At 41.4% G+C, this 288,358-nt stretch overlaps 1 long non-coding RNA gene across 1 annotated transcript; it reads right to left on the bottom strand.

Annotated features, from left to right (window-relative positions):
- Window positions 1-80,445: 80,445 nt before the first annotated feature.
- LOC139185154 (uncharacterized) lies at window positions 80,446-276,693 on the bottom strand. Its single transcript, XR_011568682.1, has 5 exons — window positions 276,457-276,693; window positions 262,183-262,263; window positions 257,571-257,652; window positions 91,879-91,968; window positions 80,446-80,528 (listed from the first exon to the last, which is right to left on the bottom strand). It is a non-coding gene; the product is annotated as an uncharacterized lncRNA (long non-coding RNA).
- Window positions 276,694-288,358: the final 11,665 nt, after the last annotated feature.

Here is a 288,358-nt window from a genome sequence, read left to right as displayed (position 1 = left end):
TTCATATGCAAAGATTCTAGACGAAGCCAAAAGACATTACTTAAAACTATGAACAAATAACTTTGTGACTAGAATTGTAAACAGAAACATAATTTGCTAATGTTTTGTTCCAAAAGTCAGACCTCCTTCCTCTTACGTGATTATTAATATGGAACATCAGGGAAATGAGACAGAAATAATATATCTGAACTTCATTTAGAAATTTGACCAAGATTTCTTCTGCTATCTGAATGGGTTTAATATAGAAATATGTTCTGGATAATCAACAGCAACTTGGAGGAAGGTCTTTAAAACCATGTTGCAGTCCTGTATTTTTTTTTCAGTGACTGCATTATAAATAAAATGACTGATAAAATATGTGAATAATAACCTAAACTAGGAGGAATAGCTCTATAGCTTTAATTACCAACTAGAAAACTATATGCTCCAAATTTATATCTTCAGCCTGTTTTCTGAGCTCTGTATCTATCTAGTAGACACTTCTGCCTCCTCAAAGTGGCTAAACTCTACATTCAGAAAACTAAGATCATGGCATGCACTGCCATCACTTCATGGCAAATGATGGGGAAACAGTGGAAACAGTGACAGACCTTATTTTGGGGGGCTCCAAAATCACTGTAGATGGTGACTGCAGCTATGAAATGAAAAGACACTTGCTCTTTGGAAGAAAAGCTATGACCAACCTAGACAGCATATTGAAAAGCAGAGACATTACTTTGCCAACAAAAGTCCATCTACTCAAAGCTGTGGTTTTTCCAGTAGTCATGTATGGATGTGAGAGTTGGACTATAAAGAAAGCTAAGCACCAAAGAATTGATGCTTTTGAACTGTGGTGTTGAAGAAAACTCTTGAGAGTCCCTTGGACTGCAAGGAGATCCAACCAGTCCATCCTAAAGGAAATCAGTCCTGAATATTCATTGGAAGGACTGATGTTGAAGCCAATATTTTGGCCACCTGATGCAAAGAACTGACTCATTTGAAAAGGCCCTGATGCTGGGAAAGATAGAGGGCAGAACGAGAAGGGGACAACAGAGGATGAGATGGCTGGATGGCATCACTGACTAGTGAGTGGATGTGAGTTTGAGTAGGCTCTGGGAGTTGGTGATGGATAGGGAAACCTGACGTGCTGCAGTCCACAGGGTCCCAGAGTTGGACACGATTGAGCGACTGAACTGAACTGAAAATGGCTAAAGCTGAATTAATCACCTCTACTCCACCCTTCAATGGCTTCACCTTCTGTAAATCTTTCATTTTTTTAAGTTTTTTTTTTATGTGAACCATTTTTAAAGTCTTTAAGGAATTTGTTATAATACTCCTCCTGTTTTGGTCTTTTGACCATGAGGCATGTGGGATCTTAGTTCCCCAACCAGAGACTGAACTCACACCCCCTGAATCTAAATGCAAAGTCTTAACCACTAGGCCTCCAGGGAAGTCCTTATAATTCCTAGTTTGATAATGAGTGATGTTGAGCATCTTTTCATGTGTTTGTTAGCCATCTGTATGTCTTCTTTGGAGAAATGTCTATTTAGTTCTTTGGCCCATTTTTTGATTGGGTCATTTATTTTTCTGGAGTTGAGCTGTAGGAGTTGCTTGTATATTTTTGAGATTAGTTGTTTGTCAGTTGCTTCATTTGCTATTATTTTCTCCCATTCAAAACCACTATGAGGTACCATTTCACGCCAGTCAGAATGGCTGCAATCCAAAAGTCTACAAGCAATAAATGCTGGAGAGGGTGTGGAGAAAAGGGAACCCTCTTACACTGTTGGTGGGAATGCAACCTAGTACAGCCACTATGGAGAACAGTGTGGAGATTCCTTAAAAAACTGGAAATAGAACTGCCTTATAATCCAGCAATCCCACTGCTGGGCATACACACTGAGGAAACCAGAAGGGAAAGAGACACGTGTACCCCAATGTTCATCGCAGCACTGTTTATAATAGCCAGGACATGGAAGCAACCTAGATGTCCATCAGCAGATGAATGGATAAGAAAGCTGTGGTACATATACACAATGGAGTATTACTCAGCCATTAAAAAGAATACATTTGAATCAGTTCTAATGAGGTGGATGAAACTGGAGCCTATTATACAGAGTGAAGTAAGCCAGAAAGAAAAACACCAATACAGTATACTAACGCATATATATGGAATTTAGAAAGATGGTAACAATAACCCTGTGTATGAGACAGCAAAAGAGACACTGATGTATAGATCAGTCTTATGGACTCTGTGGGAGAGGGAGAGGGTGGGGAGATTTGGGAGAATGGCATTGAAACATGTATAATATCATGTATGAAATGAGTCGCCAGTCCAGGTTCGATGCACGATACTGGATGCTTGGGGCTGGTGCACTGGGACGACCCAGAGGGAAGGTATGGGGAGGGAGGAGGGAGGAGGGTTCAGTATGGGGAACACAGGTATACCTGTGGCGGATTCATTTCGATATTTGGCAAAACTAATACAATATTGTAAAGTTAAAAAAAAAAATTCGTAGTTTGAGCTTCATGTAACTTCTCAAGCGAGAATCCGTAGAGGCATCTTTAACCCATTATCTGAAATACACCTTAACTGATCAAATTCTGTTGACTCCATCTCCTTACTATCTGTCTTAATTAGGATAAATTGGAATTAGGATAAACAAATACTGAAGAAAAGAGAAGGCAATAAGAGTACTGCCCTTGAGTCACAATCAAATTAAACTGAAAGTCCAACTTCCAAAGTAAAGAAAGGAGATTTAGAAGCTTTAGCCAATGGTGAGTTCATCTTGAATCCATAGCTTAATTGGCCTCAAAAAGCATTAATATGATCTGAGGCTGCATTCATTAAATTATAGTGTTTAGAAGGCAAGAGGGAAAATTTTGCTGTGCTATACCCTATCGGATCACAAATATATTCACTCCTGTTGACACACTTTAATGTAAAAATAGACACAACTACATTTTGGAGAGGAGACAAAACGCTGAAGCCATGTCCCATTAGAAGTGCTTGCACAGAATGGGAAGCTTTTTCCTGGAAATGGGAATTTTTAAGATGGATCTGATGGCAGGGGTAGGGACAGATAAATTAGGAGTTTGGGGTTAACAGATACACACTACTATATATAAAATAGATAAACAAGATCCTACTATACAGCACAGGGAACTATATTCAACATCTTGTAATAAACTATAATGGAAAAGAATCTGAAAAAAAATATATATATATCACTGAATCACTTTGTGCTATACCTGAAGCTAATACAACAGTGCAAATCAACTATACTTAAATTTAAAAATGGCTAAACTTTTTTTAAATGAACACAACCAACCAAACAAGATGAATATAATGGCTGCCTACAGCTTACTGAAGAATGCTATCTAGAGCAATGTGCTAACATGGTAAGTCACCTCAGCCTGCCAAGCTCCTCTATTCACAGGATTCTCCAGGTAGAAATACTGGAGTGGGTTGTCATGCCCTTTTCTGGGGGATCTTCTCGAACCAAGGATCAAACCTACATGTCTTATGTCTCCTACATTGGCAGGCAGATTATTTACCACTAGTGCCACCTGGGAAGCCCAGAGCAATGGTCTAATGACCTAATCCATACATCAGAGCTGGCCTAGGTCTGTAGGAACATCCTGGGATAATTCTATAGATTCTTCAATCCCAGCCCCAGGAGATTCTTTTTTAGGGGTCCTGGAGGGGGAACACCCTCTCTAAATCTGTACACTTTAAAAGTCCCCTAGGTGATTCTGACACACAACCAGGGCTGGGAGTGCCATGTAAATGAGAAATCAGATTTTCTCAGCATGCAGCCAAGAAAGAGTGGTATAATAGACAGATCTCTCTAGACTATTAGGAGACACTTTTTAAAACACTGAGCAGTCTGGAAATTTGATAGGATCCCTTGGGAGAAAGGGATGGAGTGTTGAGTCACTGGGAGTTCAAATGGGGCTACATGAATAATTTGTAGGCATAAAATCTAGGAGGCTTGAGCAGGAATGGTAGTGGTCTCTATGATTTTTAAGAACCTATAGTATTTGTCAAAAGAATGAAAGGCCAATAGGGATTTCCTGGTGGTCCAGCAGCTAAGACTCTGTGCTCCCCATGCAGGGGGCCCAGGTTCAATCTCTGGTCAGAGAACTAGATCCCACATGCTGCAACTAAGAGTTCACATGCCACAACTAAAGACTTCACATGCTGCAACTATTAAATAAAAAAAAGAAAAGATCCCACATGCTGCAACCGGGGTTGGAGTTCCGCACATGTCACAACTAAGACCCAGAGCAGTCAAAAAAAAAAAAAAAAAAATCAATGAATAAATATTAAAAAAAAAAAAAAAAAAAAGATTCCAAGGCTGCTAGACACAGAGCAGCTTTAAAAGTTTTTATTTTATTGTATTTTGTCTAGAGTACAAAGTGTTCAGTTGTCACCCCCCACCCATATCCCCTTGGGCATGCTGGCTTGAACTCCATCTAACCCTCTTTACCTGAGGTCTTTCTTGGTCCTCCAGAGTCTACTCAGCTTGTATACACAGCAAGACAGGCATGTGGGACACTAACCATTGACTGTTTCCCAGAAATCCTTGACTGGCAGGAGACGGTATACATATACTTTAACTCCCTTGCTTCCCAGGTGGGATAACTCTGGGGTTGGGAAGGGGGGATTGCTTTAGAGTCCCCAGACCCACAAGTGGGATGAAGCTTCAGTTGCCTATAACAGTAATGCTGTTGATTGCCTTTTCTTTCCTTTCTTCCTTCCTCAGTCCTCTACTGGTACCTTCTAGGATCACTCCACAAAAAAATTCAGTTCAGTCGCTCAGTTGTGTCTGACCCTTTGTGACCCCATGAATAGCAGCTTGCCAGGCCTCCCTATCCATCACCAACTCCTGGAGTTCACTCAAACTCATGTCCATCGAGTCGGTGATGCCATCCAGCCATCTTGTCGTCCCCTTCTCCTCCTGCCCCCAATCCCTCCCAGCATCAGGGTCTTTTCCAATGAGTCAACTCTTAGAATGAGGTGGCCAAAGTACTGGAGTTTCAGCTTTAGCATCAGTCCTTCCAAAGAACACCCATGACTGATATCCTTTAGGATAGGCTGGTTGGATCTCCTTGCAGTCCAAGGGACTCTGAGGAGTCTTCTCCAACACCACAGTTTAAAAGCATCAATTCTTCGGCACTTAGCTTTCTTCACAGTCCAACTCTCACATCCATACATGACCACTGGAAAAACCATAGCCTTGACTAGACGAACCTTTGTTGGCAAAGTAATGTCTCTGCTTTTGAATATGCTATCTAGGTTGGTCACAACTTTCCTTCCAAGGAGTAAGCGTCTTTTAATTTCATGCCTGCAATCACCATCTGCAGTGATTTTGGAGCCCCCAAAAATAAAGTCTGACACTGTTTCCACTGTTTCCCCATCTATTTCCCATGAAGTGATGGGACTGGATGCCATGATCTTAGTTTTCTGAATGTTGAGCTTTAAGCCAACTTTTTCACTCTCCTCTTTCACTTTCAAGAGGGTTTTTAGTTCCTCTTCACTTTCTGCCATAAGGTTGGTATCATCTGCATATCTGAGGTTATTGATATTTCTCCCAGCAATCTTGATTCCAGCTTGTGCTTCTTCCAACCCAGCATTTCTCATGATGTACTCTGCGTCATGAGAAGTTAAACTTATAATCTTTATTTATAAGTTAAATAAGCAGGGTGACAATATACAGCCTTGACGTACTCCTTTTCCTATTTGGAACCAGTCTGTTGTTCCATGTCCAGTTCTAACTGTTGCTTCCTGATCTGCATATAGGTTCTCAAGAGGCATGTCAGGTGGTCTGGTTTTCCCATCATTACTTACACTTAAATACTTGACTTAGGGTCTACCTCTGAGAGAACACAAAGTCACCAAACAATTACTGCCAATTAAGCAGAAAATTGATACTTTTGAATTATGATGTTGGAAAAGACTCTTAAGAGTCCCATGGATCACAAGGAGATCAAACCAGTCAATCCTAAAGGAAATCAACTCTGAATATTCATTGGAAGGACTGTTGTTGAAGCTGAAGCTCCCATATTTTGGCCACCTGACGTGAAGAGCTGACTCATTGGAAAATACCATGATGCTGGGAAAGATTGAAGGCAAAAGGAGAAGAGGGTGGCAGAGGATGAGACAGTTACATAGCATCACTGACTCAATGGACATGAATTTGAGTAAACGCTGGGAGACGGTGGAAGACAGAAGAGCCTAGCATGCTGCAGTCCATGGGGTTGCTGATTCAGAAACGACTTAGTGACTGAACAATAACAACAAGTAGAAAATAGTTACCTACTAAATCAGAATTTGAAGAAATCAGTATTAAAAAGGCATCTATTTTAAAATATTTTTTAAAACTTGTCAATTTGACAGCACCTGCAGTCTGGGATGGTATTCATAGGCCCAGCTAAGTTAGAGGGTCCAACTTCACTTGGCTTTCAGACCATTGGCTACAGAGGGTTGCTGTTCATGGATCTCAATAGCATTCATCTCTCTGGGCCTACTTTCTACTACCTGTGCTCCTTCACTTCTGATGTTTCAGGAACTACTTATAACCACTCCCTCTTCAATGTCTCTGTTTCATGCCCCTATGTATTTGACTTTTCTATTTGCTGTTGTCCTAGAAATTTCTATTTGTCCTTTAAAAAACACTAAAGCTGTCCATTCTTCCAGGTATCCTCTTGCTTCATTCCCCTACACCAATTGAGTCACTTTCCACTCTGATCACTCCTAGCTCAGAATGACATAATTAACAATCACCTGAATATTTAATATTAAGATATAATTGAGTTAAATTGAAGGACACAGAAATCTACCCTGGCTCTCTCTTGCACTCATAGCCTGGGAACATCCCAAAGCAGGATGGTTCTTAATGATAATTCATTTGTATATTATCATTCCTTTCTTCCTTTGTTCCACAGCTAGTTGAATTAGAATACAATCTTTAAACAAGATTGTTTTGTGGAACTTAAATCCAAATAAACCCTTATAGTGGGGGAATATTATTCAATATTTCAAAACAATCTTTATAATGAAAGTAAAACACTTATTCTATCACCTTAACTGAGAAGAACAGATTACAAAATTCAGTGAGTGTGCAGCATAAATTCAAAAATTGTGATTTTGAAGAAAGTGGAAGGAAATCCATTAACAGTAATGCAGTGAATGTCAGGTGTGGGACATGGTGATTATTTCTCTGCTGCTCTCTACTTTTTGTGTTTTTGAAGTCTTCAATGATGAGCGAGTTATAGAAAATAACAATGATACCTTTTTCACCTGTAAGGAATGATTTCCCACAGATCAATCACCATGGAAGAAACTTTATCAGTTATTACAGAGTACCTACAAACCATGTCAAGAGGCCATGAGGCTTTATGGGCAAATTCCTTCAAATGTTTAAGGAACTACATCACATCATTCTGCTGCCACATAATTTGTTTCAGAGCACAGTGAAAGTGGAAAGTTACACAGTTTCATTTTTTAGTGAAAGAAATATGACCCTGAAACTCAATCTTGTTATACACACATAGACACATACATACATACCCCACCTATGAATCAATGACATTAATCAATGTAGGCAGAAAAATACTAAATAAAATACTAGACAATCAAATTTAATAGCATCTAAAAGAATTTTCCTCTGCAATCAGATAAACTATCAGAGAATGAATGAGTGATTTAATATTAGGTATACTATCACTATAATGAACAATGTCAATATAGCAAAAGAGAAAAATCATATCAACAAATACTAAGCAAACAGTAGGTAAAAATTTTTAAGTACATTTCATAAAACTGGGGATAGAAGAGTTCTTAATATGATCACTGATCATTACACTTAGCCATAACAATGTTAGTTATGAGTAATGGGCTCTGAACTCACTCTGACTTAGGTTTAAATTCTGGGTATACAGTTTCTTCCCATAAGACCTTCACTAAGTTACTTTATCTTTCTGCTTTGGTTCTCTCTGTAAAATTGGCATAATAATTTCTTACTACATAGAGTTAGTATAAGAATAATTCAAGTGATGCATGTTAAGTGCTTAGTATACTGTCTGTAATTTAGTGATACTCAGTAAGCATTATAATAACACTTGTATTAAATGCTATTTAATGCCATGTACATTTTATTATACATTGTTATCCATAGATTGTACAAATGTATAAAAGCACATTAAACAAATTCTATGATGATGATGATGATAAACAGTAGCAGTGATAATAGTAAAACTGATAGACTTCAGAATTTACTTATGGAGATTCTTCCCCCTACACCCAAAATACACACACCTGAGAGTCTTCTCCCAGGTGATTCTAATATATAATCAAACATTTAGAATCACTAAATTAGAGGCATTTCTAGTAAAGATCCAAGCAATGCAAGAGGCATGAGAAAAAAGGGAGAGGTGTCACTATAGTTGATGAAGATAAATTTGATATTTTCAGATGACCTTTCATTAAACATAAAAAAATTTAAGATAATCAGAACACTCCTTCACAATGAGCCCTCTTAGAATGAAGAAGAGGCTTCAGGATAGTGGTCAGATACAAGGTCAATGTATTGAAAAACAAAAAAAGCTTTTCAGCAGTATCCATTTAGACCACATAGCCAGGTAATAGTAAAAAGATCCATCCATAATAGTGCTAAACATATAAAGTATCTAGAAACATGCCTCCAATTAAAATTAATTAACAATTAATTTTTTAAATTTTTTTTAAAAGTACCTAGAAACAAATTTGTAAGAATATGATACATATGAAGCAAAGTGCACTACTTTACCAGATGATACAAAAAATGAGCTGACAACATAATAAAAGCCATATATGATAAACCCACAGCAAACATTATCCTCGATGGTGAAAAATTGAAAGCATTTCCCCTAAAATCAGGAACAAAACAAGGGTGCCCACTCTCTCATCATTACTATTCAACATAGTTTTGGAAGTTTTAGCAACAGTAATCAGAGAAGAAAAAGAAATAAAAGGACTCCAGATTGGAAATGAAGACATAAAACTCTCACTGTTTGCAGATGACATGATCCTCTACATAGAAAACCCTAAAGACTCCATCAGAAAGTTACTAGAGCTAATCAGTTAATATAGTAAAGTTGTAAGATATAAAATCAACACACAGAAATCCCTTGCATTCCTATACACTAACAATGAGAAAACAGAAAGAGAAATTAAGGAAACAATTCCATTCACCATTACAATGAAAAGAATAAAATGCTTAGGAATAAATCTACTTAAAGAAACAAAAACCTATATATAGAAAACTATAAAACACTGATGAAAGAAATCAAAGATGACACAAATAGATGGAGAAATATACCATGTTCATGATCAGAAGAATCAATATAGTGAAAATGAGTATACTACCCAAAGCAATCTATAGATTCAATGCAATATCTGTCAAGCTACCAACAGTATTTTTCACAGAACTAGAACAAATAATTTCACAATTTGTATGGAAATACAAAAAACCTCGAATAGCCAAAGCAATCTTGAGAAAGACGAATGGAACTGGAGGAATCAACCTGCCTGATTTCAGACTATACTACAAAGCTATAGTCATCAAGACAGGATGGTACTGGCACAAAGACAGAAAAAGAGGTCAATGGAACAAAATAGAAAGCCCAGAGATAAATCCACACACCTATGGACACCTTATCTTTGACAAAGGAGACAAGAATATACAATGGAGAAAGACAATCTATTTACAAGTGTTACTGGGAAAACGGGTCAACCACTTGTAAAATAATAAAACTAGAACACTAACACCATACACAAAAATAAACTCAAAATGGATCAAATGTCTAAATGTAAGAACAGAAACTATAAAACTCCTAGAGAAAACATAGGCAAAACACTCTCTGACATAAATCACAGCAGGATGCTCTATGACCCACCTCAGAGAGCAATGGAAATAAAAGCAAAAATAAACAAATGGGATCTAATTAAACTTAAAAGTTATTGCACAATGAAGGAAACTATAAACAAGGTGAAAAGACAGCCTTCAGAATGGGAGAAAATAATAGCAAATGAAGCTCAAAAATATACAAGCAGCTCCTGCAGCTCAATTCCAGAAAAATAAATGACCCAATCAAAAAATTGGCCAAAGAACTAAACAGACATTACTCCAAAGAAGACATACAGATGGCTAAAAAACACATGAAAAATGCTCAACATCACTCATCATGCTGTTGCTGCTGCTAAATCGTTTCAGTCGTGTCCGACTCTGCATGACCCCATAGACAGTGGCCCACCAGTCTCCCTGTCCCTGGGATTCTCCAGGCAAGAACGCTGGAGTGGGTTGCCATTTCCTTCTCCAATGGATGAAAGTGAAAACTGAAAGTTAAGTCACTCAGTCGTGTCCAACTCTTAGCGACCCCATGGACTGCAGCCCACCAGGCTCCTCTGTCCATGGGATTTTCCAGGCAAGAGTACTGGAGTGGGGTGCCATTCACTCATTATGAGAGAACTGCAAATCAAAATCACATTGAGGCACCATCTCACGCCAGTCGGAATGGCTACTATCTAAAAGTCTATAGACAATAAATGCTGGAGAGGGTGCGGAGAAAAGGCAACCCTCTTACACTGTTGGTGGAAATGCAAACTAGTACAGCCACTAAGGAAAACAGTGTGGAGCTTCCTTAAAATACTAGAAATAGAACTGCTATATGACCCAACAATCCCACTGCTGGGAATACACACTGAGGAAACCAGAATTGAAAGAGACATGTGTACCCCAATGTTCATCGAAGCACTATTTATAATAGCCAGGACATGGAAGCAACCTAGATGTCCATCGGCAAATGAATGGATAAGAAAGCTGTGGTCAGTTAGTTCAGTCACTCAGTCATGTCCGACTCTTTGCAACCTCAATCGCAGCATGCCAGGCCTCCCTGTCCATCACCAACTCCCAGAGTTTATTCAAACTCATGTCTATCGAGTTGGTGATGCCATCCGGCCATCTCATCTTCTGTTGTCCCCTTCTACTCCTGCCCCAAATCCCTCCCAGAATCAGGGTCTTTTCCAATGAGTCAACTCTTCACATGAGGTGGCCAAAGTTCTGGAGTTTCAGCTTTAGCATCAGTCCTTCCAAGAACACCCAGGACTGATCTCCTTTAGAATAGACTGGTTGCATCTCCTTGCAGTCCATGAAACTCTCAAGAGTCTTCTCCAACACCACAGTTCAAAGGCATCAATTCTTCAGTGCTCAGCCTTCTTCACAGTCCAACTCTCACATCCATACATGACCACTGGAAAAACCATAGGCTTGACTAGATGGACCTTTGTTGGCAAAGTAATGTCTCTGCTTTTGAATATGCTGTCTAGGTTGGTCACAACTTTCCTCCCAAGGAGTAAGTGTCTTTTAATTTCATGCCTGCAATCACCATCTGCAGTGATTTTGGAGCCCCCAAAAATAAAGTCTGACACTGTTTCCACTGTTTCCCCATCTATTTCCCATGAAGTGATGGGACTGGATGCCATGATCTTAGTTTTCTGAATGTTGAGCTTTAAGCCAACTTTTTCACTCTCCTCTTTCACTTTCATCAAGAGGCTTTTGAGTTCCTCTTCACTTTCTGCCATAAGGTTGGTATCATCTGCATATCTGAGGTTATTGATATTTCTCCTGGCAATCTTGATTCCAGCTTCTGCTTCTTCCAGCCCAGCATTTCTCATGATGTACTCTGCGGATAAGTTAAATAAGCAGGGTGACAATATACAGCATTGATGTACTCCTTTTCCTATTTGGAACCAGTCTGTTGTTCCAAGTCCAGTTCTAACTGTTGCTTCCTGATCTGCATATAGGTTTCTCAAGAGGCAGGTCAGGTGGTCTGGTATTCCCATCTCTTTCCAAATTGGTACATAAAAAGCTGTGGTACATATACACAATGGAATATTACTCAGCTATTAAAAAGAATGCATCTGAATCAGTTCTAATGAGGTGGATGAAACTGGAGCCTATTATACAGAGTGAAGTAAGTCAGAAAGAAAAACACCAATATAGTATACTAAAGCATATATATGAAATATAGAAAGATGGTAACAGTGACCCTATATGCGAGATAGCAAAAGAGACACAGATGTAAAGAATAGTCTTTTGGACTCTGTGGGAGAAAGCGAGAGTGGGATGATTTGAAAGAATAACATTAAAACATGTATATTATCATATTTGAAATATATCACCAGTCCAGGTTCAATGCATGAGACAAGGTGCTCAGGGCTGATGCATTGTGATGACCCTGAGGGATGGGATGGGGAGGGACGTGGGAGGGGAGTTCAGGATGGCTGAACGTGTACACCCATGGCTGATTCATGTCAATGTATGGCAAAAACCACTACAATATTGTAAAGTAATTAGCTTCCAATTAAAATAAATTAATTAATTTTAAAAATAAGCTGAATAAACATAGAGATGTTCAAAAGTTCTAAAAGAGTGGGCTGAACATTATAATTTGGGAACTATTCCCCATAGGCTTCATGTAACCCCAATAAAAAATGCTAATATTATTTTGATGAAATAATTTGGATTCTGTTTGTAGACTGGGAGAGAATAAACAGTCTAAAGCTTGACATACTGTGGGTACATAATACATGCTAGCTCATTAGCAAGGTAATGTTCAAAATCCTTTAAGCTAGGCTTCAACAGTATGTAAACTGAGAACTTCCAGACATACAAGCTGGATTTAGAAAAGGCAGAGACACCAGAAATCAAATTGCCAACATCTTTTGGACCATAGAGAAAGAGAATTCCAGAAAAAAAGCCTATTTATGCTTCACTGACCATATTAAAGCCTTTGACTGTGTGGATCACAACAAACTGTGGAAAATCCTTAAAAAGGTGGGAATACCAGACCACCTTACCTGCCTCCTGAGAAACCTGTATGTGGGTCAAGAAGCAACAGTTAGAACCAGACATGGAACAATGGACTGGTTCCAGATCGGGAAAGGAGTACATCAGGCTGTATATTGTCACCCTGCTTATTAAACTTATGTACAGAGTACATCATGCAACATGCCAGGCTGGATGAAGCACAAGCTGGAATCAAGATTGCCAGGAGAAATATCAATAACCTCAGATATGCAGATAACACCACCCTTAAGGCAGAAAGTGAAGAGGAACTAAAGAGCCTCTTGATGAAAGTGAAAGAGGAGAGTGAAAGAGCTGGCTTAAAACTCAACATTCAAAAAACTAAGGTCATGGCATCAGGTCCCAACATTTTATGGTAAATAAATGGAGGAAAAATAGAAACAGTGACAGACTTTATTTTCTTTAGCTTCAAAATCACTGCAGACAGTGACTGCAGCCATGAAATGAAAAGATGATTACTCCTTGAAAGAAAAGCTATGATGAATTTAGATAGCATATTAAAAAAGCAGAGACATCACTTGCTGACAAAGGCCCATATAATGAAAGTTATGATTTTTCATAGCTTTCCATAGTAGTCATGTACAGATGGGAAAGTTGAACCATAAAGAAGACTGAGCACTGAAGAATTGATGCTTTCAAACTGTTGTGCTGGAGAAGACTCTTGAGAATCCCTTGGACTGCAAGAAGATCTAGCCAGTCAATCCTAAAGGAAATCAACCCCAAATATTCACTGGAAGGACTGATGCTGAAGCTAAAGCTCCAATACTTTGGCCACCTGATGGGAAGAACTGACTCACTGGAAAAGACCCTGATGCTGGGAAAGATTGAGGGCAAGAGGTGAAGGGAACAACAGAGGATAAGAATGGTTGGATGGCATCACTGACTCAATGGACATGAGTTTAGGCAGGCTCTGGGAGATAGCAGAGGGCAGGGAAGGCTAGTGTGCTGCAGTCCATAAGATGGCAAAGAACTGGACTTGATGGAGGAGCCTGGTAGGCTATAGTCCGTGGGGTCGCTAAGAGTCGGACACGACTGAGCAACTTCACTTTCACTTTTCACTTTCATGCACTGGAGAAGGAAATGGCAACCCACTCCAATGTTCTTGCCTGGAGAATCCCAGGGATGGCGGAGCCTGGTGGACTGCCGTCTATGGGGTCGCACAGAGTTGGACTCGACTGAAGCGACTTAGCAGTAACAGTAAGAGTAGTCACCTACAGAGAACAGAGGGGTGATGTAGAAAGAGACAACAGAACTGTTATTAGCTCATAACTACAGAATAAAATAAAATACTGTTAAATACACTTGAGGAAGTCAAACTATGGAGCCACATAAGCAATCCAAATGCCAACCACAGTCATGGTTGGAGTGTGCCTTCTCTTAGCTAGAGAAGTTACTGCTGAATATTATGTTGACTGATGTATCACTTCATTCCTAAAATATGCTGGAGCTGATAACAAGCTGAGATCGATTCCAGAGTCCAATAAGGATTCTCACAAAATAGGGGTGACTAATTAGAAGAAATACATGTCGACTTAATAGCAGTCAATGGCCTAGGAAGCCATAGGAATGAATGAGAACTCCCCAATTCCCAAAGCTCCAAAGCAAAAATATTTCAGAATCATGCTCTGAGTAGGCCTGGCAGATTCTCAAAGTAGAGTGGCTGCAAAATACTCACTTGATATTTTAAGCATATTTCGTATGCTTAAATTTGTAGAAATTTGTAAAAGTTGAGGAGAAGATACTGCTAGTCAGGAAGTAAACGTAGAGAACATAAGAAATATTAAATCGGTATGTGTGCCGTTTCCAAGAACTATGAGTAAGCAAACCACTTCTTGACTTCAACTGGATGTCATTTTACCTAAATATATGCAGGGGATATTAATACTATACTTGTGTTTACTTTAACAACCACCAGGACTGTGTGAAAATCAGCTTCACAGCCAAATAAAGTGACAAAAATGACAACTCCAAGAACACAGAAACCACTTTGCAAGTTTTGCTTGCATATTCTGTGTAATCTCCTGAAAAGGAGTCTTAGACATTTGTAAGCTGGCTGCCTGCCCTACCGACTTTTCAAGCTTCTATTTAACACCCTGAGGAGGGGTCTCACCAAAATGCCAACACTTAAGTCAGATAAATGCCTCTAGCCTTCATAATCTGTCCAGTGTTCCAGCTGTTACCAAGCAGTGGTAAATCTCACCAATAACTCAGAGCTCCACATTTCTGAGCAAAACTGTGATGTTTCAGAGCACCTGGTCACACCTTCCCTAAATGGAGAGGAGGACTGTGTAGGCTAGCTTTCATGTAAAGTCAGTTTCAGTACGACTAACTGATTTCAAATGAGTGGCCACTGATGATAATTAGGTAGGCCTCCCATCTCTGTATCATCTCTGTATCATCCCCATGCTCTCCTGCAATTTGAAGGGCTGTGGTGAATGTAAAGATACTGAAGATATGCATGCGTGCTAAGTTGCTTCCGTCCTGTCCAATTCTTTGTGACGCTATGGAACCATAGCTGGCTGGGCTCCTCTGTCCATGGGATTCTCCAGGGAAGAATACTGGAGTGGGTTGCCATACCCTCCTCCAGGGCGGGATCTTCCTGACCCTGGGATCAAACCCACATCTCTTATGTCTCCTTGGCAGGTAGGTTCTTTACCACTAGCCCCACCTGGGAAACCCATACTGAAGGTATGGTCTGCACTTTACCATAATGAAACATACATTTGAGAAGAAAATTCACAAATAAAGCACAAGTATATGGTAATTACATGAAACAAGAAAAACTGTTGAAGTTACATAACTCTTGTTTGATGATAGGAAGTTTCCAGACATATGCTGCAGACAGTAACTCTAAAGAGAAAGAGGACAGATACTGAACTGTGGATGGGGTCATCAGAGGAGGCTTTAGGAAGACCTGCATCTTTAACTGGGAGACCACTTAGCTTATGGATTAAGGAAAAGTTTTCCAGATCAGCACACTGTGCTTTCCAATCCTGCTTAAACTCAGAGGAAATGTGTGTCCTTGAGACTATTATTTGATCCTTCTAAACTTCAGTTTTCCCATCTGTAAAATGGGAATAGTAATAGTATAGTATTCACCTTGAAGGACTGAGTTAGATAATGAATGTGAAACAGCTTCTGGAATTTGGTAAGGGCTCAATCAAATATTAGCACACAAAACAAACAGAACAATTTGACTTATTAGTTAAACAATATAGATTGTTTGTGCTGGCAAGAGTGTGCAGAAAAGAGAACCCTCCTATACTATTGGTGGGAATTTAACTGGTGTAGCCATTATGGAGAACAGTACACAGGTTCCTTAATAAACAAAAATAAACCTACCGTATGATCCTGGAATTCCACACCTGGGCATATATCCAGAGAAAACTCAAATTTTAAAAGATATATGCACCCCAATGTTCACTACAACACTTTTTAAAATAGCCAAAATATGGAGGCAACCTAAGTCTCCATCAACAGAGGAATAAAGAAGACATGGTATTTATACACAATGGAATAATACTCATAGAAAATAATATTACCATAGAAAAGAATGCAATAATGTCTTTCACAGCGACATGTATGGACCTAGAGATTATCATGTGAAATGAAGTAAGTCAGACAAAGACAAATATCACATGATATCACTTACATGTGAAATCTAAAAAAATGATATAAATGAATTTATTTATAAAACAAAAATAGACTCAAGTATAGAAAACAAACTTATGGTTACTAAAAGGGATAGCTGGGGAGCAGGGGGATAAATTGGGAGTCTGAGATTAACATATACACACCGCTATATATAAAGTAGGCTTCCCTGGTGGGTGAAGGTAAAGAATGTGCCTGCAATGTGGGAGACCTGGGTTCAATCCCTGGGTTGGGAAGATCCTTTGGAGAAGGGCATGGCAACCTACTCCAGTATTCTTGCCTGGAGAATCTCCAGGGACAGAGGAGCCTGGTGGGCTACAGTCCATGGGGTCGCAAAGACTTGGACATGGCTGAGTGACTAAGTACAGCACATATAAAAAGCAGATAGCCAACAAGGACCTACTATATAGCACAGGGAACTATATTCAATATATTGCAATATATATATATATATATATATATATATATATATAAAACTGAATCACTTTGCTATGCACTTGAAGCTAATACAACATGGTAAATTAACTATACTTCAATTTTTAAAAAGGTTTTAAAAAAAGATAGATTGCCTGGAAGTGGACTAAAGAGGGATATTATGTTAATAGATAAGATGATGCTTAGTGGGAAACATCTAAAGTCAGTCTCCAATCCCTTACATCACTCTCCAAAGGTCCTGGTTATTTATTATAAACCGCCCAGATTTAGGGGAATTTGGGAGAGCATCCACTGGCCTTCCCCTTAGAATCTATCTGAGGGAAGGAAACCAAATCTTCTCTTTCTGATATTCCATTGAACACATTTTGGGCATAGCACACCACCATCAGGGTAACATTTCAAATGCTCAGAAAGCCCAAGCTGAAAGAGCAAAATAACTCCCTGACCTAGAAGCGGGGGTTGAATTTTCATGAAACCAGACTTAAGCATTCACTGTGACACTCAAAGGAGTTTTGTCTGTAACACATCATTGAGAAAAAGCTTCCAATTAAGTGAAAATTTGAGCCAATCTAAATGTTTGGAATGGTGTAGACAGCTCAGCCCTTTCCTACCCTTCCCGTTCTCCCATTACCCCTATCCCCATTATTGTCATATTATTGCATTTTCACATTGTTCAGCAAACAATGGGCTGAAATTCTGGCCCCATGGATCAGATGTTTGGCATTATATAGCCAGAGCCAATAAATAGAAAACAACTCACTCAAGAAACATTCTAGCCAAGAAAGGGCAGTAAGTGGGCCATTTCACTACCATCCAGAATGACTCCCAAATCTCACATTTCTACATATGATCTGGCAATTATGGCTCCAGACTGAGGATTTCAAAGCAATTTCTGCCATTCCAGGTGCAAGCCCGGTTGTTTAATTGGTATCTGTAGCTTAGGAGGGGGGAGTTTATTGGACTCTTTTGGTATGGCCTCCCAAAATCCAGCTGCAAAAGCTAAAGTCTCCTTGCAAACCAACTTCACACCTAAGCATAAAGATTCAAGGCACTATTTAGAGGAGCGAAGAGAGAGCTCACTATTGAATAGCAGCTTTCAGGGCAGGGAGGAAAGGCTCAGCCACAGTGTCCTTTGGCTCTATGTTTCCAGAGGACACGTTTGGCTATAGCACCAGATTGCCAGGTTGGTAAAAGCTCCTATCAAGCCTTGCGTCTTGCCTCTGTTAGGAGACCTGTGACACCTTTTCTTCTCTCACACCACAGGGTGAGAGGCAAGTCAGAGAATCTACAATCAACATAAAAGTCAAATTTTACAATCACTTCTGTGCTGAATGGCCCGCTTTCCCCCTTGTGCTTGGGGACTTCATCATATTAAGGAGAGACAGCAAAAGAGGTACATTCTTTTCAGAATCCAGATACACCTCAAGGCAATTGCTATGAGAGAAGAAAGGCTTACAGACCAGCTTGCAACTCCCTAGCAACCACTGTCACAGGTTCTTATAGGTCACCTTCAAGCAGAATATTAGGGATAAATGTTTTTTTTTTAATTATGGAATACAATCTTTAATACAAAGAAAGCATTGATAGAGTATTACCATTCAGTTCAGCCACTCAGTTGTGTGTGAATCTTTGTCACCCCATGGACTGCAGCATGCCAGGCTTCCTTGCCCATCACCAACTCCCAGAGCTTGCTCAAACTCATGTCCATTAAGTTGGTAATGCCATCCAACCATCTCATCCTCTGTCATCCCCTTCTCCTCCTGCCTTAAACCTTGTCCAGCATAAGGGTCTTTTCCAATAAGTCAGTTCTTCGCATCAGGTGGCCAAAGTATTGGAGTTTCAGCTTCAGCATCAGTTCTTCCAATGAATATTCAGGACTGATTTCCTTTAGAATTGACTGGTTGGATCTCCTTGCAATCCAAGGGACTCTCAAGAGTCTTCTCCAAGACCACAGTTCAAAGGCATCAATTCTTCAGTGCTCAGCTTTCTTTATAGTCCTACTCTCACATCCATACATGACTACAGGAAAACCCATAGCTTTGACAAAATGGACCTTTGTCAGCAAAGTGATGTCTCTGCTTTTTAATATGCTGTCTATTTTTAATATAATTTTTAATACAAAGAAAGCATTGATAGAGCAACACCATACTCCTAACTAATGCATTTTTAGTTTACAAAGCAATAGCAAAACAGGAGAGAAGGGGGCAGGGCACAACTTTTAAAAGAATGGCAGAGCCATAGGACATGACAAAAACTGGTTAGAACCAATCAGGTACAAGATGGTGGAACAGTCAACTTACAGTGGACCTGAGCCTTTGTATTTGCTCATTGCAATACATAAGGATTCCCTCATAGCTCAGTTGGTAGAGAATCGACCTGCAATGCAGGAGACCCTGGTTCAATTCCTGGGTGGGAAAGATCCCCTGAAGAAGGAAATGGCAACCCACTCCAGTAGTCTTGCCTGGAGAATCCCCACTGCTCGCAGCAGCTTCTCTCAGTAAGATTATTATTGACTTCGTCCCAAAGGCTTTTGAACCAGGAGCGATATTAGCATAAGCTAAAGGACACATCCATCAGTGCCCTAACAGTTCTGAGGCTAACCATAAAAGGTCAAAAAGTGGGCAGTGGACCAATTCTTGGAAATCCCTCCCTCTTCCCCAAAATAATTAGAATAATCCTCCTACTCACTAGTCTATGAAATTACCCAGCCCATAAAAACTAACCACACCGTATTTCAACACTCTCTCACCTTCTGAGATGGCCCATAATCTAAGTCTGTGGAGTGTATTTCTCTCTAAATAAATTCACTTCTTATCTATCATTTTTTTGTCTCTAAATTCTTTTACAATGAAGCCAGAACCTTAAATCCACCAGGAACAGCAGCTAGGCCAGGGCTAGACCAACTGCATTTTCTTCATTTAGACCCTCATCATATCTCACTTGGATGACTATGGCCCTTTCCCATCTGTCTCACTGTTTACCAGCCTCTTGTTACTCAGTTCACTCTTCACACCAATACCAGAGAGTTACCTAAGAGACAGTGTGAACATCTGAGCCCATTGCTCTAATAGTGCCCCACCACTATGGGAGGAAAGCCAAACAAGGTTTAATGAAAGACCCTACCCTCTATTGTGGAGAAGGCAATGGCACCCCACTCCAGTACTCTTGCCTGGAAAATCCCACGGACAGAGGAGCCTGGTAGGCTGCATCCATGGGGTCGCTGAGGGTCAGACACGACTGAGCGACTTCACTTTCACTTTTCACTTTCATGCATTGGAGAAGGAAATGGCAACCCACTCCATTGTTCTTGCCTGGAGAATCCCAGGGACGGGGGAGCCTGGTGGGCTGCCGTCGATGGGGTCGCACAGAGTCGGACACAACTGAAACGACTTAGCAGCTACCCTCTATTGATGTCTCATGACCCTGCCCCCTCTTCTTATCTACTCTAACTTCAACAACCGTATGACAGCTCTTTTGAACTTCTATTTTTGGAAGACTTCCTCTGAAGATTTGAGATCTCTATTTCTGCTTAGAGTTGGTACTCCTGTTCTAAAAGTCACCTCCTCTGAGAAGCCTCCCCTGATGATCCTTAGACCCAGAAGGAGGTTAGCTGCTTCTTCCTTTGTGCTCCTGGAGTTCTCATTACTCAGTTCTATCACAGTAGTCATCATGTAGGATTGAAAGACTGGGATTGCATTAGGGGAAGGAGTGAATTTTACTCCCTTTTCTATGCCCTAGCATATACCAAACATTCTGAAAACGACCAGTGGAAAAATGAATGAGAGAGCACATACTTGCTCCTTAAGAAGCCTTGGGCTTAAACCTTCATTTTTCTCAGTGTCTATACTTACAAACTGTACTCTGCCCTTGGTCATACTCTTACAGATGTGTTGCCACTGATCCAAGCAGTTGACTGACAACAAGACTCAAGGTGCATTTTCCCGATAGTAGATGAATTCCAGCACATTGCCCACCAACCCCATGACTGAACTATCCAGAATACAGCTCCACAGGAGCAGGGATTTGGGCCTACAACAAAACCTGGCTTATAGTAAGTGCTCACCAAGAGGGAGAATGGGGGAACCAGGTGAGGATCAGTGTTATTTCTGTGTTGAAGGAATCATGCCTGGGCTCAAGCTGAACTTCCCAACAATGTATGTGTATCCACCTCTCAGAAGGCAGTAGCTCTATTTTTTAGACTTTGGGTTACCTACTTCTTTGACTTTGAATTATCTATTTCTCCAGAAATATTCACCTGGTACAGGTAGCCTACCTTTGGGGTCCCTCTCAAGATTTTATCATCTGTAAAGACCCCCCTGTATCAAGTTAGTCCTTCCTTTTCTTAACCTCTCCTAGTATATATTCTGTCAGTAATCAGTTGTCTATGTGTTTTAATCTCATTTTGCCAACTGAGTAGGTGCCAATTTGGATAAATCATTTTTAGATACCATAGTGAGCAGCCCCTATACAAAGCACAGCAGGTGCTCACCCCCTTCTTGTTAGATTGAAATGTTGAGGATTTACCAGTCTGGAGGTATTAAAGGGTGTGTGTTAGCATAACAGCCAACATCACAATTCCTCTTAGAAAGGAGCTACCTACACTGAGAAAAATACTTTACTAGACTATTTGGGAATGAAATCATAAAGCCTCCAGAACAAGGTCTGGAAAGAAAGAGCAGAACTGGAAAACAAGGGCAGAACAAGAAATCAATTGCTCTACATAAAAAGTGAGAGGATTTCCTTTTATAACTGAGAGGAAGCAGGGAGTGGAGAGAGAAAGAAGTCCCACTTATGCAGCCAGAGTCAGGAGCCCAGGTTGGTAAGGATGGAGTTCTAAGGAGCAGGGTATGTAAGATCAAGTCTATGGTTTCCCTCATTCTGCTCCTCCATGTTTTAGGTTTTCCTCCCACATAAAAGCCCTGTGTGAAGCATTTGTATGTGTGACTGTTCATTGATGGAAATCAATGAGAGAGTAAAGTGCTGTACTGCGATCACCAGAGGCCAGAGCTGGATTCACACACATGAGCTATCAACTGAGGGAATTCACCAGAAACAAGAACCCAGAATCAGAGGTGAGGGGAAAGCCATGAGTCCTCTCCTCTTCCTTCCATTACTCCCCAGATTCTGTGAGGATGGGCTCTTACTACAAATGGGGGTGAGTTTCAAATGAACTTTAGTAGGACCTCAAAGAGCAGATTCTGAAACCGACATGTGCATTGCATGTGGGTTATAGGCTGTCGAGACCTAAGGCTGCCAGCAGTAAGAATGAGTACACTGAGGCCTGGAGTGGGGAAGTGACTTGGCCAAAGTTGTTTCACTCTTTGGTGAAGGAGTGGGGCGTCCAGCACTCAGGCTTTCCCCAAACACTATTCTATCTTCTACTCTGTGCAGTGCCTCCATCTTTAAATTGACCATGGGGGCCCAGCAACAGCGTCTGTCTGAGACTGTGGCATTTGTTGGACTTTTAATTGGAGAAATTTAGGTTACTGTCAATGCCAGCAAGGGCTATTATTTATCTAAAGGCTGGGATCACAGCTGTGCTGCTGGGCCATCCGGGAGAGCCATCTGTCGTTTGGGGGAATCCTAAGGGGATCTGGCATGGGTGGATGAGGTCCTAGGAATGGGCCGAATTGGGGATGCTGCTGGTAGCCTCCAGGCCTCAATTATCAAGAGACTCTTCACCTTGTGCCGCCTTTCCTTGTCTGTTTCAGGAGCCCAGAAGGGAGCACCCTATGGCTGCTGGTATCTCACATTTGCAGGGATGGAATACAGAAGATGTGCTCCCACCAGTCTCACAACTGGTACCCAGGAGAGGCATCCCAAGGGGAGGTCCTCTCTGGGAGGCTATCTTCTTGGACCATCCCCTTTATTTCCAGGTAATCAGGGTGGCTTAGTTGGAATCAAATTAATTTACTTCTTCCTGTCATTTGGGTTTCTTTCCTGTCACTGATATTGCCCTGAAGGTACAGATAGGTATCACGAAGCTGAAATTGTGCTAAAACAAGGAGATGCTGCAAGTCAAGGCAGCCACAGGCTTAACTGCTAGCTCCCAGCCACCAGGTTTGAACAATGGCTGTCCCCAAAGAGCCAGAGAACCAGAGAAGTCACAGGCAGCCTGTCTCTTCAGGGGTCTGGGAGGGCTAGGAGAGGAATTGCCTGACCAGGGTTGAGGACAACAGAAATCAGAGCAGAGAGGAAGAGGGATGAAAATGCTATGCAAATACAGCAGCCTGCTTTTGTCTCTTCTAACCACAAGCACTAAACATTTGATAACAACATCAAAACCACAAATTTCTTTATCCCTGCTATTGTGTGAAACGATGGCTTCAAGAAAGAGAGGTTAAGGAGATTTAGTTGAGGTCAGCCAGCAAATCAGTAAATCCTGGAAATGATTCAGTCTCTGCTCATCTCCAACTACCACCCTTTGCTGTTTTCTATTGCTGTTTAAATATGAAGCTGTGTGAGTAAACAGAAAATGCTGTAGGTCCTTTCTAGTGGGACTGCGAACACAGGCTAAAAGCCATTTCCATTTTTGATCGGATGAAAATAACTTTAAGGCATTTTCTGTCTTTAAAAACAACAACAACAACAACAACAACAACAAAACGATTGCCATGATAAAACTTTGAAAGGGGGTCAGAGGGAGGGAGTGTTTCTGAACCAGAAAAGCTGCTCTGGGAGTCATCAGATTTCTGTAGTGAGTAGCGAGTCTGGGATTGACTTGTGTAACTCTTAGCTGCTAATGACCTATTGCAATGCAGGCTTAGATTTGAAAGTGTGCCGTGTTTGCTGACTTTTAGGAGTCTGAAAAGTTGAAAATGAAGTTGGAGACCCCTCCAGATCCCCCTCAATTTGAGGGGTATCTGATTCTAACAGTGATAAAGGTCTTTATTCGAACAACAACCACCTCATAAAATCTTTCCCAGACACCCGCTCTCCCGTTCCATAGCTTCTTCCAAGCTTTTCTCCTCTCTTCTTAATGTTTATCACTATTTAACATACTATATATCTTATTTATCACTGCCTAAATTAGTGTATGTTTACCTACTTATCTTGTCTCACCTCTTTTTTTCCAAGTAGAATCTAAACCTCCTGATGGCAATGGTTTTTCTTGTTTTGTTCACTGTTTATCCCCAGGGTCTAGAACAGTGTCTGCTGCAGGGAGGTGTTCCAGTAAGACACTGAAGAAATGAATATAAGGAAGGTGATCAAAGTGATAATCAAAATTCTGACAAGGTATATGCTCTATGCAAAGCACGAGTAGCTAATTTAAACAAGCAGAAACCATAATAATTCCCTTTATTAGTCTGTTAGAGTGGCCATAACAACATATCACAGAGTGGGTGCTTCCAAAATAGAAATTTTCTCACAGTTCTAGAGCTAAGAATCCAAGATCAAGCTGTTGGCAGGTTTGATTTCTTCTGAGGCCTCTCTCTTTGGCTTGAAGATGGCCACCTTCTTACAAGTCTTCACATGATCACCCCTCAGTCTATGAGGGTGCGCCCCTGGTGTCTCTCTGTTTGTCCAAATTTCTTCTTCTTATGATAATGCTGGTCAAACTAAATTAAGGCCCATTATAACGTCACATTCTAATCACCTTGTTAAAGGCTATATGTCCAAATACTGTCACATTCTGAAGTATGGGGGGAAGGTGGGTAGGGCTTCAGCATATGAACTAGGAGTGAGGGGTTTCATAATGTCCCTCCAAAGGATTGAAGTATGTTAGGAAAATAATATATAATTCTTTGGGTATTAAGAATTATCAAGGAGAAAGAACAAAGTAAATGTAGGAAACATAGGATGCATCTTACAAGACAGATAATGAAGTGGTAGAGTGTGTCAGGCTTGTAGTAGTTTCTTCTCTTTATCAGAAAATGCAAAAATTAAATATGCTTCTGAGCCTTGTTCCTCATCTGGAAAATGGGAATAATGGAATTGATAAACAGATTGAATGGGATGAGGTATGCCACATTCCCAACAGCTTGGCATGGAGATGGTGTTTAATAAATGCTGCTTACCTTCTTTTTTTCTTTCCTCCAAAAATACTATGTTCATTTTGGTGCCCCGCATTAATAGGAACACTGACAGTATTGTGAAGACTGCCTTTCCTAGGCAGTCCTTTTTGCTTAACTACCATAGTGATATTATTCATCTGAATATGAAATAATACCCACTCATGTTAAAATTCAAACACTATAGGATGAGGTAGAAAGTGAAAGAAACCCTGTTAACTAATACCCTCCCCAGCAATAGATAACCACTATTTACAGTTTAATGTGTAGCCTTCAGCCTGTCTCTCAGTTTTTATATAAATATTGAACTTGTTCTTCATATAAAAGTAAAGTAATCCATGATAGGCATTTTTCTATGCCAATATATACAGATCCAGCCCATTCATTTTTACATTAGTATTTCATTATATTTGGAAAGAGGGAGTGAACCTGATGTCTTTGCCCTGAGATGTCTTTTTGTCTCAGAGCCTTTAATATAAACAGTGACTATCCAAGAGGCTGATAAACTAAGTGGCATGTGCCAGTTATCAAATCATTGTGTCTCATCTCTAAACCCATGCTCTTTACTCTGCAGTGCTGGGGTAGACATGTGACGGCACTGGGGGAGACAGGGAGGATAGAGGAGGAATTTCCTGTTTGTCTCCTGCTGTTTCACTCCTGTCTCAGAGCAGCCCTTCTCTGAGTTGGCAGCAGCGAATACTTCTCCTAGCAGCCGCTGAATCAAGTTTTTTCTTTCTCCAACACTTGTAGAATGAGCCTCATTGCATCTGAGATCCCAGCATCAGCCAACTTGCTCCCCTCCTTAGAGGTCTAGATTGCAAAACCAAGGGGACTCCTTTGAGTTCAGAGTCTAGCACCTCAGAAGCTATAGCACCTCCTCAGAGGTGTAAGTTCCAGCAACTTGATGTCCCTCATGCAAGCTTCTATGATTTAATAGAGCCATCCCTGTAATTCCAGCTAGTACATTTAATAATCTGAGTCCTTGGGGTGGTCATTGCTTCCTGCAGTTGTTACCTGCAGGCAGAACTTGGTGTTCTTGTTGTGCCTTCTTGGTTATTTAGTACCATATCTTTATATCAACTTTTTTTCTGTTCAAATAATTGATAGGTTTCTGTCTCTTGACTGACCTCTGACTAGTAAATGACATCTCTGGATCTTATTTATCTATGTCCCTGTCCTCCAGGGACAGCTCAGAGGTCCAGCCTCTTGGAGAGAGGAGGCTCTGCATTTAAGTTTAAAAAGTATATGATCATTAAGAAAGGCTCATCAAGACTTGGTGAACCTCCCTGTACAAATAAGGGAGGTAGAGAAAAGGCTGTATATGCTACTGACTTTAATAACCAGCCATCATTTTCCAGCAACTAGATCTACCATTAGTGAAAAGACTTTGAAGAATCACCAAGATGCATTTTGAAAGCTTTTGTTTGAGCCAAGACTTGTAGATCTTGAACATTTAATCTTCATTTGAGTTCATTTTATCATTTCTTACAGTCTTTTACTCATTTTGGCTTTAATCATTTATCATGTTCTTTTTCTGTTAGATTTGTGGATTGGACACCTTTTCTTTTAAACATAGTATTCAACCCAACAAGCCATGAATATTCTCTTTCCACTTTACAAAGCTAATTAAATTCTCTTTCCTACAATAGTGTTGATCCTTCCTGCCAACTTTTCCTTTAAAATATCCTTCACACTCATTGTTTCCTATTCATCTCAGCTGCCAGCTATTTCATTTGCGTTCTTCCTCTTCTGCCTGGCTCATCACAACAATCTCTCCATGATTCTCCTAACCTCCAGCTGCCCCATCTTCCAGTTCACCCTCCATCTCGTCATCTGACTGATTTACTGAGTTCCATAATTCTTCTGGTCAAAACCCTTCTTAGGTTCCCAAACACCCCCATCTCTAACTTCTTAGTATGATACTCAAGTTCTTCTCAAAATGATTGTGGCAATTTGATCTCTGGTAACTCGAGCTCCTAAATCTAATGCTCCAGTCCAACATGTTTACTCATTTCCCTTAAGTTGGATTTTTGCTTTTCTTGCTTACTATCAGGTATTCATTTCATTGTCCTATAAAGAAAGCCCCACTTGTTCTTATTCCCATCCAAATGTTATCAGTTCTGCAAGGCTTAACACAACATCTTTCTGTTAGCAATCATCCCTTTCCAGTATGCTGGTCTTTTCCTTCCCTGAACCCCTATGACTTTTAGAGTTTTTCCCCTAAGTAAGTAATGAAAGTGTTAGTTGCTCAGTCATGACAGACTCTTTGAAACCACATGAACTGTAACCCACCAGGCTCCTCTGTCCATGGGATTCTCCAGGCAAGAATACTGGAATGGGTTGCCATTCCCTTCGCCAGGGTATCTTCCCAACCCAGGGATAATACTAGCTACCATTTACTGAGCATACACTGGATAACAGCACTCACCTTATTGCATTATTATCACTAATCTTCTTTATGACTCTTCATCCTGTTTTGGATGATGAAATTGACACTCTGATTTGTTAAGTTTCCTGAGGTCACGTAGCTTATTAAGAGGGGGCATCAAGAGTAGTGGCCTCTTCCTTCAATGCCACCATGCTGTTATTCATTGATCTTCCAGTCAGAAGACCTGGGTTTACCCCAGGTTCTGTCACTAACTAGCAGTCAAATCTTGCATGGATCACTTCACTTCTACTGACTTTCTTTTCTCATCTCCAAGGCCCCTTCCATTACTAACATTCAGAAAGCCAGTTCATAGAGGGTCATGGATCCGATTATGTTCTTCTAGATGAGAAAAGAGATCTCAGACCATGCCTACTGGTGCTTTTATTGTGTGTTTAATTCCTGGGAAAGTGAAGATATGGTGGGGTCAGGACATTGAGACAATTACTCTTTGCAGGATGCTCAGAGGCATCTTGTCATGTTGAATTACGCATTTACCTTTATTTAGAAACTCTGGAAATTTTACAGGAAGGATTTGTTAAACTATCTACCTGCCGTAGAATCACAGATGAACACAAGTTGTGGAGATTTCCTTTTTCCTCTTCATAGCAGAGGGGTTTGCCTTTTCATTTTTGGGCCCCATGAAGGAGCAGATACAAATTCCTTTTTGTCAGATGGAAGCCTGTGTTGGGCAACTGCCAAAGCAAGCTGGGCCAACCCCAAGGAGAGCATTAGGTAGATGGAAGTCTGCAGCTTTTCCTTGAACACATGTCCCAACCCTTAGCCTTGTAGGCTGCAACCACACAGCACTGACAGAGTGCTGTAAGCATGGAAATAGGAAGCCAAAATAAAGACAGGGCCATTTAAATCTCAAAACCATGATTAAGTGGAATTGCTCAGGGTACTTACCTTGACTCTAGCTGTGTAACAGAAAAGAACAAATCTTACTCCATATTAGACCTGTTTCTTTTGTTTTAACATTTGTATTCTATTGCTTTTGCTTCAAGTTAAGAATGTTGCCTATGGCCTGAAACATACAGGCTAGCTCATTCTCAAGCCTCTGACCTTTAAGGATATAACACTTTTCCATTAGTATAGAAATTAAGAAACTTCAGAACACAGAATAATATTTGTCTTGACAACTGTAAGAACAAAGGATTCTGACACCAAGAAGTTTTTAACCACCAACCAAGCCCCTCCCTCACCTTGCCTTTAAAAATGCTTTGCTGTGGGACTTCCCAGGCATTGCAGTGGAAACAAATCCGCCTGCCAACTGCTGAAGCCCGTGCACTCTAGGGCCTGAGAGCCACAACTACTGAGCCTGTGTGTTGCAGCTACTGAAGCCCAGGCATCTAGAGCCCGTGCTCCACAAGAGAAGCCACTGGACTGAGAAGTCTGCACACCACAACAAAGAGTAGCCCCTGCTCGCTGCAACTAGAGAAAGCCCGTGCCAAGCAACAAAGACCGAGCACAGCCAAAAGTAAGTTAAAAAAAACAATGCTTTACTGAAACTCTTCAAAGAGTTCAGGGTTTTGGGGAGCATGAACCACCCATTCTCCTTGCATGGTTCTGCCATAAACCTTCCTCTGCTCCAAACTGCAACATTTGATTTGTTTCGCCTTAGGAGCTTGTGTTAGGTAAGAGGTGTGGAAAAAACATGGATTTAGGAGCTGAGCAGATAGAAATTACAGGCCAGCCCTTGTAAGTTACCTCTCTGAGTTTTAGTTTTTGGTTTTTTTGTAAAATGAGAGTCACACCATTTGCCTTATTGCATTATTTTCTAGAACTTGAGGAAATGAAAACGTAAGTACTCTCAAGGGAGGTACCCACCAAAGGCTACTTTGTCTCCCTCTCTGTACCTTAAATAGTTAATCAAATACCAACAACTAAATTATATGATCTCTAAATTCAAACTGAAGTGGGAGGGTAGATGGTGTGGGTAAGGAAAAGGCCATAGGAACACTATCCCATTTTGTGTATTTCCTCCTTGTTTGAATATCCCATTTCTCAATCTTGCAGAAAAGAAAAAAAAAAAAAAATCCTTCATTGTTTGGGAGATTCCATGCTTTCCCCTCCATCCTGCTTCTCAAGATCAATCCTAAAAGAGTTGGCGTGGCACTTCTCAGCACTGCTACCACCAATCCCGAGAAGCGGGTTCTTCTAGCATGCTTTTAAGTGCTCGCATGACTAATAAAGTGTGACATGGCTGAGATTTGCTAGGCTTCTATTCAGGAGCGTACATTCTAGCTGACAAAATATGGCTAAATTTAGCTGCTTTCAGACAACAAGCGTCTTTCAAACAAAGAGGGCCTCAAAGGCGAAAATGAGCCATAACATGTCTCTGTCCTAACATGGATTTGCCCAGCCTCTCATCGGCACCTCAGCCCTCGGCACAAAATGCACACGCCACGAGCAGGTCTGAGCTGTGTCGATGGTGACAAGTACCAGGTAAGGTGCTCCTCTGGTGGCCATCAACCCCAGAGTTTTTACTGAGGTGGGGAAATGGGTGTGTTGTGCAGCAGACAGAACAAGTTCAATGATCACAGAATCCACAGCTCTGGTAGCACCATCTGTGTGCTGATCTGTGCTCTAACCACTGCCCTCTGCAGGCACCAGTCATAATATATCAGGCCTGGAAGAAAGCCAGAGGCCATCTCACTTAAACAACCTCTTCTGTGTTTGGGACAACCAGGGTCCAAAAAGGGGAAGCAGCTTGCTCGGTGTCCCACAGCCAGTAGTGGGTGGCTGATCTTAATCAAGAAGACCAAGCTTTTAACTCTTGGTCAGCTTAAAACTGCTCCAAAGCATAGAAAGTGTAGGAAATCTGCCTGGACATGTGGGAAGCACTTTGTGGAGAAGAACTGTGTGCTGCTGAAACACCCTAAGAGCTAAAACTGTTTCCTTTCCAGCCCAAAGTTTGTGTAGTTGGATCCATAATATCGTGAATGTATTTGGCATGGATCACATAGAAGACACTGACCTCTCTGTGGCAAGCAGGAGCACTGAGGGTGACAGAGGATATTCCCTGAGTTCAGACTGATGCCCAACAGCAGCCAATCAATTGTAGGCTCAGACTCAGAAGCTCAAAGAAAGAGAGCCACAGTCCCCCACAACATCAACTACCAAGCATGGAAAGGAAATAGAATGGAGCCTGTGGAGCCCTATACCAGGCCATAGGTGTAAGGCCTTGTACCAAGGTCACCGATAGGGAGCCCTGCCCAAGGTCATCTCCAAAACTGACCAAGCCCCATAGCAACTGTAGCCATGAGCCACCATGACCTAAACTGGCCAGCTCCCTGACCACATATTAGGTAAAAACAGTCACCTTAACCAACCATCTAATGCCACCCTTCCAGCAGGAATTTTATTTGTCTTGAGGCTATAAAAATTGGCTACTAGCTTATGAAAAGCATCTGTTCTCCCTTGAGCTGGCCCACTGTTCTAACTGTATCTCCCATTCTAATGAACTCTATTCTCCTCTCATTGTATCTTGTGTCTGGAAATTCTTTCCCAACCTGTGCACAGACCATGACAGAAACTTCCAGCCAATGGCTAGAATTTCAGATCCAAGCACATCCTCTACTCACTGGTGATTACTTGTTGGCCCTTGCATCGTTCCCAGCCCCTTCTATGCTCTCCCTACACCTCAGGGAATAATAGATGGGAGCTGCATTTCCTATGTTCCTAGGTCAGCAGGTTTCCTGCTATGATTTAGGCTCTGCCTGTGAGATGCTCTTAAATGAGTGTTGGCAGCAAATTTTATTTTCTCTGGCAGTGCTGGTGGACATATGGTTTTGGTCACATGTTATCAGTGGTCTCCATGTTCCCCCGAGGTTGCACAGCCAGATGTGACCATTGTCCAGGGTGGTTTTCTGAAGTTTCTTGACCCAGGGAGGTGGCAGGAACTTCCTGACTCTCAGGATCACAGATAAGGTGATAAAGTTGAAAGCTTGTGGCTGCCCCCTTGCTTTAACATACAGAGCCAGTCCTTCCAAAGCTTGCAAAAGCACCTAATTCTGTTAAGTTCTTTTCTGTTTGAAGTATCTACGGTGGTTTCTAATCTCTTGATTAAACACTGATTACCAATAGATTTAGTTATAGTAACACAATTTATGGAACACTTCCCAAATGCCCAGACTATACTAAGCATCATGCCCACTATAATACAGTAATCATCCTGAATTTACAGATTTAAAAAATGGAGGATTAGATAGATGCTTGCCTGGCTTCCCTGGTGGCTCAGAGGTTAAAGCATCTGCCTGGAATGCAGGAGACGCGGGTTCAATCCCTGGGTCGGGAAGATACCCTGTAGAAGGAAATGGCAACCCACTCCAGTATTCTTGCCTGGAGAATCCCATGGAAGGAGGAGCCTTGTAGGCTACAGTCCATGGGGTCGCAAAGAGTCAGACATGACTGAGCGACTTCACTTCACTGCCTGGCTTCACCTACTCAGCAAATGGCAAGCCAAGATTAAACTCAGACTATCCCACTCTGGACTCTACACTCTTAGCCACTTCACGAACCAATACCTTTCACTTTACAATCTGCTTCAGAAGAGTCATGCTTAAGAACACCATCAGAGAAAAGCTGAATCTCAAAGGAAAGAGAAATCAGGGTTCAAGGAGAAGAGAGAGCAGAAGATATTGTTTGCCTCTCTCCTCTCTCACCCCTTCTTCTGTAGCTGATGAAATTTTATACGCACATGGAAAGCATCCGTGTGCCTGACCCTCTGCCTCCAAGTAACCTCTCTCCATGACTCCTCACCATTACCTGTGTGACAGGGGTTACTGCCCCTAGACTGGGGATGAAGCCAGCTCAGACCTCTGCACAGCTTTCTTTACTTAAGCACTCTATAGCTGCCCCAGTCAGAAGGAATGCTTCCCTTGCTCTATTTGTGACAGTGTCTCAACTCACTTTGAATTTGAACAAGTTGCATATATGCTCCCTTCTCTTATTGGGTTGTAAGTGTCAGTCATCAGGCATTACCTTTAATTCACACCATCACAGAACTTCGAAGGTGCCTCCTGGCTCTTTCATGGGATCTCCCTGCCAGCAGAACTCTGACCATAGGAATCTGGCTACACAATCCCCTATTTCCTCTTCGAATTCCCATTTCCTGATGCCTCACCAGCTTTTCTTCAGCGTCTGTGCATGGCTCCTGACCACAGCTCTGATTCAGGTATGGGCTCACTTAGCAGTAGGTATCCTTTGACCTGACACCTGGTAATTGCCTGGTAAACACAAAACAGAGCTGGATCTATACTGGCAGATGACTCTCACAACTCTCAAGGGTCTGACTTGTCCTTTTCCAGCAATGTTTCCAGCACTCATACGGTACGTTACTCCTCCTCAGCTCTATCCTTGACTGCCAGACAGCCTGTAGGTTTCTCACTGACAGCACAGTGACCCTTTCAAAGGAGAGATTCAGGAAATGTTAGTTGAACTGAAATAAAAGTGAATGCCCATAATTTGGAAGAGCCCCCAGAAATGAAAGATTCACTGAAATTGACAGCTACTAAAGAAGAAAGAGGTGTCATCTGCCATCTTGGGGGCAGTAAGGAGGTCAAGAAGGATGGGAATGGCCCAAAATGCATTTGAGAAGTGTTTGTCCATTTGATTAGAGAATTCAGACAGAACAGATTAGATAGGATCCAAAAGAAAGAAGGAAGATACATGAAAAAACCTGGAGGTAGGGACCACATGGGGCTTTATGAAGCTGAAAGGCAGACCCAGGGAAGCAATTGTCAGGGGATAAGTGTCAAGAAAAGGCTTTGAGGGAAACGAGAGGCGCAGGAGGGAATGGGAGAGGAGAGAGCAAGTTCTCAGAAGATGGAATATAAAATAGGGACACGGGTCACAAGTTTAGGAAACAGATTAAAAGGGAACAGAGATGAATGAAAAAGAAGAAAGATGATGAAAGAGGGGGAGAAAGACAACTACAGATTCTACAAGGCATTAAAAATGGCCAGGAAGATCACTGAAAAATCCTTCATATGTGCAAAGTGAGCGATATGCATACTGGGAGATCCCTGTCATTGCTCTGAAGTTTCTGACTTTTCAGACATATCTGGCCTTCACAGGACAAGCTAGTCAAGCTATGCTGGGGAAATGTCAATAACAAATAGCCCCAAATCTCATCAGCTTAAAACAAGGACAGTTTATTTCTTGCTCACACTACAGGTTCATCATGGTTCAACGGATGCTCCCTTCTACATTGTTCTCACTTAGGGACTGAAGAGGGTTGCATCTCCCTGAATACTGAGACAGAAAAGAACACAGTGAATAATGCACTGTCCCTTAAAGCTTCTGCCTGTGACTGAAGCATGTCGTGTCCACTCACATTCCATGGACCACCAGCAAGTCACACAGCTCTGTCTACTAACAGGGTAGGGGCAAGTATAATCCTCCTGTGTACCTATAAGAACTAGAACCATTTTGATCAAGAGAATTAATGAATCTAATGTAAAGTCCCAGGTTCTCTCTTTCCAACATACTATTTTCTTGACCAGAATCCACAGAGCCTTAAAGTGGCAGAGCAGGAAGGGACTTCCAAAAGTATCCAGGCTCACTTACTGTAGGAAAACTGAACCTCAGAGAGATGAAGTGACTGATTGAGGACCACACTGCTGGTGGAACAGCCGGGTTCCTGCTTCCACCTTTCCATACTGCTGGTAGCAGGGCACTTCTAGTAGCCTAAAAAACAACTACTCATTTGAACCACCAGATTTATTTCATTCTGCAACAGGCTTTTAATTACTACTAGAAGAAAAGGAAGGTTTTTTTCCTTGCCAGATAACTTGGTGTTGCCAAGTTCCTTATACCTCCAATAATGAATCCCAACCATATAAATAAATAGAAGACAACTAGAGAGTGAAAAAAAGAAGAAAAGAATTTGGGTAGTATTAGAGAGAAATGTTTAACGAAACACATTATCACTTCTGCAACACATAAAATTATTTTTGGCCATTAGATGGGATATATATACATGTGTGTGGTTTTCAATATATATTTGCATCTAGGTAGAATATTTCCAGAATGGTGCCTGAGAAGGCTGTAGTGGTGGGAGGGGATTTGCAATCAAGAGAGAGACTTTCATTTTCCCATATGCCCTATTGTATCATTTTGGCTTTTTCTACCATGTGTGTATTACTTTTTCAATAAAAATAGTTAATAAAACAATAAAAGAACTTGGATTTTAAAAAGTAACAGATGTCAAAAAATGCTTAATGGGACTCTGCTGTATCTTTTAGAGTAACATGAAGTAGAACAAGACGAGGAAAAAAGACTAAAATGGAAGCAACTGACAGCACTTACCAGCAGGCAGTACATTTTTTAGCAAGTTGCAATATATTTTTATGTCAGACAAGCATAATTTAAATATCATTAGGCTGGGATAGTCAAGATCTGGGTTCAAGCCCTCCAGATGTACTGCCATCTTTTGCTGCTACTTTGGGAGTAAATCACTTGAACTTCTTTGTGGTTCAGATTTCTCATCTGTTACTAGTCCAGGGTTTGGTTTTCTGTCCCAGGGTCCACTGGTGTCCTGGCCACTTGAGTTTCCTGAAGAGCCAGCACATGCAGTGGAAAGATCAAGGGCCTTGGACACAGACATACTCTGGCGTGCGTTCTACATCGCCCACATATTGACTGTGGGACCTTGAGCAAATTACCTGATTTCTCTCATTTTTGGTAGGGTTGGGTAATGTCTGCCTTCAGAGTTGCTGTAAAGATGAACTAAATGCCAATACAGAGAACTCCTTAATTTTAAATTCCTCTCTGAAACCATCTCAACAAACCAAGAAAAAAGATCCCGAAGCTGAGGAAGACAAAATTTACCCATTTCTGGCATCTAATTCTTTCTTTTCGGTGAGTCTATGTTGACATAAACAAGGATGGAACAGGATCAGACAGAAATGACAACCTTCTGGTGATCAGAATCTTTAATCCATATCATGTGTAATGCTGATCCCAGCCAGCATTTCTCTACAGTGTGATCTCAACAAAGATCAGACTTCTTAACAAAGCAGCGCCCAATCATGGTCACAAGAGTAACAACAATTCCATAGTTTATAAAATGCTTTTATACTTAGTATTCCATTAAATGCTCCCAAGAAGTTGTGACTCATTCATCCATTCATTCAATCATCTATTCAATAAGTAGTTATTGACCATCTGCTATGTGCCAGGCACTGTACTAAGGTGCCAGAAATATACTGAGAGATAAAAGAACTACATTAGGGGCTTCCCTAGTGGCCCAGTGGCTAAGACTCCATGCTCCCAATGCTGGGAACCTAGATGTGATCCCTGGTTAGGGAACTACATCCCATGTGCCATAGCTAAAGATTCCATGTGCCACAACTAAGACCCACTGCAGCCAAATACATACATAAATATACAAATATTTTTCAAAAGAGCCATATTACCTGCCCTGAGAGATCCTACCATTTAATGGGGGTTGGGGGGAGAGATGTACTAATCAAATTATCACATAGATAAATGATAAATTAGACCTGAGTGCTCTTTGGGTGGACAGGATGGACTGTGTAAAGACCCTGTGGCAGAGAAGGAAGGAATCACACTATCAGAGGACAAAAGATTCCAAAGGGACACAGACATAGTGTGAGGTGGCCAACAGGAGACCCTGGAGAGGTGGCTTGGTGGGGGGCAGGGGTAGGCTTTGCAGTGCCAAGGAGAGATGTCCTTAAGAACTACAGGCAATTAACATTTGCCAGGGGCTGAATCCAGAGCTTGGAGCTGACAAGGTGCACAAAAGAATACGCTGGCTGTAAGCAGGTGGAAAAGTAGGCAGACTGGGTTAAATCATCTGTGCTTCCTGAATGGAATTCAAAAAGCCTGAGGAAGTCATTGTCCTGTTTGTGTCTACAAAAAGTCCTACAAGGGAGGGAGTAGGGGCAGGGAAGAAAGGGTAGGGTTCCCGTGCCTTCTTTCCAAGGTAGCAAGAAGAAAGTTCTACAATGCTTTGGGGAAGATGGTGACTTGGCAGCTTTAATAAGAAATCCATGGTTTCTATACTTTCCGTGGTGCTCGTATCTTTTCTCAGTTCTTTCTTCTAACCCACTGACATCTACATTTATTACCCATTGATGACTTTTGGAAATTGTCCCAGCCCCCGGGAACCAGATAGTAAACTAAGTTGATCTGCAACTGTGTGAAACATCTTTACATACTCCACAAATTTAAGGCTCCCAAAATTCCTGTCAACCTTTTCCCTGGCAGTCTGGGTTGTGAGTCTTGAGATAAACATTGGAAAAGACAGTGGCTCTCAAGCCTGGTAACACATTAGATTCAGCTGGTGACAATTAAAAAAAAAAGGAAACAAACTATGACTGGGTTCCAACTACATGAGAGCCTCTGTAGTGAGGACCAAGCACTGTTGTTTCTCAGTGCTCCTGGGTCATTCTTCTGCCCAGACAAGGTGGGGAACCGCTCTCATGGAGAAAGCACTCCCACGTCCAAGTCCTTGGCTCCTGGGTATGTGAACTGTCTGGACCTCTGTATTCCTGTCTGTACACTTGGGGAGCCACCCTTGATGTCCTCAAAGCTGCCCTCTGCCAGCTGTCAAAGTTTAGGACACTAATTCCACTTTAGGAAGCAGGCTACATCCACCGTGAGTCCTATCCTTGCAGGATTCTACTTACTGTTCCTCCCCCAAGAGCCTCCCTCAGCTTGAGGCACGGCATCAAGGGAAGAGCACTGAGCCAGGAATCAGGAGACCAGTCTTGCAGTCCACACACATAGGTGTTAGCTGACCGACAGAGATCATCACTCCAACTCTTTACACCTCCGTTTGCCACATCTCTTAGATGTTGCTCATGCTGACCATCCTCAGTAATGAAGGCAGAAGCTGGACCAGGTGGTCCAGCCTGGACTTTCCAGCTCCAAGAGTCTCTGAGAATCCCAGACTGGATGTGTGAATTACATTTAGAAATACAAATAAAAACATGCAAACCAGAGCTCTCTGGGATGAATATTCTCTGGGCTCTGATACTTTACAGTCCTCTCATGGTACAATTGTTTTTACCTGCACTATGCTGTTCTGACCTGTGACATGTTTCAATACCAACACCTTCCCAACAACTTGGAAGGAAACTGAGACCAACTGGGACTATAGGATCCACTTTGATCGGCCCATGAGTCTCCAAGGGGCTGGTGACCATAGCTGCTGGGAAGAAAAAGCATTATTACTGCTGCTGGCAGCACAAGGTCACCATCAGCAAGGAATGGAAAGATGTAAGACATGGCCCCACCTAATAGGCATATGTTATGACTTATGTGCTGCAGACTTCCAAACTCCTTTCCCTCACCTGAGCTCCATATTTAACTGTCCTTAAATCAGTTATTTTAAAAGGGGGGAGGGGCACTCCTATCTCATAACATTGAGAGCTGGCCAAGAATTATCCTTCTGCATGACCTTGTGCATTGAGGCCTGTAAAGTCTCTTGCTTAAATATCTCACCTATCCAGCCCCACCACATCTCCAGCCTCTCCCAACCAACTACCCCAGCCTCCCATCTGCTCTTCTTGCTAATTATTCCCCCTCAATCTATCTTGGCTTAATGACTGCCTTTGGACACAGTTTAATCACTCTGCCACCTAAAAAGCTCTTATATATAAAGAAATCACCCCATTATTTCTTGCTCATCACCCTCTTTATTTCTTTCACAGTGATTACCACAGTCTGCTATTATCTTCTTCCTATGTTTGTTCACCTCCCTGCTGTCTGTCCTGCCTTTAGAATTTCAGTGCTAGAAGGATAAGATCCTAGTTTTTGCTCATGTGAGGTCTCAACATTTAGCACAGTGCCTGGCACATAGTAGGCCCACAACAAATTCTTGTTGTGAAAATGAATGAATGGAAGTTCATCAGGTGAAATCCAAATGCTATGCCTTGCATGCCAGGTTCTCCCACCATGAGCCTGAGCCCACCTTGTTGCCCTAACCAAGGCTTCTGTTCCCCATGCCTTACAATAAGCAACTGTTCACTGTTCCCCAAATCACCATAGCCTTGAATGTTCCTGGGAATGGAACCTGCTGGTCCCAATGCCTGAAATGACACTCCCCCTTTTCTGTGAGTGCATGCTCAATCACTCAGTCACATCTGACTCTTTGCGACACCTGGACTATAGCCCGCCAGGCTCCTCTGTCCATGGAATTTTTCAGGCAAGAATATTGGAGCAGGTTGCCATTTCCTTCTCCAGAGGATCTTCCCAACCCAGAGATTGAACCCACCTCTCTTGCATCTCTAGCACTGGAAGGCAGATTCTTTAGCACTGTGCCACCTGGAAAGCCCCTCCCCACTTTCTAGCAAAGTCCTAATCATCTTTGAGGCGTGAGCTTACATTTTCATCTTTCAAAAGTACTCTTCTTCCATCCTCTGCTGATCTGTCTCCTGCACTCTTGGGGTGCTCTGAAATCCCTTTATTGAATCTTTTATTGCATCACATTGCACTCATTTGTTTAAGTAACTGCCTTCCACTCTGGACCTTGAGCAACTTAGGAACAAAGATTTTCTTTGTCTTTGCTTTCCATCAGCACCTGGTATGGAATCCAGTCCATAGCTGATGGATATCTGTGAATTGTATTTGCAATGCTAGAAGTTGTCCCATGTGAACTTGTCCCATTACAAGTTGCATCAACTCATAACTGTAAGAACTGAAGAGCTGATGGTCCTGGACTTCCTAACTAACCGTCCTTAGAGCACATACCAAGGTACTGTATTTGCAGACTTCTAACAGTAACAAAAAGAAGTAGAAAAACAAGCCCACTTTTGGCAGTAAAGTCAGATGAGTCTCCGACAAGGAGATGGTTCATCACTTTATCCTTCTGCTATAAAGGACCTTCTGTCAGCAAACATTACTGATTGCCTACTAAGTACCAGACACTGTGCTAGGCACCAGAACCTCTCAAAGAAGACATGACCTTGACTTGAAGGAGCTCATGGGCTCATAGGCACAGGGAAAAGACATCCTTCCTTGTTCCTCTGCCAGTTTAACTCAGACCTGCTTGTTGATAAATGAAAACCTCATCCAAGTTGGCAGTTCAGTTCAGTTCAGTCACTCAGTCATGTCCGACTCTTTGTGACCCCATGGACTGCAGCACGCCAGGCCTCCCTGTCCATCACCAACTCCTGAAGTTTACTCAAACTCATGTCCATTGAGTCAGTGATGCCATCCAACCATCTCATCCTCTGTTGTCCCCTTCTCTTCCCACCTTCAATCTTTGCCAGCATCAGGGTCTTTTCAAATGAGTCAGATCTTCACATCAGGTGGCCAAAGTATTGGAGTTTCACCTTCAGCATCAGTTCTACCAATGAATATTCAGGACTGAGTTCCTTTAGGATGGACTGGTAGATCTCCTTGCAGTCCACTGGACTCTGAAGAGTCTTCTCCAACGCCACAATTCAAAAGCATTAATTCTTCAGTGCTCAGCTTTATAATCCAACTTTCACATCCATACATGACTACTGGAGAAACCATAGCTTTAACTAGATGGACCTTTGTTGGCAAAGTAATGTCTCTGCTTTTTAATATGCTGTCTAGGTTGGTCATAACTTTTCTCACAAGGAGAAGGCGTCTTTTAATTTCATGGCTGCAGTCACCATCTGTAGTGACTTTTGGAGCCCCCCAAAATAAACTCTGTCACTGTTTTCACTGTTTTCCCATCTATTTGCCATAAAATGATGGGACTGAATGCCATGATCTTAGTTTTTTTTCTGAATGTTGAGTTTTAAGCCAACTTTTTCACTCTCCTCTTTCGCTTTCATCAAGAGGCTCTCAAGTTCTTCTTCGCTTTCTGCCATAAGGGTGGTGTCAGCTGCATATCTGAGGTTGGCAGGCCTGAGGGCAATTCAAGGAGTTCTCTAGGAGATGAGGGACCCTCTTTGTGGTCTTCCCAGGCTTCATGTCCAAGGACTGAACAGCAGACAGGACCACCACAGAGATCTATTGATGTACTGACAAGATACATGAGGGAAGGTCCCCAGTGTGAAGGAGCTCCCAAAGCTGATGGTACAGCCTAGGGCTCACAGCATGAGATTAAGGGCAGCACCAAATTGTGCCAATTTTAGAGGCCTTCCCATGTTGCCCTCAAATAATATCTCTTAAAAGGTGACTTGGATTTCCTGGATGGCTGTCCCATTGCCCCCCAATGCTGGCATATACATCAATTATTTATGGGCTTGGGGTTTTTCTACCATTAGAAAAAAATGCCTCCAAGTATGCAGAGCACAGGGGCAGATGGTCTGCCCTTACATTGAGCTACTGTCTCGGCCACAACTGGAAGAGAGAGAATCTGCTAATAAGGAATTTCTTATGAGTCTGAAAAGCAACATTCATGCTCCTTACCCAGGATGGCCTTTAGAAGGCCAGCACCTGCTTCCATAGTTCTTCTTGCTCCCTGACCTCTTGCTAATACAGGGCTACACAGCCCTGGGATGACCTAACCTAGCTCAGGGTTGAGCAGGGGTCTTTCTGAGACTTGAAGATTCTTTTATGAGCTTTTGGCTTTATCTCACTTTTTTGTTTCAAAGCCCAAATTACATCTATTACATTCCTTAGTAGAAAGGTTCTGCTGGTCATAGGAATAATAAATTTTATAAATTGCCCAATTAATCGCAACAGCAAACAATTAAGCTGGTGGGGACAGTTGGCATTCTACCTTGCTTTTGGAGGGATGTACATGATGCTGTTGTTAATTTTATTATTGATGTTGCTTAAACTTATCATTCCCAAGAGATCAGCATTAACTGGGTTGATTCACAGTGAAAGAAAGCTGATTTAAAATGTACCTCCCTGAAAAGTCTGAAAAGTCTATCCTCATAAAATCTCTCAAGTCTCTTTTATCCAGCTCATGATATGTCTTTTATAGGAGGGAGGTGACATTGAATGCTCCTGGGGCACAATTATGAGCACATGTTACTGATGGAGCCCACCTATGAGCACAGAGCAGGCAGTTCACAGGTTCCTGCCTCTAGTTTCACAACCTGTCAAACCCTGAGACTTGGAGGGTCTGAGACCAGCCTGTCCTACTCCCTCAGGATTGTGCCCACCCTGTGCTTCAGTTTTGCTTTAAGAATGGGAATTTGGAGACCTCTTCACATTGATCTGATGATCGAACCTCCATCCATTCCAAATTCTTTTCACTGCTTTGGAGGAGAAAGTGAAGCCCTGAAGAGTGATGATAGAAATAACAATAGTTACCTTTCTCCAGAGCTTGTGTGTGCCAGGAGTTTCTACTCTTATTTTTAGTAATCATCACGGGTCCTCTATGGTATAAATCATCATACTCCTTTTATAATTGCAAAGCTGAAGTTCAAAAAAGATTATTTAACGTGTGTATGGCTGCCGAGTCGACCCAAGCAGGCACCAGGGGATTTGACATTTAGGAAGACATATAACATGAAACCAGAGAAGGCAATGGCACTCCACTCCAGTACTCTTGCCTGGAAAATCCCATGGACAGAGGGGCCTGGTGGGCTGCAGTCCGTGGGGTCGCTAGGAGTCGGACACAACTGAGCGACTTCACTATATTTTTTCACTTTCATGCATTGGAGAAGGAAATGGCAACCCACTCCAGTGTTCTTGCCTGGAGAATCCCAGGGACAGGGGAGCCTGGTGGGCTGCTGTCTATGGGGTCGCACAGAGTCAGACACGACTGAAGCGACTTAGCAGCAGCAGCAGCATAACATGAAACAGCTGAGGGTGTGTGGTTGGGGACTCAGGCTAGTGTGGATGAAAGGAACCGGAGACCAGACACGGGCCACATGTGTCAAGGTCAAGGGCCAGTTTACTGCCTTTTAAGAGGCATGCAGAACCAGTGATGATGAATTCAGTCAGTAGGAAATCATCAGCAATTACACTGCTGCATCAGTGTGATGGGGCAGGTGTGTGTGTATATGTGTGGTGAAGACAATGGGTTGCTATCCTGCAACACCAGAAATTTAGAGCTGCAGGTGCTCTGACAGACAATATAAGCCAACCCTCATTTTGGAGCTTAGAGTGTACAAGACCAGAAAGGGCAGATGACCTATCCAAACTCACGCAGCTTAGGGGAGGTGGAGTAAGGACCAGAAACCAGGTGTCCTATGCCTTAGGCGGATGTCATTGCACACACATAGGTGTTACAGTGTTGGACACTTACAAAGCAAGTCAAACATAGCCTCTATCTTTTCATAAGAGACAAAACTAGGAGCATGTGTAACAGTATGAGCAACCATAATGTGGGCAGTGGAAGGGAGCCTACTTTGCAGTTGAGGGGGACAAAATTCCAGAGATGAGAGGGAATCTCACTAGGCCTTATTGCTGGTTATTGGCAGAGATAGGACTAATATTTTCCAAATCTTAGCTCCATGATTTCCCCTCTCTCATTCTTTTTCATTGGCCCTCTTGCATACTGCCATAAATCCAGGTGACCATGGGCTCAGAAAATTTTATATAAAAGACTAATGCTTACCTAACTTAAGCACCTCTCTAAAAGAATAGGAATCTTCAATATCTAAAAGAATCAATACTGAATGATTAGAAGTAAACAGTAGAAAAATGAAGTAATTGAATTTAGGCCAATGTTTACTTGTTTATTGACATTTTATTTCAAATACGCCTTGAGTATATGCTGGGCATACGAATAATAATGGTGTTTATAGTTATAATAACCACCACTTATTGGCCATCATTTTTATACATTACCTTATTTGACCTTTAAAATGATCTACTAAGTAAATATCCTCATCTTTGAGGCACAGAATGCTATCCGCTTACCTCAATATTTATTCTGACTTTCCTTTTAGAAATACAAACAAATTCCAACTAGAGCTATTTCAAATCCTAAAAGATGATGCAGTTAAAGTGCTGCACTCAGTATGTCAGCAAATTTGGAAAACTCAGCAGTGGCCAAAGACTGGAAAAGGTCAGTTTTCATTCCAACCCCAAATAAAGGCAATGCCAAAAGATGTTCAAATTACCACACAATTGCACTCATTTCACATGCTAGCAAAATTATGCTCAAAATCCTTCAAGCTAGGCTTCAGCAGTACGTGAACCAAGAACTTCCAGATGAACAAGCTGGTTGTAGAAAAGCCAGAGGAACCAGAGATCAAATTGCCAACATCTGATGGATCATACAGAAAGCAAAGGAATTAAAAAAAAAATCTACTTCTGCTTCACTGACTATGCTAAAACCTTTGACTGTTAGATTGCAACAAACTGTGGAAAATTCTTAAAAAGATGGGAATACCAGACCGCTTTATCTGCCTCCTGAGAAACCTGTGTGCAGGACAAGAAGCAACAGTTAGACCTGGACATGGAACGATGGACTGGTTCAAAATTGGGAAAGGAGTATGTCAAGGCTGTATATTGTCACCCTGTTTAATTAACTTATATGCAGAGTACATCATGCAAAATGCCTGATGAAGCACAAGCTGGAATCAAGATTGCAGGGAAAAATATCAATAACCTCAGATATGCAGGTGATACCACCCTTATGGCAGAAAGTGAAGAAGAACTAAAGAGCCTCTTGATGAAGGTGAAAGAGGAGAGTGAAAAAGCTGGCTTAAAACTCAACATTCAAAAAACTAAGGTCACGGCATCTGGTCCCATCACTTCATGGCAAATAAATGGAGAAAAAAGTAACAGTGACAGACTTTGTTTTCTTGGGCTCCAAAATCACTGCAGATGGTGACTGCAGCCATGAAATGAAAAGATGCTTGCTCCTTTGAAGAAAAGCTATGACAAATCTAGATAGCATATTAAGAAGCAGAGGCATTACTTTGCCAACAAAAGTCCATATAGTCAAAGCTATGGTTTTTCCAGTAGTCATTTACGGATGTGAGAGTTGGACCATAAAGAAGGCTGAGCGCTGAAGAATTGATGCTTTTGAATTGTGGTGCTAGAGAAGACTCTTAAGAGTCCCTTTGACAACAAAGATATCAAACCAGTCAATCCTAAAGGAAATCAACCCTGAATATGCAATAGAAGGACTGGTGCTGAGGCTGAAGCTTCAATAGTTTGGCCACCTGATGCGAAGAGTCGACTTATTGGAAAAGACCCTGACTCTGGGAAAGATTTGAGGGCAAGTGAAGAAGGGGACGACAGAGGATGAGGTGGTTGGATGGCATCATTGACTCAATGTACATGAGTTTGAACAAACTCAGGGAGACAGTGAAGGATAGGGAAGCCTGGTATGCTATAGTTCATGGGGTGGCAAAGAGTCAGACATGACTTAGTGACTGAACAACAACAAAATACATTTTTTCCCAGTCAAATAAATGTATTTCCCAGATACTCTTACATGTAAATATAGCTATATAACTAAATTTGATCAATGAAATGTACACAGAATAGTGAGAGAAGTTTTCTAAGAAGTTTTATTAAAGAGAAGGGGCATGCTCTTTTTGCCTGCTTCCTCTATCCTTAGAACATGCATGTGATGGCTGAAGTTCTAGCTTCCATTTTGAACCATGAGGATGACAGCTATGTTTAAGGCATAGTCAAGTAGACAGCTGTAAGGATTCAGAGTCTGACCATTCTGTGGAGTTACTTTACCATAATTGGACCACCTACTCTGAACATCCTCTGTCTGTGTGAAACATAAAAGTACTTGTTTAAGCAGTGTAACATGAGGCATTTTACTATATACAACCAAAACCTAATTTTAACATACAGTTGACCCTTGAAAAATATAGGGATAAGGGATGCCAATCCCCTGCACAGCCAAAATCCATGTATAACTTTTGTCTCCTTCAAAATATAACTGCTCATAGCCTACTGTTGATCAGAAGCCTTACCAAAAACATAAACAATCAATTAACACATATTTTTATGCTATATGTATAACTGTATCCTTAGAGTACACTAAAGAAAATGTTATTAAGAAAATCATAAGGAAGAGAAAATATTATTTACAGTACTGTATTCTATTTATCAATACCATAAGTTTATACTGTCTGTTTACAAGATGAATCATCTGTCAGTACCTATATCAATATCAACTTACATGATACAAAAACACTGTAGATGTTATATGTATTACTAACACTAGACATCAAAAGTGAAAGATAATATGAAAACAAATTCATATTTATTTACAGCTATTCATGCATTGACAACAGAGAAGTAGCAATATGACTGCTTGATGGTAGTCTGTCTCCGTTTCCACTTTTCCCCCATCTATGCTCCATGAAGTGATGGGACTGAATGCCATGATTCTAGTGTTTTGAATGCTAAGTTTTAAGCGAGCTTTCTCACTCTCCCCCTTTGCCCTCATCAAGAAGCTCTTTAGTCCCTCTTCACTTTCTGCTATGAGAATGGTCTCATCGGCAATATCTGAGGTTGTTGATATTTCTCCCAGCAATAAAGGAGGCTGAGTGCCAAAGAATTGATGTTTTTGAATCGTGATGCTGGAGAAGAATCTTGAGAGTCTCTCAGACAGCAAGGAGATCAAACTAGTCAATTCTAAAGGAAATCAATGCAGAATATCCATTGGAAGGACTAATGCTGAAGCTGAAGCTCCAATTTTTTGGCAACCTTATGTGAAGAGCCAACTCACTGGAAAAGACCCTGATGCTGGGAAAGACTGAGGGCAAGAGTAGAAGGTGGCGACAGAGGATGAGATGGTTGGATGGCATCATCAACTCAATGGACATGAGTTTGAGCAAGCTCAGGGAGATAGTAAAGGAGGAAAGCCTGGCATGCTGCAGTCCATGGCGTAGCAAATAGTCAGATATAACATTGCGACTGAACTACAATGGTAGCCTAGAATAATCAATAGGGATGTTTCATGGTAGCCTGGCTATATACTAAAAAATGATTCAGACAAAATTTTTATGGCATACAGTATTAGTCATATTCATAACACAGTATTGGAACCACTGTTACATTTACCAGTGATGAGAGGCTGCTGTGCAGTTTCTTCAATTATGAGAAAGAAAGCCATACTGTATGGTAATTTATTTTTGAAAGCAAAAATTATAAAACAGTAAGAAAACTGAGTATTAATTTTATATTAGATACCACTCACCTTATACCAATGTAAGGATAGACCAGTATCTACATATATTTTATGCATTCATGACATTCCTAACTTTACCTTAATTTGTTTCAATATTTCTAAGCTATATGGCTCACCAATGAGTTTTTTCAAATCAATGGAAAATCTTCAAAAACATTTTCCAATATATTTATTGGGGAAAAAAATTGCGTAAAGTAGACTGGCAGCTCAAACCCATGTTGTTCAAAGGTTAACCGTAATTCCATTTTGCCTGTAAGGAAAACGAGGCTTAGAGAGCTTAAGGAATTCCTTCCACTTCTGAGACAGATAAGACGCTAAACAGTTAACCCTTGAACAACATGGGAATTAGTCCACATATAACTCATAGCCAGAGCTTTTACCTGAAGTTCCTCCACATCTGTGGATCCAACCACAGCTCATGTAGTACTGTAGTATTTACTATTGAGACATATCCACCTATAAGTGGACCCACACAGTTCAAACCTGTATGCAAGGGTCAGCTATACATGTAACATAAACCTACTGCATTTTCTCCTGAGAACTCAGGAAGAATACACTTCCCAGGTTCCCTTGCTGTTAGCTTGGAGGTAACTCAGGCCATAAGGCTGAGTTCTGGCCAATGGGCTGTGTGTGAAAATGATATACCTGTAACTTCCAGGCCAGGCAATAAAATCCTGTGCATTATCCTCCATACTTGCTCTTCCATTTGGAGGTGACAATTCATGCTTGAAGATGGGGTTATGACAGGATAGAAGGACACTGATTTCCTGAAGGGCGGTGGGGAACAGGAACTCCTTCCATGACCTACAGACATGGGGCCAACATAATAGATAAATAAACCTTAGGATGTCGAGGCATTGGGACTGCAGAGTTATGACTGATCCTTCCTGATTAAACTTCATTCAGTAGCGAGTAGAGGAGCTGGAATTTGGTCTCTGGGTTGTGTGAGTCTAAAGCCTGTGTTCTGGTCCCTGCCTTGGAGGAGTTCACAGTGTGTCATGGGAAGATGGATGGGTACATCATTAGTTCAGTGAAGTGCGAGGGACCCACAACAGGATTTTACCTGTATACAATGTAGCAGAGATGAAGTAATGGTCAATTCTGAAGGTCTGAAAAAATCTGAAGCAGGAGTCAGGAAGGGCAACGTTATATCAGATATTTTTAGGGCGTGAAGAAGCTTAAGGCAAAGCCTCTGCCTTCCAAACCTTAGAGCTAGGCTGTGGAAGCAGGACAACTGCAAATGAAGCGAAAGCAACAGTGAGAGGCAGTGCCCTGTGTGATTAGGAGACAGACTTGGTGACAAGATACTGAGAGCACCTGAAGAGCTAAGGTGAAAGCTGAGCATAATCTGGAGTGCAAATGGATGGTTTCGTGGAGAAGACTAACTCCAAACTAGACCTGGAAGGGCATATGGGATCTGAGTTGGTATAAGGATGAGACAGGAAACATTTCATGAGACAGAAACAGAAAGAGAAAAGGCAAAGGGGGGATTTTTCATTGAACAAATAAAGGTTAAGTGCCTACAGTATGGCAGGGAGTTTGCCTAAAGTTTGAAATGCAAAGGTAAGTCAGATGAAGCTCCTGTCTTCAAGAAGTCATGGTCTGGAGGAGGTGGGAATGACTATTGCTCCACAGACACCATTGCATGGAAAGTGCTCTCAGAGGGTGTGCAAATGGCGGGGGTCAGAGAGGATGAAGGAAGACCAATAAGGACTTGGCTGAAGATTTGGCCAATGGGGCAGGACAGTTTCATAAGGTCCTAATGGAAGATTCATAATTCTCCAGGCCGACAAGGTCAGGCATGGAAAATCATTTCCAAGCACAAGGAAACAGCTCTGTAAAGGGTGAAAGATAGACTATGCTACGCCCACGGACGGTAAGGCAACTAATGTGGCGACAGTGAACATTCATACCAGGATGCAGACATGGCAGCCAGGGCTGGATAAATAAGCAGAGATAGTTGAGGAGCTTTTTAAAATCCAGGAAGAAGAGTTTACAGGAAACATAATAATCAAGAAATGCCCACAGCATGGAGTTCTACGGAGTCCTTTAGACATATATATGGAATTTAGACTCACTTCCCTCACTTGGGGAGCATATCAGAAAGGAATCTGCATTTTCGGTGTGGCTTAAACATCTGGAAGGGAAAGTGTCAGTCAAGTTGGAGTACAGAAGGTCCTTCCTGTCTCAGATCATAGCCAGTCATGGAAAGGCAGAGAGTAGGAGTGGCAGAAGATGTGCACAGAGGAGAGAAGAGAAAAAGAATGATTAGGGGAAACAAGGCACATACACTTTTAACAGTGAAGGCAGTTTAAGGTGGGAATCAAGGTAAGGCCAAAAGCTATCGGTTGTTTTCTCCTCTTTTTCTTCCAAAAATACTGAATCCCTTACTCTACTACCTTTGTCCAAATGTATTTTCGATTTAGTCATGAACAACCATAAATGAAAGACTGATAAATTGGGCTTGATCAAAATTTAAAATGTCTGCTGTTTCAGAACCACTTTTAAGAAAATGAAAATATAAGCCACAGAAGAAAATATTTGCAACACACTGATAAACATATCTGAGAGAGGATTTGTATTTACAGTATATAAAGAAGCTCTAAAATGAAATAATAAGAAAATAAATGACCCAATTAAAAACTGGACAAAAGTTCTGAAAGGATTTTTCACTAAGAATGAGTTATGGATGGCAAAGAAGCCAAAAAGAGATGTTAAACATCATTTGTCATGGGATATGTACATTACAACCACAACAAACTAGCAACACACACTATTCTGATGGTCCAAGTTTTAAAAAGATGATTTCAAATGCTAGCAAGGAAGCAGACTATGTGAGACTCTCACACACTGCTGGTGGAAACGCAGAAGTATTAGTCACACTGGAAACCAGTTATGGCAGTTTTTTATAAAGTTAAGCACACACTTAGCACATGACCAGTAATTTTGTTCCTAAGTGTCACCCAAGAGACACTTGAAAAGCTATGCCCAGATAAAAACCTATGTGCAAATATTTATGACATCTTTATAATCACCCCAAATAGAAGCAATTCAAATATCTCAATTGGAGAGGAGATAAATCAACTGTGGAATATCCACATAACCAAACACTGTTGTTGTTGTTATTCAGCCACTAGCCATGCTCGACTCTGAGACTCCCTGGACTGCAGTATGCCAGGCTCCTCTGTCCTTCACTACCTCCCAGAGTTTGTGGAAACTCATGTCTATTGAGTCAGTGATGCTATCTAATCATCTCATCCTCTGCACTCACTACTCAGCAATAAAAAGGAACCAACTGCTGACACATGAAACAACACAGATGAATCTCACCATTTTGCAAAGTTAAAGAAGCCAGACTTAAAAGTCTACATGCTCTGTGATCCCACTTATATGGTATTCTGGAAGTGCCTAAACTATTAGAATAAGGAAGAGTTCAGAGGTCAACAGAAGCTGAGAGATCATGGGAGAACTGACTACTCAGGGGTTAGAGAACTGTCGGGATGATAGAACTATTTTACATCTTGATGGTAGCGGTGGTTGCATCACTATTTATGTTGCCCATGTTGGTGGAACTGTCCACCTAATAAAATGGATTTCATTTGTGGTAAATCATAACTTTTTGACTTAAGAAAAAAATCACAACTATTACATTTAGAACAGATAAAAACCACAAGGTCCTGCTGTATACAGCACAGGGAACTATATCCGATCTTCTGGGAGACACAAAAGTGGAAAAGAATGTTTTTAAAAAAGAATGTATATATGTATAAAATGGAGTCATTGTGCTGTACAGCAGAGATCAGCACACCGTAAGCCCGCCTGCAGCCATGTCTCTGGACACAGAGTCCAAGCCTCTTCCCATGTGACCACTGGCTAACTCTCCATTTGGCCTTGAATAAAGGGTACTACAGCTACACATATTGAAATAGGCTTTCTCCACTAGGGGAAGCACGGCAGGGGGGCTTAAAATTTCCAGACCGAAGTAACTAGGCAGGGCAAACTGAATAGAAGAGGGCTCTGGGTATTTACATAGACGTTGCAGATCATAACAAGCCCACTGTTCTTATTCAGGTTGCCTAACATGGATTTTAACAATCACAAAACTAGCAAAACCTCCTGAGGAAGCTTAATTCATATCTGGTTAAGAAAGTGTCCATGCTAGGGAGGGATATATAAGGAGTTTGGAATTAACATATACACACTACTATATATAAAATAGGTAACCAACAAGGATCTACTGGTACTGGAGAGCACAGGGAACTCTACTCACTATTTTGTAGTAACCTATAATGGGAAAGAACGTAAAAAGGATTGTGTTCGTTTCAGGTGTATAGCAAAGCGATTCAGTTCCTTTGCTATACACCTGAAACTAACACAACATTGTAAATCAACTACCCTTCAATAAAAATAAATAGGGAATTTTTTTAAAAGAACATGAAGAAAAGAAAGTGTTAGTAAAAAATGACACAATACCCTCAATACCCTTTTGCTTCTCTACTAATTTCAGTCTCTCACATGAAAAGTGAGCGCTAGAAAAGAATCTGCTTGCCAACCCAGGACACTTAAGAGACATGGGTTCTATTCCCTGGGTCAGGAAGATTCCCTGGAGGAGGGCACAGCAACTCACTCTAATATCCTTATCTGGTTAATCCCATGGACAGAGGAGCCCGGCAGGCTGCAGTCCTTGGGGTCGCAAAGAGTTGGGCATGACTGAGTGACACAGCACATACACACAACACCCGGTATCCCAGATATGTGTTTTAGTGACTTGCTAGAACAATCTAGCTGCTACAGTGAAAACTAAATGTCCCTTTTCTGAAATATCAAATGTTAAAATATGATTTCCAAATGTTTAATAGTAAAATTCCAATGTTAGTAAATTTTGAAGAAAAAGCAAAAGAAATTGTGCCCAATAAGACTGTCTAAAAACGTGCAGTGGTCTGAGGAGGGTTAACTACCCCATGGCTCCTTCACTGCAAGTCAGCTCTTGCTGAATTCACCTAAAGAAGAAATGAACTGCCTTTACTTGAAAAGGGTTGGCTCTTACCTCAGCTTCCCTCATCATGCAAACTCCTCAGGGAAGTAGTAGTAGTAATGTTAGTCACTCAGTCATGTCCAACTCTTTGCGACCCCATGGACTATAGCCTGCCAGGCTCCTCTGTCCATGGGATTCTCTAGGCAAGAACACTGGAGTGGATTACCATTCCCCTCCCCAGAGGATCTTCGAAACCCAGGGACTGAACCCAGATCTCCTGCATTGCAAGTGGATTCTTCACCGGCTGACTTTCAGGGAAGCCCTTCTTCAGGGAAGAGGCACCTCCAATAGGAACCGTGGATAGGCTCCGGGAACCATGGATTATTCAAACACTGAAGCGCAGACGGAGATCCTGAAGGGGCTCGCAGGGGCGGTGCCTCCTACACAAAGCATGTCACACTGCTGGTGGGTTTCTCAGAAAATATCCCCTTTCCTCCTAAGACAACTGAGGGAATTACTTTACAGACTCAAGTATGTTTTACTGGAGGGCACCATTTCTTCAACTCATTTGATTATCCATAGGGTTTTTAAGCCCCATCATTTAAAAAAAGGGCTTCACTAGAATATATTTTTTAATCAAATGGTGATGAAATCCCAAAGGACTCCCAATTCCTTTTCCTGGGTTGCACACCATGAGTAAGTGGAATTAAAATGGGATCAGAGAAGAAAATCTATGCAAAGATAAAGCCAGCTGAAAGGTAAAAATAAGTGGGAGCAAATCAGCCATACCACAGAACATTCACAGCTCTGAGAAGAAATCAATTCAAAGTATTAGCTACAGATACTTCCTGAGGAATTCACACTGAAACCCCCACTCCCAAGCCTCTCTTCTCTTTACCCAGGTGTCCGAACTTGCACCCACTGCATCTTTCTTTTAGTTTTAGTTTCCCATCTGCTTTGTTCCTCTCCAGGCAGAATGACGACTGGCTGTTTTAAAACACATGACTATTTGACAACTTAGGACAAAATAAGCGATCACCTCTTTATCACTAAGGATCCCTATAATTTGCTAATTTGGCACTCAGCTACTTTGCATGAGAATTCAACTTAGCTGAGCATCAACTCTGTCTCAGACCTCAAGCTGGGCATTGTGGTTTGAAAGATGGCTGAAGGCATAGTCCTGTGTTTTTTTTTTTTTTTAATTTATTTTAATTGGAGGCTAATTACTTTACAATATTGTATTGGTTTTGCCATACATCAACATGAATCCGCCACAGGTATACATGTGTTCCCCATCCTGAACCCCCCTCCCACCTCCCTCCCTGTACCATCCCTCTGGGTCATCCCAGTGCACCAGCCCCAAGCATCCTGTATCCTGCATTGAACCTGGACTGGCGATTTGTTTCACATATGATAATATACATGTTTCAATGCCATTCTCCCAAATCATCCCACCCTCTCCCTCTCCCACAAAGTCCAAAAGACTGTTCTATACATCTGTGTCTCTTGTTGTCTCGCATACAGGGTTATTGTTACCATCTTTCTAAATTCCATATATATGCATTAGTATACTGTATTGGTGTTTTTCTTTCTGGCTTACTTCACTCTGTATAATAGGCTCCAGTTTCATCCACCTCATTAGAACTGATTCAAATGTATTCTTTTTAATGGCTGTGTAATATTCCATTGTGTATATGTACCACAGCTTTCTTATCCATTCATCTGCTGATGGACATCTAGGTTGCTTCCATGTCCTGGCTATTATAAACAGTGCTGCAATGAACATTGGGGTACACATGTCTCTTTCAATTCTGGTTTCCTCAGTGTGTATGCCCAGTAGTGAGATTGCTGGGTCATAAGGCAGTTCTATTTCCAGTTTTTTAAGGAATCTTCACACTGTTTTCCATAGTGGCTATACTAGTTTGCATTCCCACCAACAGTGTAAGAGGGTTTCCTTTTTTTAAGGAGCCTGTGGTCATGAAGAGTATTCAGGAAGGCAAACAAATTGTTATACTTTGTTCTAAGTGATACAGCGAAGGAACAGTACATGAGGGAGGAAATGAATACCTCTATCTGTGAGGAGTCTTATAAGCTGACTACTAAGCCCAACCTTTGAAGGGTGAACAGTAATTCCCCAAGTTAACAAGGGTGGAAGGGCATTCCAGTCAGGGGAAATAGCATGTGGGAAAAGGGAATTGTTCACAGCATGATCCATTTCAAGGACCACAAGAACTTAGAGACTGCAGGGCCATCAAGTGCAAGGTAGAAGAGAAATATGAGAGAAGGAAGCCAAGGTTGAATCACAAAGAATTCAGTTTGCCATGGAAAGGAGTTTAGATCTTACCAACAGGAAATGTGACACTAGGCAAGGGTTCCAAGCAGAGGGGAGACACAATCGTATTGCTACTGTAGAAAGATTACTCTGGAAATGGAATGTCAGAGGAATAAGCAGAAGAAGAGAATAGCAAGAAGCATATTTGTCGGAGAGAGACCACAGACACCCACCAGCAGTAGTAGTGATGTGGGGTCAGGGGAGGCAGAAGTGAGGACAGATCCCAAGTTTCTAAGTCAAGAGGCTAAGTGATTGATGGTACCCTGCAAAGAGATAGACAGTATGGAAGAGAGACTAGGTTTGAGGGGTAAAGAGGGGAGGTGAGCAACACAATGGCTCAGTTTGGGAACTAAGTTTTCCATCTCAGTGGGGATAACTGGGAAGTGATGATTGAAGAACCTAGACTGAAAAAAAACCCACTAGAGTTAAAGGTGAAAAGATTAGATGAAGAAGGCAGACCCTGGAGAATGCACCAGAATGTTGCAGGCAAGCAGCAGAAGCAAGCCCAGGCAAAGGTGCTAAGAACAAAAGCAATGGGTCCAATCTACAGATTTTTCAGACTCATTATCTGACTGCGGAGCCCTTTTCTCAAACAAAATCTCAGCTGAGGCTCAGAATATAAAATAGAAGTAGAGCTGGATACCTGAAGGAAGCCCACTAACCCCTTAGCCCACGGAGCAGTCAGAAAAGCTCAGAGTTGAATGATGCCACAAGAAGCAGGGAACAAAAACACCCCTTCTCAACAGCAGGAGGTCTGAGGAAAAGACCTCCCCTGATAAGTGAGTTAAGAAAATGAAACCTGGGACTTCCCTGGCGGCCCAGTGGTTAAGAATCTGCCTTGCAAAGCAGGGGACGTGGGTTCAATCCCTAGTCAGGCAACTAAGATCCCACATACCACAGACCAATTAAGCCCAAGCTTCGCAACCACTGAGCCCATTCACTCCAGAGCCCTCAGGCCACAACTAGAGAGTCATGTTTAACAAGTGTGAACACAGAGGAAAGACTAGTAGCACCAGAGGACCACTCCACCATCTTCAGTGGTGAAGAAACAGAGATCTAGAACTAGGCAGCCGACTGGCTTGCCAAACTAGTTGTCCCACGTCACAGTCTAGAGAGTGGCTGAGTGAGGACTGTTTCCAGTTCAGGATTCTTATTACTGTACTCACTGCATTCCAACTTTACACTGAAGAATTGTGCTCTTGAACTGTGGTGTTGGAGAAGACTCTTGAAAGTCCCTTGGACAGCAAAGAGATCAAATCAGTCAATCCTAAAGGCAATCAACCCTGAATATTCATTGGAAGAACTGATGCTGAAGCTGAAGCTCCAATACTTTGGCCACTTGATCCAAAGAGTCGACTCACTGGAAAAGACCCTAGGGGGTGGCAGAGGATGAGATGGTTGGATGGCATCTTTGACTCAAAGGACACAAGTATAAGCAAACTCTGGGAGATGGTGAAGGACAGGGAAGCCTGGTGTGCTGCAGTCCATAGCATCGCTAAGAGTTGGACATGACTAGCGACTGAACAACAGCAAATCTGGAACTGAAACCCAGGCCTAAAGTAGAACTGGCAATTTCATCATAAGCAGAGCTCTCTGCTTTGACTCCAGTCACAGTGTAGGCTCTCTGGAAGAGCGCACTAACTGCTTCCTGCTTGAATTGCAGAGCACATGTGAAAAAAACACCAGGAACCTGGGTTGCTCTCCTGAGGACAGAGGACCTTTGGAAAAGGAGTATTTTCACTTTTTCAGCATATACCACCTAGAACAGTTCCTTGAATCGAGGTAGATCATGCTGGAGAAATGTTAAGGCTTCTGCCCATCAGATGGCAAAGCCAGCTAGGAAAAGATTGTACACAGTCCTCACAATAGCAGGATGGAATGTCAACCTTCCCAACCTTCAGTGACTTCAAGACAATCTCTGAGAATGTCTGTGTCAGGATGGCAGGACCAGCCATGGGACCAGAGTAGCAGTTAAATGTCCAAGCAAGTGGAAGAGGCAGGAACGTGGCTGGGAATGGAGGTCCAGAGCATGCCACTCCTGTCCCCATCCTGCCGTGTGGTTTCTCACTGCTAAAATATCCTAGTAGGAGTTGGCCATAATCTACAAACTCTCGGAAATCTACAAACTCTTGGAGGCAAGCCTGAAAGATTTATTATTCACCAACCTCAAGGGTCAGTCTGAGACAGATACTGGAAGGAGGAGGAGGAGCAGGCAAGCAATCTGCCTTTAGATTTATCTTACTGTTTTGGAGGAAATTAACTTTTGACTTGCTGCAGCACAGTTCTCCTCCAGGTTTGCTGCTGGCAGAGCTAGTCATTTATTGTTTGCTGAAGCTTTACCACCAGGAAGAGCTCTCCTCACCTCCTGTTCCTTACAGCTATGTGTGCTTCTCTTTTATCCCAATGGAGTGGAGAAGAGGAGTTTCAAGCTTGGTCTGCCACAGAATCTCCCACTTGAATTGCTCGAGTCTCGTCACAGACTGGAGGGTAACAAGAAATGGTTTAAGTACAGAGCTCAGTTTTCCTTGCAAAGAAATACTAGTCTCTTTCTTGTCCAGAGGCAGTATCAGAGGTAATTTAAGAAGGCAGGGTAAAAATATGCAAAACGCAATCTGGCTTGGGAGAAAGAAGTTCCACTCTCAGTGTTCCCAAGTATTATATTTGGATTTTGAGGATCAAATATAAAACAGAGGCTAGCTAAAGATTGCTTAACTTCCAAAAGTCCCGGCAAGTAACCCAAATGAGTTGATGTCCTCCTAATGCTGTTCTGGAATTCTGCTGGTGGAACAAAATGTCCCAAAAGATTCCAGGAATTTCTACATCTGCAACACAAGTACAGATAATTTTCTCAGCATTTTTGCCTTTGTTCAGTAGGAGTTGGTTTGGGGGGTGGAGTCTATAGAAATTGTTTACTGCTGGCTTTTAAAATTGAGGTCAGACTGGAACGCAAGCCCACCATAGGAACAGGTCTCAGTGAGGGCGGTGTGGGGATCAGGTTTGGGGGCTGGTCCACCAAGTTACTTCTTTGGGAGAAACTCAATGACAGAAAAAAATCAAGACACAACTTGAAGCCAGAGTTACACACGACAGTATTCAACATGGTAACATACAGAAACAACTATTAGTACCCAGCGCATGGATGTGGGTTAATCTTGGAATGTTAGGAAAATTCACACAGGTGGTGGAGGCAGCTGTGACGTTTGTACTCTCTGCCTTCTGAGGCTTCCTTACCCAGTGGCCAGTTCTTAGGGGCACACAATAGCAAGAATACCTGTGGGCTGGACTACATGCCTCAACCAGACCAGGTCTCAGGCAGTGCTTTTGGACTTGGCCTTGATGAGAAGGCTAAAGGGAAGGGATGTGATCCATACTGACAGGATCCGGCCTCTCTACCTGCCTGATTCATCCTTGAAACCACTCACTAAGGTCCCACCCCAGATCACAGAGGCTGTGGACTAATAGCTAATCATATTAGCCACCATCCACTGGGTACCATGTGGGTATTTTATACATCAGTTCAGTTCAGTCGCTCAGTCGTATCTGGCTTTTTGCAACCCCCTGGACTGCAGCATGCCAGGCCTCCCTGTCCAACTCCTGGAGCTTCCTCAGACTCATGTCCATCGACTTGGTGATGCCACCTAACCATTTCATCTTCTGTTGTCCCCTTCTCCTCCTGACTTCAATCTTTCCCAGTATCAGGGTCTTTTCCAGTGAGTCAGCTCTTCGCATCAGGTGGCCAAAGAATTGGAGCTTCAGCTTCAGCATCAGTCCTTCCAATGAATATTCAGGACTGATTTCCTTTAGGAGGGACTGGTTTGATCTCTTTGCAGTCCAAGGGACTCTCAAGAGTCTTCTTCAACACCACAGTTCAAAAGCATCAATTCTTCAGTGCTGAGCTTTCTTTATAGTCCATATATATTATCTAATTCTTTAATTTAGTCTTTTCTACAATCTTGTTGTTCAGTTGCTCAGCTGTGTCCAGCTCTTTGCAACCGCATGGACTGCAGAATGCCAGACTTTGCTGTCTTGCTTCACTATCTCCTGGAGTTTGCTCAAACTCATGTCCATTGACTCAGTGATGCCATCCAACCATCTCATTCTCTGTCACCACCTTCTCTTCTCACCCTCAATCTTTCCCAGCATCAGGGTCTCTTCCAATGAGTCAGCTCTTCATATCAGGTGGCCAAAGTATTTGAGTTTCAGTTTCAGCATCAGCCCTTCAAATGAATATTCAGGGTTTATTTCCTTTAGGATTGACTGGTTTGATCTCCTTGCTGTCCAAAGGACTCTCAGGAATCTTCACCACCAGAGTTTGAAAGCATCAATTCTTCAGTGCTCAATCCTCTTTAAGGTCCAACTCTCACATCCATACATGACTACTGGAAAAACCATAGCTTTGACTAGATGGACCTTTGTCAGCAAAGTGATGTCTCTGCTTTTTAATACACATTCCACATTTGTCATAGCTTTTCTTTCAAGGAGCAATCTCATTACATGATTATTACTTTCAACTCCATTTTATAGAGGAGAACATAGAGGCTTACAAAGGTCAAATAACTCCCTCAGAGTTATGAAACTACTAGTTAATCTTCAAAACCAGGTTGGCTATACTTTTTCCATTCTTGAAGGTGTGGAGACAGAGTAACTAGCCTAGGACACATCTCCAATGAATCACATTTCCAGTGTTCCTCTGCTGCTGCTGCTGCTAAGTCGCTTAAGTCGTGTCCGCCTCTGTGCAACCCCACAGACTGCAGCTCACCAGGCTCCCCCGCCCCTGGGACTCTCCAGGCCAGAATACTGGAGTAGGTTGCCATTTCCTTCTCCAATGCATGAAAGTGAAAAGTGAAAGAAGTCGCTCAGTCGTGTCCGACTCTTAGCGACCCCATGGACTGCAGCCTACCAGGCTCCTCCACCCATAGGATTTTCCAGGCAAGAGTAGGAGACACTTATCAGCTCTCTCTATGAAGCTCATCCTTCTTGCCTTTATAACCACCACCCCACTGATCTATGAAAAAGCTAACAAGAGAGCCTCTTTGTGGTATGGATGACATTAAGGATGGACCACAGGAGATCCAGGACTTCCCTGGTGGTTCAGTGGTAAAGAATTCACCTGCCATTGCAGGAAACACTGGTTCAATCCCTGGGTTGGAAAGATCCCCTGGAGAAAGAAATGGCAACCCATTTCAATATTCTTGCCTGTGAAATCCAATGGACAGAGAAGCCTGGCAGGCTACTGTCCATGGGGTCACAAAAGTGTTGGACACAACTTAACAACTAAACAACAACAACAGAGGATCTAGGCACTTCTTTCTGTTGAACATGTGCCCCTAAATGTTGAGTCCTAATCCAATAAGCCCTGTATAAAGAAGGGAACACAGTTTACCCAAAGAAAAAGAGAGGAATCTATCCATTGACCAAGGTAGGAGGGGGAAAATGCAGAAAATGGAGTTGCTAAAAGAAACCAGGCATAGAAAACTAAGGTGCTGGAGGAGAAGGTGAAATGTGTCTTTTTAAAATGTTTCTGTGAATTTAGTGATAATCCAACTTGATATTCTATTTTTAATCAAATTTCATAAAAATGAGGAACTCATTTTATCCTGTATACTCACTTTTCCATCCTAGCTTGTGATTCCTTTAGATATTATTATAGTTAGTTGTGTATGAGTTTGTCTCCCTGAAGGCAGGACTTTTTATTTTTGTTTATTTTTTTAAAAATTGTATTGGAGTAGTGTGTGTGTTAGTTGCTCAGTCATGTCCAACTCTTTGCGACCCCAGGGACTGTAGCCCACCAGGTTCCTCTGTCCATGGGATTATCTAGGCACGGATACTGGAGTGGGTTGCCATTTCCTTCTCTAAAAGAAAACTGGAGTGGGTTGCCATGCCCTCCTCCAGGACATCTTCCCAACCCAGGGATCAAACCCAGGTCTCCAGTATTGCAGGTGGATTATTTACCATCTGAGCCACCAGGGAAGCCCAAGAATATTGGAGTGGGTAGCCTATCTCTTCTCCAGCAGATTTTCCTGACCCAGGAATCAAATTGAGGTCTCTCGCATTGCAGGTGGATTCTTTACCAGCTGAGCTACCAGGGAAATGTTGTGACAAATTACTACAAACACAAACACAGAACAAAACAAATTTGCATTTATCGTGTGGTTACTGCAGGGTATCTGAAAATGTTACTGCAAGCAAGAAATGGGGAAGTAGAATTAATTGAATAGCACCCATGAGGGTTTGCTTTTTAAACCTGTTGCCCCTAGACTCGGAGAAGGCAATGGCACCCCACTCCAGTACTCTTGCCTGGAAAATCCCATGGACAGAGGAGCCTGGTAGGCTGCAGTCCATGGGTTCACTAGAGTCAGACACGGCTGAGCGACTTCACTTTCACTTTTATGCATTGGAGAAGGAAATGGCAACCCACTCCAGCGTTCTTGCCTGGAGAACCCCAGGGACGGAGGAGCCTGGTGGGCTGCCATCTATGGGGTCGCACAGAGTCGGACACGACTAAAGCAACTTAGCAGCAGCAGCAGCAGCCCCTAGACTAGTGTCCTGCCCTGGGCTTCAGGCAGAGTTGGTCTCTAACACATTTATGTTCCATGTCTGAACAAATGGATGAATGGAAGAATAACTGATAAGATTTTATTTGTGGGACAAATGTCCATGTTTAAACATTTTTAATACGAAATTTAATTTTTCTTTCCTTTAAAGGGAAGCAGCTGCCTATGAAATCCTGCTGTTGGCTAATTTCAGCATTCCCAGCATGGTGGAAGCACTTGGTCTCTGGATGGTCTGAACTGCAAAGTTGCTGTGGCTCCCTGGCCTCCTCCAGATGACCACTGCCCTTCACTCGCTCTCTAGTTCTTCCTTCCACAGAGAAGAAGAAAGACTCAAGCTCTACAGTTGTCTTCCCCAACCCACCCCGCCTTCCTCACATGGTCTCAAGAAAATCTCTTTTTCTTGGACACATGCTAAATATCCCCCACCACACTCACACCTATGAAGTTCTCCTATGGGATGGTAAAATATGAAACATTTGGGCCCAGGGGCACAGAGGTACCCAAACCCACACTCAATTTTAAAAAAGATAGAGGTAGCTGTAAAAACCCCCTCCACATCCTTCCAACACACCCACACTCAGTGTCACCTTCTCTACCACACTCCATGGCAGACCACATGGGCGTGAGCGTAAGCGGCCTCTTATCACTGCATACTCATTTCTTTCGAAGAAGGAAAAGTCAGGGACTGGGCCCAGAAGAGAAGGGGACATACAGAAGTTCAGGTGGGTTGCTTGGGGGAACGCTGATGAGGGTCCCAACTCAGTACTGCTGACAATCTATTACCCCCTGGAGTCACTGCTTTGAATAGGTATCCTGGGGGTGAAAGCCTTGGCCAAAATGCACACTATATTAACCTGTGCACCCTTAGCTTGTTGATTTATTGATTTGAAAGGCAGTAGAACATGTTAAGAATGTGGACCAGGCTGCCTGGATTCAAATCTTGACTAAAACATATACTAGCTTTAACCTTGGCACCTTGGCATAGTGTCTTTGTTTCTTTCTCTGCAAAATCCAACAGTGATGTTGATAATGGAAACTACATGACAGGATGGTTATGATGGCATATGATGCTGCCTGGGTGAGACTCCCCAAATGTCTCCCCAGGTTCAGGCTTAACTACCTTAACTAGGGAAGACCAAGAGGGCCATTAAGTGAGATTCAGGAAAAACTGGAAGAAACAGAGAACAAGGAATTGTGGGAAGGTTCTCTGGTCTTCCTGGACATCACTTTGATGTCATCATCCCTACTTTGATGAGAACCGTTTGTATTGAATTTTACCCCAGCTGCAGATAATGAGCAATAGAGGTTTGGTGCCTGTGTTCTAAGCTAACATTCCTTTTCTAGGTTCTAAACCTCCCTCTCAGCTCCCTCTCCATCTCAGTTCTTTGCCTTCTGATTCCTCAATCAGTCTTCACAAATTTCACAACCAGTTCCCTGGCTGCAGACAGCTAGGCTTTTTTGGACACATCCTCACTTCAGTGCCCCAGGGCTTTCATCCAACTCTAAGCAACAGACAGGCCTACATTTTCTTAGCCAGTCTACTGTCCCTTGAACCATTTCTGCACTCTTACTCTGCATCTTCTCCAGCTCCATCTTATCTTTCTGGAGATGAGAAGATCTGAAGTAACGTTCCATCATCCCAGACGTGAATTCCATGTGGTTCCACATAAAATCCCTGCTCCATCCAATAAAGGGCTACTGTCTTCTCACTGAAACCCACCTCTTTATCGGGATCTGATTAGAACTCTGGATACATAAGCTTTCCCACCCATTTTATTTATCATACGTATATATGTATGTACATATATACACATATGTATAATAATTTGTTCCTGATTAAAATTAAGTACCTATTAGCCTCCAAATGCAAAGTGTAACTCCTTCAGCTTCAAGAGTCTTATTCTGAACCAAGCAGAACATCCTGTCTTTAAGATACAAGAGTCTTCTTCTGACTTCATTTTCCTTGGTCCCCATCTATCTGAACACTGCTCAGCAAATGAAGCTCTGCAGAAGAGAAGGAGCTGGGATGGCATCACTGACATCCTCAAAGAACAGGAGAACATTTTTAGCACAAGCACCGTCACACACGTTTTCTACAGTTTCCATGAAATGACATGAACTGTACGAAAATGACACCTGCCATCTATTCTTCAGTACATCACAAAATGCAGTGATTTTACACATAAATCTTCAACAGAGGCAGAACAATGAGACACATTCACAGCGTTCTTTTGTTTCCAGTCAGTCCTGGGTGTGGTGGCCACAGGGCAAGGTCAGGAACATGCCTGTCCCTGCAGCCTTACTGCAAAAGAGATGGGGATCCACAAACCCTGCCTTCAACCACCTGAGCCCGCTGCTTTAAAACTATTCTTCTTTCCCCTCATTTCAAAATTATCTAAAGACCAATTGGTTCCAGGCAGCTCTTTCTGTATATTAATTTTTAATTGGAGAAATAGCAATTAGATGGCTGCATTGATTGCCAGTTCCCGTAATCTTTTTTAATTTGAGATAACAATCTATTCAAAAAATGAGTTTGTCCCTAAAATATCTTTTCTTAATGGCAATAATAACTGAAGTTATATACAAAACCAGCAGAGCAGTCCACAGGGAAGGGGTCTAAATTATACATGGAATATTCTGCACCTGGTTTGTCAGTTACAACAAAGACCTTACCACGGATGCCCTATGAAAATGGTCAATTTCATATGCTGTTTTTATTAATACCATTTTTGAAACAATGAGAGCATCTCTGAAGAGAAGATTTTTGTAGTATGAACCCTGCTTTTGACACCCAAGAAACTGAAAACTGCAGATAATAAAATTTTTACTTTGCTCCTTGCTGAGAACCCTGGGCAGAGGAAGATTAAGAGGGAGAAAGAGGAATTAGAGAGGAACAGAATTCCAGCTTGGGAGGAACTACCAGACTAGGGCAAGAAAACAGGAAAGCAAGTTCACAACATAGACCAGCAGATCTCAAGCTATCCCCAAATATAGTCCTGCGTGCAAAGTCACTTCAGTCATGTCCAACTCTGTGCAATCCTATGGACTGCGTAGCCTGCCAGGCTCCCCTGTCAATGGGATTCTCTAGGCAAGAATTCTGGAGTGGCTGCCACATTCTCCTCCAGGGGATCTTCCCAACCCAACCATGTCCCTTGTGTCTTTTGCGTTGGCAAGTGGGTTGGTTCTTAATATACTCCTAGCAGGCAGGAACGTGGAGGGCTTCAGGGGAATCTGCGATAAATAGGCCTCCTTCCCCAACCAGGTGCTGAGCAATTTGAGAAACAGAAGAGTTGAAATAGAGGTCAAGTATCATCTTTATTACTTACAGAACTCAAGCAAAAGAGTATAGCTTTGGTGAGTCCAGTGGACCAGACATGTGAACCCCTGAACCAGGAAGGCTTCTTACCCACCCAGTAATGTGGCAGCCACCCAGGAAAGAAGAGCACCTGGAAAACTCTAGGATCCAACTGCTCTCTGAAAAAGGAGGAAAGCACATGCAAGAGCGAGAACAAAGGTGTCACAGAGCTGAGCGTCCTTAATGACTCTTTCCACATTTATCAATCAGAGGGCCGTTCCACCTCCCAAGGTTGTGAGAAAACAGAGGCTGGGAGTATGTATAAGGAAAATCACTCCTCATGGAAACTGAGATTGAGAAAATAGATTTTCCTCAAAAATAAAGAGATAGAATTGGAGTCCAGAAAAAGTGACTGGAAGTGACTTGCTTCCACCCCAAATGACTTTTTCGGGGAGGGTTCTCTTAAAATATCTTAAAATTTTATAAGATTTCGGGTTTCCCTAGGGGTCTAGTGGTTGAGAATTTGCCTGCCAGTGCAAGAGACACAGGTCCAATCCCTGGTCTGGAAAGATCCCACTTGCTGAGAAGCAAGTAAGGCCATGAACCATAACTACTGCTCCAGTGCACCTACAGCCTGTGCTCTGCAACGAAAAGCCACTGCAGTGACAAGCCCACTCACCACAATGAGGAGGAGACCCCGCTGAGTGAAACCAGAGAAGGCCCATGAGCAGTAATGATGATCCAGAGCAGCCAAATAAATACATAAATCTTCTAAAGGAACTTTTTTATAAAATTTGCCTTCTGTTACATTAGATTTCATGGAAAAGGTTTGGTTAGACCATCTGAGAAATTCATGGTCATTTGGAAAATTCTTTAAAATTGAGCAGATGTGGATTTCAATTCTGCCCTTTGGTTTTAATAAGTAAGATGTATATCTTGAGTTTAAAAACAGGATAATGACTGGCCTACCTTAGTAGGACATCAGAAAATGATTAGCAAAGATTGGTCAGAGAAAATGCTCTGGCATGCACTAAACCCTTGATAAATATTATGCAAATTAATGTCAGTATTATATTCCACAAAAATGTCTGTGTTTATGCTATGAGTCTGATGCTCCTGGTCTCCTACCGAGAAGCCTGGGGTTCACATCCTCCAGCAAGAGAAGCTTTGCTTTTGTGCCTCAGCTCATCATTCCTTCTCTGCCTTCTGAGTCTCAAACCCTGCTCCTCCAACCACACCTCAGGCAGTGTATACTGAAAGTCTATGACATAAAGTATTGGAAGTGAAGATGGAGAGGGGGGAGAGAGAAAGATGCAAAGATGACCCTTCAAAAACTTCTGATCCTGAAAGAAGAGTGAAAAAACCTATTATTCACAAGTGCAGATATAGTACAGATCAAAATTTATGGTAACCTGGAATGATAACAAGGTTCCCTCCCTACAATGCTGTGATCCCTCAGGAGTCTGCCTCAATGTACTCACTGGAGACATTTTAAATGGGTTACCACCTCTGATCAGAACTTAGAAAATTAGGAGATCACCAGTATGAGGAGATATGGTCAGCAGAACTCATCTGAGAATGAGCTAGCCAACTCCTGAAAGGTATAATATTCATAAAATGATATACAGTTTATTTCTAAGGATAACTGCCTCAAAAACAATTACCTATTGTTGTTCAGAGGCTTAGTTGTGTCTAACTCTGCAATCCCATGGACTGCAGCAACCCAGGCTATCCTGTCCTCACCATCTCCCGGAGCTTGCTCAAACTCATATCCATGGAGTCCATGATGCCATTCAACCATCTCTTCCTGCCTTCGATCTTTCCTAGCATTACTGTCTTTTCAAATGAGTCAGTTCTTCACATCAGGTGGTCAAAGTATTGAAGCTTCAGCTTCAGTCCTTCCAATGAATATTCAGGATTGATTTTCTTTACAATTGACTAGTTTGATCTCCTTGCAGTCCAAGAGATTCTCAAGAATCTTCTCAACACCACAGTTAAAAAGCATCAATTCTTCAGCATTCAGCTTTCTTTATAGTCCAGTTCTCACATCCACATATGACTACTGGAAAAACCATAGCTTTGATTAGACGGACCTTTGTCAGCAAAGTAATGTCTCTGCTTTTTAATATGCTATCTAGGTTGGTCATAACTTTTCTTCCAAGGAGCAAGTGTCTTTTAATTTCATGGCTGCAGTCACCATCTGCAGTGATTTTGGAGCCCAAGAAAATAAAGCCTGTCACCATTTCCATTGTTTCCTCATCTATTTGCCATGAAGTGATGGGACCAATTGCCATGATCTTAGTTTTCTGAATGTTGAGTTTTAAGCCAACTTTTTCACTCTCCTCTTTCACTTTCATCAAGAGGCTCTTTAGTTACTCTTCATTTTCCTCCATAAGGGTGATGTCATGAATATTTCTCCCCACAATCTTGATTCCAGCTTGTGTTTCATCCAGCCCAGCATTTCATATGATGTACTCTGCATAGAAGTTAAATAAGCAGAGTGACAATATATAGCCTTGATGTACTCCTTTCCAGATTTGGAATCAGTCTGTTGTTTCATATTCAGTTCTGCTGCTTCTTAACCTGCATACAGGTTTCACAGGAAGCAGGTAAGGTGGTCTGGTATTCCCATCTTTTTAAGAATTTTCCACAGTTTGTTGTGATCTAACAGTCAAAAGCTTTCACATAGTCAATGAAGCAGAAGCATATGTTTTTTCTGGAATTCTCTTACTTTTTCTATGCTCCAATGAATGTTGGCAATTTGATCTCTGGCTCCTCTGCCTTTTCTAAATCCAGCTTGAACATCTGGAAGTTCTCAATTCACATACTGTTGAAGCCTGGCTTGGAGAATTTTGAGCATTATTTTGCTAGGATGTGAAATGAGTGCAATTGTGTGGTAGTTTGAACGCTCTTTGGCATTGCCCTTCTTTGGGCTTGGGATGAAAATTGACCTTTACCAGTCCTGTGGCCACAGCTGAGTTTTCCAGTTTGCTGGCATATTGAGTGCAGCACTTTCACAGCATCATCTTTCAGGGTTTGGAATAGCTCAACTGGAATTCCATCACCTCCACTAGTTTTACTTATACTGATGCTTCCTAAGGCCCACTTGACTTCACACTCCAAGATATCTGGCTCTAGGTGAGTGATCACACCATCGTGGTTTTCTGGGTCATTAAGATCTTTTTTGTATAGCTCTTCTTTGTGTTCTTGCCACCTCTTCTTAATATCTTCTGCTCCTTTTAGGTCTGTACCATTTCTGACCTAATTTATTGTGCCCATCTTTGCATGAAATGTTCCCTTGGTATCTCTAATTCTCTTGAAGAGATCTCCAGTCTTCCCCCATTCTATTGTTTTCATCTATTTCTTTGCATTGATCACTTAAGGCTTTCTTATCTCTCCTTGCTATTCTTCGGACCTCTGCATTCAGGTAGATATATCTTTCCTTTTCTCCTTTGCCTTTCATGTCACTTCTTTTTAATTCAGATGTTTTAAAGAAATTAAAGCATTAAAATAATGTTTCACTTCTTTTCTCAGCTATTTGTAAGGCTTCCTTAGACAGCCATTTTTCCTTTTTGCATTTCTTTTTCTTGGGAATGGTTTTGATCACCGCCTCCTGTACAATGTTACGAAACTCTGTTCATAGTTCTTTAAACACTCTATCAGATCTAATCCGTTGAATCTATTTGTTATTTCCACTGTACTATTGTAAAGGATTTGATTAGGTCATACCTTAATGGCCTAGTGGTTTTCCCTACTTTTTTCAATATGTCTGAATTTGGCAATAAGGAGTTCATGATCTAAGCCACAGTCAGCTCCCTGTCTTGTTTTTGCTGACTGTATAGAGTTTCTCCATCTTCAGCTGCAAAAAATATAATCAATCTAATTTCAGTATTGACCATCTGGTGATGTCTATGTGTAGAGTCATCTCTGATGTTGGAAGAGGGTGTTTGCTATGACCAGTGTGTTCTTTTGGCCTAACTCTGTTAGCCTTTGCCCTGCTTCATTTCATCCTCCAAGGCCAAACTTGCCTGTTACTCCAGGTATCTCTTGACTTCCGACTTTTGCATTCCAGTCCCCTATGATGAAAAGAACATCTTTTTTGGGTGTTAGTTCTAGGAGGTCTTGTATGTCTTCATAGACCTAAACCAATCAACTCCAGCTTCTTCAGCATTAGTGGCTGGGACATAGATTTGGATTACTGTGATACTGAAAATGGTTTGCCTTGGAAATGAACAGAGGTCATTCTGTCATTTTTGAGATTGTACCCAAGTACTACATTTCAGACTCTTGTTGACTATGAGGGCTACTCCATTTCTTCTAAGAGATTCTTGCCCACAGTAGTAGATATAATGGTCATCTGAATTAAATTCTCATTTTATAGAGAGGAAATAGAGGCCCATGCAATGAATCATTGAACTCCATCAGGGTCCATGGATCATGTAAACACATCTACTTAGCCAACAAACATTTATAAATGAGGGTGATTTCCTTGGCAAACACAGTGGTACTGTGAATACACAATAAATAAAATACAGCCGCTGCCTTCAAGGAGCTTAAGTTAGAAATTGCAGCAATGTAGGAGAAGGCAATGGCACCCCACTCCAGTACTCTTGCCTGGAAAATCCCATGGGCGGAGGAGCCTGGTGGGCTGCAGTCCATGGGATCGCTGAGAGTCGGACATGACTGAGCAACTTCACTTTCACTTTTCATTTTCATGCATTGGAGAAGGAAATGGCAACCCACTCCAGCGTTCTTGCCTGGAGAATCCCAGGGCTGGGGGAGCCTGGTGGGCTGCCGTCTATGGGGTTGCACAGAGTCAGACACGACTGAAGCGACTTAGCAGTAGCAGCAACAATAAGTAATGTTTGTCATGCTTAACTACAGAACTAAGGACTTGACTTGTATTATCTCACTAAAACTGGCAGATTCCCACAAAACATGGTTCTAAAGAAGCATGGCCTAGGTGGAGTTCCCTGAGAAATAGGCTTTGAGGTAGAGGTTTGTGGGCAGGAGGCTGACAGGAGAGAGCTCGCAAGAACAACACTTGTAAGGAATGACAGACATGGGACCCAGCAAGGGAGAAGTGCCAATACAATCCACCCACAAAAGTCTCGGGTGACCCCACAGCTCTAAAGCTCTGAGGCTGAGATAGCCTTTCAGGGACATCCTCAATGGAGGCAAGGGGACTGGGACTTATACCCCTGCAACAACTAGTTGCCAGCTTCAGGCTGCTCTCAGGGAGGGGACATGGCTGGAGAGAGACAGCACACTTCAGCTAAGGGCAATGCCCAGGGAGAGACACGGTGAGCTGTCAGCAGCCATGCTCCTGGTAGCTGACGGAAGGAGTGTTTCAGTCCTCATGTGGGGATGTGGAGGCACACCATAGTATTCACTACAGGAAGAGGAAAAAGAAGAAACTCAATTTATTGATAGCCCACCTTGATACCAGGCACTGTGTGGGAGCAGTTTCTTTATAGTCTTCAATCCTGCTCTGTAGGCATCAGTGACTTACTCCAGCCTCTGGCGAGATTTCAAGATTCCCTCCTTCCTCTAAGCTAGTGGTTCTCAACTCGAGGTGATGCTGATCCCCAGTCGATATTGCCAGAGAAATGTATAGAGACACTTTTCCTTTGTTACAACTGGGAATGGGGTGCTATGGGCCTAAGTAGAGGTTAGGGATACTGCAAAACATCCTACAATGCACAAAAAGCTTCCACAACGAAGAATTTCCAGCCCAAATGTCCATCATTTGAATATCTCTTCCATCAGAAGAATTGCTGTTGTTGTTGTTCAGTGACTAAGTCATGTCCAACTCTTTGTGACCCCATAGACTGAAGCATCGGAGAAGGCAACGGCAACCCACTCCAGTACTCTTGCCTAGAAAATCCCATGGATGGAGGAGCCTGATAGGCTGCAGTCCATGGGGTCGCTAAGAGTCAGACACGACTGAGTGACTTCACTTTCACTTTTCACTTTCATGCATTGGAGAAGGAAATGGCAGCCCACTCCAGTGTTCTTGCCTGGAGAATCCCAGGCATGGCAGAGCCTGGTGGGCTGCCATCTATGGGGTCACACACAGTTGGACACGACTGAAGCGACTTAGCAACAGCAGCAGCAGACTGAAGCATGCCAGGCTTCCCTGTCCTTCACTATCTCCCAGAGCTTGCTTAAACTCATGTCCATTGAGTCAATAATGCCATCCATCCAGTTCATCTTATGTTGCCCCCTTCTCCTCCTGCCCTTGATCTTTCCCAGTATCAGTGTATTTTCCAGTGAGTCAGCTCTTTGCATCAGGTGGCCAAAGTATTGGAGCTTCAGCTTCAGCATCAGTCCTTCCAATAAATATTCAGGGTTGATTTCCTTTAGGATAGACTGGTTTGATCTCCTTGCTGTCCAAGGGCCTCTCAAGAGTCTTCTCAAGCACCATAACTGTAGAGCATCAATTGTCATTGATGTCACATTACAGATGAAAATAACTAAGACATAGAAAGGTTAAACAACCTATTCATGGCCACACAGCTATTAATGGCAGGGCTGAGATTTATAACTAGGTTTGTGTGGTTACAAAATGCATGCTCATTTGTTTGAGAAATATATGTACTCTTTGAAATTAATCAGATGTAAAGTGCACATCTTCCTATACATCCCTTGAGACCCTGAGACATAAGCTGGGCTGGACCCAGTTTCTTAAGCTTTCTGTTATTTTCTTATTTTAAGTGTAAGAACTCTGAGCTTTCTGATTTCTAAGAGAAGGCTAGAAATGAAAGACAGGCTGGGTGATTTATATAAAGTGATAATGTGAGCCCATCTCCTTGCAGCCATCATTTTAGTCTGCAATAAAAATGACTGGTCTGACACCCTCCACTTCCTGAATATCCAGAAGGCCTAACTGCTTGGACTCTCAGACATAAAGTTCTCTGTTAATGGACCTGTCAATTTCTTAAAGTGAGCAGTTTTTCATAACACTCCATAAAAACAGAAAAAAAATAAAATTAAAAAAGAACATAGCATTTAACATGAAAATACAGGCATCATTTATTGAATGTGAGCTAAAAGCAACAGAAAAAGAACCTGAAGGAGAAACAGTGGCTGGTGATGGAGAACAAAAAATTGCCTAAGAACAGGATTCTTTACCTACCAAACAGGACCCCTATTTTTGGCAACTTGAAAAAAAACAAACCAGACATTCATTAAGTATTAAACTTAAAAGTAAAAAGCCCTATGTTCCTCTAATAACAATTTAGTATCCTTGTTATGATAGATTTACTAACCTCAATTTAGACTCTCAGAGATCAGATTCATGTCCCATAAAACATACAGAGAATACATTACTGAGCAAATATATAGTAATAGATGACATAAATATCTATGCCCTATTAAATTTTCAGTTATAAACTATGTTCTTTTCTTGAGCCATTTTAATTCATGAAATTATTTACAAGTTTACAGACACCAAGGAACAAACCGCTATACTGTATTAAGCAAATGTTTTTTTTCCAAATATGGAAGTCATGAGAACAGAATACATCTAGTGATCAACGTATAAAGACTATTTCAAGGCTTCATTAATGGCAGCTGTTCATGAGATATTTGGAAGTCTTCAATGATCTTTATTAATCCTCTATAAATGTAGCTAATTTATGAAGGCCATCCCCCTTTACATTGCTCTATTATCATCTGCCCTAAAGTTTATCATCTGTTCAAATATAATTTAGACAATATGTTCCCCTATAGAGAAAAATCTGAGAATGTAGAAACTGACCTCAGCATGATAGGTTTCTCTGTTTTTTTAGAGATGGCATAACATATTATTTAGCACTGGAATTTGAGTCAGTAAAGATGAGTTAGGGTCTCATTCCACCGCAATCAAGCTTGTAAACTTGGGCAAATAGTTGAACCTCACCTGTCTACTTCTTATATGGAAATGAATCTGCTAATCTCTTTCCTACCAACCTCTAAGGGTTGTTGTGAAGACACATGACACAGTTATGTGAAAATATCTTGAATACTGAACAAAGGTAAATGAGGTTTCTCATCAAAATGAGAAACAATTATGATTGTGGAGAACATTCTGATAAGAAACAGTGACCAAGTGCAAATATATTCACTTGGGGATGCTAGATCTGGAAATCCTAAGGTAGAAGGGGTTTGGGAATCCTTTATCCCCTTCAAGTGTTGCAAACCATCTTCATTACTGATTTACTCCTTTCTTTATCCCTCGCTACATATAGGTATCATGATTGACTCATGATAGTAGGGCATTCAGTTAAATTTGAAGATCTTATAAGCAATGCTTTACTTTTCACCATAAGTATACCCCAAATTCCGTGGACAGAGGAGCCTGATGGCTACAAACCATGGGGTCACAGAGTCGGACATGACTGAGCGACTGACACTTTCACTTTTTATGCACCAAATAATGCACTGAACATACTTATACTAAAAAATTTATTCATTATTTACCTGACATTCATATTTAACTGGGCATCCTGATTCTGCCTGGTTTGGTTTGGTTGCAGGTCTAAATCCAGCAATTCTTTGAGAATTCTTTCTCCCTTCCCCAAGCATGACAAACCACCTTGAATATTGAGAGTATTCACTTCCTGTTTTATCCCTTTCTTTGTTCATCTCAAATATTAAGGAATTCCAGTTTCACCATCTCTTCTCACCATTCTTTTCAGGTATCCTAGCACCTACACTATCATAAACCAATAGAACATTATTATTCTCCAATATACAGTTGACTCTTGAACAATGTGGGCTCAAACTACATGAGTTCATTTATACACAGATTTTTTTTTTTTTATAATAGTGAATACTACAGTACTCCATGATCTGAGGTTAACTGAATCCATGGATGAAAAGTTTCCAATTTGGAGGAACCATAGATAGGGAGGGCTGACTGCCAAGTTATACTTGAATTTTCAACTGCATGGAGGCACAGCACCCTAACCTCCAGGCTTCTCAAGGGTCAACAGTATTCAACTGTGCATGTTTCTTCCCAACCAATACATGAATTTAACTGAGGGAAGAGACATTCATTTTTATCAACCAATACCTAGTACATAGTAGGGTAAATCAGAAAGTGTTTGATGAATTGAAGACCACAGTTTCCTTTGCATTCCATGCTCTCACCATGGAAAGTCTTGTTCATGTCTGCCGCTTAAATGATCAAGAACCAATGGACAAGTTAACAAAGCATGTCTCTGGTCTGGCCTTATCTAGTGATCTCCAGATCCATGTTTTACAATAAACTATGAGCTGTCTCCAACTGGTTTCCCATGAACACCTCAAATGCAACCTGTCCCAGACTGACCATATTCTTTCTCTCCACTCCCCCTGAAAGCTATTTTTCTCTTGACATGGTATCCGGTAACCCAGGCTAGAAAACCAGAGTCCTTCTAGACTACTTCCTCTCCCTCACCTTTCCCATCACTAAGCAAGCACTTTACATCAACAACATTTTTGAGAAGCTTTTGAAAGGAGAGTTCTGATTCTGTTAGTGTGGCCAGGGAGTGAGTATTTCCTGAAAGAGGTCCATTTGATTCAGTGGTATTTAGGGCCCAGAATCCTATGTTGTGCTGTGCTTAGTCACTCAGTCATGTCCGACTCTGTGCAACCCCATGGACCATAGTCTGCCAGTTTCCTCCCTCCATGGGATTCTCCAGGCAAGAATACTGGAATGGGTAGCCGTTCCCTTCTCAGAGGATCTTCCCAACCTAGGAATCAAACCTGGGTCTCCTGCACTGCAGGCACATTCTTTATCAGCTGAGCTACCAGGGAAGCCCTCCAGAGTCCTACAGAACATAGAAAAACACCTAGAAATAGCTTTCTGTACAGACCTACTAACTAATTCAACTAAAAACATGGATATGACCCCCATCTGTTTTGTATTTATAATTTGAGAGCCTTATTAACATTTGACTTAAAATACTATTTTCATTTATGTATGGGAATTTTTAGTGGGTTTTGTCTTCCTAGGTATTATTTGGGATAACTCCTCCTACACAGAGTTCAAGAATATGTTTATCATTTTATAATGAAATTTGTTATAAAATGTATAATATAAAAACGAATGCTCTAAGTAGCACTTGCTTGGTAAAGTATTCATTTTATTACAAGTCTTCTCACCCAAACTCTGAAAGCATCATCAATTAGAAATGAAAGGAATAGAGAAAATAAAGATTTTGAATTATTTACAGTTGTTCACACACACACACATTAGGATAGATCACCAGCTGGGGATTTACAGATGCCCAACTCACCTGTAATTTTTCTTGGAAAAAGCTTCAAGTCCAGAATATGCTTAAAACTCAGAATGGAGCTTAACTGTAAATATTCAAAAACACTCCCAATTTGCTATCCTTCTAGAGAGCAAACCATTTACCTCCATTCTGCATCCTTGCATATAGAAATGGCAACTCTGAAAAAAATCTTACCATCAGTGGAAAAAAAATGTTTTTTTCTAAACTTTTTTAAATAAATGGTTTGCCCAAGGGTAAGACCTTTTATACCATCTTAGCCGAGAGCAAATTTCCCTAGACAAATTGGCTGGCTGCTTCTTGAATTCTTCTCAGCTAAAATTGAGGCACTCCTATTATTGATATTATCTGGCCACACTTTTTTCCCCTTTAACCCACATATTTTTGCTACACTGGAAGAAAATTAGACTATATTAGGTTGTGTACAACACACATCTTCAAAACATTCACCCTGTCAAAATAATTTCTTAATTAGTGGTACAACATACTTTTCCAAGACAGAGCTTGTCAGAAAAACATCCTGCAGTAGAGAGCTTAAGTGAATTCATTCTCCGGATTTTAATAAGACTACATTTCACCTCCTAGATGGAGGGGGAATAAAGTAAATTTGTCTGGCAATTCTTTGCTTCCTTGGAGACCCACTCCAGAAAAAAAAAAAAAAAAAAAAGTTTCAGCTACTTTTATAGAGAAATCCCTTACATTTTTAAGAAAATAAAAAATTCACTAGGTTATATAAGTTGAGTTGGTGACAAACCTTATAGAATAAGGTATATAGAGAAAAATTAAAACTTCCTTCTCAAAAATAATATCCATCCACGAGTTTGTATAAAATGAACTAATTACATACAAGGATCCAATTAAAGAACACACCATGCTGTACCTGAAACCGATGTAAAATATTTTACCACTCAGTCTGTAAGCCCTTTGAAGACATTTCTTTATTCATATCATGTAAACATAAATATGGGCTTCCCAGATGGCTCAGTGGTAAAGAATCCACCTGCCAATGGAGGAGATGTGGGTTTGATCCCTGAGTCAGGAAGACCCCCTGGAGGAGGAAATAGCAACCCACTTCAGTATTCTTGCCTGGATAATCCCATGGACATAGGAGCCTGGAGGGCTACAGGACCTGGGGTCCTAAAGAGTGGGACATGACTGAGCATGCATGCTAAGCATAAATATACCAAAATGCTTCAGGTTTAGAAAACAGAAGATTTGGATTTTCGACCTCGTGGTGTCATGACATTTCTGAGTGATAATAAGAAAGCCAGTTAACTTCTCCAAACTCCCTTTTATTTAATGTCTATAATAGGGAGATAAGAAGTGCACCCTACTGGATTCATGGGATTATTATGGGGAATAAATGTTGTCATGACGGGGCCATACTTAGAAAATAAAAGCAATGTCCATCAGCTGCCATTTACCTATTAGGTGTCTACTCCGGGTAAGACACTATTTGAGATACTCCTCATAAATGGAGGATGAGCAAAAATTTCTTACTCAGAGCTTTTAAATGAGGAAATCCGGACTCCAAGAGGTTAAGCAACTTGCCCTGCATCAAACGTCTATGAAGTAGTAGAGCTGAGACAGGAACTTAAGTCTGTGGGACCCACACCTGGCACTGCCCCTTTCTGTCCTTCCTCACTCCCTGCTCCTTCTCTTACCCCCAAAAGTTGTGGTGTGGCCTTTGGTAAAGGATAGAGAAAAGAGTCTGGGACTGAGTCCCTAACTCGCACACAAGTGGTGAGCACCATGTCTTGCTCCTGAAAAATCAGCCCCTTGGAACAGCAGTACAAAGACCGAACTGGAGTGGGGTTGGGGCTGGGCTACTCAATCCTACTTCAAAGGAAAGTGGTAAAAGGGGACCCTCAGGGTTCAGTCTCAGGGTTTCCAAAAGCTACAGTTGGCACAGTTAGAGGCAGTTCTGACAGGTACCCCAAAGGATACCCAGAAGGGTAGGGTGTAGATCCTGCTCTCACAGAGGGCATAAAAGCAAAAATAAACATGTGAGAAAGTGGCAATACATGATCAAACTGTTCACAATGAGCAGTGAAGAAGACATCACAAGCCCCTATGTAAAGAACTGTCGTTCGTGTGGCTTAGATAATAAAGTGTGGTGAGAAAGCACGGGGGAGAGGTCTTTTAGCCCAAAAGGGTCAGGAAATGCTTTAAGGAGGAGAGCAAATGAATCCTTTATGCATTTCAGGTATTTTCATTTTCTCCCACCCTAAGCTGAATATTTATTCCTCACTCCTTGTAGTATCTTCTAAAACACACCTATTGTCAGAGCTCTTTGTTCTATGTGTAAAGGAGCTATATGACCACATCAGGGCCAGCATATCATTAATGTGCCCACTTCGTTAGGGAACCCAGACCACAAGGAACTGAGCAGACCACTGGAAAATTGATGGGAAAGTAGAGAGAAGACTTCCTGGGTGGAAGAAAACAGTATGTGCAGGAGCAAAGAAGATAAGGGTAACGTGCTGATAGGAGATGGAATGCAAGGTCATCTGGCAGGAAGAGAAGTTGCAGAGAGGACTGCTGGGTGCTGAGATTGGACTAGTGAGTTAGAAGCCCCTGGGGTCAGGCTAAGGAGTAAGAATTTCATCACATGGGCAATGAGGTGACACTGAAGTTAGGAGTTTAGCCTGGCTGGAGACAACTTTCCCTAAATAAATTTAGGGAAAGTGTTCATTTGGTTCACTGAGTTGTGTCTGACTCTTTGTGACCCCATGGACTATACAGTCCAGGGAATTCTCCAGGCCATAATACTGGAGTGGGTAGCCTTTCCCTTCTCCAGGGGATCTCCCCAACCCAGGGATTGAACCCAGGTCTCCTCCATTGCAGGCAGATTCTTTCCCAACTGAGCTATGAGGGAAGCCCTCATTTGGTTCAGAAGACAGTAAAGAACAACAGCTCAGAGATAGTTAAGCATCTAGGCAATGGGTATACATAGGTAAGGGACTGGTGTAAATAACTGGATTTGATGAATGACTGGCTACAGGGGAAGTACAAAGAGTGATGAAAATATTATTCATTCATTTGACAAGTATTAATTGAGTACCCTCTATATACTTGGAAGTACCTCTATTTTCCTTGAAAGAAAAGCTATGACAAACCTAGACAGTGTATTAAAAGCAGAGACATAATTTTCCACCAAAGGTCTGTCTATTCAAAGCTATGGTTCTTCCAGTGGTCATGTACGGATGTGAGAGTTGGGCCATAAAGAAAACAGAGCACCGAAGAATTGATGCTTTTGAACTGTGGTGTTGGAGAAGACTCTTGAGAGTCCCTTAGACTGCAAGGAGGTCAAACCAGTCCATCCTAAGGGAAATCAGTCCTAAATATTCACTGGAAGGACTGATGCTGAAGCTGAAGCTCCAATTCTTTGGCCACCTGATGGGAAGAACTGACTCTTTGGAAAAGACCCTGATGCTGGGAAAGATTGAAGGCAGGAGGAGAAGGGGACAACAGAGGATGAGATGGTTGGATGGCATCACTGACTCAATGGACATGAGTTTGAGCAAGCTCCAGGATTTGGTGATGGACAGGGAAGCCTGGTGTGCTGCAGTCCATGGGGTTGCAAAGAGTAGGGCACAACTAAGCGACTGAATTGAACTGAACCCTCTATGTACTTGCCATTGTTCTAGATATTTGGGGTTTGTTAATGGAAAAAAAAATACACAAAGATCCGTGTCTTTGCAAACCTATAGATAGTAGAGCAGAGATAGAAAGAGTTAACAATGGATATAACCAATAAGTGTATAAGATGCTAGAAGTTGATTGATGCCAAGTAGGCTAAGAGGGGTTGGGAGTGCCAGGAGTAGGGCAGGACCAGTTTCAGGGAGAAGGTGGCGTTTGAGTGAGCAAAGATCTGAGAATGAGGCAGACAGCCATGAAGATACCATCAACTGGCGGGAACATGCAGTGTTCCTAAGAGCCTAAGGTGGGAGAATTTCTGTTAAGCTCAAGAACTATCAAGGAAAAAAAAAAAAAAAAAAAGAACTATCAAGGAGGCAGTGTACCTGCAGAAGGAAGAATGAGGAGGAGGGTAAGATGGGATGAAGAAATGAGCAGTGGGAAGGGTATGCATCACGTAACGCCTTACAGGCTGTTATAAGGACTCTGGCTTTTCCTCTGTGTGAGATGTGCTCCACTGAAGGGTTTTGAGAAGAGGAGTGACATGATCTGATGTACATTTTAAAAGGATTGTTCCAGCTGCTATATTGAGAAGGATCTGCAGGGGGCAAGTGCAAAAGGAGCAGGACCAGGTAGGAGATCTTGGCAGTAATTCATGCGAGAGGGGATGGAGGCTCACAGCAGAAAGGCAGTAGTGGAAATGGTGAGAAGTGGTAGAATCTAGATACACTTCTTATACTAAGACTAACAAGATACATTCTGGATTGAATTTAGAAGAGAGAGAAAGGAGTGAGCAATGGACACATTAAGAGTGAGGTGTCTGTATCTCCAATTGGAAATTTCCAGAAGTCAGCTGCATTGGAGATATATTTGGGAATTTTTGGTGCTTATTTGGTACTTAAGGGGCTTCCCAGGTGGCACTAGTGGTAAAGAACCTGCGTGCCAATGCAGGAGATGTAAGAGACACAAGTTCTATCCCTGGGTCAGGAAGATCCCCCGGAGAAGGGCATGGCAACCCACCCCATCTTGCCTGAAGAATCCCACAGACAGAGGAGCCTGGCAGGCTGTGGCCTATAGGATTGCAAAGAGTCGGACAGGCCTGAAGCAACTTAGCACGCACGCACACACACACACACACACACACTTGGTACTTAAAATCATAAGACAGAATAGGAAAGGGGTGAAGATAAAGGGAGGAGGACTAACACCTGAGTCTTGATCTACTCCAACACGAAACAAGAAATGATAAGGAACCAGCACAGGTGGCTGAAGTGGAACAGTCAGTGAAATTAGAAACCAAGTGAAAAAATATATATATCAGAGAGGGTAATCAGCCATGCCAAATGCATGGATGTGCTAATCAAGGTGAGGGTTAAGAATTGATCACTGGCTTTATTTATCTGGGAGTCATGGGTGCAGTCTTAGAGGACTTAATCAGACAGGCTAAAGGAGCCTGTTTTAAGCAAAGGCAGGACAATGTTAAGAACCTAGTTTCAGATGATTTTCCTTCCCCATTTTTTCATATGTAGGAAGAGGACTGAAACTCTCAGCTTTGTCACTTCCTGAGGGTTGACCAAAATGTTAGTCCAGACCAAACTGAGGCACTTCCAGACAAGTGGAACCCCACGAGAGACATCCTGCAGGATCCTACTGACCCATTCCATGGCATTTATCTGTATTTATTGATTCATTCTTTGATACCCCCCAAAAAATGTTACATATTCTGTCCTTATACATTTCATTCTCTGTAAATGATCCAATTTAAGTCCCCAAACAAACTTACAGGCAGTTAATGTATGCCTGAACTTTCCCCAGTCCATAGTCAATTATACTCAAGTTGACATATCCATTGACAGCTGTCCATGACAACACTTTATCAAGGGACATCAGGCATTCATTCATTTCACAGATATGTATGTAGAGCCCACTTGGGAGCAGTCCATTTGTTAGGCCCTGGGGAAATAACCATGGACCAGGTACAGATGTGGTCCTCAGGAAGTACAGTTGATGGTGTGGTGTATTACAGTGAAGCAACTGAATCCCAGAGTTAAGATGGAGGACTTTCAGAGAATGATGGGAGCACTATGAGATGGTAGGTATGTACAGGGGAGTTAGGAACATTAAAATGAAAAATGCATCAAAATTTTACAAACTCACATGACATATTTTCAGGTGCCTCCTGAAAAGTGAATCTGAGTAATTCTATGAATTTAGAGAAATTCAATGCAACTAGATGGTTTGCAAATTTGCCCCCATAGAGGGCAAGGAGAGACAAAAGAAGAGGCAGGTCAGTAGGTGGCAGTTTTGATAAATAAGGGAACTTATGAAGCCTGTCTTGGGCAGCCACAAGATCACCACACCTGCCCACCAGGATCTTAACCTTGATGCCTTATCTGGGTTCAGTCATCTTTACCATCCAGATGGTCACAACACCTTACTTCCTTGATTGCATCCTTGGAAAAGTTCCCACTTGGAACAGTGGGAAAGGTGGGAGAATGTACATTCCAAGGACATGGAAGGGAGTAGGAGCCTCTGACTGCCCAGGTCCAACTCACAGGCCAGCCAGTGGTGTGCCCTCTCGACGACCTCCTCCAACACTACTACTAAGTATGCTTTATGACTTCATTGATCATTGACTGCCTCATTTACTGAGGTTACTATGCATGGAAGACTCCATTGTGGCTCAGATGGTTAAGAATTTGCTTGCAATGCAGGAGACCTGGGTTTGATCCCTGGATCAGGAAGATCCCCAGGAGAAGGGAATGGTTACCCACTCCAGTATTCTTGACTGGGATATCCCATGGACAGAGGAGCCTGGTGGGCTATAGTCCATGGGGTCGCAAAGAGTCAGACACAACTGAGCAACTAACACACACACACACACACACACACACACATGTTACATGGCCAGACTGGTGCACCGGGAATACAAAGATGAAGAGGGTGGAATTCCCACCTTCAACATCACCATTTCTACTCCTCTTCACAGGCCCATCTTCATACCATGGAGAGTGTCCATCTCTGTATTCTCTCACAGATGCTACAGGGAATAAAAAGGAAACAGGTGGAAATCAACAATCTCCTCTTCCCATCTTCACTTTTCAAAATCCTACTCACCCTCCAAAGGTCAAATCAAATGCCACCTCTTTAATGAAGTCTTTCCTACTAACTCTGAGATGACCTTTACCTTACATAAGCCGAAGCTCCTTGCATAGGGCTTCATATGACCTTTAGTGCATGAACTCTAATATTATATGCTTAGTATACATTTGTATATTCCTAGTTAATTTCCAAGTTAATTGAGGTCAACTTTCTGATTTACTTTTACCTCTGGCAAAGACTCAGTTAGAGTATGTATATATTAGATGGTCAATGAACATTTATTGAAAGAATGAACAAAAACATGTTACTCAAGGTCTTCCAACTGTTTCTTCTCTCATCCTCTTCATTTCTTATTACTAGAAAATAACAAGATTTCAAAATGTTTTATACATTACCTATTTGTTTATCTGACTATCGAAGTAATATATACATTGGAGAAAAAGGAAAATATAAAACAAGAACTAAAATACTCAGAATTCCAGAATACAGCCACTGCTTAACATCTTAGTGTATTTTTTCAGTATATACATATTGAGGTGCCAAACAAAACTGCCATCATGCTCTTTCCAAAGTTTTCTATTTTAGCTCAGAGATGAGGTTACCACAAGAATGTCAATGCCAAGAAATTTCAGGCTGAAATAACACAAGTTAGAAGAGCAGGCTGTCCTACAAGATCCTCTGATTAAACTGGAGAATGTAATTCCATTCACTAATTCTACAATCTACCAGTGTAGTGGTATCTCTTGAGAACTCAGGGTGAGATTATGAAATGTGGTTCTGGAAACTGTAGGAAGTTGGGGTCCAGGAAACCGTAGGACTGAGATCCCTTCACTTCTGATATTGTTGTATAACAATTTAATTCCATCATATATGAGGAAATAACTTGAACTATTGTTGGGTGTAGTTACTCAGAAACCTAAATCAGTCTTACTAATGAAGCCATTAATAAATGACCTCCTCTTTTAGAGGAGAGAACTGAGACTCAAAGAGAAAAATTCCCCGGCAGAGTTTCACTTCACACCACTACTGTCCAACTCCATCTGCCCATTTTTCCTGTTCCTGGGATTCTTCTCAGTCAGAACCAGAACTACGATGAGGTCATGTCTAGCTAGTGGTCATGGGGGAAAAGGAGAGAGGGGATCATCAATGCTGAATCAACCTGCTGGTCACATGTGGTGATGCTGCACAGCACCAGGATAGGTGTTGGTTCAAGAAAACAAGGGAGTGACAGTCCTTATAAACGAGTTTCTATTCTCATGAACAAGGCAGTCTTGTCTCCTAACACCACACATGCTGTCCATGGTGATTTACTAGTCAAGAGCCAGTGAGCACTGCAGGACAGGGCCAGTGCAAGCTGTCAAGGCCAGGTGGAAAAGGCAAAGCCAATGACTAGTGGGAAAGTCAGGAGGTTGGAAAGCTAGGAGCGAGCAGGTGGGGTGCTGAAGCCTGGAAGCAGCAGGAACTCAAAGCGAGGAGTATGACCAGGTGTAGGAAAGCAAAATAGCCAACAGAAGACATCAAATTCCCAACTCAGCAAATCAAAGAGATGGGCTTCTTTGCCAGTCTGGGTTCCAAAGTCAGTGAGCAAGCAGCCAAGGTATACTCATTTGGTTTCAAACACTGTTTTGGGCCAAAGTTCTGGCATTCCTTTTGAAAAGTCTGTGCTCCTGAGACCCCCACCTGTACTTATCTTCAGGGCATGACCTCTAATTCCACATGACCCCAAGTTCCAGGACCTGTATCATAATGTGACGGCACTAGAGCACTGGACTGAATTTAGGCCACATGGTTTTGGGTAGGAGACCCCACTTTTTAGCCTCACACACAGACCCCTTAGTGTAGCCACCCCTTCAGACCCCATGAGACAGACTTCCACAATGTCTATGGGGATATGGCAGGGCAAAAAAGTGGAAAACCTCGTATTTTCTTTTATAAAAGAGCTCATTGGTTAAGTGATTACAGTTTCTAAATACATTTACAAACACTGTATCACTTTGTCAAATGATCAGGAAACCAGGCTTTTGGTCACTCAGGTCCCTGAGTTTTGAAACTCAGTTTCTTTTTCTATAAAATAAGACAAAGGTTCAATTTATCTCAAATTTCATTTTTAAATAAGCCTTTTATTTTAACTTTAGATACAGAAAAGCTGCAAAGATAGCACAGAGTTTTGTTTCCTCAATTTTCCCCCATGTCAACATACTATGTCACCATGATTCATTTGTCAAAACCAAAAAATAAACATTGGGAAAGCACTATTTACCAAAAAACAGACTTTATTCATACTCTACCACATTTCATTTTGATTCCAAAATTTTTGCAAATATGAAGGCATCTGATTTATAATTTTTAATATAATTTATATAATTTTTAATATAATTTTTCAAGGCCTATCTTGAGGTGGATGAGGTATCAGTTCAGTTCAGTTCAGCCGCTCAGTCGTGTCTGACTCTTTGCGACCCCATGAATCACAGCACGCCAAGCCTCCCTGTCCATCACCAACTCCCGGAGTTCACTCAGACTCACGTCCATCGAGTCAGTGATGCCATCCAGCCAGCTCATCCTCTGTCATCCCCTTCTCCTCCTGCCCCCAATCCCTGTAGTGGACATATATTCCTACTTTGGGAACATGCTCAGGAAAAAGTTCTGAAACGGGAAACATATACATCAGAGCTTCTGTGTTGGCGATCCAGGGACAAAAGGCCTGGCTGGTAGGGACTGGGGCCAGTTATAAGGGGTAAGAAATTAGCATGTGGCAGAAAACTAACTGGTAGTTGCCAGATGGAAGGGAGGTGGGGGTTGGGCAAAATAGGTGAAGGGAATAAAGAGGTACAAACTTCCGGTTTAAAATAAACAAGTCACAGGATGTAAAGTATAACATAGGGAATATAATCAACAATAACTTTGTATGGTCATGGATGGTTTTCTTGACTTATAGTGATAATTTCATAATGTATATAAATGTTGATATAATTGCACTCTTTCACATGCTAGTAAGGTTGTGCTCAAAATACTTTACGCTAGGCTTCAACAGTACATGAACCGAGAACTTCTAGATGTATAAGCTGGGTTTTAAAAAGGCAGGGGAACCAGAGATCAAATTGCTAAGATTTGTTGGGTCACAGAGAAAGCAAGGGAATTCCAGAAAAACATCTATTTCTGCTTCATTGACTATGTTAAAGACTTTGTTGTTCACAAAAAAACTGTGGAAAATTCTTAAAGAAATGGGAATACCAGACCACCTTACCTATCTCCTAAGAAACCTCTATGCAGGAAAAGAAGAAATAGCTAGAACTGGACATGGAACAACAGACCGGTTGTATGGAAAGGAGTACTTCAAGGCTGAATATTGTCACCCTGATTATTTAACTTCTATGCAGAGTATATCATGCGAAATGCCAGGCTGGATGAATCACAAGCTGAAATCAAGATTGTTGGGAGGAGAAAAGTCAACGACCTCAGAAATGCAGATGACACCACTCCAATGGCACAAAGTGAAGACGAACTAAATAGCCTCTTGATGAAGGTGAAAGTGGAGAGTGAAAAATCTGGCTTAAAACTCAACATTCAAAAAACCAAGATCATGGCATATGGTCCTATCACTTCGTGGCAAATAGAAGGGGAAAACGTGGAAGCATTTTATCTTCTTGGCTCCAAAATCACTTCAGACAGTGACTGCAGCCATGAAATTAAAAGACACTTATTCCTTAGAAGGAAAGCTATAACAAACCTAGATAGCATATTAAAAAGTGAAGACATCACTTTGCTGACAGTTAAAGCTATGGTTTTTCCCATAGTCATGTACGGATGTGAGAGCTGGACCATAAAGAAGGCTTAGTGCTGAAAAATTGATGCTTTCAAATTTCAGGGCTGGAGAAGACTCTTGAGAGTCCCTTGGACAGCAAGGAGATCAAACCAGTCAAGCCTAAAGGAAATCAACCCTGAATATTCATTGGAAGGACTGCTGCTGAAGTTGAAACTTCAATACTTTGGCTACCTGATGCAGAGTCAACTCATTGAAAAAGATCCTGATGCTGGGAAAGATTGAGGACAGGAGGAGAAGTGGGCAAAAGAGGATGAGATGGTTGGATGGCATCACTGACTCAGTGGACAAGGATTTGAGCAAACTCCCAGAGATGGTGAAGGACAGGGAAGCCTAGTGTGCTACAGTCCATGGAGCTGCAAGAGTTGGACCTGACTTAGCGACTGAATAACAAAGACAATAAACACTGAAGCACTGTATTATATATATGAAACTAATATTATATGTTAACTATGCTTCAGGAAAAAACTAACAGGCAAAAAAAAGAAATCAGTATGTGGGATGGTTTTATACTTTACTCAAATTATTCCAATCTTCTAGTCCCACCCACTGAAATCTCAGTCCAAAAATATAGCTGGAAACCCTTGTTCCCAACAGAGCAGAACTCATTACACATACACTTGGCAATTCATTCTCTTCCATTTATTTGTAGTTACTTTTGCTTTGTTTGTGTTTTCATCCTTAACCAGGATCTAGTCTGGATTAAGATAGTAAAATACACACAAAAAGCTTCTAATTTAAACATGCTCACTGGAGCATCATGATAATCACCATGAGATAATCGACCATAAGTTTTTAATCAACTTTGTATTTTCCTCCTTTCTAATTTTCCCATTCATCTCATTTCCTGAGAAATGAAGCACTGACAATTCTGAAAGGGATTCTCTCCAACTGATGCACTTTTAGAGAAAATTAACTAACATATAAAGATTAGCATAATAATTTATTGAAAACTTAGGAAAACCTTTTATAACCATGCAGGTTAGAAAAATGTGAGGTGCTGCATTGACAAATTTATAAATATTAGTTCTTTTATTCCTTCCAGAATCTATTATTCCCATTCTATAGATGAGAATTGCGAAGGCAATTTGCCCAATCTGCATAGTCATGGCAAACAGTGGAATCCAAAGCCCACCTTTTCTAAAATCTCTATTATACAGGCCTCATTTGTTACAAAGGTTAAACACTAGCCACAGAGCCACAATTAACACACATGAGACAAATACAGTGACATTTAATGGTATTGTCATCCAAAGGAAATATGCATAATAGAGCTCTGTGAACCATACACAACTACCTAGCATTAATGTTTGTTTAATTGTTCTTTGGAGACACCATAGACAGGAACTATCAATTTCTACACACCAGTTTTAAATGGGCACACAGTTCCTCTAGTTAATTAGTGGCTCCATCTCTTCTAAGTCCTTTGGGGAGAATACCAATTCCATGCACCAAATGCAATAAACATAGATGAAGGGTATGCAGGCAATAGAGAAGGGAAACAGACATTTTACACTTTTCAGAATCTGAAATAACAACATGTCAGGTTTTAGGACTGGCTCAAAAGACAGAATGCTTCTGCAAACAAAATCAAAACACCCTTTCAAAAGTTTCCTTTTCAAAAAGATTATAATTTCTAGAGACAAATCCCGTTCTCCCTTTCCCAATCCATTCTTTTTTTCCTTGAGAAAATATTAAAAAAAAAAAATACATCTGGACAGTTTACAAAGTCCTCAGAGGCTGAAAAACTAGCTATAACAAGGACTGCACTTGACACATTTTTCTTCAGGCTAAGTTACTTCATTCAAGGTTTTAATGTTTAAATAAACTGCTGCCCAAATCAATAATCTACAAAATCATTCATTCGGGGAGAGGTCTTCAATCCTTCTACCCTGTTTAAGGCTGATTTGTATGGTGAATGAGTGCATTTTATTATATTTCACACAGTCTGCTCCCATAAATCCTGAAAGAATGGTGAGTATATTTTCAGTGAACAAAGTCATACAAAGCTCCTAATATGGTGCCACAAATACATAGCACAGCTAAGATTGAATCTGGTCTGGGAATGTGATGGAACAGAGATCAGAGAAACATCCTTCGTTTCTTGTCCCTCCCAGGCATAGCAGGGAACCGGTCAAGCAGGCAGACCATGGAGCCAGTTGGACTCAGTTAAATCCCAGCTTTGCTAATGGCTCAAAGTGAGACTTCAGGCAAGTTGCCTATCCTCCCTTTAGTCCATTTCTTTATCTGTAAAATGGAGATGATAGAACATTTACTTCATAGGTTACACTGTTGACATACAACTGTTAGCCATTATTATTTATCATAGGAAAAGAAAAACTTATATTGATTGCCTCCCTAAAAATTGCAGTTTCTGAGGTTCAAATAGCCTTTGCCTACTTTCCCTGAGGAAGAACTGCATGGTCCCCTCCTGAAACAGCTCTGCAGATTACTTCCTTATTGTTTCCACACAGAGCAGAGAGTAGCTCCCATTGGAGATCCTAGCCATTCCCAAATTCAAAGTTTCACTCTAAAAAAATCAGATTTTCTATTTTTCTGGTTAAGAATCATTATTAGGAAACAAACAGTGATCCCATGAAACTTTTAGTGAGAAATAGAAGTTCATGAAAAAAAAAAAGTGAACAGAAGAACATATAACATCTCTGGAGAAGACAGGACTGCTACTTTACACTATCCCACATGGGGGTCAGGGATGGCTTCTTGGACAAAGTGGCATTAGACCTGAGAAGTGATGGAGGTTCAGACAGAGGCACAAACAGCTTCAAAAGCCTTATGGAGGGGCTGTACTGAGTTTGAGGTAGGGCAAAAAGACTAGAAGCCTACAATAGCTAGAGTCCAGTGAGCAAGGGGAGAGTGGTGGATGATGGGGTCAGAGAGAAGTGGGCTGAGGATATTTCACGGGAAGCCACTGGAGGCTTCTAAGCTATAATGATGATCTGACTTATGATTTAGAAGGCTGATCTGGCTCCTGGTGCAGTAAAGACCATTCGTGCTCATTAACAGCAAGAAGCAGGGGGACCAGCAAGGGAGTGACTATGAGTGAATGTTCTCTATGATGATGCTGGCTTGGGCTGTGATGGAGGCAGAGAAAAGTGCTAGATTCAGATTCTGTTTTCAAGACAGAGGCAAAGGATTTGGTGATGGACTGGACATGTATGTGTATGGGAAAAGGCTGTGAGAGAAAAAGAAGAGACAAGTTACTCAAAACTTCTTGAATATTTAATGATATAGAGATGACTATATGAGGAGTCTCTTTTAGCCATCTTTACTTCCATCACCAACATTAACAGTATGCTACCTTTCCAGGACCATCTTATTTCCTCAACAAAAGAATAGTGTTTTCAAATCATTATTTTCACAGGAGGTTCTAGGCCAAAAACAAAATATTGTAACTACACCCCCACCTAAGAGCTTGGTTGTATTCATTCAATAACTAAAGGATCACTGTTTCAACAAACATCCCCATCTAGTATTGCTAGGCACTGTCCTAGGTGCTGAAGACACAGGGATTAAATAAGATTCTCTCTACAGATAATTCAAAACTGTATATTAGCAAGTTTCCATGGTACTCCATACCATAGCCCTTGATGTTGGCTGAGAGTAGTTAAAAATAACCATTAAGTGTGGAAATTATGAGGTTCTACCTACATAGAGTTCCCTGGGCTAACCCTGTGATTTCACTGCTCCATGACTGTGCATATTCTGCTAACTCCTCCCCACTGGGTGGAAAAGCCTGGTCATTTAACTCAATCAACTCAAATTCATTGACTCCTGAAAAGCCTGCTCTGAATTCTTCCTGCTCCCAGCAGGGTTCGGCTCACTTATCATATTCTGTGATCTTCTCCATTACAGCCCTCATCTCTCTGTTCCAGTTGCTGGTTTGCATATCTTTCTTCTTTGACACTCTATAAACATCTTCATAGGGACCATGTCTTAATTTTTGTGTTTGGGGAGCCTAGAACATAACCTTACATGTAATAAGCACTCAGTCAATGTGTGTTGAAAAAAAGAATGAACCAATCGATTTCATGATTCATTCCTAGAAGACAGGTACTAGGATTTATACCTTTGAAACATTCATGGTGTCTAGAACAGAGAAGCTATTCTATATTTACTGCTTGAATTTCCACCCAGGGAGCATCTCTTATCTTCATCTGTTCAGATTTTATTGAAAATATGACCTTGAGAAGGAGATTTTTGAGTCTTCACTATGCCTTGAGTGAGACACAAGTACTGGTATTTTCTAAGTTACAGAAACTGGAAGGAAAGTTGTTTTTCTTTAGCCACAGAAATCCTTTTGCAATAGTAATACATGGAGTCAGCCAAGAAATTCAAGCTTCATGAAAAGCTTATTGTCCCTAGAAAAGAGTTGTTTGTTTTGGTTTTGGTTTGGTTTTGTTTTGCTATTAAAGAAGTATAGAAGAGAATTCTTAAACAAAATTAAAAACTGGACTTCAGGGCTTCCCTGGTGGCTCAGTGGTAAAGAATCCACCTGCCAATGCAGGAGACACATGTTCAATCCCTGATCCGGGAAGATCCCACATGCCGTGTGGCAACTAAGCCCATGCGTCACAACTATCCAGCCTGTGCTCTGCAACAAGAGAAGACACAGCTATGAGAAGACCTTGCACTGCAACTAGAATGTAGTCCTCGCTCTCCAAAACTCGAGAAAAAGCCCACATAACAGCGAAGACACACCGCAGCAAAAATACAAATAAATAACTAGGCTTCGGGTATCAACATTCATTTCCCAAGACTAAATATCAATGTGGAGTTAAAGAACATTAAAGGTCTTTATCGTGGAATGTGATATGGAACATAAAAAAAAAATCAGGCATTAGAGATTCCTGGAAAGATGGCAAACTGATGGCATGTGTGACTCACCTCCATTGTCATTTTTGAAATAACAAAAAAAAAAAACATAAAATGAAAAAAAAAATCCTGTATCAAATTATAAATTGGGGCAAGAGGACACTAGAAACCAGACGTGTTGATTGATAAGAGTTTAGGTGGGCAGTTTGGAAAACAGACCAACTATCTAAGGGGTCACCTAAGGGGGGTGACCTATGGGGATATCTAAGGGGGGCTGTTTTTCAGGTAAATTTCACTGAAAATATAACCCATGTCCATTTGTTTATATATTGCTTATGGCTGCTTTCTCAAAACAGTAGACATGAATAATTTTGACAGAGACTGTAAATATTTTAGCCTTTGCAGGAGATACTCTCTGACCCTTTTCATAACAGGGTTGGAAAACTTTTACCTAATCTTATACCTCCCCACCTGTGAAGGAAGAACTGACCTAGAGAAAAAGATGAAGACACCCACTAACTGGAAGGGATGAGGACTGGAGATTAGGGTAGGTGGAGGGACAGTCAGCAGGCTGTGACTCCCACAATTGCCTCTGCAAGTATAAAAACATCAATGGCCATTCCAATGATGTATGCAATAGCTCTATGACCCCCGACTTGCCTTGGGTACTGTGGGCCTCACTAGGCCAAAAGGTGCAGTGATACCCAAATAATTCTTGCCTGTAATAGATAATCATTAATTTTCAGCTGAGTGGTATAGCCTCCCAACATATAGCCTTGGGATTCGGCATCTGTCCTATACCCATAGGCTGCTACAAGTACACATCGGCAAAGGAAAAAGACAGGAAAAATAAACTTCTCCCTTTGGCTAGGAGATTTGAAGTAGAATACACACACACACACAGAATCTGACAAGACCCACCTCACCCCTCCCAGTACCAGAAAAGCAAAAAACCCTTTTGGAAAGGACAAGCACAAGGAGAAAAAACAATTACCAGAAACACAAACTTTCTGTGGTTCACACAATGAGGAACCACACTGAGAAATCAGAGCTCATCCCTTCCTATGAAAATTACTGCAAGAAAAAACAATTTAGAAATTTCCTAACTACATTCTCAACATATTTTAAGAGGCTGTTGCATTTATAAAACTAGAACAGGTAGTCACAAATAGGAAAGGAAAAACTGCATGGAAGTGAAAAATGCCATTGCTAAGTTAAAATGCAATACAGTCAGTAAACGGTGTTGGCATGCCAAGGCAACCCCGACCTTCTAAAAGACCAAGACCCTTCTGGATTGCAGAGGGTTTAAGATGCTGTCAACCTTAAGATATACAGAGGCATCAAGGGAGCAGAAAAGGCATTTCAGCTCCAAGGACTAAATATGCACAAATACATGTTATAGTTTATACTTTTACCCACATAGTAATATCTTTCCCAATTTCCAACCAATTTAGCTCCATCTTTTTCCACATTCACAGCGATTGGAAATATCGGCAAGTAAAGTGGAGGGAGGAGGTGAAGGGAAGGTACCTGTGAGTTTACCTGAGTAAGCATATTTCATTTCATCCTTTTTACCCTTTTTCCATCTTAGCATACATACTGTTTGCCAAGTAGCACTTCAAAAGATGGGTCTCAGTGATTGTAGTGTCTTAGAATCAAGACTCTAGTTACATACATGCATATAAAATATACACATCAGATTTCAAAAGTGCCCCTGTTAGAGAAATCCAATATTATAGGTGGAAGAGGAAGGTGCCCAATGAACTCAGCCTAATCTGGTGAGTTCTTAAAGTGGTGTCAAAAGACAGTATCTGTATCACCCGGAAATCTATTAGATATGTAAATTATTGAGCCTTACATCAGATTCACTACATGGGAAACTCTAGAGGGTGGTGCCCAGATTTTGTTTTAAGAAGCCCTCTACTGATGTTTAGAACAGTCTTATGGACTCTATGGGAGAGGGAGAGGGTGGGAAGATTTGGGAGAATGGCATTGAAACATGTAAAATATCATGTATGAAACGAGATGCCAGTCCAGGTGTGATGCACGATACTGGATGCTTGGGGCTGGTGCACTGGGACGACCCAGAGGGATGGTATGGGGAGGGAAAAGGGAGGAGGGTTCAGGATGGGGAACACATGTATACCTGTGGCGGATTCATTTTGATATTTGGCAAAACTAATACAATTATGTAAAGTTTAAAAATAAAATAAAATTAAAAAAAAAAAAAGAAGAAGCCCTCTAAGTGATTCTGATACACACTAAAGCTTGAGAACTACTATCATTATCAGACACACACAAATAGGCTAGTAAAAGTCCTTAGAGCAGCACTTCTCAGTACTGGTTGTACATTAGCATGATCTGGGGAGCATTACACATTTCTGATGCCCTCTGCTTACCAAAATGATTAAATCTGAATCTCTGGACATGAATTCATATGATTCCAATGTGCAACCAAGTTTAAGAACTAAGGTTTTTTAAGCAAAATGAAATCCCAAATGTGAGCAGCCATGGAAAGAACTGGAAAGACGCACTATTGATGAAGGGATTAATAGAAACAAGAAACAAAACTCAGCAAAAAGATAGGTTAGGATATGAACTGTGCTAAACAAATACAGGATAGCCATCAACTTACCCAACCTGGGGAATAACTAGAGAGAAATTCAGACTGACCCAGGTCTTTGAGTGTCTCTGAATCTTGTCTTGGGTGCAGAGGAGAACAGACCTGAAAACAAAGAAAAAACAGAGGTGTGGAAAACAAATCCGGGAAACCTAACATATCTATAGTTCCTAAAGTTGTCTGCACACAGTTTGAATACTCCTGGTGGTTGTATTCCACCCATAGAGAATTCAATTTAATTCAACTGAGTGTGACCTGAGTACTGGGCTATTTAAAAGATCCCTCAGTGAATTTAATATGTAAATAAGTTTTGGAATCACTACAATATATGTGGAATAAATATTTTAGAAGAATATGACCAAGCACACAGGAGAGGAGCAAAAAATAGAAGAAAGTGTAGAAAAAAATGATCCTAAGATGAAGAAAACCTTGTGCCTCATCACCAAAGGGCCTTACTGATAGATAGGATAAGTAAAAGAAACCAACTCAGATATATAGCTTTATAAATTGTTGAATTTCAAGGACAAATATCATGAAGAACCCAGGCAAGGGAAAAAAATCATATAAATATACAAACTCAAAAAGAAAAGGGGCAATGCTACACACTTCTAACCATAAATAGAAATATATATATGTATATATATATGTATAGTAACCTGAACACAATAACCAGCCAAATTCTCATCTGTGTGAAAGGCAACCAATGATATTATCTCTGTGCACAGAAACAAAGGAAAATTACTAAGAGAAATAAGAAAAAAATTGAGAAGTCAAATATGAGGGATCTTTGGTTCAAAGGAATTGGTGATGACTGATGTAACCACTAAACCAGTGGGTCTTAAACGTGGCTGCCCATTGGAATCTCTGGGAAGCTTGTAAGAGTACCACTGTTTTGTTGCTAAGCCAGATATACTGATTTAATTGGTCCAGAGTGGGCCCCTCAAAAGTATTTTTAAGTAGTCTCCTAGGTGATTCTAATGTGTAACTATGTGGTTGAGAATTACTGTGCTAAAACAGTTAATTAAATAATTATCATTAATAACAATTATTGAAAGAAGATATATAATGAAAATAATAATTTAATAACAATCTGGCTCTAAACTTCCATATTATATTTATTTCTTCCTTGGGGAAAATAAATTAAGTTGGTATATTATTATACAGTCTGAATGCACTGCCTGAGGGAGGTTTTTAGCTCCCCTAAGCATCTATGCTGGCTATAGGCATACACACAACCCTCAGATGTTAGGGAGTACCTGCTCCCTGCCCCCAGGTGAGGCTTGGAGTCCAACTAGGATGAGGACTGGAGAAGAAGGAAAGTGCAGGAGCTCAGGAGAGAGGCCAGGAATATCCTGATGCTATCTGTGCTTTCACTTGAGTTACGCTTGATCTGTGAAGGGAATGGTGTCCTTATAGGTGGCACCCTAAGTAATGCCTGAACTCCATTGTAGTACGCCTGAAAAGGATGGGGGCAAAAGTATATAAATGATCGAAAAGAGATGTTTCATCAAAGGGTTGTATTGATTTATAGACAGAACAAATTAAGAAACTAATAATGAGAGGACATAGACATGTAATTCCTTTTCTTTTTGTTTTCAAGTCTGAAATCAGAAAAAATATATATATAATTATGGTGGTAAAAATTCAGTGAGCGAGTGCAAACAAACCAAAGAGTAGATCAGGGTTTTTCAACTTCAGCCCTATTAATTTTGGCCAGATAATTCTTTGTGGTGGGGGCTGTTGGGAGCATTGCAGGATGTTCGGCAGGATCTCTGTTCTTTCTGCATGGGATGCCAGAAGCACAACACTAGCTATGGCAACCAAACATGTCTCCAGATGTGGCTGGATATCCTCAAGGGGGCAAACTCACCTCGGGTGAACACCACTGGTTTAAACTAATTTTCAAAATTCTTTAAGAAAAACTAGGCATTCATTTTCATCCTGCAAGTTTATAGACTATGATCCTGTATTTTTTATATTTTATTCTTGACATTGTTAATTACAGATAAAATATTGGTTCAAATATATTCTGAAGTAACCACTTATAGAAAGAAAATGGACTTTATATAATCTAAATCACTTAAAATACATGAAAAAAAAGACAAAGTCTGTTCATCAAGTGACATAAATTATTAAAAGCAGGATGATAGAAGACCAAGCATAACTACTGAAAATAAATGCAAATGGAATAAACTTCCCCATTAGAAGAGGAAGAACTACAAATTAGGCTCAAAAATCACAAATTCAACTGTACAGGGGAAAAAAGAGTTGAAATTAAAGGGCTATGCAAAATACACTTGGCAAAACAAACCAAAAGGAAGCAGGAATAGTGATATTATTGTCAAATCTGAAGTTAAAGCTTAAAGCTTTATAGACCCAAAAGATTTATTCACAATTAACAGCATTAAGATAGTCTTGAACTCGGAAGACAGTAGAATAATGAGCTGTATGTAGTTCTTCTTCCTGTTGCTGCTGCTGCTAAGTCGCTTCAGTCGTGTCTGACTCTATGAGACCCCATAAGACGGCAGCCCACCAGGCTCCGCCGTCCCTGGGATTCTCCAGGCAAGAACACTGGAGTGGGTTGCCATTTCCTTCTCCAATGCATGAAAGTGAAAAGTGAAAGTGAAGTTGCTCAGTCATGTCCGACTCTCAGCGACCCCATGGACTGCAGCCCACCAGGCTCCTCCGCCCATGGGATTTTCCAGGCAAGAGTACTGGAGTGGGGTGCCATTGCCTTCTCCTACATTGCTGCAATTTCTAACTTAAGCTCCTTGAAGGCAGCAGCTGTATTTTATTTATTGTGTATTCACAGTACCACTGTGTTTGCCAAGGAAATCACCCTCATTTATAAATGTTTGTTGGCTAAGTAGATGTGTTTACATGATCCATGGACCCTGATGGAGTTCAATGATTCATTGCATGGGCCTCTATTTCCTCTCTATAAAATGAGAAGTCTCAGCTCTCCCACTTCTATACTGCGATATTTTTATCTCTCCCAACCCATCCCTTTTTTAATGCCAGTTGCCTAAATTATGCCTCAAAATTAGTGTTAAGCTTATGGGACATGCAGACATTAAGGATCTCCCATATTAAGCAGTTTATATTGAGAAAGTGGTTATTAATCTGAAATGCTATAAGACCCATATTCAGCCAAACTATAAGGTGGTGTTGCTATGAGAACAGTCATGTCAGATGGGATTACATTTTGACAGCTCTTTCCAGCCCCATATCTTTCAGAGAAAGCGTTGCCTTGAAATGGTAGGCGAGGCTACAAGCTCTGTGAGATTAGCTGCACTTTTTCCCATTTTGCTAAGCCCATTCCTGGCTCATAGTAGGTGCCCAGAAAATGAGTATTGATTGTGAATTAAATGAAATCTTTGTGTTTTTATTTACTAGATGGAGCCCTCAAACTGCCATTCTTTTCCTCTAAATTTCTCAAAAGCTTTGAAGAGGGTCTTTTAAAAATAGAACCTATATTTGGACAAGAGGCCATATGGAACAGGCACAACGATGCCACTCAATTTGTCATCACTCAGCGAGGACCACTGTGCAGAGGAAGCCATGGGAAGGAAAATCAAGACACTCGCTCCCAGCAACGGACTGAAGTGTGCATCCACCTCTCATCCAGCCTTCCTGCTCCCTGCCCCTCCAAATTAAATAACACAGAAGAAAAAATATCAGTCTAACAAGGTCTTATTTAATGTTCCAGGCTGCCTCAAATCCATATTGATCAAGTTTCAACGTGAAGCTGGAGCCTGCAGCAATAAGTGAGATCAATATGAGGCCTTCATTCAAATCTCATCTGTAAAAAAAACAAAAACAGATTCTAATACTGCACAAAAACACTAGATTGATGAGAAAGCCATTTAAAAAAAAGCTGTTTTAAAAAGACATAAACAAGTATTTATGCTTATGATAGACTCAAATATTTTTTGAAAAGAGAAGATATTTTTAGACAAGCTAAAAGAAGGAAATCACTAAGACTTGCCTAAAGCCCTTACTGATTTAGTTGCAAGGTTTAACTTCTGTGTTTCTAATATTTTTTTTCTTAATGTAGCTCTAAAAATACCTTTTGCAGCAGCTGAGTGTTGCTTTTTGTATGTACTCAATTGACGAGTGCCCCACATATTGTGCCTAGCATTGTGCAGCATACTAAAAAGGATGGCTAAGAAGTGTGAGCCCTATTGTCAAAGAGTGCACAATTCTCTGCAGAAAATAGGAATGTTGTTATTTAGCTACTGACTCGTGTCTGACTCTTTTGTGACCCCATGGACTATAGCCCACCAGGCTCCTCTGTCCAAGGGATCTCCCAGGCAAGAATACTGGAGAGGATTTTCACTTCCTTCTTCAAGGGATCTTTCTGACCCAGGGATCAAACCTGCGTTTCCTGCATTGGCAGACAGGTTCTTTACTATTGAGCTGCTAGGGAAGGCCGCAGAAAATGGGAATGCATATACAAAAATGATTAAGATCTAAAACAAGGCAATATTGCCTTAAAAATCAAAATAAGTGATCAAAATAAAGACCTCAGAAAAGCAATTTGGGAATAGATAAAAGAATAATTATTTGGAGAAGACATGCCTCTGGCACTATTTCCTTAAGCAAATGTCCAACCTCTTTGTATACATGTTTCCTCAACCATTAAACAAGGAAAGTGACACGTCTACATCATGAGGCTGTTGTAGGCAACAGATGTGAAGAACACAGTTAGAATTAAAAACAAAAATAAACAAATGGGACCTAATCAAACTTATAAGGTTTTGCACAGGAAAGGAAATCAAAAACAAAATGAAAAGACTGGGAGAAAATATTTGCAAATGATATGACTGATAAGGGTTTAATTTCCAAAATATACAAATAGCTCATACAACTCAGTAACAACAACAACAACAAACCCAAACAACCCAATAAAAAAACAGATAGAAGATCTAAACAGACATTTTTCCAAAGACATACAATGGCCAACATGCATACACAAAGATGTTAAACATAGCTAATTATTAGAGAAATGGAAATCAAAACTACAATGAGCTACCTACCACCTCACACCATTCAGAATGATTATCATTAAAAAGTCTATAAATAAATTCTGTAGAGAATGTGGAGAAAAGGGAACGCTCCTACATTGCTGGTGTAAATGTAAATTGGTGCACCCACTATGGAAAAAAGTATGCAGGCTCCTCAAAAAACTAAATCTAGAGTTTTCACATGATTTAGCAATCTCACTCCGGGGCATATATCCAGACAAAACTATAATTCCAAAAGATACATGTACTGGTATGTGCATAACAGCACTATTTACAATAAACAAGACATGGAAACAACCTAAATGACCGTTGACAGATGAACTGACAAAGATCTATATACATACATATAATGGAATAGTATTCACCCACAAAAAGAATGAAATAATGCCACAAAGGTGGACCTAGAGGTTATAATACTAAGTGAAATAATTCAGAAAGAGAAGGATAAATTCCACACGATATCACTTACATGTAGAATCTAAAATATGACACAAATGAACATATCTACAACACAGAATCTGACTCATAGACACAAGGAACAGACTTGTGGTTGCTGGGGACGGGAGGGAGGGAAAACAGGGAACAGACTTGTGGTTGCTGGGGACGGGAGGGAGGGAGGGATAGGCTTGGAGTTTGGGATTAGCAGATGCAACTATTTTTTTTAAGTTATTACTTTATTTTTTTGGGCCATGCAGGATCTTAGTTCCCTGACCAGGGATCAAACTCACATCCCCTACAATGAAAGCACGGAGTTTTAACCACTAGACCACCAGGGAAGTCCCTAAACCATTATATATAGAGAGGGGATAAACAGCAAGGTTTTTATTGTATAGCACAGGGAATTATATTCAATATTGTGTAATAACCTATAATGGATTTTTTTATATTATATGTATGTGTATATGACAAATGAAATTAAACAATATGTTTTTAAAAAGAGAGACAGAGAACAGTTGGCTGTTGGAGTTAAAAGAAGGGAGAATCTGTATGTATCTACACATGCCAAAAACCCTAGTAGAGGAGATATGGCCTGTGAAATGGCAGAATTAGCTAGGTGGAGAAAGGGTGAGCTTGGGCAAGTCATTTACCTTTTCCGGTTCCTGCTTTTTCAGCAAGGTGATGCATGTAATGGTTTCAACATAACATCTGATTATCTAGTGTTGAGAAACAAATGACCCCAGAACTTGGTGGTTTCAAACATTCATTTTTTCTCACTGGTAGCAATCTGGGCAGCACTTGGAGGAAACATGTTTTTTCCTCACTCTGCATCAGTGGGGGCAGCTTGAAGCCTGGGAGCTGGAATCATCTGAAGGTTGTTGATCCTGGCTGGGGTCTTAGCTGGAGCTATTGGCTGAAACACCTACAAGCTGCCTCTCCATGTGGCTCAGGCTTCCTCACAGCTGGTGGCTGGGTTCCAGAGGTAAATATTCAAAAGGTAAGAAAATGTACCCTTTGCCATGATCTAGCCTCAGAAGTCACATGGCATCACTTCCCCCATATTGTCTGTAGCCCTTGCAGGTTCACAAGGAGGGGAAGTTGACATCACTTCTAGATTGGGAGTGACAAGGATCCAAAACAACATGTGATACCAGAAATATTACTGCAGCTATTTGGGGGGAAATACAGTCTGCCACACCTACTGTGCTTTCTAAAATGTTTGCAATCATTAGCTGTAGGAACAGTAGTATTTTGGAAGAGGAAACTCAGTACAGGTATCAAGAATTTGCAAGACATTTGGCAAACAGGCATTTATTATGGACATAACTATAAATAAGACAGTCCCTGACTTCAAGGAACTATGATTACAAGAACAATTACAACTCAATATGTTAAATTCCCTGGAGGAGGAAATGGCACCCCACTCTAGTGTTCTTGCCTAGAAAAAGTCCCATGGACAAGGAAGAATGGCAGGCTACACTCCCATAGAGTCACAAAGAGTCAGACATGACCGAGCACGCATGCACATTATATTACTTAGGACTGAGAGCACAAAAAGCATTGGAGCTAAGAAAAGAAAGTTTCTTGGAGATGTGGGAAGTTTCAGTGACAACCATAGGGTTCACAGGCTGATCCAGGTTCTGTAGGGATTAAAGCTTATATGATTTGAGATCCCTCTTTAAGAAAAAGAATACAAAACTACAAATGCAAAATTAGGTATAGCACCTTTGAAAAGGCCTGTGAAAGCAAGGAGCCCTGGCACTTCAGCTTAAGTATAAAGTAAAATCTGTTAAGATGAGATCTAAAACTGAGAAGAAAGGAAGTGAGGCCAAGAGGGAACTGAGGAGTCGGATAAAAGGGAGGGGTTAAGGGACAAAGGATCTTACTAAGGTTGAAGAGCCCAAAATAGGAAATAAGACAGTGAAAGGACAGGGGCCATCTTTGGAGGGGAGGCAAGCAGGAAATAAGAATTTATTTACACGTGGATCTGGTTTGGAGAGTCCAGAACGGCAGAAAACAAACTTGGGATATAAAATTGTGAGCAGCTGAAACTTCACTGAAAGATTCTGAAAATAAGAGTTAAATGATTTATGAAGTTTAGTGAGTAGAAAGATTGAAGTGGAGAAAATGCTTGTCACAGACAATCTTTTGATACCTACAAGCTATTTGTCAATGCCCCAGACCAGATACCTGGCAGTTAGCTTTATTGCTTCTGCTAAACACATCACTGGATCATTTATAAGAGCTAAAAATAGTAAATCACACTATTTTAAAACATGGAGATTGTTAAATATATGTTTTGGCATACTTGTTCTTTGAGACATTATTATTCAGTTATTAAAATCATATTTATGAGAAGTCTTCCCAAAGTGAGAAAATACTTAAAATTTCAAGTGGAAAAAAAAGCAAGATGCAAAACTATGTAACTATATATACATATTGCATACATACATATGTACTTTTAAGTTAAAGGTACTTATATATTGAATACTTACATATTTGAGTATAAAACTAGAATAGGAAAATACCTCAAATATGACAATGATGTCCTTAATTGGTTGCCAATTGGTGGTATATTTCTTTTACTCTTTTGTTTTTATGTATTTCTCATAATGTACATGTTGGCAATGATTTGGTACAAAAAATCAATTTAAAACATCCTACTCGTTTTTCAAGATCTATCCCCAAATCCCACCTCCTCAGGAAAACTTCTCTGATGGTTGACTCTTCTTCTCCCTCCCCCAGGCCTCAGACCGCAGCATGTACTTTCTTCTTTAAATACGTCAGAACTGCTTGTGTCTCTCTTGCTACATAATCATATCGGCATTCTGTACCAGCCCCTACAGTAGTCCCCACAAGAACATGAACCCCATGAAAAGTGACCGAGGCTGCAGTCCCGTCTCAGTGCCTTGAGTAGAGTTGGTATTAAACACTCACTGCATTGAATCGGGTTCAGGGTACATCGGAAACTGTGTAGAACAGAGTGCAAATTACTCAAGCCATAAGGCATGAGTTTATGGTTCCATAAAGGGAAAGTGCACACAGACCCTTTTCCAGTGGCCAGTGACCACCTACTTCAAATGATGACAATAATACTAAAAGCTTTGGCATCTGCCATCTCTTTTGACCCTTACAAGAGTTCTGTGAGAGGCAGATATTCTTATTCACAAAATTAAATGATGTGTGCATGTGCATGTGCCTAGCACTGAATAGGTGAATAAATGGTAATTGTTTTATTTTCTGTGATTTGCTCAGAGTCACAGAACTCAACAGTCAGAATGCAAGGGCTAGAAAGCTTTAGTCCTGTTTCCCACGTTTCCTCTCTGCCATAGTCATAGACCTGGCAAGCAACTATCTTTCCTCTCTCCAAGGATTCCTGGGGTGGATCTGCCCTGGCAGCTAACAAGGGTGAACACCCTCTTGATATCCTGTGCTTTTTAATCAAATGATTCAGTCACTTCTCTAGTGACCCTGATCACCATTATGGTTCTAGAAAAGACATTAGACACTGAAAACTAAGGAACAGTATTATATATGTGGTATCATCTGCCCACAAACTTTTCAGGAACAAAATGCAGTTCTTCCTAAGATGAATGCATCTTTCATGGCCGTTATCCAAATAAGAATAGCATTCATTTACTGAATGCTGACTCTGTGTTCTACCAGGTAAGCTGCATGGGTTCACTCCATTTTATTACTAGAGAAACTGTATGAGGTATGCATTAGCATCTTCATTTTTCATGTGTTCACTGAGGCTCAGGGAGGTCAACTAAATTTTCCAAAGTTTCCAAGCTAGTGAATGACACAGCTAGGTCTGGCTGACTGCAAAAACCATGATTTTTTCATTTTGCCATACAGGAGGTAATCAAGAAATGCACTATAGTAATCATGGAAAAAGCAAGAGAGTTCCAGAAAAACATCTATTTCTGCTTTATTGACTATGCCAAAGCCTTTGACTGTGTGGATCACAATAAACTGTGGAAAATCCTGAAAGAGATGGGAATACCAGACCACCTGGTCTGCCTCTTGAGAAATCTGTATGCAGGTCAGGAAGCAACAGTTAGAACCGGACATGGAACAATAGTCTGGTTCCAAATAGGAAAAGGAGTACGTCAAGGCTGTATATTGTCACCCTGCTTATTTCACTTATATGCAGAGTACATCATGAGAAACGCTGGACTGGAAGAAACACAAGCTGGAATCAAGATTGCCAGGAGAAATATCAATAACCTCAGATATGCAGATAACACCACCCTTATGGCAGAAAGTGAAGAGGAACTAAAAAGCCTCTTGAAAGTGAAGGTGGAGAGTGAAAAAGTTGGCTTAAAGCTCAACATTCAGAAAACTAAGATCATGGCATCTGGTTCCATCACTTCATGGGAAATAGATGGGGAAACAGTGGAAACAGTGTCAGACTTTATTTTGGGGGGCTCTAAAGTCACTGCAGATGGTGACTGCAGCCATGAAATTAAAAGATGCTTAGTCCTTGGAAGGAAAGTTATGACCAACCTAGATAGCATATTCAAAAGCAGAGACATTACTTTGCCAACAAAGGTTCGTCTAGTCAAGGCTATGGTTTTTTCTGTGGTCGTGTATGGATGTGAGAGTTGGACTGTGAAGAAGGCTGAGCGCCGAAGAATTGATGCTTTTAAACTGTGGTGTTGGAGAAGACTCTTGAGAGTCCCTTGGACTGCAAGGAGATCCAACCAGTCCATTCTGAAGGAGATCAGCCCTGGGGTTTCTTTGGAAGGAATGATGCTAAAGCTGAAACTCCAGTATTTTGGCCACCTCATGTGAAGAGTTGATTCATTGGAAAAGACTCTGATGCTGGGAGGGATTGGGGGCAGGAGGAGAAGGGGACGACAGAGGATGAGATGGCTGGATGGCATCACTGACTTGATGGACGTGAGTCTCAGTGAACTCCGGGAGTTGGTGATGGACAGGGAGGCCTGGAGTGCTGCGATTCATGGGGTCTCGGAGAGTTGGACATGACTGAGCGACTGAACTGAACTGAACTCAACGACCATAGAGTAGGGTATCAATAAAAAATCATATACTAATAACAATACAGTAGGTGCTTGAAGAATATAGGTTGAGGTGAAATACCTGTGACTTTTGTGTCTTCACTTGTTTTGCCATCTTAAGTTAAGGTGGATGACAGAAGAGGAGAGAAAGATGAAAGACATTCTTGTCCCATAAACCGTTATTTACCATCTACCAGAGTCAAAATAAGCATCAAGATCCAGAAACTCCATAGTCAATCCAAGTCTAGTTGAACCTTAATTCCTCCCTAGGCCCTTCAAATGGAGAATGCACATTGCCAGTCCTTCCTTTTGCAGAACTTGACCTTCCATTCCTTCCCCCGCCCCCACCTTTCCAAGCCTTTCTGCTTGTGCCCTCCTGACACAGTGGCCACCAATGCAGGCAGATCAACTAAAGGTGAGTGAACACACTTGGAATGAACAAGGAGCCTAGGGGACAAGGTCAGGGGCTGTATATCTGTCAGCCTTGAGGCAACAGGAGCAAAGATGGGAATTGCAAAGGGGAGGAGAAGCCTGTGTTTTTGGGGAAATCAGCCTGGCTGGTTGATGTGGCAGTCCCTAGTCTTTGGGGAGGTAGTGAGCAGAATAATCACGCTGCTCCCTAAAGCTGAAAGTTTGGGTTTTCTCCTTTTGTGCAGGCTACAGTGCTGTTTCTACCACCTGCCAAGGGCCAGCTGCCAGCTCCTTTGGGAAGCATTGTTTCATTTTAAAGCAGGGGTGGAGGGACGGTGGAGCGACTCTGGCTCTTTTCTTTCCGGAGAGCATTTTGTTCCTTCGGCTGTCAGGAAGCCTTTGTACAGACAGGTCTTTATTCCCAGAGCAGAAGAACTGGAGACAAGCATTAGACATTTGCCAATTCTTGATCACTTTCCTCACCCTTTATACTTTGTTCTCCTGAAATTTGTTTAGACCATGTCTTTTTCTTGAAAGGCTTTGAGACCTTTTACAAAATAAGGTTTATCTACAGTAAGGCTATAAAATAGGAGCAGAAAAGAGGAAACCCAGGTCAAGGTGAGAGGCAGTCGTACATATTTTAAATGTAAAAATAAGCAAAGATGCTGTGATTAAGCTTTAAAAATTAAGTTTTGTAATTAAACTAAAAATTAAGCTTTAAAAATTGTCTCTGAGATGCCTGCCCATTAGGATGAGAGAGGAAACACAGCATGTTACATAACGATCAGACTAGGATCAAAGAGGAATTTGATGTTCAGTTGTCGCTTTGGGCATCTGTTTATACCTGCCTTGCAACTGTCCAGGCCACAGTCATTATGGATGTTTTAGATGAAATATGACTCGGCAGCTCTGAAAAGCCATTCAGGCAGACATTAGGGAGAATAGATGCAAAATTATTTTCTATGTTGAATCTCAATCCAGCCAAAGAACCAATCTACTGTTTGAAGTCAAATGAAGTCAAGTGAAGTCGCTCAGTCATGTCCAACCCTTTGCGACCCCATGGACTGTAGCCCACCAGGCTCCTCCATCCATGGGATTCTCCAGGCAAGAATACTAGAGTGGGTTGCCATTTCCTTCTCCAGGGAATCTACTGTTTAGGATCCTCAATTCTCTAAAAATGGTGTTAACTTATCCTGTTCTTCAGTTAGCTGTTTCATCAAGTCTCAGGACACTTAACTGGCAACATATGAAAATTATACACTTGTGTCTGATGAGGATTATGACCTTGAGTGTTTTTCCCACCCTGTATCCATCAAGTTTATTAAGGTAAGTGATATTATGGAAGAGGCAGGGATAATTCAAAAGATTTCTCATCTAACCTTCTTCCAGATACACAATATCTACCATGGGATTAAGTCAGGTCAGTTGAGAAGTGAACGATTTTGATGGTACTATTTAATGGCCTCTCCCCATCACCCTCCCAGGACCTTCTCTAAACTCCTTAAATATTTTTACTCAGTTGCCCCCTGGAGTGATAGGGGTGATTTAAAAAAAATAGCCCCTTAAATATATTGCCCCCCACAACTGATATCCAGGCAGTCCTTGGCCCAAGAAGCCTTGAGGGGTATGAATCTCTTACACCAGAAATCGGTACCCTTCTGAGGAATAGGCCAGCTCTCATATTTTGGACACAGACTGGTCTGATTTTCCATTTAGAATCAGCTGATTTGAAGCTTATAGTTAAATCCAGTCACCAACTCAGAAAGTGTATAGGACTTCGTTACCTATGCCTGAATAAGCCTCAACGCCTGTGGACCAGGCTACTAGAGTTCTTATATTGCCTCACCGTTTCCTCAGTTCAGTTCAGTCGCTCAGTCGTGTCCGACTCTTTGCAAACCCCTGCAGCATGCCAGGCTTCCCTGTCCTTCACCAACTCCCGGAGCTTGCTTTTCTTTTTACCTTTTCTTACCTGTCTTTAATTTTGTGAGTTAATATTTAAGTTTCTTTATTTCATTATGCTGCCATTAGTTCTTTCTGGAACAAAGTGGGATTGATAGGCACACCTCTTAGCATACTGCTTCCTCAAAGGAGACAGAGATTTTGCTGGCACTACACTTTGAAAGAAATATCCAGCGTGGGGGTATAACTCAGAGACTACTGAGAGATGGAATGGACAAGATCTTAAACGATAATTTTAATGATTATTTTATAATGAGTATAGAAACATTCTTTTTTCACTTTAAAATAAATCTTTGACAAAAGTAAAAGGCCTCAGAAATTGCTCAGAGGCCATCAACAGCAAAACGGATACACTGTGATATATCCCACAAGGGAATACTATCAAACAATAAGAATGAATGACCTACACATACATGCAACAATATAAAAAAATCTCACAGAGGTACTGTTGGACTAAAGAAGGCAGATACAAAAGAGCTATATGTGATCACTTGATACAAAGTTCAAGGTCAATTAAAGCATCTCTGGTGTTAAAGGTCAGTATACTTGCTTCCTCTGGTGGTAGTAGTTTCTGGAAGGGGGCACAAAGGGGGCTCCTGAGATGTAACACTGGTTTTATCTTGACCTGGATACCTGTTGCTTAGGTAGGTTTACCTTGATAAAACTAACCAAATTGATGACTTATGATTTGAGTACTTTTATTATATGTTGTTCTTCAATAAAACAAAAACCAGAAAAAGATGAGGAGGACCTACATTAAGTGAGGAGTACACTGAAGATCAGCCTCAGTATTGGAACTGGCCATAAATCTGATTTCAGCTTCAGCTTTCAAAAGTCCAAAATAATGAAAGGCCTACTTCAAAGTCATTTCAGGCTTCCCTGAGCTTATGCATGATCAATAATCATATGATCACAACCATTATTTCTTACTGTTATATTTTAATCATGTCAGCAATAGGAATGAGGTGTGTCATTTGATTTTATTATTTTCAAACACAGGAAAGCATTCTAGCTGTATTAAGAAAAATCTCCTCATGTGGTTTATAAATTGAATATTATTAGTCAGTTAGTGCATGATACATATTTATTACTGCAAGAATAAAATACTATAATGATTAGTGGTATACAAAGTCTTTTTTTGGTGCCAAAAACCAATTTCAGCTTTCAAATGGTTAAATAAATAGAAAAGGAAGTTGACAATATAAATGTTAAGAGAAAATGTTAGCTAGTTAATGTACATCCTTTCTGAACCAAAGAATTATTTAAATACAGAAATTTAAATAACAATGCAAGGTGGAATAATAGAGATTCAATTGTATCATATTTCTAATCCTTGTAGAATTGTTTGGTGTATTAGCATCCATTACATTTTTTAAAAGCCTTTAAGGAGTGTATTTAAATTGTCATTATTTAATTCCATTTAGGCCAAGAGTCTTTTAAGAAAAAGTCTTATTTGGGAATTCTTCACATTTTATGAGGACAAATTAAAAGCAGAATGTCAAATGCACCATATCAAAATTTCATGAGGAGGAAAAGCTCCAGAATCGTGTACAATAACATTCACAATAAACTATCTTTGGTCCGGACAAAATAAAAAAAATTTTTTTAATGAAGAAAAGGGGAAATTATTAGACACAAATGAGGAAGTCAAACACATTTTATTCTCGCCAAACTTCAATAAAACAACAGACTTGACAGGAGTATTTTAGGAAGACATTCTTATATATTTTTCCTCCCACAGAAGCTGAACTTTTAAGCAAAAAGCTTGTTAAAATGATGCTATATTGTGTACTGGTAAGTACATAGAATTTTCATTATTTATAATGAAAAGTATTTTAGATGTGCCCTAAAAACAAAGTTCCTTCCAGAACACAGGCTACTGAAACATTTTATTCTGAACTATATTCTGTTGTGCACAAGTCTAGTGATGCTATTAAATATGTCAGTTTAAAGTGAGTTTCTGTGTAGTACTAGAAGTTCCTGAACTATAATGACAAACCTTTAAAATTCGACTACTGAAATTTTAATAATAAAATTGTCATTGCTATTTTCCTTGTCCAAAATGCCTCTAGCCTTCCAATCCACTTTTATATTGGGTAAGTCTCTACTCAGCCTTTTATTTCTCTTAAAGGAAGACTCCCTATCTCACTGGCAAAGTTGTTGCTCCTCGCCGCCTCCAGTCCTGTACATGTTACATGATTGTAACTGTACCTGTAATCGTAACTGTACCTGTAATTGCTGCCTGCCTCTCACCTTCCCCACTCACCTATAACTCATTCAGAGCCTAAAATATAGCTCATCCATCTCCTGAGCCTCACACTTATCCCACTGTCCCTTATACAGCAGTAGCTGGGCATTTACTACTTTAAAAATTCACAGAGAGACTTCCCTGGTGGTCTGGTGGCTAAGGCTCCATGCCCCCAGTGCAGGAGAGCCAGAGTCTGATGCCTGGTCAGGGAACTAGATCCCACATGATGCTAAGACCCAGCATAGTTAAATAAAGTTCACACACTGATAACTACACATGTAATCTTGGACATTACAAAATTACTAAATCTCTCGGCCCAGTACATCAGTTGCTTCCTTTATAAAATGAGAATCATACAGTACAGGGTTGTTAGGAAGAATAACTGTAAAACCCATAGTATGGGGTTGTAAGGAAGAATAACTGTAAAAGTTCCATGAGGGGAGGGACAGATGGCTTTTGTTCACTGCTGAACCCCCAGTGCCTAAAACAATGCCTGACACACACCAAGTACTCAGTAAAATATTTCCAGCCTGACCCAAGAGCAATAATCCATGCAGAGTGCATGGCACAGTGTCTGACCTACAGGCCTCAATCAGTGTTAACTATTATTAGTAACTTTCTATTCTGGTCAGGGTCTACCTCACTGAACACACATGGCGGCTGGAAAATTATCACTCTTTTAAGATGACATTTTCCTGGGCATGTAGCTATTCCCTTAATCACCCCTACTGAGCCCTCCCTCCTTCACAGACCCTCCCTGCCAACCACAGTCCCCAGGGAGCACGGGTCTCTTCTGAATTACTACAGTCTGCACTGTTAGGGATCCTTGCTGGACCCCCGTCATCCTGAGTCACCAACAGGCCTGTGAACACCCGGAAGTGCTTTCTGTCGCCCCCTCAACGCAGAGGGACTGATGGTTGGTCCACCTACTTACCTGAACTGGGCAGCTGCTTCATGACCCCCTGCCTTTAATACATCCTCCATCTGCACACACACCCTAACTTCACTCTCTCTCTCTATCCTTGTCTCGACTCCTTCACCTCCCTATAAAAGGCTGCTCATAATTTACTAGAGCCCCCTTTGGGGCATGGTTCAGTTCAGTCTGTTTTAAGTTCACCTAGGCATTTCTCACCCCAGCACTCCCTTGTGACCCCATAGAACTATTGAGGTACCCCGAGATCAGGGCCCCTCCAAGAGGAACCATCAGGGTTGTCAGATTTCACCATTCTCTAAGCAGCCCCTGAGGCCCGGAGTGTTCCAGCCCATCACCACACAGCACGCCCTTCCAGCTCCTCCTGCTCCCTATTTGTCTTCCTGGAAAACCCTGTACTCCACCCACTGGGCCCAGGCTGAAGCCCACAGGTGTCTCCCTTGGTGTTTAGAAGAGACAATATTTCAGGATGGAGGGGACTGGGTGAAGCGCCTAACCCCACAATTGCTTAAGGTGCCGAAAGAGTGGTACTGACCTGAGGCTGCGCTTAAGGAGACAAGTTCAAGAAGCAGGTAGTGATGGTCTACGTGGATGAATTGTAAGTGCCTGCAGCTGCTGGGAGGAATAGCTGGCCCCAGGGTGTGCAATGGAACAGCACAAGTGAGTTGCTGTGGCCCTGGACTTTGGTAGGCATCAGATAGGGGCCCGAGGGTCTTCAGAAGCCTCCACTGCCCAGGCCCTTGGGACTCATGAAGACTATAGATTTGGAGCCTCACGTGCACAGTTCATTCGCCTGGTGCAGCTTTGGACAGTCCCTCTGCTGCCCAGCCTTTTGGCCAAAGTCTTTCCCCTCACCTGTGGGATCCCCAAGGACTTCCCAGGTGGTGCTGGCGATAAAGAACTCGCCTGACAATGCAGGACACACAAAGGATGTGGGTTCAGTCTCTGGGTCTGGAAGAACCCCTGGAAGAAGACATGGCAGCCCACTCCAGTATTCTTGCCCAGACAATCCCATGGACAGAGGAGCCTGGTGGGCTACAGTCCATGGGGTCGCAAAAGACTTGGACACAACTGAGTGACTAAACAACGATAACTTCCCAGGTGTAGAGTATAACCCAGGAGACTAAGACAAAGTTCTTGTGGCTGACGAGTCTAGAGAAGTAAAAGACGCCTTCTGCATGCATGCATGCTCAGTAGCTTCAGTTGTGTCCAACTTGGTGCAACCCTATGGACTGTAGCCCACCAGGCTTCTCTGTCCATGGGATTCTCCAGGTAAGAATACTGGCGTGGGTTGCCATGCCCTCCTCCACAGAGAAAACACCTTCCCTGCCATTTAAATGTATCTCATCCTTCAGTTTCATGCATTGGAGAAGGAAATGGCAATCCACTCCAGTGTTCCTGCCTGGAGAATCCCATGGACGGAGAAGCCTGGTAGGCTGCAGTCCATGGGGTCACACAGAGTTGGACACGACTGAAGCGACTTAGCAGCAGCAGCAGCAGCATCCTTCAGAATCCCCTAAGGAAATGCCGCGCTCTCCAGAAGCTTCTCCAGGGAAGCCACTCTGCTTTGAGTATCCTTTTGTACCGTGACCCCTCAGGGGCTGTGTAATGCAGGAGAGGAGGGATTGAGCGAAGAGGGAGCACCACTAGATTCAGAACTTATGCCTGGGTGCCCTGAGCAAACAGACTTTCCCCAAGGGCTTGGAGTGCTGGAGAATTTTGAGCATCTGCATCTCCCAGGAGCTCCTGACAGGCAACTAGCACTAGATGATTGTTTGTAACTAAGGGACTTATGCAAATATGACTCTTTTTTTAGTATTAAACTGTTTCTCCAGGGATGTGAGTTGACCTCTGGATCTTGAAACATTATGGGGGATATTCATGTCTGCTCAGTTAAAGGAGCAGTGAGCACTGCTTCAGAAAATCCTCTAAGCCCTGCCTGGAAAACCCTAAGACTCAAGAACAGTTTCCTGTTCCTGTCTCTCTTGTACACATCGACTGTGCCAACGTTCACAGTTAAAAGAGAAATATTATAGTTTCCTAACTCTGTGATTTATGGTCTGTTTGGTCTTGGGAAAGTCAACTCTCTGAGCCTTGGTTCTCTAATCTGTAAAATGGAGGTTAATTTATCTTTCATGTTTTGAGGATTAGGGTTGATGTTTTTAACAGTGTCTGATAGTTCTACAATTAATATAGTAAGAATTATAATGCATATGTGTGCTTAGTCACTCAGTCATGTTCAACTCTGCAAGCTCATGGAGCCCTCCAGGCTCCTGCATCCATGGGGATTCTCCAGGCTAGAATACTGGAGTGGCTTGCCATGCCTTCCTCCAGGGGATCTTTCCAATCCAGGGATTGAACCCAGGTCTCCCGCATTGCAGGCAGATTCTTTTACCTGTGCCATCAGGGACAATGCATATAGCCCTTTATTTTTTGCTATTCTATGTGCTTTACATGTGAAAGGGATCAGGTATGCCACTGCCAAAAATGCCACTTTAGCATAATGAGTATTTTGAGCTGAAGGCAATTGAGAATCAGCAGATGCAGGATAAGTTCTGTGCCCTCCTTTTATCTGCCTAAAACCAGGGCACACATTTTTCTTTGTTAAGGTGTTTCTCCCACCTCCTTGTACCAGGAAAAGGAGAATGACTTTTATCACTGGAGATGAAGAGTTGACAGAGATGAGTTTGCATGCACAGACCTTACTAAAATAACCCTTATCTTCTGTCAGCACCCCCATATTCCCCCATATATTTCACTTCCCCATGATGTATCACCCCCTGAAGCCCAACACCCTTCTCCTTTGTGAAAACGGTCCATAAGCCCCCAAGTCTAACCACTTTCTCGTTTCAGTTCTTATTTGTGAAATCTTGTGCACGTGAATATTAATGATCATTGTACACCTATTCTCCTGTTAATCTGTCTTTAATTAATTTAATTCACAGGTCCTGGTTACTGAAAATTAAGGGTAGAGGAAAAGGTTTTCAGCCCCAACATATGAATTCACTCATTTAATGCTCTTAGCAACCCTATAAGGTAAGCGCTATTATCCTAACTTTACAGAGGAGGAAACAGGCACACAAAGAGGTTGAAGAACCTGCCCAAAGTTTCATGGCTCATTAGCTGTGAAGTCTGTGAGATACAAATTGCTCAGGCATTCTGATTCCATGGTCCATGCTCTTAGCCTTTGCTTAATAAATAGTAGTTTTTACATTAGCTAGCAATTAACTCAGATACGCAGATGACACCACCCTTATGGCAGAAAGTGAAGAGGAACTCAAAAGCCTCTTCATGAAAGTGAAAGTGGAGAGTGAAAAAGTTGGCTTAAAGCTCAACATTCAGAAAACGAAGATCATGGCATCCGGTCCCATCACTTCATGGGAAATAGATGGGGAAACAGTGGAAACAGTGTCAGACTTCATTTTGAGGGGCTCCAAAATCACCATGAAATTAAAAGACGCTTACTCCTTGGAAGGAAAGTTATGACCAACCTAGATAGTATATTCAAAAGCAGAGACATTACTTTGCCAACAAAGGTTCGTCTAGTCAAGGCTATGGTTTTTCCTGTGGTCATGTATGGATGTGAGAGTTGGACTGTGAAGAAGGCTGAGCGCCGAAGAATTGATGCTTTTCAACTGTGGTGTTGGAGAAGACTCTTGAGAGTCCCTTGGACTGCAAGGAGATCCAACCAGTCCATTCTGAAGGAGATCAGCCCTGGGATTTCTTTGGAAGGACTGATGCTAAAGCTGAAACTCCAATACTTTGGCCACCTCATGCCAAGAGTTGACTTACTAGAAAAGACTCTGATGCTGTGAGGGATTGGGGGCAAGAGGAGAAGGGGACGCCAGAGGATGAGATGGCTGGATGGCATCACTGACTGGATGGATGTGAGTCTCAGTGAACTCCGGGAGTTGGTGATGGACAGGGAGGCCTGGCGTGCTGCGATTCATGGGGTCGCAAAGAGTCGGACATGACTGAGTGACTGATCTGATCTGATCTGATTATCATGGTTAAAAATCTATACATTCTCTACCTTGAAGAAATATATAAAGAAAGAATATAAAGAAATATTCTGAAGATAACCCTTTCTATTTTTCAATTGAAAGATATTTGAAGCTGGGGAAAAATAAAAAAGTTTTTCAAAAGTGATGCTGCAGGGAAAACATGGAAATTACTATGTGGAATGTTCAGGATTCTGAAATATGGTGGACAAACCTCAGACTTCCCATTAAATTATTTTGTAAAAGGTTAAGTTCCAGCATAAAATACTATCTAGAATATACACTTCTGCCTCAACAATATTCATTTTAAAACTTGTAATTTAAATAAAACATCTTAACTCCAGTTTTTCATCCCATGGCTTGACTTGTTTTAACTTCCCCAAAGACTTCATGCAAATCCACTTTACTTTTCCATCCCAAATTGTGGCGCTATTGTTTTCCTGGAATTGAGGAGAGAATTTATTCAAATTTGACCTAAAGCTATAGATAATAAGCCACTGAAACCAGTTCCCCAGACACACAACTATGTCCCTACCCAATATAGTAGCCCCAAAGGAATTCCTATGGCCTAGTTATAGCCTCTGGGGATGGGGGTGGGGGTATTCAAACCGAATATGCTGACACTGCACTAACTATATAGCAGGCACCCTGTAATGACACCTTTGGACAACACAGAAAATGATTGTGTTCCAAGGATGGGCTATAATGAGAGGGGCGGGTACAGAGAGCCACAGGCGGCATTGTTTCCAATCTAACAACACAACTGGGGGCAGGGGCAGGTGTGTGCCTGTGTTCAAAATAATAAACACCGCTATAGTATTTCTGCACAAGGCTTGTGAGGAGAGAATGAAGTTTGAAGAGCTAATCAGCATCAGTAGATTTCTAGTTCCTCTACAAAGGTAGTAGAAGTAGGCAGAGCAGCCCAACCAATGGAATTCTGTATGGCACAGAATAAATTTTCTTTCAGATTTACAAATTTCCTCTTCTGTGAAGCTCTATTACTTGGACAAAAGGCAGGGCTTCTTGTAGCCTCAGTTTCTTTATCTGTTAAATGGGGATACATTATAACAGCTAAGTAACTCATAGGTTATTGTGACATACACTCACACTCACACACATACACACACACATGACATTTTATGTTTTTAGATAGAAAAAGAAAAATAGAACCTACGCAGTACCTGGCTCATAGTAAATGAGTAATAAATGTTAGCTTTTCCCTATGGAGAAGCCCTCAAGTTCCCCTTAATTTGATGGAAAAAGAAGTGAAATCAGCCCATTTGGAATGAAAATGAAACCCAACCTTTCATGTGCTCTATGAAGACAAGATCCATTCAGACAAAAGAAAGAGCTCAAAGCCAAGCAGCATCACTCTATAATCCTTTACAGAATGGTGACACTTGGCTGATTTGTCAAAAACCCTGCTACATATCCACACTGGGTGCTTCTAATGAATGTCAGATTTTAAGAATCAACGACATTGACATTACTCCACAGAGCAAAGACTGACGGCACAACTTATAAATTCCCTGATGCATGTATTAGCAAGGAGGCAAGATGAATTTTCTGTTCACTGGTCTTGTTCTGCTGTCAAATTCTGGGGGACTTGCATTTCAAGCAATATATCTAATCTCTTTAAATTAAATTATCTTCCTTTCACCAGCCAGAAAAATTTTTTAGAAGAATATTATCAACTAAGTGGATCAGAAAATGCAGGTTTAAGTCTTGCTTCCTTGGTGAAAAGATATTAAAATGAATGTTATTCCCCAGATAAATGATGTGTTCCAAGGGTCATACACTACAGCTGTTAGAAAGGTTTTTAAAAGAACCTTCAAATCAAAGGAGGAGGCACATATAAAATTGGAGAGAATTTCCTTCTTCAAAGGAATAGTAGGGGTGTTTTGCTTTTATTAGAACAATGATAACCTCCCTGTCTTAATCTGACATCTCCATTGATATTAATTAATCACCAATACAATTGAATTGTGAGGATGTATGTAAAATACTTTTTCTGTATTAAAAATACTCTCAGCTTACCAGTTCATTGAGAAGTTGTTTTTAAATTAAAATCCCATATACCTACTACCAAAAAATGCTAAGCTCTGCCTTTGCCTCATCCTGTTATCATATGGCCTCTTTACTAAATAAAGCTTTTTTGTGGTTATGGTCACAAATATTGATTCCTGTTTTGGTGTAGAAAATGCTCACTTTGAGTTCCTGTCCCATACATATTTAAAAATGTTAAAAACTTCCTTGTGATTTCAAAGCTAAAACATTCTAAGCCAAATTTGTCCAAAGTCTTCTACCTAATAGCTGGAACCCAGTCCTCTCGTCACCCTATAAAGCCAAGCTGAAATCTGTATTCTTACCTTTTTCTTAGGCCTTATTATAAGGCCTTCTTCATGAACTCTAGAGCGGAGGTTGGCACATTATTTTTCTATTAAGGATGAGATAACAAATATTTTAGGCTCTGTGGGCCATATGGTTTCTGTCGCAACTATTCAACTCTACGGTGCCATATGTGTGTGCTAAGTCACTTTAGTCATTTCTGACTCTTTGCTACCCTATAGACCATAGGTCGCCAGACTCCTTTGTCCATGGGATTCTCCAGGCAAGAATAGTGAAGTGGGTTGACATGCCTCCTCTTCCCAACCCAGGGATCAAACCCACGTCTCTTACGTCTCCTGCATTGGCAGGCACCATGCAAAAGCAGCCAAAGACAATAAGTAAATGAATGAGTATGATGTGTTCCGATAACTGTGTATTGGTTAGACTCATAATGCACATATCACAAGCTATGTTTATTATCTTATCACCAAGACCAAATTCTAAATTTGTTGACGTATAGAACCAACTTACCCCACACTGCCAGCCAATTGAAGTCATCATATCAAGTAGTTTCTTAAAAGATACCCAATAATTGATCAAGTGATGGGTGGAGGGAGGGATGTATATACTTCAATGGGATCCTCCTGGAAACTTCTGATTAATATCATCAGCATTGTGGCTAGATAGCTTTAGTTCTACAATGATGGCATATACAACTGCATGTTCTGAGGAAGCTCTGAGGGTCTTAGAATGTTTCACTCCCTTTTCCCCTATTTTATCCAATATCTAATTGAAAAGGAGTGTTATTGCTAGTAAATAATTCTAGGAAATTAGATTGCAAGATTAAAATCACCAAATTGTTTTCTTGGTTAGAAAATATTAAAAGCACCTTGCTTTTAAGTGAAACTTGCCAATACTGAAGACTGAGGGGATATAACAAACCCTAAAAGAGATTTCGCCATGCTTGAACATTGTGGGATTGCTGGAAGCCCCTAGTGAGCTAAATCTTTCAAGTAAGATAGAAAGATAACATTTTCATTGCACTTGACAGCTCTCTGAGAGTATGCCATCCTGTTTCCATATTAGATTAGAGAAAGCATGGGATTTAATACCTGACCATAGAGCTGATGTCTTGAAGATAGCAATATACTGTACCACCTATGATAATGCATGTCATTTCACAGTTAGAAATTACTAAGTAATTACTAAATGGCAGACAGTATTAATTCAGCTAATATCCCTGTTTGCTCAAGAACTCTCTGTTCTATAATCTAGTCAAGTCTAGACTGCCATTACAAAATGACCCATGGTTTTCACTCCATGATACAGGTAGAACTAAAATAACCTTGCAAAGGCAGAATTTTTTCCCTCCTATCAGTAAACTTACATGTTGGAGATTATAGTACTCTGGAAGGTAATTCTCTCTGAAGGCATATAATCTATCATATGTAGATTTATCTCAAGGAAGGAGATGAAGTTACTCCTGCACCAGGTCAATAACGTAACATGTGACTTCACTATGACCAAGGAGAACATGGATGAATTTTGAAGGTGAGATCAACAGCTTTTCATGAAGAATAAGCAACTCTGCATGACTTTAATGAAAACATCAGCCTTCTTTTTTAGGATAATAACAGAGAAAGTCATGGGTGTGGCAAGAATGACAGGTGCCTCACTGGCCCAAAGAGGAACTCTGAGCCACAGAATCAATAATAAAGTCAGAGACTGGAATGTGAACACAAGTTTTGGATTAAAATGACTGAGACTAAATGTGAATCTTATGAATGATTTTTAAATCTGAAAATAAATCTAAAAATTAAATTGACTGTGGAAATAGTATAATCATTAAGAGGCTAGACTTTAGCCCCAATCAACCTGAGTGTGACTCCCAACTCAGCCTATTCTCAGCTGTTTGACCTCTGGCACACAGAGCACTCTAAGGCTTATTTCATAAATGAGGTCTTAATCTAAACAAGATGGATAATCATAGTACTCACCTGTGCTATTGTGAGAATAAGTGGAATAATGCATCAAAAGTACTTGCCCAGTGTCTTATGGTTGTTGTTTAGTTACTAAGTCGTGTCTGATTCTTTTGTGACCCCATGGACTGTAGCCCACCAGGTTCCTCTGTCCATGGGATTTCCCAGTAAGAATACTAGAGTGGGTTGCCATTTCCTTCTCTAAGGGATCTTCCTGACCCAGGGGTCAAACCTGCATCTCCTGCATTGGCAGGCAGATTCTTTACCACTGAGCCACTAGGGAAGCCCAGATTCTTATCACTGAGCTGCCAGGGAAACCCAATGTCTGCAGCAGAGTAAACACAAACACTCAAGATATGGTGTTTTATGGAATACTTGTGACCAGAATGGAATAAAGCACAAGAGTACCTCCTCCATGAAACTTGACCCAGCTATGCCTGCCAGCACTTACTTCTTTTCTGACCATTGACAATATTCAACTATTCATGCACCAAGATTTTATTGAGCACCTTCTATATTCCAGGTGCTTGACTAATCAATAATAACAAATTAGACACCTTCTGTCAGCCTGGATACTCTCTATGTTACTCTCTAGGAGGGAAAGAAAAATATCTAAAAGGCAGAATGTGTAAAGTTCCACAACAGAGGTATGAACACTGAACAAGAGGGAGGGTAGAAGAAGGCAAAGAGATCTCCCTGGAGGAAATCAGACAGTTGCCTAGAATGGGTAGCATTTGACTTGGGCACAGAAGGATGGATAGAAGTTTTTCAGATGGAGGTGGAAGAGGAAGAAGTGAATTCCAAATTAAAGTTCAGTTAAGGAAAGAGGCAGGAGTGGTCCAGCACTGGATCCACTTGGGGTCCAGTGAGGACTCTCTTTGCACTGGATGACATGGTGGGTGCAAAGAAGTGTTAGTAGAAGTTGTTGAAACAATATGGTGGGAACATTGTGTGGATCCCAAGCGCCAGGCTGATTCAGAAGAACTTGCCCTGCAAGAGGCATGTTTTCTTAAAAAAAAAAAAAAAAAAAGAAAACACCCATCAGTGGTGAAATAGGGTAAGGACTGAGACAAAGCTAAAGATTTTACCATTAGGAAACCACCAAATGCAGATCCTCAGAAATAAGAAAAGCAGAAGCCAAGTACAGTTGCTTGAGGAGTTAGAAGTCGGTAAGGAAATGTGTTTTGACTTATTTTTTTAAAGGAATCTGGCCATAGCTTGATATAAGAAGTAACGGGTTTTGTGTTTATTTTTGTTTCAAGAAAAGGGAGGCCTAAGCTTATTTTAGGCTAAGGGAAGAGACCCAGAAGGGGCAGGAGAAAGAAAGAATGTATAGTAAAACTATCTCCTCCAAAAACATACTTCATACTAGCCATGAAGTTTCTTACTTTGAAGAGTTTGAATTCTGCAAAGATGAAGCGATTTCTTCTGCAGACACAGGAGTGAGACCAAGATAGTGAGTGGAAATACTTGAAGATCCTCTGGTTAAAAGGGGGAAGACTGGAAGCTCTCAAGTTGAAGTCTTCAGCAGTAAAGATGATGTGACTTAATCTTCTGCAAGTGCAAAGAATGGAAATAGGCATAGGGGTCTGAGAAGTCTAGACAATGGTTGGTTTGGTCATTACGGAGAATGCAGCAGGAAGTTGACAATAAATTTATAGAGCCAGAGGTCTATAAAATATAAAATATAGAGCCAGAGGTCAGCTAGGGAAATACAGATCAGTAATGGGCCCATTACCACTGTTTTCACGACTTTCTCTAAACCTGGCAGACTAGAAGGCAGGCAATACACCTTCCTCAGGTCAGAAATTATCAAGGGGAAATGCTGGACATCACTGATGGTGGGAGATGATAGGGAACAATGAATTCTATGAAAGGAAGGATTAGATGACCATTGGGTTTGGCCAGAAGGGAAGAAAAGTGGTTCCAGGAGGGGGCTCAAGGGACTGGTGGTTTTGATGCTGAAGACTGGCAAGTGCCTCTTGAGGGGCTAGTACAGAAAGTGGAAGGTGGGAATAAAGAAAGGTAGAAGGTGAGGGATTCTGCCCAGAAAAAGGAACTTGTGACTTATGGATATTTTCTGGCCCACACATTGGTGGTACTGAGAAGGCCAAAATATTTGGTAGCCAAAACTTGCTTGCATTCATGTCCATACTTGATTTATACTATTAAATACATTTTGTAAATATCTCGTCAGTGTAATAAGATTGTGAGTTTCCTGAAAGCAAGCATAACACACTCCTTTCCTTCATAATGCTGAAACTTGTAACAGAAAGAAGGCTTGTTATCAGTGACCAATAATTATTGATGAACTGAACTGAGATTCATTGACAATCATGGCACTTGACTCCTCACAGTCACTATTTTCCTCTGTAACTGTCAAGGATTCCACTATGAGAGATGCAACCAGGACATTTCCCAGGTCCCTTCTGAGGCATCTAAACTCCATTCCTGGCACTTAGAATCTAGAATATGCTTACAGATTCATAGAACCACACTTATGGTAGCTCTTATCCATCCAGAGTTTGAGAAATAGTTTATTGCTGTAGTTAAATTATGGCTTTTAGAAGCCAAGAGCCCCAGGTTCTAGTCTAAGCTCAGGTCACTTATTAAGAATATGCGTGTATGTGCTCAGTTGCTTAGATCGTATCTGGCTCTTTGCGACCCCATGCCTTCCAGGTTCCTCTTTCCATGGAATTTTCCAGGCAAGAATACTGGATAGAGCTGCCATTTCCTTCTCCAGGGAATCTTCCCAACCCAGGGATTGAAGCCACATCTCCTATATTACTGGGAGATTGTTTATCACTGTACCATCTGGGAAGCATTAAGAATGTGACCCTCTGTTAAGTATCTAGCTTCTCTATTCTCTGTCTCCAATCTGTTAAAATAAAAGTAGTGGAGGGGTACAGTACAAACCTCATGAGATCCTTGTACAAAGCGTTAAGCATAGAGCCTGCTACAAACAACAGTGACTGTTTAGAAACATACTCTGTAGTGCTTATGCCGCCGTTAAGCTTTAAGCAGAATCCTGGAGAATTTTGATAGGAGAAAGAGAAATCTCATGACCTCTGCAAATCTTATGATCTCTTTGCATCAGTCTCCTTATCTGCAAACAAGAATAATCTAATGCGTACTTCAGAGAGTTGCGACAATCATTCATTGAGTTAATATTTGTAAACTGCTTAAAACAAAGTCTGAGAGCAATAAGCACCCTTCAGGTATTCTTAGGGACTCTGGATTTGTGATGAAAGGTTCACCTGTCATTTGCAGTTTCTTTCTCTTCAGGAAGATTTTAGGAATAAATGTGTGGCCATGGTTCTGTAAGGCCTAGACTATAAGCCACCTTCTAAGCATGGCTGCTCTGAACAGGCTGCTCCCCATTACCTTTACATAGCAAGCTAAAGGAAAAATACAAACTCTTCTCATTACTAACTTCTTCTTTCCAGTTCCCATCAACACCATCTTGGCTCCTCTCCCAAGAAGACAGCCCACAACTCCCAAGCTGCTCTCTGCTGGGTTGCAGTCTTGTCCTATCACAGTGGCAGATGGTCTGTGCTTTTATCCAGAAGTTCTCACAAAGAGAATCAGGTTGACCTTTGAAGTTTCTGCGCTTCTCCAACCCAGGACATATGAGTGAGACCCATAGGTGGAGTGCAGGGAGAAAATGTCAGATGACCCGAGTTCAAGTCCATGTAATTTTCTAGTTTCAGAGAAGGTGCAAGAAGGTGCACCTCCAGCCAAACCAGCACAAAGAAGCCTTTTAATTCATCAGTGGAGTGACAAGGGCTCTGCTGGGTCAGCCTCAGAGCTGAGTGGGGATGTCATGTAGCAGGACTAGTAATAGAAAATGACTTGAAGGATTAAAAAGGAATAGCAGGATGGCTTCTTTTCATCTCTGAAAGAAAAACTGTGCAGGCTAGTCTTAGCAGAATTGCCAAGTAGGCACATTTCATGGAGTAACACTTTCTTCCCTTCTCTCCCCTTCCATTGCCATGTCTCTGCCACCCTTCTACCCTGTCCCTTGACTCTTCTCAGACTTTTCAGGCTCCCAGACCTGGCCAAGTTAGCTCACAAAACAGGAACGGTGGCAGAAATATCCATCATAAGAAAAAAAGAAATGCCATCATAGGAAAAATCAAAACTGAGTTTGATTTTCTTATACTAATTTAATAAAATAAAACTGTCTTTAGTTTGCATTGCACATTAGAGACAATGGAGCATTACGTTTTCTGTACTTGGGGCCTCTATGGTTCTGAAAGCATTGCCTCTGGCCTGCTCCCCTTGGACTCTGGACGCACTGGTCCGTCAGGGCACTGATACAGCTTGCTGAAGCTGATAACTAAACGATACCAAAATGTTTGTGACTACCAAGGGATTAGGATAGGAGCTCCAACCTGAAAACTCATTTGTATCTTAATAGGAACTTCAAGGGGATGGATGGATGGATGGATGGATATCAGATAGATAGATAAAAGCAAGGGAGAATTCCAGGCACCTTGACAGATCAGAAAAGTAGATATTTGTAGAAAGAACTCTTTCTGCTCCCCTCACATCTATTGTATTAGGGGCTGTGGTTGATTCTGGAGTCTGTCTTTGCAGGCCGTTTTCATCTAACTTTTCAATAACAAGTCTGGCAGTAGGGCTAGTGGGTAACGGTGGGGGAAACACATCATTTGAGTCCTTTACTTCCACCTGATCTTCAGTTATCCACAGAAAGTAACCCTAGGCACCTTTCCTACTGTGCTGATCGTTTATTTTTCTTCTACAGTCTGTATCCAAATATATAATTTTTCCTTTTCTTGGTTTGTAAACGGCTCAGTCACTAGGGAAAAAAAGCACAGTGATTACTAATGGGAGATGCCACTAAAATTCCAGCTGTGAACACGAGCAATCCAAGATGACCCATCATCTAAATGTCAACGCAAACACCATGCCATTCAGAATGAAACAAGGAAGGGTGCATGCAGACAGTCAGGATATATTACCAATTGCATATTTAGCTCCAGAACTTGTGAATCTTTGCAAAGAAATTTAGGGGCTTCTCGCTTGATTAAATAGCCTGTGATGGAGGATTCGGTTGTTCCCCACAATAGCTGCATGCAAATGGTAGATTCACATGGACTACAGCATCGGGAGCCCTTAGGGGGCTGCACATTTTTAAGTAATTCTGCCATTGTTTTTGCATAGTAATTGGAAATGTACATTCTATTGGGATGTGATTCTTATTAGAAGAGAAGGTAGCTGCTCTCTGCTAGAGGATTCTATTCATTTAGGGTCACAGGGACTTAAAAACAGAGGAAGAGCCTGTATTTATGCTCTAAATGGGGGGATCTGCATTGAACACCAGCAAATTTCTAGCCTGCATTAAAAGCTAACTTCCACTTTCTACTTTCATCTGCCTCTTTTCCCAGCTTCCTATTATTTATTTAGCCTGATTCTGCCTTGTGAATAAGTGACTCCCTAATGACTGAGTAGTAACTAGAGTTAAATTAGTCATGTAAGAGCGGCAAATTAGTAAATGGCACCCCCGTTACCAGAGAAAGCCTATATCATGCGAGGCGCTTAATGTGGTATTATCATCCAGAAGCAGGAGCTGTCCTGTGTGTCTAATGCGTCTCAGCGGTCCTGCTCACCACACGGCATGAGACTTGGCTGGGATGGAAAGCTGTGGGGTCATCTCCCCGTACCCTCCCGCCTGTGTCTCCCTTGTGTTTCTTGAATATTTGAGTGAATGCTAGCCTAACGCAGGGGCACAGAACACAACTGACAGCCTCACAGGAAAGGTCAAGTCTGTGACATTGTGAAACTCCACTAACATAAATGAGAACACTCAGCCAGCCGCTTAGGGAAGGAGGGGGGATCAGAAGGGCTCTGCATTCTTGCTATGCATAGTATAGGCTTTGGACCACCAGTGTCAGCATCATGCAGGAGCTTATTAGAAATGCAGTATCTCTAGCCCCACCGAGACTTCCTGAATCAGAATGTGCATTTTCACAAGATGCTCAAATGATTTACATGCACATTCATGTTTGAGAAGCACTGGCTTACATCTCTGAATGTCAGCAGCCCAAACACAGAGACCCTGAGAGCCTCAATCAATTCTCTACTGACAGTGCCTGGACCAGTGCTCGGCACACAGTAGGCACTCAAATGTGTGTGATATGAATAGAATGGGAATGAAGAAAGAGAAGAGAAAAAAAAAAAAAACTGCAGGGAAATGTAAAACAACTTTGGCAATTACAAAAAGGGAGAGAGGGAGGAAGAATCAAGTTCCAAAGGAAAAAGGAGAATCAAAGGCAGCACAAAGCACCCAAGGGCCTCCACCTGGCTGGCGGAGATGGGCTGTGGCCCCATCTACTGGCCAGAGTGGCTGGTGTGCCATCCTTGCCCATGACCTTCACTCCTAAGTCTCTGCCTCTCCCTCCGGCCTTAGGCTGCTGGCCCCCTATCTTGCTCCACCAGGCCTATTAGCCACGGTTATCTCTCCCACACAGCACTACCAGGTTATGTTATAGATGAAGCCTAATGCACCACTGTAAACTCTTTACAGCGTCTTTAAAGTTCTGACCTCTGGGTTTAAGTGGAGAGGAGGTCAATGGTGATTTACAGTAATCAGTCTCCTGGGTGGGGTTGTGAGCCCAGGGCTTGAGCTTTCCAACTCAAGAGAGGAATCATCAAGACCCTAAATACTGAGAGAGAATATAAGTCAATGTGTCCAAGTAGACCAAAAAAAAAAAAAGTCAACTGCAAACCCTGCTTTGTCCTCAATTCCCTTTTCATCTGGTCTGGTTGGCGAGAGTGTGGCCATACATGTGAAGACAGAAAACTAAGTGTGCACAAGTCTGGGGTATGTGGAGAGGTGGACACCTCTGTTTACCTGGACATGACCAAATGAAAGAGACTATTCAGCCTCCAAATTAGGTTAATCCAAATATCTTCTTGTTTTAGATTTCTTAATTAGATAGGTATGGGAAATCACAAACAATGGATTTACTATAGTAGTAAGATGCTTTTGATATGATAATGGCTAATATGTATTGGGATCATGTGGACAGTCTTCTGAGTAGTTCATGTGCTCATTCAATCCTAACAACAACTCTGAGATAGGAACTATTATTACCACCTTTTTCAATATGAGAAAACTGAGGTACTGAGAGGTTAAGTAACTTGCCCAGGGTCACACAGCTGGTAAATAAGTGGGGGGATAAAATATAGGACAGAAACACTAATCTATATGATTGCAAACCAGTCCTCTTAACCTCTCCACTATCCTGCATCTCTCTTAGGATTTTTTTAATAAAGAGAAATGAAAGAGAGAGACCTAGAGTCAACGATAGTTAGCAAAAGGGGATTAGAAGATGGCAAAATACCCCCATGTGGCTAGGACTTAAACACGCTGTCTAACGAGAAAAAGGCTTTTTAGGAGAGTGATGGTTTTAGAGAACTATTTGCAAGGTTGAATTCACCTCTTTTGGCTACTCAGAGGCAATTTTTTAGACTTCAAGAGTTATTTAGCAAATGGATCTTAGTGACCTGAGGAAAGAAAATGCCGTTTTTAAGGAGGAAAAAAATGTATTATTTCCTTCTGGTAGGATCAGGAGCTACCGCTGATTTGAGAAGAGAAATGGTCTCTAAAATCCAGCAAGACATGACAATAAGAGAGGCACACTTTTCTCTTTCTCTGCCTGATCTTTCTAGGCCTGACTGAGCTAGACCAGTAATTAGTATAATTTGATGTAAAATGTAATCACTATTTCTCTGATGGGGTCAAGCTTACAATGGAGGGGAATTCTGTTGGCTAGTTTCACTAAACTCCTGACTCCATTTCTGTAGTTGGGCTGAGGCTTATCTCTTTGTGCAATTCAGTTTAATAATTAAAATAAAAAACCTAGAAACTAAAAGTAGCATGTGAAAATTTGCAATGCATATAATTGTATTATGATTGGAGCCTCCAAAATAAGTCATGGCATTTATTTATTCATGCACCACATACCCTGTGGTCCCTTGGGAATAGAAATGTTTAAATTAAGATGTATTATAAGACAGAATGCAGTGTTTTACGGACTCAATTACAGCTCACTAGCATGTAGCTAGTGCTCATAATACTTGTTCCCTCATATTCTGGCCTTGACTCTAGACATTTTGACCAGAAAAAAAAAAAAAGAAAGAAAGACAGAAAATGTGTCCCCCTTGCATCACTCTAATTTTGAAAAGCTCATATTATTATCATTATTCTATCATAGACTTCAATTTTATTTTTAGTTCATTTCCAACCAGGAAGATCTATTAACTTGATGAGGGGAGAAACATCAAAAAGAAACAGTACATGCAAATAGAAATGAGAATCCTCTTTGCTTTATTATAATTTCCACCCTCAAAAACATGTGCATAATTCATGGTGGGGGATAAAGGGAGAGTATCAGATGTAGAGCTGGGGACCAAATTTTTAATAACGACTAGTGCTGTGAAACACAGGAGCTTTTTTCTAATGAGTCCAGAGCATGAGAGAGAAACTGACAGAGGCAGTGTCAGTTTGATCTTTCACCTTTACATCTCTGGAAACGGGGAGAACAGCAAAGAAGTTTACCCTTTAAACTTTCTGAAATGACCGCACATTTAATTGAACTAAAATGTCAAATATTTGAAACTCTTAAGAAATCTTGCTCTTTTGCTTAAGACACAAGATTGTGTTAAAAAAAAAAAAATTCTTGGTAGAAATTCACATTCGTAACCTTATCTTTCTACAAGGAAAGAAAAAAAAGGCATGAAACGCTATGGGGGTGCCCAGGCTGCCACTTTTCTGCACTTCCACCTTGACCAAGGATAATATTTGCCTTCAGGAGGTGAGACCTTGACCTAACCAAAGGGAAATGGCCACTGTGAGCGGGGGCCCTTCTTTTTCCCGGACACAAGTGCAAACTTTAATGAATCCTCTCCCTGTGCCACACGCCCCAGACGGCGGTGGGAAATCTGAGTGCACCTGCTGCATCCCCCTTCATATCACGTTGCTGTTATGAAAAATAGTTTGCTATTTTGGAACCCCCTGGCAGCCACAGTGAATCGCCCAGGGCCCCAAGCTCGTTTATCTTGTGTCAGAAGCAAAGCCAAATGAACGCCACCTCGCCCAGCACCTGAAGAATGGGAAGAAGCTCAGAGAGAGTAAAAATAACCAAGGCCTGGGGGAAGTAGTGCAGAGACCAGGGGCCCGTGCGGGCTAAGTAGGGCTTCTTGCAACTCCCTCTGACTTTTTAGAGCACAGCACTTGGAGACAGGAGGTAGAGAGGGTTTCCTACAAAGGGAGCAAACTTTGGGGTGGTCTGAGGTCTGGGGTGCAGGCGTTAGTCCCTGCCCAGTTTCATCCAGTCCTAGAAAGCAAGGGACTCTGATGGGGGTAACAGAACTCCTATTGGCCATCCGAGCCATTCTCTCTGGGGTCTTCTGGGCTTGGATTGGAGGTGTGGACACAGACAAGGGGCATTCCTAGGACCCGGACGAGTCCAGCCAGCATCGCATTCCCTTCCCGTCCCCCAAACCAGAGGGTGGCTGAAAGTGAGATCATGAGACTGAGCCTGAAGGGAAAGGTTTTTTGAGGAGAGAGAGAGAAATAAGAGGAGCTGGAGAAGCTTATGGCAGAGACTGAGCTAGGATCAGAGTTTTCAGGATGAACAAGATTGAGGCTGTGAAGAGGAACAGTGAAGGTCTGCTGCTGCTGCTGCTGCTGCTGCTGCTGCTAAGTCGCTTCAGTTGTGTCCGACTCTGTGCGACCCCATAGACAGCAGCCCACCAGGCTCCCGAGTCCCTGGGATTCTCCAGGCAAGAACACTGGAGTGGGTTGCCATTTCCTTCTCCAATGCATGAAAGTGAAAAGTGAAAGTGAAGTCGCTCAGTCGTGTACGACTCTGTGCAACCCCATAGACGGCAGCCCACCAGGCTCCCGTGTCCCTGGGATTCTCCAGGCAAGAACACTGGAGTGGGTTGCCATTTCCTCCTCCAATGCATGAAAGTGAAAAGTGAAAGTGAAGTCGCTCAGTCGTGTCCGACTCTTCGCGACCCCATGGACTGCAGCCCACCAGGCCCTTCCATCCATGGATTTTCCAGGCAAGAGTACTGGAGTGAAGGTCTACCTGTGGCAGAAAGAGAGGAAGTGAAAATAAATCAGTGGTGGTGAGAATGAGCTTATCATTTGCTTATAAATGCTGCTCTCAGAAGCCATTAATCAGATGTTTATGTTTCAAAGCCTTCATACTCAAGTCCTGACTCTGCAACTTACTTTCTATAGCCTGAGGCAAATTACCACCTCAATAAATTTTAGTTTTCCTCATCTTTAAAATGAACAGAAAGGATTCATAGTCGCGCCACATACAAGTCAGTCACCACAAGGACTGAGTTAGGAAAGTCAATATGGCTAGCAAACACCCAATAGAGTGAGTGTCAGGTCAGTGTCGTTGAATAATGGAGGCAGAGTGTGGAGGAGGGGCGGTACAGAAAAAGAACACAAAGAGGGGAAAGGAAAAGTCAGGGAGGAAGTCATGAACTGCCTCTGGTCTGTCAGGACGCATGAAAACTGAAGCCACAAGTATACTGACCTGACAGATCTTCAGCTTCGTTTATAGGTAGCACATGGCTCTGAAATCCCCCAGAAAAAACAAAATGCTTACTGGGTCTCAACACCTTGAAACAGAAACAATGTCTGAGAAAAAAATCAGAAATGATGTTGGGCTCATTAACACCAGAAGTTGAGAGTTTTCTATAATTTCAGGTTCATGTTTCAGCATTTCTGATGTCAATCATTTACAATAATTAAACAGGGAGATTATGTAGGTTAGAAATAAATGTGGGTCTTCAGTGAATGACCCAAATCTGTTAGAGTTAAAAGGGGACTAGAAGGCATTGAGATACTAAGGCATGAAACCCCTCTTCTGCTTTAAGAAAAATCTAGCCCAAGTCAGCAGAAACAGAAAGTTTACCATCTGTTTGTTGGCTTTTGACATGGTTATTTCAGTTCAGTTCCAAAATGAAAGTTGTATCCAATACAATTATTTTTAGAGTATCTCAAAATTATTTTTATTGGGGGTAAATAAAACAAGGAAAATGTTATTCAGCAAAATTTAGTCCATTAGTTTCAAAGACTGTGCCCCATCTTTTCATCAAGCAATACAATCTGGCAACAACAGCAAACTCTGGATTTGGGGACCAAGGACACACACAAGGTCCTATGAACTATCCAAATGCCCCAAAGTTTCCTTCCTATAGAAATGGGATATAGAGAGACTAATGTATACAAGAACTAGAATACATTGGTTGAGGCAGCCCTTCAATTCAGTTCAGTTCCAGGGTATGGCTCCAAGTCAGATGTGCTTAACAAATTGGAAGTACTATTGCAATGGAAGAGTATGGGTTTTTTAAAAGCAAAGCCAGGCAGCACAATTCAAAATGTCATGTGCACACTTTGGGTGTTCAGATTAAAGGTAAGATCTTGTAGAGCAAGTTCTAAGCTCAAAATGCCTCACAGTTCTATAGACAATACCTGAAATATATCACCTGTGCCCAAAACAGTGTGATAGCACCACTGGCTGAGGGCCTCAACCACAGGGTATCAATGACCTTACTTTTCAGGATTATACAGAATGAATTTTTTTTTTTTCCAGAATAGGCTAATATTCACTTCTAGAAATAGTTACCTAAGGACAAGTTTGCCTAAGGTGACTGTTGGCAGAGGCTGTTTCTGGGTATAGCCTATTGATACAGATCTTCTGGGAATTCTCTGCATGGGGTTTATGAGTGGATCCTTCTAAAAGCCAAAGGTATCCAACAATCTGTGGATACTGACTTATGGCTACTTCTCCATCATGGCACTTGGAGTTTCATCTTACACAACCAATGGTTACCTTAAAGGAGATTCAGCCATGATAAATTTGTCTCTGATACTGAAGTACCTGAACTAGTTGAACACATCACTTTATCCTCAACTATACTTGACCTTATCAAGATCAAAATTAGTTTGGCTGCGTATAAGCTCCTTTTACTTTGCCAACAAAGGTCCGTCTAGTCAAGGCTATGGTTTTTCCAGTGGTCATGTATAGATGTGAGAGTTGGACTATAAAGAAAGCCGAGTGCCGAAGAATTGATGCTTTTGAACTGTGGTGTTGGAGAAGACTCTTGAGGGTCCCTTGGACTGCAAGGAGATCAAACCAGTCCATCCTAAAGGAGATCAGTCCTGGGTGTTCATTGGAAGGACTGATGTTGAAGCTGAAGCTCCAATACTTTGGCCACCTGATGCAAAGAGCTGACTCATTTGAAAAGACCCCGATGCAAGAAAAGATTGAGGGCAGGAGGAGAAGGGGACAACAGAGAATGAGATGGTTGGATGGCATCACCAACTCAATGGACATGAGTTTGGGTAGGCTCTGGGTGTTGGTGATGGACAGGGAGGCCTGGCGTGCTGCATTTCAGGGGGTCGCAAAGAGTTGGACACAACTGAACGACTGAACTGAAGCTCCTTGGCTCACTGTTCTTGAATATCTGAAATATGTTTCTCCTTTGTCTTTACATAGTATAGAATTGCTTTTGAAAAGACTTAAGACAATCTGATTTTTTACCCTCTCTTGTGAATGATTCAATACCATGATCATGATCTGGATGCTCTTTTCATTTTAAGCCAGTTAGGCCATATTGGATTGATTTTACCAGAAAAAAAAAATATTTTTAGTATATATTTTCATTTACCTTTCATATGGGAAAGTTTGTTTGAATTAGAATTTTTAATATTAATTCTGTTCCATGCTTTGGTTTCTTTGAGGGGACAGCTTCTATTATACACATATTGGATCTTCACTGCCTATTTTCTGTATCACTTTCTCACGTATCTATTTTATTTTTAAATTTCTTTTTTATTTAAACACCTTTAATCTCTTTTCTATCTTCTGTTTCTCCTAAGGAATTTTCTGTGATGTTTATTCATTCTTGTGTTCCTTCTCATCCAGTCCTCATTTCTAATATTTTATTTTTAATTATTTTCCTAGTTTAGATATTTTTTCAAACTTTCTTTTCTTTTTTCTCTACTCACATAATTTCTGAATTTTTCGAATTCATATTTTTGTTGTTCTTTCATAGCTTCTATTATTTTTACATATACTTTGAAATATTACATTATAATTTTCATCTATTTTGTGGGCAGGCTTTTCTGGTTTCTTTAATTGCCTGTAGGTATGTTTATTGGGTCTTTGTAATAATTTCTATGGGGGATAGCTATTTTTCCTATAATAATTTGTATGCCCACAATCCTTTTCTGTTTCTTGTTTTAAGTGAGATAAGTTTTTCTGTGCTAGAAGGAGATGAACCAGGATAGCATTCTTAGGGTCATAGCTCTACAGCTCCCTTTTGCGTTATTTTTAAGTGCTCAAAATCATTTGCTCTGATTCTTCCTGAGGTGTGCTGACTCTGCTCCCCTCCCCTACATTTTTCTTCTTTTCTTTGTTCCTACTATCCCTAACCTAACCACTTTGAATTCTATTCACAGAAGTTGCTCCTCCCTAAGGGAATCACCTTGAAAGGAGGACTTAGATGGTTAGTATCAAGGACACATTGGTCATAGATTGCTCTGGCAACACAAACCTTACCCATGAATTCTGCTCTAACATCTTCCAGTTTGGGCTGCTCTTCTTGGATTAGCTTGCTCAGCTTCCAAGTATCTGTTTCCAGCTTAGGAATTCTCACTCAGTTTATAAGAAACCTCTCTTTTTTCCATTCTACTTTCTGCTTACTATGCTGGTCCAGTTAATATTGATCAGTATTTGGCATTCATGAAGATATCTTTTCACTTAGTTTTGTTGTACCTGAATTTTTGGTTTTGCTAACCTAGTAACTCTGTTTCCCCTCCCACCACAAGTAGCTCTAGGGAGATTTAAAAAGTAGGACATCATAGCAGTGGCCATTTCCCAGAGTTTTCCCTGTAGCATTTTAAGACTGTCAAAAAGTAATTCTGAGAATGCACTGTATTAATTAGTGTATTGAGAAAATATAAGAAAAACTACTGATACATGCAACAATATAGATTAATCTCAAAACATAGCTTCATTGAGTTACACAAGCCCCTTCACCACAACAAGACAGTGACTCATGAAGGGACTTAAGCAAAATAAGGCAGACACAAAAAGGTATGCACCATGTGATTCTTTTATAGAAAGTTCATGAACAGAAAACGGGTATATGGTGGTAGAAGTCAGAATATAGTTAGTTCTGTGGCAATGGTAATTAATAGCAAAGGGCCATGAGAGAGCTTTCTGGAGGAGTAAAACTATTCTATAACTTGATCTGTGTGGTACATAAATATAAAAAGTTTATCTAGCTGTTCACTTAAGATTTACACATTTTACTATGTGTAGGTTATATTTCAATAAAGACTTAAAAAATGTATTTTTTAAAAAAGTAATTCTGATTGCCCCCAAAAGAATTTCAAACTACATACTAGTTTCCTTCAACTTAGCACAATGCCTGCAACATAATAGGAACACAGCAAATAGCTGTTAAATGAATGAAGTAAATTATGCACTGACGCTATGAATGACCTCATCACTCACTACCACGTGTCAGCATCTTTTCTAAAATCCAATGTCTCCTTCTCTCATTAGATAATGTGTTGATGACCACAGAAGGCCATAGTCATTACTTTTGTTCAGTTTAATTAAGGGAATTTGGATTGTGTATCTCCTATGCTTTAAGTATTTTAAATACTATTTTAGTCAGTGTGAGGTATAAAATCCTGAATAAAACTATTCTTAACCATCAAGTTCTTACAACATAGTCCCGTCTTTTAAGTAGCACTTAATCTATAAATCTTAAAAATGGAAATATCCTCTCCTTTGAATACATAAGAAAAAAGTTGTAAACTGAACAGTGGGTTTAAAAATTATTGTTCCCAAAAGCAACTGATCAATGTACAGCTACTTTAAAAAATCAGCACAATGCTAGACATCATTAGGAAGGAAATGCTGAGTAAGAACAAGGATTTGGGTATCAGTTGGGCTAGGTGGATGCTGGTGACAAGGGAGCACAACAGTGAGAAGGGAACATCTGCTCCAATTCTCTGACAAACACTGACCCTCAAAGACTAGCAACTTTGGAAACAATAGGAAACAATACTATGGAGGCCATGATAACCACTTTGACCAGTGGCTGGAGTAACAGCCACCGTTCTTACAACATACCCTCACACCCCACCTAATTAAACCAGAAACACCAGAATAAACAATAGTACATGAAATTTTCACAAGTGTGGATTCAGAAGAACTAGATAAAAGGATATTGTTCTTCATACAAGCAGGACTCAACATAGGAAAACTACTGAATCAAGATGAGATATTAACCGAGATGATAACCTATAAATTAACAGTTGAACAATATATGATGAAGCTCTATAAATGTTTTCTTTGGTTTCTTTTTCTGCCCTTTTGGTGTCAACACTGACAATCTTGAAGCTACTTTTAGAATATATTTTGAACAGGATGTATCTGACCCTGGATCCTGTGTCTTATGCTCAGTTAATATTCGTGGATGAAGTGAGACAGGAAATCTTATGAGAATAGAAAAGGGTGGCTTGATATTATCCCTTCTCCCAGTAGCTCCCAAAGCCTCTCCAGAAAGGTCAAACTACATCTTTTACATTCTACCATTGTTCTTGAACATTAAAATCTTCAATGTGGGGATGACAGATCAATGGAAGAGCGTATGTCAAAGGCATATGTATCTATAGTGACTTTTTTTTCTGGCCCAAAGAGGGCAAAGACATTTGGGGAAATGAGCCAACAGATCAACAAGGCTCCCAATCATTCTTAAGTCAGTACTGCAATTAATTTACTATCACAAATCACCAAAATATTTATAGCTGTTTTTCCAAAGCTTAATGCATAAGGAAGCAGTTAAATATATCACCAATGTCAATTACCATAATTTGCATTAATAGAGAGGAAGCAATTTTAAGATTTCATAGCCAAAGATCACAGACTGCTGACTATGTTCTACACTATAGTTTCAAAGTATTTCTTCAGCAATGTACCAGGAGGATGAAGTAGCTCATATGAGTTTTAGAATTTATGACTGATTAACTTGGCTAGTTACCAAGCTCCTAAGGAGATCAGTTTCAAGGATGTGAGTACCATAATGAGCCTGGATAACATACTTTACCCCAGTGAGACTTAGCCATAAGATAACAATAATACAAATCCTTTTCACTTCTTCTGGACTTTTTGGATGTCACTTTCAACTGTATATAACCCTTTCATTCCAACACACTGACCCTCACAAAGTCAACCATCTCGAAACTATGATTACAAGGGAGGCTGGATGAGCTTAGTACCAATCCTCGCCTTTATCATGAAAGCATTTCAAAGCCATCTTTCTGTACAGAGACAGTGTTCTGGGCTGGAAGGAAAAGTTCTTTCCTAATTGAAACAATGGAGTTAATTAGTGAGGAAAAAATACAATTCCCCAAATTAGGCACTGGCAAGAACATTTTGATTTAGGATTGCCAAGAAATTCTTACTGGTCACAGAAAGGCCATTTCTACACTAGCAAAGCAAAATGTACCTTGGCAATACCTCCACAGAGTAATGACAATAGAGGTGTTTTCTCAAGACATCAAGCCGTACATTGGAGCATTAAAAACAAAATTACCAAAAAAAAAAAAAAAATCCCTTTTTGCACACATATACTTCACTTTATCACAGAAACAGGTGATAAAGTGGAAATCACCACATGTTTCTGTGATCAAGTGAAGTATATGTGTGCAAAAAGGGATTTTTTTTTGGTGGTAATTTTGTTTTTAACACTGGCTATAAATGCTCAAACTACCACACAATTGCACTCATCTCACACACTAGTAAAGTAGTGCTCAAAATTCTCCAAGCCAGTCTTCAGCAATATGTGAACCATGAACTTCCTGATGTTCAAGCTGGTTTTAGAAAAGGCAGAGGAACCAGAGATCAAATTGCCAACATCTGCTGGATCATGGAAAAAGCAAGAGAGTTCCAGAAAAACATCTATTTCTGCTTTATTGACTATGCCAAAGCCTTTGACTGTGTGGATCACAATAAACTGTGGAAAATTCTGAAAGAGATGGGAATACCAGACCACCTGATCTGCCTCTTGAGAAATCTGTATGCAGGTCAGGAAGCAACAGTTAGAACTGGACATGGAACAAAAGACTGGTTCCAAATAGGAAAAGGAGTACATCAAGGCTGTATATTGTCACCCTGCTTATTTCACTTATATGCAGAGTACATCATGAGAAACGCTGGACCGGAAGAAACACAAGCTGGAATCAAGATTGTTGGGAGAAAGATCAATAACCTCAGATATGCAGATGACACCACCCTTATGGCAGAAAGTGAAGAGGAACTCAAAAGCCTCTTGATGAAAGTGAAAGTGGAGAGTGAAATAGTTGGCTTAAAGCTCAACATTCAGAAAACAAAGATCATGGCATCCGGTCCCACCACTTCATGGGAAATAGATGGGAAAACAGTGGAAACAGTGTCAGACTTTATTTTGGGGGGCTCCAAAATCACTACAGATGGTGACTGCAGCCATGAAATTAAAAGATGCTTACTCCTTGGAAGGAAAGTTATGACCAACCTAGATAGCATATTCGAAAGCAGACATTACTTTGCCAACAAAGGTCCGTCTAGTCAAGGCTATGGTTTTTCCTGTGGTCATGTATGGATGTGAGAGTTGGACTGTGAAGAAGGCTGAGCACTGAAGAATTGATGCCTTTGAACTGTGGTGTTGGAGAAGACTCTTGAGAGTCCCTTGGACTGCAAGGATATCCAACCAGTCCATTCTGAAGGAGATCAGCCCTGGGATTTCTTTGGAAGGAATGATGCTAAAGCTGAAACTCCAGTACTTTGGCCACCTCATGCGAAGAGTTGATTCATTGGAAAAGACTCTGATGCTGGGAGGGATTGGGGGCAGGAGGAGAAGGGGACGACAGAGGATGAGATGGCTGGATGACATCACCGACTCGATGGACATGAGTTTGGGTAAAGTTTGGGAGTTGGTGATGGACTGGGAGGCCTGGTGTGCTGCAAGTCATGGGGTCCCAAAGAGTCAGACACGACTGAGCAACTGAACCAAACTGAACTGAGTCCTATAGTATTTGTGGGCAATGTGCTACACTTGAGAGATACAAGAGAGATGGATTCACTGAAGAAAATCAATGGACCATCCAGTTAGGGAGAGACGATCAGGCTCTCAGGTGGTGCAGTTGTACAGAATCCACCTGCCAATGCAGGAGACACAAGGACACAGATTCCATCCTTGAGTAGGGAAGATCCCCTGGAGGAAGAAATGGCAACCCCCTCCAGTATTGTTGCCTGGGAAATTCCATAGACAGAGGAGCCTGGTAGCCTACAGTTCATAGGGTTGCAAAAGGTTGGACATGACTGAACATTCACACATACACACGCACACACATCAATAAAGTAGGAATATCATACAACAATATATAATCAGTATTAGTCCATGATATGAAGATTATGAATGAAATATTCCCCAGCTCTTTTTAAAGTAGGAACCCCTTTCTTATTTTCCTCATCTTATAAATAATTATAGGGAAAAGGGGAAGAAAGAGCTAGAACACTATCTTTTACAATCAAATGTGTAAGGCCTGGAGCACAATCAGATTTTGGAAAATCTTCCCATGGGAGCTTATGAAGAGCACAATGGAGAATGGAAATGACTGAAAGGTGGGAGGAACTGGAGGAAGAATCACATGAGGCTTTCCTACCTCGTGTCTTGTCTAAGTCTTACTCATGAGGCCAGAAGGATGAACAGAGAAGCACTGACTTCATTGACTACAGAGGCAGGAAGAGGTTGCCTGGCAGGCTTGCAGGCTGCATAACTAAAGAAAGCAAGGACCAAAGCCAGGCCAAGTGAGGCTCAATTTCAAGGGATGGGGATCATAAAGCAGGAATCTGATGATGTCAGAACCAGAGATGCTAAAGGCAAGGCGAATGAGGCAACTGAATTCAAAACTGAGATCCCCAACAATGTCAGGGTACAAGGAGGACAATCCCTGCTGTGGGTACAGTCCAGGAGGCACAATCCCGCCCCCCCTCCACCCCCCCCCCAAGCTTTGCAGCCTCTGTGCACAGGTAACATATTCAGGAATAGAGGAGCACTGAACAATCAGAAGGAGGTAGTCTGCAAAGAGCAGAGGCAGAATAAAACATTTAGAAAACAAATCCATGGACCTCCTTGATGGTCCAGTGGTTCCCAATGCAGGAGGCTCAGGTTCTATTCCTGGTCAAGGAACAAGATCCCACATGCTGCAACTAAGACTTGATACAGACAAATAAAGTAAAAAAAATTTGAATAAAAATAAAATCAACAGCTAATGCAACTAGGTTTCACCTAACAGGACATTTTGAAATAAAAATCTTTTTACTAGTCAGTTAATCCTTTTCTAGCCCTTTAAAAGATTTTTTCATTGTTCTAGATTGAAGTTACTTTATGATGTCATAAAAGAACTTATTTTCTTAACATACCCTCCATGGGAACCAGAATATATGGAAAACCATATGAACTGTATTTCAAAAATATCATTTAGGTTAAAGGACAGCCAAATACAAGGCAACAACTGAGCCAGATACAGCTGTCTGCTGAAGTGGGCTCATCCTCCAGCCTCACCTCTGTCTCACGGTGCTACCATTTTCGTGTAGAATGAGAATTACTCCATTTTATTCTTGCACTTTCTGCATACTCGCCACAAAATTTTCAACTAGGAACCAGTTTCCAGCTTATCATTTAAAGCTACCAGAGAATATTTGATGGAACCTAAGTTACCTGATTAACCCTATCCTACCTTCATTTTCTACGTGAAAAGCAGACTCTGGTGCAGGGAGAAACACAAAGGGCAAGGGCAGAATCTAGAAAACAGATTAGGAGACTTCCGGCCCATCACACCCAACGTGGAGTTATCTGTCTTTCTGAAATGGATTTTACAGAATTTCCAGCACTTGCACAGAAATCATCAAATATGTCAAAAGTGATTGAATTTGACACATTCAGTGCCAGTTATTAAAGTTAATGCTGAACATAACTTCATCATAAAGTAAAATCACATTTGTTTGTTTCAAGTATCTAGGCTCTTCAATTTAACATATACTGAACATTTACTATGTATCTGACTCTGATAGGCACTGGGAGCATAAATATGAATAAACAGGATAAGACTGTTCCCATCCTTGAAGCACTCCCAATCAAGTAGAGGGAGATGGATCCATAAACCACTGACTAAAACACAATATAAACCTATTTTTATGGAATTTTTTTTAAAGGCATACTATGGGGTCACACAGAGTCGGACACGACTGAAGCGACTTAGCAGCAGCAGCAGCAGCATATATAACAGATGAAGAAGCAACTTTTGAATTCTACTGCTGTCTGCATGGAAGAAAGAAAACTACAGGAAAGGGAAAAAAAAGTTCTATTGTTAAATTATTTCATCGTGTGTTCTATCAGACTGAATCATTTCCGTTTATTTAATGGGCCTAAAAATCTTTACAACGCAGAGAATGGACTTGTGGACACGGGGAAGGAGCGGGTGGGACAAACTGAGACAGTCACATGATATACACACACTACCATGTGTAAAACAGACAGCTAGCCAGTGGGAAGCAGCTGTGTAGCACAGGGAACTCAGCTCGGTGTTCCATGATCACCTAGAGGGGTGGGGTGGGGGGGTGGTGGGATGAGGCCAGAGGGAGGGAATATATGTGTCCATATAGCTGATGGGCGTTGTTGCATAGCAGAAATCAATACAACATTGTACAGCAATTATCCTCCAATTAAAAACAAAAATAAAAAAGGAATCTTTACATACTATATTACTCTATACCTTGCACTTTCTAATCAGTTATCCTGTCTCAAGGTCACAGCAGCCTTCTGGGTGGGATAGTTGGAAGGTTATGCCCATTTTATAGACAAGGCTACAATCGGGAGACAGGAATGAACTGCAGTTAGGGAAGCAAATAAATGAAGATTGAAAGTGCTGATTCTTCCTAATTCAGTCCCTTTCTGAGTTTCCCTTGGAAAGAAGGGGAAGGAGGAAAGCAAAACCCTGAGAGTGCAGACTCTGTAAGCTGCGAGAACAGACTCCCTCTGCCATGGTAGAACATCAAACCAGTCCTCACCCAGCCCAACTTCTGTTAAATCCTTCCTGCCCCCCTGGGTTTTAAATTATTTAAATAATTAACAGGCTCTATAGATGTAATGCTGTGAACGGCCTTGTGATCTGGGAAGACAGTTACACCTTTGGAGATCTTTAGCAAATAAACTGAAAACTCGGCTGTGTGAATTTTCTCTCTGCCATAATTAGCAGCAGATGGACGACTTTTATGGAGCCACCTGTCAGCAGGAAGACTCTCCTTTCAGTTTCTAGTTTCTAGAAGGAGCGGGATTAAAATAGACCAGCGCCTTTTGCTTCAAGTACTCTTAAGGGTCCCAGATGTAATCGGATCTGCCAGAGACTGACAGGACTCTCCCAGTAGCACCGGCTCACCTGAGAGGCAGGAGGCAGGAATAAGACAGAACATTACTTCTCAGCAAGTTTGGGCAGCTGATCATTTCCGAAAACTTGGAGAGCAAACCAGGAGCCAGGCTGCGCTGAAACGTTCCATTTTACTAACCTTTTTATCCAATTTGAAAATACAAATAGAGCTCTCAGGGTGTAATTAGCGGCAATGACTCTTAATACCTGCTTTCCAAATTTGACCTTAATGGACATTCATTAAAATGGGCTCTGACTTCATAGCCTGCGTTAGCAGAAAATGGAAAAGTCCATCTATCACTGTCAGCTCCCATTTTCTGCGTAATCATTCCTGGAAGAAAGAGGCCTGCTAGTGTGCACAGGGGTGGTGGATGGAGCTGAAGAGGAATTGCAAAGAACTACGCCAAGAGCTGGTTCCTGAAGAGAGGCGTGGCCGGGAATCCTGGCCGGAAGTCAGGGACCTGGGTGCAAGATTTTGCTCTACCTTGGCCTTGCCCTGGGAGCTGAGCCACTGCCTACATCTCTGCTTTTACCACATCTATTTTTAAAAAGTGTAAGAATGCCACACCTGCTGCATAAGGCTTTGTGAGCACCAGAACAATGTATGTGAAAAAACGACTTAAAAAGCACAGATTGCTATGTCATGGCAAAGATTTTTTTTTTTTTTTTTAAGAATGGCAGCATCGATGACAATGGCAGCATGGATGACAATGGCAGGGGTAGGGGTGGGAGATGTAAAGCAATTCTAGGTTACGTCTCGTCAGTGGGGAGGCCCTGATCTGTGCAGAATCAATTTTGGGTGGTTTCCTCCTTGATAGTAGTGAATAAAGCAACGGTCCAAGATAGTTGAGGGGTTGTGCAAGGTGGAGAGTCTGGAGGGGAGGTGTACTTTTCCTGAGAGTTCAGGTAAAAGGAAATGCTGGACCTGGACACCTGAACATCAAGGGGGACCTAAGTGACTGATGGAAGAAGGGCCCTGGCCCAGGAGCCAGAAGATGGAGGACCTTGCCAGGCTCTGACAGTAAGTCATTGTCACTTCCCCAGGCTATGGCCTCCTGAGTCCCTGATATTAACTGAGATCAATAGCAGGATGCTCTGTGGGACAGAGACAGGGCTGAGGGCTGTAGGAAAGTTGAGGAAGTTTGAGACAAATCTTTTTGTACTTTAAATTGGCCCCAGAAGAAGGTACTTGAGGCAGGTACTGACATGATGCTTCATAACCATTCACTTCTTCTGCCCACAGCCTTCCTGACTCCTTGTGTCAATAGAGAATTAAGGTCCACAAGAACAAAAGTTCCCCTGGGAGTGTGAAAGAGGTGAAAGTTGGATAAATTAAAGGGAAAACAACTCTACACAGTGGGTGGTCAAATACAGGAGCTAAAATACTGAAGGGTAGATGGAGGATCTAAATTCACCTAAGAATCTCCAGGGTGGATTTTTCATCCAATTTCATTTGGATAATTGAAGAGCCATCTGTTCTAAGTCACGCTGCTTGAACCTTATCTGATGTGAGATTTGTTTGAAGCTCTGACCCTCTCTTCGGCCTCTCCCAACTGAGTTTCAGCCTCTACTCACTGAGCACTTAGTATCAGGCCCTGTCCCTCATGTTTTCATGAACTTTGCTGACTCTAATCTTCTTAACAAAACCATAAGGAAACTGTTTATGGCTCTAGTATTACACAGGAGGGAACTGGGGCTCAAACAAGCTAAGTAACTTAACCAGAACCAAAAGTCAGGAATTAGAGCTGGCTACCCTGGGTGGCAATCCAATTCTTCTTCTATCACTGCACAGGTGATTTCAGCAAAACCTAGGTCTTTCTTCTAAATGGCCAATTTTGACAGCAAAGCCATTTCTTCTATTTGCTGACATGCAGTCGTTTTCATCAGTTGCTTGATCACTGTACACAGGTCAATGTAGTTTTCTATCACTTAAAGGCAACATTATTTTGTAAATATTTTGGTCATCTGACGTTCTAACAATCACTGTCGCGTCCCCAGGGCTTAGCATTAAAATAAACATGTATAAATGTTTGATGAATGAATGAGTGATGGGAAGAGATTTAAACTATAAGGTTGCCCAGGCAGCTAGACTGGCACCCTGGTACAGGCTGAGAAAAATGAGGACTCAGATACATTCTGTTCTGGTAGCTGGCCACTTGCAAGGCCCTTAAAGGGTGTGCTATAGCTGTGGTATGGGCCCCTGGCCCCTCTGAGCCAGGTCAGAGAAAAACGGAAAGCATCACATTGCCAGGGCACTGCTGAACTCATGCAGAGGCCCTTGTTTGCCTCATGCGAGTTCTTAGGAACATTCCTTCCCAACTCCTTATGATGGGGATCCATCTCATTAAACGATAGGCATTTTTTTTTTCCAGTTGGCATACTGTGCTCCTTTCAGCTTAATGACAACTTCAGTTTACAAAAGAGCAGTGCCAAGTCCAGGCTCAAACATCTTTGTGTAACGGCAGCATCTAAAAGATGCCAAACACAGCCCAGAATCCTGTCCCTTAATTGATTACATTTGTTGTCATGGAAGAAAAGAAGGAAGCAGCATTTACTGAATGCCTACCATGGGTCAGAAAACTCGTATGCTTTTTTTTCTCATGTAATCCTGGGAGGGAGACATTATCATCTTTATTTTAGAGATGAGACAGTTGGGACCTGGAAATGTTATCTAGCTTGACCAAGATCGCTCATCAGTGAGTGGTGGATATAGGATTCAAACCCTGATCAGACACCACAGCAGACACTTCATGCAAATTCCAAGATGCCTGCCTCTGTGGCTCAGATGCCAAAAGAGAACCCAGGTATGTTGAGCAGGGATTAGAGAAGGTTGAACTGAGGAAGAATAAGAGGAATATCAGGTTCCCATAGGTCATGTACTAGGTTTAGAACCAGGTGCCGAGCAGAATGATCTAGACTCTGTGCTAACAACAGTGTCACCCTGGAAATACTGCATCCCCCCTGGCCTTAATGTACTCACCTGCGAGGGGTGGGGCACGGGTGGTGATGTTCAGAGCTTCTCTACTTCCCTCCCAAAATTGGGGAGAATACCCCATTTTTAAGATGCAGAAGCAGGTGAGTATTCATAGTGATTGCTAAGTTAATGTTTCCCTTGAAAGCGTGAAGGTGTCTTCACATCTGGCCTCCCCCCTACGCCACTTGCCACCTCTGAACCTAAAGCTGACAGCCCTGATCAAAGGTCCAGCTTCAACTCCCCACTTGGAGGAGGGAGAAGGTAATGACAAATGGCAGAATGACTGGAGAAAGGGGGGGCGCTTCAGGCCCAGGCTCTTCTGATAAACGGAGGGAAGTAAGGCTTCCCAGATGGCTCCACAGGTAAAGAATATGCCTCCAATGCAGGAGATGTGGGTTTGATCTTCCCTGGGTTGGGAACGTCCTCTGGAGGAGGAAATACCAACCTACTTCAGTATTCTTGCCGGGAGAATCGCCTGGACAAAGGAGCCTGGTGGGTTGCCATCTATGGGGTCGCAAAGAATCAGACACAACTGAAGCGACTGAGCACGCACACACACAAAGGCAGCAAAGACTGAAGCCAGGCAGATGACTTCTATCTCTTGTCCAAGGTGTGGGGCTCCTATGATGGTTTCAGAGCCTTGGGTAGGGTCTCCACTGAGATACCAGTTACCTTAGGATAAGAAACCCGCACCCTGTACACTCCCATGACATACTACTTCACTATCCCTTCATGGGAGAATTTGTCCCCACTTAGAAGATGTCACTTCTCATCTCTCCTGCTCCCTGCTCCTTAGAAAGTCATGGGCAACACTTTCATAATCTCATCCAGGCTTGAAAATGACATTGCATTGTATCTGCCACTACGGTTTTGGCCAACTCAGATCTCTGCATTGAAAATTTTCTGCTCAGCCTCCAAAAAGGAATAAAAAGATAAGGTCTTGAAAAGCCAGTCAGCTACTTTCTTCCAAATCACATCTGAAGGAAATTGAGATGAGGCGTTACCTTGTCACTGGCCTTCTGCCAAGAGAATCTGACTGAGGAAGCAAATCAGACATCTCTCTTGGAAGAGGCTGTGCTTGGGTGGATACTCGCCACCTGCTGATGCCCACAGCCTCTCATCCAGGGCAGCATCCCCCGAGGAGACGCTTCCCCTGGATTTCCTGGAGCTTCGGGGGATCGTGCCTCCCCGTGACTGGCTCTCTCCCCTCCAGCGCTCTAAGGGTGTCCTCTGCTGTACTGTGGGGGCTGGTAATTTATCCATAAAACATGAGATTTGTGGAGAGCTTGGTGGAGAGGCAGAACGCGGGGGAGGAAGCAACGTGGGTGAAAGGGAGCATAAATAGTTAATTTGATGATGATTTAGAATGACTCTGCTTGCTGTTTGAGATAAAAAAGCTGCAGTGAGTTCAGAAAATACTAAAACAGGGCCTCATACAGGCATTTCATTTAGATTTAATAAGACTGATTATTAAGAGCATATTTCATGACGATTAAGAATTCTGACAGTCTCCCATCCACCAACTTTAATGTGCACCACAAAAATTAAAATACTTATTTATACAGCTAAAGTGCTAATAAGTTCATTTTGAGAAATTCTCTTCTGAGGATTTGCACAGGCTTTAACTTTTTATACAGCGACTCTAAGATGGTAGGATCTAGAAACCAGAGGGAAACTTGGGAGAAACTGCAGTGAAGGTCCCCCACCTCTAACTGAGCCACACCCCCATCTCCCTCCATGGCTTGAGGAACACACTTGGCGCTGGCACACAGAGGAAGACATCCTTGTGTCTGTGAGCTGCTGCTTCATTTCCTCCATTTCCTCTAGCTCCTCAGAGCTAAATGTACTGTTGCCTCTCGCCCCAGCTTGTTCTCTTGCCTGTGATCGGCTCTTGAGCTGATTTGAGTTGGGAGCAAGAAGAACTGATATAGCTCACTCCCTACTGTAGGAAACTTCTATAAGAGAGGATCTCTGCATGCCCCCATCATCAGGCTACCTCCCTGCAAGAAGCCTGTCTTGCTGCCCCTATTGTCTTGCTGCACTATTCCATGTGCAAGACATGGAATGAGGTTTGTGATAGCCCTTGGCATCTCTGGAGCAAGCCTGGTCTGCGAGACTGACTTCTGCCTCAGTCCTCACCCAAGGATCCAGCTGGCTTCCTTGACTCACTCCCAGCTTGAGGAGCTACCCTGAACCACAGCTCCATGACTGAGACACCAATTCTTGATGTCTTCCCTCCCCCAGGGCCTGACTCTGTGTCCCCTGGGGTCCCCAAGCACCAGCTGGGCCCTGCCAGAAATGGGCAAATCTGCACCCATATCTTCAGGCAGGGACTGAGAGGGAGACACTGAACTCGCACAGCTCAGGGTGTGAATACCCGCCCTGCCCCTGTGGGCTGTGAAATGAAGGGAAAGTTCCTGAACCTCTCTGAATCTCAAATTCTCCTTTGAAGAATAATGCCGACCTCACAAGGCTGTTGTGAGACTTAAAGAAGATAATGTCAGTAAAAATGTTTAGCACAGAGCTGCCTGATATGCATACAATAAGCACTCCACCGATGATACAAGAATACTGGAGTGGGAAACCTATCCCTTCTCCAGTAGATCTTCCCGACCCAGGAATCAAATTGGGGTCTCGTGCATTGTAGGCAGATTCTTCACCAGCTGAGCTACCAAGGAAGCACCTATTGTTACTACTAATGATATTATCTATCAGTGATAATGATGGGACTTCACTGGTGGTAAAGAGTGGTAAAGAATCTGCCTGTCAATGCAGGAGACGCAGGTTCGATCCCTGATCCAGGAAGATTCCACATGCCACAGAGCAACTAAACCCGTGCGCCACAACAACTGAACCTGTGCTCTAAAGCCTGTGCTCCCCAATGAGAGAAGCCACCGCCATGAGAAATCCACACACCGTAACCTAGAGTAGCCCCCGCTTGCTTCAACTAGAGAAAACCCGAGTGCAGCAATGAAGTCCTAGTGCAGCAAAAGATAAATAAATAAAACTTTTTTAAAAATGGCAATGATGAATTCGAAGCCTACCCTGCCTTGCTGAGCGTTCACTGTTCTGGCTTATGCTGAGAAAATTTTGGATTTGAAACCATTTCTCCAGTCACCACCAGCCCCATCCTAGTTTTCTGCCAGCTTTCACCATGGCCGTGCCACCTGGGTCTCAGCATGCTTTCCTCCTGGATTCTTTCCCCAGTCTGCAAATCCTGTGCCCCAGTATGGAGTCAAACCTCTTGACTTTCCTGTAGTACTTCACAGAGTAAAAGCTCAATACATCTTGACTGTCGACAGAGAGTGTCTGATACGGGCTTTCATCTCATAGCCCTGGCCCCGGGTGAGCCTACAGTGCAACCCTCTGCTAAATGCTCCCCTCCTTTTCTGCATCTGTCTCCTGCTCCTTCTATACCCCACATAGTTCTTTATATCCCTATATCCCTTTTGCCTGCATCTCTGCCTTTGCTCATTGATGCTCTCTTCAGGTCTGGCTGAGTCCAGCTGGTGGCATCGAGGACTAAAGTGGGTTAAAGGTGCCCCCACCAAAGATATATCTATGTCTTAACCTCCAGAACCTGTAAATGTGACCTTACTTGGAGAAAGATCTTCACTGATGTAATTTACTTAAGTGAAAGGGAAAATGTTAGTCAGTCAGTCTAACTCTTTGCAACCCCATGAACTGTAGCCTGCTAGGCTCCTCTGTCCAGAAAATTTTCCAGGCAAGAATACTGGAGTGGGTAGCCATTCCTTTCTCCAGGGGATCTTCTTGCAATGAGATCATTCTAAACTTAGGCCCTAAATCCAAGGAAGAGAAAGGGATATCTGCCACCCAAAATACAGGTGAGAAAGCCATGTGGAGACAGAGGCAGAGGCTGGAAATGAGCAGCCACAGCCAAGGAACACTAAAGCCACCAGAAACTGGAAGGGTCAAGGGAGGGTCCTCCCTGAGAGCCTCCAGAGAGAGCACAGCCCTGCTGACACCTTGATCTCAGACTTCTGGACAACACAACTAGGTGGGAATAAACTCCTTTTATCTTAAATCACGCAGTTGGCAGTAATTTGCTACAACACCTCTAGGAAAGTAATAAAGGAGCTTAAAAAAAAACAAAACTGGCCAACAGTTGGAAGCTGTGGCTCCATGTAACTGTGGAACATCCAATCCCCCAGCTCACAACAAGGCACCTGAGGGAACACCGTGGATAACAAGTGAGCAGGGTCAGAGGTCAGGAACCCTGCTAGCGATCTTGACTCTGGGGAGGAGAGTCAGGCAATGACACATCTGCATACCATGCAAATAAGCCTCCTCATGGTCAACATGAAGCAGAACTTCTAAATATTAAGATTTGTGGTCTGTGACACTCTTGCTCCAGCCCACAAGTGTCCAAGTGTGGGCTGGTGGTGGAAACAGTGGCAAAGTTCAGGCTTGGAGTCCCATACCCAGGCTTCTACTCTCTGCTAAACCACTTCATAGCTGTATGAATCTGGGCAAATGATTTCACCTCTCTGTACTTTGGTTCCCTCATCTGTAAAATGGGACAGTAAATACCTTCCTTGAAAGTTAAAGGTTAGAAATAGCAAAGGACCTACTATTCCATAGGTACCTATAGACACTGAATAAGAAATAGATTTTATTGTATTATTATACAATGTAATATATAATAATATGGGCTTCCCTCATAGCTCAGTTGGTAAGAATCCGCCTGCAATTCAGGAGATCCTGGTTCAATTCCTGGGTTGGGAAGATCTGCTGGAGAAGGGATAGGCTACCCACTCCAGCATTCTTGGGCTTCCCTTGTGGCTCAGCTGGTAAAGAATCCGCCCGCAATGTGGGAGACCTGGGTTCAACCCCTGGGTTGGGAAGATCCCCTGGAGAAGGGAAAGGCTACCCACTCCAGTATTCTGGCCTACTCTTCTATAGGTACCTATAGGCATCAAATAAGAAATGGGTTTTATTACATTATTATACAATGTACTATATAATAATATAATAAATAACAATATTTATATTAATTGTTTTCTGAAAATACAATTTATATTAATTGTATTTTCAGAAAGTCCTATAAATTTCTGTCCCCCTTTCTTACTCCAACAAAAAACTAGAGAAGATGGTAACTGAAAAAGTGTATTAATTCTATATTACGCATTTCGGAAGAAAGTTTTTGTGGACTTCACCTATGGACGTTATCAAGAACCATAGAATCATGGAATATGCGGTACCAGTAGGGTCTTTACCAACTATTTAATAATTCAAGTCCTTTAGTGTGTAGAGGGGGAAACTGAGGCTCGGGGGAAGGACGTTGCCCAAGTCATTCAGTGGCTCTTCATAACTGAGCTGGTGTTAGCAGCTGGGCCCCCAACCCCCTGTCCTAACCTCACTTTATTTCATCAGTAGTGGTCATGCCACAGCCACTGGGCACAGCTCTCTCCGGAGGAGGCTGGAGGGAGCCTCTGTCAGACAAGTTAAGGCCATGTTAACACAAAAATTCAACTGTGTGAGCTGACGTCCAAAAATCCATTTAAGACTTGCTTCATGTCCCAGTATAAAGGGAAGATGAAAATTTCTTCTGAAACATACCTAGTATACATTCATCAGAGGCAGAAACTTGTTGTTCCCTCATAAATTATACCAAAGACTATTGTGGGTGAATTAGTTGGGTTTCATCTTTTTAAATGTCAGCCCAGATGACCCATATCTGTGTAGGCATGTGAATATAAGGTTATAACAACATTTGAAAGGATCCTAAAAAAGTGTTTTTGCCACAGTTAAAGTGTGATCAAAACATATCATTTCAGAAGTCACAATATTTATCATTTTAATATTAATAGCACCATTTTGCATAAAGCACCATACAAGGAACAATTCTATTAGGACTATAAAGATTCCCAGGCTAGAAAAAAAAAAGGGGGTAAAATATTCAGAATATGTCAGAGAGAGAGAATCAGCAGTGTCACTAACACAGAATCCAATTTCTTTTCTTTACAGATATTTAAGGCAACCATGCATTCCCAGAGATAGGGACAGCAATCGACAAGGAATAGGAGCAATTTATTTATGAGTCATCTATCCTGCAAGTCAGTAAATGAAGCTTACCCAACAAGGAACTGTGTTTTATGGCTTATGGCCCTATAAATTAAGTTTAGTGAAATCCTTCCAGTGTGCTTAGAACAAAAGGCTCTGAATTAGGGGCTGGTCAAGGAGAACGCAACAGGGCATTTGCCACAGCCTGATAATGACATGCTTAAGCAGCATCTTTATATGCAGGACAAAATGGAAATAAAAGGACACATGGGACCAGTGAGTTGTGTTGGTGAGAAAACAGAGCATCAGTCTCAGTAGGAACAGGACATTTTTCTGGAGGTTCGCAGGGTAGGTTGTGGAAAGCTCAGCTGTATGGTGAGATGGCTAGAACCACAGGTTTTAGACCCAGACTGCCCTAGGAAGAGTCACAGACTTAACACATCTTGTCTATGTGAACATGGGTCAATATTTCAGCTCTCTGCCTCCGTTTCTTCTTCTATGCAGGAGGAATAATACAAATCCCTAGCTCATAGGGTTGTTGTGAGAGTTAAATGGGATAAAACCTGTGCAGAGTTTATGATGGTACTCAATGCACATTAGTTATAATGGTGACTATGATGACTCAGACCTCACCTCATTTTCTCCAGAGGCCAAAGGGTCAGACAACCTGAAATGAAAGCCAGCACTACGTCAGCAATGAAATCTCTCTGTTTCTAGGTTTTCACCTGTAAAATTGGAATAATGCAATGGCATGGTACTTGGAGGCAGTCAGACCTAAATTCAAATTTTAGCCCTGCCAGTTATGAGCTGCACATCTTCATCTATAAAATGAGTAACACAGCTTTATTTGCAGTGCTCTTATAAGAATGGGTCATATACTATAGGTGAGATATAGTATACAGATACAGGGCCTGTATCTATCAGATACTCAATAAAAGCTTCTTCCCACTCTCATTCCATCTTTAGAAACCTCAAAAGGAAAAATCTTCCTCAACTCTCAATACACGTAATTTTTAAATAGTATTGCACATATAGGGGCTTCCCAAGTGGCGCTAGTGATAAAGAACCCACTTGCCAATGCAGGAGACATTAGAGACACAGGTTCGGTCCCTGGGTTGGGAAGATCTCCTGGAGGAGGGCATGGCAACCCACTCCAGTATTCTTGCCTGGAGAATCCCATGGACAGAAGAGCCTGGAAGGCTAAAATTCATGGAGTATCGAAAAGGCAAACACAATTGAAGCAACTTGGCATGCATGCACATTGCACTTATAGATAAAAATCTCAGCCATCTCAAAATAATACTTAGGACAGTTCTCCATCTTCATGTACTTCATCTTCAGAACATGTCACAGGAAGAAATACTGAGCATGTATATATGGCTTATTTCTAACCTTTATTCCAATAACAAATGGGCCCTCCCATTCCCTTCACAGAAGAGTTACTTTCTTCTGCAGTGACTCAGGCATTTAGTATTTTTTAGGTACAATCTCCAGGCTAAACCATTGCCAAATCCTAGAAGACATTGACAGTTTCTCCACAAGGGGGAAACTTACAAGATCCAGATTATCTCAGTGAACAAGAAGTCTCAAAATGTTGCTATTATATAAAATAGATTCTTCAAGTGCTTAATAAAGTTTAGCTCCCATTTCCTTGCTCAGGAAATTCCCTTAGTGCAGCCTCATCCATAAATGACAGCAGAACAGGAGAAGAACTTCTGGATCCCAGTGCCTCTTGTGGATTAGGATACTATTTCAGTTTTTCAGTGAACGGGAATCAAGGTGACCAATCCCAGCAGAAAGTGATGGCCAAAGACAGCCCATGTCACAAATGGAATCAAGTAACACTTTCTACTCCAACAACATTCTGATTAGTCAAGTGGCAATACTTGGTCAAAATCCACATCTGTAAAACTAGAGATAGAAACCAAAGGCTAGAAATGACTGGGGAGCTTGTGATGGAATTCTCAGGACTCAACATGCAGGTAACATCAGTCAGTACCCTTTCTTAAAAACTCCAACTTCCCATCAGTTCAGTTCAGTCACTCAGTCGTGTCCGACTCTTTGCAACCCCATGAATTGCAGCACGCCAGGCCTCCCTGTCCATCACCAACTCCTAGAGTTCACTCAAATTCACGTCCATCGAGTCAGTGATGCCATCCAGCCATCTCATCCTCTGGCGTCCCCTTCTCCTCTTGCCCCCAATCCCTCCCAGCATTGGGGTCTTTTCCAATGAGTTAACTCTTCATATGAGGTAGCCAAAGTACTGGAGTTTCAGTTTTAGCATCATTCCTTTCAAAGAAATCCCAGGGCTGATCTCCTTTAGAATGGACTGGTTGGATCTCCTTGGAGCCCAAGGGACTCTCAAGAGTCTTCTCCAACACCACAGTTCAAAAGCATCCATTCTTCAGCGCTCAGCTTTCTTCACAGTCCAACTCTCACATCCATACATGACTACTGGAAAAACCATAGCCTTGACTAGACGGACCTTTGTTGGCAAAGTAATGTCTCTGCTTTTGAATATGCTATCTAGGTTGGTCATAACTTTCCTTCCAAGGAGTAAGCGTCTTTTAATTTCATGGCTGCAATCACCATCTGCTTAAAGCTCAACATTCAGAAAACTAAGATCATGGCATCTGGGAAATAGATGGAAACAGTGGAAACTTCCCATCAGTAAAGCCTAAACACTTCAGCAGAGCAAGCATCTCTGCTCTTCATGGTTTGGCTTCACTTAACTTTTCTCATCATCTTTCTAAAACTATGAAGCTTCTCTCATAACTAGCCCTCCCAGGGCACTAGGTCAGCTTCCACTCTGCCTTGTTTTTCACCTACGCTGTTCCCATAAAGGTCTTTCCTCTTCTTTAACCACTGAGCTCCAACTCATTCCCCAAAAATCAGCTTCAAAATTACCCATTCTAAAACCTTCCCTAATCTCCTCAGTCGAAATTGCTTGTCATATTCCCGTGTGAAATACTTCAATGACTTGATAAAGACCACTTAGGTTAAAGACCACAACTTAGGATAAAGACCACAACCCAACCTATCTTGCAAGACTCTCCATGGACTGGGCCAGCCTCATTTTGCACAGTGCGCTTCACTCTCTGGATTCCAGCCTCAGTGAACTTTCTTTTATATATTAATAGGCACCAGGCTATTTCCTGCCTGGGCCTATTTACATGCTGCTCCTGGTGGTCTGAGTTCCCTGTCTGTCCTTATCCTTTTCACCTAGTTAACTCCCATTTAAAAAACAAAAAGAAAAAAATCAGGTGTTATTTTCTTAGAGAGGCCTTCAGAGATCTCCCTGACAAGGTCAAATTTTCCTTGTCTCTGACGTTTCTTGCAAATGTTCCTTGTTTCTTATTCTTATAGCTCATATCTCAGTTGTAATTTTACATTTCTGCGTGTACATGTAATATCTGACTTAATGTCAATTTCCACACTAGCCATGAATTTTGTCTGTGTTTGCTTGTCAGTGGATCCCTAGTACCTAGTATAGTGCCTGACACATGTTAGGCATACCATCAATATTTGTTAGATGAATAAATCAAGAGACCTAAGAACACCAGCACTGGCTCACTCTTGTAGAGCATTATTGCTAGTACTAATTAGCACTAACTCTAGTACAGCTGTAGCAATGTAAGAACCATAATTCTCTATCATTTCTTTGTTATTGCTTATGTTATAATAAGATGCTCATTTGTCTGAGTCCACTGGACAGAAAGATTCTGAAATTCAGGGGTTGCCTGACATCCTTTTTTTATCTTCTATCACCTCCCAATATCTAGGTCCTCATATGGAGCATGGCACCAGCTAGAGTCTGATAAGTGCCTGCTGAAATGCAAGGAGCTTGAATTATCTGATGTTCACATTGCTTGCTCCCTTTGTATAATTGTGAAAGTCTTGTCAGCCGCCCCCCAGGTAACCCAAGATTTACAGAGGCATCCACAGCAGGTTTCAAGGACTCTGCATGCCAAAGAGGGGAGGAGGAATCACAGAGAAGCTACAGCTCCCAAGAGCTAGAGGACCAAGCCAAATCAAAGTCCAAGTTGGACGCATGAAATAGGGCAGTCAAAGCCGGTGCACTGGGACAACCCAGAGGGATGGGATGGGAAGGGAGATGGGAGGAGGGTTCAGGGTGGGGGACACATGTACACCTGTGGCTGATTCATGCCAATGTATGCCAAAAACCACTACAATATTGTAAAGTAATTAACCTCCAATCAAAATAAATTAATTTAAAAAAATGTCATGCTGATGAGGCAGTACAGCAAAGTGCCTAAGACCAGTCACAGGAGCCCAGGTGGTTCATAGAAGGTTCACAGGAGGGCCCAAGCCTCTGTCCATTCACCCCTGTAGAGTGAACTCTGCTGGCCAGAGAGTTTAACCTGAATGTGATTTATAGAATTCACAGAAACCAACACGCATTCTGTGGTTTAGAACTTTCTTCCATATAAAAATGAACATATGCACACAAAATGTTATTTCTAATTTCAGGGAATTTCTGGACTCTTAAAGTGTAGCCACTGTCACTGCATCATTCCTAACAGTCTATGGAGTACAGGTTAAGAATTCTTGATATGAAGTATAAAGAAAACGAAATCCCAAGATAGTAAAAGTTATTTGGAATATGCAAGAGTCAATTCTTATGGGCCTTCCCAGGTGACTCAGCGGTAAAGAATTGGCCTGCTAATGTAGGAGACTCAGGTTCAATCCCTGTGTTGGAAAGATCCCCTGGAGAAGGAAAGGGCACTTCAGTGTTCTTGGGAAAATCCTATCAACAGAGGAGTCTGGTGGGCTACAGTACACACAGTAGCATAGAGTCAGACATGACTTAGCCACTAAAGAACAACAACAGTACATGAAAAGGAGTCAAGTTACCAAAGCAAACCTCCTGAGCCACCCCCTTAGAGAGCATTGGGTCCCATCAACACCTCCTTGGAAGGATTTCACCCCAGACCCTCTGCTGGCTCACCCAGGCCCTCCCACTGAATTTTTTGCAACTTTCAAATCCATGGCTTTACTCTGTAGATGGAGGGCTAGAGCCAAACCCTAAGCCTCCCCTCTCTTTCATCCTGTATTTTGCTGCAAGATTTTTAAATATTTTCTTAAAAGCAAGTATTAATTCAAAAGCATCCTCCACTATATGACTATCACAGACTCCTGACATTTCATTTCAAATATACACTAGTCCTCGCACATCCCAAAGTGCCACAAACAGGAAAGGGCAGCTTCTGACCCTGTCAACATTAACATGATCATCTTCATCACCAAGTGTACTAGCTGAGTGAATTTTGTACCCAAACAAAGTCCCTTCTTTTATAAATATCTCACATATATGCCCAGTGTTTTCATATCCAGCACCTTTTAGCACTCATGAAAATCCTGTAAGGTCATTTGTCATTATCTTCACTTTACTGGTGAGGAAATCATGGCTAAGTAACTTGCCCAAGGAGACAAAGGTGAATGTGAGAATTCTGAACTCAAATCCAGGCAAGGCCTTCTGACTCCAAACTCCCCTGCTCTTTTATTTCACCTGATTTTTAAAGCTTTTAAATGTCATTATATGAAAAAGGTATTTTGTGATACGTATGTTTAGGAGAAACCAGTGACTTGACTGCAGAAATTCTCAGAGACGTCATATACCAGTAGGTGCCCTGAGTCGTCGTGAAGCCTACTGGCCCCAGAGCCATTTTTGAGCATCCCAGGGAACAAGAGGTCCTCAGAATGCATAGCAAGGGACCACTTTCCTCTGCCCTCTCCAAACATTCTTCCTCTCCAGGCTATTTCCTCTCCTTGCATTTGGAATCCCACCTGGAAGGCCATCTGAAAGAGAAGCACCAGGACCAGACTAGACCAGAGTGGACTTGGCATGGAAGCTTAAGGCTGGTATTGTTCTGAAGTCCTGAGCTCTCTACTTGATCTCACTAAGCTCTCTGGATGAGACAGGGGGCAGGCATTAGCTTCATTATCCTGAGTGAAGAGTGAGTGAAATCACTCAGTCGTGTCCGACTCTTTGCGACCCCATGGACTGTAGCCTACCAGGCTCCTCTGTCCATGGGATTTTCCAGGCAAGAGTACTGGAATGGATTGCCATTTCCTTTTCCAGGGATCTTCCCGACCCAGGGATCGAACCCAGGTCTCCCGCATTGTAGACAGACACTTTACCATCTGAGCCACCAGGGAAGCCAAGGATAAAAGCCAAGGATAGGCATTCACTGGGAGCACCATTTCCCTGGGGGCTTTAAGCGATAGACAAGGGCATGAAGACATGCCTTCCAAATCTCACAGGGAAAGTATCCACCTCACTTGGTTGTCACAACAGACAGGGTATTAGTTGCTGCCTGGAGATACACAGACCACAGAAACTGCAGTGCTACCCAGCAAGAAACATGTTGGCCATTCAACGAAGACAATAGAGTACTTTTTTACAGAAAGTAGCAGCACCAAAAGGACACTGATGCTGATGAGATTTTTTTTAAATAAACAAAAAAGCTGCTCTCTTAGACTCACCCATGCTGACAAAAATAAAGATTTAACAGGACTATAGGTCCTGAGCCAAAGGTAGGGCACACTGTCTGAATAGGGATTTATGCCTTTTTTTCCCCTAGTTGCCTGAGGCAATCTAGAAGAAGTTGTCTATACGCCAAAATATCGGCATTTTTAGTATTTGGTTTTTGTGGAGGACAAAGAGACATAATATTTAAAATTAGGGCTGCCCCAGAAAACCTGGGCCACGTGAGCATTTTCATTAAGCTAAATCACTTCAAATCAGGTGGGTATACACCTGGATTGCTCAATGAACTAGTTGATTAAATCTCACAGACTGTGGAGTTGTGAATGTGGGTGTGGAGGTGGGGTGCAGGGACCACAGCCAGGGATGAATTGAAATGCAGCAGCTGGGGCAGAGGTAGGTGAAACCGTATAAGGAGGGAACCATCCCCAGGGGCCCAGAGTCTAGCTTGAAGGTTAGTGGTCAAGGCAGACCCAGCAGATAGAACCCAAGGGAGCAGTGAAGGGTCAAGAAACAGAGAGGGAGACAGCCAGGACCTAGTAATAGCCACGCGCTGGGAGTCAAGTTGGGGGAGGGTCTGCAAGCAGGCCAAGCCACACACAGCCACCAGGGAGCACCAGCAGTGAGGAGACTCAAGGAGTGACCTCAGCCCAAACACAGCTCCAGGGGAGCCACATTAGAAGAGCTGAAGTGGGGAGAAATGGCTTGGCAGAGAAAACCAATTCCCAAGTGGAAAGAGAGGTAGGCTTGAGCCTGAAAGTAAACTTCTGGAACATTCAGTGGGTCTCTGGCAAATTTTTTCCCCCTAGAACTGACCAGCATGAAATCCTGGAAAGAGACTGACTTTGAAGCCTGGTTTTGTCACTTACTAGCTGTGTGACCTTGGAAAAGTCAATATCAGGGTAACCACACAATTCCACTTGCTAGAGATAGTCCTGGTTTTTGTCAGTTGATTCACTTTAAAGAAAGAATTGTATTCTTAATAAGAGTTTTTGAGTAGAATTATTTTCTAAAAATACAATAAAGCAAGTTTCTCAGATAATAAATAGGTTAAAATATACATATGTGTGTAATAGGAAGTACTCTTTGCCCTTCCCCTTCGTTTTACTCTTAGAAGTGTCCCAGATTGGATGACTTCATATCCAAGTCTCTGTTTGCCTATCTGGAAATAAGAAAATGGATTCTTTTGTAAGTTTTTCTTTATGGATCATGTATATAAAGAACCCAGCAGAATACTTACAATTCTCTTTTTCATGTTAATTCCCTTCTTTGGCTTTCTTAGCAAACTGTGTCTGAGGGAATAAGACGATCTGGCCTCAGGGAGGAGAAGGGGGTAGAGGAAAATAGTGCTAAGCCCCCTCCCTAAACCACGTGTCCCCCAGGCCCACTGGCTGCCCTCACTTTCAGCTTCCATTTGAGTTTAAGGAGATAAAACAGCTCCTGGGGGCACAGATGGAAGAACAGCCAGCCCTTCTAACAAGTTCACCTAATCCTGAGGCTGGGTTCACTTAATCCGACACTCCTTTGGCCCCCATCCTTCCAGACACCATACACCAGACAGCCTTACTTCAGACTGGTTCCCGCACTCTGAAGCCTGCCTGACCCCAGAGATGGCTCTATCCCCTCATTTGACAGATTGAGTCTTTTTTTCAGAGCAAGAACAATAGGCACTGGCCGTGCTAGTCCTGGGGGATATCAAAAAGGGGGCAGTGGAGCTCCCTGTTCTCCAGAAGTCTTTCCCTGGGACCTCTGGAGCTGTTTTCTGCCCACATCTCAGCCTCTGCACCACCACCCACCTGATATTAGAAAGAAGAGAGTGACAGCAACACAAGGATGGCACTTGTGCCCTAGAGACTCCCATGGTCCTGTTCTGCCCATCAGCTCAGACTCTGCATGGTCAGGTGGGTGACAGCATGGTGACCATAGATTGGGGAGAAGACCCCAGGGTATGGCTGAAGGTCCAGGACACAGTCTCAGGGGGCAGGGGAGTTTTATTTGCATCATTTCTTCACTACAGTGTAGAAACAATTCAAGTTAGCATCTTTCAGCATCCCAGATGACTAGGGGAAGAGAACCCCATTAGAGGTTCCTCAAAGTGAAAAAAAGTGAAAATATCAGTTGCTTAGTTCTGTCCAGCTCTTTGAGACCCCATGGACTATAGCCCACCAGGCCCCTCTGTCCACAGAATTCTCCAGACAAGAATACTGGAGTGGGTAGCCATTCCTTTTCCAGAGAATCTACCCGACTCAGTGATCGAATCCACGTCTCCTGAATTCCAGGCAGCTTCTTTACCCAAGAGCCACCAGGGAATGTCCTGAGACATACGTTATTTGGTAAATGAGAAACAAAATCTCTCTGTAGACTAGACTGATGAGACTATCAAAAATCTCTCATAACTTATTCTGAAAATGTAGCTCTATGAAGCCTCATAAAGGGGCTTCCCAGGTGGCTTGGTGGTAAAGAACCAATCTGCCAATGCAAGAGATATAAGAGATACAGGTTCAATCCCTGGGTTGGGAAGATCCCCCAGAGGAGGATGCAACAACCCACTCCAGTATTCTTTCCTAGAGAATCCTAAGGAGCCTGGTGGGCTATAGTCATTAGGGTCGCAAAGAGTCAGACAGGACTGAAGCGACTTAGCACACACGCATCCAAGCCTCACAAAGTGATTATTTAGAAAACAGGAGAGGGGTACAGGTGGTCCCTTCAGTTTAGTCACTCAGTCGTGTCTGACTCTTTGCGGCCCCATGAACTGCAGCATGCCAGGCCTCCCTGTCCGTCACCAACTCTCGGAGTCCACCCAAACCCATGTCCATCGAGTCGGTGATGCCATCCAGCCATCTCATCCTCTGTCGTCCCCTTCTCCTCCTGTCCCCAGTCCCTTCCAGCATCAGGGTGTTTTCCAATGAGTCAACTCTTCGCATGAGGTGGCCAAAGTACTGGAGTTTCAGCTTCAGCATCAGTCCTTCCAATGAACACCCAGGACTGGTCTCCTTTAGGGGCAGGAATTTCCTTTCACAGAGAGGCAGTGACTTTTGCCCCTATCCAGAGGATTATCTTTGAGGATGGGAGTAAACCTTGGCGAAGACACCCCATCTCAGCTTCTGCTGGAGCAGGCAGAGCCCTGAAGAGAAAGCTCCAAGTTGGGGGTAGACTAAGGGTGGGGAGCTTGTCCTTATTTATGCTGAGATTTCAGCATCATGGATTGGCCTGTGAAGGTTTCAGAGCCTTATCCAAGAACAAAAGAGAGGCCATCTGCACTCAAACTTGAACACTTTTCACTTTGAAATCTCCACATTCGCCTCTTCTTCCCAAGTTCCCACTTCCCTGGCTACAGTCTGCTCCACTGAATTTCCAAGCTGGCCTAAGCTGGTAAGGGAGCATTTTAGAGGTCTCCTCTCCATTGGAAGGAGGGATCTGGGGTTATTCTGCTGCCTAGACTCAGTCTCCATACATGAGCCTCTGAAGCCACACTTCCCTACTCCAGATGGACTGGCCCAGTCTACACACAGCTGAGCTACTCCTCCCATGAACCCCTGGCCCATTCTCCTGCAACTCGGATGTTTGGCCTTGTCTTGGCCTGCCTTCTTGTGCAGGGTGAATCCTACTCTTTGTTTCTCCAACCATAGCCTGAGGTCCTATTCCAAATGAGCAGAGTCCTGTTCTGTGGGATTTCCCCGGCAAGAACACTGGAATGGGGTGCCATTTCCTTCTCCAGGGGATCTTCCTGACCCAGGTTTGAACCCACATCTCCTGCATTGCAGACAGATTCTTTACCTGCTGAGCCATCAGGGAAACCCTGGATCACCATCATCTAGCCTCAAATCCCACCACCACCAGGACATTCTGTGGCCCTCTGATAATTGCAGCCCAAATGGAGTCCAAGAATGCCACGCCCTTTGGACACCAAGACTTGAACTCCAGAACCCCCTGGAGGCCAGCCCTACCCCCGGGATGTCCCCCTGGTTTTGGTCCATACTTCATGGCCCCCACCACCCAGTCCCTGACCATCTCTCCTGCTTCACCTCTTCCTGTTCCCCACCAGTCTCCACACTCCAGGAATGCGGAAGGGCTGCAGGAGTGTCAGAATGAGCGTGCCTGGCTATCTTGTTCTCCACCTCCCTCCTTTTCTCTACCCCACTCAGTTGGGTGTCAGCTCCTACAAGAAGCCTCAACACCTTTTCTCTCAGTCACCCTCCCCACTATAGAACTGGCCTCCTCCTTCTTTCTGCTAGTGCCCACCCGACCATACAGACGATCACAATCCCCAAAACTCTTCATGGCACACTTAGGGTCATGCCTGTCTCTTCTAGTCAGGCTGTGAGTGCCCAGAAGATAGGCACTGGTCAGCATCATCTCTCTTTGTGTCGCCCAGAACTTTCTCAGTGCTCAATACAGAGAGTCTTCCTGCTTTTCTCTACCTCTTTACTGCTTCTGTGTGGGTAATCTAGAGTCAGGAAAGTAATCTAGAAGCACGTCCAGAATAGGGATTTGAGCTAAGGCCAGGGAGCGGTCAAGGACCAGTTAAAGTCAAATAGTAAGCAAGAGAATCAGAGAGCATGCAGGGCTGGGTAGCTAGCCAAGGCCCTGAATATCAATTCTGGGTAGACAACTCCCTCGGGAGTCTGTCGCTTGCTCCCAATTAGGGTAGAAGCCTGCACACCTGTCCACTGAGCTAGAAGGAGCGTGGAGGCAGAGCTCATGGGCAGATGCAATGGTCTCTCCTTCTATCAGCTTAATATTGTCTGATCCATGGAGTGTGCTTACGTGTCTCCATGGTCATGGCAATAGTTTGGGACTCCTGACCGGGAGGACAGTCCAAAAGTTTCTGCACTCATCTCGCCATGGGAGCTTCAGAAAGGCCCCACTCCTGGTCAGTCCAAACAGGTGTGGTGGAGAACACTGATATTTTATGTACAGTAGAGGTCAGGACCCCTAAGGATGATGCCCTCCTGAAGCCTATTCCCCCATCGCCTGGGTTCTACTTTGCAGTTCTAACACAACTCTTATGTGTAGCTGAAAGATGAAAGGCCACAAATGGAAAACAGCACCTAATTCAATATATAAGTGTATCAAATCAACATATTATACACCTTAAACTTACACAATGTCAATTATAGTTACATAAACTTGGGGAAAAAAGAAAATACTGCCAACAGGGGGTGAGATGTTTGGACGGCATCACTGACTCAATGGACGTGAGTTTGAGCAAACTCTGAGAGTTGGTGATGGACAGGGAGGCCTGGCGTGCTGCAGTCCATGGGGTCGCAAGGAGTCGGACAGGACTGAGCAACTGAACTGAACTGAGGTCAGGGAGGTTCTCTGCTATGGGAATCTATCCTATTGGCTGCCAGAAAAAATACACTGAAGGAGAGCTCCCTTCAAAGCTCCTAAATTCTCACATTTTTCCTTTTTTTTTGCAAAGGAGAAACGCTGTATTATTCCATGACAGAGATAGCCTCAGAAAAGGGTTACATTCACACCTAAGAAAGCGAATGGCTAAGAATCCTATTTGTGTGTGACATTGTTTATGGAGAAAGAAGGTAAAGAGTTACTCATTTTTGTCATGCTTCCTGTCCTCTGTGAAAGCAGATTTCCTGCCACTCCTGGGGCCTCTGAAGAGCTGGGTTTTGTGTGCTTAAGCCTGGTGAGGTCTTCTTAGGGGCCTTTCTGTCTAGCATCTTGAACACAGCCCCTGAGAAGTCTGCGGCCCACTCCTTCTAGAGAAACAATGTCACAGCTTCCTACTGACCACCCAACCCGTTGAACTGCCCCAGGCCTGCTTATCCACCAAAGCCATTCACAGCCCTGCCTGAGAGCTTAGAGAATTGCTCCACAATAATACGCTTCGCTGTCCCCAGCTTCTTCTCTGTTCGGCAGCCCCACCGCCACGCTGAAGGCATCAGCGGGTCATTTCAGACTACACTAAAGAGAGGAAAAGTACCAAGTTCAAGCAAGCATTATGATCATGATTATTGCTGCTTCTACAGGAAAATGTTCCCCGCGTGAGGGTCAGCGCATATTCAGCGTCTCTGCGGTGCGTCTTCCCTCCATCAAAAGGCCGCTTCTCTGATTCTGAGAAGAAAAGGACCAAGATGGAGTAGCTGGATTTAAATGGGGAGGAAATTAATAAAGTGATTTTTCTGAGGAGTACAAACCTTATTCCTTATTATTTCCCATCTGCCATCCTTTCCATGGGCTCCCCCACTGCATGAACTCCAGGACCTTGTGTGAGCCATTTAAACTTTCTCTCCTTGGACGTTTTATCTATCAAAGAAGGGTTTGAATATTTGCTCTAACTCCCTAATGAGGGCAGATGCAACCAGAGGTCAGTGGAACTGCTCTTGAAGGCATAAAGAAACATAAGCCTTCATCACCCTCTTTATGGGCCCCAGCTTTACACAAACCCCTTTTCTGCTCAAATGGAAATAATTCTGTTTTGATGTAACAATCTGCCAGATTGCTGGGGCTCAAGGGAGGAAAAGCTCACTGTGTCTGCCATCCCCGAGCTCTCTACTTACAAACAAGTAATTGCCATAGAGAGATGTGAATAGCAGGGAGTGCAGAGGAGGGCGTGGCTAATCCTGCCAGGGAATGAAGGGCAGAATTTATCGAGAAGGTGAAAGCCGAGCTGTCTCTTGAAGATGGAAAAGATGAAATTTTTATTTAGGTTGAAATATTCACTAAGGAATTAAAAGGCCACTAAAGGAATGTTTAAGATGGAAGGGATCGGTGGGGTTGTGAAAGAACTAGAAAATTGAGGTCAAGGTTTTAAACCAGCAGTCTGTCACTGCAAGAGTGATAGCAGAATGCCAAGAACATGGATTTATAAATTATCAGCTGAGGCTACCAGTGACTACTGTCTCTTCCTGTACAGGGTGCTGTGCTCACCTATCAGGGACTGAATTCTCAATTTCATGTCTTATAGCACTTAACACACCAAAGGGCAGATGGTAGTGTCATTTGCTCCTTAAATGTGCCTTCTCTCCATCCAAGCCAAAAGTATTTACAAAGGATGTATATTTAGCCCAAAACAAATCATCACATTTGTCAAACAAATCCAACTTTATTAGGGCTGATGTTGCAAATAATTTCCTCATTATGTAAATGAATAAAATCTGCTTTTAATTAATCTCTAGGCTTTGCTTGCACTATAAGAATAAAATATGTTTTTATCTTATTAGGGGGTTGCTATTTTTAACCAGTATCATGGAGGGGAACATAGATAATAGTCAGAAATGGCAGGATAGATTTATCTAACAAAGTCAATGGTTCAGTGACAATTCTAGGAACTCCACACCATCGAACAAAACTCCCAACTCATGATGTGCAATGACCTTGAAATAGGTAGAATTAATGGAAGGATGAGTCAGACTCAGTTCAACTAATTAAGGCTGTTATGCTCTGTTTGGGGGATAAATCTTCTACCCATAAAGAACGCTGAGCACCAAAAACCTGATGCTTTTGAATTGTGGTGCCGGAGAAGATTTTTGAGTGTCCCTTGGACTGCAAGGAGATCAAACCAGTAAATCCTAAAGGAAACCAACCCTGAATATTCATTGGAAGGACTGATGCTGAAGCTCCAATATTTTGGCCACCTGATGCAAAGAGATGACTCATTGGAAAAGACGCTGATGCTGGGAAAGGTTGAAGACAGAAGAAGAAAGGGGTGGCAGAGAATGGAACAGATAGCATCACTGACACAATGGACATGAATCTGAGCAAACTCTGGGAGACAGTGGAGAACAGAGAAGCCTGGCATGCTATAGCCCATGGGGTCACAAAGAGTCAGACATGACTTAGCAACTGAACAACTTTTACCCTGAACAAGACTCTAGCTTTTCCTTTTATATATACAGAGAACAAGAGATAAGAGGGAAGAGGGGATGGAGAATTATGTACTCTATATATATAGTGTACATATATATGTGTGTATATCTATTAAATAGTTCTTTTGTATATATACAAAATATACATGCTGCTGCTGCTGTTGCGTTGCTTCAGTCGTGTCCAACTCTGTGCAACCCCATAGACAGCAGCCCACCAGGCTCCCCCGTCCCTGGGATTCTCCAGGCAAGAACACTGGAGTGGGTTGCCATTTCCTTCTCCAATGCATGAAAGTGAAAAGTGAAAATTGAAAGTGAAGTCGCTCAGTCGTGTCCGACTCTTAGCGACTTCTTGGACTGCAGCCCACCAGGCTCCTCCATCCATGGGATTTTCCAGGCAAGAGTACTAGAGTGGGGTGCCATTGCCTTCTCCGAAAATATACATAGTTAACATTTAATGATGGAAAGGGAAGCCTGGCGTGCTACAGTCCACGGGGTGGCAAAAAGTCAGACATGACTGAGCAACTGAACTGAACTGAACATTTGATAGTTAACATTTCCTTTGCTCCTCATTCCTTTCTGCATCTCAGATGGTCCTTCTATATTCATTTTCCTTCTATCAAGAGTACATCATTTAGAAAATCCCTAAGTAAGTATCTATTGGTACTAAAATCTTTCTCAGTTTTGGTTTGCTCTCCTGATTTTTAAAAGTTACTCTTTTGCCTTCATTCCCTCCTTTCACAATTCTAGATTGAGAATTACTTCTTTTTTTTCTAGAAATTACATGATACTATATTTAATACAAAAACACTGCAGATCTGTGACAGGAAATTTCCATAACACAAATGAGAAAGGGAAAAAAAAAAAGAGCAAGAGCGGGAGGAAAAAAAAAAAAAAAGAAACCTGACCCCAGGCTTCTGGCTCCAGTGAACACATGTTCCCATGTTTCGGCATCTACACCCCAGACTCTCTCTCCACCATCCACTGAATCTTCCCCCCAGAAGGAGCTGGGGAACCTCAGACTGCATCTAAGAATGACTTTCTTTTCAAGACACTGATGGTACATCCTTTCATCCACTGCCTTACAGCACCACTGACTTGCTCAGTCGAGTCCACAGTTCTTTGCAGACAATCTGTATTTTCATACTGGCTGTTCTTAGGATCTGCTGTTTGTGTTTGGCCCACAGTTTTACAATGATGTGTTTAGGTGTGTATTTCTTCTGTCTATCCTGCCTGGAGCTCATCAGAGATTCTGGATCAAAGGATTTGTGTCTTTCTTAGAAACCGTTCACCCATTATATCTTCCAGAGCTCTGCATAGACCTCCCTCTAGTCTCTAAGTTTCTTAGTGTCTGTTATTTTCAAGTTTTTTGTCTTTCTGTGGCAAATTCTGTATATTTTTCATAAGTTCCAGTTCACTGGTTTTCTCTTTACTGTGTCTAATCTGGTCTTGGGTGAGGAAGACAGGGCCACTGGGGTTTTTATTCTTTTTGTAAGATATAACTCCATTCACAGCGAAAACATACATCGTACATGCACAGCCTGATGACCTTTGACAGGTATACACACTTGTGTACCCACCACCCATACCCAGACACAGACCATTCTCAGCACCCATCTTGCTCCTTCATGCTCCTTCTCAATCAATACCCTCCCAGTGAGTCAGCCACTATTCTGACCACAATTAGCTTTGTCTGGTTTTGAACTTCCTCTACATGAAATCACATGTAAGACACGCAGGTTCGATCCCTGGGTTGGGAAGATCTCCTGGGGAAGGGCATGGCAATCCACTCCAGTATGCTTGCCAGGAGAATCCCATGGACAGAGGAGTCTGGCAGACTACAGTCCATAGGGTTGCACAGAGTCAGACACGACTGAAGCAACTTAGCATGCATGAATACATGAAATCATATAGCATGTGTACTCTGAATCTGGCTTCTTTTGTTTCACTGTAAGACCATAAAGTTTATCCAAGCTGTTGCGTTAGCAGTAGTCTGTTACTTTCACTGCACTGTAATATTTCATTGTATGAATATACTGTGGTTTATTTGTCCCTTCTCCTATTGATGGATTTCTACGTTTTTAAGTTTAGAGCTACTATTTCACTACATGTATTGAATTTTATTTTTCAATTATAATTTTTTAAAAATTTCCAGACATTCCATTTAGAACTTTTTCAAGGCTCTCATGTCAGGTCACTTTTGACAGTCTTTCGCTCCTCACTCATAATTTCTTTTTCCTCTTCTGTTTCTTTAACATATGCAGCATGTTAAATATGTGAGGCCATGGCTGGTACTGGCTATCTTTGTTGACTGTCACTCATGATACTCTGTTGCCTTATGCTTTGTGATTTCTGCTTAGGAGTTCACCTTCTTTGGGACCCAGGCTCCAGGAATTCTTTATAGCAGGGACTAAATGTGAATTCCTCCAGAGATTTGTGTTCCTGCCTGCTAGGTCAGTTTTAAATTAAAATTCTCAGCTTGTGGTTATTCGGACCATGCAAATACTGTAAATTTGGGCTCCAAATTCACATAAAAACTGGTGCATTGCCATGTTCTCTATCCAACAATAGCCAGTCTGAATCAGTCAAGGTTCTGCCTTGCTGCCTGCCTCCATGAAATAGATATTTTTCTAATTCACCTTTTCTCTGAGAATGTTGCTTTTTATTGCTCCCAGCTTCAGTTAGGAGTGGTCTCCCTCTGATACAGGCCTTCTTGTCCACCTCCCTAACATTAGCACAGCTACTGGCAAGCCAGAGACCCAGGTCACCTGGAATTTATTGGTGATTGGCGATAAAATAGGCAGCAACATCAGCCCTCACTTAATTCTTTGGATATCTGCTCCTACTTCATTCTTAACCTTAGAGAAGTTCCCTACCCTCCTATATGCTCGTCTTTTCCTTTAAAAACTAAAATATATTCATTTTGTTCAGCATATTTAGATAGGTTAAATATTTTGCCAAGCAGATTTAGGTAGTTTTACAAACCATCTAGCCCACCCTCTCTCCAGATACCATGGTCCATTCAGTTCTGTTTCAACAAGGCAGGTGGAATGTATTTCAATGTTCATCTACCAAAACATCCCTTAAGCATCACCTCTCTAATCTCCTGCACTTTGCCCCACAAATACCAATCCCTCTCTTGCAGGTACTTCTTCTTGGTATCTTTATCTTAGGATATTCTTTTGCCCTAGTGAAAGAGGCCTGCCTTTTTCACTAAACATCACCAGATTCTAGGTTCCCCGGGGGTCAAAGCCATGTGTAATAGCAGCCAGGCCCTGGCATAGAAAGGGCTTCAAAAGTGCTAATTGGGATGAGCTAAGCTGAGGGTCCAATGTCCACCAAAGGCCCCTGCAGAACTGAATCCTGGCATCCTCAAACCCTCAATGAAAAGTATTTGTGAAAACTATTATTGTCAACCCTATAAGAAAACCACGTGCACCAAAGAGGCCTCTCCACACAAAGCCAATGGAAACACATCTGAAATCACAGGAGGCCAAATCCAGAACTCAATTACACACAGCAGCAGCAGTGGTCAGCAGTCTGAGGCCTGATGAGAATAATCATCTCATTCCCTTGGAATCTTGTTCTCTGAGCCTCAAGTTTCAAGTTTTGAAAGTATTAGCACAGTGTTTCTTAAGGTATTTACAATGAGACAAAGAATTTTCCTTATTTGGGTGGATTTTACTATTATACCATCTTTCTTGTTAAAATTAACAGGAGGGAAAAAAAGCACTTAAAAATTATTTTCACCAGACTCTTTATTGTAGCTGCCCAGGATGACCAGCTTTGAGTAATAGATTGTAACATTATGTGCACCCAACTTGATACCAGATACCTCTGGTGGCTCAGACGGTAAAGAATCTGCCTACAATGCCAGAGACTTGGGTTCAATCCCTGGGTCAGGAAGAACCCCTAGATAAGGGAATGGCTACCCACTCCAGTATTCTTGCCTGGAGAATTCCATAGACAGAGGAGCCTGGTGGGCTACAGTCTGGGGTGCAGAGAGTGGGACACAAGTGAGCAGCTAACACTTGCAATAAGGTAACTTGCAGATACCTTACAGCATTTTCTTTCTTCATGAAAGTTGAGCAAAAATTAAATGACAAAAACCATTGGTATGGTAACTAGATTGAATGTTCTAGCCTAAAGCTTATTACCCCAGAGAGTTTATGTGATAATATCAGCATGATCTGATCCCAAGGATAAGCAAGACCAACTTAGTGGCCCTTACAAATGATAGAGATTAGAGAGAGCCTTTGCCAAGTTAGTTTAAGGGCTACATAAATTCTAATGGATGTAACAGCTATTTCTCCAGGCCATGCCAGCCTGGGGACACAGTAAAGGTAGAAGATAAAAATAAACCAGTCATTCCATAGCTCAGCCCTCACCAGCTACTAGAATGCTCTCTGACAAGCGCCTCCTTCAGATTCAAGGGCTATGTATAGTGGATGTGAAGGGGGCAGATTTGGAGTCAGTGGTCCCTTATGTGTCATGTCACCTTCTGGTACCATCTGGTACCACAATCACACCGAGAGGATGTCATAACTGCTCCTAAGTAAGCTGGATACCTAGTCTCCCTTGACAGGAGATGCTCTTCTCAAGAGTCTTTCCAAGACATGTGGCTGGACTTGAAAAGCATGGATGGTACATGGTTGCATTAAAGCACTCAGAATTTTTCACCTGCCCACAGTCACTCTGGACTTGGCCATGTGATTTGTGTTGGCCCCTGAGACAAACAGCAAACAAGAAAAATGCAAAGACTTCAAAAACAGCTCTCACATTAGAGTTTTCCTCTTTCTTATAGTTCTTGGAACACTTCTACCCCCATAAGAACAAAATAGGAGAATGAAGGAGAAGTGAGTCCTCTCAGCTGAATAATGTATCAGGCCAACTACCCCCAGAAGATCCAGCTGCTGAATCAAACTTAAGAGTGAGTCCAGCCAAGGCCAAAAGAAAAGAATCACCTAGCTAAGCCTGGCCCAGTTTGCCAACCCACAGAACCGTGGGCTACATAAATAATTGTTGTTTTAAGTCACTAAATACTGGATTAGTTTGTTATGCACCAAAAGCTATTTGTATGCCTTATACAAAGAGGTGGAAAAATAAATATTTGTATGGAATGGCTTATAAAAAATATACATAAAGTAAAACCAGAGACTTTAATCAAGACATTATAGGCTCTTGAAGAAGTGTAAAAGCCAAGGATTCATTTCCTTCATATCATTTGAAGAGGTTATTACAAAGCCCACTTATTCCGAATATCTCTGTCATCAGTGAACCATGGTATCAACCTCCTACATACATCAAATCTTGATGAAAGTTCCAAGCAGTGTCAAGGGAAACAGAGAAACAGTAGTTAAGAGCTCTGGAATCAGACATTCAAATCAGCACTGGAAAGTTTGGTTTTATCTGTAAAGATTAAATAATACACATGCACTGTTCATTGTAATGCCTGACACTCACATGTGCTCAAAAGTAGTAGCTTGTCTTATTAGCCATAAGGTTGGGAGTTCATAAAAAATAATTAGCTACCATTTATTGAATCCATACCATGTGAAAGACACTATGCTAAACACCCATGTACATTACCCCATTAATCATCATGATATCACTGTGAGGTAGTTATGTTCCCATTTTAGATGTGAGGCTAATGAGGCACAGAGAGATGCAGTAACATGCCTGGTGCCATATAGCTGAGAAGAGGGAATACTGACTCAACCCTCTTAAACAACATGCCATGCCACGTACCATCCAATCATTGCCTAGTGGTTACAGGGAAATTACATAGGATTTTCACAATGTGGCCTCACATTGCATTTTCACCATTTTAACAGGCTTCCAAGATTGTGTCTGTACTGGGTACTCTTCCTGGAATGTTTTCCCGATTCATAGTCCTCTCCCATCACCTATTAAAGGAAAATCCTTATCGTTTGGGGCCCAGTTCAAAAACTACCTCCTGTTGAGATGTTTTTAGATTTCCCTAGTGGATAAGGTGGAGAAGGCAATGGCACCCCACTCCAGTACTCTTGTCTGGAAAATCCCATGGACAGAGGAGTCTGGTAGGCTGCAGTCCATGGGATTGTGAAGAGTCAGACATGACTGAGCGATTTCACTTTCAATTTTCACTTTCATGCATTGGAGAAGGAAATGGCAACCCACTCCAGTGTTCTTGCCTGGAGAATCCCAGGGACAGGGGAGCCTGGTGGGCTACCGTTTATGGGGTCGCACAGATTCGGACATGATTGAAGTGACTTAGCAGCAGCAGTGGATAAGGATGTGAGCTCTGGAGTCAGACCACCTCTGTGGGAACCTAGCTTCTGCCACCTACTAATTATGTGAACTTAAGTAAGATACACCTCTCTAAATCCCGGCTTCCTTCTCTGGAAAATAAGGGAAATGATGCCTATTTCACAAAGATAGACAGACAGACATAATCAAGCACAGTGCCTAATTTAAAGTTAGCGCACAATGCTACCTAGCATCGTTTTCATCAAATGGATTCCCATAACGTTTTTATTTTAGCATATTTGCATGCAGTGTAGTTAATTATCTGCCTCTCTTGTTCTCCCTTACTAGATATTGCAGCCTTTGAGGTCAGACAGCACATTTCTTGGTCCTCCATCAAGGGTATCAAGTTAGGGGGTGGGTAAGGTTCCCCCCCTCATTCTTATCTAGCCACACACTAAGCACTTACCACATGTCTGTAGAAATTGATTTAATCCAACTATCAGGCCTTATTTTAGGTATTTAATCTCCCTGATGGAGCTTCGGTTTGCTCAGCCATAATTTGAGTTTTAGTATGTTGGACTACACCAATTATTTTCAAGTACTGTTGTTCAGTGTTTACAATGACACTCTTTTCTCAAATGAATTTACACATGGATACTAAAACATGAAATGGATTCTGTGCAGAGATGCTGTAGTTAAACATGGCTATGAAGTGCAGCTCTTATCTATCAGCCTGCCCACACTTGCTTAGGCACCTGTAGGAAGCCTAGACCATAGAAGACATGATCCCCCATAGTCCAGACTTTGTGGGGCCAGCTCCCCAGATGCTCCATCCCCACAGATGGATCCAACTCCAAGCATTAATCTGTTAAGGATGAGGAAAGACATTTCTGAATGGAAAAATAAGCGTCCAAATCACCAGAAAGTGCTTCGGGGAACAAGGATGAGTAATGCTCACTTGACAGCCCTAACAGAGAATGAGCCTGGTGTTGGAACCATGGGGTCTTGAATTAAATCCTCTTGAATTGTCTTCCCAATTATGGGACATGGGAGATAGTTGGGCTCTGTGAGCTGAACATGGGCCAAAGTTTTGTAGCTGTCAACCAGAGTTTTAGGTACTGGTAGGAAGTGACAAGTCACAGGGATATGGGAGTATTTGAATATTTCAAAAAGCCAAAGGATAATGTTAGGTTGAGACACCGAACTCCTTTGCAACTGGCAGGAATGACATCAGTGGGAGAACTCAAGCTCACTGGAACCCTTAATTAGCAGGTGTACATGTCTTTAATGAATAAATTATTGCTTCATAAAGCAAAGTTTTTTCATATGAATGTCTTTTAAAAACATAGCATCCACTGAGAAAATCAAAGTAGAAAATGTTTAGAAATGGCTCACTAAGTGCCAAGTGACTTATAATCAAGCCTGTGAAGCAAGCATTACTATCTTTGTGAACAAGGAAACCAAGCCAGGGAGTCTAGGTTTATTCCTTATTAGCCCACAGTAGGCAAATAATGTCACAAGACTTAAATTTGTGCCTCCTTTGTTCCTGTGTTTCAAAACACCTGACTCTCCACTGGATCACATCTCTGTTGATGAGAAGATTGCAGTCTGATTCCCCCTGCTCTAAGAGTGACCACTGAAGGAACTATTTGGTAATATCTCTTTCACCCTGGCTCTCACAAAGCATAGAAATCACCTGGGGTGTGTTAAAATGCACATGACTCTGGAGATTCTGATTCAGTTGGGACTGGTGTGGGTCTGGGAGTCTGTGTTTTAACTAGAATAGGAGATGATTTTGGCATAAGTGGGCTTCAGTCTCTACTTTGAAAACATTATCTCTAGGACATAATCAATGTTATCAACAGAGAGGATGTTCAGAGAGCTTTAGGCTTAACTTCTATTTTACTATCTGAAAAGTTTCAAAACCCTTAGAGGCTTCCAGATTAAGAATTTGCTCCTTAAAGTTAATAAGGACAGAATGTGGCTGGTATAGAGGGCAATCCTAAATTTGTTCCGGTTCCCCATCATCCCGGCCGGGAAGATGTCACTAATCTTTGGGGCTAGCTGTTCCAAGACAGAGCTTGAATAAGGAAGAAAAAGAAAGGGCACCCCGTCTTTCCTCTTTGAAACATAAAAGTAAAGACAGCAAGGAGAATGCTGATGGTGACAGATGTAAGAAGTCTATTATATATTGCAGAGATCCAGATTAGGAAAAGCTTTCTAAATCCAATTTTTCTGCTTAAAGCAGAAAGCAAATAAGGCCATCTTGGGGTGCTAGCAGTCTCACAGGGTTCAATGATGGGAAGTCTGGAGGCTGTTTGAAACCTGCCCACAGTGCCAAGTGGATGGAACTCTGACAGTATAATCAGGACCCTCATCTTTCTTACTTAAAAGGAATCTGATCAGGGTGAAGAGGATGGGAAATTGTTTTGTTGAAACAAGTTCCAGGGTAAAGTGACTGGAGACTGAGGACTCTGGATGGACGGAGAGCACCCTGGCAGGAGAGGACAGTAGTGACCCTGTGTTTGAAGTCATAGCATATAACACCTACACCCCACCTTTTCTATTCTCTCTCCCAAATTTAACATTAAAATGAGTGTCAGCTGGCAAGGTGCTGTTGTGATTATGTGGAGAACTCAAACAAATGCCTTTTACAAGTTCCCACTTCCCAAGTAATCAAACTAATCAATTTATCTGCCTGGCTGATCACTGAGTGAGTGAGTGAAGTCGCTCAGTCGTGTCCGACTCTTTGCGACCCCATGGACTATAGCCCCCCAGGCTCCTCCGTCCATGGGATTCTCCAGGCAAGAATATTGGAGTGGGTTGCCATTTTTCTTCTCAGTACTCCACTGAGTACTTTTTCCAAATTTGAAAATAAAATCAGGAGGATTCTGGGAATATGGGTAAGTAGTGAAAATACCAGGAAATCTCTCTCCCAAATACTCAAATTACCCGTTAAACCTTATGAAAGGAAACTTTGGTGTAACCACATGAGAAGCAAGAAACAACGGTATGTGGGTACTGGTGAGAATTTATGAAATAATGGGTTAAGAATTGGCCCATCATACATAGCTTTGAGTCTCATGTATCTATTTTCTCCAACTTCAATGAACATTTGGGTCTCTGTATAAAAAGCCTTTTGATGAAAGTGAAAGAGGAGAGTGAAAAAGTTGGCTTAAAGCTCAACATTCAGAAAACAAAGATCATGGCATCTGGTCCCATCACTTCATGGGAAATAGATGGGGAAACAGTGGAAACAGTGTCAGACTTTATTTTTGGGGGCTCCAAAATCACTGCAGATGGTGACTGCAGCCATGAAATTAAAAGACGCTTACTCTTTGGAGGGAAAGTTATGACCAACCTAGATAGCATATTCAAAAGCAGAGACATTACTTTGCCAACAAAGGTTTGTCTAGTCAAGGCTATGGTTTTTCTTGTGGTCATGTATGGATGTGAGAGTTGGACTGTGAAGAAGGCTGAGCACCGAAGAATTGGTGCTTTTGAACTGTGGTGTTGGAGAAGACTCTTGAGAGTCCCTTGGATTGCAAGGAGATCCAACCAGTCCATTCTGAAGGAGATCAGCACTGGGATTTCTTTGGAAGGAATGATGCTAAAGCTGAAACTTCAGTACTTTGGCCACCTCATGGAAAGAGTTGACTGATTGGAAAAGACTCTGATGCTGGGAGGGATTGGGGGCAGGAGGAGAAGGGGATGACAGAGGATGAGATGGCTGGGTGGCATCACTGACTCGATGGACATGAGTCTGAGTGAACTCCGGGAGTTGGTGACGGACAGGGAGGCCTGGCGTGCTGCAATTCATGGGGTTGCAAAGAGTCGGACACAACTGAGCAACTGAATTGAACTGATCCAAGCATCTGTACCTTTTTCTATGCTAAAAGTTTGACTGTTCTTTGATGGAATCTGTATTTGTCTCAATCCAAAAGACCACTCAGTCTCATCTGAAGTTTCCTTCTGCTTCTGCGGACCAAGGGTCTTAGAAGATCAAGAGTTGCTGGCTGACACTATCCTTCTCCTCTAGATTCAGAATTACTTTAACAAGGGATATTTTCTCCTCTCCTCAATCTGAATGCTTTGAGGTGCCAAGAATTCTGCCGTTCAATATGGTGGCCACAGCTACATGTGCCTATTCAAACTCAAACTGAAATTAAATGAAATTTAAAATTCAAGTCCTCAGTCACATTAACTCAGGTGCTCAGTCACATTAACCACTCTTCAAGTGCTTAATAGCTACATGTGACAAACGGCTACTCTAGTGGACAGAGTACACACAGTACCATGAGGATATAGTATCATCCCAGAAATTTCTACTGGACAACACTGATTTGGAGGACTGGAAGAACTTGGAGGTGGGCACACAATTCTTTCTATAAGACAGGAACTGCACAGTTCCTAAGGGACGGAATGCACAGTCTTCGGGCAGAACACAAACGAATTCATGACAGTTCTCACTTCCTGACTCTTCACCACTACCCAGTTGACATCTCTCACGAATAAAGTTATAAAAAAAGAATACAATCAAGTGAAGTCTGTTGAAACATCCAACACAGAGCTAACTCCTGCACCATTAGAGTAAAATTCTTTCCCTGAAATGGATTTGCTCCAAAACCACACCAATGTTAGGGAAAACAATTGCTTCATGTTTTCAGTAAGATACCACTGGACATGGCTTTTACTGAATCGAAAAGACTACTCCAAAATAAAATTGCAGTAGCCAAATAGTAACAGCCTTTTGATTAATGAAGCAGAGAACAAATCTGAGAAACCCTCCAAAAATTCTGAAGAAGTGAATGAAGAGATGAAATAGTTTGCTCTGTAGCAAAGCCCACAAGGGAAAATGGAATCACAGTTCATTTCACACACACAGATACACACACGCAGCTTATACACCATACTTCTTGATGAAAACCACACCAGCTGTCAATTCTGATTGATCTCAAAATATGAGGCTTTCACCTATTAAAAACTTTCACCCATAAAATCAGAAGATTAAAAGATTATGGGCTAAGTGAAGAGACCAACAACTTGAAAGAGGAGAACCAAGCTGAAAAATTTGAGGCCAATAGCTTCCACTGAAACAGAAGAAATTTGGGAAATCATATATTATGCTTCTTGAATACATACATTTATATATTCAATAAAACAAGAGCAAATGGAGCAACTGAAAAATACAGAGGAATTACTGTACAATGTTTTGAATTACCCTATTTTTAAAAAAGAAATTGAATGAAGGCAGTGAAGAACAACAAAGGCACTTAAAAAACAAAGAGAAAATAATTTAAAAGACTGGCTCATGACATTTTTGTATAATGGAAAGCAAAAAATGTAAATGTCAAGACAACACATAAGAAGCAAGGAAGATGGATGCAATAGATCTGATTCTTTTATGTCATAAGGACAGAAAACTAGCAATAATCAGCTTTCTGATTAAAGAAGGAAATGTAAACACATACCTTTAGCAATGCTAGAACCACACAAAGATTATAGTACAGAAACAGATGAAAAATAAAGTTAAGCAAATCTCCCAAAATACAGAGAAAAAGGACAAAGAGAAAATACAAGGGAAATGGAAAAAAATTAGAGGACCAAATAAGGAGGATGGGGACCAGGCGTGTGTGTGTGTGTGTGTGCGTGTGTGTGTGTGTGTGTGTGTGTGTGTGTGAGAAATGGGAAGGGTAAGTAATAAGACACCTTTCAAAATGGGGGTGCTACAGATGACACCAACAACTAAAACTCAAGATGCGATAAAATAAGCATGTTACTGAAAAGGGGGGAGATTAAAAATAAGATTGAAGGTGTATGCCTCTGGAGAACAGAAAATTGCAGGAAGGGGGACTGGCTGGTAGAGGGAGGGATGTTCCTCATAGCAAGTCCTGTGGGATCACTTGACTTTTTTAATAATGTGCATGTAAAACTTGGGGAAATGAAAGCTAAATTGTAAGTAGAAGCCATAAGTTTTTAAAAGAAAAGAAAAACATTTTCCCAAGGAAGACTGGATTCTTCAAATTGAAAAGAACTGACTACTGAAAGCAAGCTTATTGTTGAAAGAACTGACCTAGGTATAACCAGGGGGAATATAAATTCCAAGGATAAACAGGAAATCTTTTGTTTTCTAGATTGCAAGAAAATGATAATCTAAATGGAGATCAGATTAGTAATTTCATAATAATTGTACAGTTTCTTAATAATCTGTGTATGTGTGTAGCTTTTGTCTTTCAACACTAGAATTACTAAATAAAACCAGTATCTGGGTATTTTTAAAAACTATGGACAAAATCTATGACATGAATTGAGGGAGAAAGATCAATAGGTTTATTTTTTTTAATGAAAGGAACTATTAGCAACAGATTTATAGGTTATAAGAATGAGAGAATACTGTTATATTTGGTAACATCAATGACATTGATAACTTTCTGAAAAAAAAAATCACTGAAATTGATGTCAGATAAAACCCAAATAGCATAAGAAATAAAGAAAGAAATTGAAATCGTTCAGTCTTGTCGACTCTTTGCGACCCCATGGACTGTAGCCTACCAGGCTCCTCCGTCCATGGGATTTTCCAGGCAAGAGTATTGCAGTGGGTTGCTATTTCAATCTCCAGGGGATCTTCCCAACCCAGGGATTGAACCGACGTCTTCCACATTGCAGGCAGACGCTTTACCGTCTGAGCCACTAGGGAAGTCACCAAAAAAAATAGAATAATAAATAAAGATAAAAAGTTTTTAATAACTATCCCATCAAATATTTCTGACATGAGTTTCTCTTATAGGTGATTTTTTAAAAAAAACTTTAAAAAATTTGATGAATATAAAATAATATTAAAAGCTACACAATTCCATAATCAATCTGATTTCGGTGTTGACCAGCTGGTGATGTCCATGTGTAGAGTCTTCTCTTATGTTGTTGAAAGAGGGTGTTTTCTATGACCAGTGTATTTTCTTGGCAAAACTCTATTAGTCTTTGCCCTGCTTCATTCCATATTCCAAGGCCAAATTTGCCTGTTACTCCAGGTATTTCTTGACTTTCTACTTTTGCATTCCAGTCCTCTATAATGAAAAGGACATCTTTTTTGGGTGTCAGTTCTAAAAGGTCTTGTAGGTCTTCATAGAACCGTTCAACTTCAGCTTCTTCAGCGTTACTGGTTGGGGCACAGTAACCAGCATTACTGGTTGGGCACAGTTGGATTACTGTGATATTGAATGGTTTGCCTTGGAAACAAACAGAGATCATTCTGTCATTTTTGAGATTGCATCCAAGTACTGCATTTCAGACTCTTTTGTTGACCATGATGGCTACTCCATTTCTTCTGAGGGATTCCTGCCCGCAGTAGTAGATATAATGGTCATTTGAGTTAAATCCACCAATTCCAGTCCATTTCGCTAATTCCTAGAATGTCTACATTCACTCTTGCCATCTCTTGTTTGACCACTTCCAATTTGCCTTGATTCATGGACCTGACATTCCAGGTTCCTATGCAATACTGCTCTTTACAGCATCACACCTTGCTTCTATCACCAGTCACATCCACAGCTGGGTATTCTTTTTGCTTTGGCTCCATCCCTTCATTCTTTCTGGAGTTATTTCTCCACTGATCTCCAGTGGCATATTGGGCACCTACTGACCTGGGGAGTTCCTCTTTCAGTATCCTATCATTTTGCCTTTTCATACTGTTCATGGGGTTCTCAAGGCAAGAATACTGAAGTGGTTTGCCATTCCCTTCTCCAGTGGACCACATTCTGTCAGCACTGAAATTAGATTGATTATGTTCTTTGCAGCCAAAGATGGAGAAGCTCTATACAGTCAACAAAAACAAGACCGGGAGCTGACTGTGGCTCAGATCATGAACTCCTTATTACCAAATTCAGACATAAATTGAAGAAAGTAGGGAAAATCACTAGACCATTCAGGTATGACCTAAATCAAATCCCTTATGATTATACAGTGGAAGTGAGAAATAGATTTAAGGGCCTAGATCTCATAGATAGAGTGCCTGATGAACTATGGAATGAGGTTTGTGATATTGTACAGGAGACAGGGATCAAGACCATCCCCATGGAAAAGAAATGCAGAAAAGCAAAATGGCTGTCTGGGGAGGCCTTACAAATATCTGTGAAAAGAAGAGAAGCAAAAAGCAAAGGAGAAAAGGAAAAATATAAGCATCTGAATGCAGAGTTCCAAAGAATAGCAAGAAGAGATAAGAAAGCCTTCCTCAGTGATCAATGCAAAGAAATAGAGGAAAACAACAGAATGGGAAAGACTAGAGATCTCTTCAAGAAAATTAGAGATACCAAGGGAACATTTCATGCAAAGATGGGCTCAATAAAGGACAGAAATGGTATGGACCTAACAGAAGCAGAAGATATTAAGAAGAGGTGGCAAGAATACACAGAAGACTGTACAAAGAAGATCTTCACAACCCAGATAATCACGATGGTGTGATCACTCACCTAGAGCCAGACATCCTGAAATGTGAAGTCAAGTGGGCCTTAGAAAGCATCACTACGAACAAAGCTAGTGGAGGTGATGGAATTCCAGTGGAGCTATTTCAAATCCTGAAAGATGATGCTGTGAAAGTGCTGCACTCCATATGCCAGCAAATTTGGAAAACTCAGCAGTGGCCACAGGACTGGCAAAGGTCAGTTTTCATTCCAATCCCAAAGACAGACAATGCCAAAGAATGCTCAAACTACCACACAATTGCACTCATCTCACATGCTAGTAAAGTAATGCTCAAAATTCTCCAAGCCAGGCTTCAGCAATACGTGAACCGTGGACTTCCTGATGTTCAAGCTGGTTTTAGAAAAGGCAGAGGAACCAGAGATCAAATTGCTAACATCTGCTGGATCATGGAAAAAGCAAGAGAGTTCCAGAAAAACATCTATTTCTGCTTTATTGACTATGCCAAAGCCTTTGACTGTGTGGATCACAATAAACTGGAAAATTCTGAAAGAGATGGGAATCCCAGACCACCTGATCTGCCTCTTGAGAAATCTGTATGCAGGTCAGGAAGGAACAGTTAGAACTGGACATGGAACAACAGACTGGTTCCAAATAGGAAAAGGAGTACGTCAAGGCCATATATTGTCACCCTGCTTATTTAACTTATATGCAGAGTACATCATGAGAAACACTGGGCCAGAAGAAGCACAAGCTGAAATCAAGATTGCTGGGAAAAATATCAATAACCTCAGATATGCAGATGACACCACCCTTATGGCAGAAAGTGAAGAGGAACTAAAAAGCCTCTTGATGAAAGTGAAAGTGGAGAGTGAAAAAGTGGGCTTAAAGCTCAACATTCAGAAAATGAAAATCATGGCATCTCGTCCCACCACTTCATGGGAAATAGATGGGGAAACAGTGGAAACAGTGTCAGACTTTATTTTTGGGGGCTCCAAAATCACTGCAGATGGTGATTGCAGCCATGAAATTAAAAGATGCTTACTCCTTGGAAAGAAAGTTATGACCAACCTAGACAGCATATTCAAAAGCAGAGACATTACTTTGCCAACAAAGGTCCGTCTAGTCAAGGCTATGGTTTTTCCTGTGGTCATGTATGGATGTGAGAGTTGGACTCTGAAGAAGGCTGAGCGCTGAAGAATTGATGCTTTTAAACTATGGTGTTGGAGAAGACTCTTGAGAGTCCCTTGGACTGCAAGGAGATCCAACCAGTCCATTCTGAAGGAGATCAGCCCTGGGATTTCTTTGGAAGGAATGATGCTAAAGCTGAATCTTCAGTACTTTGGCCACCTCATGCGAAGAGCTGACTCACTGGAAAAGACTCTGATGCTGAGAGGGATTGGGGGCAGGAGGAGAAGGGGACGCCAGAGGATGAGATGGCTGGATAGCATCACTGACTCGATGGACTTTAGTCTGAGTGAACTCTGGGACTTGGTGATGGACAGGGAGACCTGGAGTGCTGCGATTCATGGGGTCGCAAAGAGTCAGTCACGACTGAGTGACTCAACTGAACTGACACAATTCCATACTGTTTATACTGTTCATGGGGTTCTCAAGGCAAGAATACTGAAGTGGTTTGTGATTCCCTTCTCAAGTGGACCATGTTTTGTCAGAACTCTCCACCATGACACATCTGTCTTGGGTGGCCCTACACAGCATGGCTCATAGTTTCATTGAGTTAGACAAGGTTTTGGCATAGTCAGTAAAGCAGAAGTAGATGTTTTTCTGTAACTCTCTCACTTTTTCAATGACCCAACGGATGTTGACAATTTGATCTCTGGATCTTCTGCCTTTTCTAAAGGCAGCTTGAATCTCTGGAAGTTCATGGTTCACATACTACTGAAGCCTGGCTTGGAGAATTTTGAGCATTACTTTGCTAGCGTGTGAGATGAGTGCAGTTGTGCAGTAGACTGAGCATTCTTTGGCATTGCCTTTCTTTCAGATTGGAATGAAAACTAACTTGTTCCAGTCCCGTGGCCACTGCTGAGTTTTCCAAATTTGCTGGCATATTGAGTACAGCACTTTCACAGCATCATCTTTTAGGATTTGAAATGGAATCTTAAAGAGATGGAAATACCAGACCACCTGTCCTGCCTCCTGAGAAATCTGTATGCAGGTCAAGAAGCAAGAGTTAGAACTGGACATGGAACAATAGACTGGTTCCAAATCGGGAAAGGAGTACATCAAGGCTGTATATTTTCATCCTGCTTATTTAACTTATATGCAGAGTACATCATGAGAAATGCTGGACTGGGTAAAGCACAAGCTGGAATCAAGATTGCTGGAAGAAACATCAATAACCTCAGATATGCAGATAACACCAGCCTAATGGCAGAAAGTGAAGAGGAACTAAAGAGCCTCTTGATGAAAGTGAAAGAGGAGAGTGAAACAGCTGGTTTAAAACTCAACATTCAATAAACTAAGATCATGGCAACTGGTCACATCACTTCATGGCAAATAGATGGGGAAACAATGGAAATAGTGACAGACTTTATTTTCTGGGGCTCCAAAATCACTGCAGATGGTGACTGCAGCCATGAAATTAAAAGACACTTGCTCCTTGGAAGAAAAGTTATGACCAACCTAGATAGCTTATTAAAAAGCAGAGACATTACTTTGCCAGCAAAGGTCCATCTAGTCAAAGCTATAGTTTTCCCAGTGGTCATGTATGGATGTGAGAGTCAGACTTTATAGAGAAAGCTGAGCACTGAAGAATAGATGCTTTTGAACTGTGGTGTTGGAGAAGACTCTTGAGAATCCCTTGGACTGCAAGGAGATCCAACCAGTCCATTCTGAAGAAGATAAGCCCTGGGATTTCTTTGGAAGGAATGATGCTAAAGCTGAAACTCCAGTACTTTGGCCATCTCATGAGAAGAGTTGACTCATTGGAAAAGACTCTGATGCTGGGAGGGATTTGGGGGCAGGAGGAGAAGGGGACGCCAGAGGATGAGATGGCTGGATGGCATCACTGACTTGATGGACGTGAGTCTCAGTGAACTCTGGGAGTTGGTGATGGACAGCGAGGCCTGGGGTTCTGCGATTCATGGGGTCGCAAAGAGTCGGACACGACTGAGCAACTGATCTGATCTGATCTGAATAATGCAAATAGAAGCAGTCTCATTCAACACATAAACTTTTGGGTTTTGGTTTTTTTTAAGTTTGCAAATTTGATTTCTTTTTCCTTTTTAGTTGTTTTATTTGGCTGCACCTCACAACATGTGGGAATTCCCCAACCAGAGAGTAAACCTGTGCCCCCTGTTGTGGAAGCACAGAGTCCTAACCACTGGACCACCAGAGGAGCCACTATAAACATTTGCTTTAAACCAGTGAACACTACTCTTAAAGCAGATACCACTACAGACAACACTAGTAAAATCAGGCACAAAACAAACATAGCCACAGTGAGGTTCTGACCACTAATAATATAGAAATAGGAAAAGAGTATACATATTAGAAAAGAAATAGGAAAATTAGTACTATTTTAAGAAATTCATTGAAAGAGTGTTTGAATCAATTTTTAAGAATCAATAAAACTGCTAGACAAAAAGATATAGAACATTTCATGAGGGGGGGAAACCCATTCCCAATAGAACAAAAAATATAAAATATGAAGATGGAATCTTAATGGGAAGTGTGTGTGACCTAGATTGGGAGAGGTGGGGGTAGGAGCCTAGAGTATTTTACTGAGAGATATAAAGTAAAACTCGACTAATGGGAAGACTCAGCATGTTCTTCTATGAAAAGCCTAAATATTTTAAGGATGTCAATTCCTTTCAATTAAAGTGTTGCTTTAAAGCAATTTCAATAAAAACCCCAATAGGGTTTTTCTTTTTCTTAAACTGGATAAAATTACTGCAACATTAATTTGGAAGAATAACCAAGCAAAATATTTTTAAGGTATATTAAAAAGTAACATGGAGGTGAAAGAAGCCTTCCAAATCCAGAACGTACAGTAAAACATCAATAATTAAAACAGTCTGGCACTGATGCAAAAATAAATGGCTTGAACTGAGCACAGAATAGGCAGCAACTAGAGTTAAATATAAGATTATCAATCAACAGAGAAGGAGGACCTCTCAACAACATGTTGACCTTCACTGTGGTTGCAGTTATAGCTTCAGAAAAACAGTACACCTGGGGTATGAAGAACAGAGAAGCTTTCTTATTTTGACTTCACTAAGTGGGAAAAGGTCAGTTTTCATTCCAATACCAAAGAAAGGCAATGCCAAAGAATGCACAAACTACTGCACAATTGCATTCATCTCACACACTAGTAAAGTAATGCTCAAAATTCTCCAAGCCAGGCTTCAGCAATACGTGAACCGTGAACTTCCAGATGTTCAAGCTGGTTTTAGAAAAGGCAGGGGAACCAGAGATCAAATTGCCAACATCCACGGGATCATTGAAAAAGCAAGAGTTCCAGAAAAACATCTATTTCTGCTTTATTGACTATGCCAAAGCCTTTGACTGTGTGGATCACAATAAACTCTGGAAAATTCTTCAAGAGATGGGAATACCAGACCACCTGAGCTGCCTCTTGAGAAACCTGTATGCAGGTCAGGAAGCAACAGTTAGAATTAGACATGAAACAATAGACTTTTGTTGTTGTTTTCCAAATAGGAAAAGGAGTACGTCAAGGTTGTATATTGTCAAACCCTGTTTATTTAACTTCTATGCAGAGTACATCATGAGACACATTGGGCTGGATGAAGCACAAGCTGGAATCAAGGCTGCCGGGAGAAATATCAATAACCTCAGATATGCAGATGACACCACCCTTATGCTAGAAAGCGAAGAACTAAAGAACCTCTTGATGAAAGTGAAAGAGGAGAGTGAAAAAGTTGGCTTAAAGCTCAACATTCAGAAAACTAAGATCATGACATCTTGTCCCATCACTTCATGGCAAATAGATGGGGAAACAGTAGAAACAGTGGCTGATTTTATTTTGGGGGGCTCCAAAATCACTGCAGATGGTGACTGCAGCCATGAAATTAAAAGACGCTTACTCCTTGGAAGGAAAGTTATAACCAACCTAGATAGCATATTCAAAAGCAGAGACATTACTTTGCCAACAAAGGTCTGTCTAGTCAAGGCTATGGGTTTTCCAGTAGTCATGTATGGATGTGAGAGTTGGACCATAAAGAAAGGTAGGCACCAAAGAATTGATGCTTTTGAACTGTGGTCTTGGAGAAGACTCTTGAGAGTCCCTTGGACTGCAAGGAGTTCCAACCAGTCCATCCTAAAGGAGATCAGTCCTGGGTGTTCATTGGAAGGACTCATGTTGAAGCTGAAACTCCAATACTTTGGCCACCTGATGTGAAGAGCTGACTCATTTGAAAAGACCCCAATGCTGGGAAGGATTGAGGGCAGGAGGAGAAGGGGACAACAGAGGATGAGATGGCTGGATGACATCACCGACTCAATGGACATGAGTTTGGGTAAACTCCGAGAGTTGGTGATGGACAGGGAGGCCTGGCATGCTGCGGTTCATGGGGTCGCAGAGTCAGACACAACTGAGCAACTGAACTGGGAATTTTCACAAAGTTGGCTAAGTGCACCTCCAATGTCCTTCCTCAGCATGGAGTTATCTACCTTCATTTCCCCCTAGAATAACTCTACTTCTTTAACCTCTGCTCCTTAGCAAGGCTGGGCTTTATCTTCCTAATCCTTTACATCTTTTCTACTCCCTATTTCACTCTACCCCTTCTGACTAAATTTTGCCAATAAAATAATGTTGTAATAACTGGTTAATTATTCATATTTTTGGGTCATATCATGGGGCAAGATAAATTATGGATGAATTAGTTGCCTATAAAAATTTACAAAAATTGAAAGGACAAAACTGAATGTTATGAGACCCCTTAATATGATATGACATACTAAGTTATAAAAGGATGGATTAATTGCAAGTAATCAATCAACCAAATGACTTCCTAAAAATCAAAATATTATATATCTAAGACAGTGTAATAGAAAGGTGACTAAAAGAAAGGCAAATAACAGACAAACATTGAATAAAGCATAGGATTAAGGAACCAGAGATCAAACTGCCAACATCCGCTGGATCATGGAAAAAGCAAGAGAGTTCCAGAAAAACATCTATTTCTGCTTTATTGACTATGCCAAAGCCTTTGACTGTGTGGATCACAATAAACTGTGGAAAATTCTGAAAGAGATGGGAATACCAGACCACCTGATCTGCCTCTTGAGAAATCTGTATGCAGGTCAGGAAGGAACAGTTAGAACTGGACATGGAACAACAGACTGGTTCCAAATAGGAAAAGGAGTACATCAAGGCTGTATATTGTTACCCTGCTTATTTAACTTATATGCAGAGTACATCATGAGAAATTCTGGGCTGGAAGAAGCACAAGCTGGAATCAAGATTGTTGGGAGAAATATCAATAACCTCAGATATGCAGATGACACCACCCTTATGGCAGAAAGTGAAGAGGAACTAAAAAGCCTCTTGATGAAAGTGAAAGTGGAGAGTGAAAAAGTGGGCTTAAAGCTCAACATTCAGAAAACGAAGATCATGGTCCCATCACTTCATGGGAAATAGATGGGAAAACAGTGGAAACAGTGTCAGACCTTATTTTTCTGGGCTCCAAAACCACTACAGATGGTGACTGCAGCCATGAAATTAAAAGACGCTTACTTCTTGGAAAGAAAGTTATGACCAACCTAGATAGCATATTCAAAAGCAGAGACATTACTTTGCCAACAAAGGTCCGTCTAGTCAAGGCTATGGTTTTTCCTGTGGTCATGTATGGATGTGAGAGTTGGACTGTGAAGAAGGCTGAGCACCGAAGAATTGATGCTTTTGAACTGTGGTGTTGGAGAAGACTCTTGAGAGTCCCTTGGACTGCAAGGAGATCTAACCAGTCCATTCTGAAGGAGATCAGCCCTGGGATTTCTTTGGAAGGAATGATGCTAAAGCTGAAACTCCAGTACTTTGGCCACCTCATGCAAAGAGTTGACTGATTGGAAAAGACTTTGATGCTGGGAGGGATTGGGGGCAAGAGGAGAAGGGGACGACAGAGAATGAGATGGCTGAATGGCATCACTGACTCGTTGGACGTGAGTCTCAGTGAACTCCGGAAGTTGGTGATGGACAGGGAGGCCTGGCGTGATGCGATTCATGGGGTCACAGAGAGTTGGACACAACTGAGCGACTGATCTGATCTGATCTGAAAGAAAGAGATTAAAACCAGTTATTCACCTATGAAGGTAACAATTTTTCAAACGACAACACCAATTATAGGCAAGGCTCCAGGGAAGTTTATATTATGTTGCTAGTGGCAGTAAATTTATTACAATGTATTTGTAAAGTAATTTGGCACTTTTGATCAAAAACCGTCAAAATGTTTTTGACCTAGTAATTCCATTTCTGGGAATCTAGCCTAAGAAAATAATGTGAAGTCTAGAAAAATACTGATGCATGAAGATGTCCAACTCAGCATTATAATTGCAGAAACATAAAACTACATACAAAGTAAAAAATAGCATAATAAATAATGACAAATCCAGTGGAATTAAATATTAAATACCATTCAAAGTCATGATTATGAAGATTAAGTGGCAACATGGAAAATATGAGTAATTATAACTGATTATAACTCTGAAAAAACTTAACCTATGACTAAGTACTATAAAGATATAAGTACAAATATTAATATATAAAGTTGGGCTTCCCAGGTGGCACTAGTGGTAAAATAATACTATACTGAACACCAACTATGCCAGGCACTTTACATACGTACTCTTTAATCTTCATATCAACTCTAGGAAATGGAGAAACAAGTAACAAAATAATAAACTACTAAGAACTCTAGCGTCTTCCCTGAAGCACAAATGTGTCACCTTTCATGCAATTGCTCCAAGTGCCATCAGCTCTCAATGTTTTCTAGAAACTGGCCTCAGCTGAAGGAAAAAAGGTCATTCAAGGTCATACTCCATTCCCAGAGCAACCTATACCTAATATCTGGTCATTGAAAAGATATAAATGCCCAGCTCCCTCACTGCAGCTAGGAACAATGCTGAATGGCTGTTCTAGGATCCAAGCTCTTGCATGGTCATCTGAGGCCTCTGCTGAGACTGCACTGTAACTTCAACTCTCTCTTTACCCCAGCTTGCCCGCTACTCATCCCCACAAGAATTGTTACTCAGAAAGTTCTCTGACAAAAAGTCCCTACACACTGACCTCCATCTCAGAGCCTGCTTTCAGGGGATCTCAACCTAGAATAGCCAATGCCAGGATATTTCAAGACAGCAGCATTAAGACGGGGACCACATCATGGGTACCCCTGCCAGTGGTAGGTGAAGCCCGGTTTGCACCTAGCACAAGTCTGTAGTGCAACTGTGAAAACGCTTACAAGTGGTGAACAAAGATGGTATACTAGCTGAAGGAATGCAGTAGGTCAGGTATTTAGGAGACAGAGGGCAAACGGGAATTTTAAGGACAACAGAATTGGACAGCTGTTGCTAGGGACACCTAAGGCTTTAGAGAAAGATAACAAAATGCTGAAGGTGATAAGTCATTAATTCTAAGCAAAGTGTGAAAACCACAGGGCTTTCATGAGGGGTAAAAAAAAGAAAACTGAGGATCAGGATGAAGGCCAGGACTTACTCACAAGAGGGCAATGCTCCAGAGAAGGTTCAGTTCTCAACATAAGCAAGTCTATGGCAAAGTCAGCAGGAGCCAGAAGTATATGATGCAATCAGTGGGGTTGATGCATTCACATACTCTGATCCCTGGACTCCCCCAAACCCTCTGGCTGCAGATGTGTTCAGCTCCTCCTCACCTGCCAATGTTGCAGAGACCTCCCCTCATAAGACAATATATTTACCACCCCCTTACCAGGGTCCACCTCCACTTTCTTTCCCTCATGTCCAACAAATGAGATCAAATCAAAATATAACCCAACACTAGAGATCGTAGCAAGAAACATGAAATGATAGTATATGCAGATCAAATTGACAACAAATCAAGAACATACAAGGGATGGTCTTCTGGTTCTCTCTGCTTCTACAAACCCAGAGATTCCTACTGCCATTTCTTGGCACTTTCTCACCCATACTTTGACTTGTCTCCAGCTGTGGCCCTCCCTGTACAATTTACTGCCCATTTAGTTTAAAGGCACCTCCACATCACCCTGGAAAATCAAGTATTTTCATCAGAATCTTGTGCCCATACAGAAGAGTACAGAGCCAGACTGAAAAAAGACAAACCATGGCACTGAAACTTAGCTCTCTGGCTCATGGCCTCCAACACAATGGTCTGTAGAGCTGGTCAGGAATGATAAGCTTTATTGGCAAGCCACAATTATGGGACCAAATGGCCCAATTTAAGTAGTGCCTGCCTTTGAAAATTTATTTTCTTAAGACCAACCCAAGATTGCATTGAAATCACTAACGGTTGAATTTAAGATAATTTATCATCCATATGTTAACAGTAAGGGCAATATTTGTCTAGATACCTCAATATCAATGTAGTTGGCCATAACTATTTCAAAGGTTCTCTTATTCATTTTTTTCACTGCTATATGATCCAAACCCAGATAACCCTCTAATATCAGAGACTGCATGAAAATATAAAATGAAAAAAATAAAAACCTCACGAAGTGTCTAAGGTTGGATCAGAAGTATAGCAAGCAATGCTACCACTTTAATGTCAGAGTAACCTACATTGTAAGAGGGATGGATATTAAATAATTAGTCCTTTTATATTTTCCAATCTGGCAGCTACCCTATAAGAATTCATTTTTCTAATTTTAATTTTTTTTTTCTTTAGGTGGCTCTACTGGTAAAGAACCTGCCTGCCAACTCAGGAGACCTAAGAGACTCAGATTCAATCCCTGGGACAAGAAGATCCCCTGGAAGAGAAAATGGCAACCCACTCCAGTATTCTTGCCAGGAGAATCCCATGGAGAGAGGAGCCTGGCAGGCTAACAGTCCATGAGGTCACACAGAGTCAGACATGACAAGTGACTTAGCTTGCAATGTATGGGCCCATTCACAACGACTTTGGTGTTTGTGGCTTTGATAGTCACTTTAGACAATGTAGTTATAAGAGGAAAGGTAGTCAAAATTCAGAATGTTTCAATATGCAGTTTGTGCCTAATAGGGCCAATATTTCAATCAAACTTTGCTGTCATGCTGAAATCACTGCCATCTCAAGTCCTCTAGAGCTAGAGATCTGAGGTCCGCTTTCTGTTCTGCACTAAGGTGGCTAAGGAATTGGTGCTGAATAATAATGGCAGCAAAACAAAATGTGATATATTTTATGCAATAAAGGAATAACTTATTCTTGGCCTCTAGAAAATAGAAATTATGACACACCTTAATTTCAAAATATTGTTAATTTTAATTTAAAATTGTTAGGAGGCTTGGTGCTGTCTATTTGCCAATAAAACCTTTACTGTATTTCTGAAAAATGTTGAAAGTTGTCAGTGTAAGAGTGATCATCTAATAGCTCTGCCAATAATTGATTTATTTTTCTTCCAGTTGCACAAAATAATGAAAAAGGAATATATAATGACCTCAGTTCAGTTCAGTTCAGTCACTCAGTCGTGTCCGATTCTTTGTGATCCAATGAAACACAGCACACCAGGCCTCCCTGTCCATTACCAACTCCCAGAGTTCACCCAAACTCACATCCACTGAGTCGGTGATGCCATCCAGCCATCTCATCCTCTGTTGTCCCTTTCTCCTCCTGCCCCCAATCCCTCCCAACATTGGGGTCTTTTCCAATGAGTCAACTCTTCACATGAGGTAGCCAAAGTATTGGAGTTTCAGCTTCAACATCAGTCCTTCCAAGGGACACCCAGGACTGATCTCCTTTAGGATGGACTGGTTGGATCTCCCTGCAGTCCAAGAGACTCTCAAGAGTCTTCTCCAACACCACAGTTCAAAAGCATCAATTCTTCGGTGCTCAGCTTTCTTCACAGTCCAACTCTCACATCCATACATGACTACTGGAAAGACCATAGCCTTGACTAGACGAACCTTTGTTGGCAAAGTAATGTCTCTGCTTTTCAATATGCTATCTAGGTTGGTCATAACTTTCCTTCCAAGGAGTAAGAGTCTTTTAATTTAATGACCTATACATACCTAAAACATTGCCTTGAAATAACAATACTATGGGAATAATAAATCAGTTGAAGATTTTAACACACTTCTCTCAGAAATTGATACATGATGTAGACACTGAACTAAACTATAAAAATGTTTAATAACATGATTACTAAACATGTACATCAAATGGAGAAAAGAAATTCATTTTGAAAAAGAATAGAACTTTCATAAAAATTACCTCTGTCCTGTCTTCAAAGGAAGCTTTCATAAATTCCAAAGAATTAATATTCTATAGTCTGTTTCTGTGACCGTAATACAGATGTCAACTACAAAATAATATATTTACAAAGACTCTCATATGTCTGAAAATGATATAACTCACACTTACAGGTTAAAGGTACAATTATATGGGAAATTATGAGATATAGTCCTTGCTCTTATAGTATATATTATGTATTCCTACAAAAGTTCTATTAAATGGTAGTATTAGTGATACAGAATTCTATTATTTTCTGTTGACCAATCATGATATGATTATTGTATTAAGCAAAAATCACAATAGTAGATGTTTATCAGTTTTCACAGTCAATTGCCAGACCCCAAAACAAAAGATAATTACAATTGCAAGCCATAATGGAAACATAATATAGTTTGTTTCACTTTTTCTATTTCATATTCAGTGCTCCCATTTAATTTAGTTTATGGTTTCCAATTTCTTCATCTCTATTTTTTTGGGTGCTCTTTCTCAAGGCTTTACCAAGCATAGTAGAAAAGCTTTTGTATACATATTATATATATAGAGAGAGAGTAGGTATATTTATTTTAGAAAATTTATGAACTTTTGTCTAGTGAAAATGTTTATGACATTTTGACTCTACTTGTTTAACTTAGTATGACTAGAAAGCTAAATTTCTAATTTATATTCACTCAAAATTTTGATATAGTTCCATATGTTTTAGCATCTAGTATTACTGCTATGAGTCTAGAAAGTTTATTATATTAATTATTTTTAAAAAGTGAATAATGCTTGAAGCTTCTAATCCAATTCTGAGAATATAAAGAAATATTATGTTGTTAAAAAAAAACAGGAAATTAACATGTGATACAGTATTATTAATTAAAGCACATATTTTGTTCAAATCTCACAAAATTTTATGCTAGTGTCCATTATTTGCTTTCATACCTTATTCAAGACTCAACATTGCGTATAATTGCATTGAACAGCTTCAGCTGCATGCAACAAATTCTAGCAAATTCTCTTTTCATTTCTATTCTAGTGCAAATATTTTCTAACTTTCCTTGTTATGGCTTCTTAGATATATCCTTCATTTAAAAGAAAACATTTAATGTCCAAATGCTTGGGGCTTTTTTTAAGTATCTTTGATATTAATTTCTCATTTTGATATTAATTTCTCATTTAAATGCTTTCTTCTCTAAAAACACTCTGTGATTTTTTTAATCTTCTAACTTCATTGAGGCTTTCAATGGCTAAGTCAAAGATCTCTCTTGGTAAATGTCACACTGCACTTGAAAATATGTGGGTTATTTTAAAATATCTTTTGGCATTGATTTCTAACATAATTCCACAGTGATAAGAGAACAGACTCTGTATGATTTCAATACCTTTAGACCATGATATTTTTGCACCTAGTTTTATGTCCCTAGATATGTTCCAATGTCTCCTAGTTTATAGTCTATGGGAATGTGAATAGAATTTGTATCCTACTGTTGTATGAAAATTATATAAATCTTAATTATGTTGAATTGGTTCATAATGCTTTCAGTTCTACTATATTCTTCTACTTCTCTGTACAATTATTGTATTAATTTCTGAGAGCTTGATAGTGAAACTCCAACTAATAATCTTAATTTATCTACTTAAAACAAACAATTGTAATATATAGTGGAACTATATGTAATATTGTTATGTATTTTCTAAGTCTTCTTAAATGCATTATCATATTTTCATAATTTAAAAATATGAAAGATGAAGATAAAAATAAATAAATATGAGTTTTCTTTAATTTGGGGCTTCAGAATTTTATATATGTTCATTAGAGTATCCCTGTAGTTTTGTGCAGGGATTCAAACCATCTGCATCTTTGCTAATCTTTTGGTCTGTTTGATCTGTTAACAAAAGGAAGAGGTAAGTCAAAATTCCCCACTATGATGAGGGATTTATCCATTTATTCTGATAGTTTTAACAAGCTTTGCTTTATATATTTTAGGGCTATTTTATTAATTGCATGCATGTTCAGAATTGTTATATCTTCTTGATGAATGAATCAAAACTTTTATCATTATATACTGACCTTTTCAAATCCTAAGGTTTATGATGAAAACCCACTTTTTCTGCTACTAAAATAATCATGTCAATTTTCTTTTGGTTAATACTTACCTGATATATCTTTTCCCAATCTTTTATTTAAAATTTTATATTCCATTATGATTTAGCCTCTTGCCAAAAAAAAAAAAACCATGAAACTAGATTTTTTAATCTCATCTGGTAATCTCTGTTTTTTAATTTGAGGATTTAAACTTCTATTCATAATGAATATATAAGAGAATTTGTTGCTACAACTCTAGTTTCTAATTTCAATTTACTGAACATTTTCTATTCTCTTTACTCTCTCCTTCTGCCCTCTTTTAAAATATCAATACCTACTGTGCCTCCCCCCCACCGCCGCCGCCAATAACACAAAAAAATACCCTGCTCTCCTATTCTTTGGTTTCTCTACCCACCTACATACTCCATTCCAACTTTCCTCTTGATACTCTGTAGAATTTTAATTCTATGCTATTAAGCATATACTTTTTCTTTTCCGGTCTCTTAACTTTAACTTTAGAGACAAAGATAACCAACCTTTGCTAAATTATTTAATCATCCTCCCTTTACAGATTTCTTCCAGCATTTACTGGATTTGTTTCTCCATCAATTTGAACACTTCCTTTAAAAGTATTTTCAGTGTGGCTCTTTGCAGTCTTATGTATCTGCAAATACTTTTGATATGTGTTTGTATTTCCATGCTAATATGGCTGTATATAAAATTTTAGGCATAAAATACTATGGGTTCTTTCAAACTGTGGTGCTGAAGAAGGCTCTTGAGGGTCCCTTGGGCTACAAGGAGATCAAACCAGTCAATCTTAAAGTAAATCAACACTGAATACTTATTGGAAAGACTAATGCTGAAGTTGAAGCTCCAGTACTTGGGCCACTTGATGCAAAGAGCCCATTCATTGGAAAAGATTCTGATGCCAGGGGAGATTGAAGGCAGGAGAAAGGGAAGACAGAGGATGAGATGGTTGGATGGTATCACTGATTCAATGGACATGGACTTGGGCAAACTCTGAGAAGTGATGAGGGGCTGGGAAGCCTGGTGTGCTGCAGTCCATTGGTTTGCAAAGAGCTGGACATGACTTGGTGACTCAACAACAACTATAGGTCCTTACATGAGAAAGGACAGGAAGATGTGACATGTAGAGACGCAGCATGGAGGGTTATGTGAAGACAGAGGCAGAGACTGGACACATGCAGCCCCAAACCAAGGAACAGTAAGGAATATCAATGACCAAAAACTAAGAAAAGGCATGGAAAAAAATTCTTTCCCAGAGCCTCCAAGAGTGAGGCTGAGACACTGATTTCAACCTTCTGACCTCCACAACTGTGAGGGAATAAATTTCTGTTGATTTAGACCACCCATTTTGTGGCTGTTTATTACAGCAGCCCAAAAGAACAAACATAGGTGGGTTGGCATATGTTAATTGTTTCTTCCCGTGAGACTAGGTCACATTTTCCTGGCTCTTAATAGACTGAATAATTTTGTATTATATTCTAGTTGTAAAGACTTGTATTCTATGTCTTCAAAGAGTGTTGACATTTTTATTTCAGTAGACCATTCTCTTGGTCAGGCTCACGACCACACACTGTCACACCTGGGTTGGGGAGAGTTCCAACCTCAGTTTAGTCTTTTAAGCCCTAGCTGCACGATGCTTCCAGTTTGTCCCAGACATTCATAACTGAGGGATTAGCCAGAGACTTGGGCTGAGTTGAAACAGAATTTGGAGTTGCTCTTCTCTAACTCCTTCCTTTCAGGGATTTCTCCCCTCGTACCCTGGCATCCCTGGTTGACCTAGGTTCTTTCCCCTACTTCCTCTGTTCAAAAATTCAGGGGGCTCTGTGTCAGTTTCAGCTGCCACTGAGCCATGGAACTTACTCTATGGGAGTTATTTGCTTCAAGGTTCAAGTCACCCCCAAAATCTGCCTACTTCATTTCAGTCTCCAAATCCCTCAAGGAGTTGGTTTTTTTTTTTTTTGGTATTTTTGTCTAGAATTGATAGCTTTTAAGAAAGGATTAGTGTGCTAGATCCTCCCTTCTCCAAGTCATAAACCAGCATCTTTAGATAGGTGATCCCAATGTAAAGGTAAATCTATTCAAATAAAAGCTTAACCTAGGGCTGATTTCTTGAGGGCGGAGGCCAGTAACCCATGTGAACTAGTTAACTAAGCACGAACTGGAAACCAAGTTAGGATATGGGCTCATGTTAATTTGCCTCTGATTCCAGAGCTTAAGCTCTTATACACTCTCAAAATTAATTGAGATCAAAAGTAACTTGAGGGACTTCCCCGGTGGTCCAGTGGTTAAGACTCCAGACTTCCACTGCAGACATCATGGGTTTAATACCTAGTTGGGGAACTAAGATTCCACATTTCATGAAGCATGGCCAAAAATACAAAAAAAACAATTTGTAAGTAACTTGCATTTTAGAACATAGTAATTTTACAAACATTCTATTCTTCTGAGAGTCTAGGACTCAAGATTTGGTCTCTCCTACTCCCACATAAACCCAGCTTTCAGTTTAATTCAGTTGCTCAGTTGTATCCGACTCTTTGCGACCCCATTGACTGCAGTACACCAGGCTTCCCTGTCCATCACCAACTCCCGGAGCTTACTCAAACTCACGTCCATCGAGTCAGTGATGCCATTCAACCATCTCATCCTCTGTCGTTCCCTTCTCCTCCTGCCTTCAATCTTTCTCAGCATCAGGGTCTTTTCTAGTAAGTCAGTTCTTTGCATCAGGTGGACAAAGTATTGGAGTTTCAGCTTCAGCTTCAGTCTTGCCAATGAATATTCAGGACTGATTTCCTTTAGGATTGACCAGTTTGATCTCCTTGCAGTCCAAGGCATTCTCAAGAGTCTTCTCCAATACCACCATTCAAAAGCATCAATTCTTTGGCATTCAGCTTTCTCTATTGTTCAATTCTCACGTCCATACACGACTACTGGAAAAATCATAGCTTTGACTAGATGGACCTTTGTTGGCAAAGTAATGTCTCTGCTTTTTAATATGCTGTCTAGGTTGGTCATAGCTTTTCTCCCAAGGAGCAAACATCTTTTAATTTCATGGCTGCAATCACTATCTGCAGTGATTTTGGAGCCCCAAAAATTAAGTCTCTCACTGTTTCCATTATTTCCCCATCTATTAGTCACAAAGTGATGGGATTGGATGCCATGATCTTAGTTTTCTGAATGTTAAGTTTTAAACCAACTTTTTCACTCCTCTTTCACTTTCATCAAGAGGCTCTTTAGTTATTCTTCACTTTCTGCCATAAGGGTGGTGTCATCTGCATATCGGAGGTTATAGATATTTCTCCCGGCAATCTTGGTTCCAGCTTGTGCTTCATCCAGCCTGGCATTTCACATGATGTACTCTGCATGTAAGTTAAATAAGCAGGGTGACAATATACAGCCTTGACGTACTCAACTTTGTTTGATAGTAATTTTCCAAAATAATTTATATTTATTATTTTATATTCAGAGATTCATCAAACCATTTATTAAAACAAAAATGGCCAGTTTATAACTGTTATAAGAAGATATTCCTCTCTGAGTGATCAGAAGTCTCTGTTTACAACTAGGCCAGCCAGAGCATTATGGGTAAATTGGTGTTTGATCCTGTTAAACCAGTTAATGCTACATTTATCAAATGGCTGGTAGTAATTAATAGCCTCTATGTGGAATCTCATTTTTTAAAATAGCAGAATCTTTCTCAGATCCCCTAGAGGGACTTCATCAGCCATTATTTCCTTTGTCACTTAAAAAGGAAAATAGTGAGCTCTGGCAAATTCCAATTTGAATCTATTCATCTCAGCCCCTGCCTTGTATTAGAATTGAAAATGCAATTTCCAGCCCTTCTTCAAAATTGGAATTGTTATTATTCAGTTTTCCATATGTGAGAAGCTGTCACCTCTGTCAGCTTCAGCGCATCTCCACTGGTGACTCCAAAACCAGAGTCACAGATCTGAACACATGCTGTGCAACTGAAGTTAAAAAGTAATTTCTCTCCCAATAGACCAAGAGCCGTACTGATAAGAGCCAAGTCCCCGGTTTGAATATCTGTTCCCATCATCTCCTAACAACACATTAATGCATCTAATGTCCTCCACACATGCCAGACATCTCTACTCCTTGGATGTTTCCTGACAGGGGATCCAGGATCTATTATTACCTACTGCCAGAGGGGTGCCACTAAGGGCAAGGTTATATTTGACACTCAGTCCTGCTCCATGGAAACTAGCCTCTGGCTGACTCAGTCTTGCTCAGACACAGTCTCTCCCTAACTGTGACCAAGACCCAGTCCTTTCTTCTGGAGAACAAAGTCCATTTTTCAATAGTTCCTATCACTCCAGAAGCTGGCCAACTAGAAAAAAGAGAAAGAAGGTTTGGCCCCAGAAACAGTGTGAGATCCAGGAGGTAACTTCAGGGGTGGGCAAGGGAGTTGTTAAAGGCATCCTACTCAAAGGGCATCAGCTAACAACCATCCTGATCACAGTGGACCAAACAAAATGCTGTCTGCGAGTATTTCCAATTTCTAAGAGTAAAACACCATATATCTCAGGAGTGAAGATGATTTTTAAAGGTTATGGGCCTGCAATGGGTTTTCTGCAAAGGAGGGGAGAGATTGAAGAACCAAGAACTGAACTAATCTGCATGATAAAGCAGGTCCTTGAGGGAGAAGCTATTGCACTATAAATTGAGGTTAGGGTTCCCTGGGATATCAGGAATAAGGAGTACCAGAGGGAGGCAGAATATAAGTAAGAGAGAAAATGGAAAGGAGGGTTCTTATCTGAATGAATGAAAGAGTGGGCACTTTCTGGATGGAGGCAAGGCTTAATGGTAGGTTGAGGAGGAGCTTTCAGTGATGGTGCATGGCCAGTGATGGATTTCAGGGACAGGGGTATCGGGTTGAGTTCTCTGTTGTCATGCCCCTACGTAACTCCAGTCCTCAGTCAAGTGTGTTAGATGCAAGAGTCTTGTTATGCAGTGGGGAAGCCTGGGTCCATACTTGGGACAGAGTGAGGGGGAAGACAGTCTTGCTTTCACTCTCCATCTCCTGCAGCTAGCATGAAGTGACAATGGAGCACGCAGAGAGAATGGGGTCTGAGAGCACCAGAGGCAAAATGAATGGAGTCTATGGTGGATCAGCAAGTGCCTGTGAGTTGTAAAATGACAAAGAACAGAAAACAAATTATGTTTTCCTTCTATATGCCATTAGCTCCAGCTTACACCTTCCCAGGATTGTGTCTGAGACACAGGCAGATCATGATGACTAGGTTATACTAAATCCAGGTTGTGAGCAAGGATGTGTAGTGGGAAGGCATACATGGGCTATAAAATGTCTGAAATCAAGGAAGGGGCACTCAGACACATCTCACCTAATTGCTCATCAGGTGGTGCAATATTTTTATTGGATCAGCTGTTGGTAAATTTACTCTCGCCCTGGATTCATATTAAAGGCACCCCATTCATAATAAGCAATGCTTTGGACACTCACATCACCTTGATTTGTAGGCAGAACAGTTTCTTACTCAGAAAAGACATCTAACCAAGGCTGAACATTTCATTCTTCTACACTGTAAGGTCCCTAACCACCAAATTCATTGAGCGCTAACAATACACAGGCACCTCTGCAACACCAGAGTTATTGATATTCGATCCCAAAGAAGCCCCTCAAAGCAATCAGTGTAGATAAGCAGCCTTTTGTTTCTCATCAAAGACTAGCTGAACCTAACAGACAGACATAGCAGGGCCAGGTGTTCTAGGAAACTGCTTATATTATCAGAGATTATGTATTTCCACTTGGTTAGAAATGAGAAGAGAATTAATGTTTACTGAAGTCCTGCTTTGGGCCAGGAAAAGTCAGACATTTTGACAAACATGTGATCAACCCAACCCTACAATTCCTCTGCAAAAGTTATGAGGAAACAGGGTCTTACCCCAGCCTGGGATCTTATTAGCCCAGGTCTAACTCTATAGCCCAAGACTTCCTATACTGACATCCTGCCCCAGAGGTACACACTTCACAAAGTTCCAGCTAAGTGACTGCTCATAGAATGCCATGGAATATTCTGGTGGTTCCAAACTGAAGGTTACAACCTATTTGTACATCATGACTTCAATGTAGTCAGTTTTGACCAACATTGTAAATGTTGAACTTGTTCCAGGGAGCATCTCGCTTATTTTTCACTACAGTCCTTTAAATTAAGGAGCACTGTTCTGCCCATTTGTAGACGAACTAAAGGAAGCTTAGAAACAGTGAGAGCACTTATCCAGGACCCCTGGCTAGGAAGGAGCTGAGTCAAGTGCAGGCACATCTGTGGGCTATGTCATCTTCCACACACTTAGTCCTGCCTATAATTTAACTCACTGGGGTTTGTATATTCCTCAGATTGTTTAGCATAGATATTCTTATCTCCTTTCACAAATAAGGAAATTAAGCATAGAAGAAATTGTCAAAAAGAGAGATTTCAGAGTTTGAAGAGATGCCAGAGCTCAATCGTTTGCTTATTTGACTTTCAGTAGATAAAGAAACAGGCCCAGAGAGATGCAGCGACTCTCTCTATGCCATACAACTTATTAGCCACACAGCCAGGATGTAAGCCCACGTCTCCTAAGCCCCTACCTCCACCCTTGGGGTGTTCTTCTGATTCTTCTTCTGATTCTCCAAATTGGGGAAATAGTCATTTCTAGGTGAATAATTTCCCTGAGCCACAGGGTATTAGTTTGGCAAGAGCTGCCATAATAAAATACCACACGTTGGGCTTGAACAACAGACTCTTATTTTCTCACAGATCTGGAAGCTAGAAGTCTGAGATCAAGATGTCAGCAGGTTTGGTTTCTCCTGAGGCTCTCTCCTGGGCTTTCAGGTGGTGCCTTCTTGCTGTGTCTTCACGTGGCCTTTTCTCTGTGTGTGCAAAACCCTGAGGTCCCTCTTCCTACAAAGACACCAAACCTATTGGATTAGGGCCCCACCCTTATGATTTCATTTAACTTTAATTACCTCTTTAAAGGCCTTTTCTCTAAATATAGACCCACTGAGTATTAGGGCTTACCCATAATAATTTAGGAGGGACTCAGTTCGGTCCATAACAGTTTCCTGATCTCTACAATGAGGACACTATCATGGCCCTCACCCACCACCCTTCCAAGACTGTTGGAGGATTAAGAGTGTTAACAGATCATCTGACAGAGTGCCAAGCTTAGGGCAGAGGGCCGATCAACAATTGTTTGCTTCCATCCTGCCCTCCAAGTGGGGGAGACAGCAGTGGATGGAGTATGGAATAAAGTGCTAATGTAGCATCGCTCGGAAGAAGAGTCTTGCTGGTGTCAGGGGAATAACAAGTTCTTGAGAGTTAAGAAAGCAACTTACTGTTCGTTATGCTTCCAATTGCCACAGTTGGCATATTATATTAAAGACACTTAGAGTCAGAGAGAAGAAAGCTGCTTTGCAGGCACAAAGAACGTTATGGAAGCAGAGATTTTAGCATGTTTCATGCTGATTGACAGAACGTCTTCTCTCTAAGTGAGAGGCTGTCAGGCACCATATTGTTAAGAGCTTATCAAATTTGTACACAGGATATTCTTTATTACATCATTCCACCAGGTCCTTGCAATATTCGTGTAAAATCAAATGGAGAGTCATGCTAAATGCCGGACACTACCAGATCTCCACTGTCAGGTGATGAGGAATCTCATTTTTTTTAAAGACCAATGACCAAATGACCTGCCTGCTCCTGCACACACACACACACACACACACACACATGACACAAGACCCTTTCTCAGGATCTAATGCTTGTCTTGTTGCCCTCAACCTCCATTTAAAAAAGTAGAAAAACAAAGCAATGATGGATACCAGTGACTGTGGACACATTAAATATTTGCTCATGGGTAACCCAAGCAGTTCACTGGACAGGCAGGTGCAGGGAGCCCAGAAGTCAGGGTTCTAGCAAGAGTCCAGCCACCAACTGTGTGTGCACTTAACCTCTCAGTTCTCAGTTTCCTCACCTACAAAATGAGGTAGTTCACTGAAGGATCTTTATGGCCCATGCAACCTGGACCATCCAAATAACACTACGAAGGTCACTTTCCCCATACCCAGACCCCTCTCTGCTCCGTCTCCATTCATCTCAGCTCTTCCGCCCATTCCCTAAGGTTCTAGAATACGCCTTCACCTCTGACCTCACTCCTCAGCATCAGACCCACGTTTCCCAGGGACCTTAAGGAATTCTATCATCACTAAAACTCAGGATGTTCAACAATGGACTTAGGTCTGTTTCCCCAAGCTTGCTACTCAGCTGGGCTTCTCCATTTCATCAGCAGCACTCACTATGGAAGAGAAGACCACAGACTCTGGAATCAGAGAGTTCTAAGTTTGAAATCTGCTTCCAGAATGTTTAGGTACTTCTTCACTCCCCAAGGACTTCTTGAGGGTTTATCCTGTGCCAAGATGTTTTGATGATACACAGACGTAAAGACCTGTTCAACTTTTGAGAAGCTCTGTGTCCAGCTACCAGAGAAGGCAATGGCACCCCACTCCAGTACTCTTGCCTAGAAAATCCCATGGATGAAGGAGCCTGGTAGGCTGCAGTCCATGGGGTTGCTAGAGTCGGACACAACTGAACGACTTCACTTTCACTTTTCTCTTTCATGCACTGGAGAAGGAAATGGCAACCCACTCCAGTGTTCTTGCCTGGAGAATCCCAGGGATGGTGGAGCCTGGTGGGCTGCCATCTATGGGGTCACACAGAGTCAGACATGACTGAAGCGACTTAGCAGCAGCAGCAGCAGTAGTGTCCAGCTACGGGACATAGAGAAGAAGACCCAACCACGTGGAGGCAGAAGGTCTCATATTTTAGAGAGGATAACAGTTCCTAGGACTGCTGTAAGCTAACCTTTGTAAGCAAATGCCTGTGTTCCACTTCTGCCCTTTCTCTTCTTTACAGCTCACACCGATTTCTCCCTCTGTTCCCATGGATATAAGGCTTGACTGCTCTCTGCCATTATGATGCAGGTCCTGGTCTGACCTCCTTGGACAAAGGTGTCTTAGCTCACTGGAGCTGTCACAGTTCTTAACACACAAAAGGCATCCAGTCAAGGATCACCATCGCTGTGCTGTAAGGATGACAAATGTCAGACTAGAGATCTTCTGAGCTCCCTGAGGACAGGAGATTTGTCTTTTTCCTCTAGCTTCCATGCAAAGCACAGAGCTTGGTCCACAGTAGGTTCTCAATAAATACTAAGTGTCATCTTAACATGTAGGAGGCCCCCAATGCTCATGGTTCTTTGTTTAAACACAAGAACCCTTATCTCCCTCTTGTATATGTCAAGGAAAATTAACAGCATGATTTGGATGAACAACAAGGAAGCCAGCACAATTCCCCCTGACTTCCTTATTACAATTAGTAATAGACTCATTTCCTCCCTTCTCCCTCCCTGATCTTTTCATTGTTCAGTTAAGAATGAAATGTGCTGATGAAAACTCACCAAAGGTGCGGAAGCCCACTGCAAAGGCAAAGAGGGAAAAGAAAAAAAAAAGATTTTTAGGAAAGAAGGAAGCACAATAGTAGGATAATAAACCAAGGCACTAGGAACATCTCTGTCAGGTGGCCACAAACGGCTTTCTATTTCTGTCCTTGTCAAGCACATCGTTGGATGAGACCACACACAAATACTTTCTCTCTGACAAGAGACACTTTTGTGCAGTGGGTCCTTCATTAGTTCTGCTCTACCAGATGATCTCATGTTCCTCTGGGCAGTTTTATTAGCACTCTGGATCCTCAGAACCTTTAAACCAAGTCACCATCACACTGATCATTATTAGTATTGCTCAAAGTACATGTTCTGAAAAGTCATATTAAAAATGCCCTGATTCATTTCCAACTAAAGAGTTTTTAGCCCAAGGAACTTGGCACATCTGTTTTAGAGATCAGTCGTCTATGAAAGGCTTTTCTCTTCTCTACATTCTGTAGGCAGAGAGCAATAACCCAGCATGCTTTCCTTTATCTTTGGAAAAAGGAGTCAAAATTCCATTTAGAAAGCAATCCTTAAAATAACTAGGAGAAACATCTGGTTTCAGTGAGTGGTCCAGGTCAGCATGGCAGTCACCAATTAGTTAACCAATTAGAAAACAGATGGATTTTCAAATCCATCGACCAAGAATGGTTCGCTGAGTACCTGTATCAAGTGCCAGAGCTGTGCTCGGTGCCCTTGCCCCCAGGTTGATGACTGCCTTGCTGGGAATGTGGCAGTGGCAGGGGGGAAGCTGGAACAATACAAGACCAGGTGGTCATGGTGAAGGAGGCAGTGTGTGAGCTGGACATGGCAGGCTAAGTAGGAGCTGGATGGAGGGAGGCAGAAAGAAAGGCCTTACTGGGATGTGTATACAGGGCCTGGAGTACCCTCTTTGTTTATCTGCCTGACCCTCCACCAAGTGGCAGTGGGGGAAGGTCTAGAGCCAACAGGTAGAGGCAGATTAACCATGACACAAGTGAAGGTTAAGGTCATATGATTGTATAAATCTTGCAAAAGGTAACTTAACTTCAGTGAGTTTACTACTGTCTCTTACCAACCCAATTTACCCTTACTTATCTTTCCCCTTAAGTGTCAGAGGCCATTTTAGTGATCTTGAGCATTGGGGTGGATGCAGCTTTTGGGAAGTTGAATTGAGGAACCATTTTGAGTTTAGTGGAATATATTTATGCAGAATATGATAACTTTCAAGTACAATTAAATTATTGCCAGCCATTCTATATTCCAGGAACATTCCTTAAAAAAATCAATTCAAAGAACACCGAAGGTTAGTCAATAAACAATAACAAAAAAAGGGAAATGCCCTGAAATCTTACAGTTTTCATAGGAAAAGAGCATGATTGTTTTCCCAAACTTAACAGAAATGCTAAGAATTTACATGAAATTACCACGTTGTGAAGATGGATGAAATCATTCCAAGTCATGAATAATAAAAACCAATTTCAATCAACTATGATAAAAGAGTGAATTATCTATTTTCACTGTAGATAATATTCCAAAACACTGTCATGGGAAAAAGTGATCAGACTGTGACACCAAAAATGTACAAATAAAGAGATTTATCAGTTACTTAACTGATTAAAGCAGTGAATGATTTTTCCAGTCCGGGACACCTGTGGAATATGTTGGCTATTCAATATTTTTAATTTGGTATGATTTCTTTGCTCATTCCAAATAATTTTATGCTGAATTTTGTATTCTTTTCCCTAAAGAAGATCCCATAAGATCAAGAGTAACTCATGAAACGCACTTATTAAAAAGCACATAGAGGGGTACAGTGAGGGCCTCAAGGAGGGATCTTCTAAATCAGCCTGAAGTGCTGAGAAGGAGGACATGGAGAAGAAAAGGATTGCAATGGGTACTTGTCCCAGAAGATGACAGAATGGAATGGCAGGTAGAAGAGGTCAGACTGCCCACAGACAACAGACCTGGGCCATCTTAGGTGGCTGGGTTCTGTTTCACCCACCACAAGATATGCTTAAGTAATGAGTCCCTTTGAGCCCTGCAACTTCTATACATGTTTTTGTGAGTGTGTGCTCAGTGACTCAGTCTGCAACCCATGGACTGTAGCTTGCCAGGCTCCTCTGTCCATGGGATTTTCCACTCAAGAATACTGGGGTGGGTTGCCATTTCCTCCTCCAGGAGATCTTTCCAACCCAGGGATCAAACCTGCATCTCCTGCATTGGCAGGCAGATACTTTCCCGCTGAGCCACCTGGGAAGTGGTTATCCAAGTTTTCATGTCTTGCCATTTTCTCTAGTTCTTTATCAGAGAACAGGTTTCCACTTGTCAAAAATCAAAAAATTAATGTGTTCACTACCTGTATTAGTAAACACCACATAACCAATACATTGGGTTCTAATATTTGCTCTATTATTAACTATTATTTTATTATTGGAGTAAGACCATTTTTTCTCAACCTGTCATCAGTGACAACCTCCATCACAGATCTTCCCTGCCTCCTCAAATGACATCCTGCTCACTTCCTGTCTGTGCCCTTCTGAGGAAGGATGAAGGGACTGTCTCCTGGGCCCACCCTCTACAGTCATAACTAACCCTCTTGGAACACATTGCTATTGGTTCATATATCTTTCTCCATAGCATATACAAAAAGGAAATTAAACAAAGAGATAATGCATGATTATATACTGGCAAGATTTCCCTTTGCAGAAAAACCTTAGTGCCTCTTGAAATGAAAAAGAATGTCTAGTGTTTACCTGCCATGCTCTGTATACTGTGTTAATCACCTTATAGGCTTTATAACTTTTTTTTCTCAAGTCAAACCTATGTAATAGATATCATTATCCCAGAGAGGTTAATCACCTTTCTGAAACCACTGGAAGTGATTGTATTTGGCTGGCTTAAAAGACTGCTCATTTCAGTCTTTCCTCTCTAACCCTGCCTCTCTCATCTTCCCATTTGGGTTTCTCTACCTACAAGTGGTTGAACAGAAAATAGTGTCACTTTGGGTAAAAAAAAAAAAAAAAAAACACTTTTCAGTGAGTGTTTCCTAAAAGGCAGAGCTATCACTAATATGGGTATTTTTCTTTCTTATTGGCCTACTCTTAGTTAAGTCAAGTCTTTGAGTTGATATTCAGTTGCAAATATGGAGGAAAACCTAATTTTAAATTAGCACTGGGCCAAGAACAAGACTACCTTTTCAAGGTTTACCCAACACTCAGTGTTGACAAGCCATCCTTCAAAGAGAGTGGGGATGGCAGGTTGAGAGATTCTAAACCAGGCACCACAAAGACTCTATTGAAAAAGAAGAACAGAATCCCCTGCCTCCTGCGGCCAACACCATTCACTCCAGGGACTGGATGTCAGCTCAAGCCAAAGCAGATCTCATTCATCCTGGTCCAACCCCAGGGAGTCAGGGCGCTCTATTCAAGGCAGGATTTTCAAAGTTTCCCCATTCCCTTCTTGCCATCTCCCTCCAACCAGGTGGCCAGCTGATGCTGATTGATCCCAACAATGTTTCTTCTCATGTCTGAATTTCACAAGCATGTGAGCAGTCTCAGGTGTGGGTTTTTCCCCCCCTGGCTTCTAATAAACCAGGTCCTCACACTTGAAATAAAGCCCACTTCAAGAGCTCGTCCTAGCTAGCCATGCAGCCTCACAGCAGGAGATTCCACTCTTCGGGGGCTTTCAGAACTTCAGAATCTAAAATCAGACACTTGGAATGACAGTACATGATGTGACCCCAGAGGAAATTTGCTTTCCTTTTCATGGGACATCTGTCACTTTAGAATTCTCCGAGGGACACGCCTGGTGGAATGAACCTTCAGGGGGATGAGAACAAGAAAGATGGGGCCAAGAGATTTCATTATTACTGGCAAGGGGTGCAGGTAGGGGTCCTGCCTGGGAGGCCCCTTGCTGCCCTGGGTACCACATTTCTGGAGATTAACAGCTGGAGCAGACCTGGAGTGATGGAAAGCCAGGATGATGAAGGGGAAGCAGGCTCTGCAGTGTTAGGAAAGGTTTCAAACAATACAGCTTCCTCTGCCTGAAAAGACCAGGGCTCGGAAACAATCTAATCAAAGTCTCCGAAGATAATGATGAAGGGAAGTGAGAAGTTGTACATGGCCTTGTTCAGCTAACCCTACACCTGAGGACTAGGGAGCAGTCTCCAAATTGGAAGAAAGCCATGAGGGAACACTTAAAAGGAAATATAACTTTACACAGCAGGTAGGAAATCTGGGGGACTTACTAGCCCTGGAGGTGGTAGAAGCCATTTATAAACAGACTCAAAGCACATTGAGATGAATTTGTGGAATAGGAGATCCATTGTGGGTCACTGAGGAGAAGTCCAAATGTGTGACTAGAGTTTGCCATAATCTTTTGAAACTGACTTAATGTGCAGATATCAAATTTCTTGTTCCATGTTACATGAGATAGATGACGTTCACAAACACAACACCCTCTCTCCTGGGTATCTCCAAATTTTGGCCTCTGGCATAGACAAAACATGAGCTCTACCTACAACTTAATCATTTTCTCAAGCAAGGATATAAGAATGCTTGTGAATTGTTTCTAAAGGGAAAGATCCCTGGATACCTGGACCTAGGCCCCTGACAGGGGTGAGGCTGTGAAGATGAGTCAGCCAAAGCAAGTCAAACACCAGGTCTACAGATGATTTCAGACTGACTCAGTCATGACAAGTTTCTGAAACACTGCTAGGCATGGATCTGCGGTCTGTGACCATGAGCAAGTAAGTCAAACTCAGGTCAGTATGAGCAAGAGTTTCCTAATCTATAAAATGGGCACTACAAATAGTACTTTGAAGGGTTTTTCTAAGGTTATGTAATAACTATTAGGACTATTAGGATAGTCTTTCATATACTGTAGAAATAAGGTAAAGGGTGGCTATTGTTTAGTCATTGTCAGTATAGCTGGGCTGGGACATAGAACTAAGATCTTGCCTTAGGCAGTCATGCTGCCTTGAATTTGATTCCATAGAAACTGACTAGTTTATCACTGATACCTCTGGTGGCTGTCTTGTCATATAAGGATACCTATGTCAAAATTGAATTTGGAACTTGAGTGAGGGGGTAGTTAGGTCTTTCTAAAAAACTGAAAACTTAACAGGTTGCTATGGGTTTACTGGGCTTCTCTTGTGGCTCAGCTGGTAAAGAATCCACCTGCAATGCGGGAGACCTGGGTTCAATCCCTGGGTTGGGAAGCTCCCCTGGAGAAGGGAAAGGCTATCCACTCCAGTATTCTGGTCTAGAGAATGCCATGGACTATGTAGTCCATGGGGTCGCAAAGAGTCGGACATAACTGAGTGACTTTCACTTTCATGGGTTTAATAGTGTTCCCTCAGGGACTTCCTTCACGGTCCAGTGATTAAGACTCCACACTCCCAATACAGGGGGCCTCAGTTTGATCCCTAGTCAGGGAACTAGATCCTGCATGCCTCAACTAAGAATCTGCAGGCCACAACTAAAGAGCCCACACACTGCAAAAAAGATCAGAGATCCCAACTGTTGCAACTAAGACCTGATGCAGCAAAAAAAAAAAAAAAAAAAAAGTGTCCCTTCAAAATTCACCTGTTAAAGTCTTAAACCCCAGTACCTCAGAATATGACCTTATTTAGAAACAGGGTCATGATTAAAACTCTTCAAAAAATGGGCATAGAAGGAACCTACCTCAACAAAGTAAAGGCCATATATGATATGCCTAAAGCAAACATTATTCTCAGTGGTGAAAAACTGAAAGCATTCCCCCTAAGATCAGGAACAAGACAAGGGTGTCCACTTTCACCACTGTTATTCAACATAGTTTTGGCAGTCCTAGCTACAGCAATCAGAGAAGAAAAAGAAATAAAATGAATCCAGATTGGAAAAGAAGAAGTAATGCTATCACTGTTTGCAGATGACATGATACTGTATATAGAAAATCCTAAAGATAGTATGAGGAAATTACTAGAGCTAATCAGTGAATTTAGCAAAGTTGGAGAATACAAAATCAATACATAGAAATCACTTGTGTTTCTATATACTAACAATGAAAAATCAGAAAGAGAAATTAAGGAATCAATCCCATTCACCATTGCCACAAAAAGAATTAATTATCTAGGAATAAACTTACCTAAGGAGACAAATTGCCAACATCCATTGGATTATGGAAAAAGCAAGAGAGTTCCAGAAAAACATCTACTTCTACTTTCTTGACCATGCCAAAGCCTTTGACTGTGTGGATCACAACAAACTATGGAGAATTCTCAAAGAGTTGGGAATACCAGACAACCTGACCTGCCTCCTGAGACATCTGTATCCAGGTCAAGAAGCAACAGTTAGAACTGGACATGGAACAACAGACTGGTTCCAAATCGAGAAAGGAGTACATCGAGGCTATATATTTTCACCCTGCTTATTCAACTTATATGCAGAGAACATCATGAGAAATGCTGGACTGGATGAAGCACAAGCTGGAATCAAGATTGCCAGGAGAAATATTGATAACCTCAGATATACAGATGACACCACACTTATGGCAGAAAGTGAAGAGGAACTAAAGAGTCTCTTGATGAAAGTGAAAGGGGAGAGTGAAGAAGCTGGCTTAAAACTCAACATTCAGAAAACTAAGATCATGGCATCTGGTCCCATCACTTCATGGCAAATAGATGGGGAAACAATGGAAACAGTGATAGACCTTATTTTGGGGGGCTCCAAAGTCACTGTAGATGGTGACTGCAGCTACAAAATTAAAAGACACTTGTTCCTTGGAAGAAAAGCTATGACCAACCTAGATAGCTTATTCAAAAGCAGAGACGTTACTTTGCCAACAAAGGCAAAGTATGGTCTAGTCAAAGCTATGGTTTTTCCAGTAGTCATGTATGGATGTGAGAGTTGGACCATAAAGAAAGCTAGGCAGCAAAGAATTGATGCTTTTGAACTGTGGTGTTGGAGAAGACTCTTGAGAGTCCCTTGGACTGCAAGAAGATCCAACCAGTCCTTCCTAAAGGAAATCAGTTCTGAATATTCATTGGAAGGACTGATGCTGAAGCTGAAACTCCAATACTTTGGCCACCTGATGCCAAGAAGTGATTCACTGGAAAGGGCCCTGATGCTGGAAAAGATTGAAGGCAGGAAGAGAAGGGGACAACAGAGGATGAGATGGTTGGATGTCCATCACTCAATGGTCATGAGTTTGAGTAAACTCCAGGAGTTGGTGATGGACAGGGAGGCCTGGTGTGCTGCAGTCCATGGGGTTCCAAAGAGTCAGACATGACTGAGTGACTGAATTATAAAAATAAGGAGACAAAAGAACTGTACACAGAAAATTATAAGACACTGATGAAAGAAATCAAAGATGACATAAACAGATGGAGAGATAGTCCATGTTTCTGGGTAGGAAGAATCAATATTGTGACAATTACTATACTAACAAATGCAGTCTACAGATTCAGTGCAATCCCTATCAAATTATCAATGGCAGTTTCCACAGAATTAGAACAAAAATTTTCACAATTCATACAGAAACACAAAAGACCCCAAATAGCCAAAGCAATCTTGAGAAAGAAGAATGGAGCTGGAGGAATCAATCTTTCTGACTGCAGATTATACTACAAAGCTACAATCATCAAGACAGTATGTTACTGGCACAAAAAACAGAAATATAGACCAATGGAACACTATAGAGAGCTCATAAATAAGCCCATGCACCTATGGGTACCTTATTTTTGACAAAGGAGACAAGAATATACATGGGGCAAGGACAGCCACTTCAATAAGTGGCACTGGGAAAACTGGACAGCTACATGTAAAAGAATGAAATTAGAACACTCACTAACATCATACACAAAGATGAACTCAAAATAGATTAAAGACCTAAATGTAAGACCGGAAACTATAACACTCTTAGAGGAAAACATAGGCAGAACACTCGATAACATAAATCAAAGCAGGATGCTCCATGACCCACCTCCTAGAGTAATGGAAATAAAAACAAAAGTAAACAAGTGGGACCTGATTAAACTTAAAAGCTTTTGCACAGCAAAGGAAATGCTAAGCAAGGTGAAAAGACAACCCTCAGAATGGGAGAAAATAATCACAAATGAAACAACTGACAAAGGATTAATTTCCAAAATATACAAGCAGCTCATACAACTCAATGCCAGAAAAACAAACAACCTAATCAAAAAGTGGGAAAAAAAACCTAAATGGACATTTTTCCCAAGAAGACATAGAGATGGCTAACAAACACATGAAAAGGTGCTCAACACTGCTCATTATTAGAGAAATGCAAATGAAAACTACAATGAAATATCACCTCACACTAGTCAGAATGGCCTTCATCAAAATGTCTATTAACAATAAATGCTGGAGAGGGTGTGGAGAAAAGGGAATGCTCTTGCATCATTGGTGGAGATGTAAATTGATACAGCCACTTTGGAAGACAGTATGGAGATTCCCTTAAAAACTAGAAATAAAACCACCACATGACCCAGCAATCCCACTCCTGGGCATATACCCTGAGGAAACCAGAGTTGAAAAAGAAACATGTATCCCATGGTTCATTACAGCACTATTTACAATAGCTAGAACATGGAAGCAACCTAGATGTCCATCAGCAGATGAATGGATAAAGAAGTTGTGGTACATATACACAATGGAATATTATTCAACCATAAAAAGGAATGCATTTGAGTCAATTCTGATGAGGTGGATGAACCTAGAGCCTATTATACAGAGTGAAGTGAGTCAGAAAGAGAAAGATAAATAACATATTCTAATGCATATAGACAGAATCTAGAAAAATGGTACTGAAGAATTTATTCACAGGGCAGCAGTGGAGAAACAGACATACAGGATAGACTTATGGACATGGGGAGAGGGAAAGAGAGGGTGAGATGTATGGGAAGAGTAACATGGAAACTTATATTACCATATGTAAAATAGATAGCCAACAGGAATTTGCTGTATGGCTCTGTATGTATCTAGGGGGGTGTGATGGGGTGGCTGGCGGATGCGAGGGAGGTTCAAAAGGGAGAGTATATATGTATACCTATGGCTGATTCATGTTGAGGTTTGACAGAAAACAACAAAATTCTGTAAAGCAATTATCCTTCAATAAAAAATAAATTAAAAAAAAACAGGGTCATTGCAGATATAATTAGAAAAGGGAATACTTGTGATGAAGTGTCTGAAAATTTGGCTGAATTGCATTCTTCTGTTTGTGGCAAATACAACTTGAAAATAATAAGCCTGGATATTTCATGGAGGAGATTTCCAAGTCAAGTGTTGAGAGTGTGGACTGATTCCTCCTTGCTGCTTATAGTAAAAGCTGAGACGAGAGAAAGAAATTGAACGAGGAGCTGCTAAGCAAAAAGAAACTGGAACTTGAAGATATGGAAAATTCTCATCCTATGATATTGCAAAAAAAACTGGCACCTACTGCATGTTCTGGATGGAGCACCAGGGGCGTGGCCAGATAACATTTTGCTACAGATAACAGTAAGGTCATTTGTGGATACAACAACCAGAAGGTACAGAGCCAGGACAAAAATGAAGGAAAGCTGTCAGACTCTGGGTATCTTACAGGCAGGAAATGGGTAAATAGAGCTGTTTGGCTGCAAATGGGTGATCCTTCAAATAAGGGGGAAATGACCCTGAGAGAAAAACCACTTCTATTCCAGAGGCAAGGGCCACTGCTCAGAACTGAGCGGGTGAGGTTGCTGCCTGTATGGGCCCAGAGGACAGAGCATCTGGCCAAGAAGGATTATTTTAAGGCAAAAAATCCAGTGGAGTTTACACTGCTAGATTTCAGACCTGCTTGCCTTTTCCTTCTGACTTCTCCCTTTCGGAATGGATTATCTATCATGTGCCTGTCCCATCATTGAATTTTGTCTGTAGTCTCAGGTTCACCAGTAAAGAGGAATTTTGCCTCAGGATAAAAATCATACCCTGAGTAACACCCATACCTGATTTATATGATGTTTGAATGAGATTTAGGACTTAAGAACTGGTGCTGGGATGGGTTGTCCTTTGGAGACATTGGACTGGGGTGACTGTATTTTGCATATAAGAAGGACATCAATTTGGAAAGACTAGGGAATTCCGTGGCAGTCTAGTAGTTAGGACTCAGCACTTCCACTGCAGGGGCACAGGTTCGATCCCCAGTCAGGGAACTAAGATCCCATAAGCCACACAGTGCAGCCCCCTCCAAATAAATGGGGGGACCAGCACCTCAGAATGTAACCTAGTTTGGAATTAGGGTGTTGCAAACAGTAATCAATTAAGATGAGGTCATACTCATCTCAACTGGCATAGAGTGGACTCTAATCCAACATGACTGGTGTCCTTATCAAAAGGGGAAATGTTGACACAGACATGCACACTGGGAGAATCCCATGTGAAAATTGGAGTCACGCTGTCAGAAGCCAAGGAACTAGTAGGAACTAGGAGAAAGGCCTGGAAAAGAGCTTTCTCTAGCACCTTCAGAGGGAGCATGGCCATACTGGCATCTTGACCTTGGACTTCCGGCCTCCAGAACTGGGAGACAATAGATTTCTGTTAAGCCACTCAGTCTGCGGTAGTTTGTAACAGCAGCCATAGCAAACTAATACACAGGTTTAGTATGAACTAAACATCTAAACACAAATAACTAAAAACATTTTTTAAACGTTCCCATCAGATAGAAAATTAAACTCTTCACATATTAGTAATTGAATGCTGTCACATGGAATGGTTCAGTATTTCTGAAATCATTAGTGATTTATTGAACATGGACTGATTACCTTGCACAGTAGATTAAGATGAGAATTAACCCATTTTGAAAACCTCCAAATTTTCATACCAAATTCAGTGAATTTATGAGCAAAGACTAAAAGGACCTATGAATAAAACCCAAGAACTGGGGCTTCGTTGGTGGTCCAGTGGCTAAAAATCCACCTTGCAATGCAAGGGACACTGGTTCAATTCCTGGTCCAGGAAGATCCCACATGCCATGGAGCAAATAAACCCACGAACCACAACTGCCGAGTCCACACATCTAAAGCCTGTCCTCTGGAGCAAGAGAAGCCACTGCAATGAGAAGCCTGCATACCACAACGAAGACTAGCCCATGCTCACCACAACTAGAGAAAGCCGGCTAGCCGCAATGAAGACCTACCACAACCAAAATATAAATAAATAAATAAATGTGAAAAAAAAAAAAAGAGAGAGAGCTTAAGAGCTTTTGTAGAAAGTAGGTGTCGGGGAGGAATAAATTTTTCTTTGCCCTTCTAGGTTCTTCAGGCTGGTCTAAGAGTTAAACTGACATCAGAGAGATTAACAGGAGAAAGTCAAACAGTAATAACGTGTACATGGGAGAGACTCAAAAAAACTGAGCAACTTGTCATAATGACTGAAACCCTCACCTTAAATACCATCTTCAGCTAAAGACACAAGAGGATGTTGAGGGTGGGGAGAGCAGTTATGGGAGGTGAATTATGGGAGGTAACCAGGAAAAGCATAGTAAACAAAGGTGAGGTTAATACATGGATTTAGGTCATTGCCTTCTCCACTGATAAGACTGTCTAAAGATTTGGTCATCCTCCTCTTCATAGTATATCTATGGAACACCCTCACAAATGGAGATTTCTGTTGTAAATGTAAATTTTTCTTAAAAGGGGAAACTCTTATTTGGTGTTCAGAGTTTTTCCCATGTCTGCTGTTTCTCAGAAAATAACCGGCTTAAAATTAAGATACTAAAGAGATATATTTGGGAGTGGGAAATTCTGTTCCCCTACATAGACATGGCAAAGGGTGTTTATATTTAGATGACATATAGACACCTACTCATATTTGTACATACACACAGATACACATACACACAGGTATATGTATGTACTCACACATTAAAGTTATACTGTCTTCTTGATGTGAAAGAAATCTATCATCGTAAGTATGTGTTGGGTGTTCACCCTCTTTGGCCTAGAGTTCTGCCCATCTCCCTGGCTGGCTGTGTTCTAAAGCTTAGCCAGCTCATGGGAACTGATCCAGGAGCACCTGTTATCACCAGTCCCAACCCTGGTGATTCTGACCGCCAAAACTCAACCTCTCAGAACATGCAGCCATTCAAAGTCAGACCCAGAGAAACAAGCCCAGGGGGAAAAAAAAAATCTGCATTTTAGATCAAAACATTTTGAAGAGGAAAAAAAAAAGGGGGGCGGGGAGGGGCACCTAAGAGTGAGAGAGATTGATTCTTTTCTCACAAATGAAGTCAAGATTATTCATTCCTGCCCTTTTTTAAGGACAATTAATAGGAATTTCTCAAACTCAGAATGTCGAAACCATTAGTAGCTGATCACTTGAAGTCAGAATGCAGCTGTTATGATTAATGGCTGAATTTTAAATATTTCAGACAGATCAAGAAATTCTCGCACACTCCCCTGCTTGTCATGTGGGCCTCCCCAGGATGCTGGAGACCGTATGATGGCATCTCAACAGGTTCTTCCCTCAATAGAATTCTGCATAATTCAAAAAAAAATAAAACCCTAACGAAAATTCAAGTCCTCTCATTCATCAGGCAGCATGAGGTAGAATGGTGTAGTAGAAACAGTACTGATGAATTTGGAAGGAAAAAAAATTTTTTTGTCTTTTTATGCAACCTTAGGTACATCACTCAAATACTCAGTTTTCTCATTTGAAAAATGAAAGTGAAGATGGTAAAGCCTTCCTTTGCTGATATATAGAAAATTCAAAAGAAAAAAGAAAGAGCAAAATATTAAGTGCTATTCAAATAAAAAGTACTGGATCCTCCTTTGTACAAGACACATGGACATCAATGAAATTGAATGAAGGAGAGGAGGATATTAAGAATGAATAAGGCCTGATTCTACTATCAAGGAAATTTCAGGCCAGTAGGCATACAGAGTCACACTACAGATAATCATATTTCAGGTAGAAAAAGGAAATACCATAGAACTTGGGGGTTACCTCAGGCCTGGGGAATGGTGACAAATCAAAGAAGGCTTCAAGGAGGAAGTGATATTTGTGATAGAAGTTAGCTGAGACTTGGAGGTCCTGCTTCCTGAATTTTGCTGAGTTTGGGGAGCCAGCAGGGAAACCAATGCCACTGAGGGAACGTGAAACCTTCCAATTCCCTCGCTGAAACAGGAACCCAGTGTTCTTGTTAAGCTGCCTGAAAGCATGGCAAAAATAGAACAGGTCAAGCGTGTCTCCATATCAAACCATTTCCATCTCCCCAGCGTTACTAAAAATGAAAGGGCGATCATCTGGATGGGGATGATATGCCCTTGTTCATATCTATCAGATGCTTTAAAGCCCCCCAAATCCTTGCTACACCTGAGATGAAGGAAAAGGAGACTGCCATGGTAGATGACTCTTAAAAAAAAAAAATGTCTAAAAAGAGAACAGTAAAATATAAAGAAATAGTTAAGAAGATGGAAACCATGGGGGATCATGCCTGGCCCTCCTCCCTGGGAACATGATGAGAGTAATCCAGGATCTCCATTCCAATCCACCTTCTGCACCCCTGAGGTTCACCTCCTTAAAAGGTGGTTTTGATCACATTACCATTATGCTCAATGGACGTGGCTCCCTGGTGCCTACAAAATTAAGCTCACATCTTTTAAATTAAAATCCTCCATGACAGGATCCCAACTGATTTTTCCAACATTTTCTTCTGTCTTTAACTTCATTATCTCTTCCCTTTGTTCCAGCCAAACCGGATGACACACTCTCCCTGAATCTGGTCTGAACTTTCCTGCCCTCTTCATGTTCAGGCTCTTATTCTCCTGCCCTTAAAGCCTCTATCCCAACATCCACCTTTCAAAATTGAAGCTATTGTTCCAGGACCAATTCAAATGTCATCGCCATCCAATTAAACAATAATTTCCCTGAGCCCCTGCCATGAGCTCCTTCCAAATGCTCACTGGAGATGTAAAGATGAGTAGCACCTGTCTGGCACTCTACTTGCTACTTCAGGAAGAAAAGACAGACCCTTAAACAAGTATCTATTAAAATGCCCTATGCTAGTATGCATAATGCATTGTGCAGACCCTGGACCTTAACCCATAGGCATGGGAGTGTTTTAAGGGTCATTTTAGGATCAATGTCTGATATTATATGTTTGATGTCACCTGATAACTCTGACAGTGGTATGGAGGGCAGCCTGAAGGCAAAGGCAGCAGTTGAGAAGCTATTCTTACAGTCCACAGATGACAGAATGGGTAGTTGCACCATGATAGAGGTGGTGTTCATAAAAAAGAAGTGATGAATCAACAAGGACCTACTGTATATCACAGGGAACTCTGCTTCATGTTATGTGGCAGCGTGGATGGAAGGGGAATTGAGGGGAGAATGGACACATGTAAGTCCCTTTGCTTTTCACCTGAAACTATCACAATATTGTTAATTGGCTATACCCCAATAAAAAACTGGAGAAGGCAATGGCACCCCACTCCAGTACTCTTGCCTGGAAAGTCCCATGGACGGGGGAGCCTGGTGGGCTGCAGTCCATGGGGTTGCTAAGAGTTGGACACAACTGAGTGACTTCACTTTCATTTTTCATTTTCATGCATTGGAGAAGGAAATGGCAACCCACTCCAGTGTTCTTGCCTGGAGAATCCCAGGGACAGGCGAGCCTCGTGGGCTACCGTCTACGGGGTCGCATAGTCGGACATGACTGGAGCGACTTAGCAGCAGCAGCAATAGAAAACTGTGGGAAAGATGCTTTGCAAGATTGAAGGCAGAAAGAGAAGAGGGCGACAGTGGATGAGATGGTTGGATAGCATCACTGATTCAATGGACATGCACTCAGGCAAACTCCAGGAGACAGTGAGGGACATGGAAACCTGGCACGCTGCAGTCCATGGGGTTGCAAAGAGTCAGACACAACTTGGCAACTGAACAACAACAGCAAACAATAGGAAATAAAAAAAATTTTTTAACAAGAAACAATACCTGCAAGGCTTCATCTGTTAGGACTCTCCTAATCTACCTGTGTCTATCTTTGGGTAGATATTATTTCTTTCTGCTACTGAACCACTACTTGTATTTTTCTATGTATTGGCATTTTTGACTCATATTACTGTCAATTTTATATTTTATCCCCCCACTATTAAACCAAAAATTCCTGAGTTTGAATTTTGGTAAGTGCTGAAGAAATGAGTGAAGGGACTTGTACAAAGTTGACTTAGAAATGTTTGATTGCCAGAAATAGAATCCTACACTCAAAGAAAGGGAGGTTTATTATCAGGATGCAAAGACAGCTCATGGAAACTGGGGCCAGGAAACAGAATCAGGCCCCAGGAAGGAACTTCCAGGTTAGGGACAATTGTGAGCCAACTCTCTGGGTATGGATCTCTCAGTTCAGATTCTTAAAAGTGAAAATCTGTCTACCCTAGGTACAGACAACTGTGGCCAGGGAGGGGTTGGGGTTACATGATGCAAGCATAGCAAAGAAGATCATTTCTTACCTGAATAAAACATCTTTATTAGAGATAATTATTTCAAAACACTTCACAGTCTTTGGTCTCAAGTATTCACAAATCACAGTTCTGTGAGATAGTAATGGGTCATTTTTCTCCCCTTAATCTCCCTTTTATAAGCAAGTAAAGCAGCTCAGAGAAGCTACACGATTTGCTCAGAAAGTATCACACAGGAAGTCATTTGTAGAACAAAATAGCTTAATCTAGAAATACACATTTTTCAAATTCAAGACTGGTTTGATCAGATTATATGATGTTTCAAAACATTCCTAACTCATCCATTTATAGAACAGTATTTTCCAAGCACTTATAAGGACGATACCCTGAACCTGGGATTGGGATGAATCTTTTAAAGTGAAATATTTTACTCATCCTGATCATAGAAGCAAAGTGATATCTTTCAATTTACCACTAAAGAAATGAGGCAAATGGGAAAGTGTTTTATTAAAGTACTGAAACTCCTCCCCAAAGTTTCTATAATTAGTTCAGGTACTTAGTGATATTCTAAAGTTATTTTATTTGGCAATAATATTTAAGATTAATATATTCTCTCTGGTGTCTATAGTAACCGGTCTTGTGGCATAGTATGAAGATTGGGGATTTATTTATATTTAGGCTTCACCCAAGAGGAAGATTTTTGTATAATTTATTGTTACATTTAGAGAGCATAAAACCTTTAGGCCACAATGTGTAGTTAATATTCAGAATTAAGTCAGTTGATTATGCATCAACTGGTAGGTCAAATTCAGCTTTGTGTGCTATAATTTATAATACAGGGTTTTGCCTGGAGCAACATGGAAGCCCCGAAGCAGTGCTGTGAATTATTACAACTAAATCGGGCACTATCTGCCAAAATATACACGATTGCTTGTATTTCTATTGCACGAAGGCTATAAACATGATTTCTGAGAGCTCTGTGCTGCAAGGACATCTAAATAAAATATCAGTTTCATGACCAGTGTCAGCATTTAGAAACTTCTTTCCTTTATTTGCAGCTGCTACAAGTCTTGGTTTCTGTGGCAATTCACTTCTTAGCCACTTACTAAATGGCAGTTTACAGGTTTTATGACCACACAGTGTAAGCATATTTCTCTCTTTTCATGGATGCTCAAACTACCCTGCAGTACACTTATGATCATTATTAAAACTGCATTTGGAAAGCATCCTTACATATGGCATTTAATAAGCCAAGATACTTTAATAAAAGATTCAGTACACACTTAAGCTGTATTATGAATTTCTTTTGTTGAACAAGTTGCGTTTTTGATCTCTGTTTACCCAGCCCCTTAGCTAAGATTTCTAAACTAAAATGTGAATGGCCTCTTCTTGGATTGTAGATTTCAACTGTCTTTTTTTTTCTTAATTGGTGGAAAACTGCTTTACAGTTTTGTGTTGGTCTCTGTCATATAACAATGCAAATCAGTCAACTGTCTTAATTCCAAGGGAGACTCTGTTCTCTGAACAAAGGCCAGCAAATGTAGCCACCTCTTGGTGATGGATGAGTGGATTTCCTATTTTACAGATCTGTAAAAATTACAGAAAACAATTTTAATCTAAACTTTCCAAAGTAAGAGAAGGTTAGTAAACTCTAGAACATGCAATCTATATACATGACCATTTACATGATGATTACAAAGAGCATACAATCAATTTTTTATATTACTGAATTCTGACCTACTCTATCCAAGTGAAAGTCAAAGCCCAAAACTAACATTAGAAAAATGTTCAAGTTAACCAGGGGCAAAATTACATCACACATCCCAGGCACTTGGGAGGCAAGGTTGGTTCCAGCAATCCCTGTCTCTCTCTTCTTCTGCCAAGGGTACATGTTATTGGCATCAGTGGGGTAAATGGAGCCAAGGAAGTAAAAACAACTAGAAACAGATTTTGCCCTAATGAAAACTGGGTATTTTTTTATAGTCATAGTTGTCCAAAAGTTTTGAAAGGAAACAGTAAGGGCAAAGATCCTAGGGTGCGAATGAGCTTGGCAAATTGAAGGAACACCCAAAGTTCTATATTTATAAGGAAAAGACTCCTGACTCCAACTTTTGGTAAACTAGCAGTTTCAGTTTGGGTTACCAAATTTAGTAATCCTTAGTATTAATTTACACTGTAAGATTCTAATAAATAAAGCTCTGCTGCTGCTGCTAAGTCGCTTCAGTCGTGTCTGACTCTGTGCAAAATAAAGCTCAGATCTATACAAAAACAAAAGCAAAAAAAAAAAGAAACTAACAAAATCTTTCTTATGGATACAGCGTTTGCCCATAAGAATCAAAGAAAAGGACTGGAATTTTAAGCCAAATCTTTGTCTGTCAAGAAACTGAACAAAATCAAGCTTTAAAAATCACCAGAAAATACCAGGGCCTCTCTCCTTCTTGTTTCCAGATAGTGCAGGATGAGTTATTCTTAGCTAGGAGCCCAGTTCACTGATGCTGCTGAGGGAGAATATCTGGAAATGCCCGTGGGAGCCCCAACCACTGATGTGACATCAGTTGTCTCATGCGATGCAGAAGAGGAGAGAACTGTCCAAGCAACTGTGGTACCTGGTTCGCTTGACTTTACGTATGATCACTGGAGTCTTCCCCACACTGAGATGCTATACACCTACACCTCCTGCCTAAAAGGACAGGGATGTGCCAACCTTCAGCCAGCATGCAACAGAACACCTTCTCCAATGTGGCATGCTGCCTCCAAAATGGCGGTAAGCTACTTTGAAGCAGTGATTATATTGAACACACATTTTATATCATTTTGGCTTGAGCAAGGAGCACACAGGTGTGGGAAGAGGCCACCCCTGGCAGCCACAGGGGCCCAGCCCTGTCCTAGAGGTACAATCACCTCCTGTCACCTGTGATGGGACCACCAAGCACATATCTGAAGGTGAAATCTGGCTCATGCCATGAACTTCTTTACATGCCCGGCTAAAGAAAACAGGTGCGTGGCCCCCTCACATCAGGGAACTCACTGTTCAATGGGACATGTGACTCAGCAAGCTGCAGCAGGTGTGCAGCCTGGCAGGCAGGCCCCGAACAAGCTTCTGGAAGGATATGGGACAACAGCAGTGTGCTACCTGGCTGCTCTTTTGTGTTGCCTCCTAAGCCCACAAGGCTGAGAACATGCCAAAGCCCTTACTACTGCAACATCAGGGAGAATTGCAGGCAGCAGCCAAAAGGTTTGGGATTGCAGGCAGATGGTCTTTAGTGCAAATAATCACCAACCTGAGAGTCTCCATGCTTCAGGAAACCCCTAAGGTTCAGTTAGGCTCCATCTTTCCACCCTTCATATATTCAAATATTTGTGAAGCACCTGCTAGTCTCAATATTTTTAAAGCAGATTTTCAAATCTTATATGTACCACTTACCAGGTTTCCCACATGTATGAAAAAAACATCACTACATTCTTCTGCCTTGGCCCAGAGTTACAGTATTACCTAACACCAAACAATATGTTTGTTCCCACTTTAATAATTTTTAAATCAGAAGTATTACAATTATTATTGGCTTCCTTGGTGGCTCAGACAGTGAAGAATCCACCTGAAATGCAGGATACCTGGGTTGGGAAGATCCCCTGGAGGAGAGCATGGCTACCCACTCCAGTATTCTTGCCTGGAGAATCCCCATGGACAGAGGAGCCTGGCAGGCTACCGTCCATGGGTCACAAAGAATCGGACATGACTGAGCAGCTAAGCACAAGATTACAATTATTTATTTTTCTCTAAAAACCAGTAATATGATACATATTACATAGAATTCTTCTATGGTATCTTAAGCAAAAAGAAGTAAATCTCAATTTTCACTGACCAAAATTAGCTTTTACAAACAAAAGATTCTAAGTAAGACATGGGTTTTAAATGGGAGAACGAGAACAAGCTACTGATGCACACAAGAATGTGGATGAGTCTTAAACACGTGACACTGAGTGAAAGAAACCGGACACAAAGGCTACATCCAGTATGATTCCACTTATACAGTATTCTTGGAAAGATAAAGATACAGAGACCAGATCAGTGAGTGGTTGCCAAAGACTGAGGGCAAAAGGACAGTTTGACTACAAAAGAAGATAAGAGATTTTGGAGGTGATAAAACTATTTTGTATCATGACTGTGTGATGGTTGCATAACTGGATATAGTTTGTCAAATCTCTTAGAACTATACACCAAAAGGGTGGATTTTTCTAGGAAAATTAAAAAAAGGAAAATTCTTTTCAAATAATTAAAGAATTATGTTGTGGGGAAATGCAAAAAGAAGTTGGATGAATGCTTAATTATTATTGCAATGCAGATGATAGACAAATTCTAAATAAAAGTGACCCACGTTGGTAGAAAATTCTGGGCACACAGAACTATAGGAAAGACCTAGAGTTTACTTTGCATGAGTGCATGCTAAGTCGCTTCAGTCATGTCCAACTCTTTGCAACCCTATGGACTATAGCCTGCCAGGCCCCTCTCTCAATGGGATTCTCCAGGCAAGAATACTGGAGTGGGTTGCCACTTCCTTCTCCAGGGGATCTTCCCAACCCCGGGATTGAACCCATGTCCCTCACATTGGCAGACAGATTCTTTGTCACTGAGCCACCAGGGAAGCCAGAGTTTACTTTAAATATCCTCAAATGCTAAGTCAATACTTACAGGCACAGAGCTGCTCAAGCATTTATGTAACCTCACATACATTCAGGGAAAAGGAGAGAGGGAAGTTAGGCTCCTTTACCTTTTCTGCAGGGGGGAAAAAAAGAGTCCCTAGCACAAAGAGTTACTCTCAATTTATAAGAAAGTAAACTCCACAAGGACAGGGAGTTTGAATTACATACTGATGAATAGCTAGTACTCTAGAAAGTGTAGACACATATCAGAAGTACAGTGTTGAATACAGCGTTGAAGCTGATCTGCCTAGATTAACTCAAAGGATCATCCCCCATTTCCAAATACACAGATGCATGAGATAAAATTTAACAAAAGAATGTTAAGTACGTAATGGGGCTCAAACCCAAGACAGGTGACAAAACTAAAAAGGAAGAAGGTGACAAAACAAAGCCACGGTTACGGACAAAAGCCAACTAAAATGGCCCATGGGACTCTTGTATTTGAACTTAAGTCCTAATAGCTGGGAGATGGATTTCCGATATAGGCAGGGAGTGGAGAGAAACCAAGGGCTTCATGACCTTGAAAAGCTAAAACTGATCCTGCCAGAACTCAAGGAGGGCTTCTTCAGATCTGGAACAGAGTCTGGAAGAGCTTCACCGACTGGTTTGGGAAGCAGAAAGGAAGCTTGACATCCACTGAACCAGGATAAAAAGAGTCGAGTGCAAAAAGTTGGGACCCCCATCTGTGCCATATAAATGTATGGAGTCTACAATCATGACTTGCATATTATGTGACCTCCAACCTTAAGTGAGAAGTTAACATGGACTGGGGACCAGGGAGCCCTGGCAAAGGCAACCACCAAGTTTACCACTTGAGACTCCCACAGAAAGCAAACCCCACATAAATTGACCCATAACCCAAGATTACAGATAATGTAAGCTAAAACAACACTATGTAAAGAGTCAGCCAATGCAACCATTGTGCCTATAAATAAAAAGGCAATTTAAAAGAGGTCTTAAAATAATTATGATTAGATGTTCAAAGCAGAAGCAAATTTGCTGTAAAGTTAATGAAGCTAATGCTTCTGGGCCTCTCACGGGCACAGCCCCTTTCCAAGGCCCTGGGAGGGACCTTAGGAATGTACTCACAGGGCCTCATGTTGTTATAAAATTTACAAAAGATATTTTAACCTTAATTAGTTGAGACCACTGTCTCTTTCCGTTCTGTCTCACTCACACTTCTATTTTTATCTGAAGATATGAGAATGGCAATGGACATCTTTGGGATTAGATTGGAGTTGAGATGTATTTTGAAAATGTATTGTTTGGAGTTATTCAGATATATTGATGAGGATAATAGTCATTTCTGTATAGTGACATGAAGGTATAGGACCAAAGATTGTATCCTACTGTAAACTTATCCTAGAGTACCCTGCACCACAAATATGTAGAAAAGATAAAACAACTGAGATCTTCGAGTCTCATATGTAGAAAATTCTTTCAATTCTTAAAGATAATATATGAAAGAAATTAGAGTTCTTCCCAAATTTGACAGTGATTCTTATATTGCCAAAAGCTATGTGTGAAGCTGAAACTAATTTTTATAAACCACAAATAATAAAAGTTAAATTCTAATTTAACACTAATCTCAAGTATACTAGAGAAAAGACTGAATTATCTCTCTGTTCTCCCTTTAAAAATACTATAAATGTGTCATAGGAAGAGGAAGTCAAGGATTGAGCTGTGTTGGGTACTTAATAAATAAAAGTATTTTACTTTTATGGACTTTTTTGTGGTATCTGGCAGCTTTTTGAACTAACAATTTTTGTGGTTTCTTTTCTCATTCCAAACAAATATTACCTAGTATATTTAAGTTTGTATCTGTAATTGTTTACTTTTTTTTCTTAAAGACGGGCTGTCAAAAATGCTTCAGGTTCCACAAATCTTTGACCTCCCCCTGGTTCAGAAGCTAGCAGAAAGAACAGAAGTTATATGCCAAATATAGGGCAGCATGAAAAAGAAAATATTTTAAAAAGAATCAAATAGAAAATCTAGAAATAAAAATATCAAGTCAGTGAAAAAAATTCAATGAAAGAGGTGAACAGAAAACTAGACAGAACCACTGAGAGATTAACTGAAATATAAAAATAGATATAAGAACACTTCAAAATGCAACACAGAAAGAAAATATGAAAAAGAGTTAAGACACATGAAAGTTACAGATTTCCAACATACACATTATGAGTTCCACATGGAAATAGAAAGAATGAAAACGAGTAAATATTCAAAGAGATAATACTCAAGAATTGTCTAGAAATGAAAACCAAAGTCCTCATATTGTTGAAATGTACAAAATCATGAGAAGAATAAATTAAAGCAAATGCACACATATACACACTGTAATAAAACAGTATATTATAAAAAAGAGACAACTTTAAAAGCCATCAGAGACAAAAAGATAAATTAACAAGCTTTAAATAAAATTAGGCTGACTGAGGATTTCAATCAGCAACAGCAGGCGCTAGAAGACAATGGAACATGCTATCCAGTTAAACCACCATTCAAAAATGAATGCTAGGGACTTTCCTATAATTCTATAAAACGTATTTGGCTAGTACTCTTCAAAGTGTAAAGATCATGAAAGATAAAGAAAAGTGAGGAACTACCCCAAACTGGTGTAGACGAAGATTAACTAAATGCAGTGTGTGATCCTGGATTGAATCCTGGATTGGATCTAGATCCTAGAAAAGTATAACTTAGGACCAATTGAAAAAATGTAAATATGGTTTATAGAATAGCAACGAGTATTATACTAATGCTAATTTCCTAGTTTTGATCATTTTACTGTGATTATTTGAGGGTGAAGAAGAAGGATATGCTAAAATTAGCTGTACTACTTTTGCAACTCTCTGTAAGTCTGAAATTATTATAAAACTTAAGAAATAAAAATATACTTAAAAGATTCCATATCAACATTTTAGGAGTACCATTAAAGAATAAAAACAAAGAAAAGACAGGAAACTTAAGCATTCCTACTGAAAACATTAAGAGGGAGAAAAACAGAAGCAAAGAAATAGCTTGTGAATACAGAACAAAGTAAGATGGTAATGTATAGTAAAAAGATATTAGCAAAACGGGAAGCAGAATTTATAGCAAAATGCATGAAAATAAGAATGTAGTTTAGGATGATTAACACAAGCTGCTATGACTGACCAACTCCCCAAATCCAAATGGTATAATATGTAAAGTCTGACATCAGTGACAAGGCCTATGTCACCTGGAACATATGGTCTCCAGGATGATCTCCAGAACTCATCAGATGGCCCCAAGCTAACAGCAAGGATGCAGAGCACAAACTACACACGCCACAAAGAGGGGACACTATAATGCTAACAGGGAAAGCAGCATCAGCGAGATGTAACAATCATGAATTTCTGTGTGCCCAGCAGTTTCTTCTCACATAAAGCAAAAAGTGACAAGAGTTACACTGATACGCTGACAAACTGAAACCACGCGTGGGAATTCTTCACACGTCAATTAGAGATTACTGTTAGCTGCTCAGTTGTGTCCAACTCTTTGCAACCATAGAGACTGTGGCTCACCAGGCTCCTCTTTCCATGTGATTTCTGAGGCAAGAATACTAGAGTGGGTAGCCATTCCCTTCTCCAGATGATCTTCCTGACCCAGGGATCGAACCCAGGTCTCCTGCATTGCAGGCAGATTCTTTACCATCTGAGCCACCAGGAAAGCCTAGTAAGAGATCAAATAAACCACAAATTAGCAGAAAGATAGAATTTGAGCAGCACTAATGCCAGTTTCAATCTAATAGTAATACAAAGAGCCCTGCCACCCATGTGGAGAATGCACATTCTTTTCACATATGTGGAACGTCATAAGTTGATTACCTACTGAATCATAAAGGTTGTTTCCAGAAGCCCCATGGAGTCTGTCATTAAGAATTCACAATATTACTTGAAAGTAATTATAAAAAAATAAAGCAGAAAAAGATAAAAGACATAAATTTAGAAAATGAAAGTCATACTGCTAGGTAACCAATGAGTTAAAGAAAAAAAATATAGACTTGGAGGTTATGAAATATTTGGAACTGAATAAAAGTGAAAGCAATATATATTAAAATTATGCTACCTGATGAAGGAAAGAATTATAGAAAATTTGTAGTCTTAAATTCATGAATTAAATATTGAAAATAAATGAGTTAAATATTCAATTTAGGGAGTTGGAAAAGAAAAACAGAGCCAACCCAGAGAAAGTAAAAGAGAATAAATTTAAAAGATATGAGCAAAATCTTATAGAAAAATATATTAATGGTCTATAAAACCAAAAGCTGATTTTTGAGTGACCAGTCAGGAAAAGAAAACCTCAAGCAAGTCTACCCAATGAAAAAGTAAAGAAAAAGTGATAAATTGTATCTGCAAAGAGTATCCTATGAAAGAATTGAATTATTATAAATTAAAAAAATTAGATGACATAGAAAATTATAGACAGATGATAAAGAGATATAGACATGGCTATATAAATAGATTTGTGTGTTTTTAGACACATACACACCCATACACATTAAAACCCAAGAAAAACTAGAATAACAATAAACCAGTAACAAATAAACTGAACTGCAACTCAGTAAGTGGCTTTGTACATGACAAAAGGTGAATTAAATCCCTGGATCATACTCCACACAAAAATAAACCCTGGATAATTAAATGCCTATAAGTAAAAAAAAATCAAACTTTTAAAATCATTATAATGAAATACAGAATATATTTTGAAATAATAGTTAAAGCTAGCTATTTGGATCTGAACACAAGCCACGTAAAGACTTCCTAAAATCATTAAGAAAAAAACAAAATATGCCACTAGCAAAATGTCAAATATATGGTTAAGCAATTCATCAAAGGTGGAACACAGTGTCTCTAATGATAAGTTACATGCACATTTAAAACTGAAGACACGATCAGGTAACTTAAAACCAAGTGTTGGAGAAAATATGGAAAAACAATAACTCTAATACATTTCTGCTGGCAGAAGTATAGACTGCTATAGTCACTTTAGAGAGCAATTTAGCAATTACCTATCTAGTTCAACAATTCCATTCCTAATCTAATACCTTTCAGTATTACCATACCTACATTCTCCTTAAAAAGAAAACTAATCCAAATAGTTTACATGTTTTATCAAATCCTCAGAAATAAATTCTCACATATAATCCTTATTTTTCCAGTTTCAAGCAACTGGAGAAAAAATGAAAATTATGCTGTTCATTTTATATAACTTGATACCAAAACCAGAAATCCTCACACATTTTTACAAGGAGAACGGTACAAAATTACTCACTGCATTATCATCTGAAATAATCAATGTCCACAAAACAGAAACATCCATCAGTAAGGAAATGGACACATTACGTATGCTAAGTCACTTCAGTTGTGTCTGACTCTTTGTGACCCCATGGACTGTATGTAGCCTGCCATGCTCCCCTGTCCATGGGATTTTCTAGGCAAGAATACTGGAGTAGGTTGCTACTGCCTTCCTCAGAGGATCTTCCTGACCCAGGGATCACACCCGTGCCACTTAGGTCTCCTGCATAGGCGGGCAGGTTCTTTGCCGCTAGTGCCACCTGGGAAGCCCCTGGACACATTATAGAATACTCATACAATGAACTACTATACAGCTGTTGAAACAAATGCACTGAGCTATCTGTATCAACATAGATTGCAATAACACAAAAATGAGTGAAAACAGAAAGTTGGGAACCCTGAGGTTGCTACGCTGTGATTTGTAGCAAACAGAAGTAAATAGATAAATAGACATCACATGAAATTTCTGTGAGTGGAGAGAAAGGAAAGTGAATGGGAGTGAGAAGGGGTACAAGGAGACTTCAACTTGCCTGGAGAGAAAGAGAACCAAAGATTGAAACAAAACCAAGTTCCTTCCAACTCCTTCTGTCCAGGCTAGTGCCACATACAGGGTCTATGCAGTTAAGAGACAGGTGGGTTTTTTTTTTTTTAATATACATTTATTTATTTTAATTGGAGGTTAATTAATTTACAATATTGTATTGGTTTTGCCATACATCAACATGAATCCACCACAGGTATACACGTGTTCCCCATCCTGAACACCCCTCCCTCCACCCTCCCCGTACCATCCCTCTGGGTCATCCCAGTGCACCAGCTCTAAGCAACCAGTATCATGCATCGAACTTGGACTGGTGATTTGTTTCATATATGATATTATACATGTTTCAATGCCATTCTCCCAAATTATCCCACCCTCTCCCTCTCCCACAGAGTCCAAAAGACTGTTCTATACATCCGTGTCTCTTTTGCTGTCTCGCATACAGGGTTATCGTTACCATCTTTCTAAATTCCATATATATGCATTAGTATACTGTATTGGTGTTTTTCTTTCTGGCTTACTTCACTATGTATAATACCCTCCAGTTTCATCCACCTCATTAGAACTGATTCAAATGTATTCTTTTTAATGGCTGAGTAACACTCCATTGTACATATGTACTACAGCTTTCTTATCCATTCATCTGCTGATGGACATCTAGATTGCTTCCATGTCTTGGCTATTATAAACAGTGCTGCAATGAACATTAGGGTACATGTGAAGAGACAGTTTTATTGCATCAAATTTGAACTGTGTGCACCTATTATATCTACATCCCATGGGCCACTTTGTTGCACCCAGAAATCTTTTAAAAGTTTCTCAACCTTCTCCCCTTATAAGTACCAAAAGACTACAGCTGGCTTCCCTGACTTTTGGTTGTCATAAGAAGTCTATTATTGTCTGAGATCCGGGGACACAAGCATCTCTGGTTTTCTCTTTCCTTTTCAGGCTCTGCCTGCTCCTTTGAAGACCTTACCACATTCAAAAGTTAGTGTGCCCTGCTTTTCTGTGCAGGCTCTTGAAAATTAGAGCAATATAGCATAGTAATCAGAGTACAGTATATGCAGTCCAGTTGTTGGGACCCTATTCTGTCTGTGTGACCCTGGGTGAGGCACCTGACCTCTCTGTGCCTCAATTTCAGCCTCCCATAACATGGAATAAAAATAAGAGGTACCAGGAAGTTTATTGGGAGGTTTATGTAATAAGAGGTCACCTTTGTTGCATGCTTACTATGTGTCAGTCACTAGATTAAGTGCTCGACCTGTCTTAACTAAGCTAATCCTCTTAACCATCCTACAAGTTGGACATTTTTCTATGTTCATACAGTTGAGGATGGGGAAATATAAATAGGTTAAATTATTCATCTAAACTTACACAGTGAGCAAACAGTTTGCCCCTACTTATTGTGGTTTTGAGCCCTCTGCTACAGAACCTTCTGGTAAAAGAAGGATATAGATGTTCTTAGGGTGCTTAGACCCAGAAAACACTCAATACATGTTAGCTGCTATAATTGACATTCATACCCAAACTATTCAGCAAACACACACTTCTCCGAATTCACCAGGTTTTATCCACGAAGAGAACCACTCAGCATAAGACTCACTCCTGGGACCAAACCTCTGAGGTCCCACCCTACTTCCAAAGGAAAGTGTCAGAGAGGGGAGAGAGCCACTGCTACGTTGACCACGTGGCTCTGTCTCTGCAAACCCGCCCCTTAAGAAGTGTGGCCATGAGCACCACAGCCTGGCAATGAGCATCTGTTTCAAGTTACTTCTGTGCTTTAGTTTTCTAAGCCTTAAAATAATGCAAACGGTTCATGAATAGGGAGGGACTCCTCCTAGGTCGTCTCCCACCAGCCAATTCAAAAGGTACACTCTTCTTGAAGGAGTATATATTGTGTGTTAAATAAGTAACTGGCTTACTTAGAGACAAACTGCTTCAACCTAAAGGAATGAGAATCTCTGAGATGAGTCAAACTTCTGAAAGGGTGTTTTCGGCTGAGATGCTGCTTTGGTGTCTATAGGACCTGAGGAATGAATTAACAAGAAATGCCTCCCTAACCTAAACGGTCAAAGAATGTTTATGTCAATTAAGATTCCTATAATACAAAGGAATACTGTGATGCCAATAAAAATCACAGTTTTAAGAGTTTTTAATGATATGGGGAAAATCTTGTGATAGAATGTTCAGTGGAAAGGCAGGATATGTACTGCATATAAATTGCAATCTCAGCTATATATAAGATAAGCACAGAAGAAAGACTGAAAAAATGCAGTAAATGTTAACAATGTTTATCTCTAAATGGTGAGATCCCAGATAATTTGTAGATCTCTCTTTAGACTTCTTGGTGTGTTTGCAGTTTCTACAAAGCACCTCTTACTTTTGTGTGAAAGAAGGTTAACTTTTTTAAATTTTCTTGAAACATTCCTATCAAAACCAGCACCCCATCCACGTTCATCCATCAAGGGCAGCCAAGAATGAACACACATGGAGTCAGAGAGCTCTTTCTGGGCTCTCACCTTTCCAGCCACCAGTCAGGGAAGCTTGAGGAAGGCACTGTAAGCCTTCAGTTGCTTTTGGACAAACATTGATAAAAGTCACAGCTCCACCTCACCTAGATACTGTCAGCACAACGTGATGGAAGAGCAGTGAAAGGGCTTTGCAAACTCAAGTATTAGTACTATGGCAATGGCACCCTACTCCCGTACTCTTGCCTGGAAAATCCCATGGACGGAGGAGCCTGGTAGGCTGCAGTCCATGGGGTTGCAAAGAGTCAGACATGACTGAGCGACTTCACTTTTCACTTTAACCTTCATCTAGTTTTGTTCGCTCTATCATAATGGCACGGGCACTGGGTACTGCCCTCTGCTCTCAGATGCACTTATGCACAGTACGTTTAGGTATAAGAGAACCCTAAGTACAACTGTCTCTTACTAACTCCTCTGCCAGGCCATTCTCTGCCACTTCCCCAGCACCCCATCACCTTTGCAGTGACCTGCTGCTGCCAAGGGACTCACAGCCTCACCTCCTTACCTGAGGAGCTTAGTGTTTGAGCAGGAGAAGGATGACACTATCCTGGATGCTTCCTATGAAGTGGGTACCAGGAAAGGGCAGGTGCAGGAAAAATAAAACAAGCAAACAAACAAACAAAAAAACAGAAAAGGCAGCACCAGAATTCAGAAGGGAGAGGGCAACATTTCAGGAACTGCAGCATCTTGTGGTTCCGGTTTCTCCACCAGCCAGAGAAACGTGGAGAAAGCTCTATCAGCATCTGGTTGACTTTCCACAATCAGTGAGTGTCCCGTTCCCTAACCAGAGACATCCTTAATGAACTCTGACCTTTCACAGCCCTTATAGGTTGCAAAATATGTTGACCTAAGTTTTCTCTCTTGATCTTTGCAACACGTTTGTGAGAAAATACCATCATTTCCATCATAAAGACAGATGATAAAACAAGAGCTTGGATAATTAAAATGTATCATTCAAGGCCATACATTTAACTCTAAAGAATCCAGTTTGATCTTAGTTAATCAAACTGCATCTGGTGCCAGTTCTTCCAGTTTTTCGCAACTTACATCTTGTTAGATTTTTGTTGGCTGATACTATTCCACCATGTTGATTCATGGTGGCTCAGATGGTAAAGTGTCTGATTGCTCACAATGCAGGAGACCCAGGTTCTATCCCTGGGTCAGGAAGATCCCCTGGAGAAGAAAATGGCAATCCACTCCAGTACTCTAATTCCATGGACAGAGAAGCCTGGTGGACTACAGTCCATCAGGTGGCAAAGAGTCAGACACAACTGAGTGACTTCACTTTCACTTCTTTCTTTCACTGTTCCACCCATACTTTCCAGACCCTGATCCTGTTTCTATTTATGAATTTGTTTTTAAATTTTAAGAGTAGGAATTAGATAACTATTTTGGATCATTCATTCATTTACACATTTAAAAGCCTATGATGTATCAAACACTGTTTCTTGCAATAGAGAGTTAGAGGGAATAACAAGGATGAATTACATCCCTTATCTTTGTCATCCTCATTTTTGAAGGAAAAAATGCATGTATCATATCTCTCTCACCTCCATCCCTTTATCATCTCCCTTCTGCACTGTTTCATAGGCTCCAAGCTGGTCTCTGACCTACAGCCCACCCTGCTCCTGTCTTTTAACACACCTCACAGCCATGCCTCTCTTCTGCCACAATCCCCACTTGTTATACATAGCTGCAAGAGAATAAGATTTTAAGATGGGCTGCAGGGACCCTCTGGGCCTATTTCCTCCCTCTGCCCCAATCTCTTCCCATTTCCTCTGCACTGAGTTATGCTCTGGTGAAAAGCCACTCAGATCTCCAACCCACTGGACTTTGCTCATTCCCAGCTTTGCCCACACAGAACTTTCTGCTCAGTATGCCCCTTCTTTATCCTTGCCTTGCACATTTCCATTCAGCCTTTATTTAAAAAAACAAAAACTCAGATGCTTCCTTTTCTTAGAATGCTTTTCTGATATCTTCCTTTCCTCTCAGAAGCCACATCTCCTCACATGGAGTGAACCCCCTGGTCACGCTGCATTGTCAATTTTCTATACCTGTCTCTTCTTCTAGACCCCAGAGAGCAGAGGGGATTATAGTGACATCTTAGCATCTAGCTCGCAGCCAACTTGGAACATGGTAAAGTCTCAATAAATAGCTTTTAATTGAATTTACTGAATTGGGAAAACAAAGGGTGTTCCTAATCATATGCTTACTCCCCACCTAATAAAAATCTATTGTTGTCTTCTCATATCTTCTAGTCTGGTAGAAGGAAGGGTGGAGGAAGGATCATGGGATTCCACATATTTTCTGTTTTAATGTGTTAATCTTAAAACCATTCATTATGTCATGTTTATTACATATTTGTTACAAGTTGAATGAATGTTTCTTGGGTTTTGTGTGCAAGGATTAAAAAACAAGTTTGGAGCAGCGACAAGGGGCTCTGCCCTACAGAGCATATAGTGGTGTTAGACATACTCTCTACCTGCAAGGAGACAAGCTGGTTCTATGGATAGGATCTGAACACTTGTGTGGGAGACTATTGATTATCCATGAGTTCAGGCTTGGGGAAGAATCAACAGTAGAGGGGAGCAACCAGAGCAAAGAGGACAGATGAACTATCTGAAAGAGAAGAAACAGAGCCAAGAGCAAAAGCTCAGGTCTTGAGTCCTGGGCTCCCTGAAATCTGAACAAATGAGGAAGAGCAGCCATCTATAATGTGAAGTGCAGCAGGAAGGTCAAGGACAAAGACAACATTCACTTTGGATGATAAGACAGACCCCCTAAGGGCAGTCTGGTTGGACTGTAACTACTGGGAGACTGGGGCCATTTCTGCAGCACCTTTTACTGCTCAACAAGTGTTTTTCCATTATTGTGTTTTCATTGACTGATTGACAACAAGGCTTAAACAGGCTCAGTGAGGTCCTTAAGCCAGATCCATTCCTCTTTCCCTCTCTCTCAATCAGAACAGGAGGAGGAGGAGTTTCCAAACTCTGGGCTCCAAAGTCAGCTAGCTCCCTGTGCTTTACTAAATACCTCCACATCAGTATTCCAACCCAAGAGTCCCTCCAAATACCCATGTAAACATTCATTTACATTTAGATTGTGCTTATTTGGATTCAGACTCTTTCCCTGAAAACTCTAACAATCCAATTATCAAGAAAACCTTTTTGGGTGGAGTCCTTCTTCTCCCCCAGGAAACTCCTCTGTTGAGCAGGAAGCAGCTCTAGGTGCTCCTGTCTGGATGGATTTGTCAGCATCCCAGTATGCTTGAGGACAAAAGTCAAAATACACGCTCTCTTCAGTAGGGGAAGATGAAGGCTAAGGAAGTATGGGATCCTTTCACTTTAAAGGGTAGAGGGAGAGCTTGTCAGGAAAACTTTAGGGAGCAAAAGCCTTGAAAAAATCACTTGGGATGGTAGAAAGATCTCTGCTCTGGAATTACAGAAAATTTCTTTCAATTCACAGTCCTGTGGCTTCTTAGCCTTTGGGCTTAAATTTATCTATACATCTCTACACAACAGGGTCAAAGAGTTCAATTAACTGTCTTATTATGTACCTTAAAAGGATGCCTTGATATTTAATGGAGCAAGGTATATTAATATCCCTAGTACAAAGCAGACATTCAATAAATAATATGCCCTTCTTTGTGAAGAATGGGGATGGTGACTGCGGGAAAACACAGAGATTAATTTCTCCCTAGAAAGTGAGAACCTGTGGGTCAAAGCATAGAGGACTGGGCAGTGAGGGAATTCGTGTGCAAGTTCCATGTCTTGAGAATCACTTGCTCCAGTGAAAATAGTGGTTCTTTCATCATATCTTGGATGAGGAGACTCAGGGCTGAATTTAAGGACAAGTGAAAGTGAGACAGGAAGGAAGGGGCATAAAAAGAATGATACAGCCATTAAGAGCAGGATACCACAAAAAAGTGGTTAGAACCAACTAGGTCCAAGATGGCAGAAGATTCAAGTTCCAGTAGACCCTGAACCTCATCACATGCTCATTGTAATACCTTAGTTAAATGACACACCCACAGGCACCATGACAAATTAGAGGTTAACCATAAAAGCTCAAAAAGTGAATGGTGCCCCAATTCTTGGAAATCCCCACCCCTTCTCCAAATAGAATGCTGCTCCCACTCATTAGCCTATGAAACTACCCAGCCCATAAAAACTAACCAGCCCCGCAGCTTAGGCACTCTGTCTATGGAGTATGTATTTCTCTAAATAAATAAACTTGCTTTCACTTTACAATGTTTCACTCCTGAATCCTTTCTTGATCAAAGCCAAGATCCCTCACTTGGCAGCCTGTCCCAGGGAATCACCCCAGATCTGGGACACAGCCATGCTTTCCTACACCATATTTTTTCTACAACAAAAGAAAAGGAAGTACTTCTTTACCCAGCAGGTTATCAACATGGGGATCAGGTCATGCCTAGGGATGCACAAAATCCATTCCCTTTAAGGTATCAGGGAGCTTTCCTCTGCCTACTTATTAGAAATCCAAGACAAGTCAGAAGAAGGAAAAGAAGGAAATAAAGAACAGAATCACAATAAAACAACTGCTGCACACACTCCATGTTCTGCATACACACGAGTCAGCGTACCCTCACCCAAGCAGGCTTCAGTGCTAGAATCCCAGATCACAGCTTTGGCACACGACAAAACTATTAGCCAATATCTGTGAAGGTCCCACATGGTCTAACAGGTGTTAAAAACCCAGACGCCTTCAGTGGCTTTCAGGCAATATTTCCATAGCATTTGGTGGTCCAATATACCTTCACAGCGCTCTTCTTTGTCAACCAGCCTTTACAGTCATCTCTGACGGACAGAAGACTCGATATTGTATATTTTGGAGATGGGATGGATGAAGAAATCAGGACACAGAGAAGAACCTGACCAAGAAGCATGAAAGCTGATCCTGTTACTGCTCACCTTTGATGGGGCTTTAAACTGGTGCAATCTTATTATCCCTATTTCCTCATTAGTAAAAGGAAGATGTCCATGTAGCTCACTACAAATGCATGGGGAAAGAGGGATAAGGGCCTGCACTGGTATAGCCCCCAAAGCATATTCATACCCAGTTTTCTTTTAAGATCCCTTGTTGAAAGGAATATTGGGAAAATGGCAGTTTCTCCCCTTCACAGCTGAGGAATCCAAAATTCAGAGAATTTAAGTGGCTTTCTCAGGAGCAAGTCAGGAGTAGAACTGGCCCCAGTCCCGATGCCCATTCCACTCCAACCCACTGCCAATTTTTGCTATAAAAATTGATTGTAAATTATTCACAAAATATGGTGTTTCTTTTTATATATAATTTTATTGTTTCCCACTTTAACCAAAGTACTGCATATTCATCATAGAAGATTTAGAAAGAAAGAACAAATAAGTAAAAGGAAGAAAATCATGATCACCCATAACTCCATCGAAATGCAATGCTGCTTAAAGAAACAATAAAAAGACAACAGACTAAATCACCTAAGGTACAATTTTGGGGTTACTGCAAAGATGATGGAGATCAGGAGTTACATCAGACATGGGGCAGCAACCAGACATGGTGCTTTGGAGCAGAGCAGCTGTAATAAGGGGAGAAGGCAATGGCACCCCACTCCAGTACTCTTGCCTGGAAAATCCCATGGATGGAGGAGCCTGGTGGGCTACAGTTCATGGGGTCGCTAAGAGTCAGACACGACTCAGCAACTTCACTTTCACTTTCCACTTTCACGCATTGGAGAAGAAAATGGCAACCCACTCCAGTGTTCTTGCCTGGAGAATCCCATGGAAGGAGAAGCCTGGTGGGCTGCCGTCTCTGGGGTCGCACAGAGTCAGACACGACTGAAGCGACTTAGCAGCAGCAGCAGCAGCAGCAGCTGTAATAAGGAGTCATACTACAGCAGTTAAAGGAAAAGTAGAAAGACTTCTAATTCTTTGTTTTAATCTGGCTGCGCCAGGTCTTAGTTGTGGTGTGCAGGATCTAGTTCCCTGATCAGGGATTGAACCTGGGCCCCTGCCCTGGGAGTGTGGAGTCTTAGCCACTAGACCACCAGGGACCTCCTCATACTTTTACTTTTTAAGGTAAATGGTATGCTGTTGGAAATGATTGAGCAGAGAGGGAAACAGCTGATGTTCTGAGAAACAAGAGAAGCACTGGAGCAGTAGGCTCAGGAGGTAGTGCCCCAGGGGAGGAATGGAATTTATGAGCTTTTTGTCTTGATCCCCTGGAGAATAAATGAGCACAGCATAGAAGGCAGGAGATGTGGTAGAGAGCCTATGGAAGTTCTTAGCTGATTCCTTCTTTCTTTCATTTTTTTTTTTTTCAGTATAATAGGACACCAGGTCTGAAAGGGAGGAGGAGGAGGGGATCTGGAGGCTTAGTGGAGAAAGGTGGAAACAGCTGTCTCACAGCAGGAAAGAGGAGACAGCGCGGAGGGCTCTGTTGAGGTCCTCTATTCTGGCTTTGTGGTTTTGTCCAGCTGCAAAGGCACAGGGCTGTAGGAGACAAATGATTACATTTCATCAGGTTTGGGGTGAATCGAGGCAGAATGAAGAAGTAGGAGGTGGGTAAGGCAGGTGGGTATGCAAAGGAATTGAGATGGTAAGGAGAGAGAAGACTTCTGGGAAGTTAGAGACCTAATGTAGGTGGATCTATGACTAACAGATGAAGGGAGGTGGGAGCTGGGGTAGGAAAGGAAAGAAAGAGCTAAAAAGAGAGAAAGTCACCGTCAAAGAGGTGGATGTTTGCAATTGTGACTGATGAAGGCGCTGCAGTTACTAATAAGGACAAGGTCTGGGGTTTCACCTTGACAGTGAGTGACTAAATTAGGGTGGGGCAGAATCATCAGCAATGGGAGCTCAGGGAATGGGGAGGCCAAAATACTGGAAACATCACATAGGTCTATAATAAAATTATCAAGAATCGAGATAATGCCTGAGAGTGTAACGGGAAATAGAGCTAAAGTTGCAGAGAAAACATGAATAGTGACGCAAAGATAAATGGATTCCCACTACACCAGACAGTAACACTGGAAACATCACTGGGTATTGGATCTTGAAATTCTGACGATCAAAAGAGCATCTATAGTAAGGTATTAGGTTAGTCGCTCAGTCATGTCTGACTCTTTATGACCCCATGGACTGTAAACCACTAAGCTCCTCTGTCCATGGGATTCTCCAGGCAAGAATACTCGAGTGGGTTCCCATTCCCTTCTCCAAAGTAAGGTATTGCGTAACATGAAATGATTTAAGGATAGAGATTTCTTTTCAATACATAAGAAATCAAAGAAACAAGCAAAGGATATAAAAATCTTAAAATGCATACATTCCCAGCCTCTTCTACCTGGGGGATTCTATCATTTAAAGGTATACAGACATTTTGAACGATACATCATATATCTTTCTCTAGAGAGTGCTGAGTTTTGCCCCTGTGGACATTTTAATTACCAATGAATCACCTTGAACTAGAGGAAGCTTAGTTGTAGGCTTTGTTAGAGCAGGTCTATTTCAGCACCTTAGTCCTAAAATGTGATCTTTACTGTACCATGTGGTCTTTCTGGGATTTCTAATGGTAAGCCCAAGGGGTTTACCCAGCTCCCCTCAATCTCGGCAGTTTTCAACTCCCAATGCAACTTCTCTCCAGAAGGCAAAATTTCTGCTAAGCACTTATAGTGAAGTGAAGTGAAGTGAAAGTCACTCAGCCATGTTTGACTCTTCAACCCCCTGGACTATACAGTCCGTGGAATGCTCTAGGTCAGAATACTGGAGTGGGTAGCCTATCCCTTCTCCGGGGAATCTTCCCAACCCAGGGATCGAACCCAAGTCTCCCTCACTGCAGGCAGATTCTTTACCAACTGAGCTAGTGAGCTACTCTTAATTTCCTCCTGGGCTCCTAAAATCTCATCCTATATTTGCTCAATTCAGTGGGGCAGTTCAGGAATGGAGGGAAGCTTATATGCAGCTTTGATGGCCATCACTTTCTGGTATATCCTGCCTCAGTTAGTTGCTCTGACAGCCTTGAGAGTAAGAGTGGCTTTCCCCTTGACCTCCAGCACACAAAGCACAGACTGAGAAGTGCCCTCAGGAGAAAAGATTCAGGAAGCGAGCCTCACACAATACTGCCCCTCTATTTCAAATGTCAAGTCCCTTTCAACTTGTGCCTGCTATCCATTGCTTTCTAGTGCCTTCAAACAAGTATTTCATAGAGTGTCCACAGTTTATAGCAGCAGGAACGGTTAGTCTGATAAAAGACAATTATTACTAGAACTGAAGCTCTCAGAATGAGCCTACTAAACACATATCACCTCTTACTTCTTCTCTACTCAAAATTATGCAAAGACCCCCAATCCACTCAGAGTAACAGTCAAAGCCTTATAATGGATCTACATGGTCTGGCCCCTGGTAGCAAGAAAGGTGCTTCCGGAGATTTCTTTCTTAAGCTGAGAAGATGAGGACAAAATGGGAGAGGTGCATTAGGAAATACCATGTGCAAAGGTGTAATAGCATGAGACTTGGGAATTCAGGGAACACAGCAGAAGGCATGATGAGGACAGGTGAGAAAAGAGTCTAGAACAGCATTTCTCATCCCTTAGTCTGCATCTGCCTGAACCAAGCCACTCACTAAAATGCAGGTCCCTTGGACAGTCTGATGCACAGCAGCTTTGAGAACTCCAAGCACAGAGAGGTAAATTAGCTCACAAAGGGCTCTGTGCATGATAAAGAGTTCAGATTTTCATCTCCAAGAGATGGGAAATCATTAAGTACTTCTCAGTAAAGGCACCAAAGAAGAAACAAGTGTGTCTCCATAACCAGATGCATTTCAAAACCATCTTCTCCTTGTCTTTTAGCCTAGGCAAGGAGCTTTCCAATATTCCAGAAAAATACAACCTTCCTTTGCATCACAGTAGACATTAAAAACAGGACACGGCACACAGTAGGTTCTCCATGAATGCTAAATAAATAAAACATAATACAGTTTATATAGTTGTCACCTCCACTCTATATAATTCCACACTCAATCGCTCTCTCTCTCTTAAAGGTCTTATTTATATATTCTTAAAGTCCCTTTCCAAGCTCTAATCCCATTCAGAAAGCCTTTGGATTCAGCATGCCTTCGTTCACCAAATTTATAGGAGGGACAGTCTTGAGCCATCTGGTGCCTATTTAATTTTTAACCACCTCTCCCTTGAAATATTCCTTTCTTCATTCTTATTTTGTCCTAAAAACTTGGCTATGAGCTAAACTGCGCCATCTGTGACTTCCAGTAAATACAACTGTTGCTAATGAAATTACCCAGTTTCATCATTTTGATTTAAACGCCTTGCCTGCTTTTCCTCTGACCTTTTGTTGCTTGCCATCAAACTCAAGCTTTTGTGAATTTAGATACATACATCCATGTAGGTCAGTCTTGAGGAATAAATCTTCTCTGTGAAGCATGAGAACCTGGGCCAAGCCCGCTCAGCAGGTTGACACGGGAGGTGGGGGCCAGGGCTGCACAGAGAAATATGGATGGCACTTGTGCCCATCCGCTCAATGTGCGCAGGGCCCCGGGGCAGACCCCCGCCATGTGACCAAGTGGCTGCTCGGTCTGGCTCTCCGGCCTCCCATTTGTTAGGATGCTGATGATATTAATGAGTTGGGGTGTTGGAGCCCATTCCTTGGCCTTTGGTGCTGGTTCCCCCCTGCCCAGGATCGCTTGACCTGATTGAAGAAAAGTTCAGAGACTTCAAACTTTGCTCAAGTGGGAAGAAGCTTTGGAAGAAACCAGGTCCCTCGCTACTAAGCACAGCGTTTCCATTTAGGTAGCAGGCTGGCCTTTGTCAACAGCCCCATTGAGGGAATGCAAGAGAATGAAAGAAGCTTTCACCCAACAAGTTATCCGTCATCATGTCATCACTATCAGTACTGTTGCTTATTATATTAGATAATTAAAGATTTGGAGGGTATTAGCAGTAACACAGAAGCTGACACTGAGGCGTCACTGCGTATCAGACACCACCCTCAGCACCATACCTAATCAGTTCATTCACTCCTCACAACAATGCTACGTCTGAGGCTTAAACAGGTTAAGTAATTTGCTCCTGCTCATCACCTTGAAGCGTAATCACTTTGCATTTACTGGTGCTCTCTGTGTGCCAGATATTACGGTAGAAACTGGGATATGAAACTGAAAAAAATGTAGTCCCTGTGCACCACGGAAGGGAGCAAGAGATAAAAATGCAAATACACTATCTGAGTGAGGCTACAACGGAGTAGGAAGAGACTCTGGGGTCACAGAGAGAAGAGATTCCGTGTGGCAAAGATTCACAGCAGAGGAGAAGTTAAATGGAATTTGAAGGAGGAATGGGAGTTTGCCCCCAAAAGGTGAAAGGAAATGGAAAGGAGCCAGGGCAGAAAGAACTGCATGTTGGAAGGAGGAGAAGTGAGAAAAGCAGGCAAAGGAGGAGGAAAAACCACTGGGATGGAAGGTCCTGCCCAGGCAGAGGAGGCTGGATCTGGAGTGGGGGCATCAACCTCAGGAAACACCAATGCTTTCTGTCCCTGGGTCTCCACAATAAACTGGAGGGCTTGGGGGTCCTCCAAGGCAGCCCACCCATCAGATCTTGTTAACATCTGGCTTAAGTATGCAGCAGCAGGACTCAGCTTTCATCACTCAGCTTTCATTAGCCTGCAAAACTTGCCTGTACCCCTAAATGGTCAAGTCTTCAGTACCGAGAGAAAATATAAAATGGGCCCAAGGAGATTAAGCAGTAGCCCCAAAATTGCCCTACTGGACCCCCCATTCTTACCTCTATCTCTGCCTTCCTTCTAATTTGAGAATACTAGTAGTACTGACCAGGAAGGAGGTCTGTTAACAAAGCTGTTTTCAGTTCTACCAATTGCAAAAGTATGTCCAATCTCTGCAGGTGTTTTGCCAGTGCAGTAGGACTTGAGTGAAGAGAAAATTTCCACAATCCAAAATGCACTCTATTGATTCTGCCTTCAGTTTCTACATCACTTCTTTCTTAGGACATGACTTTTAAAGGCTGATGCTAAAAAGAAAATGCTATAGATGAGGACTGACACCAGGAACAACTTTGTCAAGAGAATGTCTCAAATCAGCCAATCTCCTCTGAAGGTTCTGAGGGGAGAGACAGGGTGGGGCCAGAAAACCTTGTCTTGGAACCAAAGTCAGCAAACATTTTCTGTAAAGGACTCAGTAGTAAATGTTTTGGGCTCTGTGGGCCATTTGGTCTCTGTCGCAAATATTTAACTCAGTTATTGCAGCACGACAGCAACCACAGAGGATGCATGAATCAATGGTGAATGGATGTGACTGTGCTCCAATAAAACTTGTAAAAATGGGATGTAGATTGCTAACCACTGTATCGGAGATCCCCACTATGACTGGTGAGTGGAAAGCTATAAAGGGAAAGTGAGTGACAATTTGAAAAGGGCTTTGAGGATGCTAAAACTGGGACCAGCCCAATTATTGTGCTGTGCCCAAACATATTAAAACCCTCTGAGAGTTCTCCTGGGAATAACCCTTTTCCCTGACCTTCAAAAAAATATTCTCAGCATCATCTTGGCTGCATTCCTCTTCTTCACCTGTTTTATCCAATCTCTCACTAAGCACTGCTATTTCCTCCACTTAAGTCTCTGAAACCAAAGCTTCAGAGGTTAAGAATCACATGCAGAGTTAGTTACACAGCAGTAAGTGACCAAGCCAGGACTTAAAACCAAGTCTGGCAGATACTAAGAATAGATGAATGTCTTTACTGCATCTTTACTTTGCAAGAGAGCCCCTGGGAAATGTGTTTGGTGTAAAGCAGGCCAGGGTGCTAGATCTTTGGTAACAATACTCGGCGTCTCTAGAAACACTTCCCCCGTGACCTTTGCCTTCTGTACTCACAGTTGGTCCCCCTATGAGCCTTGAAGAAGTTCCCTAGAAAATGAAACACATTTTTAAATATAAGTGTAATGACCTGTAGATATTGGGAATGCAGGCTGAGACGCAAACTGAAGTGTGCAAATGGATGAGTCAGAATGTGAACTGTGAGGTGAACAGTTTAAGTTTTAAACAACTTTATCCAAAAGTAAAATTTCACATTAAAAAAAACCCAGCATGGTCTGAAACAGATATATATGAATCAACAACAGCAGGAGGTGGGGGACTATTATTTATAATATCCTAACTTTATTCTTTGGGACTTCCCTGGTGGCTCAGACAGTAAAGCATCTGCCTACAATGCAGGAGACCTGGTTCAAACCCTGGGTTGGAAAGATCTCCTGGAGAAGAAAATGGCAACCCACTCCAGTATTCTTGCCTGGAAAATCCCATGGATGGAGGACCCTGGTAGGCTACAGTCCATGGGGTCGCAAAGAGTCGGACAAGACTGAGCAACTTCACTTTCACTTTCAACTTTATTCTTTAATCATTTATACCCTATCTAAAAATGTTGAAGGTGACCTACATATACACTTAAACAATTAAAATAAGGATAAAAGGATTAGAGTTAAGTAATAAAAGAAGAGAGATGTTTGAACTATAAAACCAAAGATTTTAAAATCATGCACGATAATCACAATCACTTAAGTCTACAGAAACTATTTTTCTAGTGCAAAATTCTAAAACCGTGGTTCTCAAAATGCAGGGTCCCTAGGAATGACCTGGTTGCTGCTGCTAAGTCGCTTCAGTCATGTTTGACTCTGTGCGACCCCACAGACGGCAGCCCACCAGGCTCCCCCGTCCCTGGGATTCTCCAGGCAAGAACACTGAAGTGGGTTGCCATTTCCTTCTCCAATGCATGAAAGTGAAAAGTGAAAGTGAAGTCTCTCAGTCTTGTCCGACTCTTCACGACCCCATGGACTGCAGCCTACCAGGCTCCTCCGTCCATGGGATTTTCCAGGCAAGAGTACTGGAGTGGGGTGCCATTGCCTTCTCCAAGGAATGACCTGGTAAGCCTGTGTAAAACAGCTTCCTGGGATACCCCTGCAATTCTGACTCAGATGGTTTTGCCCAAGGCCAAAGAATCCACATTTCTCCTGTCAAATCTGTTAGTATTTAAGATATTTAGGTGCTCCAATGTTGGGTACATGTATATTTATGATTGTTACAGCTTCTTGATGAATCTTTATATAATGATCTTCTTTGCCTCTTGCCACCATTTCTACCTAAATATCTATTTTCTCTAATACAATTATAGCTCCTCATGCTCTCTTTCGGTTTCACTTACATGGAATATCTTTCCCCATATCTTCACTTTGAGCCTATCTATGGCTTTAAAGTTAAGTAAACATCACATAGGCAGCATAAAATTTGAGCCTGTGTTTTTTTTCTTCCCATACAACTATTTTATGTCTTTTAACTGGAGAATTTAATTTATTTACATTTAGAGTAACTATTGATATGTAAGGACTTATTAGCACTGTTGTATTAAATTTTTCTGGATATTTTGTAGTTCCTTAGTGTTCTTGTTCATCTTTTGCTACTTTTCTTGATGAATTGATGATTTTCCACAGTGGTATGTTTGATTCTTTTCCCTTTGGCTTGTGAGACTCTATGGTGGCTTTTGTTTTGTGGCTACATGTGTCAGACTTTATTTTGGGGGGCTCCAAAATCACTGCAGATGGTGACTGCAGCCATGAAATTAAAAGACGCTTACTCTTTGGAGGGAAAGTTATGACCAACCTAGATAGCATATTCAAAAGCAGAGACGTTACTTTGCCAACAAAGGTCCATCTAGTCAAGGCTATGGTTTTTCCTGTGGTCATGTATGGATGTGAGAGTTGGACTGTGAAGAAGGCTGAGCGCCAAAGAATTGATGCTTTTGAACTGTGGTGTCGGAGAAGACTCTTGAGAGTCCCTTGGACTGCAAGGAGATCCAACCAGTCCATTCTGAAGGAGATCAGCCCTGGGATTTCTTTGGAAGGAATGATGCTAAAGCTGAAACTCCAGTACTTTGTCCACCTCATGCGAAGAGTTGCCTCATTGGAAAAGACTCTGATGCTGGGAGGGATTAGGGGCAGGAGGAGAAGGGGACGGCAGAGGATGAGATGGTTGGATGGCATCACTGACTCCATGGACGTGAGTCTGAGTGAACTCCAGGAGTTGGTGATGGACAGGGAGGCCTGGCATGCTGCAATTCATGGGGTCACAAAGAGTCGGACACGACTGAGCAACTGAACTGAAAGCATCTTATACATTTAACAGCCAACATTAAGCTCAAGAAATCAGAAAGAAGAATCTAAGCCCAAAGTTAGCAGAAGGAAGGAAATAATAAAGGTCAAGGCAGAAATAAAAGAAACAGAGAGAATAAAAATAATAGAAAACATTAACAATGTTAAAAGCTAATTTTAGAAAAGATAAACAAAACTGGCAAAATATTAACCAAGCTAACTATGAAAAAAGAGAAAACACTCAAACAAAATCAAATTTGAAAGAGATGATACAATTAATGCCACAGAAATAAAAAGGGTCATAAGAGAATACCTTGAACAGTTATATGGCAACAAATTGAATTACCTAGAAAAAATGGATAAATTCCTAGAAACATACAACCTACCAAGACTGATTCATGAAAAAAATCAAACATCAGAACATATCAACAAGTAAGGACAATGGATCCATAATCAAGAACCTCCCATCAAAGAAAACAGCAAGATCACTGGTGAATTCTACCAAGTGAAATTCACTGGTGAATTCTACCAAGTGAAAGTCGCTCAGTCATATCCGACTCTTTGTGACCCCATAGACTATACAGTCTTTGGAATTCTCCAGGCCAGAATACTGGAGTGGGTAGCCGTTCCCTTCTCCAGGGGATCTTCCCAACCGAGGGGTCAAACCCAGGCCTCCCACATTGCAGGTGGATTCTTAACCAGCTGAGCCACAAAGGAAGCCCAAGCATCCAAGTAATTAATACCAATTATTCTCAAACTCCTCCCAAAAATCAAAGAGAAGGAAACACTTCCTTCATGTAAAGGAAATGTAAATTCATTTTACAATGCCAACATTATCCTGATATCAAATCCAGATAAGGACAACGCAAAAAAAAGAAAACTAGAGGCCAGTATTGCTGATGCATAGAGATGCAAAAATTCTCAACAAAATACTAGTAAATTGAATTCAACATTACATTAAAAGGATACACTGTGATCAATGGAGTGTATTCCAGGAATGCATATTCAAATCAATAAATGTGAAACCCCAAATTAATACAGTAAATTTCTACATATGAATGAGTTCCATTCCAAGAATGTGTTCATAAGTCTAGTTTGTTCATTAAGCCCAACAAAGTTAGCTTAGATACTCACCTAACATAATCAGCTATATGGTACTGTACTGTAATAGGTTTATAATACTTTTCACACAAATAATACATAAAAAACAAACACATAAAATAAACATTTTGAATCTTACAGTACAGTACCTTGAAAAATTCAGTATTACCAGCTACATCCCACTGCTTTTACACTTGTTTCCTGACATCCTGGGCTTCAAATAAAGATACTGTACTGCTGTACTCTATATAGTACAGTATAGCAAAGTGTGCAAAAATACAACTACTTATAGGCTATGCATGCATGTAACAATGTATGCTAGATATGTGACTAACTTACATGATTGGGCATGCAAGTGCACGTTAGCATCTTTGAAAGTCTGAAAACTGAAGGTTTGTATGCAAGGAACTTACCTTATAATAAAAGAAAAAAAAACTATATGATCATCCCAATAGATGCAGAAAAACCATTTGACCAAACACCACATGCTTTTACAATAAAAAACTCTAAACAAATTGGGTACAGAAGGAGTGTACTTCAACATAATAAAAGTCATATATGACAAGCCCACAGCTAACTCATCCTTAACAATAAAAGGTTGAGACCTTTTACTCTAAGATCAGAAATAAGTCAAGGGTGTCCACTCTCTCTACTCAATTCAACATAGTACTGGAAGTCCTAGCCAGAGCAATCAGAAAGAAAAAGACACAAAAGGCATCCAAACTGAAAAGGAAGAATATAAAACTGTCTTTGTTTCCAGATGAATCTTATACGTAAAAAATTCTTAAGACTCTACTAAAAAACTGAGAAATAATCAACAAATTAAGCCACAGGATACAGAATCAATACACAGAAGGTAGTTGCATGTCTATACATTAACTATAAAAAGAAATAAAGAAAACAATCTTATTTATATTAGCATCAAAAATAATAAGATATTTAGGAAAAAATTTAACCAAGAAGGTAAAATATCTGTACACTGAAAGCTATAAGGTTTCGATGAAAGAAACTGAGGAAGACACAAATAGAAAGATGTGCCATGTTAATACACCAGAAGAATTTATATTATTAAAATGTCCATAATATCCAAAACCTCTACAGATTCAGTGCAATCCCTATTCAAAATTCCAGTGGTGTTTTTCATAGAAATAGAAAAAAGACCTAAATTTGTATGGAACCACAAAGACCCTGAATCGTCACAGCACTCCTGAGAAAGAACAATGCTGGAAACCTCACACTTCCTGATTTCAAACTATATTACAAAGATACAGTAATCAAAACAATATGGTATTAACATAAAAAGAGACCTGTAGAGCAATGGAACAGAATAGAGAGCCAGAAATAAACCCTCACATATATAGTCAACTAATATTTGACAGTGGAGCCGTAATTCCTCAATGAGGAAAGTGTCTTCCCTAAATGACGTTGGGAAAACTGGATACCCACATGCACAAGAAAAAGCATCTTTCACTACTATCAAAATTTATTTGAAATGGGTTAAAGATTTAAACATAAGACTCACGTGTATAAGAATGAGTATCTTGTACCACTCAAAAATTTACTTGAAATGAGTTAAATACTTAAACATAAGACTTGAAACCATGAAATGCCTCAAAGAAAACATAGGTGGAAGCTCCTTGACATGGATTGGCAATGGATATGACACCAAAAGCACAAGCATCAAAAGCAAAAATTAATCATGGAACTACATCAAATTAAAAGGTTTCTGCACAACCAAAGAAACACTTAACAAGAAGAAAAGTCAATGTATGGGATGGGAGAAAATATTTGCAAATAATATACCTCTAGTTAAGGATTAATATCCAAAATACATAAGGAACTCACACAATTCAACAGCAATTTAAAAAAAATTTTTAAATGGACATAGGAACTGAATAGACATTTTCAAAGAAGACACACAAATGTCTAATAATTCTCAGCATCACTATTCAACAGGGATATGCAGATCAAAACCACAATGAGGTATCACTTCACACCTGTTAGAATGACTATCATCAAAAAGACACGATGACAAAGATGTGGAGAAACTGACAAATTGACACAGATGTGGAGAAAAGAGAATCCTTGTGCACTGTTGGTAGATTGTTAATTCATGCAGCCACTATGAAAAACAGTATGATGGTTCCTCAAAAAATTAAAAACAGAACTACCATATGACCTAGCAATCTCATCTCTGGGTGTATATGCGAAGCAAGGGAAAGAGATATCTGCACTTTCATGTTTATTGCAGCACTATTCACAACAGCCAAGATACAGAAACAAACTAAGTGTCCAGCAATAGATAAATGGGTAAGGAATATATGGAACGTATATACAATGGGATATTTTTCAGCCATGAGAAAGGAGAAAATCCTGCCATTTGGGATGACATGGATGGACCTTAAGGGCGTTATGCTAAGTGAAATGTCAGATAAATAAAGTCAAATACTTTATGTTCTTAAGTACATGTGGAATCTAAAAACGCCTAACCCATAAAAACAGAGAGTAGGATGGTTTTATCAAGAGCTGACAAGTGGAGTGAATGGGGAGATGTTAGTCCAAGGGTATAAACTTTAAGTTATAAAATGAAGAAGTTCTAAGGAACTAATATACAGTGTGATGACTTCTCCAAAATATGAGGATACTCTTCTCAACTTTTCTGTACAGCAGAAATTAACACAGCATTGTAAATCAACCATACTTGAATAAAATGCATTTTAAAAAAAAGAGCTACAGATTACATGTCCTGCTCCTCCTCTTCTCCTGATCTTCTGCCATGGCCTCAAATAAATCTCATTCCTCCAAATACTACTCTACTTGTCTTTTTGAATGTCTGCTGCTCTGGGCGTCTTCTGTGCACCCTGGGCTCCCCCTTCTCTACCTCTCTGTGTCCCAAAATCAGAGCACATGGGCCACACCAAAAGCTTCCTTGCCTTTCCAGCTCTGGTCATCTGCTGGATCACAGAGTACCACAGGCTGCATTCACTCACCTGCTAAAGCTTCCAGCTCCTGACTGGCAGCCCCCTCCAGGGCCATCCACCCCAGTTTCCAGTAACCACTCTAGCTTGTGCTCCTGCAAGCCTAGGTGGGGTTCCCCATCAATTTTAACCTAGGTTAAAAGGGGTAGGCTGATTTTTTTTTTTTTTCTTTTGATCTTTCATGTTGCTCATACCCTTGTAAATCACACGCCTCCTCAATTTCCCAGTGCTGGGTGCAGGGGAAAGGATGGTGTCATGGCCACTCAAGAAAAGAAAAGGGGGACTTCCCTGCTGATCCAGTGGTTAAGACTCCATGCTCCCAATGCTGGAGGTCCAGTTTCAATCCCTGGTCAGGGAACTAGATCCCACAAACAGCAACTAAGTCCCAGTGCAGCCAAAATAAATAAGTAAATAAAATATTTTTTTAAAAAAGAAGTGAAAAAGTTGTTAGAGGCCAGACCACCTTCACAGTATTTGAAGGCAACCTCATGTGTTAGGGCAGGTAGCAACATCATTACTGTAAGAAAGGGAAAAATTGGGGGAAAAAAATCATTAGCAGAATTTCGCAACACAGTTTAGCAACTTTCAAATGAGATAACAATAAAAGTATGCTAAACTTGGTTTTTAAACGTGCACTAAAAAGAATAAATACCTAAAGTGGTGATGAATTCTGTGAGTACAATCAGTTTTTCCTATCTGTAAAACTAAATATAATCATCCATCCCTACATTTAAAAAGCTTACCAAGTGCTTTTACACATATTTTCTCATTTGTGCTCCTCACATCAACCACAGAAAGTGGTTAGTATTGTTCCCTCCACTCGTGAAAGGTAGAGAAAGAGGCTTTGAAAGTTTAAGGGATTTGCTCACAGACTCACATAGGTGGTACAGGCAGGCACTCAGGGCTCTACTTGTAGCATGAGTCTAGCTCAGGGAAGGAATATATTGCCTTGCCAGGCTGGTCTATAGGTTTCATATTATATCAAACCCATTGGTTGGCTGTGGTTGCCTAGAGTCCTGTGTTGCAAAGGATTCTGAGGCTGAGTGTGGACTTGAGAGAAAAGAGTATTGTGCTTAATTAGCATCTAACAAGACACAGCATTGAGAAGCAGAAGCATCACTCCCTTTTGTTTCCTAACCATGCACAGGGTTTGAGAGCATGGGCTTTGGAGGTTCACAGACCTGTAATAAGGCCTGCTCCACTCAATATTCTGGGCCTTGGTTTCCTCATCTACAATCAAAAACCAAACTGAAGCTCAAATATAGAATGATGTACCTCTCAAATTCCTGTATCTCAAAACACAAGGTTTTAAATTGGATATGCACCAACCATCAAACCATCATATTCATAGGACTTCACTACTTACGATGTGTATTATAGATACAATTTACATTTTAAAACCTTTGTAAGTAATAAAATCATTCTCACTTGGTCAGAGGCAATGTAACTGAGCAGGATTCTATTAGGGCTTCCCAGAACAGGACTCTACCCACCCACCCCCCATGTCTTCCACCTGCCTTTTGTCTGTAGAAAAACTCCAGTTAAAAATAAATTTAATCGGAGAAGTGAGAAGATGCAGAAAGAAAGGAAAACAGTCACGCAAAACAAAACAATAATAATTCTGCTATTAAACAAAGTCAAGGACCTTTAGTTCCTCCTCAAGGGCTGTAGATAATATTCTGAGTCAGGTCCTTTGAGCTGTTTTCTAGATACTGAAACCCCCACCAGATGGAAGAAGTTAACTGTCTACTGCCCAAAACTATGTAGACCCCAGACCAGTTAGAACCAGAAGGTTGATGATGTTAACTCCTGATTACCTCACCAATCAGAAGAATGTCCACAAACTGATCTCATGTATCACAAGCTCCCTCCCTCACCCTGTCTTTATAAACTTTTCCCTGAAAGTCTTCAGGGTGTTTGGGACATTTAAGCACTAACTGCCCAGGACTCCTTGCTTGGAGCCTGCAGTAAATATTACACTTTGCTTCACCATCATCTGGCATCAGTAGATTGGCTTTACTGCACACAGGTAAGCAGGCCCGAGTTTGGTTCCATAAAAGCAATGTAAGTTGAACTCAGGTCTGTGTTTTTCACTCATGATAGATAGCATGTGTTCTTCTGTTCACTCTCTAAATCTGGAAAAATGTGTTTCATGTGTCTAGATCTCATGTACTTCTAATTTTCTCTTTTGATCAGTCAAAATGTCATTGTGAGACCCAACAACAAATGAATGAATGAATATACATGTATACATCTATAATATTCATTATATATATACAAACACACACATAAAACACGTATCTCACAGCCCACAAATCTTGTTTAAGTGGCTCTTTCAGGAAGATTTATAACACTTTGCTTTACAAAGAAAGTTTAAAAAAGAAAGAAAGTGAAATGAAATAATGACTGTTCCCTAGTGCAATTACTGTGTCAAATATTCCCCTAGGGAAAGGAATTTGCTCTTATTGTGAAATAAATTAATATAGAAACTAGACTCCTGCGGTAACTTTTCTTTATCCCCAGGCAGTATTTTCCCACTACCGTTTTCAGAATTCACTTTTGGCGATTCACATATGGGAGGTTGGAAATAGCTAGAAATTGTATGTTAGAATTTCAAATATATTCCCAGTTCCAAAAATGTTAGCAGCTCCCCAAATTATCAGGGTGCGCACAATCATTTAGAGATCGCCTGCCCCAGAAATCAACTGCTTCTCTTCTTCATCCACAGGAAGGGTAAGAGCTTTGTCCTACCATCCACTCAGCTGCCACAAATCAGGATTTCTGTCCCTGTAGCTACCATTTGCCCAGAAAATTCGGAAGGACAAGGCCCTTTAGGCTGTAAGAAAAGTACAGAAACAGCCAAGCGTAGTCTTTTCCCCATACCCATAAGTCAGCCTTCACTGGACACCTTCACTACCCAGGCTGCCAGCCCAAGCTCTCTGTAATTCCTAATTAGGTGTTCACTGCTCAATGAATACTCCATTAGCCTCACACTCTCTTAACATCAAACCATTGGACAAAATTCACTTCATCTCAGCCATGTTATGAATGAACTTACAATCAACGGTTGAAATCCACAATGGCTGAAATTCACTCTAAACTAATCTTAAATCAACATCACAAGGCCAGTGTATGCAAAATTGACTAGGGAAAGCCTTAACCAAACTACAGAGCAAAGCAGAGTCTTGAGGAGGAGGTTGGTTATTCAGTGGGGGGAAAGGGACAGGGACAGGAATCTGGACTACACAGTGCCAACAAATATTAGGCCTGGAAAAAAAAAGCTAAAGGCTATTCTTTGTTGACCTTTATGATTTAAGCATCTGTGCCTGGACTCTTTGTGTCATGGGAGCCTTGATGATGAACTAGTTCAAACCTCTTAAAGTAGATCCCTCCAAGGCAGATATTTTGTCCCTTAAGTGTAAAAATGACAAGAAGACATAGCATCAACTTACATTTACTGAGTTCTGACTACATGCCAGGTTTTGAGCTAAGAGCTTTATATGTTTAGCTTGTTTATACTGCACACCCTGAAAGGTGGGTATAATTATTATCTTCATTTATTAGGAAAGAAAACTGAGGCCTAAGAACATAGCTACCACTCCAAAGAACAGAGAGCCAGCAAACCCTGCAGATCAGAGGCCCTGTGTCCTATACCATGAGCACTGTCTGCTAGAAGGATTTTCAAATGCCAACAGCCTCAATAATAATTAGTATCATTATGGATCATTTATTAAGCACCAATTATGTTCATTTGGGATGGGTGTGTACGAAAGTATAGTGTATTTTCACTCTGTTATTTTTGGAGTCAAGCTGACTTGTATGTGAAACATTGGTACAGGGTAGTAAACTGGTTAAGAGCCAAGCTGTGGCATCAGATGCTCTCGGATCAAGTTTCTACTTGCTACTTGCTGTGTGACTTTGCACAAGTTACTTGACTTCTCTTAGCCTCATCTATAAAATGAAAACAATAACGGCACCTACTTAATAGGGTGGTTGTGAGGATAAAGGAAATCATCTAAGGAAAGTGCTTAGAATGGTGCCTGGTACATAGTGAAAGTTAAATAAACCTTGTAATTATTTTCCTCTGTTGATAGAGAAAATTTTTTAATTGTCAGTAGGTAGGCAAACAGCCAGTCCTAAAGGAAATCAACCCTGAATATTCACTGGAAGGACTGATGCTAAAGCTGAAGCTCCAACATTTTGATCACCTGATGTGAAGAGTTGACTCATTGGAAAGACCCTGATGCTGGAAAAGATTGAAGGCAGGAGGAGAAGGGGATGACAGAGGATTAGATGATGATGTTGGCATCACCAACTTAATGGACATGAGTTTGAACAAACTCCAGGAGATGGTGAAGCACAGGGGAGTCTGATGTGCTGCAGTCCATGGGGTCATAAAGAGTAGGACACAAATGAGAAACTAAACAATAAAGGTAACCAGTATGACTCCTCCACTAAAAATACAAGTGGTCACATTGTGGTTTTACACCAATGATCTTAAAATGATAGACTTCTCTTTTTATAGTGTTGGTTTAGTTAGTTAGCCAATTAGTTTCGTTGGGCATTTCAGAGAATGCATCTATGGACCCATTTTAAGTATCTTCTGTGAATTGCTTGGACTAAGGGAGACAAGGCACTGAAGGGTGGGGGAGGGACCATAGAAACAAGAAGGAAAGTAAACAGCATTGCAAAATTCTGGGAAGTTATAGTTTTTGCTAAAGAGAATATTAAGGGATTATATTCTTTTCTATTAATTCGTACATCCTCACTGTACAGAATTTAGAAAACAGAAACATGTGCAGAAACATTTTAAAGACAAAAAGAAGAACATTCACTCCCATTATCATAACACTGCTGCTATTTTGAGACGAGACACTAAGCAGTAAGCACTGGCATGGCCAGACCAATTGAGAAGAGAAAGTGGCTGTTCTGATTGGCTAGTGCCTCCCCTAACAGTTGTTATCTGTTTTGAATATTGCTCCTATGCTTGTGTGTATATTTCATCCCTGTGCGTTTATTTTTAATTATGTGAGAAACATACTGAATATTGGTTTGTTCATACTTTTTAATTGTTTTTATCACGTATAATGAACTTTTCCTACCATCAGACATTCTTTGAGGGCATCATGTTGAAATCATTTACTAATAATGCAAGCAAATAGATACATTATAATTTAAGTGTTCTATTACTGTTCAATATTCATGTAGATTCCATTTTTTGCTATTATAAATATCTCTCTATATAAAAATTTGAGTAGCTAATGTGTTGTCATTTTTACCACATATTTTTACCACATATTTACTTCCATAGTAAAATAACATTTTAATTTTAGAACAAGTTGTTACTTCTACAAATCACTGGTTATTTGGTATGTTTGTTATTTCAGTTAGTAAGTCGTGTCCGACCCTTTTGCAACTAGAATGAAATTTATACCAGGCTTACATATAATATTGGTTTCCCAGGTAAAGAAACTACCTGCCAATGCAGGAGATACTAGAGACTTGAGTTCAACTCCTGGATTAGGAAGAACCCCTGGAGTAGAATATGGCAACCCACTCCACTATTCTGGCCTGGAAAATTCTGTGGACAGAGGAGCCTGGTGGGCTACAGTCCATGGGATCACAAGGAGTCAGAATCTACTGAGCACACATGCCTACATATACTATTAAATGTAAATAAATGTAAAAGCATCCTTTAAAAGGTAAATTGCTATAAACTATGTTATTGTTGTTATTTATGGTAGTATTAATATCATCAATTGCTGATGTTATAAACTGTCTGGCTTTTACCTTGAAGCTTTTTTGACTTTTAGCAGATTTATTCCTCACCTAAACCACATGATAATGCAATTTTATTTGTCTTCACCTAAAGATAGGTCATACCCCTCTCCTGCCATTATGTGATGATTGTGCCATTGCAAAACACCAAATATTGGCATAACAAGTACCTGAACACACTTCATTAAACACCTGTCCAGGTAAGAGCAAATGGACTGCAGCCTACCAGGCTCCTCCATCCATGGGATTTTCCAGGCAAGAGTACTGGAGTGGGTTGTCATTGCCTTCTCCAGGTAACAGCAAAAGGGAAAGTCAAGTGGACATGTGTTGTTTGCTTCTTCATTGTTTGGCACACACAATACCCCTTCCTGCTGCTGCTGCTGCTGCTAAATCACTTCAGTCTGTATGACCCCATAGACAGCAGCCCAATAGGCTCCTCTGTCCCTGAGATTCTCCAGGCAAGAATATTGGAGTGGGTTGCCATTTCCTCCTCCAATGCATGAAAGTGAAAAGTGAGTTAAGTTGCTCAGTCGTGCCCAACTGTTAGCAACCCCATGGACTTCAGCCTACCAGGCTCCTCTGTCCATGGGATTTTCCAGGCAAGAGTACTGGAGTGGGGTGCCATTGCCTTCTCCAATAACCTTTCCTACTAGACATCAATACCTTGAATTTCTGGAACATGGTGCTACCATGATGGTAAAGCCCAGAACCTTCTAGAAACCATAATGTGGAATCTGAGGATAGAGTGAACAATGGACAAGGACAAGCTGAGAAAGAAAGAGATTGGGTCAAACTCATAGTTTTGGAAAGATGGCAGGCTAAGGATAGTCTGAAAAAAAACCCTACTATACCTACACAGAAATGCTACATATGCTAGACATGAATTATTTTCTTAATACAAATCTGAGATCATACAAAGGAGAAAAAAACTGTGAGAGTGTACGCACACACACACAGACACACACGGTCATTCCCTCCCTTTCCTCTCCATTTCTCTCTCTTTCTCTCTCTCTCTCTCCCCCTATATATATATATATATATATATACATATACATATATATATATATATAAATCAAGTCAGAAGTTATCTTGCCAGCTTCCCTGGTGGCCCAGTGATTAAGAATTCACCTTGCAATGCAGAGGACACCAACTCAATCCCTGGTCCAGGAAGATCCTGCATGCTGTGGAGCAACTAAGCCCATGGGCCACAACTGCTGAGCCTGTGCTCTGGACACCAAGAGCCACAACTACTGAAGTCTGCACACCTAGAGGCTGTGCTCCATGACGTGAGAAGCCAGCCATGCAATGAGAAGCCCATGCACTGTACCTAGATTAGCCTTGGCTTGCCACAACTATGGAAAGATGCACATAGCAATGAAGATCCAGTGCAGAAATAATTTAATAAATAAAAAATTTTAAAAAGAAGATAGCATGGTTAATCTCAATCCACAGATTTAAAGTCAGCTGAAGATGATAGAGTGGCAGAAAATGAGTAAAGATCTCAAAAGATGAGCTCAGATCCCCACCAGAAAGACTTCCATGGTAGTCAAGTGAGTGATGGCCATCTCTCTTTCTAAATGGCAAAGGAGAGCACTAAATAATAAAGAGGAGTGACCAACACAGCAAAGGAACTAGAGATGGGGTTTGCAGAAGAGGAGGTAGCCAGTGAAAGTGGGAGGAAATCATTCCCAGGCCTTGTTAAGAAGACATCTGTTTGGTACCTGCCAATATCATCTTTAGTACTTTCAAGCAAATGTATTTATGCTGACTCTCATATTTATGCTGTAATCTTTGCCATATGTTAATGAGATTGACTGTACATGAGATAATCAATTATTTTCAGCAGCCTGTATCTTAAATGTTATTCTGGTTATCTTGATTATGAGCTTAAATACCAGCCTGGTGATGGATTCACCTTTTAACTTTTCTCTCTTAAAAAGAGCAAAATCGGGAAATCGAAATACACCCCACATAGATTTTTCAATATGTAGTGAAAGTTAGTAATGGCACAGTTGTAGCTGAGCTGGCATTTAAACATGTAATCTGCTGACCTTGAATTCCAAAGCAATTTCTTATTCCTTAAAAATTTGGAACATATAAAAATTATATTAGCATCAATTATTTTAATCATTTTTGTTAAAATTTATCTTTCTCAATTTCGGTGCATTGACATTATAACCCACTATCTCTTCTTGTCTCAGTTCCCTTATTAATATTCATTGGAAGTATCTGCTACTTCAATAAACCCAGACTAACTTTTTATTACATATTCATAAGTATTACTTTCTAAAGGTTTTGAGCTACTTCCACCTTCATTGAAAATAATAATTTGTACTTCATACTAATGTAAGTGACACCTCCGAGATGGTCTAAAGTAATGAATCAGGATGGACTTCAACTCAGCAAGCACCTCTTCTTGGCCACTCTGCCTCTGAACATTACACCATTCTTGTGTTAATCAACGGTCTTCTTGCTGATGGGGGTCTGAGGACAAAGACCAGAACTGACCACTTCAGCCCAAAGCAGGGTTCCTTAACATGGAGGTTCTGGCAGGGTTTCTGGCATTTTGTGAATCTCCTATAATATGAATAGCACGCAGGATTTGGGGTGCAGGTGTGTGGTACATTTTTCTGGTGAAGAAAGCCTATAATTTTTATTAGATTCTCAAAGGAAGCTTTGATGATATGATGGGAATGGTGGTGGCAATGATGGTAATAATGATAATTTTGAACCCCTAGCCTATGAAATGTTTTGTCTGGATTTACATCGAATATTGTTGGATTCATTTGGTGAGTACATGGAGGGTACATGTTGTACATAAGAAGAAGTCCTTAAGGATAAATAAATGCTTCAGAGTCCGTGCTCACCTCTTGTGCTGAGGAGCTGGAGCAGGGGTATTGAATTAAGAATATGTGGATTGTGACCTACCGAGGGAGGGAGCACACATTGTTCACAAGGGGGAGGCAGACAGCTCCCTCAGCATCCAGCTCCCACTTTGGGGAAGTGAAACCACACATGGGGTCGTTTTAAGGGCACAATGTCAATACATCCACAGAAAGGAAGTCGAATCACAAGATCCTAGATGCCAGAGGGCACAGTGAGTCAGGGGAAAGGCAGGCCTCCACCATGCCAGGTCTTGAGGGAGGAGACAACGGGTACTGTTGGGGCGGAGGTCACTAACTTTTGTGGGCTTTACTGTAGGTCGTTATTTTTAAAGGGGTCCTAGGAAAAGCAAAGCAGGAACTGATGGCAAGGCCTTATCAAAATGTCCAGGCTCTGGGTGTGAGGAGGGTTATCAGACTATAAAATGTCTACATGGCAACTCTGAAAAACAAGCTGTTTTTCTCATCACATCTTTCTCCTGGACCTGTGAGGCTGAGTCACAAGGGCTTGCTTCCAGTGCCGACAGATAGACCTTAAGAAGAACCACTGTTAAGGACGTGATCAAAAGTATTCTGCAATAGTTCCACACTATCGCAGAAAGAAACAATGGACTATAGCCCAGAGGTGACTCATACCACATGATTGTATCCCAGGCAGCCAAGGTCTTCCATCCCCATTCTAACAGGAAGTAGGTGTCATGCAAGTCAGACTGAGAAATCTTGGCACCAAAGATGACTCAAGTCAACTTCCCATAGTGACCCAGGATGCTCTGAGGCCAGGACAAAGCTACCTGTGGGGAGGCCCTCCAATAAAACCTACAGTTGCCCTATAAAATGTGAAATTTAGGGGAACACCAACCCAAAAACCTCTGCAGGAAATGGCCTGAGTTTGGACTATCTTTTACATTGCTGCTTGTATTTGACCTGCCAACTTTGCCTCCATCCATCACTAGCCACCCTCCCTCTATGTTAGGTCCCTGTCTGCAATCTCAACCTTTCTAGCTCATTTCTCTGGTTGGCCTTCTTTTGGGCATTCATTAATTTACTCGGCAAATATTTAGAGGCTACTAGAAGGCTTTGGCTAGAAGCTGTGCAGGTACCAAGAAAAAGTCACAATCTCTTGCCCCTAATAAGCCTATGGTCCAAATGCATTTGAATACTCAGTTTTATAATTACCAGGTCAAGCTTTAAAAGAGTCCATGGCTCCTGAAACCACCACTATATCATCGGCCTTAAATCCAAGGATCATCTCTAAGGAGGTTCTAGTGCCTCTGAGTTACACCCTTGGTTTGAGTAACATTTATAAACACATTGATCAAAAACCAACACTCTCTGCCTGCTGAGAACCAGGCAATGTCTCCACCAAGGACAACTCCATGCTTCTGAAATATACCACTTTCCCAAGAACCCACAATCCTAAAAGTCATTACTCCAAAGGAATTTAAACTGGTAGGGAACTCAGATCCCCACTTTAATTGTACACTTATCATGAATCACTTTGGGGTAAAGATATTTTTTTAACATTGACATCAGTTCAGTTCAGTTCAGTCGCTCAGTTGTGTCCTACTCTTTGCAACCCCATGAATCGCAGCATGCCAGGCCTCCCTGTCCATCACCAACTCCCGGAGTTCACCCAGACTCACGTCCATCAAGTCGGTGATGCCATCCAGCCATCTCATCCTCTGTCATCCCCTTCTCCTCCTGCCCCCAATCCCTCCCAGCATCAGGGTCTTTTCCAATGAGTCAACTCTTCACATGAGGTAGCCAAAGTATTGGAGTTTCAGCTTCAGCATCAGTCCTTCCATTGAACACCCAGGACTGATCTCCTTTAGGATGGACTCATTGGGTCTCCTTGCAGTCCAAGGGACTCTTAAGAGTCTTCTCCAACACCACAGTTCAAAAGCACCAATTCTTTGGCACTCAGCTTTCTTCACAGTCCAACTCTCACATCCATACCTGACTACTGGAAAAAACATAGCCTTGACTAGACGGACCTTTGTTGGCAAGGTAATATGCTTCTGAATATACTATCTAGGTTGCTCATAACTTTCCTTCCAAGCAGTAAGTGTCTTTTAATTTCATGGCTGCAGTCACCATCTGCAGTGATTTTGGAGCCCCCCAAAAAATAAAGTCAGCCACTGGTTCCACTGTTTCCCCATCTATTTCCCATGCCCACCAGATGCCATGATCTTCGTTTTCTGAATGTTGAGCTTTAAGCCAACTTTTTCACTCTCCTCTTTCACTTTCATCAAGAGGCTCTTTATTTCCTCTTCACTTTCTGCCATAAGGGTGGTGCCATCTGCATATCTGAGGTTACATTGACATAGTGGCCATCAATATGCCTCATACCCTACCCATGTCAATCTTGATGACAACTCTGAAATACTCATTGCTACTTTCTTTAGGGATGAAGAGCTGAGGCATGGAGAAATTCACAAGGGTAGTAGTAGCAAAGTTAGGACTCGTTCCATGCATCTTACAGATATTTTGTGAAAATTATCTTTTTCGGTAAAGTTCTCTTAAGATACCCAGATGAACTCTGTACATCAGTGAAGCCCCTGGGACATTACAAGCCATCCCGCTCACCAATATTATTTCCCTTATGACAGGTAAAAAGAGTTAAAGAAGTTACCAAGTAATATTTTTAAGAATGGACTGATTCATTCAACATTAACTGAACATCTGCTATCTGTCAGATGCTCTCCTGGGATACTGAGTAGAAACACCATGTTGGCCCTTCACTACTATATATGCATGAAAGGTGTTATTAGAGACATCAAGATACTAAAACTCCTATAGTCACTGCTGCCCTGGCCACATCTGTCTTCCACATTCTGTGTCTCTTTCTGTGCCTTTTTCATTTTATTTCTTCAGACACACAAACTCCCATACTCTTTGCCTCCTCCTATATCAGAATTTACTTTAAGAAAGACCTCAATCAATCACTCACCCTTCAGTAGGAATTTTTTTGTCTGAGAAGGCCTCTCCCATGGCTTTTAAAACTAACTTCCAATGGGAAAAATAAGTTGGTTCCTTATCTTTTAGATCTGAGATGTTGGCAAGCACAGCTAAAATTATAACTTAAAAACAGCTAAAGTGCCTTCCCAGAATCATATCTGAAGGGAAATGGAGGAAAGCATATTTGAGAAAGGCCAATTATAATCCAAACCTTATGGTGTGCCCTCTCCTGTATCTTATCTTCTTTATCTATGGGAAGAAGCTGCCCACTTGATTTTTTTCTGAGATCTCTGGCATGATCTTTACAAGATAATTATTTTTAGAAGTTCACCTGCACTCAATTCCTAGCATAGTGATTCTCTCTGAGGCGAGAGAAATCCCTAAAGAGGCAGATCAAACCCCCCAGGTGGAACAGAAGACCATAAGTAATTTGAGAAAATGCATTCAGTTTTACGTTTTTATAGTTTAAAAATGAAAACACAACCATCATTTTCATAGCACAGAAACTAAAGTCCAAAAAAAAAAAACTTATCTTACCTGATGAAGACAGACAGAAGACACTGACTTTTAATGGAGATGGTCGAGGCGAGGCAGAGGGAATAAGGAATATCTTATAACCCTGGCAGTGGAAAAAAAAAAAAGGACATTTCAGATACATCAAAATAAAACACAAGCCTGAAAATATTGGAAAAGACTGCTCTGTTCTGTTCTCAGTTTACACGTTGAATGAGTGAATAAAAGCGTCCGTCATCCTCTTAGCCATCTCACACATGTTTCCCTACTGCCAGATCCCTTCTCTTATGCCTTCTCCATCTCCAGAGGACCAAGCCATGGTGGCTACGATCATGGCTTCCCCTGTACAATCGTTTTAGATCACTCAGTATATTTCAGCTTAGCCATCACACCACACAACGGGGAAAGGCAGACTGTTGTGCTTGATCCCAAGACCCACCACCACAGCAAGCAGCAGAAGCAGCCACACCATGTAGGAGACCTGAGGGACTGACTCGACTCTTTACAACCCAGGTGCCCTTAATCCGAGCCAGCAGTACCACAGTATACAAACTAAGTTCTCTCCTCAGAAGGACGGTGTCCAGTCTGTAAAATTCTGTAGTGAACTTGGGTGTCTTCTCTGTAACATCTATGCTTGAATCTCCTCACACAGGGCTCCAGAGAAACACCTCCACCAGCAACCTCACCATAAGCTCCCCAGCAGCCACGATGGCACCCATGAACTAGGTGATCTGTCACGAAAAGCTACTCTTCCTCCTTTCCCAGCGGTTTCCAAGAAACACCAGGAGAGACGGTTCTGTTCAAAAGGGTGTGAACAGCCATAGGCGTTCACCAGGAAACACAGCTTGGGGATTGTCCTTTTTGGTTTTGTTTTGTTTTCCTGGAAGTCTGAGCTGAAGGAATGGATGGGGTCTTTCAACAGTGAGGTTGGCTGGTGACCCCTTAAGTCCCCAGGAGGGGACCAATCCCATATAGAGTAGAGATGATGCTCCACAGCAGGTTGAACTCCTCCTGCAATAGCATCTGGAGATTCAAATTCCAGACCTTCCTAGATGAAAGGAAAGGAAATAAACTTTCCCTTCTCCTTGGTCCACAAAAAGCTCACTCCTCAAACTTGAAGGTGCATAGGAATCACCTGGGGATCTTAAAATGTAGATTCTGACACAGGAGGCCAGGGTGGGGCCTGAAACTCTAACAAGCTTTCAGGGGAGGCTAGTGCTGCTGAGTACTGTTTACTCTGAGTAGCAAGGCAATAAACATAACAACCCACCTACTCAGCTAGGTCACCCCTGAGGAGTGGGGGTGGGGGTGGGGGCAGGTACTAGGAGGAAAGTAGAAACATATAGTTGATAGTTAATGTGCTTACGTACTGTTTATCTTTTACCTTTGTGTCCTATCTTTGTAATTTTTTTTAAAGGGCAAATATATAATCTAATAAGGACTGCTGTATCGTGTAGGGAACACTGCTCAGTATTCTAAAATGACCTATATAGGAGAAGAACCCAAAAGGAGTAAATATATTTATGTATATGACTGAGTCACTTCGCTGTACACCTGAAACTAACATAATATTGTAAATCAACTATAGTCCAATAAAAACGCAAAATTTAAAAAAATTTTAAAGGAAGAAAAGAAAAGAAAAAAGGACTAGCTCTGAGTTTTTTCTTGCTATGAAGTTGGTATCTGTTCACACCTTGCCTGAAGGTATGCTCCGGAATTCTGAAATATCATAACCTAATACTCGAGCATGTGGAAACCAGGGGACTCGTTCTGAACAGAAGGCTGACCACAGTCATGGTCAGATCTCGGTGAGATGTATGCTTGACAAACCAAGGATATGGATGGTCACATGCGAGGGCAGCCTGAGGCCACAGGATAACCATGGCACATCTCCCAGGATACACAGAGATTTGGGTACGGGGCAGGGGCAGCTAACACCCATAATTTAACTAATAAATAATTTAAAATATAATTTATATCAGAACAAACATGGATGTTTTATGTGGTAGAATTCAGACTTTAATACATTTTTCAGATTAAACAGACGCCTGAAAGAAAATTTCTCATTGCTCCCAGATCCCAGTCTCCCCTGTGATAAAAGGGCATCTCGGTTTAAAAAAAAAAATCCTGGAGAAGGGATGACCCATGTGAACCATGGTGAGACTTAGACTAATGAGCCCACAACCATCTCTGGGGATGTAGACAGGGAGACACCTGCAGCAATGGCAGCAATTCCGAAAAATACAGTCCCCACTCAGTCACCCATGGAGAGTTTAACTGTCATGTCCCACCTCTGTCAGTCCTCAGCTCTGTAATCTTATATTTTCAACTGAACTAAATATTGCCAACAACTTGCCCCACAAATATCATTACAAAAACACGTCTACATTGGTTCTACACTCACCCTTTCCAGACTTTCTCCTCTTCTCACATTTATTTCCATTTATCTAGAGAGAAACTTGGAGAAGGCAATGGCAACCCACTCCAGTACGCTTGCCTGGAGGATCCCAGGGATGGCAGAGCCTGGTGGGCTGCCGTCTATGGGGTCGCACAGAGTCGGACACGACTGAAGCGACTTAGCAGGAGCAGCAGCAGAGAGAAACTGAGCACTTTCCTGGAATTTTCTCTCCTTTGCCTACAAGATCCAGTCTCTAAATCCTATCATCTCTGATGATGCCCCCCATCTCCTTAGGCCGTTCTCTCCCTCTCCACCTTGACTTAGCCCTCATCTCCTCTCACCTGGACTACTTCCATGTGGTCTCCAAGCCAGTCTCACTCTTCGGGGCTACTTTCCACCTCAATATTCCCTGCACTCACTGGCTGCTGGAATGATCTTCCTAAAGCAAGAACTCAGACCTGTTCTTTCTTGTCTAAGAGCTTTAACTGCTTCCACTCCTTGTCCGCATCCTTCTCTCTGGATCAGATCCAAACTCCCAAAACAAGCTTTCTAAAGGCCCTTTATAACATGGTCACCAAACTGCAGTTCCAGCCTCCGCCCCTCACCGCTCTGTGCAGGGCCTCTTCTTGTCGTCATTCTCTGGCCCACACCATGTTCCAGGATCACTACTCTGCACACAGAGTGTTCCCTCTGCCTAGAATGATTCTTGCACCTTCTTCAGCTAATGAAATCTGCTGTTCTCTAAAACTCAGTTTAAATGTGGCATAATTTATGAAACAGTCTGCAGACCTCATGCTGATATAATCCCTTTCCCTCCTGGCTCCCACAATACACCGGGTACCTGCTTCTATTACTGACCTTTGCCACCACGTCATGATTATATATCTACTGTGCACTCTTCACAAATCAGAGCCGAGTATCTCTGTAGCTCCCAAGTCTAGCCCAGAACAACCCAAGGAATGAGTGCATGAAGTAACGGAAAGTGGATTTTTTTACCCAGCTGTCTGTTTAATTCCACACTTCTGACCCAGGTAGGAGGCTACTGATCCCACTTGAGGGAAGACAGGAGTGAGGGAGCCATTAACCATTTCTGTCCAGTTGAAAATCCTCCCCTTAGCCCAAGGGAATGCCAGGAACCAAAACCTTGCATGGAAATGTTGGTCCTGCATCGTTGGTTCTCTCACACCAGTCCAGTTGGTGACACTGCTGATTTCCAGCTGTGGGTTGGAAAGAGAGGGAATAGATACATTTCTGGGCGAAAATTCAGGATAGAAAAATTGGATGTCTTCAACCTCCTTAAAGTCAGGTTTTTGTAATTTCAAAATGCTATGAATGAATTCCCAGGACATAAAAGTATAAAGGAACTTGAAGTTCAAGTAAATGTGGTTAGAATTGTCTGTGCTGGTCTCTAATACTTATGTCAACATGATCCAGCACTGTCATGATGTATATTATGTCTTCCTAACCAAATTGTAAGCTTCTGAGAGTGAACGCTGTATTTTTACCTACACTGGGTTAACTCTCTGGGCCTAATGCTGTCCTTTTAATACAGGAGAATTCCAATAAATACTTAATGATCAAGGGTTGTCTGTATATATGCATGTCTATATATACTAAATAATTTTTTTCTATTGTATTTTGCCTACAGCTTTCACTTTAAAAATGGAAAGAGATGGAACCAATCAAGTTTTGCAAACAAAACAGGCATATAGGCCTGTGCTGATACCTAAATGGGTTTTGCTTTTGGTCCTGCCAGAGGCAGGAGGATAGATTAGTTAACTCCTCCAGGGGTCTTCAAGCCCTGTGGTCTCGCTCTGCATTTTTCTCCGGAGAAAGTCTACGTAGTCAACTATCTAACCGATGCTGAGACATCACTTTGGATTGAATCTGGCATCTAGAAACCACACTGGTGAATCTTAAGTATGTTAATATGGATAATTTAAACCTTATAAATAGCTTCCCATAATGTGTTTCTTGCCTGAGGGGATCTTTTGGTTGCAGTACAGTACAATCAGGCTTGAGTTTGCAACTTAAAAAGAAAACCAGAATTTGAGAAGTATAAAATTTTATGTAGCTTTTTCTTTCAAAGCTCATGTTTATTAAAAGGGCTGGTGGTAAGCCCAGGGAAAATGGAGCTGTGAAAGGGACACCGGGAGGTTGCGTCAGCTCTCTGTGGGTTCTTCCTTATTAAATTGGTGTGGTTTCAAAATCAAAAGCTAATTATTCCAATATTCTCACCTGAGTTGGGCAGCCTGCCTGGGCTGTGATGATTCCCGCTGAATCTTCACCAATGGGCAGGTAAAATTTGGGTGATGACACCTAGAGAATGAATAAAGCAGGAAAAAATATACGGGACTTTACTACTCTATTCCTAATTTAGAAACAGCTGAAAACATAAATTGGGCTTTAACTAGTTTAATAATTATTTCCACACTGCTTATCTTTTTAACTCAATGTCTTCATTGTCTTCTAAAACAAGTGTCAAGATTATAAAAAGAGGTTCTTAGGACTTCCTTGGTGGTCCAGTGGCTAAGACTCTGTGCTCCCAATGCAGGGGGCCTGGGTTTGATCCCTAGTCAGGGAACTAGATTCCACATACCACAGCTAAGATCCAGCAGTCAAATAAATAGAAGAAATATTTTTAAAACATTATAAAAGAAATCTCTTTTTTTTCCTGCCATCTCTCTGCTCAGTTCAGATTTCTTCTATGTGGACTTGTTCTCAGGCCATTCCCAGTGGCTGAGCCCAGCACCTCTGCTGTGATGGAAAAAGCCACACTTTAAACCTCTACTTTGCTTTATAAAAGAGATTCTTATACAAACTGCTCCTTATGTGTGCTTAGACATTTGTTTAGTGGTACAGAACTTTCCAGAGAAGTTTCATCCCCAAAAGTCCTTCTAAAAGGTGTTTGTGGGTAGTCAACACCCATGGAAAGCCCTCTTGAATGAATTCAGGAGGGCATCCACCCTGGCATTCCCTGGTTACCAAATCCAGAAGTTCTTAGCTGAGAATGTTAAGCAAATTATATTTTTAACTTGCAGTTCATTTTGTAGTTATCAAAGAAATCAAACAGCATGAGAAGTTCCTGAATTTTTTTGAAATATGACTGACTTGGCTAAACAGCAATTTTGAAAATGCAGGTTTGAGAATCAGACCATGTGAGCAGATCACAACTTCACCATTTGGGGGAGAGGGGTTTCAGTTTCCTTGTCTATAAAATTAGATCATAAGAGGAGCAGCTTCATAGGTATTTGACAGAATTAAATGGGAAAATGTAATCAAAATGCTTGTATAGGGGAAGCTCTCATTACATATTTGCTATCATTATTTTAAATATGCAATACTTGTGGTTTCAGGAGCCTTACCAATAAAGCAAATAGAGTGTGATCCTAACTTCTAGTGAATTTACAAATTATTAAACAAGGCTCAATACAGAGGAGTCGAACAAGAAGAACACTGATGCATCTATAAGTAATTTAAATACTTTGATAATAAATTGCTTAAGTCCCATGCTTTAAAAAAAAAAAAAAACTATAATTATGCCATGGTTTTATCTATACACATGGCCACTGTGAGAGGCAGGGGTCTCAGTGGGAAGGCTTCTATCACCCTCCATGAGGCTGGGCAGTCAGGCTCCCGTTACTGGCATGACACCATGGTGAATAGGTACCAGGCTGAAATGTAGAGGACCTGAGTCTGGTGTTAAATAGCACAAGTCTGGATAGAGTCACTTCACTTCCCTGGGCCTTGAATTCCTCAGCTTTAAAATAAAAAGACACAACTAGACGGTTCTCTTCTCCCCGTCACTACCCAAGTTTTATACTCCATCCACCGACAACAAAATATTTACCATCCTGAACACCTGAAAGTTCTATTTACTTTACAAATTACATAAGTACCATATATGAATGATAAATGTTCAAGGGATGTTATTCATCCAGAGTGGCTTGGTCTTAGAATTAACACTCCTAGAGTGTGCATAATGAACTCTTGATTGGACGACTTACATAATACTTGAGGATGCGGCAATGCCAGAAGTTGGTTATTAGAGACAAAAGACAGAAAACTGTACCACAAAGTGTGAACTTTGCTGTGGGGGGTGAAAGAGTTCTACATAAGCTTAAGTTGGCTCCCCTTATGTGTTAGCGCTTTTAAAATTCAGAGTGTACTTCTGAAGGTATACGTGAAATGAAAATATTTCACTGTTGTAGGAATCACGATATTATCTAGCATATAATTTTGGGTCTGGTGCTAACAAGTTCTAGAACCTTAGCCAACCCAGGCAAACCACTCTGGATCTCCTTTTCCTCCATGTAAATTGAGGTGAGAATCCAAAGACACAATAGACGTGAAAACACATTGGAAAATAAAAGGCTCATGCTGTGCTGTTCTCAGTCATTCAAGTCATGTGCGACTCTGCGACCCCACGGACTGTAGCCTGCCAGGCTCCCCTGCCCATGGAATTTTCCAGGCAAGAATACTGGAGTGGGTCGCCGTTTCCTTCTCCTGGGGATCTTTCCAACCCAGGGACGAACCTGTGTCTCCTATGTCTGCTGCACTGGCAGGCAGATTTTTTACCACTGAGCCACTAAGGAAGCCCAAAAACCATCATACACATGCTATAAACTGTTATCCTGCTCTGCCAAAGAAATGGAATGATCAGTTAATTCAAGTGGGATGGATTCAGCATACCAGTTCTTTGAGGTGAAGAGACCTATCAAACGGATGGATTGTCAGAATCGTCCCCCCAGATGCTGGCTGCTCTGTCAATTCAGCCTAAGTCTTGAAGGCATCTCTCATGCTACCTACACTCCTTGTCAAAAAGACTTAGGTTTTAATTACCCAACAAATCTTGACCTGCTGCAAAGTAAAAACTACAAGTGTGTGTGATCCATTTTTAAAAAAACTCACGAGCTAACATCCTGAAGAAATAGAAATGTAGCCAGGCATTCCCAACCAGCAGCCATCTATGAACAGTAATACAAGTGACTGTGTGGCTGGTACATTCTAGAGGCAAAGGAGCTCTTTCGTTCTACTGCAAACTTTACTGTAACCCCAGCTGAGGCCCCTTTCTGACCAGCCTGTTGCTACAACATGAATGCTTCACATTCTTGGTTTCTAACTGAAGGTGAAAAACAATGTTTTGAGAGCATTTTACACCTGCAATAAAAAGAAGGCAACAAGAAAATATGCTGAGGGATTCTTCTCTAGTCCAGAAAACCTAAATAAAAGTCTCAAACCAAGCACCACTGAAGCAGTTGCAACAATTGGAAAAGTCAATAGTGTTTGCCTCGTAATAATCTAGACTCCACAAGAGTGCCCTCTTAGGAACACAGTCCCTTTCCTTTCTTCTTACATTCATATCCGATTTTGGGGATCATTGTTAAACATTTAACTGGATTGATTCAACTGACTCGCTATATTTTGACAGCTCAAAGTATCAAGTTATTTAATTAACTCATTTTCAATTAACACGGTTGCTGCTAACCTGGTGTAAATTAAGTCTCCTCAGACTCTAGAAAAAGAAAGAAAGGAGGCCAATGGGATGGAGATTTCTATTGCATATCTCATTCTATTGGAAGTTTCCAATTCAGGTCAGACCCATAAAATAATGTCTTTTTTGTGGTTAAGTGTTAACTGGCAGCCAGGTGCTAAGAGAGTGCTGAATCAGCCCAGAAGAGGGGGTGGGTGGAAGGGAGAAGAAAGTTTGGTTTATAGGCTGAAGCGAGCAAAGGAAACAGAACTGGCAAGAGTTATACATTGCTCCAGGCGGGCACAGGTGGATGGAACTGCAGGCCAGGTCAGAAGAAGAGAAAGATTTATGTCCTGTGCAAACAAAAGGCCAGAAGAAAAATCACCAATCCGGTTGGGCAGCTCTGAAGTGAAGGAAACATCTGTTCATACAGTGAAGGAATGGTCAGGTAAGACAGGCTGGAAACAGTCATCAGAAGGCCATCTGCTGACCTGGGACAGCATGCCCTCGAGGCACGGAACAAATCCTGTCCTCCAGGAGGCCACACAGTGGGGCCAGGACCAGCCAGGCCAGGAAACAATGCCAGGACGAGGCATTAAAGTTACATGAGCCTCATGGAAGAACTTGCCCGGCGAGTTTACTTCCGAAATGTGAAGTCGAGTGGAAACACAGTGTTTTCTTCTTTGAGAACTTGGCAAACCCGCTCCACTGGGCCTCTCCATGAAGCAAGAATGCAGAGAGGTAGTTCATCAAATGCCTGTGGCCAGTACCCGTCACTTCTCCGGAGGCTGCGGCTCCGCCCCTCCTGGCTTCTGGTTGGGGGAGCTGTCAGCTCAAGGCAGCTGCTGTCTTGGGGGTGGTACCATAGAACCCCAAGAACTTGTGGCCCAAGTGAGACAGTGGATGGGAGGTGGCCTTTGACCATGGAAGGCAACCCGCTGGGCAATAGGAGAGGCAAGCCAGAGGAGCACAGAAAGGCAGGGGGAAATGAAAGCAGGAACTGGCAATGACCTTGCATTAATGGGCAGCACACCCTACTGGAATAAAGGCCGGCATGAGTGGGGCTTTGCTCTAAAGAAGCCGGCAGTAGCTAGGTCCTTCCAATACTAATGAGCATCATTATAGCCCTTGGACAAACGAGCCAAACTTCAGACAAAAGCTTGGAGAGAGAAGAGATTTATGTCGTAACACAAAATACCAAATGTATAACCAAATGTCATGGAAGAACCAGCTGATAATTGGTGGGAGAGCAAAGGCCATCAGAAGAAAAAAACTTACTGTCTGAAGTACTAAGTTAACAAGAGTGAGTGAGTGTCATGGAATTACTAGTTAGTGACCAAAGTATCAATACAAAGCTGAAATTAAATCCTTGACCATCCTCCCTTCTCTCTCCCTTACCCCGTATTTCTATATCTATGACCTCATGGTGTTATAATTTATAGACACACACACACTTTATATTCATACGCATGGAAAGAGTAAAAGTAGTAACATTTGTTGACTCCTTATTGTATGCCAAGCTCTCTCCCATATTCCTTTACAGGTGTTAATTTATTCAATCTTGGCAACATGCCTAAGGAGGTGGAAACTATCTCTGTCCCCATTTCACAGATAAGGAAATGAAGTGCAGAGAACATAAGCCAGATAACACAGCTGATAAGTATGTGAACTGAGATTTGAACCAGGCATTATGGGTCCTCAGTAAGCATCTTCATTTTTGTTTCTGAAATCTCAAATCAGGGACTTTGGGGAGAAGTGGTTAGCTTTCCACTCTGCGTTCCTCACAACCAACCCTCTCCCTACTCCAGTCCTCAAGCCCACTGCTCTCTGAGGTACCATTCCCTCATCTCTATCCATTCAGATTCTCCTCTTTCTTCGTATGCCAGTTCAAGACTCAGGAGGTTAACCAGCTGCATGCCAAACCATTTCCTCTTCTTCTAGGTCCACAGCAAGACTATAATTCCCAATCATTTACATTGAAGGGCAGCTATGCGACAGGCTCTAGTCAGCGGAAGGTCAACAGGAATGAAATGTGCCACCTCCAGTCCTCACTTATGAAACACTGAACATGGAACCCTCCTTCCAGTTTGAGGCAGATAAGCATGGAGCCCTGGAAGGCCTCAGATTGAAGCAGTGAAGCCATTTGATAGATGGTCCTGATCCCTGATCGCTAGAAGACCACCCACTAATCAGGAACTCCTATGTGGGTCCTCATGTAAGGAGGAAATGGACTTCAAACCATCATATTTGTACCTGGAAGTCTGTTTATTGCAACAGCCATTAACACCCTAACATGAACTTTGATGCGTCCACCTCTACACTAGGTTTGTGTTTATAAGCTGGTTCCTGACCTTAAGGAATCCACAGAAAAGAGGGAAAAGAGAAAGAGAGGTAAATAACATAAACAGCGTTCAAAAATGTTGCAATCACAGAAAGTCTACTATTTAGTGAGAACACTGCTAGAAGCATGAAGTCAGGAGAAGCCATTAGAAATAGTGACAGTAGAGGAAGGGTGGAGTCAGCATGTCTCCCAGATATCCCATTGGGGATGTTGGGCCTCACTTTATGTCACACGGTGAAAACTGTCCTAGAAACATCAGTCACGGTGCCTACCGCACTCACCAGCTCTGTTCAGGGGACATGCCCTCTCTGTGCCCCACATGGAGGGAAGATGCCCCAAGCTCCACCTCAAGTACACCTGTTCCCCGAACTAGACCAGAGGTGTCCCCACCTCCAGGCTGACTTCATTCCACTGGGGTGGTCTGATGTCACACTGTGCCCCCTGTGATTAACTAGGCCATTCAGATTCTTTCACTCTGGAAGATGAATGAGGGAGCCTTGAAGGAATTAGCCTGTTGGAGCAGGATGAAAAAGAAGAAGGCAGGCAGAGAGGACTGGAGACACAGGCTGTGCCTCAATGGGAATGCAGATCCCACCACTGATGGGCACACTGGTCAGCTGCCGGACGGTGGCAAGCAGCAGATGGACTTTGGCTGACTGAAGCAAGAAAGAGATCTGTGAAAAGGATAACAGCGAGTTCACAGAAGCCTTCTGGCTTAGCCTGGGCTGCTATTACATTCCATAGACCAGATGGCTTCAACAAGAGGCATTCATTTCTCATAGTTCTAGATACTGGAAAGTCCAACACCAAGGTGCCTGCAAATGTGGCTCCTGGTAGAAACCCAGTCCTGGCTTGCAAACAGCCACCCTCTTGCTGTGCCCTTACATGGCAGGGTAGGGGGGAGCTATCTTGTCTCTTCCTCTTACCAGGGCACTAAGGCCCTCAGAGGGGCTGCACTATCATGATCACATCTAAACCTAATCACCTCCCAAAGGTCCCACCTCCAAATACTGTCACTGGGATGAATGGCTTCAACATATGAATCTGTGAATCGGAACATAAACATTCACTCCACAATAGCCTCAAAAACAGAGCTAAGTTTGGTGGGGGTGTGGGGTTGGGGGCGGTTCTGCTGTCAGAAACCACAGAATTGCTCTGTAGGTCTGTCCCATAACCTCTGCTGTCAACCACTTGAAGGGGAATCATCTCATTAGCACCAGTGTGCCAGACACTGCCCTGTTCATCTTCAAGGACACTTGTCACCTCCCACCTTCTGCCAGGAACATTTCTGACCACATGTGATCCCCCTACATGAATGAGTGATTTGTCTCTCTATGCGTCTCATGGCCCCATCAGCAGCCTTCAGCATAGTGGTTAAGTGAATGCATCAATATCTGATGAATAAGAAGAACTTCCATTTAATGTGACAGCTGCCTAAAGTAATAAAGCTGCAGTAACAGTAGCTACAATGTATTGGGTATTTACTAAGTGCCAGTAAATTCTTAAGTGCTTTATGTGCAGTCTCTCATTTAATCTTTACAGTCACCTTATAAGGAAGGCGTTATCATCATCTCCATTCTACAGAGGCAGAAATGTGAACTTAGGGAGGTAAGTAGCTTGCCCAGTTTTACTCAGCAAGTAAATGGGAGGAACAGGACTCAAGTTGTTGATTATGTTCCCAAAGCTCACACTCATTACACTTCTGGAACATCTAAAATAGACCCCACCTGCAACATGCTCATGTTAAATGCCACTGAGATAAGAAAAGAAAAAAATTCCCAGAGTCCATTTTTTTTCCCTACTCACTTTTCCCTCCTCCCAGAAAAGTTAATAATGGAAAGACGCATGACATATCCACCACAGATTACTGTGTCAGTCCATTCAGCTAATTTCAAAAAAGATGATGCTAATTATTAGAGATAATGAAAACTTGCTCTTCAACCACAATCCAAGGGGAATCGTCCAATTGATTAACAGGGATTTCAACACACGCATTCAATTTCTCCTGCTCGTTTTGTAATGGATGGGAAAAATTGGTTTGTAGATAGAGATTTTTGAGAGCTAAGGGTCTAAGACACTGAAGGGAGCCACCTCATTAAGTCCTAGGCCTGGTTAGGCAGGCTCTCGAAACCAGAGGCAAAGCCAACGGCAGGTAAACTCACTACAGGCATTATTTAATGAAAGTCTGCACTTTATCAGAGCATTCTTCCTGAGTCCTAGATTTATTTCTTGCATGATTTTTTTCTCTCTCTATTTTTTAACCATTCGTGAGTCTTTAAAAAATGCAGCATTGAAGCAGTTAAAAATAAATCCAGGATTTGCAGAACAGAAAGAAGTTAATCATGGCAGCAAACTAAACCCCAGGGACAATTTTAGTCTCCAAGTTAAAATATCGTGTCTCTGACTCCAAGTAAATTGACTTTTCACAGAATACTCTAGCATAATGCATAACAGCCAGGCACTCCAAGAGAAGCTCCTGGGTATTGGTCTAGAGCCCACAACCAGCAGCAGATCATAGTGTATGTTGAATAAAATTACCCATTCTGAAGGTCCTCAGCTATCCTGAATATTTTATTAGAAACCTTTTTGTGGTGGAGACCAACTGGGACCTCCTTCTCCTAGGAGTGAGCTGTCAACGGTGGGAGAATTGAAAACCAGAGCAAGTCAAGCTTAATTAGATCTCCCCCCACTACTTCCAACCTCACATTTCGGGTATATTCTTTGCTGACCACGAAACTTGATAAATAATAATACACTGGAATTTGTCTCCCCAGACCTTCCAAAAAAGAAAAGCACAATCGTGGACAGGTAGAGAAAGAAAAATGTAGCAACAGCTTTCAAAGACTCTAGACAAAATATTAGCTGAATGCTACCAACCATGTAATCACAATACTGTGATCAGAAAACTCACAGAGGTGCCTCAAGGGTGGTACTGGGTGAGGAGCAAGGTGCGATTTAGACCCATGAGGAAATAGTTTCTGAGTCTCTGCTTTAAGGCTAGCACCCGCTGGGCAACACAGGAAAACTGACCATATATTCCAGATTTCATGAGAAAAACTTCAAATGTCAAATCTTTTCTTCCCTCATTTCTGCACATCAACATGGTCTCATTAAAGAACAAGTCCCAACTCTGGGTTTCAGAAAATATGACTGCTGAAAAGGATGGTGGACATAACTCACTGTATACAAGGAGTTAGCTCTAGAGTTATGCAATAAAAGATTAAAAACAAAGGCAGTAAGCGTGGATCGCAGAGTTGGGAAATCATCATTCATTACACCAAGCTCACTTTTACAGATTGCTACTTTCTGTTTTGCAGCATGACATTTTTCTAAATCCTTAAGTATGGTAACTTCCTTTTTTTGTGATTTGCCAAAGTGCAGGAGTTCATATAACATTTCAGTGGCCGCCTATGTTAAGATGACTTTCCATTAATAGTATTATTTGTGATATAGCCTCCTTTTGAGACACCCCATCTACTCTTGCAATAAGTTTTACAGTATTGCATTTCACAAACAATTTAATAGGAGTCTGGTTTCTTTTGAAAAATGTGTGCATATCCAATTTTCTCTTAGTTTCACAATACACAACACATCTGTTATTTCAATGATAACAGATGTTATACTGAAATTGTAATAACTTGTGAGTTAACTGTATTCAAAACTTTATAGTTACACACTTTCCAATAACTTAATCCTCTACCATTATCTCTTCAAATTGATTTAGCCCTGCAGAAGTTGGAGAAAATCAAATATTCATTGTGTTTGCTTTGTGCATATATACAAAAATCACATCATGATTTATCTCTCCTGGTATTAATCCTGTCTTCTTTGGAAAGATGGGGGTAAAAATCATAACAGGATCAACAATCCCTCTTCTCTTTACTCATGAAGATAAATTTCATAGCCAATTCGGGATTAATATGCATGCATCTGTGTGCAAGCTTTTTTATGGATTTGTAGGCACCCTATAAATCCATTCTGCATTTCTAGCCATTTACTGTTTAAATAAATGACCTTTCCTCTTATCTCAGGGGCACAAGCCTACCCTCATTTGGCCATTTTATCTTTTATTAGGGAAGCATCTCTCTGTCTTTCAAAAGCAAACTACCTTCTTTCTCTCAGGCTTCCCTTTTTCTTTTACCCTGCAAATCCAACTGAAATGTGTGGGATACAAGGAAATGCACAAGTAGTAGTGGGCCAGTATAGTGGGGGCTCTGAAGGAGCATGGAAAAGTGAGGAGAGCCTCCATCTTCTAGAACTTTCCATACTGATACAGAGCAGAAGACTCACGCAACAACTGTGAGTAAAACTATGCCTGGGGGTTGTTTAAATGAGACCATACGCTAAGGGAGTCTGCAAAGGACAAGGTGGGGAGGCCTAGGGGCCAGCAGGGCATCGTAGGGGAGCACAGCCTAGAGCTGGGCCTCAGGAGATGGTGGCATTTTGGCAGGCTGTAATGCTGGGAGGGAGCGCCCCCCATAAAGCCAAGGCTCAGCAAGACTGTGCAAGAGGGGTTTGAGCAGGAGGGTAGTCGGGCCTCTTGTTTGGCTGCTCTACCCCAGCAAGAGGGCCATGCTCGTATCCATTTCCAATGTCTTCCTTTCACTCATTCCTTCCCTCATTCATCAAACACACAGCCCTGAACATCACCAGCTGGACAGGCATGGGTGGGAGAGAAACTCCTGAGGTGAGGAGTCTGAGTGTCTATGAGTCAGTGGGTCCCCATTTTTGTTTTGGTCTCAGGGTTCTACTGACTTCAGAAAATCTGTTCCATTATGCTCAGCTCATTCTGAGGCCAATTCGCCATGTCTACCACTATCTTCTTGGGATTCCCCCCAAACACCAGATCCATGAGTGTTCAAACACCAGGAGTGTCATTACAGGCATTTACAAGTGGAGAGAGAGAGCTGCTTGACATGAGGACAGAAAATTAACTACCAAGTCAGTAGTAAATGCTTCAGGCTCATTCTCTGTTTGGAGAGGCAAGAGTGTACCACACTTTGCACCCAGACTGCCTGGGGTTCAAGTCCCAGCTCAGTCACTTTCAGGCATTTTCAATTTCTCTGTGCCCCAGCTTCCTTCATAGATAAAATGGGTGTGATAATAATACTCACCTCATTAGGTTATTGAAGGGATTATAGGAGATGAAACATGTAATGCTCTCAAAACAGAACAGAGCATCTATCATCGATGCTGTATTTTGTTGTTATTATTATTGGGTCCATGCCCCTTCATGAGTGTTCACACTAAAGAGCTAGAGTCCTTGCAGCCCATTCACCCAGCTAAGAGGGAAGGGTCCCCTCACCCTGGCCTTTACCCTGATATCCCTGCTCAGATCTCCTTTCATGTAAGTGATGTGTTAGGTGACAAATTGTATTCTGTAGACTTAATTCCTTTTCCTGTCTCTTGACTAGTGCTCATTTCTCCAGACAGTGTAGCCTTTTCTACAAATGCAGATCTGGGCCCAGTGGGTACACCATGAAGGCCTGGTGGCTAGAGGTTGGCCATTCTGTTTTCATAAGCAGGCTTCTCTCAGCCTAGACCGTGTCACCCGTTCATGATGGATGAGTAAACATTGCCTCACTTGTTAGGAAGTCTTTGTGGGGTAGGAGAGATTTCATGCTATCCTTAAGGACAACAGAAAATAAGATGAGCTACATGTGTTACATGAGAAACAAAATAGTACACCTTTTTAAAAAATCATAAACAAGGGGAAACAAATATTAGGTAATATTTGCAAAGAAATTCCCCTGGGGACAGGAAGACTCAAAGAATATTAGGTTTAACTCTACATTCAGTGATGTTGGAAAGTCTGCCTTGCTCAAGTATCTATGGAAAAAGCATTTGTAGAGCATATACCAGAGAAGGCAATGGCACCCCACTCCAGTACTTTTGCCTAGAAAATCCCATGGACAGAGGAGCCTGGTAGGCTGCAGTCCATAGGGTCGCTAGGAGTCAGACACGACTGAGCGACTTCACTTTCACTTTTCACTTTCATGCATTGGAGAAGGAAACGGCAACCCACTCCAGTGTTTTTGCCTGGAGAATCCCAGGGACGGGGAGGCCTGGTGGGCTGCTGTCTATGGGGTCGCACAGAGTCGGACATGACTGAAGTGACTTAGCAGTAGCAGCAGCAGAGCATATACCACACCCACCACGGTGTACTGCTTAATCTTTAAGTGTCTGTGAAGAGGCTTGTTTTTGAAAAGAAAACCCAGGGCAAAGTACAAATACACAGAAAACACCAACAAGTGACCAGGCAATGGGGTGGGAATCACCCAAGACAAGTCTCATTCCATAAAACGAAAACAAAGATAATGTAATTGAAACCTATAGTAGCTGGTGTGATTAGCAGAAGTGAGTCATTCCCAGATTTCTAATTTGAGTAACAGCGAAGTCTATGATTCTTTTTACTGGGACAGGGACCCTACAAGGAGAAATGGGTTTTGAAGCTGAGATTGAGGAACCTATGAGACAAGCAAGTGGAAGTATCAGTTGCCTGGCTGTGGAGTTAGGAAGTGGGAACTTCACTTTGTTGAGCACAAACTGTACTACCTCCTGGAATAATGAATTCCACAAGTTACCTCCACTGGCATTTGGAGGGAGGAGGGCAAAGACCTGGTCATAAAGGAGATTATAAACGTGACTGTGAAGGCCATCATGGCCCCACTGAGACAAAAGGGAGTCAAGAGACAAGTGTCTCTGTTTCCCTTCTAATTCTTAGAAGACTCTAATGCGTGATCCCCAGCCTTTTTTACACAAAAGAATGATTTCATGGAAGACAATTTTTTCATGGACTAGGATGAGGGGAATGGTTTCAGGATGATTCAAGTCAAGTGCATTAAATTTACTATGCACTTTATTTCTATTTTTATTGTGTCATCTCCACCCTCTCTGTCTGAAATAGACTTTCCCCACTCAAATATCTCAGTCTCACACAAAACAATCAACAGTGGAAAGAAAATAATTTCTTTCCTTGTTCTTTTCCCTCTTTTTGTAAGGAAAGAAAACCTTTTTCAAAGGCTGCTCCCACCCATGACCGCTCTTCAGTCTCATCAGCCGGAACCTGATCATGTGACCAGCCATGGGTGGTGTTATCCCACCAAAAAAAAGAAATTAAAGAGCCATGATTGGCTGTGACCAACCAAAATCCAACCCTGAGGCTGGAGGAGGAAACGATCTTCCTGAGCTTGCTGCTACCCAGGAATAAGGGAACCCAGTCCCTGTTTGGGATGAGTTCAGTAATACCACAATGGCTTAAAAGCGGTGTTTATTTCTCCTTCTTGCTACATGCCCACTGTAGGACACCAGAGGTCTCTGCTTATGGTTACCCCCTGGGCATCAAGTTGATGGAAGCTCCATGTGATTTTTACATTATACTGGCCATGGAGGAGCATCCTTAAAGTTCCATAATTAAATATTATGGGCTAGATATAAGAGCCATAAGTAGTCACATAGTTTCACTGGACCACAAGAGGGCCAGGAATTTCAGTCTTCTATGTGACCTGAATGAGAGAAGAGTCAGATACTGGAAAACAGCATGAATGTCTACCAAATCTGCAAACCCTGCCAAATCCATGGCATATCTTAGTGTGAGAAACCTACTATCTCCTGGAATAACCAATTTCATTTTTGCTCATCCTTGACTGACAAACAGCACACCTTTATAATAAATTAAAAACCCCTCTACAGCATGCGTCCCTTGTTCTACATACTTATAAAACTATGTTTTTCATTTTTCCCATGACAGATCTTCAACTGTTTGAAGATAATTATCATGCCCTCCCAGTCCTCATTTTTACAAATTGAATCAAAATTTCAATTAGGAATTCAAAAGTTCAAGTATCTGAAAATAGAGTGACATTGAATTGAAAGTTTCTGTATTTTGGAAAAATACAGAAATTTGGATTAACTTCAGAGAAAGAGAACCAAGCTGATGTGTTGGATCAGAGGAAAAGATAATGGATGGAAAAGCAAGCTCCTATCTGAAACTGTTGACAGAGAACCAAATAACAGAAGATATCTTTTCTTCTTTGGGCTCAGATTAACTGTGAAATTCTCATTCCTTGGTTGCTACTTCACTTCCAGCCTGATAGAATCAGGATATTTCTGAAGTTACCTTCCTTGACTGCTGGAGGTGGTACCAAGGCAAACATACTAAGGAAAAAAAAAAAGAAAAAGAAAAAAAAATCCCTCCAATTTTACTCATTGACTCATCTTGTGTTTAAATAACTGTTATTTGAAGCTAAATTACAGAATCTTAATTCAGAGAGAGACTCTCAGGATCTAAGACTAATGAATCTTTCTTTCTCAGAGTGTTTCTTAATGTGGACACTTCACTAAAAAGCCAGGAGAAACAGACATAAAGAATAGACTTATTGACGTGGGGAGAGGGGAGGAAAGAGTGAGATATATGGAAAGAGTAACATGGAAACTTACATTACCATATGTAAAGTAGACAGCCAATGGGAATTTGCTGTACAGCTCAGGAAACTCAAAAAGGGGCTCTGTATCAACCTAGAGGGGTGGGGTGGAGAGGGAGATGACAGGGAAGTTCTAAAGGGAGGGGATATATGTATACCTATGGCTGATCCATGTTGAGGTTTGACAGGAAACAACAAACTTCTGTAAAGCAATTATCCTTCAATAAAAAAATAAATTAAAAAAAAAGGCAGGAGAGACAGCAAATACAACTTACCTACTTATTTGGAGGTGCTTGCGAATTGTGGGTTAATTGCATAACAAAGCAGCCAGTTAACACCTGCCTGTGGATTTACATACTTCCAGCCATATATCATCTCCCACCTGATACAGACTTTGTTGAAGCCAGAATGTTTCACCAGGACTGGAAGGTCAGTCCCATTTGTCAAAGCAGGGACAGTCCTTTTGTCTTACGACAGCCTTATCTGGGTTGTGGAGTCGCTCAAGGACATCATCTGCCTTCCAATCAGCAGAGCCTTGAGAAAGTAGAGTTATGGGAACAACGGGTCTTCTTACTTATTTCTAGCATCTACTTTTGTCCTTATTAGGAGGCCAGAATCTACAGGCTGATAAGACAGACACCTATCATTTGCAAGGAAGGACCTAAGAGTACAGTTCTCTGATACATTTGCTAACTGTACAAAAACTAATTGCAATGGGTTTTTGTCATGCTCATTTCATGAAAGAGCCTTGTGAGGTCAGTGAATACTGGCTAATGTCCAATGTGTGTGTGTGTTGTGAGGTCAGTGAATACTGGCTAATGTCTAGTATGTGTGTGTGAGTGCACGCACGCTCAGTCACTCAGTCATGTCCAACTCTTTGTGACCCCATGGATTGTAGCCCACTAGGCTCCTCTGTCCATTGAACTTCCCAGGCAAAAATACTGGAGTGGATTGCCATACCGTTCGCCAAGGGATCTTCCTAACCCAGAGACTGAACCCACATCTCCTACAATGGCAGGCAGATTCTTTACCACTGTGCCACCTGGGAAGCCCTAGGAGATAATAAAGAGCAAATTCATTTTCACAAATATTTACTGAGCACTTAATTATATAGTAGGTACTGGCAGGCACTAGGAACTACGATGAGAGAGCAAATAAGCCTGTCCCCAGCTTTCCCAGAGCTCACATCCTGGAGGGGGATCCAGCCATTGACCATACAGTCACACCCACATCAATCAGAACACTTAGTGGGTGCTTATTAAGTGCCTGGCTCTGTTCCACATACTTTACACTCATTCATTAACATGATCCTTAGCACACTCCTATGAAGCAATTACTATCCTCATCACTCATTTCACAGATGAGCAAACTGAGTTACAAAGACATGAAGAAACTTGTCTTGGGTCACACAGCCAGTAAGTGGCAGAGCTGAGAACGAAACTATGGCAGGCAGTCTGGCTTTTAATGCCACCAATCCCCTCAACAGACCTAGGAGTCTTTGGAAAGACTTTCAGAAACATCCTTCCCATGTTCATCTCTCTGGTGTGTCCCCCACTACCTGTTCTACCAATCACTACACTGTCTTTAATGGCTACATTGCATCAAAGAGGCGTACATTATTATCAGTTTCTGAATTCAGGGTGCATCCCACAGCTGACAACCCAAGTAGAAAAAGCAAGAGAATTCCAGAAAAACATCTACTTCTGCTTCATTGACTATGCTAAAGCCTTTGTCTGTGTGGATCACAATAAACTGTGGAAAGTTCTTAAAGAAATGGGAATATCAGACCACCTTACCTGCCTCCTGAGAAACCTGTATGCAGGTCAAGAAGAAATAGAACCAGACATGGAACAACAGACTTATACAAAATTGGAAAAGGAGTACAACAAGGCTGTGTATCATCACCCTGCCTATTTAACTTATATGCAGTGTACATCACGTGAAATGCTGGGCTGGATGAGGCATAAGCTGGATTGCCAGGAGAAATATCAATAACCTCAGACATGCTCACAACACCACTGTTATGACAGAAAGTGAAGAGGAACTAAAGAGCCTCTTGAAAGAGGAGAGTGAAAGAGGAGAGTGAAAAAGCTGGCTTAAAACTCAACACTCAAACTACTAAGATCACGGCATCTGGTCCCATTACTTCATGGACAATAGATGGGGAAACAATGGAAATAATAAGAGACTTTATTTTCTTGGGCTCCAAAATCACTGCAGGTGGTGACTGCAGCCACAAAATTAAAAGACACTTCCTCCTTGGAATAAAAGCTATGAAAAACCTAGACAGTGTATGAAAAAGCAGAGACATTATTTTGCCAACAAAGGTCCATATAGTCAAAGTTATGGTTTTTCCAGTAGTCATGTATGGATGTGAGAGCTGGACCACAAAGATAGCTGAGGGCCGAAGAATTGATGCTTTTGAACTGTGGTGTTCGAGAAAACTCTTGAGAGCCCCTTGGACTGCAAGGAGATCAAACAAGTCAATCCTAAAGGAAATCAGTCCTGAATATTCATTGGAAGGACTGGATGCTAAAGCTGAAGTGCCAATACTTTGGCCACCTGATATACAGAGCTAACTTACTGGAAAAGACCCTGATGCTGGGAAAGATTGAGGGCAGGAGGAGAAGGGGACAACAGAGGACAAGATGGTTGGATGGTATCACTGATGCAATGGAAATGACCTCAAGCTCTAGTAGCTAGTGAAGGACAGGGAAGCCTGGCATGCTGCAGCCCATGGGGTTGCAAAGAGTCAAACACGACTGAGCGACTGAACAATAACAACAATAGGTAGAACTGTTGTGTAGTTTTTTCTAAGTGGTAGGTAACATAACATCACAGCATACGGACAAATGTGGGTTAGACTCCATGGAAGGTGGTACTTGGTGCTGATCTGCCCACCACAGTGGAGAACACAGGGCCGAACCAGAGCAAGGCTCCATTGTTGGAAGAAAGGAATTATTCTCATGTGTAGTGAGGAAAGGAGAAGCATGGAAAGCAACAGGTATAGAGTCATATTCTTATAGCTGGGAGGTGATTCAGGTGTGCCTATGAAGTACCACTTCACAGAAGAAGCACCACTTACAGGAGCAGAAACAGGTCTGGGAGCAGAAGGTCTGGTTCAAGGTCAAACCCAAAAGTCATTTCTTGACATAGACAAGCCAGGCCAGGTCTCCTGACCTCCAGCCAGCACAGGGCTCCTGCTCCCCTCCACTCTCCCAGCTAAAATTCTCCCACAAGAAACCCAAAACTGTCAGCAGACAGAAAAGAAGGTCCTGTTTATATTCCTGTTGTTTAAGTAGACTCCCTTGTTCTAACAAAATAACTCTTGCCTTCAAAAAAGGCATTCATAACAACAACAAAAAAAAACAACACATTATTTTCTCCATGAAAAGGCTTGATTTCCCTGCCTTACTCAGGTTTACCCAGCATTTTCTTTGGTTACACTTCAGATTTGATAACCTTCAATATGCCCTTCCTCGAGCCCTAAAACTGATCATTCCTGACCAACAACTCACCATTAAGCTGTGGGTTTGCAAATGGTATCTGTTTTTTTCCCCCTCTCCATGGAACTTAGCAGTGGTTGAAGCACATGCAATATGCACAGACACATAAAACCTTTGAACTCAGAAAAATGTGGTTGTAAAAAAGGCCTTCTCTCCAGTCGAGGTTGGACAGAGCAGGAAAGCATTTAGGCTACTTCTGTTGTGCCTTTCATTAGGATGCTGCCTGCCAGCATTCTCCCTAAAAATAGTTGTCACGCCAGTGGAGTCCTCACTCTGGCAAACAGACCGTTCTGCACCAAGATCCTTTTGAGCTGGTTCTTAAGTTACAGGAATTTTAACTAAATTAGAAAGTTTGCCACTTTGTTCCTCATAGAATAAAACCTTTTCAAGCCAGAGCTCCTGAAACACAGGTTCAGCTCAGTTCTGAAAAACAGAAAAATGCCGCCTCTCTGGCTGGGCATAAAAACATGTTGAAGCTGGAGGGGGGTTGAGAACAAATGGAACCTCCTACTTATTAATGCTTGGGTAGTCAATTTCTTCACCCGGCTATTTCCTTCACTGCACGCCTTCCTGCTCGTGTTTTATCAGTGCTGGACCGCAGAATGATAAATGCCATCCCATATAAAAAGGTAAAGGTGCCTTAAAAACCCGTTCAGGTGTTTCAAAACCCAGTTCCACTTTCTACAGTATTTCTATTTTCCCACAGATGAGGCTCTAAGGATTCTAGAACAGACAGTAGGAATGCCAAGTAAATAAACAATTTCAAATCTGCTCAGTCAGATCTGAAAAAGTTTCCACAGCATCAGTGTCAAGTTGCTCATCTTTCTTTTGAAGATTCTCCTCTTAACCTTTAACACAGACCTTGGTTTCCAAGAATCTAAAATCAGCTGTTGGGTGGTTTTAAAGACAAATTCTGTTTGCATCTTTTGGCATGCTTTTGATTTATTTTACATCCTTGGGGTGCTTTTACTTGTATTATCTCACCTTGGTTTCCTATACAAACCAGAGCAACTGGCATGCTCAAGAACCCTTGGGCATGGGGCTATCTTGAGTTCCCAGCTATGGTGCCCACAGTTAATTTTCCCAAGGCAACTGCAGTCATCATGAAACTGTCTTGGTCAAAAAGTATAATTTCACTTCACCAATTAAAAAATTGAGCTATAAGTATGTGCTTTTGTGTATTCCTGTCTTTCTCTGAAAATGCACTACCATATTATAAGACACTAACAAAAATAATTAATTTGAAAGAAAAGGTTTTTCAAGTCTGAATACAGGATTTAGTATTTTGCTGTGCCTGTGTGGATTACCTAGCATATTCCGGGAAAGAGTTGGTCCTATTCTGGAAATCCCAGTTTCAGAAGAATCCTGAAGAGGGGCATTCAAGGCTCTCCACAAATAAGTCCCAAACTTCTTCTCTAGTGTAATCTACTCCTGTCCCTTCCCTAGGACTGAACCACTGATTGCCTAGAGGCTCCAAGCCACCTCCTAGGTTCTTCTATGAATGACCTGTAATATCACAGGTAAATAGCTCATTCTCCTTCAGTTTTCTCATCTGTAGAATAAGGAAAGTAAAGACATCTGTGTCAATGTTCTTGCTGTGAAATCAAATGAAAATGCACAGTGAGATCATACTTGGTTAATTAAGGGTGACACAAATCTTATGAATGCATTCATTCCTCTAAAATATAAGTAAGTTTTAAGTCATGGGTACAGATCAAACAGACTCCACTAGGTGGATTGTCTTACAAACAGAAAACGTCATCTTTCATTAGAGCTTTTTAAATACTATTTAGTGTTCACAGACATACAGAACAAACTTACAGCTGCCAAGGGGAAGGGATAGTTAGGGAGTTAGGGGTGACATGTGCACACTGCTGTATTTTAAATGGATAACCAAGAATGACCTACTGTATAGCAGAGGGAACCCTGCTCAATGTTACGTGGCAGCCTGGATGGGAGGGGAGTTTGGGGGAGAAGAGATACATGTATATGTGTGGCTGAGTCCCTGCGCAGTTCTCCTGAAACTATCACAACATTGTTAATCAGCCACACCCCAATACAGAATAAAAAGTTAAATAAATACTATCAAGTCTCTTTTAGCCAGTTATCAGTCTCATCAACACATCAAAAATCTAAGTCTCACAAAGCAATCATCTACTGCATGCATAAAGCTTGACTTTGGCCAAAAATGAAAGGGGTAGATTTAGGAGCAGAGCAAGGATCTGTCCAATTGGAAGAACGGAGATGAGTAAAACTGGGGGACAAGCCAGTTTGGAGCGGTAAAAACAAGTCTAATTATAAACACGTTCGGTATGAGATACTTTATCTGATATTTGCATGAGAAAGTGGGCAGGGTGGTTATACCTATGAGTTAGGGCTCAAGGGAGACTTGTGGCATGCAGATATGAATTTGGGAATGACATTCTTCTCAACCTTTCAAGAGCCAGTTCAAATGCCACCTCTTCTATGGACCCTTCTCTAATCCTCCTCAGCTGCACAAAAGTTCTCCATTCATGGATTGTACAATGCTTTCTGTATACTCCCTTAAGTACCTATCTCTGCCTCCCTTTTATCTCATTGTATTCAATACTGATTTGTGTACTAGACTGTAGACTCTGAAGACAAGAACTATGTCACTTTCACCTTTGGGTTCTCTCAATGTCTAGCCTTTCCTTCACAATGACTATGCCTTTCTGTAATTGTGTGTGTTAGTCATTCAGTAGTGTCCAACTCTGTGACCCCATGGATTGTAGCCCAACAGGTTCCTTTGTCCATGGCATTTTCCAGGCAAGAATACTGGAGTGGGTTGCCATTTTGTTCTCCAGGGGATCTTCCCAGCCCAGGGATCCAACCTGGGTCTCTCGCATTGCAGGCAGATTCTTTATCATCTGAGCCACCAGGGCCTTTCTGTATTTGGAACACAATGTGACATTGGCTTAATTCATTAATTAGTCTCCTCTAACTATAATGAACTCAGTGAAATTCCATGAAAAAAAAAAAATAAGTCCAGATATTTGATAAATGAATGAATGATCAGTGAACCCCTGGGGTCACACTGAAAGAGTCAGATAGAATTGGTCCTGTGCAGAACTGAGTGCAGTCTGGAGTCCTCCCAACCTGCCAAATCCAGTTGTCCAATGCCCACTGAACTCTCCAGGACTGTCCATCATGGTGCCCCATTTAGGTTCATCTTCTCCAATTCTGTGCTCTATAGCATTTCATTTCCTTGATTGCTCAACAAAAAGGTTCCAGCCCAGCCAGCTGTCACCTTGGAAGTCAGACTGCACAGTGACAGTACACCAATTAGACCAGCTAATTCATGCTAGTGGGCTCACGAAGCCTACTGCCCACATGTCTTTCCCTTCCCATCCCACAGAGATGCATTTTAATGAGGGTCTTGAACTCTACCTTAAAGGTGACTTCAGGACAGGTCCTTACTGTACCCTCAGCAAGTGAGGCCTTCTTTCTACATCGAGTCTGGATAGAAGTGCTGAGAATTAATTAAGAGGAAGCAACTCGTTGGGAAGGTGAACGTTCAGCTCTGCCCTAGAGGCTGCTCTTCTAGACAGGGTGCCCTGTTCCAGTTCTGAGAGCAGCGAGTCCTTGACCTCTAGCACCTTGTGTCTAAGTCTCTATGTATGAAAATTAAGCCTATTGAGCTGGACTTCATAGATCCCTTCTGGTTCCTTACTTCAATCAAAACCAAAATTTAATGTTCAAAATTTCAAAACTCTCCATTCATTTGTCAAGCTATCCTCCTTTTTACATTCCATATGAATCTCTCCTATCATATGGCTACAAACCACTCTCTTCTTGTCTACAATTGTGGTGATGAAAATGGTGCTTGCCTCCCAGAGTTGCTGGGAGGATTTTATTAGAAAGTCCATTGTAAAGTCTGATTTGTACTAAATTTAGTTATCATTATTTTGTTATTAAAGAGTCTTCTTTCTTTGCAGGAGGGAAGAAAAAGATTGTTACCAACTCCAGGTTAGAAATATTTTTTTAAAAGACTAGATAACCTCTGGTCTGAAGCAAGAGTCCTAACAAATCTTCATAGTAGAAAGAGGGAGAAATGTATAAAGACAGGAGGATTCAGGAAAATCTCTGCTTTCCTCCAGATGCCAGGTCATTATAAGATCTCCAAAGGGCAAATGGGTATGACAGATCACATATTTCTAAGTGTGGAAAATTAGAGGAATTCTTTAATCCACCCACTCCACTATTTTCCATACAAAGCTGTTCCCAAGAGTGTATCCCAGGACAGGGAGTTAAGGACACCACAAAATAGATGGAGGCACGAGCTTCTCATATTTGTGGATTACTCATACATGGGATTAGAAAACACAATTCTAAAAGCAAATAAACATATTCTAACAATTGATCCTGAACATTATCTTAGAGCATTTTTAACATTAAATACATAGTACAATTTCTTGTACAACTATGTAACAAATCTAACTTACATTGAAAACTGAGGACTTGCCTGGTTGTCCAGTTGTTAAGAATCTGCCTGGCAATGCAGGGGACGTGGGTTCGATCCCTGGTCTGGGAAGACTCCACATGCTGCAAGGCAACAGAGCCTATGCACCACGACTACAGAGCCTATTCACACAGCATCTACTGAAGCCTGCATGCCGCAACTAGAGAAAGCCCTCAGCATGCAGCATCGCCAAAGACCCAGCACCGCCAAAAATAAATAAATATTTTTTAAAATAAAACTGAAAAGAAAAAATATCCCTTTTTGAATTCCCATGTTAAAATACACCAAAATGTCAGTAATTCAAGCTGACTAACTCAGGAGAAAGTCTGAGTTGGGAACTACTCTTTAAAGAAATGTAGCTTCAGCAGCCTTAAAGGATAGAGAAAATAACAGACTGACAAGTATGGCAAGTCAATGATTTTAGGAACTATTCTAAAAGTATAATAAACATTGTAATAATTATAATGTGTATATTTCCACATCTCTTCCTAGTTACTTCAATAAGAGAATAAAAACTGAGATGCTCTATATATTAGACCTAAGAAATAACCAGTCTTAGATGTGTGGCTAGTGAGAGGCTGAGGAAGTAGTCCTCTCCTCTAAACAAAGGAAACGAATCCTTGGCAGCAACAAAGTAGAACTAAAGAGCATGAGTGGGGATACCTACAAGTTTCTGTTTCAATAATCTTTGAGATCAAGTCCCTTGTGGCTCAGACAGTAAAGAATCTGCCTGCAATGCAGGAGACCTGGGTTTCATCCCTGGGTCAGAAAGATCCCCTGGAGAAGGGAATGTCTACCCACTCCAGTATTCTTGCCTGGAGAATTCCATGGACAGAGGACCCTTGCAGGCTACAGTCTGTGGGGTTGCAAAGAGTTGGACACAATTGAAGGACTAACACAATCCTCAGGTCAGCTCTTGTTCCACTTGGTTGGTGTGCTAATGACAGTCCAACAACGTGGTTAACGCTTCAGAGCCTTGTTGTGTGACATACTGAAGCCTGAATGACTCTACATGCCAGTGAGACCTGGGGAAAGTGAGGGAGCTCTCTGCTTCCTGAAAACTTTTTTGCCTCTATTAATAGGAAAGAGCTAGATAAGAAAGATTAACTTTCACTACTTGCCTAAAGAACCACAAATCACCAATTACAGGAATCTGAATAAACTGTCACCAAGTAAGCATGTGAAGCAGGATAAAAAATAATAGACCCCTCTTCTTCACTTTACCTACAGGGGTTAAATTTTAAAACAAAAACAACCCATTGCAATGTTCAGGACACCAACACTATAATCAATCAATGACTCTAAGGCTTGAATCAAGATGTTTGGAGATGATAAAAAATGAAATGCAACAGACTTACTATCCTAAGGCAGCCACGTCAATCAGTGCATTACATAAAAATCAATGCAAGGAAGAAATCAATGCTTCCAAATGGAAAAAAACACTACTTCCAATATTCAATCTATAGAAAGCTGTTGGGTCACCTTTTAAAAATTCTTCCTTGAAAGAGTTTCAAATATTATCATGCCAAAGTCAAAATTCAAGCTTAAATGCCAATATATGGTTTCATAGTAGAATTTATTAGTGTAGTAGATTAATTACATGCTTCATCATCTTATTAGTCCTTGAAATTTTAGTTGCTCACATATGCTCTTGACTTGTTTTAAGGACTATAAAATAAATACAAGTTGGATTTAGTTAACATCAACTACTTTAAATAACAGGTTTTTGTAATCATGAGAGAGTACTTGGTACCAGACTAGCCTTACAGTTGTAAACAACTCTCAAACTAGACAAAATACATGAGTAAGTTATTTTCAGTCATTGGAAAACAGGAGGCATATGACTTGTCATCCCTGAGAAAAGAAAAATATATGTGATGATTGCCACCACCACCCCACATTTCTGCTTGAAGTTAATTTCTTGAAAATGAAGAAGTGAGGTGGTTCCCAAGCAGAAATCTGAGACCTTGATGAGCTAAAGTGGTATATATAGGAATTCAAGGCTGATGCAATAGGTTGATTTGTAGAACAGGGTACCATAGAAGAATAAGCTGGGAAAGGCACCTAACACATGCCAAACTGAGTCTGTGCCCTTGTGGAGTACCCAAGAACCTGAGCCCAAGCAGCTTAGACCTGGGAAGTGCACAAAATGCAGGGCCTGCTTTGGACAGTGCCTTGCAGAGCACCGTGGCGCCTGAGCAGGGTAGACCCGAAAAGCACATGCCACTGTGAGCTGGGGCAAACCCAGTGTGATCCATACACTGCAAGCACTCCCCATACGTGCCAGCAATATTTGTTTGCAGTGTTCCCCCCTCCCCACAACACAACTGAACAAGTGAGCCTAAATAAGTGACCACCTTTGCCCTCTTGTGCCAGGGCAGAAATTAGACACCCTAGAGACTTGCAATGGCACCCCACTCCAGTACTCTTGCCTGGAAAATCCCATGGACAGAGGAGCCTGGTGGGCTGCAGTCCATGGGGTCGCTAAGAGTCAGACATGACTGAGTGGCTTCACTTTCACTTCTCATTTTCATGCACTGGAGAAGGAAATGGCAACTCACTCCAATGTTCTTGCCTAGAGAATCCCAGGGACGGGGGAGCCTGGTGAGCTGCTGTCTCTGGGGTCCCACAGAGTCAGACACGACTGAAGCGACTTAGCAGCAGCAGCAGTAGCAGTAGCAGCAGAGACTTGCAAACAGAGGAAGTCAAAATAAACAAAGAAGAGGGAACTGCTCTGGAAGTGACAGGTACCACAGATTAAAACCTTATAGTTAACATTGACTAAGAACTGGAGGGAGCCTATAGACCTTGAGAACAAGTACAAGCTGAAACAAGGAACTATCTGAAACTGAACTGACCCCACACTGCCCACAACAGCTCCAGAGAAATTCCTAGGTACATTTTTACTATTTTAACTTTTTAATTGCTTTTAAAACTTAAGTTCTCTATTACTCCTTTAACTTTCATTTTATAACCTACTATTACCTTGCCAAAAAAGACCCTATTTTTAAAGCAAAGTTCATATATATATATTTTAATAATTTTTGTGATTCATTTTCTTTGTGTTTTTAGTATTGTATTTTTGAAAGTACTCTAGATTTTTAATCCTTGCTTTTTGGTATTTGTTATCAATTTTGTACCTTTAAGAATTTAATCTTGAAATAGAAGGAACATACCTCAACATAATAAAAGCTATATATGACAAACCCACAGCAAACATTATCCTCAATGGTGAAAAATTGAAAGTATTTCCCCTAAAGTCAGGAACAAGACAAGGGTGCCCACTTTCACCACTACTATTAAACATAATTTTGGAAGTTTTGGCCTCAGCAATCAGAGCAGAAAAAGAAATAAAAGGAATCCAGATTGGAAAAGAAGAAGTAAACTCTCACTGTTTGTAGATGACATTATCCTCTACATAGAAAACCCTAAAAACTCCACCGGAAAATTACTAGAGCTAATCAATTAATATAGTAAAGTTGCTGGATATAACATCAACACACAGAAATCCCTTGCATTCCTATACACTAATAATGAGAAAATAGAAAGAGAAATTAAGGAAACAATTCAATTCACCATTGCAACAAAAAGAATAAAAGACTTAGGAATATATCTACCTAAAGAAATAAAAGACCTATATATAGAAAACTATAAAACACTGGTGAAAGAAATCATAGAGGACACTAATAGATGGAGAAATATACCATGTTCATGGATCGGAAGAATCAATATAGTGAAAATGAGTATACTACCCAAAGCAATCTATAGATTCAATGCAATCCCTATCAAGCTACCAATGGTATTTTTCACAGAGCTACAACAAATAATTTCACAATTTGTATGGAAATACAAAAAACCTCGAATAGCCAAAGCAATCTTAAGAAGAATGGAACTGGAGGAATCAACCTGCCTGACTTCAGGCTCTACTACAAAGTCACAGTCATCAAGACAGTATGGTACTGGCACAAAGACAGAAATATAGATCAATGGAACAAAATAGAAAGCCCAGAGATAAATCCCCGCACCTATGGACACCTTATCTTTGACAAAGGAGGCAAGAATATACACTGGAGAAAAGACAATGTCTTTAAAAACTGGTGCTGGGAAAACTGGTCAACCACTTGTAAAAGAATGAAACTAGAACACTTTCTAACACCATACACAAAAATAAACTCAAAATGGATTAAAGAT

The sequence above is a fragment of the Bos indicus genome, chromosome 10, assembly GCF_029378745.1.
Source record: "Bos indicus isolate NIAB-ARS_2022 breed Sahiwal x Tharparkar chromosome 10, NIAB-ARS_B.indTharparkar_mat_pri_1.0, whole genome shotgun sequence".
Taxonomy (NCBI): Eukaryota; Metazoa; Chordata; class Mammalia; order Artiodactyla; family Bovidae; genus Bos; species Bos indicus.
This window is presented reverse-complemented; position numbering and strand designations above follow the sequence as displayed.